We start from the raw sequence: 243,793 nt of genomic DNA on the forward strand, positions 1-243,793 counted from the left end.
ATGCCACTTTACACCACACAACTCAACTCTATGCCACTCTATTCGACTCCACTCTATGCCACTACATGCCACTCCACTCTACACGATTCCACTCAACTCTACTCCATGCCACTGCACTCTATGCAACTCTACTACATGCTACTCTACTCCAGGCCTCTCTACTCTATGCCACTTTAAGCCATCCCACTTTCCACACCACTTCACACATTGCTCTCCACTCTATACAACTCCACTTTACGCCACTCTGCTCTATGCCACTCTACACCACTTTATGCCACTCAAGTCTACACCTCTCTACTACATGCCACTCTAATCAACTCAACTCTACTCAGATCCAACCCACTGTTATTCCCCTACTCTGTGCCACTCAATGCCACTCCACACCACACTACTGCATAATAATCTACTTCATGCAACTCTACTCCGCTTCACCCTACCCTATGCCTCCCCACTCCCTGCCACTCTATTCGATGCTACTCTGGTCTATGCCACTCTACTCTATGTGACTTCACTCCACACGTTGCCACTCTATGCCACTATACTCTTTGCTACTACTGCACACCACTCCATGCCACTCCAATCCATTGTGCACCACTGTACACTATGCCACTCTAGACCACTCCACCCTACCCCACTCAACTCTTTGCCAGTCTATGCCACTCCTCTCTACACAGTGCCACTCTACTATACACAATTTTACTCTATGCCACTACTCACACCAATTAATGTCCCTCGAATCCACTCTACATGACTGTCCTCCATTCTACTCTATGCCACTCCACTCTACGCCACTCCACTTTATGCCATTCCACTCCACTGTATGCCACTCCACTCCTATCCAGTCAACTCCACTCAAAAATACTCTACTCTGGGCCACTCCACTCTCAGCCATTCCACTGTACTCTACATCACTCCACTCCATACACTCTGTGTCACTCCAATCCACACAATGCCACTCTACAGTACTCAAAGCCACTTCACTCTGCACCACTCTACTGTACTCTATGCCACTTCACTTGACTCTACACCACTCTACTCTACTCCTCCCCACTCTACACCACACCATACAACTCTGTGCCACTCCATGCTACTCCACTCTATGCCACTCCACTCCAACACAATGCCACTTCATGCACTCCACCCTACCCCACTTCATTCTACACCACTCCATTCAGCACCATTCTACTACAAGCTTATCTACTCCAGGTCACTCTACTGTACTCTACTCTAGTCTACGCCATTCAAAACCACTCCACTCTACACCATTCCACTCAACTGAATGCCACTATATGGCACTCAACTCTGTGGTACTCTACTCTATGCCACTCTACTCTATGCCACTCTATTCTGTACCACTTGACTATATGACACTCCAAAACACTCTTTGCCACTCCACTATATGCCACTCCACTCTAGACTACTCTACTGCAAGCAACTTTACTCCATGCCACTCTACTCCACTCCACTCTGCTCTATGCCTCCCCACTCTATGCCACTTTATTCTATGCTACTGTAATCTATGCCACTCTATGTTACACCACATGCACCACTCCACTTTATGCTACTGCAATCCACAAAATTCCACACTATGCCACTCCACTCTATGGCACTCTACTCCATCCCACTCTATGCCATGTCATTCTTCTCCATGCCATTCTTCTCCACCCCACTCTAAGCTACCCCATTCTACATCACTCCACTCTGTTTTACGCCCCTCTACCCTATGTGACCCTACGTCACTCCACTCGATGTGACATTAATTTGCACCACTCTACTCCTCACCACACCGTTTTATGCCATTCTATGGTCCTCTACTCTATGCCATTCTGCTCCATGCCACTTTCCTCCACCCAACTCTATGCCACTCTACTTTACTGGCCTCCCCTCGATACCTATCTACTCTATGCCACTCTACTATACACTACTATTGTACACCACTCCATGCCACTCCAATCCACTGTACTCTATTCCACTTTACTCTACACTGCTCCACTCAACACCACTCCACCTTACGCCACTCTATTCTGCTCTATACCACTCTACTCCACACAATACCACTCTACTCTACGCAACTATGCTCTATGCCACTACTCACACCACTCCATGTCACTACAATCCACTCTACTTCACTTTACTCTGTGCCACTCCACTCTACCACACTCAATGCCACAGCAGTCTACTTTACGCCATTCCACTCTACTCTATACCACTCTACTCCACTCCACTCTACTTCACATCACTCTAAATACTCTACTTCAGGCCACTCCAGGGCCCTTTATGGCACGCTACACCACTTCACTCCACGCCACTCTACTGTACTCTGTGCCACTCCTCTTCACTGTAGTCCACTTTACTCTATGCCACAGCACTCAACTGTATGGCACTCCACTTTATGCCACCCCACTCTACGCCATTCCACAGCACTCCACTCTATGCCACTCCACTACATGCTACTCTACTCCAGGCTACTCTACCCTACTCCACATTACTCTATGCCACTTTACCCCACTCCACTTTATGTCTTTCCACTCTACGTCACACATTGCCACTTTACGGCAATCCACTCTAGGCCACTCCTCTCTATGTCTCTCTGCTCCAAGCCACCCCAGTATACACCACTATACTCTCTGCTACTCTAACCACTTTATGCCACTCAACTCTACACCACTCTACTACTTTCCACACTAATCCACTCAACTCTACTCTAATCCACAACCACTGTGCTTCCTCCCCACTCTTTGCCGCTATGCCACTATACTCCACTCTACTCTATGCCACTCTACTCTGCACCACTCTACTCTACTCCACTCTACGCAACTCCACTTCATGCCACTCCATTCCACTGTACACCACTCTACTCCTATCTTGTATACTCCACTTAAAAATACTCTACTCTAGGCCACTCCAATCTATGCCACTACACTGTACTCTGTGCTACTCCATTCCATACAATTCTACTCTATGGCACTCTATGCCACTCTACTCTATGCCACTCAATGCCACTCTATGCCGCGCCACACCACTCTATGCCATTCTACATCACCTCACTCTGTGCCACTCTAGGCTACTGTATGCCATTCCACTCTATGGCACTCTACTCTGCGCCACTCTACTCGACTCTACCTCACTCCACTCCACACAATGCCACTCTACAGCAGTCTAAGCCACTTCACTGTGCACCACTCTAGTGTACCCTATGCCACTCCACTTCACTCTATACCACTCTACTCTACATCACACCACTCTTCGCCACTCCACTCTACACCACTCTACTCTTTGCCACTGTGCTCCACTCTGCTCTGTGCCGCTCTACTCTACTACACTCTACATCACTGCACTGTACTCTACGCCATTCCACACTACTCTACACCACTCCTCTCCCCTCCACTCTACTCCATTCCACTTCAGTCCACATGAAATTACTCTACTCCAGGCCACTCTACAGCACTCTACACCACTTCACTCTGCACCACTCTACTGTACTCTACGCTACTGCTCTTCAATGTACACCACTCTACTCTGACACTCCACTGTACTCTATGCCATGCCACTTTACGCTATACCACTCAACTCTATGCCACTCCATGCCATTCCACTCTATGCCACTACATGCCACTCCACTTTACGCCATTCTACGCCACTCCACTCTATGCCACTCCACTTTATGCCACTCTACTACATGCTACTCTACTCGAAGTAACTTGTGAGTGTGAAGTCACCCGTTTAGCAGGTTCACTCCACTATTTCTCACTGATACTGATGGTAACTGACCCTGACTGTGCCCTGGGCTCTGCTTAACAAGCCCAGGGCTAGTGCTCTGAATGAAAAGTTATATGGTCAAATGATAATTTTATAATTCCAATTGGCAATGACAGACCCTGTAAGTCCCCAGTAGATAATAGGGCAAGTGGGATTCAAACTACCTATAAGATACCCAGCCTCTAAAACCACTCTACTCCATGCCATTTGAAGCCACTCTACTTTATGCCTTTCCACTCCACTTCACACATCACCATTTTAAGGCACTCCGCTCTATGCCACCCTCCTCTACGCTTCTCTGCTCCAAGCCACCCCAGTATACACCTCTCTACTCAATGCCACTCTACACCTCTTATGCCACTCAACTCTACACCACTCTACTACATGCCACTCTAATCCACAAAACTTTACTCTAATCCAACCCACTGTTACTCCTCCCTACTCTATGCCACTCTATGCGACTCCACTCTACGCCACACTACAGCACACTAATCTATTTCATGCCACTCTACTCTACTTCCCCCTACTCTATGCCTCCCCACCCAATGCCACTCTATTCTAAGCCACTCTGCTCTATGTGCCTCTATGCCACTCCACTGTATGGCACTCTATGACATTCCATTCCACACAATGTCATTCTATGCCACTCTCCTCTATGCTGCTACTGTACACCACTCCATGCCACTCCAATTCATTGTATACCACTCTACTCTACACGGCTTCACCCTATGCCACTCCACCCTATGCCACTCCACTCCACACAGTGCCACCCTACTCTACGCAACTCAACTCTATGTCACATGTCCCTCCAATCCACTCTACACCACTCTACTCTACACCACTCTCCTCCACTCTACACCACTCCACTCCACTTTATGCCATTCCAGTCCACTGTATGCCACTCCATTCCTATCCAGTACACTCCACTCAAAAATACTCTACTCTGGGTCACCCCACTCTATGCAACTCCACTGTACTCTAAGCCACTCCACTCCATTCCACACGATGCCACTCTGCGCCACTCTATGCCATTCTACATCACCCTACTCTGTGCCACTGTACTCTGTGCTACTGTATGTCATTCCACTCTCTGGCACACTACTCTGCACCACTCTACTCCACTCTACGTCACTCCACTCCACACAATGCTACTCTACAGCAGTCAAAGCCACTCAACGCCACTCCAACTCTATCCCACGTTATGTCACTCCACCCTACACCACTCCATCACGCAACTCCGTTCTATGCCATTCTACTACATGGAACTCTACTCCAGGCCACTCTACTCTACACCACTCTAAGCCACTCCACTCTACACCATTCCCTCCACTCCACAGAATGCCACTCTGTGGCATTCAACTCTGTGGTACTCTACTGTACACCACTCTACTCTATGCCACTGTACTCTACACCACTCCACACCACTCTTTGCCACTCCACTCTCTGCCACTCTACTGCAAGCTACTCTACTCCATGCCACTCTACTCCACTCTACCCTGCTCTATGCCTCCCCATTCTATGGCGTGGAGCTGCATAGTGTAGAGGGGCATAGAGCAGAGTAGAGGCATGTAGAGTGAAGTCAAATAGAGCTGAGTGGAGTGGCATACAGTAAAGTGGCATAAAGTAGAGTGCCATAAAGTAGACAGGTGTAGAGTAGAGTAGAGTGGCACAGTTTGGACTGGCATAGAGTGGCATAGACTGGGGTGGAATAGAATGACATTGAAAAGAATGGAGTGCCGTAGAATGGCATAGAGTAGAATGGAGTAGAGTGGAGTGGCGTAGAGTAGAGTGATGTACAGTGGATTGGAGTGCATTGGAGTGGTGTAGAGTAGTAGCATAGAACAGTGTGGCATAGAATGATGTAGAGTAGAGTGGTTTAAGGTGGAGTGAAGTGTGAAGTGGAGTGGCATAGAGTGGAGTGGTGTAGAGTGGAGTAGAGAAGAGTGGTGTAGAATAGCGTAGCATAGAATAAAGTTGGCTAGAGTAGGAAGGCATAGAGTAGGGTGGAGTCAAGTAGAGTGGAGTGGAGTAGCGTGTAGTAGTGTGGCATAGTGTGGAGAGTAGAGTGGAGTCAAGTAGAGTGGCGTGGAGTAGAGTAGCGTGCAGCAGAGTGGCGTAGAGTGGACTCATCCACCATGACTCTGTACTCATCTTCTGAAAAACGTGGATTTATAGAATGTGACATGGTGGGAAAAAATGTGTGACAGTGACTCACTAAACAGGGGAAGTGCAAAAGGGTGTGAATGGGCAAAAGTGTGAGCAGGGGTGCAGGGTGTTCTATGGGATGGAGAAAAAAAGGGGTGCCTAGTATATGTACTCTGTGGAAAAAAGGCGCTCTGGCTCCTGTGTTTTGCATTGGAAATGCAAAGGATTGTGGTGTGTGAAGGGGTGTGTTTTACAGTGTCCTTTGCAGTTGTGTCCACTGTGGCAATTTGTGTCAGCTGTGTTGTTTTCAAATTCATCAAATGTGCAGTTGTCTATTACTTTGCTGACTGTGAACCCCTGCGGTTCAGACCGCCATAAAGGGACCACCACAGCGACTCTGTGCTTGTAATATGCGCTGCTGTCAGAGCTGGTGGTCGGACCGCATATTTCTAGACGGCCACGCAACTGGCAGTCTGTCATTTTTGCTTGGCGGTCCTGCCTGTGTAACTCGTAACTCGAAAATATTCAGGACTGCAAACATGGTGGCCTGGCGGTCTGACTGTCAAACTCATAAAGAGGCCCAAAGTCTTGCTGGGGGGGGGGGGTTGATAACCACAAGGGTGGTTTAAACATGGCCCAAGTGGCTAAAAAGATCTATGAGACGGACCACATATTAACTGACTGACAGCTAGCACCTGAAAAACAAAAACTACAAGCCTCAGAATTCATTCGGATTGAACTATATTGCTATGATCTTATTATTGATTTCTAGTAAAATGTACATATTTTTCAATGTTTGCCACTTGATCAATTTCGTTAAACATCTCTTCTTCTACAAAACCCACACATATTTCTACGCTTATTCAACCTGTTATCTGTCAGCGTTTGTATTGATACTAATTTCTCTATTATATGAACTCTGTTCTGGCTTTGCTATGTGCTTCACAATATACATTATTTGCACGCAGCATCTGCATTATCTTTTCATTTGCTGCACCGTTTTTTAAGTTTGTTAAATTAAATCTGTATGATGTTTGGTACCAATTTTTGGGCTGAAGCATTCTATTTACTTAACTATTGTTGAAATAGGTTACCAACTGAGGGACTCATAAATTGAGAATGGTCTTGTCGGGGGTACATGGAATGAGTGTCATGTATGGTAGTCTCTCTCACTGGGTTCAAGTTCCACACTATGGAATACAATCTCACTCATTGGGTGTGAGTTTTAGCTTTTAGAACACAATGTCACTCCTGGATTGGGAGTCTTAGTTCTAGGAGCTCTTGAGTGTCGTTTTCATGACTCGCTCTCAACCATTTGGTGTGAGTTGTAGACCTTGTACGAGTGCACACTCAGCGAGCCTGAGTACCACTTCATGCAGCACAGTCTCACCCTTAGACAGTCTCAAAGATCTGAGAGTTGTGCACCAAAGATGTTGACCTAAAAGCCCTGAACTTTCACTCATATGGACTTCCTACCTTTCAGATCTCTGTTGAGGCCATGCCCAGCACTGAGTGACTATGAGTTTACTTGTGGAATTGAAGAGAGGCACCTCTGCTTGGAGCGGGGAAGGCCTAAAGGGGTGTTTTCTGCTGAGAACCTGTAAGTAACCACAACTTTTGCTGATGCTCCAGACTGCAGTATCAAAGAGGGGGAGTTATGAGAAGAGACAGTGGGGGCCCACAAGGAGTGAATAAAAAGAGAAACTGTGCAAATATGAGTGACTACTGAAAATAATAGAACAGAAGTCTGCAAGCTTGAAGTCACCACTCAGGGTCACAGCCCGTCAGACAAGGATAGGTGCTCCGAAGCACAGCACATAAGGGTACCTGTGGTGGGGGAGGAGAGTCAGTTTAAATGTGGGGGACAATGTGGTGGCTGTGGTGTGCAGCCCATGCAGAGGGTGCAGATGGTAGGGGACAGCTATAGAGGGGCAGGGGGCTGTACCACGGCTTAATTTGTAAAAAAAAAATAAAAAAATGTGCCAGGGCCCTTGTCAGCCACTACAGCTTGTACCACCCATTTCCCCACACCGCGCTTCCAATGACAGAATCAACACAACTAACCATCCAACACCTACAGGTGTGACAGCCCAGACTTTTAATACACATTAAAAATGACTAATACCCGTTGCCCAAACTATTTTTATAGGCAGGTATTAGTCATTTTAATGTACATTGAACTATTAAACAACTACTGTTGTGCTCATTACAAAACCAGACAAACAGCACCACCATGTGGCAGGCTTTAATAAGTGCCAGGGTATCACAATAACATGCCGGTGATGAGCACCGGAAACCACCGGCTCAAATTAAACACTGGGTTTCACATATAAAAACACTCTTGACCGCCGGCACATCAGAGTGGCTGTGGTGTGCAGGAAGTGAAGGAGACAGCTCATGCAGAGGGCACAGGGTGGCAGTGAAGGAGTGAGGAGTGGTTGTGAAACGAGGGGGCAGAAAACAAACAATTTGCAACCAGTATCAGAATGTGCTGGCCATGTCGGACAGGAAGGCACAAGGACATCCTAAGCAGAGAATGGCGGGTTGCATGAGACAGATGAGGAGCTCTACCAGAGAGGGAAGAAGGGTAACAAAATAGAAGCATTTGCAAATTAAATACGTGTGGCTTAAATTCTGAGTTATGAAACATTAATGAAAAAACTGCTGTAGTGAAAAAAACAAAAAAACAAAGAAATTCTGTGTATTGTGAGATTAATAATTCATGTATGATGATTCAATATACTGTTGAGATGTTAAAAGTCCTGCATTCCTTCTAGTGCAAGCACTCCATAGGAAATGGACTGACACACTAAACAGCCAAAAGCATGACATGAGAGAGATACGCCTCTGGGTGGAGCCAAAGCCCCTCTGTGCATAGTTTAAAGAATTGATAATAACAATAAATCTTGGAGACTGCTGCACTGTCGCACCTTGTGTAAAAATGTGACCTTCAGTAGAACAGAGTAGCACCAAAAAATCCAGACTCTACAGTATGTATTCAGCAAAAACAAAAACCTGAAAATGGGGCAAGAGTGGAGTAGACTCAACAGCACACACACAGCAAAAACAAAAACAGAAAATTAGAGCAGGGGAAAGTTGACAAGGCCTGGAGAAAGCCACCAGTTGTGATCATGGCACAAAAGTCAAGAATAGTACTGTGGCTGCTGTGCCTCTTCGTTGCTAGGATCCAGAGGAAGCTCGGCCTTCAGAGAGCAGCTGAAGCAAGGAAGGAGATGCCAACTAGGGTTGGCATTAGCTAGTGCTGTTAAAGCAAAGATGCCTTGGGCTCATAGTTCATAAGTTAACTATTGGCATACTTAAAACCCACTAGTGTGACCAATGCAACAGCTGTGGTCCCGATGAAGGCTCTTATAGTGCCGAAACTTGTCAATCCCAATTGTTGCACTACTTGTCTAAGTATTCCTCTAAAAAATATAAATTGTTCAAAATGTATAAGCATTAAATTTGCAAGCATTATTGCTCCCTATAACTACGACAACCACCTTCCCTTGCACACCACTGTTATATTAGTTGTTAAAATATTGTGCAGACACCTCACAGATATATGTGTTCAAAATCAAATAAACATAAGTTTAAGAGCATATACCAAAAATACTTGTTTTTTATTCTTTGCCCTTTGGGAACCATTTAATCGGGTACCAATGGGTGGTACAATGAATTTATTTGCTAATTTCCATAGGGTTTACCACATACATGTAACATAATGTACTGCTTTTTTTTTAAGTGCTTTTTCCTATGAATATAAGTCAAGGAGAGAGAAAAGGCATCACAAAATCATCATCCAAATTTTTTTCTAATTTTTAAAAAAGGAGAGCCGATTAAAATTTCTAAATCATCTACATTTAATGATCAATTGCTGTAATGTTATAATATTATTTTACCAATACTTTAACATTTTTTTAGGTTTATTGAACCCGAATCAAAATGGTTCAAGAAGCTTGAGTTCATATATTATAGTTTAAACTAGGGGTATAAACAGCCAAGAAAAGTTCTCAGACATCTTAGGCAACCTATTGATAAAGGGGGTGGTCATAGCCTATCTTTATATATTATTTTGCCAAAGCTTAAACTTACAAGAGATTGCTCATTAAGAGTAATAAAGCGGATATAGAAAGGAATTCTCACTCAATCTCCATATATGAAATGTATATGGGGAATAAGGCTAATGGGATGTTTATGAAGAGCAGTGATTATAATTACTAAAAAAGAGTTTGCTTTAAGATTATGGCATTTGCAGGGAGATTATGGCAGTATTAAGCCAAGAGATTTAGCATAAAGAGGTACAGTTAATACACATCCTTGTGGAATTCAGAATCGTCTCCTGTAATGTTTAGTGCTAATTATTGCAGGTTCTGGAAAAAAAGTAGGGATCAAGGGATATCTATTGTAATGGGACTGTTTGTGTGTTTTCTATAAATTTACAAGAAAACTTTCATCTGCCCAAACAATCATTCTTTAAGTATTTGCAGATTGAGGATTTTGTCAATAAAATTCATAGAGATGATCTGATTTGTTCAGTAAATTCCCTCCTGCAATTAGTGAACCATTCAACAAAGGGTACAGTCAATGACTGTCCTTCTAAAATGTTTACTGGACAGGAGGTGGACGATATAAATTTGCAAAATCGATAAAGGCAAGTATGCTCAATATAGACCTACAGTAAACACATATAGAAGATTCTTTAAGACTTAAAAATGCAGAGGTTTGAGACAATATTCAGCAAGTACTACACATCCCCCAGCCTTCATACAGGGCAATGTCTTGATAATTCTCCCTGCCCCTGGTGTGGAGAGGCTGAAACAGATATAGTTCACATGTTTGCCTCTGAAGCCATTTTGGGACAGAATATTTGGCTTTATAGGAAATCTAGGGCAATAGTTATGAAAAAGTAATGCAGTCCAGTACAGAAAGTCACTTTGCAGCACTGCACTTGAAAAGGGCAGGAATTTGTCATATTTAAGGAATACTGTGCGTTCCTGTCCTTTCCTCCTGTGCTGTGCGCTGGCGCACAATGGGCTGTCTAGCGCCAACACAGGCACTTTTGCACCATGGTGCTAGGCTGTCTGCATTGTAGGCAGGATTGTTTCTGTGCAGGAAGAGGCACCTTCCTGCACAAAGACAATCCTGGAAGGCTTTTTCCACTTTCTATGTGGGCTACAGAATCCAGCCCACATAGAAAGAGGAAAAATAAACATAGTTCCACTTGTTGCACCTCCCCTGGAGAGGCGTAAGGTTTTGGCACATCCCTGGATTTACAGGCTCTTGTAAATCTGGGGATGCGTCAAAATCAACGGGTGTTACATGGGAACACCCACCGCAATGCCCATGGAACACCTCCCTAACGCAGCGATTTGAGCTGCCTTATTCCATATCTATGAGGCCATTCAAAGCCACTCAAAGTGGCTTTGCGCGTTTTCTTAGATATGGATGAAAGGTCTGCGCTGCCTTGCGTCACTACTGATATTGCTTAGACAGGACTCGGCTACAACGGTGCCTCCTACTCTCCTTGTTGAATCACCAGTCGCCGATTAAGTACGCGCTGAATGGCTTGGTCCCGAACCACATGTGCTCCAGCAACCGCTGAGGAGGTATGTTTCAACTTAAGAAATTGAGCAGCAGGGCTGGCTTTAGGGCGGTGCAACTGGGCACTGACGTGGAAGGGGGGCTTGAGACTGACCTTGGGGGGGGGGTGCGGTGTTTAGCAATAACCAGTGCTTTAAATGGGCAGGTACTGTCCGGTACTGAGTACCTCCACTTCTGTAACTTGAAAGGCACTTCTCAACACTGCTGTAATGCATTTAATGGGAGAGTACCAGCACTTCTCAGGAGAAAGCAGGCACTCTAAATAGTGAGTACCTGCACTTCTATATTTCCATGTACAGCACTGGCAATAAATTACTATTTAAAAGCACCTGCTGCAGAGTTACTTGTGTGTCCAGCTTTCAGACAGCAATAGAAATGTCAAGATAACTCTTGTGATTAATGCTCCTGCTGGAGCGAGGATATTAATTTTGTCTAGTGTTAGTTTTGACTCGCCATAAAGTAGTGCAGAGGGTTAACGTGCCTGCTGCAAAGAACAGTCCTGTATTCTTTGTGGATAGCTCAGTGGGTTAGTAAAGCCAGCCTTTACCAGTGGTTTAAAAAACAAATGAAAGGGATGTGAGAGAAGGGCTATGGAGACCTCAGGGGCACTTTTGCTGGAAGGTACTGATAGGATCCCAGGAGGAAGTCACTTAACCACACTGTGTGATCCTGGGCAACTGTCTTTCTTCCCCTCTCAGGCGCAGCGGATGTAGGGTGAGGGGTGTGCAGCAGCATCCCTAGATAACCCACAAGAACTTCAGCTAGAAAATGACCATTAAAGAGGCCTTTACTTTTTTACTTCCCAAATTCACTTTGAATTACTTAAAGAGAAAGTGTCAAATGCCAGACAAGCTTAACTGAACCACTGCACTTCATATTTCATCTATATTTCACACGAAAAATGGCTTTATCTCCTGATTTACACTGAACGTTCACCACCATGTTTTTAATGGTTTGGCTTGACGGCGCAGCTGTCGCCAGACAATTATTAGAGCATCATTAGAGTGGGGCTTTGGCTCCGCCCCCCATGTTGGGAACCAGGAGGACATGTTTTGATTGTACAGATGTTGTGTGCTTCCAAAAAAAAGTGCTTCCCCTCCACACAGCTGTGATCATTTTTGCTGTCTCAGCTTCAACTTTCAGGGGCACACACATGGCATTATCTTTAGATAACTAGATAATGTCTGGTGTTTTTTGTCTGGAATCAGCACAAGTGGGAACAGAGCAGTCATTCACTTACATGGATGGTAAAGTCTGACTTGAAAGTACAACTGTCATGTAGCCTATACTATCCTATAGTTCTTTACATCCACACAAATACATTTCCATTCCCAAGCTAAATACTCGTAATGCTTCACATTACCATACAACACTCCTTTAAAGCCAGACTTGTTGGCATTGACAGTGCTTGTTCACTTTTGTGCTGTTTAACATTCCAGATTGTTTCAGAGTATCATGCTTTATGTGGTTTCTAACACAGGGTTGTTGTCTGTGTCTTCTGCTGTATCAGTGAGGGGGATCAACCCTGGTTTGGCTTGCTTCTTTGGCCTTTTGCAGCTGTGTTTAGATTGCTGTGTCCTTGCATTGTAAGTAGTGTGCCACAAATGGTGTAAACTCTCAGTAGCTGTGATATATTCATTAATATGCAGCTATCACCCGGCACTGTGGGGTGGGAAGGCTGAGTGAGGGATAGGTGACAGACCAGGGGTAGCTAGCCTTCCCATCTGAGGGATGTGCAGCAGCCCACATGCTCACCTTTGATTTGCAGGTACCAAACCTGGATGGGTTTCAGTGGGGACACTCAGACAAGGGTCCAGCTCAGAAAGGGCTCTGGGCCGCAATGCCTCTGACTGTGTTGGCCATGGCAGGCAAAAGGATGCCAGATTGCTCCATATTGGTCAGAAACCATGGGGCTTCTTTATGGGGAATTGGCGTAGGGCAGCGCCACAAGTCTCCTTGCTGTGCTGCCCGACGCCAATGTGAAAGGGCAGGAATGCACTGTATGTATACAACACGGTGCATATCTGTCCTTTCCTACTGTGCTGACGCACAACTGGCTGCATAGTGCCAACGCATGCACCCTTGTACCATGGTGCAAGGGTGTCTACGTTGCATGCAGGATTGTTATAGTGCAGGAGGGGGCACCTTCCTGCACAAAAACAATCCCAAGAGGTGTTTTCCTCCTACTATGTGTGCTGCAAAATGCAGCACACAAGGGAAAGAGTCGAAAACGAGGAGAAATTTAAATATTTCTCCTTGTTACGTGTGCTCTGGGTAGGCGTAAGATTTGGCGCTGCCCCAGGTTTACGTGACTAAGTAAATCTGGGGCTGCGTCCAAATCTATGGATGTTGCGTGGGAAAACCCACTGCAACACCCTTGGAACGCCTCCCTGGCGCAGAGTAAGACAGCGCAGTGACTTCCGCTGCTTTGTCTTACCCCATCTCTATGAGGTCATTCAAGCTCATGCAAAGTGGTACGCGGCCTCATGTATATAGTTGAGAGACTTGTGCCACCGGATCATCAAAAAAAGTGACACTGCGGCCGCGTAAGCCTCTCCTAAATATGTCCCAATGTTTCCAGTTCTTGGCTGTTGTTAGCAAATCATTGCATTGTGAGTTGTGTTCCTATTTTGCATGTATTAGAACTAATTGAACCACACATCTAAAACAATGGTTGGTAAAAGTAATGTACTGGGAAGAGGGCACCTTCTGGAATGGGGAATTCTGGTAACCCTAGTTAGGGAGCAAGATTTTGCATAGACCACAAAACCCTGGTTGCTTGAAACTTGTCCTGAGAAAGGCCCTTATAGTGCCAAAACGTGTTGATGCCAGTTGTTGCACTACTTGCCTGTGCTCCTCTTTAACTTTTTTTAAAAGCTGTGTGTCTAGCTGTAAATCGTACATTAGATTTATAAGAATTATTTGCTCCACATAACTAGGACCACCATCTTCTCTTGCACACCACTGTTATATGGCATATGTCTGTATTGTCTCCATTTTGGATCATGGTCTTGGCACAATATTTCGAGAGGCATAAATATCAGTGGTAAATCGTGGAGCATTTTTACTCCACTGCAAATCAGCCCGATGGCTCGGTATGTCTTGTGGGCATGGGGTACCTCTGATGACAGCAGCGCCTAGAAATATAGTGTTTTGTGTGACTTTTATTTAGCAATAATAGGTCATTCATGGTGTCCATTGTAGGAGGCTGGCCTGGCTTGTAGTGGGTACCAGAGGTACTTACACCTTGTGCCAGGTCCAGTTATTCCTTATTAGTGTAGAAGAGGTGTTTCTAGCAGCTTAGACTGATAGAAGGTAGCTATAGCAGAGCAGCTTAGGCTGAACTAGGAGACATGCAAAGCTCCTACTATACCACTTATATCATATGCACAATATCATAAGAAAACACAACACACAGAGTTACTAAAAATAAAGGTACTTTATTTTTATGACAATATGCCAAAAGTATCTCAGTGAGTACCCTCACTAAGAAGGTAAGTACTATACACAAGTTATATGTACACAAACCAAAATTAGGTAAGTAAGAGCAAGAAAAGTAATACAAACAGTGTAGAATTACAATAGGTTGCAATAGGAGCACATAGGGATAGGGGAAACACAAACCATATACTCCAAAAGTGGAATGCGAATCACAAATGGACCCCAGACCTATGTGAGCTTGTAGAGGGTCGCTGGGACTGTAAGAAAACAGTGAGGGTTAGAAAAATACCCCACCCCAAGACCCTGAAAAGTAGGAGTAAAGTATACCTACTACCCCCAGAGAGCACAGAAGTCGTGATAGGGGGATTCTGCAGGAAGAACAAACACCAGCAATGCAATGACAATGGATTTCCAGACCTGAGTACCTGTAAGGCAAGGGGACCAAGTCCAATAGTCGTGACAGTGTCGAGAGTGGTCAGGAGCCCAGGAAATGCCAGCTGAGGGTGCAAGGAAGCTGCCACCTGTTGGAAGAAGCTTGGAGTTCTGCAAGAAAGAAGAGGATTAGGAACTTCTCCTTTGGAAGACGGATGTCTCATGCCGCGATGAAGCTTGCAGAGGTATTCCCACGCAGAAAGACCGCAAACAAGCCTTGCTAGCTGCAAGGGTTGCATTATAGGTTTTTGGGTGCTGCTGTGGCCCAGGAGGGACCAGGATGTCGCCTTTTGGAGGAGGAGACAGAGGGAGCGCTCAGCAACTCAGAGAGCCCTCACAGAAGCAGGCAGCACCCACAGAAGTACCCCAACAGGCACTTGGAAGAAGAGTGAACCAGAGTCCATGTGAAGTTACAAAAGGGAGTCCCACAACGCCGGAGGACAACTCAGAAGGTTGTGCACTGCAGGACAGAGTGCTGGGCACCCAGGGTTGGCTGTGCATGAAGGAAATCCTGGAAGAGTGCACAGGAGCCGGAGCAACTGCAAATCACGCGGTACACAGCTTTGCAGTCAAGCGTGGGGAGGCAAGGACTTACCTCCACCAAACTTGGATTGAAGAGTCATTGGACTGTGGGAGTCACTTGGACAGAGTTGCTGTGTTCCAGGGACCACGCTCGTCAGGATGAGAGGGGACCCAGAGGACCAGTGTTGCAGTCTTTTGGTGCCTGCGTTAGCAGGGGGAAGATTCAGTCGACCCACTGGAGATTTCTTCGGAGCTTCTGGTGCAGGGTGAAGGCAGGCTACGCCCAGAGCATGCACCACCAGGAAACAGTCGAGAAATGCGGCAGGATTAGGCGCTACAATGTTGCTGGTAGTCGTCTTGCTACTTTGTTGCGGTTTTGCAGGCGTCCTGGAGCAGTCAGCGGTCGATCCTTGGTAGAAGGTGAAGAGGGAGATGCAGAGGAACTATGGGGAGCTCTTGCATTCGTTATCTGAAGAATTCCCCAAAGCAGAGACCCTAAATAGCCAGAAAAGGAGGTTTGACTACTAAGGAAAGAGGATTGGCTACCAAGAGAGGTAAGAGCCTATCAGAAGGAGCCTCTGACGTCACCTGCTGGCACTGGCCACTCAGAGCAGTCCAGTGTGCCCCCAACACCTCTGTTTCCAAGATGGCAGAGGTCTGGGACACACTGGAGGGGCTCTGGGCACCTCCCCTGGGAGGTACTGGTCAGGGGAGTGGTCACTCCCCTTTCCTTTGTCCAGTTTTGCATCAGAGCAGGGCTGGGGGATCCCTGAACCAGTGTAGACTGGCTTATGCAGAGATGGGCACCATCTGTGCCCATCAAAGCATTTCCAGAGGCTGGGGGAGGCTACTCCTCCCCAGCCCTGACACCTTTTTCCAAAGGAAGAGGGTGTAACACCCTCTCTCTGAGGAAGTCCTTTGTTCTGCCTTCCTGGGCCAGGCCTGGCTGGACCCCTGGAGGGCAGAAACATGTCTGAGGGGTTGGCAGCAGCAGCAGCTGCAGTGGAGACCCCGGAAAGGCAGTTTGGCAGTACCCGGCTTCTGTGCTAGAGACCCGGGGGATCATGGAATTGTCCCCCCAATACCATTCTGGTATTGGGGGGACAATTCCATGATCTTATCATGTTACATGGCCATGTTCGGAGTTACCATTGTGACGCTATACATAGGTAGTGACCTATGTATAGTGCACGCGTGTAATGGTGTCCCCGCACTCACAAAGTCCGGGGAATTTGCCCTGAATGATGTGGGGGCACCTTGGCTAGTGCCAGGGTGCCCACACACTAAGTAACTTTGCACCTAACCTTCACCAGGTGAAGGTTAGACAAATAGGTGACTCATAAGTTACTTATGTGCAGTGGTAAATGGCTGTGAAATAACGTGGACGTTATTTCACTCAGGCTGCAGTGGCAGGCCTGTGTAAGAATTGTCAGAGCTCCCTATGGGTGGCAAAAGAAATGCTGCAGCCCATAGGGATCTCCTGGAACCCCAATACCCTGGGTACCTCAGTACAATATATTAGGGAATTATAAGGGTGTCCCAGTATGCCAATGTGAATTGGTAAATTTAGTCACTAGCCTGTTAGGGACAAATTTGGAAAGCAGAGAGAGCATAACCACTCAGGTTCTGGTTAGCAGAGCCTCAGTGAGACTCTGCTCATATACTCACAAACAGGCCAAAAGTGGGGGTAACAAGGCTAGAAAGAGGCTCACTTCCTACACACATTACCTCTCCTGGGCCACTACTGATAATGGGCATTACTTCTACCACAGTTCAATGTTTCAGAATGAGATCATTTCTGAAATTACACAAGCTAGGTGCTGGGTTTCTACTGGGAACTTATAAACTATTTTGTAGCTACTGAGTATTAATGGACACCAGTAGCGTAAACACTGTACAATATACCTTTACCAACAGAGTTATGCAAATATGTTTCCACCATCCATGTGGCAATAGCAAGTGGTTCCCCTACTGTTTGCCACATTTTATTTCCTTAGAATACTGAAGGATGTGTGGATTTCATTAAAAGAGTGAGAGAGAGAGAGAGTGATGAGGGGGGAAGTGAGGGAGAGAGATAAAGAGAGGAGGAGACAGATAGAGGGAGAGGAGAGAGAGAACGAGAGAGGGATGGGGAGAGCGAGAGAGACGGAGTGAGATGGAGGAGAAAGAGATAAAGAGAGGGGGTGAGAGAGAGAGGGAGAGACAGAGAGAGGGATGGAGGGGGAGAGACAGAGTGAGGGATAGGCGAGAGAGCGAGAGAGGGGAAGAGCGAGAGAGAGAGAGACAGGGAGTGAGGGAGAGGAGAGGAGAGAGAGACCGAGAGAGATAGAGAAAGAGAGAGAGAGAGAGAGAGAGAGAGACCGAGAGAGATAGAGAGAGAGAGAGAGAGAGAGAGAGAGAGAGAGAGAGAAGGAGAGAGAGACCGAGAGAGAGAGAGAGGGGAGACAAAGCGAGAGAGTGAAGGAGAGAGAGAGCGAGAGAGAGTGAGTGAGGGAGACGAGAGAGAGACAGAGTGAGGAAGAGGCGAAAGATAGCGAGGGAGAGAGGGGAGACAAAGCGAGTGAGAGAGAGCGAGACAGAGAGATGAGACGTATGTGTCACTCAGACTGCTTTCGACCCTCTCCCTTGAGTTACAATCGCTTTAATTCCTGAACGTCTCAAACTTATGATGAAGTGTTGCGAACGGGAAAACTTTTTCTTTAAAGATTTGCATGTAAAAATAGTGAATCACCACAAAATATGAAGATAAATATTGCATTATATTCTTAAAATAGTAGAGACAACCAGAGAAGATACATGGGTCTGAAGGTCACTTAACGTTTATTGTTAGAGAGCCCAAACGTGTGGTGAGTTGGTGACTGCCTCCACAAGAGCCCGAAGAGACCACCTTGATGAAGATGTGCCACATATGAGTACCCTTTGAACTTTCCTGCTAGAAAGGTCAGGCTTCTTTTCCGCACTGGCTTTTTAAGTATCAGATGGAATTTCCGAGACCGCAATGACTGTGGTGAGGTGACGTCAGTATCCACCCCACCCCCACTCTGGAAGTTCCAGCACTACTGAACCCCAGATTCTCCGCTCTTAAAATGTGAAACAACAGACAATCCCCATTTAAGTGAGTCAGCTATTAACAAGCGCGTACAGTGCGCCTAGAAGCCCAGAGTGCTTGGCAGGCCTTATCTCCTTTCTATATGAAAGGCTGTAATTAAAGCATCCGATGACAGAAGCAGCGCGTCCCCTTCCCTCCTAAAGCCCATCACGGGCTCGGCTGCGTTGCCAAGGTGATAACAAAAGCCCCTGATTATCTCTCGCTCCCTGGGCGGAAATCATGCATTTAGGAACATACAGTACGTATGAACGTAACTGTCCTGGGTGTGCACATCACACTCGAAGACATTAAGAATAAGGCACAGTGAAATAATGACATAGCGCTTGTTGCCGCGGGTCGCACCCTCTGAGAGCTGATGACGTCACTGCTGAGATCTGCGTCATGCACGCTGACGCTGTTTGCGTCACAGAAGTGGCACCAAGACAGAGGCCGAGCTATGAGGGAGCACCATATGGGGAGGGTTGGGAAAGCCCCAAGAGGTCACAGCAGTATGGTGCCACTGAGAAGCCAGTGACATGAAATGTGTGGGCCCCGAATACAGTTGTCAGGATATCTCGGACATAAATAACATATTTACAAAAAATTCTCCCGATTAAAAGTTAATGATCGAAAATCTACTTCAATGTTATCATATTTTTGTAAACTATATTGTATGTGGCCTCAGCCAGAAGGTTGCATTCTGGGAATTGCAGTTTTTTTTCTGAAACTGCACATTTACAATTCGAGCAGAGCTGCAAACTCAGCCCGACCTCTACACCTGTCTTGGCAGTGCCTGCGGTGAGAGGTGGGGCACGGGGTGTTATATTAAGTTTGTGGGGTGCATGGGTACTGATGGCATCCGTCCTGATGGTCTGAGTAAGTCAGAGTCCAGCAGGGGTGGGGTGTGTGGGCGCCTGTCCTGTTCCCAGCAGCTGCACTCAGAACTGATAACAAGCATTTGCAATACAATAGGTTTTCTTGAGTTAGAGCTATTAGCATTGTACATTCATAACTGGACTTTTCTTGCCACATAAATTGGTCAACCCTGCCTCATAATTTCGTCTTTTCGTGCCATATAATTCCAGTGGCCCAGCATTTAACTAAAGCACTTCCATTTACCTTCTTCCCCTATCTTAAAACACATGCAATTATCACATAAACCTCTATCAGAAATAAACTTTTGGCATTAGAGTGTAATGCTCAAAACACCACAACAAAAATATCATTTTGGATGGATTGGAGAGTGAAAGGAAAGAGGGAGTCGGGAGTGAAGATGGAGAGGACAAGTGGCATAGTAACTGTGCCAGGGGCCCTGGAGCAAGAAAGAACAAGCATTTACAATGCAACGGGTCTCGCGTTTGCTCATGTTAGAGCTGATAGCGTTGTAAACTCCTAACCCGACTAACCCGAAAAAGTGCAATTAACTATGTAAAGCGCTCGACTTCTGCCATGCGAAATCGCACTAGTAAATTAGAGAGTAAGTAGTCCACGAGCCGGACAGAAAACAGCGAGCCTCGCATATTTTCTGTACTTGGTCGATGCGCTCGAGGAGGGCTAGCCACCGGAAAAGGCATGACGTATGCGTGCCTTCGACTAATGAAAGCAAGCAGATTTTATTAGGCAAGCCCACGAACCAATGAAAAACACTGATGTGACATCGACAGGGCTCCGAGCCCTTTTCTAAACCCTAAAGCGTCTCGCTGCGATACGCATGCCCGAGCGCATGCAACGCAGGCTTGACCCTAAAAATGGTTGACAGGAATTTCAGTAGGAAAATATAGAAGGAATTATAGTTGAGTGAGGTCCGTAGCTCTCTGGGCCCCGGTGCCACTGCACCCGTTTCTCCATTTATTAGGCAAGCCCACGAACCAATGAAAAACACTGATGTGACGTCGACAGGGCTCCGAGCCCTTTTCTAAACCCTAAAGCGTCTCGCTGCGATACGCATGCCCGAGCGCATGCAACGCAGGCTTGACCCTAAAAATGGTTGACAGGAATTTCAGTAGGAAAATATAGAAGTAATTATAGTTGAGTGAGGTCCGTAGCTCTCTGGGCCCCGGTGCCACTGCACCCGTTTCTCCATTGATAAGTAGGCCTCGGGAGAGAAAGCAGATGGGGCAGAAAAAGAGAAGCGAAAGGAATAGAAGAGACAAAAGGAAGAAAGAGAAGGGGTCGAAAATAAATAAACGAAAGAACAAGAAAATGAACACACAACAAAGAGAAGAAATAGAGCAAACGTGTGAGACAAAAGAAAAAAGAGAGGGAAGCTAGCAAACAAAAGATAAAGAGGAAAAAATAATGAAGGAAGTGTGAAAGAGAAAAATGAACACTAGAGAAAAAAAGAGAGATGTGAGAGAAACAAGTAGTGAAAGAACCAGGGCATGTATGTACTGACACATTTCCCACAGACACAGAATGGGAAAACCACTTTGACACTTCAGGTCACAACAAGTAGCTTGTGGATTCCACATACAGACAAGAAAAAGAGGGATTTATAGTAAAAAGTGAATTGACAAATAAAGATAAGAAAAACACCAGACAAAAGAAGAACAATCTAAAAAAAACAGAGAAAATATGCATACAGATTCAAAGGAAAGAGCAAATAAAAAAGACAAAGAAAGAATGAAGGGAAGAGAAGAGAAGAGAAAAAATAGTGAAAGAATGCGTGCCTGATGAAGAAAAGAGAGGAACGAAACAAGGAAAGAAATAACCAAGTTTTTGCAAGTTTGAAAGAGGAGATAGCAAGATGAAGAGGAAAATAAAAAAAAGAAGAGGAATAGAAATAAGCAGTTGAAAGAAAGAGCAAAACTGTTAAAGTGTGGATTTTAAGATCTGGAAAGAGAAAAGTGGGGGAGAAAGAAAACTTTGAGAGTAAACTGAGTAAAGGAAAGAACTGAGTGAGATAGGTGAAACAGACCCTCCCAAATAAAGATAACAGCTAAGAATAGATTTAATTGGCTCCTACACGTCCTCAAACAGAAGTCAGAGTGTGGAACAGCAGGGGGCACTGCAGAACAGCAGGAGGTGCATTAGCAGAGTTGTATGTGAACCCCAATACAGCAATATTGGGGTGCTTCAGATCAGGATTGGGGGTACACACAAAGCTGTGTCCCGGCCCAGTGCTGGAATAACAGAAAGGCAGCGGGTGAGGAATGAGTAACGGAGTGCCGTCTAATTCCTGGTATTGGAATAATGGGGAGCTGCAGGTGAGGGTTGAGGTTCATTGACAGAGTTGTGGGTGGGCTGCAGTACTGGAATAGTAACGGGCACACAAGGTCAGAAGTGAGGTATGTTAATGGAGCTATGTGTGGAACCTAGCACTGGCGTGTCAGTGTTGCCGAGTGGAGATGCCCTGGTGAAGCTGCGAATGAGGCCCAGCATAGGAGTGGCTTTGCCTCTGAACCACAGAATCGAGGAGGAGTCCTGGAGGGCGTGTGTGTGAGCCTTAGCACTGAGAAGAAATGTGCACTGAATGTTAGAACTGATAGACTCTGGCGGAGCTGTGGTGGTTCCCATCAACAGTGGCGTTGGATGTTAGACTTGAGGTGCACTGGCTGAGCTGCGTTTTGCTCTTTTGGGTCCAGTATTGGCTTGGCAGTGGGACTGAATATTAGAATTGAACTGTTGTAATGGAACTGTATGTGAGTGGGGTCCTAGTATAGGAAAGGAAGAGACTTCAACAGGGTAGAACTGAGGTGCACTGATGAAGCTGTGCCCAGGATCCCAGTACTGGAATAGCAGAGTGTACTGACTGCAAGAACTGAGGTGCTCTGGCAGACAGCGTGGGTGGGGTTCCTGGCACTGGCATGGCGGAGAGCTTGGAGCGTGCAAACGGAGGTGACTGATGGCGCTCCGTCTGAGGTCCCAGTACTGGAGCAGCAGAGTGTACCGACTGCAAGAACTGAGGTCCTCTGGCAGACAGCATGTGTGGGGTTCCTGGCACTGGCACAGCTGAGGGCTTGGAGCATGCAAATGGAGGCGCACTGATGGTGCTGCGCCCGAGGTCCCAGTACTGGAGCAGCAGAGTGTACTGACTGGAAGAACAGAGGCGCTCTGACAGTCAGTGTGCATGGGGTTCCTGGCACTGGCACGGTTGAGGGCTTGGAGCGTGTGAACGGAGGTGCACTGATGGAGTTGCGCCCGACGTCCCAGTGCTGGAGCAGCAGAGTGCAATGAGTGGAAGTATTGAAGTGCTCTGGCAGATAGCGTGCGTGGGGTCCCTGGATGAGGGCTTGGAGCGTGTGAACGGAGGTGCACTGATGGAGCTACACTCCAGGTCCCAATACTGGAACAGCATTGTGTACTGACTGCAAGCACTGAGGTGTTCTGGCAGACAGCTTGTGTGGGGTTCTGGCACTGGCACAGTTGAGGGCTTGGAGTGTGTGAACTGAGATGCACTGATGAAGCTGCAAGTAGGATCCCAGTAGGGAGCAGAAGTGGGCACTGTCTCTAAGGATTGCAGAGCCCTGGTAGAGCTGGGTGCCTAGGCTATAAACAATTACAGGTGATCCTCCAGGCAGCTACACTTGGTAAATAAAATCCAAGCCAAGGATGGGTGGAAACCAGGCAGGTGAGAGAGGGTGCAGAGAGCCCATAAAGACCAAATGTGACCAAGATACCAGCTTGATTTATAGCCTTGTTTGCAGCTAAGCTCAGAGCAAGAACACTCTGCAAATGAAAAGGGAAGCTTCCCTGGACAGGCTCAGGAAACAAAGTTAAAAAAAGTCCCCATCAGACCTGATAAGGAGGACAAAGCGTAATTATACAGTAGTTGGTCCCTGCTCTCACACAAAAGAGGGAGGGACAAAGAGGCATGACTGACCACTAGCAAGCACGGATTTTTAAATGACACTGAAACTATCAAATGAAATAGCTGGAATCCCACAGAAGAAGTATAATTAAAAGTATACAAGAGGTCGTATGCTTACGCTCGACCTTGAAACTACTAAGCAGCTTGGCTCCTCTCATCTCCGGGCTACGGTGCCACTGCTCCAGCTGCACCACTCATAGCTATCCCCCTTGCCAGTGAGTATGGAGAAAGCGTTCATCCGAGTGGATGCAGAGAGAGAGAGGTCCCACTCAGTGGCTCCCATTTTATCAACCTTAGGAAAAGAAAGACTGAGTGGAAACCTGCAGGGATTAATATGCTGTTTGCAGATTACGTGCAGCTATATGAGGTGAGCCAACAACCCCCTGAGTTATTTTACAAGGAGTGGAACTTCTGACCTACACAGTAAATATAGATCTTTAAAAGAAATACCTTTAGTCAATGAGCTCTTGTACATAGAATAGAAGTCTGTGGTATGATGGTTGCCCACAATGCCCTGCAACAGGCATCAACCAGGCTATGGTATGGTGAAGACCTGTCAACTGAGACTGCACAATGATCTATGAACCAAGTGCATTTTCCACATGCGCTATCTTACAATTACTTTACATTGAAGCTTGATGCATACACATAGACATACAGTTGATGCCTTAACCTCCTGAGCTATCTCAAACTGCAGTCTGTTTATCAATCAATCAATCAAATAATTTCTTAAGCGCATTACTCACCCGGCGGGTCTCAAGGTGCTGTGGGGGGGACGGTTACTGCTCAAAATGCCATGTTTTTAGGTGCTTTCTGATGATTAGGAGGTCCTGGGTCTTGCGTAGGTTGGTGAGGAGGGAGTTCCAGGTCTTGGCGGCGAGGTGGGAGAAAGATTTGCCACCGGAGGTGGTGCATTGGATGCGGGGGACTGCAGCAAGGGGAGGTCGGCGGAGCGGAGCTGACTCGTTCATTGAGGTAGGCCGGTCCAGTGTCGTTGCGGGCTTTGTGAGCGTGGACAAGGATTTTGAAAATGATCCTTTTGTTGATGGGCAGCCAATGTAGGGATCTGAGGTGGGTGGATATGTGTTTGTGGCGAGGGAGGTTGAGGATGAGACGTGCAGCTGCATTCTGGATGCGCTGGAGTTTTCTTTGAAGCTTGGCTGTGGTCCCTGCATAGAGGGCATTGCCGTAGTCCAGTCTGCTGCTTATGAGGGCGTGGGTGACTGTTCTTCTTGTTTCTAAAGGGATCCATTTGAAAATCTTGCGTAGTATGCGAAGGGTGTTGAAGCAGGAGGATGATATGGTGTTGATTTGCTGGGTCATGGAGAGAGATTAGTCCAGTATGATGCCAAGGTTGCGTGCGTGGGAGGTGGGCGTTGGGGGTGGTCCAAGGGTGGTGGGCCACCATGCTGCCTTGTTGGGGCCGAAGATGATGATCTCTGTTTTGTCGGAGTTCAATTTGTGGTGGCTTGCTGTCATTCAGTTGGCGATGTCGAGGAGTCCGGCGTGCAGGTTATTCTTGGCGGTGGCTGGGTTCCTAGTGAGGGAGATGATGAGCTGGGTGTCGTCAGCGTATGAAATGATGGTTATGCCGTGGGGGCGGAGGATGTTGGCGAGAGGACCCATGTAGATGTTGAAGAGGGTGGGGCTGAGAGAGGATCCTTGGGGGACCCCACAGATGATCTTGGTGGCTGTAGACCAGAAAGGAGGGAGGCGAACTCTTTTGGTTCTTTCGGAGAGGAAGGAGGTGAGCCATTCCAGGGCTTTATGACCCATAGAGTGAGCCAGAACAGCTTTACAGTCAATAACTCTCCTTGTTGCAGACTTTCTAAAAATAATGTGTATCTCTTGGCGACTTACTGTTGGGCCACATGTGAACTGACATTGTGTACTACTTGTAATTCTGTCCTGGGCTCCACTCCCTTTGTGCCCCACCTGCCCCTTACCACTGCAATGTCTGGGATACCAGAGTAAATAACCTGAATTTCCAGCACTGAAGTAAATATTAAATACCATCACTGCCAACAAGAGTGCTCACGTGGAGCCTGTGGTCACCCTCCACCTTCTCCCTGCAGAGAAGTAAGTACTAGCATACCTTAGGGTAGCCTGTGAGGGGTGAAGCAGTGTGGTGCTGGGAAAGCACTGGCCCACCAACATGCGGTTTCAAATCATGAACCATCAAGCACCAGCACTTTAATGGTGCTCGGTCTTGGGCTCAGCCCCTACCCAGCATACATGAGTGGTTAACATGTTCTGGTGTTTGCCGGTGCTGGGCACCCAACATTAATTTCTCAACACAGGCATTATTTTATGAAAGTACACCACCAGGTGGCGCTCTCCACCTATTTCTGAGCAGTGTAAGCCAGTCATTTGTTTTACAATTTAACAATGTAAAATATCCATATATAACTAACACTTCCAGGACTTGCCTAATGCTCGGGGTGACCTGAAAATGTCTACATTTTCACACTTCTTCAATTGTGGTGATTAGAAAGTAATGCTTGCACTGGCACTCAACAGCAGTGGGTGGAGCTGTGGGTAGGGCCAACTGCAGTGAGAAACCTTGGGCCCTTGCACTTCTATTTATACGAAATATGCAGCAGCGGTTCCTCCATTAGGGCAGAGGAGCGCTGCCCACTCTGCTGCGATGGCACCAAACATGAAAAAAAATAGTAATAAAATGTTTTTACTACCATTTTATTTTTCAGTGCAGCCGGCCAGCCCACACCAGGTGTTGGAGCAGAGCCATTACTGCTGACTGGCAGTAGGGGAGGAGGAGTTGTGCACAAGTTAAAAGTGCGCATGTCACTTTGGCCGGCTGTAATGTGACAGCCAGCCTGACGTACGCACTTTAAACCTCCCCAGCTGTCTTTGACGGTTGTGTGGAAAACAGGCCCTGGCAATCTAGAAGCGCTGAGTCAGCCTGCTCCAACCAATCCTAGCGGTTCTCTCATGCTGGTTAAAAGCATGAGGTCAGAATCTGTATTGGTTAGAAGAGTTGGCTCTGAGACCCCTTGCTGCTTTTTTGCCATGGACTTCAGGGCTGGAGAGGAGTAGGCAAGTATGCTTTTTAAAAACATTTAAAAGTGTTTGATTTCTTTTTACACACTGTAAAGCACTGTGAGAAACTCGAACTGCCATCAGCCTCAACTCCAGAGCTCTTAATCTCGGTCGTAATAGACACTGTTTATACCAGACCACGACTGAGATCTTTGGGGTTGCGCCTAAGGGCATTCCTGGCTTCTAAGAGTGCCTTAAAGTGGGTCGATATATTCATCTGATCGCCCCACCACTTTTAAGTACAAGCAGCTGACACCCTAAAAAAAAACAATAGTTTGGAATTTCACCACGAGGGATTGCAAGAGGTTAGATTATTTACAAGCATGTGTCCCATCACCTTCTTGATGCTTGATTGCCAGTAGTAGGCCAAGAAGCCTGAGACTGGTTTCCGTGCTCAGTACTCCCAGTGTTTGTGAGTTCCAAAAAGTAGTACATTTGCATCCATTTGAGTAGTGCTACTATGGATACACACTTTCTGCTCTTTTAGTAAACCAGTCGCTATATTTACTTGAGCTCCTGATCCAAAAATTGAACAAGTTAAAATATCTTAGCTAAATCAGGATGACAAGAAAAGCAGACCAGACATAGCTGACCCAACTCAGGGACCCCAGACCCACATATCAAGCTAAAAATCCATTTATCTGGGAGGGTTTCACACCCCAAACACCTCCCTTGAAGCTACGCCCTTGGTTTGCAGCCTAGGGTGTGGTGTGGGGTACCTGGGCCTGGAATACAGCTCCGCAGGCAAACAGGAGAAGGAGCTATTAGAGGTTCTGTGCCAATGCAGTATTTGTAAAAACAAAAGTAAGTGCTGGGGGCCTTCTCGGAGGCCACTTCAGTCTGCACCACCCACTGGCCCTGCCAGAACTGTCAACAGCAGTACCATTGGAACTACTAACAATCATACTCCTACAAATGTGACAATTCAGCATAGTCTAGGCCATCCAAAGCTATAACAATGGCGAGAGTGACAGGTAACGTTTTCCTTCAAGGTACATTGACTAATTAAACCTAGTTGTTGATCTCATCTCAAAATTAGGCAGAAAGCGCCACCATGTGGTGGACTTTCACTAGAGCTGGTGCCGACAATTAAGTGCTAGTGCCGAGCACTGAAACCACCAGCTCAAATTAAGCATGCTTTGTGCTTAGCCGCCCTCTGCACCGGGATGTGCAGCCTTGCCCCAGTGGGCTCATGAGAGTGGTCGACAGAGTTGAAGGCCCGCATAACAGGGCTGCATTGCCCCCACACCTCAGGGAGTTTCCCACTGGATGTAACAGCCAGCCCGACCCTGACTGAAGGTGTCACACATGACATGGCACCACTTGGCGGCTATGATTTAAAATTTTACATAATGTGTTAGTCTATTTTGAAAATGGGGACTGCTTGTCTCATGTGGCACACCAAAAGCATGCTCTATTTATGTATTTTGTGAGAGTTCACTCATGCATTTACGTTGTGCCCATTGCTTTTAAACTCAGGGATACAATAGGACTGTTACATCACTTCCTGTGCATTGCCTATGCTATTTAGTTCCCATTATTATTTTTTAGGACGTGTAGCCTTCTAGAATGTAGGAGAAAATAGAGGCCACTGGCCCCATCCGGCCTGCCAACCTTTTCACTTGATCACACAAAAATCTAGTCACAAACTTTTATCCTTAGCTGCTCAGCGTGATATAAGCAAGGCTGGAGACTACGTGGGCTCTTGTTGTGGAGTGAGCAGAATGTCTTGGGAGAGTCCTCAGTTCCATCCTCACAGCAGAAGGGCACTGGGGCTCCCTGGAGCATGTCCGGACTGATGGAATCCATTCACTGAGTAGCACAGTAAAGAGTGTTGCTTCCAGCAGGGCTGAATGGCGACAAGGTTATGCACTAGGCATCAAGGGACATATTCACTTTTTGTGACACAACGGCAGCGCAAACCTTGAAGTCAAAGCTATGAGGCCACGCAAATTCACTTTGCGTGGCTGTGAATGGACTCATAGATATGGAGTAAGGCAAGGCAGTGCAAGAGACTGTGTACTTACTCTGCTCTACGGAGGAGTTCCATGGACGTCATGGTGGGTGTTCCCATGCAAAACCCATGGATTTTGTGGCATCCCCAGATTTGCAACAGCTTGTAAACCTGAGAATGTGTCAAAACCTTACTCCTCCCAAGTGTAGGCATAATGAGAAGAAATATCTTAATTTTTCCTCATTTTTTCCTCTTTCTATGTATGCCGCACACTTGGAAAGAGGAAATAGCCTCCCAGGATTGTTTTTGTGCAGGAAGGTGCCTCTTCCTACACAAAACCAATCCTGTCTACAAAGCAGACACCATGCACCATAGTGCAAGTGTGCCTTCGTAGGCTGCACAACTGCACCAGCGCAGTCAAAAGGACAAGATACGGCACATCCCTGTCCTTTCCGTTTGATGCTGGGCAGCAAGGTGACTTGCTGCACTGTCCTGTGCCAAAAGCCCATACATATGAGCCCAAGTCCCTCAGCTGACGCCTGGCATTCTTAGAGAGTTGAAAAGTTTCTGTTTCCCCGCTGACCGGGTGGAGATGCGTGGTTTGTGAGTGGGGGCTCCAAGGTGGCATTCTGTGGGTGTGCTGGGCATGAGGTGCGTGAGACAGTTCACACGTAACTCTCCGCAGGGGTGGCTCACAGCTTGTTGGTCTGGCACACAGTAGGTGTCAAGGTCTCCTGCCTGAGAGTTTACACATAGTGCCCTTTGAAGCAGCTCACTACTTCCAGCCACATCACTCGGACACGTACATGTACTCGCCCCGCAGTGGGGAAACCTGGCGGGAGAGCTGGACAAAGGTAGAGACGAGGGTGGTGGTCGACTCATATAATGTAAAATAATCATGTTTATAGAGTATAGTGTACATTCTATTGTTTCTAGGCACCAGTTGTGATATAAGTGCGTCTCCCAAACAGTATTGTTCTTTTTTTTATCAGGATAGGATTCTCAGTACAATATTCCAATACTGTTTATTACATAAAATGTTTTAGTAGGGATGCATATTGATATTTATCTCTAAGTCAGTTTCTACACTCATACTGTCTAGAAATTTGAGCTGCCATATTTTAAGTATTTCTTATTTGTACTAATGAATATTATTTATTTACTTCAATAAAGCATTATGAAACAAAGGATAGAAACTTCTCAAAGGTGGGAAGATTCCCGATCGACATTTTGTATAACCGAATTGCGGCAGACTTATAGAGGGGCTGAGCGAGGGCCACATAAAGCCATTAGGATGAGAACATAGAAAATCACACCCCTGCATCTCAACAGCAGTGGTACGGTCAGCCTCCTGTCCAGTGCAGATACGCTTTAGAGAAGTGATTCCCAACCTTTGGACTTCTATGGGCCCCCACTTTAGCAGTACTGGAACCCAGGGACCTCCACTGAATCATTATGTGAATCTAGGGACCCCCCCAATGAGTCATTACTTAAAGCTGGGGATCTAATCTGTTAATATTATGACATTTTCTAAGCAGTCGCGGACCCCCTGAGGAGGCTTTATGGACCCCTAGGGGTCCCCAGGCCACAGGTTGGGAACCACTGCTTTAGAGTTATCCACATGTCAGGGGCTTGTACAAGAGGGGAGAATCGGTTACACTTCAGGTGCAGGTTTGGGAGGGGTAGAGGGAGTTAGATATTAGGTAGGAATTACAGGGACCCCTTTCAACTGGTTATCTTCCTTTCTGAGAGATAGGACCTTCCACGTTTTTGACCGTTCCTTTTTTTCTAACATTTTCTCCCTCACCTGTGGGGTCCCGCAAGGCTTTTCCTTGAGTCCCACTCTTTTTAACATATATATATGTCCCCTTTATCCAACATCGTGGAATCATACGGTCTTTCCTTAGTATCCTATGCTGACGACACTCAGTTGGTCTTTTCTTTCTCTACCAATGTGAACCGTGAACAGGCCAATTTATCCTCTTGTCTTTTGGACGTGGCCAGGTGGATGGCCAACTCCAAACTTAAGAGAAATCACACGTAATGTTGGTTGGGAACTGCTCTCTCTCAACTCCCCGGCCCCTGTTTTGGAAAGATTACAAAAATCTCCCTCCGCCTAAAGAGCTTAGGTTTCTGGTTAGACCCCCGTCTCACAATGGAATGCCACTCCAAAAAGCTGGCAGCGACCTGCTTCAGCCTGCTAAGAACTATCAGGAAAATGTTCAAAGTGCTTCAATTTTTGGCCAAAAGACTCATCATTCAGGCCCTTATATTGTCACGCTTAGACTATGGAAATCCTCTTTTTCTGATTACTCCCATCTGCATAACAAAGAGATTGCAGGTTGTGCAGAATGCTGCTGCTCGTTTACTAATGAACATTCCTAGATATCTTTCTGCTAAATCAGCAGCGGATTCGCTCCACTGGCTTCCCATAGAACAACGCATTAATTTTAAAGCCATATGCATGATACACAGAGCCCTTCATAATAAGGGTCCGGCCTTCCTTAGGCAAATCATAACATTTAATATCCCTCAGAGGGCACTCAGATCATCCTCTGCCTCGCTAATTAACACCCCTTGTGTTAAGAAATCACTATGGGGAGGCAGATCCTTTGCCTTCAAAGGGGCCTACCTCTTGAACTCTCTCCTTCTGGAACTTCGTCAAGACAACTCGGAACCCTGCTTTCACAGGAAACTGAAGACGTTATTATTCTCATTATAGGCACTTCCTAGTTTAGTGGTTCCGCTTTGGCGCTGGGGAGCCTTCAGGTAGCCATGCGCTCTATAAATGCAGTAAACTAAACTAAACTAAACTAGATGTCAGTCAATCCTATGGCTGGGGAAAGTCTGTCCCACCCCAAGTGCAGAGAGGGATGAGGACAGAGTCAATTATATGTTACACGCCAGCATGGCTCGGGTAGAGTTTGTTTTTCATATCCCATTCAAGGGCTGTGAGTTAGCTGAACATCAGGATCTCATATGACTCATATGACTGACTCTGACCCACTCCTAATAAGCCTTTCAGAAGTAGTGGTCAGTCTGGAACCCTCCTGCTTTTACTAGGTGTCATTCTGTGCTGGATATGGCCCTTCTTAGGGGATTTTCATAAAACATTTTGCTTTCTTCTCCTGGCTCTTTTGCTGACTCACTTTGCGTGGCCTTAGGACTCTGGGCACTTTCCCCCTGTACTGCAGTGGGAATGTGCGCTCACTTTCCTACAAATGCCAGGAAGGGGCACCTACGTGATTGGTTTAGGTGCTGTACCCAGGAGTGCCCTGTAAAAAAGGTACACCACATACCCGGGGAGGGTACGCCCCTGGATAGTGGTGGGACGCGCCACTGAGTCTGCTCAACACCAGAATAGCCTTTCAAACATGTATCACGCACACCACTGCAGGCCTGTTGAGGCGCAATTGCACTTGTACTTAGATTGGCATGACTCACTCTTTAGCCAACCCTGAGTTGGTCTTCCACTACCCCTAGAGCACCCCCTGAAGGGTGGAGCCGGTAGTACATGAAAGGCTGGGCAGGTATACACATGGTGTTCCATGCCCCACTAGTGAAGAACCCCCATGTGGGTTTCCCTACTGAGGAGATCAGCTCTTCTCATAGGTTTGGCTGATTCTCTTTTAGTAGCCTCATAGCTCTGGGTACTTTCCCACTGTAAGTACAGTGTGAAAGTGCGCCTCCCCCTCCTACTCAGTGTGTGCGCACTTGCAGCAAGGGTGTTTTGTGTAAACATGTGCTAAGCCTGCCATTTCAGGCCTGAGTGTGCATACTTGCACAATGGTGTTTTAAACATGTGTCCAGCCTGCCATCGCAGGCCTGTGCGAGCACCATTGCACATATGCTCAGGTTGCTCTTTCTAAATCCCCAGAGAACCTGAGGAAACCTTTCACTACCAATAGGGCATCCCTAGGGTAAGTCCTGAAGGGGTGAAGAGAGTGGTGGCTGAAAGGCAGGGCAGGTACACAGAGGTGTTTTCTGCTCTAGTAGTGAGGAGTACCCATGAGTGTTTTCCCTATCTCTGAAGGCTGCTCTTCCCATAAGGATAACATGGGGGACTGATTCAAATCACTCTAAACTGCAAAGGTGGATTACAGTGGAGCAGCCGCATAATGTTTCCTATCACTGGATTCTCAATGACAACCCCCTTCCTATGGCAAAGGTGGCTTTGTCATTACCAGCTTAGAAATGCCACTTCTGGAAAGTCTGCATTTCTACTTGGCTCTAATCCACACTGGAGGCTGGGGGAGCAGATCTGTGCATTCCCCAGCAACAGCTATACACATTGGGCACCCAACTGGAACCACAGATCTCGGACATTCGAGGGCCTGGCTGGATAAATTGGAGGGAGAGATTTTGACACTTGGCCTCTGGGAGCCAAATCATGGCCCATTAAAGATTAAGATCTGTATTCCAAGGCCCTATGGCAGAAAGGAATAACATTTAGGGTAGACCTGTGTGGTTCAAAAGGAGAACCTCAGAACCACCCCCAACATCAAAGGCTCACTACAGTATAACTACTGGTACCATACTTCAGCAGGAGAGAGGTACACTTGTGGGGACCGGAGACTCTGGTGTGAGTGCACACTGCCAGAGGAATCTGTTATGCACAAGGAGGATTACTGCCATTGGAAGGGACCACATACCCTTGCTGAATAGTGGCTGACAGACGACCTGCTGCTGTGTGGTGCCCTGAAGGGTGCTCTCCAAGGGCCTGTTGGCTTGGCCCCTGTTCTCTTGTGGAGGCCTCAGGGACATCAAAGGCTTCCCGTGAAGGACCAACATCAACTACTTGTGACACCTGGAGAGCGGTGCCCTCATTATTGCCCACATAATATACTGACTCAGAACTGGTAGTGCGGCATGAGCGTGGAACTAAGATCTGTGCCTAGAGACCGGATAGGTGCAGAGCCCCAAGAGCATTGCCCACATTTAAGGAGTGTGGCTTCAGCATTGTGGGACCTCAACACGCATAAGCATCTTGTTGGCGGTGAGCAGATTCACTGGTTGCAGGACCCTGCATGGCCCACTTCATCAAACTTACTGCATCTCTCTCGTGCGACACGCCGTCTGCACGCTTATTGCATGTGATGTCTGATTCACAGCGAGCGACTCTCAGAGTAGTCTCTCTTTCTATCAGGTGTTGTGCCTCATTTCCAGGGAGGCACAGAATTTACATCTCTTCATTGTGTGTTATCAGAACTATCTAGTGCGACCCATATCAACAGTCACCAGGCATTGTGCCTCATTTCCCATGAGGCAGGACATTTATAACTCTTCATTGTGTGGGATCAGAACTGTCTGGTGCGACTCATATCAATGCACACCAGGTGTTGTGCCTCATTTCCAGAGAGACATAGAATTTATAACTTTTTGTTGTGTGTGACCTTAACTGTCTGGTGCGACCCAGGCCAATGTACACCAGGCGTTGTGCCCTGATAGCCTGGGTGAGACTCTGGTCGATGTGTACCTGACAGGGTGATTCTCTCTTCCAAGAGGCTCCCCTACTACATTCTCCTTCATTGTTAGTTCCTTCTCGGCCCTCCTTGCGGCAAACTACCTGCCCTTTCCTCACATGGCCCCAACGACATTGTGTTGCCAGGTAAAATTGCCTGGACCGGGCCTGGGTGGTGAGATTAATTGACAGGGCTGAAAGAATGCTTCCAAGGGCGATTGGCAGTGGGTCAAAAGACTATGCAGCATCCTCCAGAAGGCATTTTACGGAATCCTTGGTTTGAGTAAACTATTATCATCTGCATCCTGAGGATGAACTTTCTGAGTGGTGGCCAAACTCCCCATTTGCCAAATGCCTCCTAATCCTACGCCCACCTTCTGCCCTGGGATCCTGACTAAGTGTGACTCCAACCACATCAGCTTGCAACAAGGGGGGAGGTGATTTGTCACATAATCCATCATCTGTCACAGAACCTGCAGATTTTAACAAAAAAATGTTTGTTTCTAGTTAAAACGGTTAAGAAGTTACTAAAAATGCAGTGACACATATAGCCACACAGTGGAAGGCCCTTTGCAAAGCTGGACTGGTCACCTTTCAGTTGCTTATTTCTACATTTGGGTGTTAAACTGGTGCTAATGAGGTGCAACCAATGCCCAGACAGTGTTACCAAGTTTACAAATGATTAAATGATAAAGTAATACTGTTACAAAATTATTTTGCTTTTGTTATCTTATGATCGAGCTGACACAACTTCTCTGGAATGCACTTCTTAGTTTAAAGAAGACATTTATTATTATTACTTCACCACGAGGTTCCTGAGAGACGAGATTAAAAGTAGTCACAGCAATGAAAGCAAAATATATCAAAGTGATTCTCAATTGCAAGGTACACAGCAAATACATGTGATTATATTATAGCATAACTTCAAAGCAAAGAATAAAAGTCAAAATTCATCACCGTAGGGCCTATCACTGCTCGTCATCTTTCTCATGCCTGCAAGTTGATGACTCCTGTTCAACTGCGAGAAAGAGATTTTCCACCCAAACGGGAGGTCAGGCTGCTGCCCAGGGACACCGTCTTATAGCAAAAAATGCTGGCTTGTTTAGGTAAACCTTGACAGGAATGTGCCGAAAGTTGGCCACCGTTTCGAGACACGCCCCTCAAGGTCAGACTGTTTTCTGCACAAAAGAAAAACACCAAAATATGCGCTCTCTCATCACGCTAGGGCTCGTGAGAATTAAAATGCGAAAAACACAGCTTGGTCTACCATGTGGAAAAACACAGCTCATCTGCAATGTCTCAACTGCAATGTCGAACTTCACGATAAAGCCAAAAGGCAGCTAAACTGAATTCAAAATGTAATGTCTAATGCCATGTTAAAGCCAATAGGCAGCTAAACTAAATACAAAATGTAATATCTAGTACCACGTTAAAGCCAATAGGCAGCTAACCTGAATACAACATGTAATGTGCTACTGGTGAACATTGAACAACTAATATGTTCAGTGGTGAAACACAAAGTCAGTGGTCAAACACAATTAATGGCATAACATAGCCACCCTATGACCAATGACTTTTGTTTACATTCCTCTTATTTCAAAAAAAAAAAAAAAAAAAAAAAACATTATAAGCAAATCAGATTTGAACGATAAAAGCAATCACTGTAAAGCAATGGAAGTGGATTAACATATCGATCTCATAACCTTTCAAATCAGATACATCTACAATGAAAAGACTGAAACTTATATACTCTGATTGGGAAAATAATTGATTTTTTGAATAGTGTCTCTAAAACATCTAGTTGATGTAGCATGCGTTCTAGTCATGTAAAGGTACACGGTCCACCTGAAAGGTTTTTTGGAATGTAAGTGAAAGTCAGGGTTGCACACGAAAAAACACAGACAGTTAACTGGCAATGTTGCTTAGTTCCAGTGGAAGAATGTAATCAAACAAGTTGACACACTTTATATTGATCCCATGTTGAACTTGAACTGAAGGCGCCAGTTGCGCAAAATGGATCCCATTTAATCAGTCAGGTTCAGGTTAGGAGTGCGGTCCCTCCCCCAACCCCACACGCAAACACCCGAAGGGAGACCACACAGCACACTCATGGTCAGTGGCGAGTCGTGGTAGGATGTGCAAAGGAAAAAAGTATGACTTTTCTTGCAAATAACATTTGTCATCTGGAATGTGCCCTTCTTTCTCTTTTCCTTGTTTTATAATCAGCAGGACAATATTGGGGCCATTTGTTATGATTTCTGCAGGTTCTGGAGGGTCACCTGGGGATTCAACCCACACCTTAGCACTGAGGTTTTTATCTGCTGCACCACAGCTTCCCTTTCCTTGCACTGTCAGAAGGGCTGGGGCAGACTCCTTCCTTACCAAACCTCCATTCGCTGCACTTATGACAAGTTGGGCAATTCTGTCTCCAATCTGTATGAATGAATCAGATTCTCTTCTAGTTTTCAGAATAACTTTGATTTCGACTTGGTAATCTGCAGCAATCACTCCCACTAAAACCTGATCAATTTGCCATTTCTGTCCAGTTAACTTTCCTTTTTCCAACTGATCTTTGACTGTTTGTGGGACAGATCTCTGTTGTGTGTGCTGACAAATAGGACATTGCAAAATCACAGTTATTATCAAATTTCGGGGAATATGCATCTCTCTAATCTCTGCCGACCTGCAAGTGGCTTTTTCTCCCAGATGTCCACATTTCTGATGCGCCCACTTAGCCATCCCCACCAAGTCAGAATTCTGGGTTGACACTTCTGTCTTTGCACTTTTCTCTTTAACATCTGCAAGGGAATAGAACCAGCGCTCTAATGAATCAATGGGACAATGAGCATCTATGACTATGCTTTGTTTTAACATTTCCCAAATTTCCTGCCACAACTGTTTGCTCCTCGCCTCCTTTGAATTAATTAACAAGGTATGTACAAGCCATGTGGAAAACCAAACGGCTAATCCATTGGCAGTGAACCAAGAATCAGTGTAAAAATGACACGTGTCAAGCAGCTCTTGCTTTAAAGTCTGACACACATTGTACAACTCTGCATATTGGTTACTTTTTCCTTCTCCTGTGGTAGACAACAACTTTTCAGTAACTGGATTGTATGACACTGCTTTCCATTGTATTATAGTACTCATGCATTTCAATGAATTATTAGTCAAACAAACATGCTTTTTATCCTCAGGGGCCAAGAATTCAAATGGTGCACTCAGTTTCACTGGTGACTCTTTTACCTGTGGTACTCCCTGCACCCTCTCCTCATCCTGTAAAGGGGCTTGTGACACCTGTTCATGTAGGGCTGCAGTGACTCAAGCCCTGTTTTGTATGCACCAGATCCAGTGTAGGATACTAGCCTCCTGTGCCTGTCCTATACTGTGAGATTTAGGTGAACTCATCACCCACTGCATGATTGATAGTTCAGGTTTCAGAATTACATTATCATTTAATGTAATTTGCTCAGTATTCACTAGAGCCCAATGACAAGTCAAAAGCTGTTTTTCAAAAGGAGTACAGCGCTCTACAAAGTCAGATAATTTTCTAATCCAAAGTTCCAGGGGGACCCTTATCCTCCCCTGTTCCTGATTTACATGCAAATCAGCGTTTCCCTCTTGCACTGCGCTCAAATCTAAAGTCTGTTGAATTATTTCATTTGCCAAATCAAAAGCACGCAGCTGCTTCTCACTCCCTTCAAACTCATGTTTTTCCTAGTTACTTTGTACCAAAGTGTTAAGATTTCACTCAGATGAGGGCTATACTGTTTCCAAAAATCAAACAAGCTTGTGAAACTCAGTGTCTCTTGCTTAGTGCAAATAGTAAGAAACTCTAAAATCTTTTGTTTTACCTGTGACAACATCTGTCTATTTTCTGGATTCCACTGAATTCCCAGAAACTTCACATTTTGCGACAGTACCTCTGCCTTGTCTGAATTAATTTTACACATCGTACTTTGCAAAAGCGGTCTGAATATAACATTCTCAACTTCGTGCTCAGTGTAATCTTTTAAGGAATGAACTTGAACTCCTGCCAAAAACTGTGGGCTGCTCTGCACACAGAGATCTACCCTCTGCTCATGAGACTCACACTGGCCCCCACCTTTTTTAACCTCCTCATTACTGGAATGGGAAAAGCCAGATTCTCCTGCGACAGCCTTATGAATTTCAGTTTTATCTTGCAACAATTTGTTCTGGCTAATTTGCTCACATAAATTCTTATTTCGTGTTCTAACTGCTTACATCTCTCATGAATTTTACTGTAAGCAGACAAAAGTATCCAAACCCTTCTGTCAAGAACAAAAGAGACATCATTTCTTTCAAAAAGCACATTTTCTAAATATGAAAACACTTTTGCTTTATCCAAGCACTCATCCCAAGACTCACAAAGTCCTGATAAACAAGAAAACATGTTTCTCACAGCACCACAAGGCAGTTTAACGTCACATGCATTTTCAAACATGGTCTGCAGTGCTTCTTTAATTCTCTAAACAACAAAAACAATTACACTTTTAAATCGTGCACCTCCAATCTCCAATTCGACTCCCAGACTGACGACGCACGTCAAAATGTTTTGCTTTCCTTATCTTCTGACCGAGCTCACAAAACTTCTCTGGAATGCACTTCTTAGTTTAAAGAAGACATTTATTATTATCACTTCACCACGAGGTTCCTGAGAGATGAGATTAGTAGGTTGGAAACACACGTTTAAAAGTAGTCGCAGCAATGAAAGCAAAATATATCAAAGTACTTCTCAATTGCAAGGTACACAGCACATACATGTGACTATATTATAGCATAACTTCAAAGCAAAGAATAAAAGTCAAAATTCATCACCGTAGGGCCTATCACTGCTTGTCATCTTTCTCATGCCTGCAAGTTGATGACTCCTGTTCAACTGTGAGAAAGATATTTTCCACCCAAACGGGAGGTCAGGCAGCTGACGTCCGCTCCTGACTGAACTCCTGGAAAATTCCCCCTTGCTGCTGCCCAGGGACACCGTCTTATAGCAAAAAATGCTGGCTTGTTTAGGTAAACCTTGACAGGAATGTGCCGAAAGTTGGCCACCATTTCGAGACACGCCCCTCAAGGTCAGACTGTTTTCTGCACTAAAGAAAAACACCAAAATATGCACTCTCTTATCAGCTAGGGCTCGGTGAGAATTCAATATACGAAAAACACAGCTTGGTCTACCATGTGGAAAAACACAGCTCATCTGAGATGTCTCAACTGCAATGTCGAACTCCACGATAAAGCCAATAGGCAGCTAAGCTGAATACAAAATGTAATGTCTAATGCCACGTTAAAGCCAATAGGCAGCTAAACTGAATAAAAAATGTAATGTCTAATGCCACGTTAAAGCCAATAGGCAGCTAACCTGAATACAACATGTAATGTGCTACTGGTGAACATTGAACAATTAATATGCGCAGTGGTGAAACACAAAGTCAGTGGTCAAACACAATTAATGGCATAACAAAAATGTGTCTCGTTATGCTGCAAAATTTTCCTTTTCTTGCCACATAATTTATTCAACCCTGCCACATAATTTGGCCCTGTCCCGCCTCATAATTCAAGTGGCCCTGCATATGTTACACCTCATCACTTTCCTCTTCAGCGCCGTCTTTTCACTCTCCCCTGATTGCACCCCCTCATATCTCCTTCACTTCACCACCCCGCCAAAACACACCACACACCCACTCACCCGTAGGCACTGCATTTTCTTTTACTTTCACCTTTGACATCTGTATATCTCCTTTACATACATTTGCACAGAATCAAAATTGCAACTAGAACAAGTGCCCTTTGTTCTGTGCGCTCTGCCCAGCCCAAAGATTGGATGGCCATGTAACCTGAACACATTTGTGGCCCACTGACCGGCGGTCTGTGAAACTCGCACTGCCTTCAGCCTTAACTTCAGAGCTCTCAATCGTGGTCTGTTATAAAGACCTGGAGGTGACTCCGTTCAAAGCATGCACTTCAAGAGTAACATGCTTCATGAAAAAAATATATATAGAGAAAACATCATCCTAGAAATAGCAAACACTCTTATGGAGCGGACGAGTAAAGTTAAGATAAAAAATAAATAAAAGATATACAGGAATTAAATTGCAGGTATGAATTACCTTACTATATTGACATTCCTAACTTAGAAGTCACTAAGGGACATATTTATGTAGGTTTTGCATCTCCCTGGTGCTACGCAACGGGGGCACTAGAGGAACGCAAAACCTAAGTCAGGTTTATCAAGACACGTACGGCCACCTTGCATGGCCCTGCGGGGCTTGAAAAATCCAGAGTAACGCAACGTAGTGCAAATGAATCAAAATGCTACACCTCCCCGGGGCAGGCGTAACAAGGAGAAATATGTTTATTCTACAGCACACTAGAAAGAGGAAAAAAGCCTCAGAGGATTGTTTTTGTGCAGGAAGGTGTCCCTTGGTGCACATTGTGCACCAGTGCAGGGAAAAGAGAGGAATGCGCTGCAAACATATGGCGCATGTCTGCCCTTCCCCTATCAGCACCATGCTCTGTGATTTCTTGATGAGTCTCTTTATCTCTAAAGTTCAGGACTTGTATACAGGGCCCGATAAAGGCCCGTTTCAATGTCCTTTTAGGGGGATTTCAACCACGCCCATGTTACGCCAGTCACTTTCATTGGTTCGTGGGCTTGCCTTTCAAAATCCACTTGTTTTTATTCGTGAAAGGCATGCATATGTTATGCCTTTTCCGGTGTTTAGCCCACCCACACAGCACCGGTAAACTACTGGAAACATACGAGGCTCCATGTTTTCCGTATTGTTTCTGGACTACGTTTTCTCTTTATTTCGCAGCGGGATTGCGCGATTACGCTTGTTTGTTTTTTTCCATTTAATGTGGCAAGAAAAGTCCGATTAGGAGTTTCCAGCGCTAATAGCTCTAACTCGACGTAATGCGAGACCCGTTGCATTGCAATTGCTTGTTTTAATTCCAACTGGGCCTGTGATTACCGGATCGCCGTGGCCCGTTTTAAAGTCCTTCATGAGTCAAATATTACAGTCTCTGTAATTTAAAATACTTCACCTGTAATTCGCCAAACCCTGTGCTCTAAGACACACCACAGGAGACCATTTACGAAACACAAACGTGGATTGACAAGCAGCGCCATGTGATAATTTAAATATGAATGACCATCCCACAAACAACAGCCACAAAAGCACGTGCCCGCTGGCCATAAAATAATATTGTTAGTCTGCAAATACCATAAAAACGTAAATTACCATAAAAATATCAGTATTACATATTTAGCGGAAATGTAAGAATGTCATCCCGAGTCGTCAGCCCATCCGTATCCTAAAACTGCACACATTTTGCTATCACATACAAACTTTCCATTTTGAAGTAATAAACTACATCCCCCCAAAACACATTTTTGTTTTAATGAAAAGCACAATTTTTCCCGAAATAGCAGCTTTCCATTTTTAGTGACTGCATGCTAAGTGCACAACCATAAGCTTGCTGTTATGTCAAGTACTCACAGGTAGTATTGCCAATCAATCAGGGATTTGTAAAGCGCGGCTACTCACCCGTGAGGGTCTCAAGGCGCTGGCAACAAATGGATAGATTCGGCCTTGCGTGTCAGAGTATATACCTCACTTGTCAGGAATACCTATCATATCATATCTACAAATACCAATGTTATGCTATAGGTTGCCATCAGCTTGCCAAGAACATCCACAGTGGGCAAGGCCCGCCAGCATTATGTCAGCGTTGGGTACTGTAATTCCAATAATGCTCATAAAATGACAGGAATTACCACTATTAAGGTAGAGACAAGATTATTATTCAGGAAAGAAGTTCATAATGCAATTGAAACCCACATAATGGCAACAATTGTGAGCAGTATGTAGGTGGGGGCACCATCATGCCAAGGGTGCTCACAATATGCCATAATTACCCCCACTGTGTGAGGCCGAGCATTATACCATGAGTAGGCGCCACCATGTCAAGGTTGCCTTCAGCATTCCAACTGTGTATGCATGAAGACAGAGGAGGTATCATTATATCAGATCTCGCCCCTGCATTGTCATGGGTGGCTCCTTGGGAGAGCTATTGCAAGACGGAGGGCGCTATATATTCCAAGCACACTCTTTCTCTCAGTCTCATACAGACACTCAGGGCCTAATTCACAAAGGTAAAGTCAGACTAAAAGTCTCACTTTAGACCTGAAGTCTAAGTTTAGACACGAAGTCTAACTTTACACCTGAAGTCTAATTGTACTTCTTAAGTCTAGACCTGAAGTCGAAGATTACACTAAAAGTCTAACTTAGACTGAAAGTCTAACCTTACTTATTTTCAGTATTCACAAACGTGAGTTACTACGAGTAACTTTAGTACTGGAAATTTTACTAGTAGTTACTTTACTACTAGCAACTTTACAACTTGTAAGTTTACTAATACTAAACTTACTAGTAGTAACTTACCAAAAAGTAGTAAAGTTAGATTTTTGGTCTAAGTTAGACTTTAGCTCTGTAGCTTGACTTTTGCTCTAATTTTACCTTTTTGAATCGGACCTATAGACTTCAGGTCTAAAGTTAGACTTTTTGTCTAACTTTATGTTTGTGAATCAGACCCATAGACTTCAGGTCTAAAGTTAAACTTTTCTTCTAACTTTACCTTTGTGAATTTGCTCTCAGACTTCAGGTCTAAAGTTAGACTTCTGGTCTAACTTTACCTTTGTGAATCCGACCTATAGACTTCAGGTCTATAGCTTGACTTTTCATCTAACTTTACCTTTGTGAATTGGACCCTCAGACTTCAGGTCTAAAGATAGACTTTTGTTCTAACTTTACCTTTGTGAATCGGACCCATAGACTTCAGGTCGACAGTTAGACTTTTGTTCTAACTTTACCTTTGTGAATCGGGCCCTCAGACTTCAGGTCTAAAGTTAGACTTCTGGTCTAACTTTACCTTTGTGAATTGGACCTATAGACTTCAGGTCAATAGCTTGACTTTTATCAGACCCGCAGACTTCAGGTCTAAAGTTAGACTTTTCGTCTAACTTTATCTTTGTGAATCGGACCCATAGACTTCAGTTCTAAAGTTAGACTTTTGTTCTAACTTTACCTTTGTGAATCGGACCCATAGACTTAAAGTCATTAGCTTGACTTTTCATCTAACTTTACCTTTGTGAATCAACCCACATACTTTAGGTCTAAAGTTAGACTTTCCATCTAACTTTACCTTTGTAAATCGGACCCCTAGACTTCAATTCTAAAGTTAGACTTTTGTTCTAACTTCATCTTTGTGAATCAGACCTATAGACTTCAGGCCTAAAGTTAGACTTTTGTTCTAACTTCATCTTTGTGAATCGGGCCCTTAGACTTCAGGTCTAAAGTTAGGCTTTTGTTCTAACTTTACCTTTGTGAATCGGACCCTCAGACTTCAGGTCTAAAGTTAGACTTTTGTTCTAACTCTATCTTTGTGAATCAGACCCACAGACTTCAGGTCAAAGTTAGACTTCTGGTCTAACTTTACCTTTGTGAATCTGGCCCTCAGTCATGCATACATAGACACACCCATGCATGAAGACATTTGCTCATGCACAGGGAAACACGCATAATCACACAGTCACACATGCCTGCACTCAAACCTCAGCCTCTTTACCAACCAAGACACTTAATTTCTGCCCCTCCACCATTTGATGCCACCGTGACCCCGCCCCTTGCCCTCATTCCACCCCAGGGAACGTGTGATGTAGGGTCACGCTGCCGGGTGACTGCCAATGAGCTCACACCAAAAGAGCCATTGAAAACGACGGTGTGAGAAATTATAGCTCTGCTGGAGAAGTTTTGCAAAGGAAGCGAACGTTACAACTTCATTCATTTGTGACGTTTGCAAGCTTTGCAAAATACTACATGTGGGTGAAAATGACCGTTAAAAACAAGTTTTGCAGAATCATTTTCCAGAAAAATAAACATTTGTTTTCCAAGAATTTTTTTCCACTGAAGTCTGGTTTTATTTAAAAGGTGGATTTCTGGAAAACCTACCTTTGCATGACTGGTTTCCATACGTTTTTTAAACTCTAACCATTGTGAACTTTACATAGCTTGCAGAGTCTGCAGAGGAAACTGTTTGCAACTTCAGAATCCCTTCCCTGGTACCCCCACCCTGTATCCAGCTCGTCCAAGAAGGTAGATGTAGTCAGCACAACAGACCTCAGACAATGACACACTCATTCACTGCTTAATTTGTAAAATAATAGGTGCCAGGCAGTACTTAATGTGTGAATAAAAAAGTGCCGGTGCCCAAAGCCTGGGGCTGCTGTAATTAACTGTGCGAGCACGGAATACTGAGGCAGCGTGATCCTGAAGCCATCTCGGGCCTCTGTAATCCACTTACAATCACTCCCTGCCCCTGAGCTCACTCTTGCAGCTTTCTGCGTTCTCCCTTTGTGACGCCTTTTCATTTTTCTCTTCTTCCATCTTTCCAATATGTGTCTGTTGATCGCAGTAAATGCTTGAGGCAGAAAAATAAGTGCTGGCCCTCAAAAATAAGAGCCTGTGTACTGCACCGGAAACCACCAGCTCAAATTAAGCACTGGTGCCAGGGCACAAACTGTAGCTCGGAAGTCGCCACCAGGGCTGCAGATAGTTGTGGTGCCAAATACCAAGGCTATGTGGTCTCTATTCAACCTCATGCATCTCTAATTCATTAGCAGACAAGCTCTGCCCCTAAAACTCACGTCTCCATATTATTTTTCTGCCCTGTTTTCTTTGTTACAATTTTTCCGCCTTTCTCTTCATCCTTCTTTCTCCCTTTTGTGTATTTTTTCTCTGTTGTTCTGGTTCAAAGTCTGATAAGGGCCCCACTTGCAACCACTGGCTCAAATTAATCCCTGTCCTCATTACCCAAGACCTTGTAATTCTGTAGGGGACAAATCACTCTTCTTCTACCTGTAGATTTAAAATCTCTGTGAGAAAATCTGAGGGGAGAAATCACAATTAATGGGGAATTGGATAAAGAATTACAGATTCCCCTGATAATTCCCTATTTCTAAGTGACCCTCAGTGTTCAACTGGTAATGGTGCTGGATTTTACTCAGCCCCAAAGTTATCAGTACCCCAGTATCTGTAACTGTGGGGAAATATTAGCACATTATCTGACCTAGTGGGGGCCTAAGAAAGGTAGAATTTTACAGCAAATAAAACCGTGTGTGACACTGTTCCTACATCACTTTATACAAAAAAAACTAAATAGTTTCTACTATCTATCTACATACTCAAATTTTGCACTACGTTTGCATCGCTTTTGTGTTGCAGTCCTGTCGCAAAATCCTTTTTGGCATTTACTAAGCCACACAAAGTTGATTCGCATAGCTTTACGTGGCTTAGAAAATTCAAAGTAACGCAACACAGTGTGCAGCGCTGCCTGATTTTACTTTGCTTCGTCTAGGCGTTACATGGGTGGAGTATGGGCAATCCTGTGCATCCACCCATGTGTTCTGAGTCAAATACAGATACAAAGACTTGCAAACCTGGGTTTGTGCCAAAATGGTGCACGTACCCGTCAGAGGTGCACCGAGCACAATATTTGTATTTCCCCTTGCTTCTTCCTCTTTACAAGAGGAATATGCCTCTGAGGATTATGTTTGTGCTAGAAGGTGTCTCTACCGGCACAAAAATTATCCTGCCTGTAATGCAGACACCCTTGCACCATGGTGCAAGGATGCCTGCGCTGACACTAGGCAGGTGACGGACCATACTGAGTTGATGTTGTCTGATATTACATATGTACCTTTCTAACTCTAACTTTCTAACTTTTTCTTGGCTCAAAACTATGAGTTGAATGTGTAATGGTTGCACGAATCTTGTGTTATAAACTTTACGTAACGCTTAAAAAAACAAATTGAAACACTCTTAAGTATGCCAAGAGAAGGTAGGCTGGAGAGGTCAGGTTCTCGGTTAGTCTTTCGGCACAGAGGCGATGCAGGACATGGCAGAACAAGCTTGGATGGAAGGTCTTTGGTGGCAGGCCCTGCACATGTAAGGTGGATAGTGCAACCAAGAACAACTCCTGCAGGATGAAATGACGGCATTGTCAGGCGATAGGCTCTGTGCTCTTCTGCTGATGTCTGACATTCCTAGAGGGTTAGCAGGCTGATATTTCTCAGTTGACTGGTCGTCAGTGACCCACCGAGGTGGGGTGGATGGTATGTGGCCATGCAGGGTGCGCACAGAGGTGGGGAACCCTGGTGACCAAAAGATACCATACTTAACTCTCACCAAAAATAGCTCTCCGGTTGTTTGGTAACCCAAGAGCAGGCTTTAGAACTGATAGGGCTGGAATATTGCCCGTCACGTGTCAGGTACGAATGTAGCTGGGGTACCATACATCACGTGGAAGACACTTAAAGGGCTGTGCTGATTCCATGCATTAAGACTGCATTTAAAAAATGCTAAACTAGCTGGAAAACGTGTCATTACTATGTAAAACACATAGTGGCAAAACGATAATGGGTTAGAAAAAAATTAAAAGTACATATTTAAAATCAAACCTTTAACACTGTAACAAAATGTGCATTAACAGTGCCATTAATTAAAAACTACAAGGTAAAAACACTAATCAAGCTGACACTAAAACTACAGAGAAATCCTAGGAAACAATTTCAGGACTACACTGTCCAGAACATGGATACTCCATGGGCAGCAGGAGTGCACTCACTCTATTCAGCTCGAACAATAAAACTATCTTAAATAGAGAAGCAATCCTTTGTTTCAAGTTTAACTGGTGTAAAGGAAAGGAATAACTCGGGAGTCCTGAGCTTCACTTTAGAAAGTTCATTTTTAAAGACATCTTGCAGCAAAAGTGTAAAAATATAACAGTCTCTTCAAAATTCAAAAAGTGTATTAAGTTAACAAGCAGAACCTTTTCGCCCAAGTATAATGAGTTATATCATTGCAATGAGAAGTATTAATCTAAAAGGGATAGTTTTCAAACATGAATTTAGAAACATGAATTCTTACCCCTACCCTGACAAATACACCAAACGTGAACTAAAGAGGCAAGTCGGATGCTATGTGCACTTTTTGAGTAGCCTGGGTTCCTTTTATACATGAACATTATATTTCATTAAATAAATACAGGAGCTCGTTTTGTACAGTGTAGACCCTGAAATATCGCTGTCCTCATAAGTGATAATGAAGTAAAAGGAGGGAAAGTGCAATTAAGCAATTGCCTAGGATCACACAATTTGGAAAAGTGGGGAAGCCGAGATCAATCCCCGGTTTTCTAGTTTCATATTGCTCAATTCAGTCACTAGCTGAATATCCGTCGCTTCGCCTACCTATACCTAACGGCCAATCCTCCTAGCTCCCTCTTCCGACCGTCATTCCACTGGCATCGAAGCGGCCCTCGGGCACATCACAGACCATACTTTTTGGCCCCTGGGAAAATGTTTGTGAGTACCTATGTTCTAGAATGTTTCACTTTCAGCTTAGATTGATACAATATATTATAAAAAAACAGTGCTTCCTTATTAAGAAATAATTAATGTGGGACTGAAGGGGTGAAAGGCAGGCAGGATTTTCTGGGGAAGTCTCCCCTTTAGTCTATCCAGTTTTCGGCTGTTTCATCTCTAGTTGTGACATCTGTAGTAACCACTAGTGAGAGCACTGCAAAACTACTAAACTGTAACACCTTATTACAATTGAGGGGTGAAAGGCAGGCAGGATTTTCTGGGGAAGTCTCCCCTTTAGTCTATCCAGTCTTCGGCTGTTTCATCTCTAGTTGTGACATCTGTAGTCACCACTAGTGAGAGCACTACAAAACTACTAAACTGTAACACCTTATTACAGTCGAGGGGTGAAAGGCAGGCAGGATTTTCTGGGGAAGTCTCCCCTTTAGTCTATCCAGTCTTCGGCTGTTTCATCTCTAGTTGTGACATCTGTAGTCACCACTAGTGAGAGTACTACAAAACTACTAAACTGTAACACCTTATTACAGTCGAGGGGTGAAAGGCAGGCAGGATTTTCTGGGGAAGTCTCCCCTTTAGTCTATCCAGTCTTCGGCTGTTTCATCTCTAGTTGTGACATCTGTAGTCACCACTAGTGAGAGTACTACAAAACCACTAAACTGTAACACCTTATTACAGTCGGGGGGTGAAAGGCAGGCAGGATTTTCTGGGGAAGTCTCCCCTTTAGTCTATCCAGTCTTCGGCTGTTTCATCTCTAGTTGTGACATCTGTAGTCACCACTAGTGAGAGTACTACAAAACCACTAAACTGTAACACCTTATTACAGTCGAGGGGTGAAAGGCAGGCAGGATTTTCTGGGGAAGTCTCCCCTTTAGTCTATCCAGTTTTCGGCTGTTTCATCTCTAGTTGTGACATCTGTAGTAACCACTAGTGAGAGCACTACAAAACTACTAAACTGTAACACCTTATTACAGTCGAGGGTTGAAAGGCAGGCAGGATTTTCTGGGGAAGTCTCCCCTTTAGTTTATCCAGTTTTCGGCTGTTTCATCTCTAGTGGTGACATCTGTAGTCACCACTAGTGAGAGCACTACAAAACTACTAAACTGTAACACCTTATTACAGTCGAGTGACCAACTCATAATGCTTGCTTCAGCAGCGCTTGATATGTAAGAAAATCAGTGCTGGGCCCCAGTGCTTAATTTGTAAATTAAAACGTGCAGTGCCCAAAGCTCTCCTCTAAAACACGGGGCTGCTGTAATTAAATGTGCCAGCACAGAATACTGAGGCAGCGTAATCCTGAAGCCATCCCGGACCTCTTTAATCCATTTGCAGTCACTTCCTGCCCCTTCAGGTCACTCTTACAGGTTTCTGCTTTCTCCCTTTGTGAAGCTTTTTCGTTTTTCTCTTTCTTTGTCCTTTCCATGTGAGTCTTTTGCTCGCAGTAAATGCTTGGAGACGAAAAATAAGCGCCGGCCCTAAAAAATAAGTGCCCGTGACCTGTACCGGAAACCACCGGCTCAAATTAAGCTGGCCCCAAAGACTTGCGCAGAAAGTCTCAGATGATGGTATTGTACCTGAATGTGTAGACTAAACCTGCATGGTCTTGACACCACCTAATGGCCCCTTCATCTACCAAGAGACACCCACCCTGCCCTTTAGCTCAGCTCACCCTTGCAGGCCCCTGCTTTCCCCCATGGTCACGTTTAATTCCTCCGCTCTCCTGCTTTCCTTTTAACCTTACGTGCTTTTCACTGTTTTGCTCTGGGCCAGTCTGGCGAGTTAAAGTAAGTGCCGGTCCCCAAGAACGGGTGAGTGCCGGCCCCCCCCCCCCCCCCCTGCAACCACAGCACAACCTAAGCGCCCTGGAGCCAGCAGCCAAGGTTACAAGCAGGCCAGGAGCATCCTCACAGCTGCAGCTCAAACAATGCGCCGCCTTCTGATTCTAAAATCAAAAGTGATTACCACAAGGAGGGATTTGTGGCTGGGTGATGGTTTTGTTCTTGCATACTATCCTTCATTACTGACAAAAAAAGAACATATCAGCATGTCATAAATGTTGAGCCACAGCCTTAATCTGAGTTATATTCTACTGGGGCCTTGTTGATGAGCTCTGAAGAGAAAATGCAGGACTGTGGACTTAACTCTGTCCACGGATGAGTTCAAGATGCAACATAGATATTTGATTGTGAAAATTAGGCGAAGTTCAGGACTGGGACCATGTACAAAATGTTCTCATCCTCTTGGGAAAGGTTTGAAGTTGTGCAGCACCAGTCACTGTGGAGTGCCAGCCTCGGTGCTGCACCTGTTCACAACCCTGGTGCCTCTTGGGAAAGGTTTTCAAGGCGTGTACACCAGGCACTGTGCAGTGCCAGCCTCGGCGCTGCACCTGTTCACAACGCTGGCGCCCCTTGGAAAAGGTTTGAAGTTGTGCAGCACCAGGCACTGTGCACTCTCAGCCTCGGTGCTGCACCTGTTCACAACGCTGGCGCCTCTTGGGAAAGGTTTCAAGGCGTGTACACCAGGCACTGTGCAATCCCATCCTCGGTGCTGCACCTGTTCACAACCCTGGTGCCTCTTGGGAAAGGTTTTCAAGGCGTGTGCACCAGGCACTGTGCAATCCCATCCTCGGTGCTGCACCTGTTCACAACACTGGCGCCTCTTAGAAAAGGTTTGACTGCGTGAGCATCAGGCACTGCCCAATGCCAGCCTCGGTGCTGCACCTGTTGAAAAGCTTTCGCCTCTTGGAAAATGTTACAAGGTATGCGCTCCAGGCACTGTGCAATCCCATCCTCGGTGCTGCACCTGTTCACAACGCTGGCGCCTCTTAGAAAAGGTTTGACTGCGTGAGCATCAGGCACTGTCCAATGCCAGCCTCGGTGCTGCACCTGTTCACAATGCTGGCGCCTCTTGGAAATGTTACAAGGTGTGCGCTCCAGGCACTGTGCGATCCCGGCTTTGGCTCTGCACCTGTTCACCAGGCTGGCACCTCTTGGAAAAGGTTTGACTGTGTGCGCACCAGGCACTTTGCAATGCCAACCTCAGTGCTGCACCTGTTCACAATGCTGGCGCCTCTTGGAAAAGGTTTCAAGGCGTGTGCACCAGGCACTGTGCAGTGCCAGCCTTGGGCTCATATTTATGGAAAGTTAGCAACGCCTTAGCGTCATTTATTTTGACGCTAAAGCGGCTCTAACTTAACTCCATTTTTATATTTTGACGCTAGACCTATCTAGTGTCAAAATATCTGAGTTAGCATTATTTCTTGGAAGCGCCAACCCACGATGCGTCGTATTGCAACAATGATATGCAAGGTAGGCGTTCTCTTCCAAAAAATGACGCTAGCCTCCAGTGCCATATTTACCTCCTGATGCTAAAACAATGCACACTAAGGAGGCGGACCTAAAAAACGCTAAGACTGATTAGCGTCAAATTTTAACGCCTGGTGAGACCAGGCGTTAAAGAGCTGTTAGGCACATTTCCTTAGGGAAACACCATGGAGTCCACCATGGTGTCATTGTTCAGGACACAAAGAGGCCCACCCTAACCCCCAGCATCACCACCACCCACACCACAGGAACATTACACGTGGAGGGAGCCCATCCCAGGTAAGTATAGGTGCGTAACTGTTGTGTGCCACTGGGGGCCACTTACATGGGGCCCCCTGGCTGACACTGGTTATGTTGGGGTTGTCCTGGGGACAACGGTGCCCTGTGGTGGACATTGTGTTTGGTGTACTGTCTCCTGTCCATACTTGGACAGGCGTCATTGTTTGGCTGCTTGTGTGATGAAAAATTATGCTAGGCTGACTAGCAGCAGATATTTTGCCGCTAATCATTCTAGCATCATTTTTGGCCCACTAGTGCCATTTTCTCTAACGCCTTCCATCACCGGCTAGCGTCAGTTTCTATGATGCTAGCCATTCCTTAGCACCATCATGCGTCATTTTTTAAAATATGGTGCACGGGTGGCGATAGGGAACGCCGATAGCTCGTGTTAATTTTTTTGACGCACAACTGCGCTAGTGCAGTCGTGTGTCATTTTTTATAAATATGAGTCTTGGTGCTGCAGATTTGAATGCGTGTGCACCAGGCACTGTGCAGTGCCAGCCCTGGTGATGTAGATCTGGATTGGTGCGCACCAGGCACTGTGCAATCCCATCCTCGATGCTGCACCTGTTCACAATGCTGGCGCCTCTTGGGAAAGGTTTCAAGTCGTGTGCACCAAGGAATGCAATGCGAGCCTCGGTGTTACGGTTTAAATGCGTGCACACCAGGCACTGTGCACTCTCAGCCTCGGTGCTGCACCTGTTCACAAAGCTACCGCCTCTTGGGAAATTTTTGAAGGCGTGTGCACCAGGCACTGTGCAGTGCCAGCCTCGGTGCAGATTTGAATGCGTGTGCACCAGGCACTGTGCGCTCCCAGCCTCTGTGCTGCACATGTTCACAACGCTGGCGCCCCTTGGAAAAGGTTTGAAGGTGTGCAGCACCAGGCACTGTGCAGTGCCAGCCTCGGTGCTGCACCTGTTCATAACGCTGGCGCCTCTTGGGAAAGGTTTCAAGGCGTGTACACCAGGCACTGTGCAATCCCATCCTCGGTGCTGCACCTGTTCACAACGCTGGCGCCTCTTGGGAAAGGTTTCACGGCGTGTGCACCAGGCACTGTGCAGTGCCAGCCTTGGTGCTGCACATGTTCACAACGCTGGCGCCTCTTGGGAAAGCTTTGAATGCGTGTGCACCAGGCACTGTGCACTCTCAGCCTCGGTGCTGCACCTGTTCACAAGGCTACCGCCTCTTGGGAAAGGTTTGAAGGCGTGTGCACCAGGCACTGTGCAATCCCATCCTCGGTGCTGCACCTGTTCACAACGCTGGCGCCTCTTGGGAAAGGTTTCACGGCGTGTGCACCAGGCACTGTGCAATGCCAGCCTTGGTGCTGCACATGTTCACAACGCTGGCGCCTCTTGGGAAAGCTTTGAATGCGTGTGCACCAGGCACTGTGCACTCTCAGCCTCGGTGCTGCACCTGTTCACAAGGCTACCGCCTCTTGGGAAAGGTTTGAAGGCGTGTGCACCAGGCACTGTGCAATCCCATCCTCGGTGCTGCACCTGTTCACAACGCTGGCGCCTCTTGGGAAAGGTTTCACGGCGTGTGCACCAGGCACTGTGCAATGCCAGCCTTGGTGCTGCACATGTTCACAACGCTGGCGCCTCTTGGGAAAGCCACTGTGCAGTGCCAGCCTTGGTGCTGCAGATTTGAATGAGCAAACCCTGTGGTTGGGAAAGCGCGGAGTGCCGCATGAAGTCATGCAGGACTGAGTGACGAAGAGGTCAGGCGATGCCGCACACCTACGCCTGGCATTTTTAGAAACTTACCGCACGTCTGCTTCCCTGCTGAGCAGCCAGCGTCACCGGCACCCGATGGCATGCACGGTATGTGCCCATGCACGGGGGGCACAGAGGTGGGAGCAATGCCGGCGGCGCTGGATGTTTGTAAAGTGAGACGGGGAGCATGTGCACCCCCTTCCCTAATACAGTCATGTAATTGTATTTATATAGCGGTAACTACCCTTGGCGAGGCGTCGAAGCGCTTTTCGGCGAGTAGCACGCTACTCCGGGACCCAGAAGGATTAGTGGTAGTCCTTTTTCTGTCCTTATCAAGCTTTTAAGGTGCAGTGAACAACCAGGGCTGGTTAAACATTTCCTTTTAGTCAATGAAGTTTTCCAAAGTTTCGTTCCTTACAGTTTTTCTGCATATTACATCATCATTTTCACTCTAGTCGACCCTTCCCAAGCTAGAAAAGGTATATGTAGACTTTCTCTCTGCAAATTTGCCTTTTGCAGAGCTTTTTATGCACAATGGTATTGTGCAGAAGAATGACAAGATGTGTTTTCTGCAGAATAAATCTAACACAGAGCCAGTTTTATAGTTACAGAGTGGTATATTCAACGTAAGTTGTCACTAAATTATGGATATCAAGCGACTGTGACAGTATTAAATGGTGCAAGCTTTTAAAACTGCCAACTTTTCCGTACAACTTCAGGAAAGTTGCAAAAAAAACTGCAGATCTGCACACCACTGTTTTACAAATAGTAACCAGTGTATGGCACTGCGTGAATAATGAACTGTTTCTAAACCACCAAACATATGTCACGTTCACAACTACAATGACCACAATGCATTGAGACACCACAGTGTCGGCTATTGAAACCTGCAGGTGTGAAGTGGGAGAACCACAGCATCCACCGTGAGAGGCCAGACAGAGAGGAGGGGCTATTCAACCAAGGTGCACAAGAGATGACCTTTGACGTTGAATTTTTTGTTGGATTGTGGCCAAAACACACATAATTGATGAATTGTTTTTAACTGTCTTGTTTCATTTTTTATGACAACTTTAGAGTGCTTCTGGCTCCCATAGCCGATGTGCACACGTGTCATTACAGGGTTCGGTGTACTTGAATACCACGCACATAATTGGCTCCATGCATATACTTTTCTAAACTCTGTTTTCGTGCAGTTAATGTAATGGTCCGGTTCGAGGTAGCCCTAATATACCGGTCCACCTGGCATGAAGTAGACAGGCCCTTTAAAACCCCCAAGGCACCCGCCGCGAGGCCAGACCCTGCACTCGCTGTACAACCAGATGTCCCTGCATCCTTCTGTGACTTGTCAAGGCCGGGGCTGGTACTGACCGGTTCCTGAGGCGAGATGGAGGGAGAATGTTCCACTCCTTTCTTGGAAATTGGCCTATTTGATGCGTTTTAGGACAACCTGATGCATGGCTGGCAAGTTTCCCAGTTCCATGCGCGATGTGCTGCTCCAGTACAGGTTTCTTGCCTTTGAATTCTGGGATTTGTAGTCCTGTTTTATCATGGGGGTAAGTACAACTAACTACAAGTCTCAGAATTCCAAGGAAAAACCTGACCTGGAGCAGATCACGCATGGACCTGGGAAACCTGGCAGGGCTGATGATGTTCCTGGCTATTTGAGTCGAAAGTTGCCCTACACCACCCCTGCACCCACAATGGCTCTGTCATCGGTCTCTACTGCCCCCAGTGGGGACAAAGACCTCTTTACCCTCACCCCAAAAGAGAGAAAACTTATCTTCAATTTGGAAACAAGTCAGTCCTCCAGGTGAAGCCCCGCTTTCAAAGCAGCTCTCTGGTGGTACCCTCCAAGTGACAGCTAGACCACCACTGCCAACACCCACTGTGGCTTTGGGGTCCCTGTGCCACTGAAGGGCCCTGGTGTAATGCCTTGGGTTTGATTCAGAGATATCAATGCCCCCCCGGACCCCACCCATAGAGAAGGAGCCCGTCACTTGTCCATCTAGATGGATACCTGCCTGATGCCTTATTGAGAACACCACGCTAACCCCGGCGCTTGATCATTTGTAGCGGAGAGGTTCCCAACCCTTCTTGCTTCGTCACTGTGTTCCCTTAGATCGTGTACCAGGGTCTCGCATCCCCAGTCTTGAAACCAGCATTCAGAAGTCACGAGCCCCAGATGCTACCCAATACCCAGCAAGTGACCTTGCCTCACTGCCCTGCGCCAAAAGGAAAGGGCAGAATTGTACCATATTTATGAAATACAATCCATTTCTGTCCTTTCCCCCTGCGTTAGCGCTCCTTTGGCAGGCTAGCGCCCTGCCATGGACATCCGGAAGAAATTTTTTTCAGGGGGGGGAGGGGGCATCCTGGACTGTTTTTAGTGGGGCCGCCGCTGTTCTAATGCAGGCAGCGTAACACTACGCCAGCAGTAGTGTTACGCTGCACTGTGAGCCTGCACACTAGGCTGTACCTAAATCCAGGGGGAGATAAGCACCCCCGCCTTCCCCCCTCTGCAGATGCCCATGGTGCCTGCATTGCATGCAGGATTATTTTTGTGCAGGAAGGGGCACTTTCCTGCACAAAAACAATCCTTAGAGGCGTTTTCCTCTTTCTATGTGTGCTGCAGAATGCAGCACACATACAGGAACAAGCATTTGCAATGCAATTGGTCTCTCATTTGCTCGAGTTAGAGTTATTAGCGTAGTAAACTATTAAGGCATCTCTCCCTGCAGAACTTTAGTACTTTTAAACAAGGGGAGGGGCGGGTAGGGTGGTGATAGGGATGGGGAAAAATGACAGAAAACAATAATTTAAAAAAACAAAAAACAATTGCACTGTGTAAAACTCTGAATTTGCAAAGGAGCGCTAGGATAAACAATAAAATTAAACTGGTAGCCATGAAAAGCACTTGATTACTGCCCAGCGAGATCACACTGTGTACAAAGTAAAAAGAAAAGTAGTCCAGAAACCATACAGAAAACATGGAGCCTCGTATGTTTTCAGTAGTTGGCCGGTGCGCTTGAGGAGGGCTAAACAAGGGAAAAGGCAGGACGTATGCATGGCTTTCACTAATGAAATCAAGTTAAGTTTAAAAGGCAAGCCCACGAACCAACAAAACTGATGGGCCTAACATGGGCGTGGTTAAAAGCCAACAGAGTGATTACAACAGGGGCCAGAGTGCTTGGGCACTCAACCCTAAAGAATGAGGAGAAATAAAGATATTTCTCTTCTTAAGCTTTTGATGCATTCCCAAGTTTTCATGTCCTTATAAATATGGGACTGTGTCAAAATTCAAGGGTGCTGCATTGAAAAATCTATGCAAAGCCGATGGAACTCCCCCCTGATGCAGAGTAAGACAATGCAGTGACTTGCGCTGCCTTGCTTACTCCATATCTATGAGGCCATTAAAAGCCACGCAAAGTGGCTTTGCGTTGCCTCATAGATATGGGTCTGCACTATGCGCCATGGGAGCATAAAACAAAAGTGACGCTCTGGCTGCACACTCGTAAATATTCCCCCTAGTGACCAACATGGCATTATTTTCAGGAGAGCCATTGTTTTTGTGAGTGAGTTTCAATTATATCACGCATATGTAAATGTATCGTATGTGGATATATTGAACACCTGGCACGGATCCAGCCCATTCAGGCTTACTATGGACACCTCAGAACCAAAACAGCAGAATGCTTTCTATTGATTCACTGCTGTGCAGTTTGTTCCACAGACACAACTGGGGCTTCATTTACTATGTTTTGGTGCAGGACAGCGCCCCAAGCCTTGCTGCTCTGCTACCATGTGCCATATCTATAAGATTTGCTGCCCAGCACCAACGCAGACAGCCTTGCACCATGGTGCAAGGATGCCTGCATTGCAGGGATGACAGTTTACACGCAGGAAGGTACACCTTCCTGCATATACACAATCATTAATGGGATTTTCCTTTTTCTATGTGTGCAGTACAATGAGTTGGCGTAGGAATCTGACACATTCCCAGACTTGTAAATCTGGGAATGCGTCAAATTCTTTTGGGTTCCATTGGTGTTGCGCGGGAACACCCACAGCAACACCCATGGAATGCCCCTTTCATGCAGAGTTATGCGTGAAAGGGATCCATATTTACAAGGCCATGAAAAGCCACGCAAGGTGGCTTTGCTTGGCCTTGTAAATATGGGCGGGCACACTGGACCACCAGAGCGTAAAAATAAATGGCACTTTAATGGTGCAGTGTGCCAATAGATCCTCGTAAATGAGGCCCAAAGTCTTTAGAAATGCCAGCCAGGCTTATGTGGGTCTGGACTCCACTGGCACCAGCCAACCAGACTCTTACAAAAGAGAACTGAATCTCGCCATGGCTGGTGCCCCTATTCTGGATGTTACTTATGCTCTGGCTGCTGTCCATGCCAATGGATGTTACTCATGCCTTGCATGTTACCTGTGCCATGAGTGATGCCCCTGTTCTGGATGGTACCTGTAAAGAAAAGGCTCCCTGTTGCAGTTACCCCCCACTTTTTGCCTGATACTGATGCTGACTTGACTGAGAAGTGTGCTGGGACCCTGCTAACCAGACCCCAGCACCAGTGTTCTTTCACCTAAAATGTACCATTGTTTCCACAATTGGCACACCCTGGCATCCAGATAAGTCCCTTGTAACTGGTACCTCTGGTACCAAGGGCCCTGATACCAGGGAAGGTCTCTAAGGGCTGCAGCATGTCTTATGCCACCCTAGAGACCCCTCACTCAGCACAGACACACTGCTTGCCAGCTTGTGTGTGCTAGTGAGAACAAAATGAGTAAGTCGACATGGCACTCCCCTCAGGGTGCCATGCCAGCCTCTCACTGCCTATGCAGTATAGGTAAGACACCCATCTAGCAGGCCTTACAGCCCCAAGGCAGGGTGCACTATACCATAGGTGAGGGTACCAGTGCATGAGCACTGTACCCCTACAGTGTCTAAGCAAAACCTTAGACATTGTAAGTGCAGGGTAGCCATAAGAGTATATGGTCTGGGAGTCTGTTTTACACGAACTCCACAGCACCATAATGGCTACACTGAAAACTGGGAAGTTTGGTATCAAACTTCTCAGCACAATAAATGCACACTGATGCCAGTGTACATTTTATTGCAAAATACACCCCAGAGGGCACCTTAGAGGTGCCCCCTGAAACTTAACCGACTGTCTGTGTAGGCTGACTAGTTCCAGCAGCCTGCCACACTAGAGACATGTTGCTGGCCCCATGGGGAGAGTGCCTTTGTCACTCTGAGGCCAGTAACAAAGCCTGCACTGGGTGGAGATGCTAACACCTCCCCCAGGCAGGAGCTGTAACACCTGGCGGTGAGCCTCAAAGGCTCACCCCTTTGTCACAGCACCGCAGGACACTCCAGCTAGTGGAGTTTCCCGCCCCCTCCGGCCCCGGCCCCCACTTTTGGCGGCAAGGCCGGAGAAAATAATGAGAATAACAAGGAGGAGTCACTGACCAGTCAGGACAGCCCCTAAGGTGTCCTGAGCTGAGGTGACTCTAACTTTTAGAAATCCTCCATCTTGCAGATGGAGGATTCCCCCAATAGGGTTAGGATTGTGACCCCCTCCCCTTGGGAGGAGGCACAAAGAGGGTGTACCCACCCTCAGGGCTAGTAGCCATTGGCTACTAACCCCCCAGACCTAAACACGCCCTTAAATTTAGTATTTAAGGGCTACCCTGAACCCTAGAAAATTAGATTCCTGCAACAACAAGAAGAAGGACTGCCTAGCTGAAAACCCCTGCAGAGGAAGACCAGAAGACAACAACTGCCTTGGCTCCAGAAACTCACCGGCCTGTCTCCTGCCTTCCAAAGAACTCTGCTCCAGCGACGCCTTCCAAAGGGACCAGCGACCTCTGAATCCTCTGAGGACTGCCCTGCTTCGACGACGACAAGAAACTCCCGAGGACAGCGGACCTGCTCCAAAAAGACTGCGACTTTGTTTCAAGAAGCAGCTTTAAAGAACCCTGCAACTCCCCGCAAGAAGCGTGAGACTTGCAACACTGCACCCGGCGACCCCGACTCGGCTGGTGGAGAACCAACACCTCAGGGAGGACCCCCGGACTACTCTACGACTGTGAGTACCAAAACCTGTCCCCCCTGATCCCCCACAGCGCCGCCTGCAGAGGGAATCCCGAGGCTTCCCCTGACCGCGACTCTCTGAAACCTAAGTCCCGACGCCTGGAAAAGACCCTGCACCCGCAGCCCCCAGGACCTGAAGGACCGGACTTTCACTGCAGAAGTGACCCCCAGGAGTCCCTCTCCCTTGTCCAAGTGGAGGTTTCCCCGAGGAAGCCCCCCCTTGCCTGCCTGCAGCGCTAAAGAGATCCCTTGATCTCTCATTGACTAACATTGTGAACCCGACGCTTGTTTCTACACTGCACCCGGCCGCCCCCGCGCTGCTGAGGGTGAAATTTCTGTGTGGGCTTGTGTCCCCCCCGGTGCCCTACAAAACCCCCCTGGTCTGCCCTCCGAAGACGCGGGTACTTACCTGCAAGCAGACCGGAACCGGGGCACCCCCTTCTCTCCATTCTAGCCTATGCGTTTTGGGCACCACTTTGGACTCTGCACCTGACCGGCCCTGAGCTGCTGGTGTGGTGACTTTGGGGTTGCTCTGAACCCCCAACGGTGGGCTACCTTGGACCAAGAACTGAACCCTGTAAGTGTCTTACTTACCTGGTAAAACTAACAAAAACTTACCTCCCCCAGGAACTGTGAAAATTGCACTGTGTCCACTTTTAAAGTAGCTATTTGTCAATAACTTGAAAAGTATACATGCAATTGAAATGATTCAAAGTTCCTAATGTACTTACCTGCAATACCTTTCAAACAAGATATTACATGTTAAATTTGAACCTGTGGTTCTTAAAATAAACTAAGAAAAGATATTTTTCTATAACAAAACCTATTGGCTGGATTTGTCTCTGAGTGTGTGTACCTCATTTATTGTCTATGTGTATGTACAACAAATGCTTAACACTACTCCTTGGATAAGCCTACTGCTCGACCACACTACCACAAAATAGAGCATTAGTATTTTTACCACTATTTTACCTCTAAGGGGAACCCTTGGACTCTGTGCATGCTATTCCTTACTTTGAAATAGCACATACAGAGCCAACTTCCTACAGTACCCATGCTCTGGTTGTTGACAATGCCCGTGGATGTTACTCATGACTTACATGTTACCTGTGCCATGAGTGATGCCCCAGTGATGGATGTTACCCATGCTCTGGGTGTTTTCCGTGCCCATGGATGTTACTCATGCCTTTTATGTTACTTGTGTGATGGCTGATGCCCCATTGATGGATTTTAAAGATGCTCTGGCTGTTGTCCATGCCCTTGGCTGTTACTCATGTATTACATGTTACGTGTGCTATGAGTGATGCCCCTGTTCTGGATGGTACTCATGCTGTGGTTGTTGTCCATACTCTTGGATGTTACTCATGTCTTACATGTTACCTGTGTGATGGCTGATGCCCCAGTGATGGATGTTACCCATGCTCTGGGTGTTTTCCGTGCCCATGGATGTTACTCATGCCTTTTATGTTACTTGTGTGATGGCTGATGCCCCATTGATGGATTTTAAAGATGCTCTGGCTGTTGTCCATGCCCTTGGCTGTTACTCATGTATTACATGTTACGTGTGCTATGAGTGATGCCCCTGTTCTGGATGGTACTCATGCTGTGGTTGTTGTCCATACTCTTGGATGTTACTCATGTCTTACATGTTACCTGTGTGATGGCTGATGCCCCAGTGATGGATGTTACCCATGCTGTCGTTGTTGTCCATGCTCGTGGATGTTACTCATGCATTACATGTTACCTGTGCCATGAGTGATGCCCCTGTTCTTGACGGTACCCATGCTCTGGCTGTTGTTCGTGCCCATGGATGTTACTCATGCCTTTCAGGTTACCTGTGCCATGAGTGGTGCCCCAGTGATGGATGTTACCCATGCTGTGTTTGTTGTCCATGCCCGTGGATGTTACTCATACCTTAAATGTTACCTGTGCCATGAGTGATGCCCTTGTCTTGATTGGTACCCATGCTCTGGCTGTTGTCCCTGTCCATGGATGTTACTAATGCCTTTCATGTTACCTGTGTGATGGCTGATGCTCCAGTGATGGATGTTACTTATGCCTTGCATGTTACCTGTGCCATGAGTGATGCCCCTGTTCTGGATGTTACCCATGCTGTGGTTGTTGTCTATCCCCATGAATGTTACTCATGCCTTTCATGTTACCTGTGCCATGAGTGATGCCCCTGTTCTGGATGTTATCCATGCGCTGGCTGCTGTCCATGCCCATGTATGTTACTCATGCCTTACATGTTACCTGTGCCATGAGTGATGCTCCAGTGATGGATGTTACCCATGCTGTAGTTCTTGTCCTTGCCATGGATGTTACTCATGCCTTGCATGTTACCTGTGCCATGAATGACGCCCCTGTTCTGGATGTTATCCATGCTCTGGCTGCTGTCCATGCCCATGGATGTTACTCATGCCTTACATGTTACCTGTGCCATGAGTGATGCCCCTGTGATGGATGTTACTCATGCTTTACATGTTAACTGTGCCATGAGTGATGCCTCATACCTTTCATGTTACCTGTGCCATGAGTGATGCCCCAGTGATGGATGTTACCCATGTTGTGGTTGTTCTCCATGCCCGTGGATGTTACCCATGACTTGCATGTTACCTGTGCCATGAGTGATGCCCCACTGATGGATGTTACCCATGCTGTCGTTGTTGTCCATGTCCGTGAATGTTACTTATGCCTCACATGTTACCTGTGCCATGAGTGATGCCCCTGTTCTGGATGTTACCCATGCTCTGGTTATTGTCCATGCCCTTGGATGTTACTCATGCCGTGCAGGTTACCTGTGCCATGAGTGATGCCCCTGTTCTGGATGTTACCCATGCTGTGGCTGTTGTCTGTGCCCCTGGATGTTACTCATGCCTTTCATGTTACCTGTGTGGTGGCTGATGCCCCATTGACAGAAGTTAAAGATGCTCTGGCTGTTGTCCATGCCCATGGCTATTACTCATGTCTGCAAAAACAACAAGTGATGGACGGTGTCGAACATTCACCCCCAGTCACAGATCTGGGTTTAATCCATCGTTTTTTTGCTGCCCATGCCATTCCAGTTTGGACCCGGCCATATGCAAATCAGTCTTGACCCTGTTCCCCATGGGAACAGTCCAGCCCAAACTGCTAGGCCAGGTCTTCCCTGGACTGGAAACAAGCATCCTGGGACCGGTTTCGGGGTTTCACCCCTCATCAGCCAGGCTAGCTTGAATCCAGTGGCATGGGAAGCACGGGACCCACGTCTGGGCATACCCTTCCCACTTAGGGTGAAAAATGCAAAAACAACAAGTGATGGACGGAATGCTGAACATTGTCGAACATTCACCCCCAGTCACAGATCTGGGTTTAATCCATCGTTTTTTTGCTGCCCATGCCATTCCAGTTTGGACCCGGCCATATGCAAATCAGTCTTGACCCTGTTCCCCATGGGAACAGTCCAGCCCGAACTGCTAGGCCAGGTCTTCCCTGGACTGGAAACAAGCATCCTGGGACCGGTTTCGGGGTTTCACCCCTCATCAGCCAGGCTAGCTTGAATCCAGTGGCATGGGAAGCACGGGACCCACGTCTGGGCATACCCTTCCCACTTAGGGTGAAAAATGCAAAAACAACAAGTGATGGACGGAATGCTGAACATTGTCGAACATTCACCCCCAGTCACAGATCTGGGTTTAATCCATCGTTTTTTTGCTGCCCATGCCATTCCAGTTTGGACCCGGCCATATGCAAATCAGTCTTGACCCTGTTCCCCATGGGAACAGTCCAGCCCGAACTGCTAGGCCAGGTCTTCCCTGGACTGGAAACAAGCATCCTGGGACCGGTTTCGGGGTTTCACCCCTCATCAGCCAGGCTAGCTTGAATCCAGTGGCATGGGAAGCACGGGACCCACGTCTGGGCATACCCTTCCCACTTAGGGTGAAAAATGCAAAAACAACAAGTGATGGATGGAATGCTGAACATTGTCGAACATTCACCCCCAGTCACAGATCTGGGTTTAATCCATCGTTTTTTTGCTGCCCATGCCATTCCAGTTTGGACCCGGCCATATGCAAATCAGTCTTGACCCTGTTCCCCATGGGAACAGTCCAGCCCGAACTGCTAGGCCAGGTCTTCCCTGGACTGGAAACAAGCATCCTGGGACCGGTTTCGGGGTTTCACCCCTCATCAGCCAGGCTAGCTTGAATCCAGTGGCATGGGAAGCACGGGACCCACGTCTGGGCATACCCTTCCCACTTAGGGTGAAAAATGCAAAAACAACAAGTGATGGACGGAATGCTGAACATTGTCGAACATTCACCCCCAGTCACAGATCTGGGTTTAATCCATCGTTTTTTTGCTGCCCATGCCATTCCAGTTTGGACCCGGCCATATGCAAATCAGTCTTGACCCTGTTCCCCATGGGAACAGTCCAGCCCGAACTGCTAGGCCAGGTCTTCCCTGGACTGGAAACAAGCATCCTGGGACCGGTTTCGGGGTTTCACCCCTCATCAGCCAGGCTAGCTTGAATCCAGTGGCATGGGAAGCACGGGACCCACGTCTGGGCATACCCTTCCCACTTAGGGTGAAAAATGCAAAAACAACAAGTGATGGACGGAATGCTGAACATTGTCGAACATTCACCCCCAGTCACAGATCTGGGTTTAATCCATCGTTTTTTTGCTGCCCATGCCATTCCAGTTTGGACCCGGCCATATGCAAATCAGTCTTGACCCTGTTTCCCATGGGAACAGTCCAGCCCGAACTGCTAGGCCAGGTCTTCCCTGTTGAATCCAGTGGCATGGGAAGCACGGGACCCACGTCTGGGCATACCCTTCCCACTTAGGGTGAAAAATGCAAAAACAACAAGTGATGGACGGAATGCTGAACATTGTCGAACATTCACCCCCATCGTTTTTTTGCTGCCCACGCCATTCCAGTTTGGACCCGGCCATATGCAAATCAGTCTTGACCCTGTTCCCCATGGGAACAGTCCAGCCCAAACTGCTAGGCCAGGTCTTCCCTGGACTGGAAACAAGCATCCTGGGACCGGTTTCGGGGTTTCACCCCTCATCAGCCAGGCTAGCTTGAATCCAGTGGCATGGGAAGCACGGGACCCACGTCTGGGCATACCCTTCCCACTTAGGGTGAAAAATGCAAAAACAACAAGTGATGGACGGAATGCTGAACATTGTCGAACATTCACCCCCAGTCACAGATCTGGGTTTAATCCATCGTTTTTTTGCTGCCCATGCCATTCCAGTTTGGACCCGGCCATATGCAAATCAGTCTTGACCCTGTTCCCCATGGGAACAGTCCAGCCCGAACTGCTAGGCCAGGTCTTCCCTGGACTGGAAACAAGCATCCTGGGACCGGTTTCGGGGTTTCACCCCTCATCAGCCAGGCTAGCTTGAATCCAGTGGCATGGGAAGCACGGGACCCACGTCTGGGCATACCCTTCCCACTTAGGGTGAAAAATGCAAAAACAACAAGTGATGGACGGAATGCTGAACATTGTCGAACATTCACCCCCAGTCACAGATCTGGGTTTAATCCATCGTTTTTTTGCTGCCCATGCCATTCCAGTTTGGACCCGGCCATATGCAAATCAGTCTTGACCCTGTTCCCCATGGGAACAGTCCAGCCCGAACTGCTAGGCCAGGTCTTTCCCTGGACTGGAAACAAGCATCCTGGGACCGGTTTCGGGGTTTCACCCCTCATCAGCCAGGCTAGCTTGAATCCAGTGGCATGGGAAGCACGGGACCCACGTCTGGGCATACCCTTCCCACTTAGGGTGAAAAATGCAAAAACAACAAGTGATGGACGGAATGCTGAACATTGTCGAACATTCACCCCCAGTCACAGATCTGGGTTTAATCCATCGTTTTTTTGCTGCCCATGCCATTCCAGTTTGGACCCGGCCATATGCAAATCAGTCTTGACCCTGTTCCCCATGGGAACAGTCCAGCCCGAACTGCTAGGCCAGGTCTTCCCTGGACTGGAAACAAGCATCCTGGGACCGGTTTCGGGGTTTCACCCCTCATCAGCCAGGCTAGCTTGAATCCAGTGGCATGGGAAGCACGGGACCCACGTCTGGGCATACCCTTCCCACTTAGGGTGAAAAATGCAAAAACAACAAGTGATGGACGGAATGCTGAACATTGTCGAACATTCACCCCCAGTCACAGATCTGGGTTTAATCCATCGTTTTTTTGCTGCTCATGCCATTCCAGTTTGGACCCGGCCATATGCAAATCAGTCTTGACCCTGTTCCCCATAGGAACAGTCCAGCCCGAACTGCTAGGCCAGGTCTTCCCTGGACTGGAAACAAGCATCCTGGGACCGGTTTCGGGGTTTCACCCCTCATCAGCCAGGCTAGCTTGAATCCAGTGGCATGGGAAGCACGGGACCCACGTCTGGGCATACCCTTCCCACTTAGGGTGAAAAATGCAAAAACAACAAGTGATGGACGGAATGCTGAACATTGTCGAACATTCACCCCCAGTCACAGATCTGGGTTTAATCCATCGTTTTTTTGCTGCCCATGCCATTCCAGTTTGGACCCGGCCATATGCAAATCAGTCTTGACCCTGTTTCCCATGGGAACAGTCCAGCCCGAACTGCTAGGCCAGGTCTTCCCTGTTGAATCCAGTGGCATGGGAAGCACGGGACCCATGTCTGGGCATACCCTTCCCACTTAGGGTGAAAAATGCAAAAACAACAAGTGATGGACGGAATGCTGAACATTGTCGAACATTCACCCCCAGTCACAGATCTGGGTTTAATCCATCGTTTTTTTGCTGCCCATGCCATTCCAGTTTGGACCCGGCCATATGCAAATCAGTCTTGACCCTGTTCCCCATGGGAACAGTCCAGCCCGAACTGCTAGGCCAGGTCTTCCCTGGACTGGAAACAAGCATCCTGGGACAGGTTTCGGGGTTTCACCCCTCATCAGCCAGGCTAGCTTGAATCCAGTGGCATGGGAAGCACGGGACCCACGTCTGGGCATACCCTTCCCACTTAGGGTGAAAAATGCAAAAACAACAAGTGATGGACGGAATGCTGAACATTGTCGAACATTCACCCCCAGTCACAGATCTGGGTTTAATCCATCGTTTTTTTGCTGCCCATGCCATTCCAGTTTGGACCCGGCCATATGCAAATCAGTCTTGACCCTGTTCCCCATGGGAACAGTCCAGCCCGAACTGCTAGGCCAGGTCTTCCCTGGACTGGAAACAAGCATCCTGGGACCGGTTTCGGGGTTTCACCCCTCATCAGCCAGGCTAGCTTGAATCCAGTGGCATGGGAAGCACGGGACCCACGTCTGGGCATACCCTTCCCACTTAGGGTGAAAATTGCAAAAACAACAAGTGATGGACGGAATGCTGAACATTGTCGAACATTCACCCCCAGTCACAGATATGGGTTTAATCCATCGTTTTTTTGCTGCCCGTGCCATTCCAGTTTGGACCCGGCCATATGCAAATCAGTCTTGACCCTGTTCCCCATGGGAACAGTCCAGCCCGAACTGCTAGGCCAGGACTTCCCTGGACTGGAAACAAGCATCCTGGGACCAGTTTCGGGGTTTCACCCCTCATCAGCCAGGCTAGCTTGAATCCAGTGGCATGGGAAGCACGGGACCCACGTCTGGGCATACCCTTCCCACTTAGGGTGAAAAATGCAAAAACAACAAGTGATGGACGGAATGCTGAACATTGTCGAACATTCACCCCCAGTCACAGATCTGGGTTTAATCCATCGTTTTTTTGCTGCCCATGCCATTCCAGTTTGGACCCGGCCATATGCAAATCAGTCTTGACCCTGTTCCCCATGGGAACAGTCCAGCCCGAACTGCTAGGCCAGGTCTTCCCTGGACTGGAAACAAGCATCCTGGGACCGGTTTCGGGGTTTCACCCCTCATCAGCCAGGCTGAAACCGGTCCCAGGATGCTTGTTTCCGGTCCAGTGAGGACCTGGCTTGGCAGTTCGGTCTGGACTGTTCCCATGAGGAACAGGGTCAAGACTGATTTGCACATGGCTGGGTCCAAACTGGGGTGGCATGGTGAGCAAAAGAACGATGGATTAAACCCAGATCTATGACTGGGGGTGAGTGTTTGACAATGTTCAGCATTCCGTCCATCACTTGTTGTTTTTGCTTTGTCGCCCTAAGTGGGAAGGGTATGCCCAGACGTGGGTCCCGTGCTTCCCATGCCACTCGATTCAAGCTAGCCTGGCTGATGAGGGGTGAAACCCCGAAACCGGTCCCAGGATGCTTGTTTCCGGTCCAGTGAGGACCTGGCTTGGCAGTTCGGTCTGGACTGTTCCCATGAGGAACAGGGTCAAGACTGATTTGCATATGGCTGGGTCCAAACTGGGGTGGCATGGTGAGCAAAAGAACGATGGATTAAACCCAGATCTATGACTGGGGGTGAGTGTTTGACAATGTTCAGCATTCCGTCCATCACTTGTTGTTTTTGCTTTGTCGCCCTAAGTGGGAAGGGTATGCCCAGAGTTGGGTCCCGTGCTTCCCATGCCACTGGATTCAAGCTAGCCTGGCTGATGAGGGGTGAAACCCCGAAACCGGTCCCAGGATGCTTGTTTCCGGTCCAGTGAGGACCTGGCTTGGCAGTTCGGTCTGGACTGTTCCCATGAGGAACAGGGTCAAGACTGATTTGCATATGGCTGGGTCCAAACTGGGGTGGCATGGTGAGCAAAAGAACGATGGATTAAACCCAGATCTATGACTGGGGGTGAGTGTTTGACAATGTTCAGCATTCCGTCCATCACTTGTTTTTGTTTTGTCGCCCTAAGTGGGAAGGGTATGCCCAGACGTGGGTCCCGTGCTTCCCATGCCACTGGATTCAAGCTAGCCTGGCTGATGAGGGGTGAAACCCCGAAACCGGTCCCAGGATGCTTGTTTCCGGTCCAGTGAGGACCTGGCTTGGCAGTTCGGTCTGGACTGTTCCCATGAGGAACAGGGTCAAGACTGATTTGCATATGGCTGGGTCCAAACTGGGGTGGCATGGTGAGCAAAAGAATGATGGATTAAACCCAGATCTATGACTGGGGGTGAGTGTTTGACAATGTTCAGCATTCCGTCCATCACTTGTTCTTTTTGCTATTACTCATGTCTTACATGTTATCTGTACCATGAGTGATGACCCTGTTCTGGATGTTACTTATGCTCTGGTTGTTGTCCATGCCCTTGGATGTTACTCATGCCTTGCATGTTACCTGTGCCATGAGTGATGCCCCTGTTCTGGATGTTACCCATGCTCTGGTTGTTGTCCATGCCCGTGAATGTTACTCATGCCTTTCATGTTACCTGTGCCATGAGTGATGCCCCAGTGATGGATGTTACCCATGCTGTGGTTGTTGTCTGTGCCCCTGGATGTTACTTATGTCTTTCATGTTACCTGTGTGGTGGCTGATGCCCAATTGACAGATGTTAGGGATGCTCTGGCTGTTGTCCATGCCCATGGATGTTACTCGTACATTACATGTTACCTGTGCCATGAGTGATGCCCCTGTTCTGGATGGTACCCATGCTGTGGTTGTTGTCCTTGCTCTTGGATGTTACTCATGCCTTACATGTTACCTGTTTGATGGCTGATGCCCCAGTGATGGATGTTACCCATGCTGTCGTTGTTGTCCATGCCCGTGGATGTTACTTATGTCTTACATGTTACCTGTGCCATGAGTGATGCCCCTGTTCTGGATGGTACCCATGCTCTGGCTGTTGTCCATGCCCATGGATGTTATTCATGCCTTACATGTTTCCTGTGCCATGAGTGATGCCCCAGTGATGGATGTTACCCATGCTCTGGCTGTTGTCCATGCCCATGGCTGTTACTGAAGCCTTACATGTTACCTGTACCATGAGTGATGCCCCAGTGATGGATGTTACCCATGCTCTGGTTGTTGTCCATGCCCGTGGATGTTACTTATGCCTTACATGTTACCTGTGCCATGAGTGATGCCCCAGTGATGGATGTTACCCATGCTCTGGCTGTTCTCCTTGCCCTAGGCTGTTACTCATGCCTTACATGTTATCTGTACCATGAGTGATGACCCTGTTCTGGATGTTACCCATGATGTGGTTGTTGTCCATGCCTTTGGATGTAACTAATGTTTCCTGTGCCATGAGTGATGCCCCTTTTCTGAATGTTACCCATGCTCTGGCTGTTGTCCATGTCCATGGATGTTACTCATGCCTTGCATGTTACCTTTGCGATGACTGATGCCCCAGTGATGAATGTTACCCATGCTCTGGTTATTGTCCATGCCCATGGATGCATCTTATGTCTTATGTGTTACATGTGCCTTGAGTGATGCCCCTTGTTGTTACCCATTCCTTGGATCCTACTGATGCACAGGGTGGTCCCCAGCTCATGACTGAAGTACCTGTCCTGGATGTTCCAAGTGTTGTTAGATGCTAAACATTCCCTAGTTCCATATCCATATAGTTCCATTCAGATAGTTCCGTCCAGATGGTACTCATGCCCTGAATGTTTCCTGTGCCATGGGTGATGCTTCTGTCCTACTTGTCATCCACAATTTGGATGTTACCAATGCCCTGGATGTTGCCCCACGCACAGGGTGGTACCCATGCCCTACGTGATGTCTAAGTCCTGGATGTTTCACGTGTTGTGGATGTGAACTATCACCCTTCATATTACCCATGGTCCAGCAGTCATCCATACCCTAAGTGTTATCTATGCCCTCGTTGTTACTTATGATTTGGTTGTTGTTACCCATACCTTGCATGCTACCTGTTCCATGGGTGATGCTCCTGTCTTATTTTCCAGCCACGATTTGGATGTTACCCATTCCCTCGATGTCACCCCAAGCACAGGATGGTACGCATATCCTAAGTGATGCCTAAGTCCTTCATGTGTTGCAAATGTTATCCATTATCCTGCATTTTATCAATGGTCTAGCAGTTATCCATACCCTAAGTGCTACCGATGCCCTGGATGTTACGCTTGCCAAGGGTGTTACCCATATCCTAAGTGATAACTCTGTCCTTGATGCTGCACATGTCGTGGATGTTACTCATGACCCGGCTGTTGCCCATGACCTGAAAGTTAACCATATCATGGCAGATGCCCCTGTGTATGATGTTACTCATGCCAGGGGTGTTACATGCTGAGAATGTTACAGATGCCCTGTATGTTGCCCACCTCATGGCTGATGGCCATGTCCTTGGTGTTGCCCATGCCTTGTATGTTACCCATGGCCTAGGTGTTATCCATGCCTTGCATGTTACTCAGGCCCTGCATATTACCCATGTCTTAGTGGATACCCCTGTGCCAGATGTTACCCATACTCAGTGTTACCCATGCCCTGAACGTTATGAATGCCAAGCATGTTGCCTGGCATTATACAGATAAATTCCAATAGGTCTTGCATTTTCTTGAGTCAGGGCTACTTGCATTGTAATTTCAGAACTGGACTTTTCTTGCCACATAAATTGGTCAACCCTGTCTCATAATCTCATCTTTTCCTGACATGTTTTGGTGGTCACTGGCAGCTACTGACATCAGAAATCACAAGCCCTTGAGGAGAGACGAGAACATTATTGCACTACCTCGAGCTGTGTAAACATCTCACCAGAAATTGTAAAATAAGGCTGGAAAAGTATTTTCTTTTTATTTTAACTGAATGAAAGTCTTGCAAGCATTCTGCCTCACATTTCAATGAGCAGAACAGCCTGAGAAGATTTATGGCTCCAATAGAGGAGATAAGCAATGCCCTGTGGGCAATGTCGTGAGTACTGGCAGGGAGGAGTCCTGGAGAGAGAGACTTGAGATGTGATGCAAGGCTAAGCAAGTTTCACATCATTGCTTCTAGATTTAGCTACATTCTACCAGAAAGGGGTTATTGTGGCTTTCGTGAGCTAAATGACCGGGTGTTTCTTTTGTAAAATAAGCTTATTTTAGGAGGCAGAGGTAAATGAGGACAGCACTGGAATAAAGCCAAAACAAATGTCAGCGACATGGGGGAAGATGGAAGGAATGCTGCAATAAAACGCAGGAAGCTACCAGCCTAAAACACCACAATGAAAGGGGAGCACCAAAGAAATAAAACAAATAGTCAGTCATGGAAACAGATAAAGAAACCAAAGTGAAATAATACAGTAGTTGGCCACTGCTCTGAAACAGAAAAAGGAGGGAGAAAAAGGCAGAACTGACCACTAGCGAGCAAGAATGTTTAAAGGACACTGCAACCAACAAATGAATACGTTTTAAGCCATAAGAAGTATACTAAAAGTATACACGAGGTCAATCACTTATGCTCAACCTAAAAAGGGTTGATTTGCAAGATCAGTGGGAGACAAAGTGAATTCCAAACTATGCTACGAATAATTTACCAATAGGCACTCACTTGTTTTTTTAATCATTAGATTTATTCAGTCATATAATTAAAATTGAAGTAGTAATGTAGCAAACAAAAACAGTAAAAAGTGTAGATACACGCTACTTGAATTGTCTAAGGAAAGAAAAGAGAAGCCAAATTAAAAAGAAATAATCAATCCCAGCCTCAGTGCTAACAAAATGCTCTGCACAAGAAAAACAAAGCACATGAAAGTGTGTGTACTTGTCGAGCAATAATAAATAATCAAGTAGTGAAAATGTGCCAAGTGAGCTAAATGAGCCTGCCAACAAGAGAGTTCCCATAAAATAATATGATTTACAATAAACTCTGGCAATAAAAGAGCACATATACAAAATGGTCGGGGAATGAGTCGAAATAAAGTGCTGTAACAAAAATAGTCAAAGAAAGCACTCTTATTCACCTTGCTTTAAATTTTGCCTAAGAATCCAGGAATTAAAAAAACTAGATTTAAGTGGATACCTGAAAGAAATTTTAATCTTAGATCTCCAATCTGAAAACAGAAGAGCTCCCTTGATTTCAAGGTCGGGGGGGGTGCATGTGTGTGTATGTGTGTGTGTATGCATGTGTGTAAAAGTGCGTAAGAGAGCACAAGAGTATGTAGATGACAATAAAAGTCAATTTACACAATTGTACACAACACCCATGATACAGAACAAATTGCAACATTTTGAAATACATTACATTCTGACAGCACGGATTTAGGAAAGGGGACGTTACACAGAACTAAAAACATGTCTTTCTGTTTGGACATTATGAAAATACAAATACTATGATATTGTAAGAACATTCATCATTAGTGTAATTGTGCACCAAAAGTAAAGTAACAGCTTTAAAATACACTGCATGGATTCATGTTTTTGCCCTTCACTCTTTCTTATGTATCATGCTTAAGTCAGCTGTGGAACATTCACTTCTGCCAACAGGCTACAACCTCAGCTCTTGAGATCTTACATCTTGCAAAGCTAAGGAAATATACAGAGACTAGCAACGATCAGCTGTTGAAAATTAATTCATAATGATTTTCTGTTTTACAGGGAAAGGAATTTGTGTACTTTTGTTAGTTGTGCACGATTTAAAAGCCCACAGTTAGCAACACCAAAATAATGGCTTGTCCATTTTTGCTAGTTAGCTCTCTCACCCTCACATGGCACTGTGCCACAGTAAAAAAGTCCAACTGGCATTCCTTGCAAGATAGGAGGCAGTAAAGCAAAAAACTATGGTCATTTTAACTGACCAGGGCTCGCCCTAGAAATCAGGTCAGTTGGAACTTAAAGCTCAAAATACACAAAAAAGAGACTGATTAGCAGGTGCAGAATCTTCTCCCTGAGAAGATGCTGGATGTCCTCGAGGAGAAGATATCATTCATTGACACAATACAGGCTTCGTTATCTATCTGAAATCCGACGTCCATGATCCAAGATCAAAGGTGAGGTGCTGCTGCTGGGAATCTGAGAAGGTACAGCCCGTACCCTTACGGTTTCCAGACCCACTAAATGTCTGACACGTAGCAAACGTACTCAGTGAGGCAGGACACTTTGGAGAACTAGAAAACAACATCCCTGCTGATTAAAGTCACATAGGAATGTATGAACATGATACAGCCAAACTTTACGTTTTCACAGTGGGAAAGCACATTCCATAGGTTTCTTGCTGTTGGGCAATAGCTTTCGTCTCCCCCCTGGAATGCTGATAAGGATACATATCCCCGCATTGCCTTTATCTACCAATTGCCTGACACCATGGGGCATATTTATGAGAGGCTTGCGCCCCGATGGATCACTTTTAGTGACACAGTGACGGCGTAAATCCTGCAACCATATCTATGAGGCCACGTAAAGCCAATGTGCGTGGTTTTGAATGGCAACAACATTGCTGAGTTGCCTTACTCTGCGCCAGGCAGGAGTTCCTTCGGCATTGCAGTGGGTTTCCCACGCAACATCCATGGATTTTGATGCTGCACCTGATTTACAAGAGTCTGTGAATCTGGGGATGCACTAAAACCTTACGCCTCCCAGGGGAGGGGCAACGAGGAGAAATATCTTCATGTCTCCTCGTATTTCCTCTTTCTATATGCGCTGCATTCTGCAGCACACATAGAAAGAGGAAAAAGCGTCTCAGGACTGTTTTTGTGCAGGAAGTTGCTCCTTCCTGCACAAAAACAATCCTGCCAACAAAGCAGACACCAGGCACCAGGCAGCCAAAACAGCCCCAGCGCAATCGGAAGGGACAGCAGTGCACGGTATCACACGGATACTGCACATTCCTCCCCTTTCTTTTTGACAGAGGGCACCGCAGCAAGATGACTTCCTGCACTGCCCTGCGCCAAATTCTCGTAAATTTGGACCGCTGCTTATTGAAATGAGACACGGTTACCCAGTGTGAGGTCTTTTCTCCAGACCCTGGGCCAGTCACTGGTTAGTGCGCAGCATCCCTAGAGGCCGCAGTGATGTGGCCTTCTCACCAGTTACCCTGGTGGTCCACTTGTGCCAATAGTTGTACTTCATCTTGACTTCAAGGAGAACTTTATCTGCTGTTGTTTTCCCTCAGTACTAGTACCCGCTTAAGAATCTTGAGGAAGTACTATAGTCTTGGTCCACCACAAAAGGAGAGAAAGGGAAGCCGTACGTCCGAGCAATGCCAAAGAGACTGACGTCCACATGGAGATCACTGCAAAGATGTAAGCTGCCAAGAAACCACAAGAGCCTTGCAACTGGACCTGGACTGTACCCTGCAGTTGGCCTTAGCCTGATATCAGTGCCTCCCCTGAGATCCTGGGGGGCTTTATAAGTGTACCCCGTGGCTGATTGGAACTTTAAATACTAAACGCCTGATGTAGAGTTGGGCAGACAGGGCACTCCATCACAATGGTGATGGATATGCCGTCCGCTGAAATATAAATCCCATTATTTCCTAAGGGATATTTATCGCCATTGTGATGAAGTAACACATCTGCCAAAATCTAAATCAGGATCAAAGTCAGAAGGTAAAATCGGGAGAAACCTGATAGTTCTATTTGATCCGCACTCCATCACGGTTAGCCTGAAATTGTGCCTAGGTCCTGGTCTACTGTGACCATTAACTACCATGGGCACTGTGTGCTTCTTGGTGTTATTTCTACCTAAAACTTTAATAATTCATATCCCTGGTATTACTCCAGCAGCACAGCGTAAATGGGGGACAGTGCTGGAGGAGGAGATTTCAGCTGCAGAATGGACACGTGTATGACGGGTCTAAGACCAGCAGTTCAAATGCCAGGTTCAAACTCATACAATATAACTATAATCATCAAACATACCTGGTCCCGAACACTCTTCAACGTATATACCCTGCACGATCCTCTTGCTGCCCGCACTGCGGCTTCTGCAGACGTCTTCCACATGGTATGGCAAGGTAGCGCTCTGAACTCATACTGGGAGTGTATAATAGCGTCCTTGGAGAGGGCTGCTGCGTGGAAGTTGGTGCGTACTCCCATTGTGATACTGCTGGGACTGCTTCCTACTCATAGGGGGGAACACTTAAGCCGCAAATTTATGGTGTTGGGACTCTTGTTGGCAAAGCATTGCATAGCGATTAAATGGCTGAACCCCATCCCCCAAAATATGGAAACTGGTATCAAGACTTCGCTAAATGGGCAGTAACGGAAGAAGTTTGGATGAAACATGTCCGCACACATGCTAAATTAGCAGAAGATGTAACTGCTTGGGCACAGATGGTACAGGACCTTAGGGTGCCGGATATTCCACCAGACTCAGTGAGTGATGACTAAACAATATACATGTGCTGGGAGTTAATGGGGCTCACTGCAGCACATAGAAGTGAGGGGTGAGGGAAGACGAGGGAGTGAGACGCCAGTAAAGAGTGAACGTGATGAAATGGCTGAAGTGATGAGAAATATACTGAGACACAAAAGTAGATATTGGATGTACAACATGTTAAGACCTGAGAGACAAGCAGTATGGGGAGAGGAGGGTAGTTGAGGGTGTTGTTTAAAATTGCTTGATTGTGAATATAACATTGAGTATTGCCTAACCTTTACAGTAATGAAGTGGAATGAACATTTGTAATCCAGTTTGTATGTGGCATGATACTGAGGAAAATAATAAAATTAAAAAAAATATAAAAATAATCATATCTCTGGTTCCCCTTATTGGATTATTGCTGTTTTAGTATAATTTTGTTATTTTTTTAAATTCCGTTTGAACTTTTTATTGTTGTGCATTTTGACTTTAGTACTGTTTGGTATTGTATAAGTACTTTACACTTTGCCCAAAATCAAACCTGTCTTCTCCACAATAGCTACCAGGGGGGTTAAGCTCTGGTTAATGTAGTGACTTTAGAGGTTCACCCTGACCAGAGCTGTGATTACTCTTTGATGCAGAGAGACATCCACTTCAAATAATTCAATTTCCTATAATGGGCATATAAGGTCGAAACTATATAGTGGTAAACAGGTAAGCGACAAAGTAACCACAGAAAAACATCTAAATAATTGGGTGACGCACACTTGGTATATGACAGACATGAACAAAGTACAATTCTAGCAGGTGCTGGTACTTGGAGTGAAGCAAATAGTGCAGTTGCAAGAGTGGTGAGTGTTAAGGTAAATCTGTTTGGATAGTGTTGCAGAAAATATGGCCAGCAGCGGCAGCCCCTCCACAATGGCGGAGGAGGGTCGTCCCACTGGCTAGGAGCCAGCAGCTGAAAAATAAAACAATATTTTATTATTATTGTTTTATTTTTCAGCTGCTGGCTATGCAAGCCTGTGCAGGAAGGGACGGGGCCAGGCCATGGGAGGGGGGAGGCGGAGTGGAGTCACTGGAGTGCACTTAAAAGTGCGCATGTCAGTTTGGCCAGCCGTCTTAGACTGGCCAAACAGACATGCTCAGTCAGGTTTCTCCAACCCGGCTGTGTTGCACAGCCGAGTTGGAGAAACAGCACAGACTTCCGTGCACTATCTGAGCGGCACACCAAGCCGCTCAGACAAATACTGGTGCTGCTCTCATGCTAGGCATAGCATGTGAGCAGCACCAGGATTGCATAGGGGAGCCTGTGCCGGGGACCTAGGGACTATTGGGACACCATCAGGAGCAGGAGAAAAGAGGAGCGAGCAGTGGCGGCCGGCAGCGTTAGGAGGGAGGGGGTCGGGCGGGAAGCACACACACACACACTCATTCTTTCACACACAGACACGCACGCGCATCCATTAACAACACTCATAACATTCGAACATACACGCACGAAACATTCATTTTAAAAGTTCACACACACTCATTCTTTCACACACACACGCACATCCATTAACAACACTCATAACATTCAAACATGCATGCACGCACCAAACATTCACTTTAAAACATCACACACACACTTACCTTCAGTCTCGAGGTCCCAGGAGGGTTGGGACTGCTGCCTTCCCTCATTGGCTGACCTCAGGTCAGCCAATGAGGGAAGGCAACAGTCCCAGCCTCGTCACAGAGTGGGATAGGGTCAGTGAGACTGCTGACCCCACCCCACTCTGTGATGAAGTGTCACTGATTGACACTCGCCCTGGGCACTTCAGGGCCTAAACCTGAAGCGCCCAGGTCAAAGTCAATGGGTTACGCTTCCCTCATCACTTCGAGGCACCTTTGCTGAGCCGAGGAGGTCACGTACATAGGAGCTGTGACCTCTTCAGCCCAGCAAAGTTCAGCTCAGGCAGCCAGGAGTCTGCGCAAATCGCGCATGTCTGCTCCTGGCTGCCTGACCTGAACATGGAGAGTGTCTGTCAGGCTGAACACACTCTTCATGAGGGGCGTAAGGTTGGGGGGCGTGGCCCCTCCGCCCTAAAGGACGGGCCACTCCTAGGAGCGAGGCAGCCGGGAGCAGGACAGGTAAGCTTTTTTATTTGTATTATTTCTCTAACCCCCCCCCTTGAGATTGCAGTGGCCAGTCTTGATTCCGCCGCATGTTTCTTTCTTCCACCACTCTACACTTCCTGTCTGTATCTCACTCTTGCAGTTTCTTTTAATCGCAGCTTTCTCACTGTCACTTTTTCCCAACCTTTCGCCTCTTCATATTTTTTCAGTTTGTTGCCTTCTGTCTCCTGCTTAGGACCACAGACTGGTGACCAAAAGGTATCCCGGTCCATCAGCTGCAAACAACTGCTCAGAAGAGCATGGCCTGGCCGTCCGACATACATGCACAACCGGCTTCTTTTTCATAATCTTAATCCCCTTTTATTATGCACAAGCGAGATAAAAAACGCTAGAATGGAATGATACAGAGATGAATTCTACGTGGTTACGCTTGATGAAGACATTCCCTTTCATGTACGTGCCAACAGAGACAGTTTGAGTAAGCAGCGCTGAGTGCCAAAACTGGCTGCAGTGGCCCGGGTGATGTGATCTGGGCCACTCAGCCACACATCATGAAATGGGCCTGTTATCCTGTCGCCTCTGTAATGTGTCGATGATTGTTGTAAACTGACATGTAACACCGGCCGTCGGGAGGGAGTGTCTGACGCGTACCTGGCAGTGCTTAATTTGTAAACAAAAAGGTGCCGGGGCTCAGAGCTCTCCTCTGAAACATGCAACTGCTGCAATTAAATGTGCGAACACTGAATACTGCGGCAGCGTAAATTCTAAAAACTATCTCGGGCCCCTTCAATACATTTAAACCCCTGCCCCTTCATCTCACTCCTGCAGCTTTCTGTTTCTCCCATTGTGACGCTCTTTAATTTTTCTCTTCCTCCTCCTTTCCCAAATGTTTCTTTTCCTCGCTGCAAATGCTTGAGGCAGAAGAATACGCTCCGGCCCTGAAAAATAAATGCCGGTGCTCAGCACCGGAAACAACAAGCACAAATTAAGCATTGGCCTCCCAGACGTCCTATTACAGAAGACTGGGAGCCGGCTGTCTCCGGCAGACCCCCCGCGCTCTCCTCCAGGACTGACTCATCCGAACCATTGCACCCCAGGAGTGCTGTCAGTGCCCAGTCACGTCACGCACTGACTACCGCGTGGGAGCCTCGTCGCCAGCTGTCCTATTTCTTGTGCGGGTTGCCTCGTTACTGCATGTCCCGACCTTTATTCCTTACGGGTAATGGATGTTATCATCTATGTACCATGAAAAGAGGCTGCCCGTACACGACAACAAAGGTGCACGATTACTGGGAAGCCTTTCCCACCAAAAGGAAAGGAAAAATACTTGGGACGGGTCGGGGGGGGGGGGGAGCCATCACTTCGTCTTGCTCGTCCTAAAGCTATATCTCTGCACCAAACCCGGTTCTCACCCCCAGCTCTTTTTGTTGACGTTCACTAGGAGAGGGCAAGCTCTCCTAATTATAAAGAAACGGGGCTGTGTGTAGAAACTAGATGCATAACCAAGGGGTGTATCCAGTAATGAATTTATATGTGAGGGAGATGCTGGGGCATAACGGACTGAGCTGCAGACTTTCTACCAGGTTCGAGTCTCGGCTTCGGCCCAACATCGTGTTTAATCTCCCTGTGCCTACAATTCAGCACTTTACAAATCCTGCATTTATAGCGTGCAAGGGCCCAAAGCTTTTCTTAGGCGCTAGGCCCCAAAGTTGGCGAATAACGTGGTTACCAAATATCAAGTCTGCCTACTTTTGATTTCACCTCATGCCCCTTTGTTTCACCACTCTACGCCTTCGCCCTTTGTCCTTGCTTTCCTATATTTCTTTCTCCTTGTTTTCCTTTGTCCAACTTTCCTCTCTTGCTCTGGATCAAGTCCATTTCCCCCAAAATGAGCGCCACTCCCCACTACTAGCACAAGTTATTCCTTTTTCAGGTATTTCACTGCCAGCTCTCTCTCTCCTCCACAATGTTCATTGGGGGGGGAGGTGAAGGGGGTGGTGGCAGCCTTTCAGATGATTTCCCCCCACACACAACCCCAACCAGGCCATTGATCCGATACATGATGCTGCAGGAGTAAAACAAACCTGGCAAAATGAGATGGAGCCCACCTGTCACTTACCATTTGTTGGCTTGCATGCCACTCTTTACAGCCTCGTAATTCGTCACTGCAAGCCAAGCCTCATTTCCATTCCTGTGTGGAGCAGGGACCAAGCACTGATTGATTCAACTAAGTCAGCGCCCGTCCGCTTCTCTCAATGTGACTGAGGTGCTATTTTGTTCTTTTTAACTTCTAGTGCCCTGCAAACAGAAGGGTTGTGAGTGGTAAAAACGTGCCCAGCAGAACAAACAACATTGCCAAGATTTATTTATCATAGCTAACTTTCTTTTATATTGCCAAGTCGTCTCTTCTCACTATGCACTCATGTTTTCTTTTGTTTTTGCTTGTGGGCACTGTTCTCAAAAGATGACAATTATCGTCTACTAATTGTTGCAAAGGAACATGGTTTTGTTATTATGGGTATTTCCTGAAATTATGCTTTAACATATAATCGTGCAGTACACCCCATTCCACTCCAATCCTCCTAATCCATCTCAATGTAATATTCCCCACCCCAGTTCACCCCACTCCAACCCAAAACAATCTACACCACTCCAAAACAATCTGCCCCACTTGAATCCAAAACAATCTGCCCGCTCCAATCTGCCCCACTCCAATTCAAAATAATCTGCCTCACTCTAATCTGCCCTACTTTAATCCAAACCAATCTGCTTCACTACAGTCTTTCCCACTCCAGTCTGCCCCACTCCAACCCAAAACAATCTGTCCCACTCCAATCCACCCCACTCTAATATGTCCAACTCCAATCCAAAACAACACACCCCACTTCAATTCAATCCACCACACTCCAATCTACCTCACTCCCATCTAATCCACCCCACACTACACCAACCCAATCCACCATATTCCAATCCAATCCATCCCACTCAGATCCAACAGTCTGCCCTACTCTAGCCTGTCCCACTCTAATCCAAAACAATCTGTCCCACTCCAAGCCGCCCACTCTAATCCACTTCAATCTTCCCCACTCCACCCTTCCCCGTTACAATCCCAAACCACTCTAATCCAAAACAATCTGACCCACTCCAATTCACCTGCTCCAATCCAATCCACCTCACTTCATCCCAATTCACCCCATCCCAGTCCAATCCACCCCAATCCAGCCCAGTCCAATGTACCCCACTCCAATCCAATCCACCTATCCCCAATCCAATCCACCCTACCCAATCCACTCCAGTCCGAACCACCCTCCTCTAACCTAACCCACTCCAATCCAATCCATCCCACCCCACTTCAATCCAACTCAGCCTACTCCAATACAACCCACCCACTCCAATCAAGTCCACTGCTCCCAATCCACCTCAATCCAATCTAATTAACCTGCACCACCCCAATCCATCCCACTCCAATACAACCCACCTTAATCCACCCCACCCCAGTCCACAATAATCCACCCTACTCCACTTCAATGCACCCCACTCCAAAACACCTTAAATCTACCCCACTCCAATCAGTCCACCCCTCTCCAATTAATCCATCCCACACCAAGACAATCTACCCCACATGAATCTGATCCACCCCACTCCAATCTGATCCACCCCACAATCCACTGCAATCCACCCAACGCATTCCAATCCATCCCACCCTAGTCCACCCCACCCCTATCTGATCTACCACAATCCAATCCACTGCACTGAATCCAATCTTCAATACTCAAATCAATCCACCCCAGCCCACCCTAATCCACCCCACTCAATTCAATCCACCTCACTCCATTCAACTCCACCTCAATCCGATCCACCCACCTCTAGTCCACCCACTTTAATCTAATTCACTGCACGCTACCCCAAACCAATCTATCCCTCCAGTCCACCCTACTTGTTTAAATCCACTCCACCCCACCCCAGTTCAGTGCACCACTCCAACCTAATCCATCCAGCCTCTCCACTCCAGTCCACCCCAGTTCAATCCACCTCATGCTAATCCAATCCACCTCACTCACTCCTGTCCACCACACAGTACTCCAGTCCACCCAACTGTCCCATTCCAATCCACCCATCCCATCCCAGTTCAATCCACCCCACTCCAATCGAATCCATCCATCCAGCCCAGTCCACTCCAATCCACCCCACTCCAATTCAATCCACCCTATTCCAATCCAATCCAACCCACCCCACTCCAATCCAGTGAATCCAATCCACCGCATCCCACTCCAGTCCAATATAATCCACTCAACTCCAGTCCAATCCTCCCCACTTCAGTCCAATCCCCCCAACCCCAGCTCTGTCACTCCAATCCAAATCACCTACCCCTCTACAAACCAATCCAATCTGCCCCACTCTAAACCACCCCACCCCAATCCAATCCAATCCACCTCACCTAAATTCAGTGCACCACACTCCAATCCACCAACTCTACTCTACCCCAATCCAATCCACCCCACTCTATTCCAATCCAACCCACTACCTCAATCCACTCCATTTTATTCCACCCCACTGCACTCTACGACACTCTCTGCCATTGAACCACTGAAGTCTACTCCCCTGTACTCAACTCTACAACACTCTACTCCCCCTAATCCACTCTATGACACTCCCGCAAATCCACTCTACGACACTCTAATCCCCCACTCCACAGCACTAACTTTTAGCAATGCTCGACAGCGGCCCCACTGGTGTACAACATGGCAAAACACATTGTCAAATTCAAGAGCTCTTGTATAGGCGAGGCCTGTTGCCTTCGCCAATGCTTGTTTGACAGTCACCAAAAAATGCCAAAACTCATTTTTCCCATTGCAATGAAAAACATGATATGGAAGTGAGATTGATCATACAGACGAAAAAGACAATGCCCAACGGGCCTCTGCTAAACAGCTGTGGGTCAGTTCTCCTCCCGACATCCATCTTTCTTTAAACTCATGGGCCAAGGTACCCAGATCATATGTCTCTATCACTCTGGACAGCTCAGGCGAGTCTTGCTGTTCATTCCTTCTTGGCATCATGCGCCTGTGGTCAATGACTTAATTTAATCATGGTAGGACTATGGAAACTCTTTTGATCTGGGCACCCCAGAAAGACCGCTTCACCAGTCCCTTCTAGTACAGAATGCGTCAGACAGGCTTCTCTCGGGTCTTTCAAGGATGACTATACCAAACCAAGCATGAGGCAGCTTCACTAGCTGATTGTACATCGAATGTTCGTCATCAACACCATGGTGGTAACTCAAAGGGTAGGGCTTTGCTGCTAAAATCAAGCTGATAATCCTGCAGTTTCTGCACTCAGTCAATCCATATCTTTTAATCCTTCCCAAGGCAAGGACTGCCACCTTCGGACATAGAGCCTTTTTCATTAGACCCTTTTCTATGTGGAACTCTCTGTGTCTCTCCTGCCAACAGAATCTGCTAAAACCTACCTTTTTACTCAGTCTTTCGCCTGGTGTCACTGTTCCTGTGCCTATGAGACTTGCTGTGGGTGAGCAAATTTGTAGCAGATGTTGCCTTACTTCATAATTTCATTTTTCTTTAATATGCAAAATGATGACTGCGATTAGATAGAGCCAAGAAGCTTTAAATTAGTGCGCTCTTAAAACAAATATAGCATTACAAGACTTCAGTCAAGCCTTGTGGGCTCATTCCTCTCTTACACCCCCCTGCTGAACAGCATCAATCAGATCATAACCCATCCTGATCTTTCATCAACCATGGCCTTTGACCCCAAGATAGACCTGGTCATCTTACACTGCAAGCAATCAAAGGTACACAACATGTAGTAAACCTCAACAGTTATTGATGCTACTTTTTATGGACTATAAGGTGCTATCCATTCTACCACCCATAGAATATGTTTTGTGACTCACGTCTACAAGGCCATACACGACGCCGGACCAGCCTACCTCAACCAAAGACTCTCCTTCTACACTCCCACCAGACCACTCTGCTCGGCCAACCAGGCCCTCGCCAAAGTCCCCTGCATCCGAAAAATCACAGCCTGAGGTAGATCCTTCTCCCACATTGCCGCCAAGACCTGGAACACCCTCCCCATCCACCTCAGGCAATCTCCCACCCTGTCTCAGTTCAGGAAGGACCTCAAGCCCTGGCTCTTCAACTGATCCTCGTCACTTCCCCCTTTCCTCCTCAGCGCCTTGAGACCCTACGGGTGAAAAGCCGCACTCTACAAGTCCCTGATTGATTGTGTACCACCCAGTATGGAGTGTTACAGACTAGACAGGTGCTGTGTGAAGTTGTGTTCCAACGTGTGGTATGATGTGCCATTTGAAGTATGATGAGGAAGTAGGCGTTGGCATACCTTGATGTGGTCAGTGTGGAGTTACACAGGGAAATGCAGTATGATGCGCTACTGAGGGTACGTAGTGGTGTGTGTAGGGTGATGTAATGTGGTCTGGTGTGAAGTGTTAACTTCACTCTGACCCTTAAGGGCAAACCTGCATTTATGAATCCATGGAGGAGTAAAATATATCTCTAACCGCTTTCAAAACCTTGTTTCCAACTTCCATCTAGCCCAACCTCTTACCAAATGGTTAACACACCCTAAATGACATAAATCACAAGCATGTTTTAAAGGCTAAATGCAGGTGATGTGGTGTTGAATAGTTTATTGTGAAATGGCCTTGCATGTTGTGATTTGATGTGCTGTACTGGGATTTTGCATTACACTGATTTTTGTGGACTGGTGTTGGTGGTTTAATGCAGTCTTTTGTGATGCTGTGCAGCTGGGTGTGGTGACTGATGGGAATATTTTAAGCTGTTTTGTATGGCAGTGGTTCTCAACCGTTTTATTTCTGAGGACCCCCACTGAAACCCTGCTGGAAGCCGGGAACCCCCAACTAATTTGTACAATTTAAATTTCAAACACTAAAATAGTAATTTGCAAAACATACACAAGCATGTACACACCAAGCACTCAGTTTACTAAAGATTTTATTATTTTATATTGAAAAAAATATGCAAAAGTCATAAAATGTTTAATGGGAAGTTTGGTGCTGCATTTCAGCAACTAACTTTTCAATGTTTGGTTTTATTTCGGAAAGTTGAACCCTCAGGTCAGATTCTACATTTCACACATTTTCACCGTGCTAGATTGCAATTGTAACTTATAAACTGCAAAGTCAATCAATCAGGATTTCTAAAGTGTGGCTAATCACCCGAAAGGGTATCCAAGGGCATACAGGTCCCAGAGAAAGCAGTGCAAAAGTGGGAAAAGCAAGAAGGCAAACAAAAATGGGGGAAAGAGCAAGGAGAAAGCAGTGGAAACGAGAGAAAAGCAAGGAGCGGGCACACAAAAAATGGATGAAAAAGCAAGGAGAAGGCAGTGAAAACGAGGGAAAAGCAAGGAAAGGGCACACAGAAAGTGGGGGGAAATGCAAGAAGAAAGCAGTGAGAATGAGGGAAAAGTCCAAGGGAAAATCTTTGCACTTTTGTAGCATATCCTGTTTCCCTCACTCCAAATGATCCCCCAGGGTCCCAATCTCAGTAAACTCCAACACAGCCCAATCTTTCTGCCTTGTGGGTTACATGGTCTACTGAGGCGTGACTTACTTGATTTTTAAAAATACTTCCTCTTGTGTCATAGGTTTATTTCGACCGGTCTGTCTGCAGGTTTAAAAGCTGCAGTAGCCAGGCTATGCTTGTTTTCCTTGTCCGCCTATAGAATGGCACAAGAGATGCATCAGTCCACACACATTTAACTTTCTGTACCAACATGTATTTTCTTACCCCATATACTGTGGCTGTTCTGGAAGTTTGGATATGCCATTCGGAGATTAGAAAACTCTCCATGTTTTAGGGGTCACACCACATCCACCGGAGACTGGACAAGGTTTTCCCAGTTCAGAGAGTTAAACAACCAGCATCATCAGTCCACAAAGAATGGGGGAGACCATGCAAAAAGGGGCATTTTCTCCCACTGCTCTAATCTTTCTTTCTCAGGAGAGTTCAGTCAAAGCCATCTTATTCTGCCTTACCTCAGACAGCGCAGTGAAAAAGGTCCTATTCTGTTACCCATAAGAGTGCAGTGAAAGGCCGCCTGTTCTCTGTTACCCAAGAGAGTGCAGTGAAACCCGTCCTGTTCTCCCTAAACCAGGTGAGTGTATTTAAAACAATTCCATTGTTCCTTACTCTGAAGAGTGTATTGACATCCAACCTATTGTCCCTTATCAAGATAACTAAAGTGGATGTTTTCCAACTCTTCTCCTCCCAGAAGAGTTAAGAGGAAGCCATTCCACTGTGCCCAGCCCAGGAGAAGTTAGAATAGGTTATCCTACCCTCCTATGACCCGGAGGGCACTGTGGAACTCTTCATTTTCTTCTGCTACCTTCCCCGAAAGCTGGAAACACGCCGAAGTCAACGCCCTACTAAAGAAACCTACGGCTGACCCAAGCGACCTGAAAAACTTCTGCCCCATCTCGCTCCTCCCCTTCCCTGCCAAGGTTATAGAGAAGACCGTCAACAAACAGCTTACCAACTTCCTGGAAGACAACAACCTTCTCGACCCTTCACAAACCGGATTCTGAACCAACCACAGCACTGAAACCGCCCTCATCTCAGTCACAGACGACAACAGAACCCTGATGGACAACGGTGAAACAGTCGCCCTCATCCTCCTCGACCTCTCGGCTGCCTTCGACACCGTATGTCACCGCACCCTAATAACCTGCCTCCGCTCCACCGGGATCCAAGGCCAGGCCCTGGACTGGATCGCCTCCTTCCTCTCCAACCGCTCTCAAAGAGTCTACCTCCCACCTTTTCGCTCAGACCCCACCAAGATCATCTGCGGCGTCCCACAAGGCTCCTCGCTCAGCCCGACACTCTTCAATGTCTACATGAGCCCCCTCGCCGACATCGTACGCAAGCACAACATCATCATCACCTCCTACGCCGACGACACCCAACTTATACTCTCCCTCTCCAAGGACCCCGCCAGCGCTAAGACCAACCTACAAGATGGCATGAAGGACGTCGCAGATTGGATGAGGCTCAGCCGCCTAAAGCTGAACTCTGGCAAAACGGAAGTCCTCATCCTTGGCAGCACCCCGACCGCATGGGACGACTCCTGGTGGCCCACAGACCTTGGCACCGCACCGACCCCCTCAGACCACGCCCGCAACCTCAGCTTCATCTTGGACCCTCTTCTCACCATGACCAAACAAGTCAACGCTGTGTCCTCCGCCTGCTTCCTCACCCTCCGCATGCTCCGCAAGATCTTCTGCTGGATCCCCGCCGACACCAGAAAAACCGTGACCCACGCCCTCGTCACGAGCCGCCTGGACTACGGCAACACCCTCTATGCTGGGACCACCGCTAAACTCCAAAAACGCCTGCAACGTATTCAAAACGCCTCGGCCCGCCTCATCCTCGACGTACCCCGCAACAGCCACATCTCCGCACACCTGAGACACCTGCATTGGCTCCCAGTCAGCAAAAGGATCACCTTCCGACTTCTCACCCACGCACACAAAGCCCTCCACAACAAGGGACCGGAATACCTCAACCGTCTCCTCCGTTCCTCTGGCCTCGCGCTCGCTGCCGTCCCTCGCATCCGCCGCTCCACGTCGGGTGGGAGGTCCTTCTCCTACCTGGCAGCCAAGACCTGGAACACCCTCCCCACCAGCCTCAGGAGCACTCCGCATTCCGGAGACTCCTCAAGACCTGGCTTTTCGAGCAGCAGTAATCCCCCCCCCTTCCCCCTAGCGCCTTGAGACCCGCACGGGTGAGTAGCGCGCTTTATAAATGTTAATGATTTGATTTGATAATATCTCCCTAGCCAGCCATCCCCAAATAGCAAGTGTCAATCAAAAGGACTTCAATGATGGGAAAGCAGCTCCAATCCACTGTCATAGTAATCCTCAGACGGAAGAGTCCTAATGTGGGACCAAGCACGTATACAGGAGATAAGGGGAATTGTCCAACTTGTAAACACCCCATGAAGACTGACCCTCACAGGGTTAGCAGTTTCAGATTATTAAGGCAAGTCTATATCTACTGTGGAAGCCTAGTTGGAGCTGCTATTGCAGATGTATGTTATATAACTCAACAGAAATGCCACAGAATGCAAGCATCTTCTAACCATAGCAAGGGGGGGGGGGTAGAGGTGGGGGTCATGACTCACAGGGTGTCACAAAGTACATTTCTTGACCTAATTGTGTCACCATGCTTTTTCTGGGGTCAGTAAGTGAGAACCGACTAGTCAGAGGTTTCACTTTGGCAAACACTGACCCAAGGCTGATTGGCTGTACAGTTTACATGGTGAGAGTTTGTGAATTAACAATAAAGGAACTCCCAACCACAGGTTGTCATAGAAACTGTTGAGCTATTTAAGCATTCTGATGCTCACACACAGGAATGGGTTTGGTTTCCAAGGAAACTGTCTCTAAACTTGAAGAAAAAGATGAGCGACTGGGAATGACTTCTTATGGCACTAAAGACTGCCATTGGACCAGACGTCTGTAGAAGGTGGAACTGTGCAGTGTTCTTCAATACCATTGTAAAAGGCGAGTCCTTTATTCAATGACAAACGATTTGGGACACTCTGCAGCCATTGAGTTCAGGCACTGCTTAAAAATAACTCTGGACTCGGGAGACTATAATGGAATGAACAATGAGCTTAACATCACAATCTTCAAATACCAATTTCACCTCTGGGTAAAAACTGCTCTCAGAAGAGCAGGATAAGCAAATATACAGGTCTGGGTTTTTCATGTTTCCATTAAAGAAACAGTAAATTAAATGAGATAGAATTTGGGTATGCAATAAACTACTTCATACAAAGAGTACCCCCCCATGCCCACAGCCTCAGTATTTTTAGGTGCAGAAACCTTCCTGACACAGACCAGAGGCCTCACATTGTCATGTCACCCAGATGAGCACCCCAGCCAAGCAAGGATACGTCAGTGACTACGGTAGCCTCTGCCTGCTGAAGCCTGAAGAGATGACCCACCGCAAGCTTAGAGGGGTCCAACCATCAGTGCAGATGGTGGATCTGTGTCCCAGCCAAGAGGCTTTCCTGACGCTGCAAGCACCAGTGTAGGGCCTTCCTCTGCAATCTGGTGTGTGGCATCAGTAGGACCCATGGAGACTTAAGCCCAGGTAGACGAAAGACATGCAGAACAGGGAGTTGTATGCGAGGCAGAAATCTCAGAATCATCTTCTAAATATCTGCAATCCTCTGAGAACTAGGGAAATCCTCCATGTGGGTTGTGTCCAACACCGTCCTATGAAGGTTAACCTATGCACTGGAGCGGGGCAAGACGCCTGGGCATTGATGGTGAAGCCCATGTCATTGAGAGAGCCATTATGTGCTGAACATGTTCATCAAGCACTTGGATGGGGCTTTCACTACAAAGTCGTTCAATACATGAAAGTACCTTGTCTCCTGATCATCACTCTGGGGCCACCAAAACTGGCAGCTGTTTTGTGAATACATAAGACCCATCCGGCAGCTCGATCAGTAAGGCAGCGAGCTGGCAGTGCCGGGGTTTCACAGAGAACCTCTGATAGGTTTGTGAGCTAGGATATCTTGAAGATAGAAGTAGGCATACTGGAGGTCCAGGGACGCCTAACAATCCCCCTATTGACAACTAGCAAGAGTAGGCTCAGGGGGCAGCGTCTTGAAACCAACCAGCTGAATGAACAAGTTCAGAAGGCAGAGATCCAGGATGGGTCTCAGACCTCTGTCAATCTCTGGGACCAAGAAGTAAAGGCAGGAGGAACAGTATATTCATTAAGGGTCTAGAATAGACTGCGCTGCTGGTGGAACTGTCTCGCCAGACACGTTTCAGGGAGTCGCCTTCTCTCCGAACAGCTACTCGCCATCCAAGGTCACGTACTTAAGGGTTGTTTGGAAATCACCCGAGGAGCTAGTCAAATGCATCCACACATGGACACCCAGCATCATGGGCCTACTCATGGACTGGGCCCCAGTGCCCACAGAATCCAGGTAACGCTTCAGGATCAATTCTGAAAAATCCAAGTCATCACAGACAAAGTCCGAAAGGGGCTTTATTAAATGCTCCGGGATGCTGATAATTGCCACTTTTGCCAAATCCCACAGAGTGTGGACACAGTGGCAGAGAAGACACGTGGCACTCCCCGGGTGGAGTTTAAGACTGCCAGAAGCAAAACTTTCCTTCCCATGGTGTCTAGTCTCTGACGCCAGATCTGGAGGGGCCGTGGGAAGATACATTTAGGTTTAGTTCCAAAGAGAGAGCTTGGAACACCCAGGCTCTCTGGCGACAGGCGTCATCACAAGAACTTCAAGTCACTGAACAGACCCATGCTGCTTGACCATTAGTCTATTATCTGCGGGCCAGTACGGGCTGGAGTAATGGTTTGTTGAAGAGGACAAAGGCTTGGTTGCTGTGAATGCAGGTTGCAAGATTTCAGCCACAACACGGTCCCCGGGCGGATCCTGAGTTTGGGGGTGGCCCCTTCCGACATGTGGTGTGCAGGGCAGGAGACAGCCGCGGTCAGGCCTAGTCCCCCCCTTGGGGGACTCCATTGCTTCTGAGCACTGTGCCCAGGGCACCTTATAGAAGAGGGAAGATGCAATGAGGACCCAGTGGCTGGGGACCAATCTGCAACAGGAGGACTGAGTATTCAGGCAACAGTGGCCCGGTCCCCATCAATGAGGACCCCCTGCAACAGTGGCTGTAAGGAGTGCTCAGATTGCCCCTGCTCGTCGGGGCACCTCGTCCCTTCTTCCTGTGGCCCCTGGCCTTCTTCAGACGTTGAGCTCTGCGTCGCTCCTGGCTGGAGGTGGTGTGCTGGTGCGGCCCGGCCGGGCTGGCGCAGGGAGAGCTTACCCTACTGGAGGATTGTGGAGGCTTCTGAGGTAGGGTGACTGCCACCTCTGAGCCACTAATACCCGCACAGAGCTGATTTATACTAAGGGAAGCCAGCCTGATAGTACTGCTTTGCATCTGGTTGGTGTCTTGGCATTCTGGGGACAAGCTGCACATTGACCCCCTGGATGCATCCATGAGCAGGACCAAACATTCTGCACCCCTGCAGGGGAACAGCATAGAGATTTACACCACACAGTGACGCCATCACACCGGCTCAGCCATCGAGTAGTAATGGCTGCCATTCAAAGCTCCTGGGTGGCCCCTGAGAATAAAATTTAAACTGTGACCCTGGAGGTGAATTCGCTAGCCACAGAACTGCGTAAGGTCTCAGGCAAGGTCCGCATGGCTGAGGGTTCCATAGTAGACCTCTAGGTGGAGGTAGCTATCCTGTAGAAACAGATGGCCACTGTTACTTCCAAGACAGAGGCCCTGGAGGCACGAGTAGAGGATGCTGAAGGGAGGTCGCACCGTAATAATGTGCGCCCTTCTTGGTTCCCCAAGCATGTGGAAGGCGGGGCCACCGAAAGCACCATAGACAGATGGATCCGAGATACCCTGAAGCCTAGAGGGCTATCTCCTATGTTTGGGATTGAAAAGGGCTCATCAGGCGTTGGTAGCCTTGCCTAGGCCACATGGAATGTCAAGGGACCTAGAGGTTACACTCAGCGTTACAGAGTCTACTTCTTCCTAAAAAGACAAAGTGCTGATAGCCTGCCTCCAGGAGACACATCTCATAGGAGGGGAACACAAAAATTATGCAAGAAATGGAGGGGGGGAGGGGCAATTGTTCCCTGCTTCGTACTTGTTATATGCTAGAGGAGTAGCCAGCTGGGTGGCCCCCAGGGTCCCCTTTAAACATACTGTAGGAAGTTGGCTCTGTATGCACTATTTCAAAGTAAGGAATAGTATGCACAGAGTCCAAGGGTTCCCCTTAGAGGTAAGATAGTGGCAAAAAAATAATACTAATGCTCTATTTTGTGGTAGTGTGGTCGAGCAGTAGGCTTATCAAAGGAGTAGTGTTAAGCATTTGTTGTACATGCACACAGGCAATAAATGAGGAACACACACTCAGAGACAAATCCAGGCCAATAGGTTTTGTTATAGAAAAATATATTTTCTTAGTTTATTTTAAGAACCACAGGTTCAAATTCTACATGTAATATCTCATTTGAAAGGTATTGCAGGTAAGTACTTTAGGAACTTTGAATAATCACAATAGCATATATACTTTTTACATAAAACACATTTAGCTGTTTTAAAGTGGACACAGTGCAATTTTCACAGTTCCTGGGGGAGGTAAAGTAAGGTTAGTTCTTGCAGGTAAGTAAACCACCTACGGGGTTCAAATTGGGGTCCAAGGTAGCCCACCGTTGGGGGTTCAGAGCAACCCCAAAGTAACCACACCAGCAGCTCAGGGCCGGTCAGGTGCAGAGTTCAAAGTGGTGCCCAAAACGCATAGGCTTCAATGGAGAGAAGGGGGTGCCCCGGTTCCAGTCTGCCAGCAGGTAAGTACCCGCGTCTTCGGAGGGCAGACCAAGGGGGTTTTGTAGGGCACCGGGGGGGACACAAGTCCACACCAAAAGTACACCCTCAGCAGCGCGGGGGCGGCCGGGTGCAGTGTGCAAACATGCATCGGGTTTTCAATAGGTTTCAATGGGAGACCAAGGGGTCTCTTCAGCGGTGCAGGCAGGCAAGGGGGGGGGGCTCCTCGGGGTAGCCACCACCTGGGCAAGGGAGAGGGCCTCCTGGGGGTCACTCCTGCACTGAAGTTCCGATCCTTCAGGTGCTGGGGGCTGCGGGTGCAGGGTCTTTTCCAGCCGTCGGGATTTTAGAGTCAGGCAGTCGCGGTCAGGGGGAGCCTCGGGATTCCCTCTGCAGGCGTCGCTGTAGGGGTTCAGGGGGGACAAATTTGGTTACTCACAGTCTCGGAGTCGCCGGGGGGTCCTCCCTGAGGTGTTGTTTCTCCACCAGTCGAGTCGGGGTCGCCAGGTGCAGTGTTGCAAGTCTCACGCTTCTTGCGGGGATTGCAGGGGGCTTTAAATCTGCTCCTCTGGATACAAAGTTGCAGTCTTTGTTGAACAGGGCCGCTGTTCTCTGGAGTTTCTTGGTCTCTTGGAAGCAGGTCAGTCCTCTGAGGATTCAGAGGTCGCTGGTCCTGGAGAAAGCGTCGCTGGAGCAGGTTTCTTTGGAAGGCAGGAGACAGGCCGGTAGGACTGGGGCCAAAGCAGTTGGTGTCTTCTTTCTTCTTCTGCAGGGGTTTTCAGCTCAGCAGTCTTCTTCTTCTGTAAGTTGCAGGAATCTAAATTCTTAGGTTCAGGGGAGCCCTTAAATACTAAATTTAAGGGCGTGTTTAGGTCTGGGGGGTTAGTAGCCAATGGCTACTAGCCCTGAGGGTGGGTACACCCTCTTTGTGCCTCCTCCCAAGGGGAGGGGGTCACATTCCTATCCCTATTGGGGGAATCCTCCATCTGCAAGATGGAGGATTTCTAAAAGTTAGAGTCACTTCAGCTCAGGACACCTTAGGGGCTGTCCTGACTGGCCAGTGACTCCTCCTTGTTATTCTCATTATCTCCTCCGGCCTTGCCGCCAAAGGTGGGGCCGTGGCCGGAGGGGGCGGGCAACTCCACTAGCTGGAGTGCCCTGCGGTGCTGGAACAAAGGGGGTAAGCCTTTGAGGCTCACCGCCAGGTGTTACAGCTCCTGCCTGGGGGAGGTGATAGCATCTCCACCCAGTGCATGCTTTGTTACTCGCCACAGAGTGACAAAGGCACTCTCCCCATGTGGCCAGCAACATGTCTCGAGTGTGGCAGGCTGCTAGAACCAGTCAGCCTACACGGGTAGTTGGTTTAAGTTTCAGGGGGCACCTCTAAGGTGCCCTCTGGGGTGTAGTTTACAATAAAATGTACACTGGCATCAGTGTGCATTTATTGTGCTGAGAAGTTTGATACCAAACTTCCCAGTTTTCAGTGTAGCCATTATGGTGCTGTGGAGTTCGTGTTTGACAGACTCCCAGACCATATACTCTTAGGGCTACCCTGCACTTACAATGTCTAAGGTTTGGCTTAGACGCTGTAGGGGCACAGTGCTCATGCACTGGTGCCCTCACCTATGGTATAGTGCACCCTGACTTAGGGCTGTAAGGCCTACTAGAGGGGTGACTTATCTATACTGCATAGGCAGTGTGAGGTTGGCATGGCACCCTGAGTGGAGTGCCATGTCGACTTACTCGTTTTGTCCTCACCAGCACACACAAGCTGGCAAGCAGTGTGTCTGTGCTAAGTGAGGGGTCCCCAGGGTGGCATAAGATATGCTGCAGCCCTTAGAGACCTTCCCTGGCATCAGGGCCCTTGGTACCAGGGGTACCAGTTACAAGGGACTTACCTGGATGCCAGGGTGTTCCAATTGTGGAATCAAAAGTACAGGTTAGGGAAAGAACACTGGTGCTGGGGCCTTGTTAGCAGGCCTCAGCACACTTTCAATTCAAAACATAGCATCAGCAAAGGCAAAAAGTCAGGGGGTAACCATGCCAAGGAGGCATTTCCTTACACATACTTATAGTGAAGCGGTTGTAGAGGGGCACTTTCTTTTATTGCAGGCACCCTGAATGTCTAACCTATCACTATTGTCAACACGTATGCCCCTAATATAGATGATTTGTGATCCTAGGAGGGCCACCAAGATATATTGGAGGGCCTTGTGGGCTCCCCTATACTCTGGGTGGGGGACTTCAATTGCAGTCTTGATGGCGTCGAAGACAGATACCCCTGACGGCAGTTCTGCACAACTAGGGGGCTACGGGACGCACCATTGGTGGGAGGGCCGAGAGTACACCCGTCACTCGGGGACGCACAACACATATAGCTGTCTGGACTGTATCCTGATGTGGGACATTGACCACTCCAGATTGACAAGAGTGACATATTTGGGGTGGTTCCTCTCAGATCATGCCCCGGTGTTGTTGGACCCATCGATGGGGAGGGTCCTTGAGGTGTCCATTGCTGGCGTATGCCCCGGACCTACTGGTGGATCCGGCGTGTCGGGCTGCATCGGCGGCCTCATTGAAGAGTTATCTGGGTGTGAACTGGGGGACCATGAATACCAGGGCCCTTGAGAGGGAGGCACTCAAGGCAGTCATCAGAGGGGAATGCATAGGGACTGTCTGTTGGATGCTAAGGTGACTGAAGACAGACCTCAAAGTACAGGAAGAGCGACTGGCTGACCTACAGGGGAATGAGGCCTGCTCAGGGGAGGAGCGCGTGTCTATGTTAGGAGTACATAGAGAAATCCATAGGCTCTGGGACACCCTGGATAGGACCACTCTTAAAACATATCGCCGTGGGCGTGGCTTCGGGCGTCAAGATGGCGGTCGCACTCTAAGAGTGCTCCGGACCCCTTTGTCATCCGCCTGCTGAAGCCTCTATCATCCTGCTTCAATATTCAACCCAAGCTGTCCCAGTGAGATCCTCGGACCAGCAGAGAACCCGGCGGCCCCATTGGGGGAGGGGGGGCTCAGTGTCGGCACACCCACGAATGGTTGGATCCAGGCGGGCCTGAACATGGCGGCCGGGTGCTGCGGATGGCCGTGGTGCCCCTGACAGGCGCGGCGCCACTGCCTGAACTAACTGCGCAGATCAAGGAAGAGGAATTCGTGCCGAGGGGCTGCCTGTCAGGCCTGGTGGGAAGCGGCCCAAGCGACTCCCGGAGTGGTCTGGGGTGGCGGCGCCCCGGGGGGACGTGGCGCCGACGATCGCGGGCCGGCCCCCTGGGCCTTGAGGACTGATCCGGGCCCTGGCTGCCGGAGTGCGGCCTGAGCGGCTTCTAGGGTTGTGGGGGCTTGTCACGGGCCGCGGGCAGGAGCTGAGAGACTCACCTGTGAGCGGTGCTGAGGGGATTGAACCGGCGGGGAGAGCCGCACCGCGACTAGCGGTAGCCCCCGGCCTCGGCACGTGCCCCATCCCAGACCCGCGTGGCGGCGGAAGTGCAGGTGGAGCGGCTGAGGCCTTTGAGGAGACCAGGCCCCGGCGGGGGCGAGAATAGAATGTGCCGTGGGAAGTCCCCCAAACCTTTGGAAGTCCTACAACAGTCTTGCCCAAAGAGGTGAGTGGGGAGACGCTTGCCTGAAATCCCTCGGGATCTAGGGTGCGGCCGAACCACAGAGGAGCTAAAGAGAGTATCGGGGGCTCTGAGACAATACACGGGTCGCACGTTCTCGGGTCTGACTGTTCGGGGCCGGACCGCAAACGCCATTTGTGATGTGTGCCCTGCCCCCCCTGGGATGACTCCCCCTCAAGAAGGAGAGTAATGCAACCTCAACCATTCTTCATAATGGGAGCCCATTGACAAAGCCGGCCGGCAGCGACTGGAATCAAGTAAGGCGGAGAAGGATTGACCGCCCCCCTTGGTCTTGTGGGACCTGCCCAAGTGCCTGCCGTTTCATAAGGAGGTGCCGCCCTGGAGCACAAAGGTGCGCCCTCGTGGGTAGGGCCTTGCCATAGGGTCCAGTGGCCCAGCAGCCTTCGACAAAGACTGTCACACTGAGTGGAGGGTCCCCCCTGGGAGACTTCCCTTGGTGACACAGTGAACACCAGGGAAGAACTGCATGATCGAAGGCCCGGGTGCGACATGCGTGCGGCACTGGAGGATCCCTGCCTGATTCCTCGTGTCGCCATGGGCAACGAGAGATCCTCCAGACAGCCCCCAGCCTCAGAGCAGAGGATCAACCAGTTCACCGCGCCGACGACCTCCCGGAGTGATGGGAACATGGCATTGCCCCCCCCCCTCCAACCCCCCCCCCCCCCCCCAGATGGGGTGAATGTAATCCTTCAAGCTATCCAGTCATCACAACTAGCCGTAGAAACCAAGATCGGGGAGGTGCGCGAGGACATGGGCCTCATGAGACAAGATCTCCGGAACGCAGTGGGCCGAATCACGGAAGTTGAGAGTTGCGTATCTCAAACAGAAGATGATCTAACGGACCTCCGAACCAAAGTGGCCCAACTACAAAACCCAATCTGCGCCTTGTTGGGTTTCCGGAGGGAGCGGAAGAAAACAGGGCCTCTGAATTCTTGGAACAGTGGATCAAATCCTGGGTGCCAGAACAAACTCTCTCACCCTGGCTTGCTATTGAACGCGCACATAGGGCCCTAGCCCCGCGGCCCCCTCCGGGAGGTCCTAGAAGGCCGATGATTGCACGTATCCTGAACTTCAAAGACCGCGACAATATACTTAAGGAAGCCAGGCTTTGTACCGACCTCCACTGGAACAAACACAAAATTCTGATATTCCCAGATTATACCGGAGAGGTCCAAACACGGCGCCAGTCATATGAGTATGTCAAACAAAATCTCAGAGCAATGCAACTCTCGTACATGCTCCTCTTCCTTGCGTGCCTGAAAGTCCTTATGGGTGAGAAAGCCTACTTCTTCGATTCACCGGAGGAGGCATGGGATTGGCTGACAGAGGAGGGTGTCGGGTCCCAGAGGGGCCCTTACGGGCCGATGGGGGGTTCCCCGGTGCGAGGCATCGCGCCTCGATCAGACACACGAAGAGGACGAAGACGTACCACGTCTCGACGCAGGAGGCGGGGGGACCCCGATGGCCCACAGGGTGAGATCAAAACACTGGGGCCCGACCATCGAGCGGACAGGGATCCTTCGGATATCTCAAAGATCAGAGACTCGGAGTGTGAGATGGAGGGGGATCGCCTGAGTCAAACCCCCATAATCAGCTGACTGTGGGGTCATGGCTATTCTCTGATGCTCCTCAGGGACGACTGATGCGGCAGGGTGCGGCCGCGCCTGGGCCTGGGCGGGATCCTCCCAGTCACCTGGGGCCCTTGGCCTATCACTTACTATCACCGGACCTTGGCCGTCCTTTACTGATTGCAGAAGATCCACCTAAATGGAGGGGTCCACCACTTCACACCAATGGCAGTCATTCTGGCTGTGTTGTTCTGTTTGGGTTATTGGGCGACAGATGCTTCTGGGGTATAAGTATGGGGTGGGGGGCAGTTGGGGGGTGGGAAGTTCACCAGGGGGTTAAGTAACATTGTTTCTATAGGTTTCCTTTATGCTTCTTCCTTCATTTTAGTCCTTTGTCTGAGACGGTCGCTCCTAGGCCCACTGACAGGCTTTCAATACTCTACTACTACACCGCAGTGCTCCACGCATCCCCCTCACTGACACAAATCCTTTCATGGAACATGAATGGAATCCTGGACAAAATTAAAAGATCCGCTGTTTTCACTACGCTTCGCAGGTATGCCCCCTCAGTAGCTTTGTTACAAGAGACCCACTTGCTTGGCACTAAATGCCCCATGCTTGCACGAGGAGGATATGATAGAGTTTATCATTCAGGCTTTTCAAGGGGTTCCAGGGGGTCGGCTATCCAATTCCATCGCACACTGCCCATGGTGGTTACTGCCACCCAATCTGATCCACAAGGACGATTCGTAGTCGTGACTGGTTCCCTCCACGGGAGGCTGATTAACTTCGTAAGCGCTTACGCCCCCCCAGCAGCCTTCGATAACTTCTTAATATCACTCCATGGAGTACTGTCAGGACTCCCCCAGGGGACCACCCTAATAGGTGGGGACTTCAACTCTGTCTTAGACCCCAGACTAGATGTATCGGGCTCCGTATCTGCCAGCCGCTCTCGCAGGGCCGCAAGCCTGACTGACTGGGCTGAGAGTCTTGGCCTGTGCAAGGTCTGGAGAATCTGGCACCCCTGGACGAGACAATACACGCACACTTCAGCAGCACACCAAACAAACGCCAGGATCGACCTTGTGTTCATGCCGGAGTTGGACATTGCCGAGGGTTACCGGGGCTGAGATATTTCCACATGGGGTCTCTGACCATGCTCCACTACAAATTCGGTTGGGAGGTGTGGATTCCACACAGTGCCCGATATGGCGCCGGAACGCTTGGCACTTGCAGGACGATGAGTATACCCTGGCGGTTCGGGACCATCTTAATCAATACTTTGAGCAAAACGTAGGGTCAGTGCAATCGCCCGGCACGGTATGGGCTGCATGCAAAGTAACCTTACGGGGTCACGCCAAACATCTCCTACGCATTCGGGAGAACGCACGTAACTTGCGGGTGGCAGACCTCAAAGCTAGGGTGTTGCGACTTGAGTGACGACATGCAAACTCCGCCTCAGCCTCCACCCTGAGGCAACTCATCATGGTCAAGGATGAGATCAGACACTTACTGCTGGAAACTGCGAAGCATCTCTGGAGAGCATCAGCAGCCCGTGTGTATGGCTGAGGTGACAAAAATGGGAAACTCCTACACTGGCTGGCCACCCGGTCACTAGCAAATAGAATTATTTCTGAAATAAGCGACAATTAGGGAACCCTGACTAAAACACCGGGTGATATCGCACAATGCTTTGCCTCCTACTATGCTCAACTCTATGCAGAGCACCCTTAGCCAACAGCCGAGAGGGAGTCCCCCCCCTCCTGGATGACATTACCCTTCCCAAGATTTCACAAGCGACCCGGGAGAACCTAGACGAGACCCTAAGCCTCGAAGAAATCAAGGAGGCGATAGCTAAATTGGCTTCAGGCAAAGCACCCGGTCCTGATGGGTTTCCGGCGGAACTGTATGGTAGATGCAGAGATATCCTGGGCCCCCACTTGTTAAACATGTATGAGGAAGCCCAAAACAGTGGCTGCTTCCCCTCTGGGATCAACCAGGCAACAATCGTGGTGATCCCGAAGACTCAACCTCCGTTGCAACACTGCTTGGCGTACCGCCCCATTTCTCTTTTAAACACCGAAATCAAGGTGCAGTCCACAATTCTTGCCACCAGGCTGAGGGAGGTGCTTCCCTCACTGGTACACCCCGACCAATGCGGATTTATGCCAACGCGAAGTACAAGACACTGCACAAGGTGCCTACACGTGGCCCTGGCCAACCGGGAAATCCTGGCCTTTGACACCGTAGATTGGTCCTACCTGGAACACGTCCTGCAAAGCAACGGATTCGGGCCGAGGTTCCGTGGCCTTGTGAGACTCCTTTATTCTAACCCGACCGCCCGAGTCCTAGTGAACGGGGTGATTTTGGATCAGTTCCTCATTTGTCGTGGGCACCCGCCAGGGATGCCCGTTGTCCCCATTGCTATTCGCACTTGCGATAGAGCCCTTGGCGAAACTACTGAGAGAGGACCCCTTGGTCGAGGGATGGTCATGGCCCACTGGGCCAGAGGACCGCGTAGCCCTGTATGCTGATGATGTGCTTATATACCTATCTAACCCCGCCACGAGTGGTCCCCGAATCCTGCAACTCCTGAGTCTCTTCTCCGAGGCCTCAGGCTTGACGTTGAACCCCAACAAGTCTCTGCTGGTCCCCCTACATCCCTCTAGGGACTGCATTGAGTGGCAACAAAATATCCCGATTAGACGCAACAGTTTTATGTACTTGGGCGTACAGGTGTCCCTACTACCAGAACTGGCGTGGGCGCTCAATGTAGCTCTGCTCACCCGGTGAATTAGAGACGACCTCCACCTCTGGTGGGCGTTGCCCTCAACCTGCTTGGTAGAATAGCACTGTACAAAATGATGATCCTCCCCAGGCTCCTTTATTTACTGCAAAACTTCCCGCACCCAATCCCCCGGAGGTGGTTCAAGGAAATGGACATGGTGGCGCGTCACTTCCTGTGGGGCAATACCCGCCCCAGGCTGGCCCTTGCTACCTGCCAAAGAGACGTCTATGATGGAGGCCTGGGAATGTCCAATATTCAATACTATCACCTCGCAATGCACCTACTTGTGATAAACGACTGGTTGGGGGGAGGTTGGTCAGACCCAGCTTACTGATTGGAGCTCCAAACAATGCGCTACCCTCGGATCCTCGACGCACTATACGGCTGCCCAATCCCCCGAGCAATGCCCGAGGTGACTAGGGTGGTTTTACTGGGGTGGCATGAGGCCCAAAAGGCGTCGGGTTGGTGGGGCCGTCTCACTCAACAGACCCCACTGTGGCGGGGGAGATGGCTGGCAGAGACATCGGCGTTGGCGGTATTTCGAAACTGCAACAACATAGGAATATCCTTGCTTGGGGACTTCTGGGGAGGGTCACACATGCGATCCTTTGAGGAACTCCAGAAACTCTTCTCTCTGATTAAAACTCAATTTTACAGATATCTACAACTCCGCCACGCGCTACTGATACACGTACAGGTGGGTGAGACTATACCTGAATCCAGTCCCTTGGAGGCGAAGGTGCTGACCGGGAGTCTGGGCAGATAGGGGGGTCTCACAAATTTACCGTTCCCTGATCGCTAATACAACTCGACCTCTTGATGGGCTGCGCCAGAGATGGGAGGACTGGGTGGGCCACATAGAGGAGGAGGACTGGAGGGAAGCACTAATGGCCCCTCGTACCCTGGCCATGGCCACCCGATTTCGTCTATTACAGTCCCTCTATCTCCACACAGCTTACCTTACGCCCGTTAGATTACACAGAACAGGCTTCCGGCCCCGGGCTGACTGTCCCCGATGCTTGGGCCCGGACGCCGACTTCTTCCATATGGTGTGGTCCTGTCCATCCATAGCAACTTACTGGAGAGCGGTTCTGGGGGAGATATCTGGGGCCCTGGGGGCCGAGGTGGAAATGGCTCCGTTGCCACTTTTGCTCGGGGTCATGGGGGAAACAGGATTGAGGAGAGCAGATCGAATCTTTTTAGGAATGGCATGCTTGGTGGCAAAAAAGGACATAATGACGAATTGGAAGGCCGGAGCAGCGCATACTTTGACCAGATGGAGACGAGGTGTGGACTGGTGCGCCCGGCACGAAAAACTTGTGTATGACGGCAGGGGTTGCCCAAATAAGTACTATAAAGTGTGGGGGAAATGGGAGGCCTCGTGGTGCACCCGAACTGTCTGAGAACTGCACAAACTACTGGGGGACCTCCTCTGGCACCCATTTCCGGGGAGGGGCCTCCCTCTCCTCTTCCCCCTTTCCCCCCTTACTGTCTGCCTGTCCCCCTCCCTTCTCACTTGCCTTCTTCCCTTCCCCCTTCCCCATCCATGTGTATGTATAAGTGCATAATGTATGCTGTCCGAAACAATTGTCTATGAGGCTTTGCTCGGGGGCTGGTGAGATGTCCGTCTCCAGGTGCCAAGTTGGTGCCTTATGATGTTTGTTTTTTATTATAATTTACCTTTCAATTCGTTCTGTAAAACCAATAAAGTTCTTAATAAAAAAAATAAAAAAAACATATCACCAACTCTTACATAGGGAAGGTGACAAATCAGGCAGGATACTGGTGTGGATTCTTCAACACAAAAACACATTTCCTCCCATTTTGTACATTCAGGAGCCCAGCTCAAAAAGGCATTTGACACTATAGAGTGGGGCTGATAGCGGTTCTGCGTAATGTAGGGTTCGGACATAACTTCTGTGCTGCTCTTGTGCACTGAAACCTTAGTACAGGCTAAGATGGGAGGGAGGATTTCTGAGTCATGCACAGTTGGGAGGGGGACCAGACAGCGGTGCCCTCTGTTGCCTCTTCATTTTTTGCACTGGCAATTGAGCCCCCTACCCTGCTACTTCGCAAGGAGATGGAGCCTTGGGAGATTTGGGTGGGATGCTCCGCCCATGTGGTATCATTATATGCTGATGATGCACTAGTCTTTTTGCGATCCCCTGGTAAGTCGGTACCGGTATTGATGCACCTACTGAGGGAGCTCGGAGATGTGTCGGGCCTCAGAGTTAATGTTTTGAAATCACTACTGTTTTCACTAGGGGGTTGGTCAGGTGACAAGTGGACCAGTTGCCGTCAGGGGGGCTCCAGTGGGAAACTACCGGGTTCTGATACCTGGGAGTCTGGGTCACAAGGCTAGGAATGTAGGCAGAGTGGTCAGTGGTCTAGAAAATTCGATTACGTTTTGGAATGGGCTCACTTTTTCGGTGATGGGTAGGGCGGCCATTGCGAAAATGTTTTTTTTCCTGATTTGTCTCTACCTCGTCCAGAATTCACTCTTCCTGCTGAAGCCTAGGTTTTTGCATAGACTGGAAAGCCTGTTGGTCTCCCTATTGTTGGCCGGTGGTCTCTGTAGGGTTACATTATTGGTGCTTAAGAGGGATTTAGAGGATGGGGGGTTAGTGGTCACAGACATTCAGCTTTATTATTACGCAGCACAGGTACAACATGCTGTGAGGTGGATCGTTGAGCCTGATAACTGGGAGAAGAGGCTGTTTCTGACCTTGGCAGGGGAGGACCCTTTGGCCCGCTTATTGAAGCGTGGGGGTCAATCTGATCTCCCTGTTCCATATCGGGTCAGGACCATGGCAGCAAATTGGAAGAAGGTGGTCCACAGGGTACTCCATAGAGCCCCCTTCAATAGGGAACTTCTGCTATGGAATCTGAGCCTTTTAGGGCCAGAGATACTGCCATGTCCATGGAGAAATGGAGGGCAGAGGGTTGTGGCGGGAGATATCTATCCAGGCGAGATGTTTATTACATTTCAAGAGGCCCTGGACTCTTTTGAGTTGGTCCGGGTCACTTCCTACATTATACAAAACTCGATAACGTCGCAAGAGAGATTTGGTCCGACTTTCCAGTAGCCCCGAGGCCCTCACAGGTGCTTGGAGGTTTATCGGGGTGGGGTGAGGGATGACATCTGATCACACTATTTTACCAAGCTCTTAGGGGACATATGTGGCTCCCATCATACACTGTGCATGGAGCCTGGGAGAGGGACCTGGCGGAGCCGACTGCTGATCCTGATTGGGTCACTGCATTGGCGCTGGTTATTGGCGCACACAGTCTCTTACAATAATAGGTTTAAGCTGGTACATTTTCATTTCCTCCAAAATACATATAGGACCCCTTATAAATTAAATAGAAAAGATCCTACTGGGGGCACGGTGTGCATGCTGCAGTGCTACATTTCTGCATTTGGCCTGGGAGTGAGCGGGAATATGGGTGTTCTGGGGGTCGGTGGTGCCTAGAATCACAGGAGCCATGGGTGTTACGATTCCTTTGACTCCATCGGCCTGTTTGCTGGGGGGTAGTTAAAAGACCCAAGGGACGCAAAATCCCCTGTAAGTTGGCACAGTTGGCTCTGCTCCTGGCTAAACGCCGTGTGGCCATCGGATGGCAAGGCACCAGGTTGCCACTGGTGACTCAGTGACTAAGACACTTAACGGAATGGGGGGTGGCAGAGGAACATCACATGCGCTGGGCTCACACTGATGAGGGGGCAGCGGAGGAGGTCATGCTCTGGGCCTAGCTGCTCGAAAAATGTAATGAGGAGGAAGACTTGAGTATGGATGAAGGTTGAGGGGTGACCTGCCTGGTTGAAATCTACTCTGTCAATGTATACAGTGACCAAGAGCATCCTGTCTTATGGTACTTCAGTATTGTGCTGTCTGTCGGCTTGGTTCACTTTCTCCTGCTCTGTTCACCAGGGCTTGGCCCTTTGTGCGGATTTCAGTACCCGACATTTGAATGGTGAGTTTTTATATTTGCATGTTCTGGGGTATTTTAGGTGTAACTGTAACCCTTGCATGGTATAATTATTTCTTGCTAATTTCAGAAACCCCTCCCCAATAAAATACAGTTTTAAAAGAAGGTGAAGCTAGACCGTGGTAAGGAGCAGTCAAAGGTGCCCAACCTGCAGGATCAGGACTCCCTTTGTGGTGGGCCAGAGGGTGCTGGAGCCATCCTGGACAAATTCAATGTGGCCAGATGGAAAGCCTCCACCTGTGCATGGTTAGCAGATGCTGAAATTCTTTTTCAGTTGTGGAGTCAGCTCTGACGGTGAGGAAGAGCCCGGCATCAGGAAAGAGTACCATGACTTCTAACAGTCACAAGTGCAGGACCATTTCCCTGAGGAAGTACACAATTTCTCCTTCCTACAGTGTTTTCATGAGAACATCTCTTGGGAGATTGTTCTCCGTCAGGAGTCTTATCTGGAGGATACAGGAAATGATTGGTATGTCCCTGTGGCCCTAATACAGAAATTGCTTAGACTCCTGCCCCATTGATGGCCTGCGAGTACAATAGAGAACACAAGTCGTAGGAGTCTTAGTTGGAACCCAGTCACCACATGCACATGTTACACGGGCAAAATAAAGCCAGCTTGTTATCACGCTTACCACAGGCTTTGAACCCAGACATTTGATCAAGACACTGTCAAATGTTGAGGCATTTTCTTTTGGTGAAGCACTAAGAGCAGTCCGGACTGGTGTCGCCGAGCTGCTGAAAAACAGGAACTTTTTGATGTCTTCATGTCTAGTGGGTGGAGTCATGGTTGCCACCTGGTGGTCATGGACAGCAATTGTTAAATAGTTTATTGGGCCTAACTGATGCCTAGAGGTGATCTGAAGGCAAGGAATCTGTGGGAAGATGTATCCATCAGAAAAAAGAGGTTGTAAGCAAAACGTAGATCAACATGAAGAACCATATGTTCCACCAGAGTGTGACAATGTTGTTTATGGAAAAGAAATATGGTTCTAGCACACTCAGGTTCTCCATTCATTATAATAGAAAACACCATGTTTTATGACATGTGAAAGTGTAAACTTTTGAAAGCACCAGATGTTAAGTGGGTTGCATATAGTAGATCTACTAATGATTGGGTATTTTGTGTCAACCATTCAATGTGAAAAGTGTCTCCACTTACTATCACTGCAAATAATGATGTGCAATTCTGGTCACATAAAATGTTGTATTTCTTACAGAAAAGTAAAACTGAGCATTCACCAACAAAGTCGAATGAAAATAATAACAAGGTGTGCAGATAACATTATCAAAACATGTTGAAGTTCAAGAGAATTTTAGATTTTGTTCGCATCATTGTACATCTCGTGGGCCAAAGGTTTATCATCTTTTTAGGTGCTTAAAAACGAATTTCACACAAGCATTCCATTGTGGCATAGCTAGGACAGAAGAAAAATAGCATGTATGATGTCGGAGGTAAAAAGGTCACGATTAAACACAGGATAGTATGATAAGAAATAGGCGGTAAGAAACTTTTTTTGTTCAGAAACGCACACCACTCTATCCTTGTTACTCAATTTAATTTTTTTTTGCAGTGTCACATTTTCCACAAAGCTGCTCAACATTTTTGCAGGTCACATTTTAACAGTGCTGAAGAAATTGCCACTTTGATCAGTTCTCTGTGGCAAAACCCTCCAAAGTTAATACTCGGAACCTTGAACCATGATTTTTCATTAAAGAATTGAAAATGTATCCTGGACTATTGTGACGTCTTTTTGAGCTGGGTGCATCTTCGCCATCCCTGCAGAGCAGAGGAGGAGTGTCGCCCTCTCGCCAGCAGCAGCAGCTGAAAAACGTTTACTATGAAACGATAATAAACCTCGTTTATTATCGTTTCATAGTAAAAAGGGGCGGGCCATGGGGATTGCACAGCACTCCCCTTCAGTGCGCATGTATGTTTGGCCGGCTGTCTCGGGCCGGCCACACACACATGCGCACTGGTCTCTCTGTAACCCAGCAGCGCAGGCACTGCCTTGCTGGGTTGGAGTCAGCAGGCAGAGATTTCCACTCTGCCTCAGAGTGCCCTGGCTGGGCGCTCCGTCCAATCCTAACACTGCTTTCATGCTACCAGCAGCATAAAAGCAGCTTTAGGACTGGATGCAGGACAGGGTGACAGCCTGTGCATGCAGTCCAGTCGAGGGGCAGGTCAGAGCGGGGACGCGCGGGCTAAAGGTACGTTTTCTTTTTTAATCTTATTACACATATATATATTTTTTCGTTGTGACCACCCCACACCCACCCACGCGCCGCCCTGACGCGAGCCACCACTGCTGCAGAGAGAAATGCCTTTAGTAGTTGTTCATGGGACGCGTGGTGTGAAACGTCATTAAAGACTGCGCATTGACAGGCTGAGCGAACAACTTGACCAGCGTCACTGGGATACAGAACTCCAGAGAAGCTCTTAACTTTTTCTGATGCAAACCCCAGAACCACCTTCTTGCAACATACCACTGGCTGCCAGGAATCTTTCAGGCCCACATCCTACTTCTGGCCATGCACACACAAGAGGATGTCATTTGAAGGAATATTCACTCTGGAAGCGTAATTAGTAAACAAAAGAAAACGCAAACTGCGGGAAATCCTACATATATTTTTCATTCAAACAAATCTCTCAGTAGTGAACTCCAGGCAAGTTAGCAAATATATAAAAGGCTTCAGTTCCAGTGGTATGAGGGGGAAAGCTGAACAGAACATGTAAACCTCAGACGAAGTAAGAGCTTGGGCAGAGCTCTACTGTAATGAGTCCAGGGATGGCTAACCCTGGGTCTGCCAAAAGGCATCCCTGCACCTGCATTGCCACCTCCATTCTTCACCACCTCCGCTGGGCAGGCTCAGGGTACACGGTACGAAACGTCAGGTTCACTCTTGCTCCTCGGTCATGATATTCCTTGGGCACCCGGTGCTTGACATGGAAACAGAAAACGGAGATATGAATGCAGATACGAGCACCAATGCATCACTGCCAACTGCACACAATCGCTGCCGTCTCAACACTTACTGAACTCAGGTTTTGGTTATGAACAGTTGAAACACCTTTGTTACACCACAAGCAGATCACTGTGAGACCATAAAAATGGCTACAACTATAGAGGATAAACTAGGTGGCAGCCCAGACTCTTCGCTGTCATTTATGACAAGGCTACAGTTTTAGAAAGATACTATAGTACTCACATGCAAGGCCACTAAGGTCAGAAACTTAATGTATAGTGACCATAGAGCATTTAAGACAAGTCAAGATCATTCTCCGATACAGGAAAACAGAAATAGAACTCGATGCCTTTAGAGAGACGTCAAATAGCCAATTCCATCCATGGCAGATGAACCTTACAAACTGTTGCATTTTAAATAGTCTCCAGTCATTACTGCTGGTTTTGAATTCTAGGTTTTTAGATTGTCACATTTCCATCTGACAAAAAAAATTATACAATATATCAAAAGTGAGGTGTTCATTCTATGAGAAGTGTTTCTAGGAAAGCACTGATGAGTTCCTTAAGGAACCTATAAACACAGTTGCCCAAGTTATGAATACACTAGGATGGTGGCCAGAAAGGGACAATTTATATGGCATTCCTTAGTGCTTCAAGGATGCTGGCCCTTATCCCCTTCCCTACTGGAAGTAATTAATTTCCATAGGGGTTTTGGAATGGTGTCTTAAAAGAACAAATTGGTGGACTGGCAAATGGCTGATCATTTCTGATATGTTTTAGGGGGAAAAGTCCTTTGATCAGCACAACAAAGAACTTGTTGTAACAGAAGATAAAAGGAAGGTTTAGTTTCTAGCTAGGAGCTCTGCAGTGCATTCTTTCACTAAAGAGGTGGCCATTACAGACTAAGTTACGTTTGTGAAATATGTAAAATCTTGCCAGGGTGCCAACATTTATGCATCACTGAATTTATGCATCACTGAATTTGCAAGATTGAGAAATCTCCCACTTCTTTCCAAGCAAAACAGGAAAACGTTCTTTTAAATCTGAAGCAATGCAGGGACGATATTAAGTCACAAACATCACAAAAAGGTACAGAAATATTGTTGGAGACCTCGTGGGAACGTTGTAGGTGAAGTGGGGAAGCAGGAGATTTAAAACAATCTTTTTGGCGGCTTCCCAAGTTGAAGATTTTCTAGAAGATATTTGTCAGGGATATTTAGGAATCTTAAGATCCCCAATTATAGCTACAGGAGAAGTAGCTGGGTTGAGAATGAGGGACCACAGTCTGAAAAGGGTAGGAGGTTGCCTGGACACCTTCAATTGATGCCGAAGCTCACCAACACTTCCAACTGGTAGAAGAAATATCTGCCAACGTTTACGTGATGGTACCAATAGGCAAGGAATATGTTTAGATTTGAGAACTAACAAGCAGTGCTCCTTTGTCGTGGTCTGGAAACCAGTGGCCGAATAGGAGAATGTGCCCAAGAGCCTCTGAAGTAAGAACTGTCCACCTACGGATTCCGGGGATGGAGTTAAGCCCAGAGTGTCTAACCACAATGTCTTGGTCATAGGCTGGGTAAGATACGTGGTCTGCTTCTGAGGATGCACGAGTCTAGCCTCTCGGCATCACGGAGAGTCTACTCGTAGTACCTGGATCATCGAGCCAGGATTGGTGATGGATTTAGGATTAATTTCTGGATGCCTTTCATTTCTCCACTTGACTCTGCTTACTGTTAACATCTGATGAACTTATCTACAGGTGGAATAATGCAGAAACCATGTCATAGGCTAGATAATTAAAAAAGCATACTAACAAAAAAGGCTGTTCCTAAGATATAAGCAATACCGGCTTTTTGAGAGAGATCCTGGAAGATAAAAACTGATTTGTGGAACCTTGCAATCATTGTTTCACTGCAAGACGGGAACATGAACAAACGTCTGGAAGCCAAAACACTGTCTAAAGAAGTTTAAAAAAGTATGAGGATGGAGCTAGGTTGGTAAGGGGGGCGGATGTCGGGAGGAAGGAAGAAAAGGAACAGAAAGCAAGAGAAAGCCTGATTGTGTTCTGTGGGCCCGCACCTGCCAGTCTTTCTGAGTAGCACCTTCCATCAGCAGTAGACTCCCATGATCTAGGGGGACGCGTACTTGTTCCACATATGTGTAATCTCCATGTTCTTCCTGCAAAAAAAAGAAAAAGCGGTCATGTTCAAGGAGAAAGAAACAACGTTACTATTGAGAAAGCGTGAGAAAAGTGAACTGGAATGAGAGGTTAGAAGCATGGAGATGCCTTCACAGTTTGCAGAAGGTACAACTGCGGTCTCTAGTACTGTCTGGACTCCTGAAGTATTCAGAAATGGAAGTCAGTTTTCCGGGCGACAGACGAGAAAACAAGATATAAATCACACATCAAAACCATGGGCACTATGTGAACGGGTTCAATAGTCTAGTGGAGATGCTTAGAGTAACCAGGTCGAATGATGAATACCTAGATTTTGTCGAACTTTGCTGAAATCTCACTCATTCACAAAAGTACCTTCTCATTGGTCACCTGTGCAGAAACTGATCTATTTTAAGGCATGGACACATTTTCTGATCTCCTTCCAGTGGGCTGATCACTAATACAGCGGCAGAAGGAGCCAATCAAATACCATGTAACATAACAGATTAGATTTATATTTCCATGTAACTGAAAATAAGCATTTCCAGCAGACAAGTTCTTGATATGGGCACATGGACCAATCTTGACAGGTGGTGGCGAGGCAAAAGAGGCATAACAAAACCATATCATCCTTACTTACAGTCACATTTACATAAGTGTTGAGATCACAGGCCCTGGTAGGCACTCCTGAAAGTAGGCATTGTGCATGTTCTCAAAACCGAAGAGGCTTTACAAGCAGAGAGGGAAGCGTTAAAGACCAGGTAAGGCTTAACCAATCAGAATATAATTAGTGGATACATTTTAAATCATAGTGACTCCTGTATCAATGCAAATGAAATACCGTATTTTCCGGCGTATAAGACTCCTCAAAATCTCCTCAAAAGTCAGGGGTCGTCTTATACGCCGGTATACGGTGTGCTGAAACTTCAGGGACAGGCGCCCTGCAGCTGAGCCACCGTGCGCTGCATTTGGAAATCGATTCCAAGCGTATGATGGGTTCCGCATCCCACAAGATTCAGTTACTTGTGGACACGGAGCTGATCGGTCACGCGTGAGTTGAGCTGTTCTTACCGTGTGCCGCAATCCTCGCTGGCAGTTGTCTGGACAGGCACGTGTTCCTGCGCGTGCCCCAGGCTATTCCACTTGCACTGTTTTATGTTTACATGTTTGATGACAAACAGCCTTATGTTTATAAGTGACAGTTTTCCTACTAAGTACCTGCATGTCATAAGCATTTGAATTAAAATTACCATGTTAAAATCAAATCTGATGTTTTTAAATTTTTATTTGGTGTGCGTTGGAAGAGGGGTAGTCTTATACGGCGAGTATAGCCCAAACCCTATATTTTAACAGGAAAAGTAGGGGGTCGTCTTATACGCCCAGTCGTCTTATACGCCGGAAAATACAGTACTTTTCGCCAGTGAGTTAAAGGGTCTGATTCACAAAACAGGTCATGGACTTCTGGATGCATGAGTTACGGTTGGCCATGATTCGCGTTTTTGATGTTGCACTGCTAAGCACCATGAGGGTGACAGAGCGCTTCACAATAATGTCTCACTAGACGTATAATTCCACAGCAGTACATCAGAAGAGGGGTATATACATACATAGATTGCAGTCTTACATCATCAAGAAAAACAGAATTGTAGATGGTAACACACCGTAAATAGGATGAGGATACATGTAGCTTTAAAAAATGTCAACTCGAAGGTGGCAATACCTGTACATTAGTTGTGTAAATTAAGAATATATACATTTACTTAGGGGCCTACCGAAGTAAGGTAAGTTTATAACCAGTTCAGTGTGTCAAGTGATAGGTTTGTGTGCATCGATATGGAGTTAGGTTGCAACACACGAGTTGGTAGGGCACACCATATCCTGGGGGCGTTCTTTTAGAAGGTGCATTTAAAGACATGTCTTCCTGAAACCTGGTGTTTGCAAAAGGAGTGCAGTTTGGTAGGTAAGACTCCACTTTTTACCAGACAACTCCAACATTTGAGTGAGTTAAGGGAAAGGGAGAAGGCCATTGGCAAACACTAACAGCCCGATCAGTTCACTGGGAAAAGTTATATCAGAGGTGAAACACCTGAACTGTTTAGCATTAAAACATACAAGGGAAAGAGACCTGTCATATGTCAATATGAAAGGCATAAGTTAAAGCCAATCAAAAGGCCTTTCAAGTGGACTGTTCTTAAACTGTGCTGAAGCCTGTAGACGTGTATTTTGTTACATGGAATCTCACAGATTACTGCAGTAGGCAAGGGGTTTGGTACAAGTTACCTCCTTTGACAAACCCTGGGGGTCGAAGATTCACACTGTGATAATCCTTGTCAAGTCATCCTCATAGGGGTGTGCAAACTCTACTTTAGAACATATTTAAAATAAAAACATATAACATTTTAGTCTTTTAACTGTTCATTAGAACTGTATTGAAGCTGAGGTAGAACACAGGGAAGACAACGGACAGACTGCCACTGTTGCTGGAAATATGGTTCACTCAGCATGCTAGACTTTTTTCAGAGGAAGGTACTTATGAATTTAAAGAAAAGGTCTAACTTCTGTACAACTAACAATAATTTCCATGAGGAAATCATGAGGCAAAAACATCGACTCTCAAAGTTGGCTCATAAAATACAATCAAAGGATCAGCATTTTTCACAGGGTAAAACCTACATAGAACACTCCACAGTTCCTAAATTACAAAGGCACCACCAATAAATGATTTATGTTGTGCCTAAAATTTGCTACCACCCTTTCTATATTCTCCTTTTGTGACCCTCAGAATCAAGGTTTCACTACAATGCATTTCAATAGGACAAGAAGTACTGACAATGCCAATCGATCTCACTCATCTTTAGATACAAGCAATACCGATTAGTATTGCCAATGCTTGTTTATAGTAGTCTCATGTACTGAACACTTATCAAACACTTGAAGATCCTCATCGTAGTAAAGTTTATTCAGCAGCAAACCCTGTGCCACTCAAGACCAGACACCACAAGCACCTGTAGAAACAACATTCTAAAAACAACCAGAATAGAACACACTGTCACAGCCATGCTTCGTTCGTTGGACGGGTGTTGAGATCTTGCAGACCACAGAGGTGGATGGGAGATTTTGAGTGTAGTCAAACTGGCTCGTGGGAAATCTCCTTTTCTTTCTGGGAAGCTCAGGGTGGGTTTTCGGTGTGGGTTGTGTGTGTTTAGCATTGAGTTCATCTGTTTTTCATCTTGTGTAACTCCACCTTGGTGTTTAATGTCTGCGTGTTGTAGTTGTGTTGTTCATGGTTGTTAATTATGTGCTCCTAGAATAGAGGGCGGATGCGCTGTCCAGAAGTGTTTGTTACATGATTTTGGCAATGAACACTCCTGGACCCTTGAAGATCTTAATTGTAGTGAAGTTCATTGAGAAGAAAACCCTGTGACAACCAAGGCCAGGTACCACAAGCAACTGTCAAAACAACACTCTAAAAACAACCAGAACGGAACCCACAGGTCACATTCTAATACATAGCTACCATGCTAATACATGACTAACATTCCTGCACAGCTATGGCTAACATTCCTGAAAAGCTATTATCTAACACCCTTATCATACCAAAGTATACAACACAGTCTTCAATGTCTGACAAGATCGATGATGTATTCTCCAGCATTGAAATACAATAAATGGGAGTTGTTTAAAAATGGCTGTTTTCTTAGATACAATGAAGCGTTCATAGCAGAACGAATAACAAATCTACTGAAACCAAAAAGCTCCTATGGTCGGGCCTAATAAAAAAAGTGGAGAAAGCCACAAATAAGAGCAAGGCAGCAGAGACTGATATGAACAACATCCAATCTTGAGCAAAGATTGTCCCTGTGGAGTATTGTATACAATAATGTATATGACAGGCAGCAGACACTGTCTGTAGCTAGACTACAAAAATGGCTCTGCCTTATCAATAAAAAAAGAAAATCTAACAGATATACTTCTTGTAAAATTTCCCCTAAATAGCAACATGAAAAATACATCATCTAACAACCAATTATATGAATTTCATCTCATTTACAGTAGCAATATTACCCAATGGGGGCCGAGCGTAAGCGCCAAGGCAGTTTTTGTCTTTGGTGTGTCTGACTCCCCCAGTCGATAACTACCTGGAGGTGTCCCCCCATACCATATATCTGACCATATGACTGCCCCAGCACCAGGAAAATAAGTCTTACAAGGTTGTTCCCATAGCAAGAACAGAAGGTACCTTCAGTAGGCACCCACAAAATTCGAACTCTGAGAACATTCATAAATATTCCCAACATTTTTTCCTTCCCATTTGCACAGTTACTTTTACTAGTTGAGAGAAGTATGGAGATAAGATCGAATTGTTCAGGTAACACGCTATGTTTTTGAAGGGCATGGACGAAAATAGTTCTCAAAATGAAAAAGTATTTTCAATGTGCAGATAAAAGCAAAAAAAGTTAAAAGATAGAAAATCATGCTTCCTTCCCACTTACTCCTGAGGATTGCCAATGTCCACATAATCCACAAGAGTATGTAGAGAAGTATAGTGTACATGGAAGTCTACAACTTGCACAGACTTCTAGGAATTTGCATAAAAATGCGTATACTGCTACCATCTGACCTTTTCTGATTAATAGCATCCTATATCTCTCCCTTACCAGACTCAAGAAGTACTGGCAGACCTGGAACAAACACATTGAGGGGAGGATCACCAAAACAATCACAGATCTCTGTAGAGTTTCTACTGTGTGCTTATGAAGTCAGACAAAGCTACTGGAAACTTAATGATAATTGTGTGGACATTTTCGGGTCTTTGGACCCGTTTCCAAAATGCAGAAATTCAGGCTGAAACGCCCTGGTACATCACACAAGCTAATTCCTTCCTCAATTGTCATGAAAAGATACATTGCAAACTCCTGGTGAATACTACCAAAATCTATGAATCCAGATCACACAGAGTTCATTAAATATAGGCAAACATTCAACAATATCAAAAGACTCAAGATACAATGGACAGAAGATGAAGATCCTGTTGGTCTTAGTCTCATGCTCATCTTATTGGGCAAAAGAAGTAATACAACCAGATTAACTTGAGGCTACATCAAAATGGAGTTAGATAAATTGGACGAATGTTCAACACAGTCCTGGGACTGAAAGCAAAAATAACCTCTCTTTCAGGTCACATCATCTCCCTTGAATGCTGGAGTGTAAATAAAGTTCTGAAAATGTATAAACGTAAATAGAACAGAGTCTACAGCAAAGCCAAGCACTAGGCCTATACTTAAGAATCACTATGAGATCCCACCAAAGTGTAGAAGTATAACTCCCCACTCCTAACAATCAGTTTACCAGCACAATGGTCCTGTGTGCTATCAGTTCTCTTTCAGGCTTAGAGGACCTTGAGGTCTATGCAGACTCATCCGTAATTGAATTCTGCATACCCTGCATGAACAAAACAAATGATACGCATCACAGAAAGTGTCCTATTTAAGTTCATAAGTAACATAGAAGACCTGGTATGCTGCTACTGCTGTACATTAAAGTGAGGCTTTACATCCCATGTGCATGTTAAACAGCCCACACTCTGCAATGGTCTACCAGAAATGAGCAAATGTTCTAGATTGCTATGGGTTATCCAGAACCCATATTGTCTTCAAGCATACTAATGCGCGCCCCAGTTAGGAGAAGAAAGGGATTATTTTCAGTTGGATTACTAGAGCCATCACATTGTGTAAATGTGACAAGGACTAAGGATGATAACAGAAGTTATCATCCTCTTCTAGTCTCAGTCTTGTGCTGGGCAGTGTTTGTGTGGGTCTTTAAATAGTCAACTCTGATGCAAGGGGTAAGGGGTGAACCTCATGATCTGGGCAGCTCTGGAGGGAAGGGCACCTCTGCAATTCACCAAAGTAAACCGACATTAAGGATAACAGACATTGCAAGAATTCAGCGCATTTAATGGGGCATTGGACAGCTCAGCTCAAGATGCAGATGAAGGGATTCTGAATAATTATCCCGAAATGAAATGTTTAGAAGGCGGAAGTAACAAAACATGCATTTTATATAACGATAAAGTTCTATGGGATACGAGAGCTGTAACAAAAAATTGGTACGGAAGCAATAAGGAGGAGAGGAGGAAACAGACGGATCTGTGGATCTACGCTGGCAAAATGTAGCCAAATTCTCTTGGTGCACACACATATAACGTACACAGCATGTTTCAGAAGGTACCTCATCTACAGGGTCCGTCTGACTTGGAAACACCACAGGTGAAACGACTAGATTTGATCAAGTGAACAAAATAACTCATCTCATCCCCCTGCCCCTCCTCGTCCCTTTTACTTTAGTTCTTCTGTGAGGCAGAACTATTGGTGGGGTTAGCTACAGAAAACCACGTATAGCCTTTAATTGTAAGCTAACATATTTGCCTTCCCCAAACTGTTTGATAATTGAGGCGAGGGATTAGCCAGAGAGCCTGGTGGACTCAATAGTTTTTTGTTTTCAGTTTAGAGCTAGGGTTGAGTTGTACAAGTGTGCCTGACGTCTGCTGTACTACATGCAAGGCAAATCAAATCAAATGTAATCTGCAATCACTTGCAAAGCTCATCGACACCCCCCTTAAAATACCTCCCAACCCCACTATTCCCCTACCGCCCAAGCAAAAGGCTAAGCCGAGCAAATGTCTTTTAATGCAACCGTAATTCCATTAGGGTCATCGAGTTCCAGAAGGTCTCCCACAGGGTTGACCCGTCCCACCCATAAATGCACACATCCCCCAAGTGCTAGTTCATTTTCTGCAGGGACTGATTTTGTCCAGCAGCTTCGTCGTCGGTCCAAACAGCAGGTAAATCATACACCCCAAAATCAATCACTTCAGAAAATGCGAAGACAAGATTTAAAATGGTCACCCAGAAAAGACAGAAAAATCCATAATTGCTGACATTTACAACCCCATAAAAATGTGCAAAATAATGCAGGGACTACAACTTCTTTAGTAAACATCCAAAGGATTGAGAGGGAACTCTCCAAAAAACAAACAACATCATAAAAGGTATAGAAATTATTGTAGGTCTAGAGCCTTACCCAATTCAACATACAAAAAAAGCTCACAATTAACATATGCCAATGCTACAGCAATGATTCAAGCCAATGACAGACACCTACGATTTTGAGGCTATCTTGCCCAACCTCCTATACTTCAGAAACCACCATCCTGACCACTGAATTCAAGGCACAGAAACCCAACGACACAGAACAACACACCAAGCCTGCAAATACTATAGACACCACAGAGCAACAGCACAGACTCATCCAAACACAACCCCAACATAGAGCTCTCCACCCAAGGCCGAAACATCTACTCAGTCTCAAGGTTAAAACATCACCCTCTGAACACCTACAAATCCTAAAGAGTGTCTCTCCCAGGTAGATCAAGACGGACATTATACTATACCCTTGGGTCCCACCCTCAGCCAATCTCACTGGAACAACATCCTACAATAAAAATGAACCTCATGCACTAGAAATTGGCCAACAAACCTACCATCGACCTTTGGGTTCTCGTAGCTGAAATATATGCATTTTGGATGAAATAACTGACATTACCTTACATCTGCAGGGCATGGCTCCAAAAATGCTTTAATTAGACACATTAATATTTGGATTGACCAACCTGACTCCAAACCAACTTCAGACTAAATGAGAAATCTACACCTTATAGGATTCAACCAAATCATTAGTGGACCTACGTTCTCATCAAACTGTAATGTGAACCGGGTGCTCACATACAATATCCTGGTGCAATCAGGGATATGATCAAACCACTTGTTAATTTAGATCTCCCTATCATACATAGGGTACTGGCCTTTTACAGAGCAGGTCAGATTCAAACCCCACTTTAAACATATGCTATAAAGGCATCAGCAAGGAAGATTGTGACACCTTCTACAACAGTATATGACAGGGCCCAACAAACCATGGCAGACAAAGAGAACCTTGTGACAAGGCTACACTTCTATAAGGTGGCCACCCTCAAATTACACAAATGTAAATCTGGGTTGAATGCTTCAAATAAGTGGTTTAATGAAAATTTAAGCAACCTAAAATATGGATGCCTCAAAGCGAATAAATATTTCAGAAGAAAGGCAAACTACAGGAGAAATAAAAGACACTACAACAAATACATAAAACATTCCAAAAGAGCCCTCATCTCCAACGGCCACAATAAGGCACTGAATCAAAGGAATTTATAAACATCTTTCAAGAACTCGACGACCCAGAAGCATTATAGACAATCCAATGTGCTTCGACAACATTGTAAAGACATCTTTCGAGACCAAAATTTCAAACATTTAGGACTCAATTTCTTGCAACAAGAAACTCTCCAGCACGTTCAACTCCCACTTGTCCTTCAATCAGATGTGGCTCGACCATGTGGTGAACCATGCTTAAAAAGACCAAAGCATCTATCCTGGAGGCTCTGCCTGGCCCTCCTGAAGCTTTTCTTGTCATTCTTGTTGTATACTAGTGTAAAAAATGCATCCCCTGCTAAGGGATCTGTTCCCAATCAACTCAAACACACAGCTGTTGACCCTTTTGAAAACCTCCAAACAACAAATATATAAGATTTTGGAAACTACAAGCCAATCCTCAACCTATCGTTTATTAGGAAAATCAAATGGAAGAAGGTCACTAAATTAAGAGAATCTAAACATCTCCTACATGACTCCCAATCAGGAGTCAGGCATCTGCTGACAATGGTCTTGCGAACATTAGGGAAGATCTCCTCTCTATTCAGGGGGAAGGAAAGCAAGCAACATTAAAACTGTTTGACCTCTCAGTAGACTATGAAACCAAAGACTGTAAGATGCTCATGGAAGGGCTTATAGAATGGGTCAGGATATCTAAACTATCTTATGATGGATTTGCCCCTCAATCCATAACAAAAGCCACGACGTCTGAATTAGCTTTGATGACTACTCAATATGAAGGATCATATGAGGTGTCCCACAGGGGTCTTCAATTTCACAAATTACACTAGTTGAAAACTAATTACCTCTGATTGAGAAAAGTGAAGGAAGAGATTTTAATTTTATTACAAATCCGGAGGCTATCATTATGCAATAGTCCTTCATTGCTGCCCTGAACATGCAGCCCTTTAAAGAACAAACGTACATCATAAAGAAAATATTCCATTGTGGAACCCTGGTACAGTATATACTATATAAAGTATATACTAGCAACAGACATCTTCCTCTTTTATTAACTGCTCCCATACAGATAAGTACTACATTTCTTCTTGTTAGTATTATTTTGAATATTTATTGTATACATATTTCATACAAATATATATATATATATATATATATTGAAAAAAGAGAAACGTTGGGTAGAGCACTCGACCAAGGATTGTATATGAATTATTTATTAAATGACTATGAACAAAAGAACAACGCGTTTCGACCAACACAGTCTTTGTCGAGTTCTGAAATCCTACAATCCATTTTCATCTTATCTTATTTATAGCTAATCACACAACATCATCATCACCTCCTACGCCGGCGACACCCAACTTATACTCTCCCTCACCAAGGACCCCGCCAGCGCTAAGACCAACCTACAAGACGGCATGAAGGACGTCGCAGATTGGATGAGGCTCAGCCGCCTAAAGCTGAACTCGGACAAAACGGAAGTCCTCATCCTCGGCAACACCCCGACCGCATGGGATGATTCCTGGTGGCCCATGGCACCGCACCGACCCCCTCAGACCACGCCCGCAACCTCGGCTTCATCTTGGACCCTCTTCTCACCATGACCAAACAAGTCAACGCCGTGTCCTCTGCCTGCTTCCTCACCCTCCGCATGCTCCGCAAGATCTTCCGCTGGATCCCCGCCGACACCAGAAAAACCGTGACCCACGCCCTCGTCACGAGCCGCCTGGACTACGGCAACACCCTCTATGCTGGGACCACCGCTAAACTCCAAAAACGCCTGCAACGTATTCAAAACGCCTCGGCCCGCCTCATCCTCGACGTACCCCGCAACAGCCACATCTCCGTACACCTGAGACACCTGCATTGGCTCCCAGTCAGCAAAAGGATCACCTTCCGACTTCTCACCCACGCACACAAAGCCCTCCACAACAAGGGACCGGAATACCTCAACCGTCGCCTCAGCTTCTACGCCCCCACCCGTCTCCTCCGTTCCTCTGGCCTCGCGCTCGCTGCCGTCCCTCGCATCTGCCGCTCCACGGCAGGTGGGAGGTCCTTCTCCTACCTGGCAGCCAAGACCTGGAACACCCTCCCCACCAGCCTCAGGACCACCCAGGACCACTCCGCATTCCGGAGACTCCTCAAGACCTGGCTTTTCTAGCAGCAGTAACCTCCCCCCCCCCCCAGCGTCTTGAGACCCGCACGGGTGTGTAGCGCGCTTTATAAATGTTAATGATTTGATTTGATGATTTGACCAAAATAATGCATGTTGGGACTGATAGTCCAATTAAACAAAAAGCAGGTTATCTTCACATAACTCATTACATCCTTTTCAATACTTACACTGGTGATTAACTATTATATTCGCAAAATGTATTTTTTGTATTTTTACAAAATGTTTTTATATAAAGACAAATCATTAAATCAGCAAAAATCAAGAATATGTTCAAAATTATGTTTGTATACAAATCGGAATCCAACTAACTTGCTACGTACATTCATAGTTCTCATGTTTCATTATCAATGTAGAGAAATTGATTATGATCCCAAGTCAGTCGCTGGAATTTCAGGGTTTAGAGGTAGATACAGTGCAAGCTCAACTGCTTTTACTTCAGAAAAAGAGAAGCAAAATAAAGAAGGAGGTGAGACATATTCTAGTAAGAGAGACGGTGTCTATCAAGGATTTAGCAAGGATAATTGGTCTTCTGTCCTCCTTGATTCAGGCTATCTCACCTGGTCCCCTGCATTACAGGCATCTCCAGTGACTGAAGACATTGGGTTTACACAAGGGCCTTCAGTATGCGGACCACATAGAGTTACAATTAGAGGCTTGTTCGGATTTGGAATGGTGGTTGAGAAATCTAGAGTGTTGGAAAACCAAAGCGATTTTGGGGAATGTACCAGAGTTTACCTTAGAAACAGATGCTAGTTCTTTGGGCTGCGGGGTGGGGTGGGGGTGTCTGAACAATTTAGAAACAGGGGGTCGTAGGTCAAGTTCAGAGAGTTCCTTACACATAAACTGTTTGGAGTTGATGACAGGTCTGAATGGTCTAAAGAGTTTCAAAGCTCATTTGGCAAACAGTGTGGTCCTAATCCGCATGGACAGCATCTCAGCAGTCTCATAACAATCGCCCAGGAGGCTCGAGATCGAAGCATTTAGTGGAATTAGCGAGAGAAATTTGGTATTTCTCTTGGGAACACAGGATTATCCTGGCAACATCCCATATTCCAGGCAAATTGAATCCGATCTGAGGTCAGATTGGAACTCTTGTCACCTCAGGGAATTCAGTGATTGGCAATTTAATCCAGAACTTGTCAGGGAAATCCAGAAACTTTGGGGACAATAGACTTCGATCTTTTTGCCAGGAGGCTCACACGTCAGGTACACAGATATTTCAGCTGGAGACCTGACCCAGAGGCTTTGGCAGTAGATCCATTAGCCCAAGATTGGAATTCAGACAAGGGTTATGCCTTTCCGCCGTCTGCCTTGATCCAGAGAGTACTCTGGAATACTCCGAGAGGTGCAGATTAGTGCTAGTCACTCCATTTTGGCATTTGCAGGTTTGGTTCCCGAGGGAGATGGAGCTGGCAGTGTAGGAACAGCGTCTTATCCCAGTTCATCAGGATTTGCTGGTAGGCTGGAGAAGTACATCCTTTAGTGGTGGAAGGGAAGCTGGACCTTCTTGTTTGGATAATATCAGGGGTTCTGCAGGACTCTCAGGCCCTTCAGGAAAGGCTAAGGATTTTCTGGATGAGTCTTGGGCAGCAGGAACAAGGAGTAGATCTAGGGGAATCTGGTGCAGATGGTGTGGTTGGTGCATGGAAAATCATGTGGATCCCATGGAAGCTCCTGTGACTGCTTTAGTGAACTAGTTAGCTGAACTATTTCAGTCAGGGTTATCTTATAGGGCAATTAACAGTGACAGATCAGGTGTTTGAATGGGTCACGCCCTGTTAGGTGACACCACAACTGGGAATTACCCTCTTATTTGTAGGATGATGAAAGGTATTCGATTAAAAATGCCTCCTAGACCTTGTTATACTCCCTTTGAGATGTTAATTTAGTTTTCAAACTTTTCGTCTCTTGGCCAAAAAATTGTAACCTTTCTTTAATACAAATTTCACAGAAGTTGGCAACTCTTCTCTGTTTAATTTCATTCAGAATGGTTTCTGATGCTAAAGTCTTGGAGATCTGTAACAGGGTTTACTCATCAGATGGTGTTCGTTTTCTACATTTGGAAAAGAACAAAGAATATGCCTACTCACATGTTTTATCTTTCATTCCAGGACTGTTCAAAGTTATGTGTGGTGAGCTGCATGAAAGTGTATGAGCAGAAACTGCAGGAGTGTAGACATCATGGTTGAAGACTAACTTTTACTATCTTATGTGAAACCGCACAAGGCAGTTTATACCACCGCTATAGCCAGGTGGATTGGAGTAATGAGTTAAGCTGGTACAGACTTGTCTCAGTTTGGTGCTTATTCAGAAAGAGGTGCTATGGCCAGTAAGGTTTTCTGGGCTGGGGTACCCTCTCTGAAATCCTTAAGGCGGCTGATTGGTCAAATGCTAGCACATTTGCAAATGTCTACCTGAGACCAGTGAAGCATGTAAGTAGTTTAATAAAAGATAGCTTTAACATGCATAATGATGGCCTCAGGTCCTGTAATGAAATGACGATTCTCCAATTAACATGCAGAGAGAATATAGATTTCATAAAAGACAATGGAGGCTCTCATTATCCCACCCACTTTTACCTGTGAATCTTATGTTTAGGTGAGGTTAAAATATTCATATTTACTATTCTTTTGAGAAATAGGCACGTAAAAAAAAGAGTTAAGAAGGAATTGGAAAGAATTGATGCATTTAGTGAAATAATGTATTCTGCTTTATACTCCGTTATTGATTTTTCTGGAAACAAAGTTTTCTCAAACTATCTTTCTTTCTCATGAAATAATTCGTAATTGGGAAAATCCACGGAGAATCGTCTGGATGTATCCTGTTGGCCTTGTTTCAAAAGCTTCATGTTGTTTCAAGATGACGTTTTTTCTTCCTATCGCAACCTATAAGAGGAAGTTGCATGTTGCTATAATAGCATATACTGTACCAGGGTTCCACAATGGAATATTTTCTTTATGATGTATGTTTGTTCTTTAAAGGCATGCATGTTGGGGGCAGCAATAACGAATTATTACATAATGATAGCCTCCGTTGTCTTTAATGAAATCAAGATTCTCGCTGCAAGTTAATTGGAGAATCGTCATTTTTGGAGAAGCAGATCATGAAAGTTTTCCTCTTGAACGCACCAAAAACCTGTGCTCCAAACATCCACAAGTAACAATGTGAGAAATATGGGTGTAATTGTCATAGCATATCTTTCATTTGCTCTCCATGTTGACACAGTGGCCAATAGTATTACTCTACAGAAGTAGACCAACTCTCAGGAACATCACGCTCTCGTGAAAATCAGTTCATGGGAATGGGAGGATTGGATTACTGAAATGTAGTCAATGCAGAGTTGGCAAAAAATCTCTGACAGAACACACAAACCTCAAAATCAGGCAGTCAAATTCTGCATCAGCCTCCACAAACATGACCAAGCAAAGGTACTATGAAAACGCTCCACTGTCTTCGTTGCAATCCAATGTTAAAATTAAAACTCTTTGCATCTTTTGCAAGCCTAAACAGTATAAAGGTCCCGGCTACCTTCAAAAGCTGGCCCCACAAAACATTCCAGTCAGGAAGCTTTGTTTGACAAACACACACTTCACCCAACAATGTGCCTTCAATCAACAAAAAGATAGAGGCATGTCTCCAGGGTCTTAAACTCTTGATTGTCTAACTCCAGTACCAGAGCAGAGTCCAAACATATACAATTAAACAAATGTCTTAAGAAGAAACTGTTCACTCATTCATTTTATCACTTGCGTCTATTAGAGCTGTGGTAGGCTAATGCCAAATAGAGGTGCCTGAGCTTGCATTCAGTTGGACTCCACCATTTATCTCAACATAATTCTTAGGAATCTGTAATCTTTCTGACACTGCTCTGTTATGTTGCTGAGTCATCATGGTTGCTGTGCTTCAAAACTCCAAAATAACTAAAAGGTGAATTGCTAGTTGGTGCAATCAGGAACTTAGTAAATGCATAACCATTCACCAAATTCCAGTAGTTAAAGAATCCCTCATTGCCAGAATGATGGGCCCATATCCAGTGACACCTCCATGCTATCTTGAGTGGCTGTGTCAGCCAAGTCAAAACCCTGCACAGGCATCCTTGAGACACCATTGCCATGCAAAGGCTGCCAGAAAGGGGGCGCGGGTGCCCCATGGGGCCCCAGCACTGCCCATGCACTTGGCATGAGCATTGCAGGGGCTGCCATGGACAGCCCCATCGCACATTTCACTGCCCGAATTAAGGGCAGTGAAATGCGCGATGGGTGCTGTTGCACCCGACGCACCACAACATTGCCGCCTGCTCGATTACGCTGTTTTCACCCGCTGGCCCAGCGGAAAACTCCTAATAGGGTGAGCAAAAGACCTCCATTACTGGCGGTCTTTTGCCTGCAGCGGCTTTGGCGGTCCTGTGAAAGGACTGCCGAAGTCGTAATGAGGCCCTTGGTGTTGAAACTCCTGGCAGGACCAGGGAGAGCTGCTGAGCCTGCACTTACAGCTGCTTACTGCGCTCCAGCACTGAGGGTCCTTCAAGGTGGCAGCTGTGGGACTTGTTTTTGTGGGATCGGGACAAAAGTTAGGCCAAGTGTGCAAAACTGATTTGAGGCTTCGGGTACACATCTTATAGAGTGTTGTACAACCGGTAACATCTTAGCCAAAGCACGATTACTGAAATGTGCTGGTCGGTTTCCATTGGTCAGTTTTCCTGTTGTGGATTTCACACAAACTGCACCTCTGATTTGTTGGACTGGTGCAGGGTGTTGACAGGGACAAATTCTGCACAAATTTAATCTTATACTGGATTGCCTGTGGATTATGGTTCTCAGGAAAAGGGGTTCTGCAGACTTCACCTCCCACAAACCTGCACCTTAAGATGGGGGCCCCACACTAAAGGCTTCTCTAGGATCACATTATGATATTTCACATCTGTAAGAGTTGTCCAATGGGAGTCCGTAATTGACTAGTAGGCGGACTAAGATGGTCGGAGGCTTAGCAAAGTATAGCAAGGCCCCAGCACCCTCCACCCACACTGTGCCATTAGCAAACATCTCTTTCCTCCTGCTGCTAAAGATCACCAGGTTTACCGCAAGCAAAAACGCTGCCTTTTTTAAATTGCTTAGAAGAGGCAGCAGACGCTTTAATGCAAGAGCCCATCCACCTGGTCTTTGGGGATGCCGGTTGCCTTGGTTACCCATTAGGTAGTAGCAAGCATGCTGGCATTTGTCCTTTACATGCCAGCGTGTGCTGAGGGGGCAGAGAACAGGAGCTTCTCTGGAAAAGAACAGTCACAGAAAAAGTGGAGCATCAGTCTGGGATATTCTGCGGCGTGGCCATGTGGCAGACAAATCCAGAACACAGCGTGAGAGTTTGCCGCTCCTCTCCCGAAACTACCTGCCTGCAAGAAAAAACAAGCATTTGCAATGCAGTGGGTTTCACGTTTGTTCAAATTAGAGCTATTAGCTTTGTAAGTTCCTAATTGGACTTTTCCTGCCTTATATATTGAAAATGAAAAGTTAAACAGTTGACATAAGCGTGCCGATTCAAGGCGCCACGGCCGCCACGAGTGTGAGCAGGAAGGAGAGACACAAAAGGTAAAAAGTTTGCTCACAGTCAAACATATCGGCAAAAGGGCAATTATCCATGTAACAGGGGCGCTGGCCAAGGCGGTAACAAAACTGGGCCAATGAGGGACAAACGTAAAGCATTTACCAATGATAAAGTATATTTGAAAGGCAAGCCTATGGATGAGTGATGGTGATGGGCGTGGTTAAAAGTCCACAGATAGATCACAACAGGCCAGAGTGCTTGCAAGTTCCTTAATCTTTCGCCCACAAATGTGGGACTGCAATCCCCAGGGTTCGTACAAATCCCATCAAGTAAAGTGTTATCGAGTGAAGACAGAAGGCGTAAGAAAGAATATCTGTCAGGACGCACAAGGGTCTTGGTATTATTGCCACATACCATCTGAGACCGACTACTGTGCAAGAACATACGTGATCTGATTTGGCAATTCACCTCCCATGTATATATGCACTTTATTTCAACTGTAATAATAACACATTGAAGTACAAGTAGCAAAAATGCTGATTTATTATGAGCTGTTACTAAGATACCAGCTTTTTATGGTCATATTTTGTAAAGCGCTCTGACCCTTCCTTGTCTAGTAGGTGCTACAAAGATGATGACTATGCAGAGGCATGACCCCCAAAAGAGCCTTTCCAGAAACTAAAAGAGAACCCAAACCAGCCAGAGTTGCAGGGCAACTTTGGGCAATCCATTAAGTGGCAGAGAGTTGCTCAGATACCCTGCAATGATGCTGGAGATGCCCATCTTCATTTAAGGTGAGGCATGATGCTCCAGATACTGCATCACTAATTCCGGCTCCTCCAAAATCTGGACCAGAAGCCCAATGTGCATAATGCACTGATGGCTTGAGAGCTACATGGGCTACAAGGAGCTGGGCTCTCCTTGTCAGGGCGACAGCCTCTGACGCAAAGACTGCAAGTCTCGGAAGGGCCTTTACCTCCTCGGCATCAGACATCCTTTCCCTGGACAATGAAACCTGGGTTCGGATGAAACAAGTTCTCTGGTACTAGGAGGAAGGCAGTCCTGAGACCAGGAACATAAACTGTCCCTGAGACGACTCATCACCTGCTTAGGGCCAGTGAGGGGGTCCTCCACCTGTGAGGGGGAAGGATGCTTTGCTACCTTACTGCTAGGAAGGGGCAGCTTACTGGGTGCCACCCCATGTGGCTGAGACGCTCTACTATCCTCCTGATTCTTCCTAGTGATGAAATGCAGTATCTTGTGGCATCGGTGGACAGTTCCTCTGCTTTCCAGACAGAAGGTTGTGCAGAGAGCTTGAACCGATGGTACTACACAGGGCACATCCATGCACTGTGGACATGTTTTCCAAGCAGGAGAAACAGAGAGTAGTGGGGACAGCTGATGCAAACAGCTGGTGCCAAGACAAGCATTGCTTAAAGCCAGAGAACTGCAGGTTAAACTACCTGAGCTGATGGAAGGAGGCAGAGGAGACAACTGCAAAATGTAATGGGGAGCATCAGGGGAGGAACTTAATTGGGAGTTCACTAAGCACGAGAGAGACATCTTGAAACTCGTACCATTTAGAAGAAAAATAAGGAACTTGGACGTACAAACTTATGCGCAGGGTAGAAGATTTACCCCCAGTGCATGGAACCAACATGCAAGCTTAACAATGTGTAGCGATGGAAATAATTTCCGGTGCTATAACTTGGTGACATGGTACCCACAAGCTGAGAATGGAGAAGTCAGAATGTAAGAGTATCTATCACATTTTACAAACACTGGCAGGAAGTCAAGGCCAACCAAACTTCAAACCACCTTTGAACTTTGGCATTTCAGCCAATTCCAGTAGGCTTATCTATGCAGACTTTCTAATGTCTCAAGCTACTGCAGGGCAGAACAAGCATGGACAAAGCCAATGGGTATCCTCCCCTGTACAAGAGCTACTGGCTTTTGCAGTGTTTTTGCCATGTTGTACACCAGTGTGGCTGCTGTTTAGCATAGGTAAACGTTAGTGGTGTGAGTGTCAGAGTGGAGTGGGGGAGAAGAGTGTTGTGGAGTGGATTTGTTGGAATGTCATGGAGTGGAGTAGGAGGAGGAAAATGCCATAGCTGAGCAGAGGGAAGTAGGATTCAGTGGTTCAGTGGCAGTGAGTGTCGGAAAATGGGGTGGAATAGCCTGGAGAGGATTGGAGTGGATTGAGGTAGTGACTTGGAGTGGACTGAGATAGTGGGTTGGTTTGGACTAGAATGGGGTTGGAGTTGTGTTGGGGGAGGTGGTTTGGATTGGAGTGATAGGGCGGGGGTGAGGTGGACTGGATTGGAGGGAGGTGGACTGGACTGGGGTGGGGTGAAAGGATTGGACTGGAGTGGATTGGATTGGGGCTGGCTGGGTGGATTGGAGTGGGATTGGGTGGGGTTGATTAGGTAGAGTGGGTGGATTGGAGTAGATTATGGTGGGTTGGAGTGAGTGTGGATTGGAGTGGGATGGGGTGGATTGAAATGTGGTGGGAAGGACTGGATGTGGGCGTGGTGGGGTACAGTGGGATGGATTGGTTTGAGTGGGGTGAATTAGATTGGGGTGGGGTGGGGTGAGGTGTGTTGGATTGGATTGGAGCAGGTTGGATTGGAGTGTGGTGGGGTGGGGTGGATGGATTGGAGTGGGGGTGGACTGAGCTGGGATGGGTGGGGTGGACTGTAGTGGAGTGGACTGGATTGGAGTAGGGTGAATTGGAGTGGGTGTGTGGGGTGGATAGGATATGAATTGGGGAAGGTGGTTTGGATTGGAGTGATAGGGCGGGGGTGAGGTGGACTGGATTGGAGTGAGGTGGACTGGACTGGGGTGGGGTGAAAGGATTGGACTGGAGTGGATTGGATTGGGGCTGGCTGGGTGGATTGGAGTGGGATTGGGTGGGGTTGATTAGGTAGAGTGGGTGGATTGGAGTAGATTATGGTGGGTTGGAGTGAGTGTGGATTGGAGTGGGATGGGGTGGATTGAAATGTGGTGGGAAGGACTGGATGTGGGCGTGGTGGGGTACAGTGGGATGGATTGGTTTGGAGTGGAGTGAATTAGATTGGGGTGGGGTGGGGTGGGGTGAGGTGTGTTGGATAGGAGCAGGTTGGATTGGAGTGTGGTGGGGTGGGGTGGATGGATTGGAGTGGGGTGGACTGAGCTGGGATGGGTGGGGTGGACTGTAGTGGAGTGGACTGGATTGGAGTAGGGTGAATTGGAGTGGGGTAGGCTGGATGAATTTAATTGGACTGGAGTGTGGTGGACTGTAATGGGATGGTGTGGGGTTGATTGGGGTAGAGTCGGATGGAGTGGAGTGGGTTGGACTGAAGTGGGGTGGATTGGGTGGAGTAGATTGAAATGGGGTGGGGTGGGCTCGGGGGTTAGACTGGATTGCGGTGGGATGGGTTGGATTGGAGAGTGGTGGATTAGATGAACATAGTGGGATGGGGTGGATTGGAGTGGTGTGGGTTGGATTAGAGTGTGGTGGGCTGGACTGAGGCAGGCCGGACAGATTAAAGTGGGGTAGATTTCACTGGGATGGGGTAGGGTGGTTTGGAGTAGAGTATGGTGGACTGAAGTAGAATATGGTGGATTGGAGTGGGATAGAGTGGATTGAAGTGTGGTGGGTGGATTGGATTGGTGTGTGGTGTGGCACAGAGGGATGGATGGGATTGGATTAATTATATTGGGGTGGGTGTGTTGAATTGGATTGGATTGGAGGGGGATTACACTGTGGTGGGTTAGACTGAAGTGTGGTGAGGTGGATGGATTGGATTGGGTGTGGACTGAACTGGGGTGGGGTGGATTGGAGTGGATTGGATTGATGTGGATTGAGTGGATTGGGGTGGGGTGGGTTGGAATGGGATGCGTTGGATTGGGTGGATTGCACTGGTCATGTGGATTCATTTCAACTGGATTTGTGTGGGGTGAATTGGACTGGAGTGGGGTGGATCGGATTGCATGTATCGGATTGGGTGGGGTGAGTTAAGTAAATTGGTTGGAATGCGTGAGTGGGGTGGATTGTACTGAGTATAGATTGTATTGGGGTGGATTGGGTTGATTGGAGATGGCTGCACTTGATTGAGGTGGGGTAGATTGAGGTGGTTTAGAGTGGGGTGGATTGTCATGGAGTAGGGTGGATTAATGTGGACTGGAGTGGGATGGATTAAAGTGGATTGCATTAGAGTGGGGTGGATTGGATTGGAGTGAGGTGGATTGGGTAGCTGTGGAGTTTCGTTGGAGTGGGATGGGTTGGATTGGAATGGGGTGGGATCGATTGGGGTGGGGTGGGATCAATTGGAGTGGGGTAGGGTGGGGTGGGTTGCACTGGTGTGGGATGGATTGGAGTGGGGTGGAGAGGATTGGAGTGGGGTGGAGAGGATTGGAGTGGGGTGGTTTGGGTAGCTGTGTACTTGAGTGGACTGGATTGGAGTGGGATGGGTTGGATTATAGTAGGGTGAGCTGGATTGGATTGGAGTGGGCTGGTCTGGGTTAGATTGGAGTGGTGTGGGACGGATTGGAGTAGGTTGGGGTGGGATGGATTGGAGCAGGGTGGATTGAACTGGAGTAGGGTGGACTGGACTAGAGTGGATTGGACTGGAGTGGGGTGGATCGGATTGCCATGTATCAGATTGGGGTGGGGTGGAGTTAAGTGGATTGGTTGGAATGGATTGAGTGGGGTGGATTAGGGTGGGGTGGATTGTATTGTGTGTGGATTGTATTGGGGTAGACTGGATGGATTGGATTGGGGTGGATTGGGTTGATTTGAGATGGCTGTACTTGATTGAGGTGGGGTAGATTGAGGTGGTTTGGAGTGGGGTTGATTGTCCTGGAGTAGGGTGGATTAATGTGGACTGGAGTGGGGTGGATTAAAGTGAATTGCATTGGAGTGGGGTCGATTGGAGTGAGGTGAATTGGGTAGCAGTAGAATTGATTGGAGTGGATTGGAGTTGAGTGGGATGGGTTGGATTGGAGTGGAGTGGGGTGGACTGGACTGGAGTGGGGTGGATTGGGTTGGGTTGGAGTGAGGTGGATTGGGTAGCTGTGGACTTGACTGGAGTGGATTGGATTGGAGTGGGATCGGATGGGTTGGATTGGAGTAGGGTGGGCTGGATTGGAGTTGGGTGGCATTGATTGGAGTAGGTTGGCGTGGGTTAGACTGGAGTGCGGTGGACTGGACTGGAGTGGGGTGGATTGGACTAGAGTGGGGTGGGTTGGACTGGAGTGGGATGCATTGGACTGGACTGCATTGGGGTGGGGTGGGGTGGATTGGACTTCGGTGAGGTGTATTGGATTGGATTGAGGTGGATTGTACCGGTGTGGGGTTGACAGGATTGTAGTGGGGTGGATTGTTCGGATATATTCATTCGCTTCAATGCCCAGGAGAATGCTGAGCAGCTCACATTTGGGGCTGAGCTCAAGAGATCTCCCTATGTCTCCCATGCTAAGCCACAAGGTGTGGATCGTGGGGCATAGCCCGGTAGTATGCAGGAAGTCCTTTCACATCATTACATCTTACACATAGAAAGGAAGAGTCACTTCAGTAGTGACAGAGCCTCTTGAGTGCCAATTAGCACGGTGGAGGCACTTAAATTGGCTCAGTCTGAATTAGGCCAAGAGTGCCACCTCCTTTGATGTCCTTAAGGCAAATCACTAGTCCTATTTATTAAGTGGGCCAAGTGCATCTCCCACCTTTGCGCAGTGTCAAAAAAGTATCAGGATAGATTGGCACAGCAGATCTATTCCATGCCTCCCTAGCCCCACCACCCCCCAACAGTAGCCTGGTTTCTAGTGGGATACACTCTGGGAGGGAGTAGACTGATTGCAAGTACTTGAAGATGGCATGGCAAAGGTGTAAATGCTTAAAGAATTGAGATTGATGGAGCTTGAATTTCGATTGTATGTTGGTAACTGAGGAGACAGCCTTCTGCGCCATGACTTCTGGAGATGACTTTGATGCCCCTGGAGCCCGATAGCAACTGAGCGCCTTTTAACACTGTGCCCAGTCACCAGAGAGCTTCACATGAGGCATCTATCACACTTCATGGCCTGCAGTGCATCATTCTACACTCAAATTGTCTTGAAGATCAGTGGCAAGAGACTGAAGGGTTGCCTGTACATTGAAAGTGCAGAGCATGTGCACAGGATGTGAAACACCACAGAACCACACAGGGGTCTGAGGTAGAACTGCATATTCAGTCACTGACAATCACCAGTTGGAAGTCCAACCTGGGATTACATCCATCCTGTACGTGGTGGATTACCACCAACATGGCACTGAGGCATGTGAAGAACTTACAATTAAGTGATTGGGTTAATTTTGGAATTGGTACAGCATTTGAGGATGTGACACCATGTTGATTATGGCAACTGAGTCATCAACGATATCCAAAGTGGGACCACTACATAAGGTCTTTCCACAGACCCTAGAGTGGAGGACCATCTTTCCCTGCCACTCAGCCTTCACATCCTTTGATCCTTATAAGCCAAGGTATTTTAAACATTGGTCAGAACTTTAAGGTCTGAGGCTGTATCTCTTTGGCTTGGGTAGGCCACTGGTTCGTTCATATTATCTCGGTCCCCCTTAAATTCTCTGTATGTATGAACATTTGAAGAACTTGTGGACAAGACAAGGCAGGATACCAGAGGTAAAAAGAGAAAGTCTTCATAGAAGAACACATTGTCCATCTCATTTCCAGTTCAGTTAAAGCCCATAATTTGTGGGGAGGAGGTGGATTGGAAGCCCAGGAAGTTGGTCACAGTGTAACAAGTGTCCCGCAGAGATGAAAAGGAACAGGGTCCTCTAGGCTCATGAAGACATTTTACAAGTGCCAAAACTAAACCTGAAGGCACAGGAAACCTGAGTGCAGCAGTCATCTCGGAGGGAGTGTGCTATGCATATTTTACCTCACTGTCAGAGAAGATGTGCTCATTTCTGAGGCAGGTCAGACCCGCCATTTTCTTGAAGACGTGCTGAGGAGATTAAGGGCTGAGGTGATTAATTCATGCGTCATTGCTGTCACTGTGTTCAAATGCTGCTTTCAACAGAATATGAATGACTTTCCCTGAACTGAGGACATGACCATCATATCTAAAGAGGACAGTCTGCTTTCTGAGTAATCACAGTAGCAAGAGAACCAGCATTCTGAGGAGAAGCCGGTGTGGTTTGTTAAAAAACAGAAACTTAATTTTAACAGTTGGGGGTTTATAGACTGAATAAAGCACAATGAACTCATTTTTTTAAAACTGAATACAACATTTTCTATATGCAGTTCTCTTAAGGATGTGCCTTTTAACACACAGAAGTTTTTATATGGATTTTCTTGCAGCATCCTTTTTTTCCTCCTCACAATTTTTATGAACTACTTGTTTAAAGAAACACTAATATCAAGACTGCTATCTCAGTGAATTACAAAAGCTTATGAGAAGGGACAGTTTTAAATTCACATAAAACTACTCTCTCTGGCTTTATAAACACTGATGCAAATTTATCTTATACTATGGACCCCTCCTTCTTAGAAGTGCCCCAAAAAACTTACAGTGCTGGTATTAAACTGCCTGTGCAATCTTTTTTTTAACTCCAGCCAAAGCAAGAAAGAGACCGGTCTGTCAGCTGTGCTAAAATGAACAGGCGACCAAAACACAGACATGTCTTCTACTGTCTCTACTCCTGATAACCTGTCCTTGGAGGTTTTATTAAAGGAGATTAGAGCCTGCCCGCTTTTTAAAGGGAAGACTAAATAAGTGCTGCCAAGGCTAGATGACAGAAAGCAGATTCTCACAAATAAAATTCTGAAAATGGTCAAAATGGAGAAGGAAAATCTTCACTTTAACTTCAAGTTGAAGATTTAGAAAACAGATATCACAGAAATAGCCTAAGGGTTTATGGTGTTCCGGAATCATCAGGAGGCGAGTTATCTAAATTCATAATGTTTTTTTTATCCCACAGGTACCAGGAACCCTGAGTTGTTCAAGAGTGAGCCCATAGAATGAGAAGGAATGTTTTCAACAGTAGGAGTACCTCTAAGGCTAGAAGCGTCATCATTTATTTTTTGGGAATACACTAAACCTTTAGTGGTGGTTCAAGCTGCAAGAGAGGATAAGAAGTTGAGCTGGAATGGGCACATATTTTTCATTTCTCAAAGCACCGCAAGAGCTAAGCTGTGAGGCAGAAAGAACTTCTGATCTTCAAACTTCCCTTAAGAAACCTTAATGCTAGATATGGCCTATCAGCCCTTGGTTTTCAAAATCACACAAGAATAAAACTGTTACTTATTGTGACCCTGTTAAAACGTAAAGAATACATATTGAGTCAGAGAGATGCTGGAATGGATATGACTAAAGAGGGAATAGTTTAAACATTTTGGAGGTCATTATGACGTGGCAGGGCAGGCCCGTCAAATTATGACCGCACCAGTGAACTGGCTGCATCACAGTCAGTTCACTGCCTGTACCACCAGGGCGGTGGGACCGGCTGGCCATAGGTTGATCACTTTCGACCCGGAGGTCCACCTAACACCGCCCGCGGTATTATGAGCATCCTTTCTGCCAGGGATTCCGTAGCGGCAGATTCCCGTCACCACAATAGGACTCCCCAACACCCCTCATCCATGTAAGAGGCCCCCAAGCAGTGAAGCCCCCTCCTCCCCCTGGACCCTGTACTTACCCCCACTCCCTGATCCACACACGCTCACACCACACTTACAAACATACACGCACACATCCACGCTCACTCATTCACACACACATACACACATGGCCACAACAGCCCACTACCCCCCATACAGGTATTCAAACAAGCACACAGACACTTGCACACACACAACAACCCCCATCCCCCTCCCCTGTCGGACGATTACCTTACCTGGTGGTGGCAGTGGTCGTCCGGGAGGGAACGAGGTCCATGGCGCTTGTTCCACCGCCAGCTCCCCGCGAACACAACACCACTACGCCGTTTACAATGTTGTAATATGGCAGGCGGTGTTGTGGTGAGGTGGCAGCGGAGCAAGATCCACTAGACCGCAAACTGCCAGAATGGCTGCTAGAGGCTTCCCCGCCAAATAGTGACAGAGAGCAGCCAGCACTCATCATATGGCGGTCTTCAGACCGCCAACACTGGCAGTCATATGGTAGCGGTGACTTCGCCAGTCTAAAGAATAGACCGCCGAAGTCATAATGAGGGCCTCTGTTTATATAGCCATGTTGCAATAATTGAATGTGTCTGTACTTTCTTATATCTTAACTGTTATATTTCACATATGGAATCTTTTATGATCTTTTTACTAATGTTTCTGTTTCTTTATTGGTTTGTGACACTCGTGACTCCTTGTAGTGCCTACTGTTATGTTCCCTAATAAAAGTCCTTGTCTGTGGGGGAAACATGAGCTTTCTCTGCCTTCATGTGGTATTCACCATGTACTACGGTATTTCCCTTAATTTGTAAGGTTACCCGAATTGTCAGTATCTCTGCATATTTTACTTCTTTGTGATGTATGTTTTTTCCTGCCTTTTTTACGTTTTTTTGGTGCTGCTCAATTTACAATTCAATTATTTATTTGAAGGAATGTAGCGATGTTCTCCATTTTTTGTTTAATATTATGGCACAGCTTACCCTCAAGGCACTTTTTGCACGCTATGATATGTCTCATTCCTAAACCCAAGACGGAGACTTGCTGTAATGACTACTGTCCAATATCGTTAATTAATGATTGTAAAATATTCGATAACATATGAGCCAATTGGTTAAGGTTTGTTCCTAATGTCATTGAACCAGAGCAAGTGGAGAGTTTTCTTTAATATTATCCGTAAAGCGCATCTGCTGTCTCCTTTTACACCATGCTGCAAACGTTTTTGACCGCCTCCACAGAAATTTTATGTTAAAGGCACTGAATTTGTATGGTTTAAGCACTAGGGGCCTCATTACGAGTGTGTGTGGTCCGACCACCAGCTCTTGCATCCCGGCGGCCTGGAGGTGGCGGAGGCCCTAATCCGCAAGCAGCGCTGCCCTGGCGATTACAACCTCGTTCTCCGCTAGTGGTTTCATGGAGGCAACACTGCCCCCTCGTAATGCGCACTGTCTACACAGCAGACAGTGTGCATTACGAGGCTGCTGGGCAGGGGGACACTTGCATTGCTCATGCCATAGGCATGGGCAGTGCAGGGACCCCACTGTGGCCCCCTGCACCTATTCTCCACCATTCTTTTCATGGCGATGAAACCACCATGTGAAGGTTGGCGGAGAACCAGGTTGTAATCAGAACGCAGTGCCATGCTGGCTGATTGCAAACTGCACCCATCGTCAGCGCCCCGATCACCGATCCTAGCGGAGACAGCGTCCCCTGATGGTCGGACCGCCAGGGTCATAATGTGGTGGTCGGAACGCCGCAGCAACGGCGGTCCAGACGTAGCGGCAGCAGTCCAGACTGTCACTGAAAGTCTGGCAGTCTTGTGACCGCCAGACTCGTAATTAGGCCCTTTATCTCTGGAACCCTTTCTAACTAGAACCAAACAAAATTGAAATACTGAAGGGTTTTGCTCTGGCTCTGAGGAAGTTAAATAGTCTGCTTATGCTCATAATATCCTGCTTTATATGAACAATCCTAATACTTCTATAATAGCTTTTAATGAGGAAATTAAATAAATGTTCTCATTTCTATGGATATAAGCTTAATTCAAACAAATCGGAGGTTTCTTGTTTAACAAAATGTTGTTTTAAATACATGTTTATAAAAAACCATGATAATTTTAGTATAGGAAAAAAAATAAACCTTTAGGAGTTTGTTTCTCTAGGTCAATCAATCAGTCTTTAAAATATATATTTTACAATATATTTTTAAAAAACTTGAGAGTTTAGTTGCAATAAATGGTCTCCATTATATCTCAGTTACTGGTGCAGACTGGAGCCTTTTACCTTGAAAGTTCGATGCTAATTGTATAATCTCTTTCAAAGTAATCTGTTAATTTACCAAGGTTTTTTTAAGAAGTTAGAAATGTAGTTATCTATTTTACGGCAAAATAAAAATCCTACGATTCATATGTATAAAATATGGTTACCCAACTAAAGGCAAGGGTGGGGGGGGGGAAGGTAAATTACCTAATTGTCTTGTCACAAGATGCTTTTTCCACCATAGACGATTTTGGTTACAGAAACCGATTCCCCATGAATTTCCAATCTGGATGGAGTTGGAGATATCCTTCAGTACCCATTTTGTTTATTTCTGATTTTATTTATATTGCACAAAAACCTACTTTTTGTGTCACCCTTTTTAAAAGAAAATGTGTGTTGCTTATCTCAAACTTTTGTTTCTAATGGCAAAACAAGTGATGATAGTAGACGTAATGCTTCATCTATTTGGTACAATAAAAAGATTACAATTAATAGCAACATTTATATTGGCAAAGAGGGGCAGGCAAAGGTATTTTTTGGTTCATTCAACTCTTTAATAATGGTAACTGGCTTACCTTCGCTCAAATACAAGACAAGAATAATATGCCAAAATCTTGTTTAAAACAATATAACAGATTAAAATAAGCTATTTTTTAATTGTTTAGCAAATGGTATGTATGTTATCTTTTAGCCATGTGCAGATTGTTTTGATTTATGTAATTTGACTATGCTCTGTACAGCTCCAACATTATATTCATTATTAAAGGAAGATGCATGCGACTGATCTAAAATTCAAAATAGAGGCCAAACGGGAGATAGATCCTAAAAATATTTTGCACCTTAAACTTGGAAAAAATAAATTGGACAAAGATTATGTCAACCTCATATGCTGCCAATATCACCCAAACTCAGTATTTCTCCAGTTTCTATTAATAAATCCAATACTCTAATACCCTCCTCTTAGTGGTCATGTTCATGCTATCTTAGTACTTTAAAACATATAGGTCCCAATTCCTAAACTGCACTTTTGAGGAAGTTTACACTTTTGAGGAATTTTACTACTTTGTGGTGTTAACAAGCTTCACTTTTGTAATAACTTACACTTTTGTAGTGAGGCCTGCCCTACATAAGGTCAACCACTGGTAGTGCAACACTATCATAGAATATAATGGAAGTAGGGACTTAAAACAAAAAAATAACACAACAAAGTGATGGGAGGAATGCTTGCAATTGTCTGACTGTTGGCAATCGTTCTGGACAGCACTGCAGTCCATCGATCTTTTGCTCATAATGCTACCTCGGTTTGGACCCAGCCATATGCAAATCAGTCTTGACCCTGCTCCATAGCAACAGTCCAGCACAAGTTTCCAGTCTGGTCCTCCCTGAGCTGGAACACAAACAACATGACACTGGTTGGGGAACATTTTGGGCAGTCACTGTCAAAATTCAGGGCAGTGTCAAAATTCAGGGCAAAAGGTCAGTTCTGGGATGGTCAAGCAAACTTATAAAAATGAGTAAATACTGAGAAAAGTCAAAGTTGGCTTATTGACTTTGTTATGTATAATGGAAAGCATACTGAGCAAATATTCAGATGCAACAGGACATGTTTAAACATTGGAAAGACAGGGAAAAGTTTGATCAGTAACAAAATTTGGCAGCCAACATTAAGGACAGCTGTCACAAAATTTGCCTTCCCTCATCATGAACGCTAGCTCCAGAAGCACAGCTTTGTGAATGACGCTGACCTCCAGCTCATGGGTAGCAGTACTGTCACCACTAGATACTAGATAGACAGGGAGAGAAATGTAGGGTAAGTGGTGAAAGAGAGAGTTTTGGGGTCACTGTTCCTGATGAAACTAAGGGGTGTCTGCCAAACACCCCGCTGTGCTCTCTGCTCTACCCCGGCCTCTACTACCTGAGAAAGAAGTCAGTCTTCGGTAGAAACTTGAAGGTCATCACTCACCCAGAATTTGAAATAAGAATCGTGGCTGCAGAGAAACTTGTTAAATGCACTCTTCCATCTCTCTTCTGTTGGTCTCTTGTCACACACGGGCCATCACCGTCTGACTCTGCAGCCTGGTCAGGTAGGTCTACTTGGCAGCCCTCTGGCAGTGCTGAGTGCACAAGCCTCCTCTTAAACGCCAGGTGACTCGTACTGGTCCACTGCAGAGGGCTGAACACTGCTGAGATTACAGGCAAATGCTGTCCACTGTCAGCTCATCAATAGAGGACATTATGCTCAATTTATGAACAGCCGGTGTCATTTAGTAGACAGGTGTTCAACCTACCTCAGGAAGACATTCAAGAGAGCCGCACCGGCTGCCACAGTGTAATACTACAAGAAAGTTTTATTTCAAGCATGGAACCTATGGACGTCCTTCCCTATCACCTATGCTAAGGTTTTAAAAAAAAAAAAGTTTTGGGCCTTAAAATGCCAACATGCTCCTATAGACTGTCTTCCTTTCTGATGCAGGATGAGAAGGCTGCTGTGCTTGGTACATGAGCACTTTTTTGGGAAAGGAAGTGGCCTACAAGGCTTGTGTAACACTAAGCAAACAATACCTCTAACAGAGTTTCAGCCTTGTAGTACCAACTTACCGCTGAGGGGATTCGAGGACTGTCAGATGCTTGGAATCCATCATGAGAAGCCTAGAGAGCACAATGTGTGCGTCTGAAGCCCCTAATGCTTGGACTCTAGACCTGCGGTGTCTCGTGGACCTTCCTGATATCTAAGTGTATAGAAGCAACCTCTTTACAACAAAGTGCAGGTCAGACCCCCTTCACCTCTGGCTAACACAGCAAGCTGCAGCTCATGTAACAGAGGCGGAGCAGACAGGTTAATAACACATTGTTGGAAAGGTGGCCAGTGTGCACCCAAAGAGTGCTCTGATCAAGGTTCCAGGGAGGTAGCCAAGATGATCAAATGCAACCTCCTCTTCCAAATCCTACAATCTCAACGCTGGGCAGATTTGCAGCCATCGCCACCCTCCTGTTGCAAAGCTGTGGTCTATACTGAATGTTTATTGCTTCTTCCTGGAAAGAATAGGGAATGTCATGGCCCAGCCCAAGTGAATTGGTTTTGGTGGAAACTTCAGTCCAGACCGATTTTCGTCTCTAGTCATCCAGGACTCGGAGCAGCCTGGCTTTCTTAGACAAAGCTCTCTCTCAGAAGACAAATGTAAATCTTCAGACATGCCACAGCTTTAGAGGTAACCTTCAATCATAGGCTCAGCCCATTACTTCATGCAGCTGGGACTGCGATGCAAATGTATAAATCACGTAGCTACCAGAAGGCTTCCCAGCGCTAAGTGAGTACAAGCGGGCATTCCCTTGAAAGGACTGGCCCTTGCTCAAATTAATGGGGATATAGCCAGGTTTTTAGCATTTTTCAGAACCTTAGCTCATATTTTTTCATTTCTTAACTCCTGAAGCATTGAATTCCAGAGCTTTGGGGTCAGATGAGAGAAGGACCTACCCCACAATTTGGCCCTTTGAATTCGGGGCATATTTAATTGCTGTCTTTTTGAGGATCTTATGGTTCTACTGGGGATATAGTAAGACATGAGGTAACTAATCAGAGGGGGCCCTTTAAGATTGATACCCGTGTGTGCTAGATAGTGCCTTAAATTTGATCCTTTCTGCGACTTGAAGCTAGTGAAGGGAGGCCAGTACTTCTTTCGCAGAGAAGTGCATGGGAACATTGAAGATGATCCTTGCAGCCACGTTCTGGACTACCTGAAGTCTCCTAATGATAAATTTGGGTGAGCCCAAATACAGGGAGTACCCATAATCTAAGTGAGAAAGAATAAGAGCCTAAACCACTAACCTCCTGTATGAAGGAGTAGGAGATCTATCATTTTTCGTAAGGTTCTAATCTGGCCAAAACAGGAAGCTGCTATTTTTTTTTTTTACCTGGGCCTCCATAGATAGACAGCTATCAAGACACATGCCCGGGCTCTTGATGGGGGAGGTTGGGGAAGGTGGATTTTCAGTGGCAGCCCCTCTGTTTGTGCGGAGGAGTGCCGCCCCCCCACCTCACCAGCAGCGGCAGCTGAAAAACCTTTTAAAGAAAACGATAATAATCCATGTTTATTATCGTTTTCTTTGAAAGGGGCGGGCCACGGTGGTGACGTGCACTGAGGGGGAGTGCTCAGCACTCCCCCTTCACAGCGCATGTGTGTTTGGCATGTAACACGGTTGTAGGCTGGAGAAAGCCTGCACAGGCTCCCAGTCTGCCTGGGAGCGCCCAACCAGGACGCTCCCAGCCAATCCTGACACTGCTCTGAGCAGCGTCAGGATTGGCGCAGGGCAGGCTGGTAGCCTGTGCCTGCATCGAGGATCGTCGAGGGACAGCGGAGTGGCGGAGGAGGTAAGTAATTTTTTTAAAAAAATGTTATTAAATGTTTATTCCCTACCTCCACCCTCCCGCGCCTCTCCACCACGCCCCTTCCATGGCCCACTACTGTGGATTTTCCAGGCACTCTGGCCATCCGATGCCCGTTTGCAGCATTGGTTTATTTCCTAGGATCATCACCACTGCTGCAGTGCTCAAATGTAGGCGGAGCGGTGGTGCAAAATCCCTTTCACACCTTTTACTGCTGGAGTGCTTACACACTCTTGGCCCTGAGTTCCAGCAAAATAAACGACTGCCTGCAAGTCAGGGGGATGGGCAAACAAAAAGTGCTGCTTTTATTAATTGACTCCTATTTTAAAACCCTGCCACCCAAGGATGCTGCTCGGACCCGCAGGGCAAGGAAAGACACACTGCCTTGTGCAGCAGTGTCCTCTCCTGCCGGGCTGCAGAATGGGGGATGCAAGCAGGATTCCCAGGCCCCAGTTACTGGCTAGAACTTTATTAAGTGTCATGTACATATAAGTATGCATGCATATCAGTACATAGATATGTGGGTATGTCTCTACACATTGCCATGTTAATTTCAGTTATTGGTTAAAAAATAACAATACTTCAACCCTTGTTCCATCCCTCCGCTCTCAGACTCATCTCAAACCTTGCTGACTACTATGAACTCCCAAACATCCTTCTCAAACGTCTTCCTCCTTTTTATCCAATTCACCCAACAGGCGCACATGTCCAAAACTCCCAATAACAACACTTAACTTCCTTTTTCGAATCCACTGCCATTATTCCATTCCTACTTAAAACACTACTAAACGCATGAGGACTCAGGAACACAAATTTACCACAACTAGTCCACAAGGAAAAAGAAGCATGTGTTACTAATTTACAAACTTATAGCTTTCATTCTAGTCTTGCGCTCCGGAGTAGGGTGCTACTCGATACAAAGTGCTTCAACGCCTCATCACAGGTAGTAAGTGCTATATAAAAATATATACAATTTACATGCCAAGCATGAAACATTGACATGTACACTGTAAGCACCATCCAGTGGAATTGTTGAATTAACCTGGTTGTGTGAAAGAATCCAGGGCCCTAACTCTCAGGGTTGTGCAACGTGTTTGGTTACACGACTGCCATCTTGCAGAATACACAATCATTGGCCTACCTATTGCTCGCAGAGTTTCCCCGTGTCCTTCACCTACTGATTAGCAGTGTTCGCTCCATCTCTTCCTTACCTGCTGCTGGTAACTTGCAATTATTTGGTGTGCGAGTGCCTACCTTGCATAGCTGCTTCTTACCAGTACTCTGAGATCTGGTTGCCCTTAAAACTTGTGATGATTTTGTACTTCACTTTTAACCGCAAGGGACAATGCTATTACCATTTACATACAAAAAGCGAATGAATTTTCATGTGGACGCAAGTGTCATAACCAATAATTAGCATTTCACCTGTTTTTGTAGCTTTTGTGGGAATTCAAAAGACTTCACCAGGTGAAACAAATAGGTAACTTTGCACTCACCAAATTATATATATTTTTTTTTAATAGACAAATTATTTGGACATTCTCTGAGGGGTGGCACATAAAGCTAAATCCAGAAGAGGGCTTTATGGTGGTTTAACATCACATTCACTGTTCCTCATCTTGTGACAATTTGGGACTGGAAGAGAAAAGGGATAGTCATAGCTCGTGCAGAGTTTTATTTAAATAATTGATAGGTCATCAAGTTTAGAGGAAAGCTCACGGCAGTCAAGTACTATCCAATGCAGACAAATGGCTGCAAACAGGCACCGGAAATCTGGGACACCACATTCACGCTGCTGCCTGACCTGATATTCATCACCGAGACCTGGCTCACACCCGCCTCAGCACCTGACATAGCCTGCGCCACCATGAAAGGATACAAACTGATCCACAAAGTCAGCCACAACAAGCATGGAGGAGGTATCTCCATCATGCACAAGGACAACCTCCTGTGCACCACCTTCAAAGAGGAGTCCCACTTCATGGGACAACTAAACTTCAGAATCCAAACAGACGCCAGAACAACCATCAGAGGAACCCTCGCATACAGACCCCCCTGGACCCTGACCCACGTTCTTCAGAGCCATTGCTAACCTCATACCCCTGTTAACCATCGACTCAACAGACTACACATTCCTAGGAGATTTGAACTTCCATCTGGAGGACCTCAACGACTACACACTACCAGTCTTCTAGACAACCTAAACAACTAGTCACCAGAACCACTCACACTGTGGGACACACCCTGTCCCCATCTTCACAGCCAGCGAGAAAATCAAGTTCACTCACACAATGGAGCTTACATGGACCGACCACCTGGTACATTTCACCATAGCCAGAAGACCGGAATTGTCCACCACACCACGCCTCTCCCTCTCCGCAGATGGGGTAAAGTTACTGAGGCAAAATGGACCACTGCCCTCCAGATCATCAACGGCGCCAACAGTCACCCCCGCAAGGAGCTCAGACTCCAGAAGAACCTGTTAGGTGGTTCACCTCCGAACTATGCACACACAAGAGAGAATGCAAAAGGCTAGAAAGACAATGGCGTTGCATGAGGGACCTCACAGACCGCACCACCTTCAAAGATGGTCTGAAAATATACCATTGCTGCCTCAGAGAAGCAAAGAAGGCCACCCTACTGAGACGCAGAGGAAATAACCAATCGCCCGAAGGAACTCTTCAAGATTGTCAAAGAGTTCTCCCCCACCAGCAGCCTCCGAAAACATGATTCAACCTTCCCAGACCTTCTGCAACTCTCTTGCTGACTACTTCAATAACAAGATCACAGCCATCTACAGCAACTTTCATCCGCAACCCGCCAACATTGATTACTTTCTGACTCCATCTGAGGACTCCCGCAGCCACCTCATCACAGACTGGATGCCACTATCCATACAGGAAACAGCCGTTCTCATGACCTCAACCCACTCCGGCGCACCCAATGATCCATGCTCTCATTACATCATCAACCAGGGTCAGAAGGAGATCAGCAGCTTCTTCACTCACATCTGCAAACCATCCATCGAGACTGCCACCATCACAAACAGAGGTCAAACGGCTCCTGAAGAAACCTTCTGCTGACCCCAGCAAGCTTAAAAATTACTGCCCGATTTCTCTGCTCCCCTCCCAGCCTAGTTCCTGGAAAAAGCCAACAAGAAGTAACTATCCGAACACCTCGAAAGACACAACCTGCTAGACTCCTCCCAATTTGGTTTCTGGTCCAACCACAGCACAGAAACCGCCCTCATTGCCGCAACAGGTGGCTTCAGGACAATCCTGGACCATGGAGAGAAAGCGGCCCTGATCCTCCTAGACCTCTTCGCTGCGTTCGACACCATCTCCCACTTCACTCTCACCTCCAGACTCCACCACCTCAGGATCCGAAGCAACACCCTGAAATAGATCCATGCCTTCATCACAGGCCTCACCCAGAGAGTCCGCCTCCCACTCTTTACATCAGAAGCATAAAGAACAACATTTGCTGCAGTCCTCAGGGATCCTCCCTCAACCCCACCCTCTTCAAGCTCATCCACTCCCATGGACTCAACATCAACTCTTACGGAAATGACACACAACTAATACTCTGTCTCTGAAGACCATGCCACCCCCAGAGACAACTTTAGCAATGCCATGACATGTCAATGAATGGATGAGATCCAACTGCCTGAAGCAACACAGACAAAACAGAGGTGATCATGTTCAGAAGGACCCTCTGGGACAAATCCTGATGGCCATCCATGCTCAGACAACCCCAGAGCCCTGGGAACCAAACATGCAACCTTGGCATCATCATCGACAGCAAACTTACCTTCAAACAGCAGATAAACTATGGCTTCTTCCAGCTTTCATAACCTCTGCATGCTACATAAGTTGTTCAAATGGATCCCCATGGAAACCAGAATGACGGTTATCCAAGCCATCATCACCAGAAGACTAGACTAAGAAACGTCCTCTACATTGGACCCCCTGCCCAGCTCCTCCATCACCTCCAGACCATCCAGAACGCAGCTGCAAGACTCGTCCTAGACTGCCCCAGAAGGGCCCATATCATCCCCTATCTCAGACAGCTACGATGGCTGCCGGTGCACAAGCGGTGCAAATTCAAGGTTCTCACTATTGCATACAAAGCCCTCCACAATATCGGACCCAAGCTAATCAACTGCAGACTGTCCTTCCACCAGCCAACCTGGGAGCTTCACTCTAAAACACTCACCGGCCCAGAGGATCAAACACAGCTGCCGCAGCAGAGGTCGCACCTTCTCCTACCTCGCTGCAAAGTCCTCCCCCCTCCACCTGCGCAAATCGCACATCCTCCTCGACTTCAGGAAAAAGCTCAAGACTTGGCTATTTAAGGAGTAGCCACTGGAGCACAACAACTTCCCAGTGCGCCGTGATACCCCCTGGGGTGATAAGCACCACTTTACAAATCCATCGATTGATTGATACGAAGTCCATGAGCAACAACAATGCGTAGTCTTGGAGGGGCACCACTGCTGGCAGGAGGCTGGTCCCACTCCCTGGCACTGCCCATCTGCTCAGCATGGAATGAGTCATGGGAGGGGGGCTTGAGGACTCTGTGCCCAGGCCTCCTCCGCTGTTCCACATGGATACAGCAGTATGTAGGAGAGAGCCGGCAGCAGGGCGAGGGGTAGTCATAGAATCTGAACCTTTTAAGAAAAGGCAGCCGGGCTTAGGGTCCTGCCAGCAGCATCTCTGGCTCGTGGGCACCATGAATAAAATAGTCGTGTCTCGTGTCCAGTGCCCGGGCGCCCACATCTCCTAGGCCATCATCAGGCCGGAGCAGGGGAGTGCACGAACAGAAAGGCGGAGTCTAGTGACCGTGGGGCCAGGTGTCCAGGGTTCTAATCCCGGCATCGCCACTCTGTAAGCATGTGTGATTCTGATACATCGCCGACCCTAGGGTGACCGGATCTCCTAGGTCACCATCAGGCCGGAGCAGGGGAGTGCACGGACAGAAAGTCGGAGTCTAGTGACCGTGAAGCCAGGTGTCCAGGGTCCTAATCCCGGCATCGCCACTTTGAAAGCATGTGTGATTCTGATACATGGCCGACCCTAGGGTGACCGGATCTTGAGCACCAAAAACCGGTGCATTTTGAAAAAACAGCAGAAGGACTAGGGGCCAGATGTAGCAAAGGATTTGCGCCTCGCAAACGGCGAAAATCGCCGTTTGCGAGGCGCAAATGCCTCTTTGCTATGCAGAAATGCATATTGCGAGTCAGGACCGACTCGCAATATGCATTTCAGAATCGCAAATAGGAAGGGGTGTTCCCTTCCTATTTGCGAGTCTGAGTGGTATGCAATACCATTCGCGGTCGCAAATGGTATCGCAGTTACCATCCACTTCAAGTGGATGGTAACCCACTCGCAATTTGGAAGGGGTCCTCATGGACCCCTTCCACTTTGTGAATGGACCCCAAAATATTTTTTCAGGGCAGGGAGTGGTCCAAGGGACCACTCCCTGCCCTGAAAAAATACCGAAACTAAAGGTTTCGTTTTTTTTTTTAAAGTGCAGCTCGTTTTCCTTTAAGGAAAACGGGCTACACTTAAAAAAAAAAAAACTGCTTTATTGAAAGCAGTCACGAACATGGAGGTCTGCTGATGACAGCAGGCCTCCATGTTTGCGAGTGCCTATACTCGCTATGGGGCCGCAATTTGCGACCCACCTCATGAATATTGATGAGGTGGGTCATTGCGACCCCATAGCGAGTTGCAGTCGGTGTCTGAGACACCGAACTGCATACCAATTTGCGAGTTGCAAATTGCGAGTCGCATTGACTCGCACTTTGCAACTCGCAAATTTTTTATTTGCTACATCTGGCCCTAGATTTTTACATCAACAGAGCGTCGCGGAATGACAGCTTTCATCAACATCAGCACGCAGAAAAAGCACTTAGAAACTAAATAAAATGTAATTTTTTAAAACCAACATCATACCTGTTAATTAAATTCCTTACTTATAACAACTGCTACCTAGCCCTTCATGGGAACACCCAAAAAAAGTGGGTCTAGCTATTTTCAGTCGACCGCCACTAAAAACCGGGAAATGAGCCTAACCTGATTAAATCTACCGGGACTGTCCCGGCAAATCCTTAAAGGAAAACGAGCTGCACTTAAAAAAAAAAACGAAACCTTTAGTTTCGGTATTTTTTCAGGGCAGGGAGTGGTCCCTTGGACCACTCCCTGCCCTGAAAAAATATTTTTGGGTCCAGTCACAAAGTGGAAGGGGTCCCATGGGGACCCCTTCCAATTTGCGAGTGGGTTACCATCCACTTGAAGTGGATGGTATTGCATACCACTCAGACTCGCAAATAGGAAGGGAACACCCCTTCCTATTTGCGAGTCGGAAATGCATTTTGCGAGTCGGTCCCGACTCGCAAAATGCATTTCTGCATAGGAAACTCACATTTGCGACTCGTAAATGGCAAATTTTGCCGTTTGCGAGTCGCAAATCGTTTCCTACATCTGGCCCTACATTCGGTAATAGAGACTCGGTAATTGTCAACGCTCTGAGGCCGCATAAGTAATAGTGCGAGGCGCTATATGAGAAATACGTTATCGCTACCATGAGAGACTGAATCGGGATTGAAAACTAGCAGCTGTGGAGCTAGGCAGGGGCCTAGCTCGGTCAGTTATAGTGGGGGGGGCAGGGGGGGGGGGCATTGGCGAGGGCCCATGCGAGGGGCTAAAGGGGCAGTGGAAATGGAGTCGGATGCGCATTGTAGGAGCACTACTGGAGAAAAACAATATCTTATAACATAACCAACATTTGTGAAGACTTTTAAGGCAGAGAGGCATAGAGCCTGTATGCGTTTTTGTCGGTGTGTATGTAAAAATTCCTTGTGAAATCAATCAATCAGATATTTTAAAGCGCACTACTCACCCATGGGGTCTCAAGGCGCTGAATGGTGTGTCCTCCCGGATCAGGGCACCACTGTAGATCTTTCATTAGCACCCACGTGTAATCTAACAAGACTACAAGAGGCCTGCTGAAGATCACACATCGTGTCAGTGCAGCCGAAGTTCCAGAAAGAGTGACACGCGCAGCTAAATATTATTGTATATTAACGCATGCACTAAATATTACACCGATCCTTCCGTGTGTCAGAAAGAGTGACATGCGCAGCTAAATATTTTTCTAGATTAATGCATGCACTAAATATTACACCGATCCTTCCGTGTGTCAGAAAGTGACATGTACAGCTAAATATTATTGTGTATTCACGCATGCACGAAATATTCGACCGATCCTTCTGTGTGTCTACACTACAAGAGACCTGCTGAAGATCACACACGGGGTCAGTGCAGCCGAAGTTCCAGAAGGAGCGCACGCGCAGCGAAATATTATTATTGTATATTAATGACTGTACTTCTGTGTGTCTGCTGCGAGTAGACCAGATGAGAGTGGGTCACGACTGTCTGGTGACACATCACGAAGCGACAGCCCCCGCCTGTTGGCAACCATGGCCTCAGGCTGAACTGTCCCTCCTGTGGACAGCAGGCACCGGAGCTCCTCGAGAGGGGTTTAATAAGCACTTGGCTTCGAGGAGCCGACACACATCGTGACAGAAGGATGATGGGTGGGCAGAGGGCCGCCGCTCTCCAACGCCTGGTGATGCCAGCACGCCCACTGTGAAGCAGTCTCACGCCCACAGAGGGCGCTCGAGTGACTCTTACTGCTAAGAGGCAACTAACCAGCATACATACCTGCGCTGCGCTCGGGTGGTCGGAGGCAGGGGGTGAGGGTAGGGTGGTCAGATGTTTAAAACAAAAACCGGGACGACAATTTTACATCAACCCCGGGGGGCAGAATGACGGCGCTCATTAGCATATAATTACAGAAGGGGCTCTAAGAAAATAAATAAAATACAATTTTTAAAGCCAATATCATACCCTTTAATTACATTGCTTTTTTTTAACAGCTGCTAATTATCCCTGTTTTGGAAAACATAAAAAGGCACTTGCCTCTGTTTACAGTCGACCCTGTCTAACAAGCATTTGCAATGCAACAGCATTTTCTTGAGTTAGAGCTATTGGCATTTTAAACACATAACCAGACTTTTCTTGCCGCATAAATTGGTCAACCCTGCCTCATAATTTCGTATTTTCTTGCCATATAATTCCAGTAGTCCAGCATTTAACTAAAGCACTTCCATTTATCTTCTTCCTCTATTTTAAAACATATACAATTATCACATGAACCTCTATGAGAAAAAAATCTTTTGTCATTAGAGTGTAATGCTCAAAACACCATAACAAAAATATCATTTGGGACGGATTGGAGGGTGAAAGGAAAGAGAAAGTCAGGAGTGAAGATGGAGAGGACAAGTGGCGTAGTAACGGTGCCATGGGCCCTGGAGCAAGAAAAAAAAATGGTTGACAAGAATTTCAGTAGGAAAATACAGAAGTAATTAGAGTTGAGTGAGGTCCATAGGTCTCTGGACCCTGGTGCCACTGCACCTGTTGCTCCATTGATAACTAGGCCTCAGGAGGGAAAGCGGATGGAGCAGAAAAAGAGAAATGAAAGGAATACTGCAGAAAAAGGAAGAAAGAGAAGGGGTCGCAAAGAAATAAAAGAAAGAAGAGAAAGAAAGAACGAGAAAATGAAAACACAACTAAGAAGAAATAGAGCGAATGTGTGAGAGGAAAGAAAAAAGGAAAGGAAAGGAAGCTAGCGAACGAAAGATAAAGAGCAACAAATAATGGAAGAACTGTGATAAGAAAGAGAAAAATGAACATTAGAGAAAAAAGAGAGTTGGTGAGAGAAACAAGCAGCGAAAGAGCTAGGGCATGTATGTACTGACACATTTATCACAGACACAGAATGGGCAAACCACTTTTACACTTCGGGTCCCGACAAGTAACTTGTGGCTTCCGCATACAGACGGGAAAAAGAGGGATTTATAGTAAAACGTGAACTGACAGATACACATAAGAAAAACACCAGAGAAAGGAAGGAAGAAAGATTAAAAAAAAAAGTGAAAAGAAGCATACCGAGTCAAAGGAAAGAGCAAATAAAAAAAAAAGACAAAGAGAGAATGAAGGGAAGAGAAAAAGATAGTGAAAGAATGAATGCCTAATGAAGAAAAAAGAGAGGAACGAAACAAGTAAAGAAATAACCAATTTTTTGCGAGTTTGAAAGAGAAGGTAGCAAGAGAAAGAGGAAAATAAAAAAAGGGGAGAGGCATAGAAAAAAACAGTTGAAAGAAAGAGCAAATGTGGATTTTAAGAGCTGGAAAGAGAAAAAGTGGGGGAGAAAGAAAACATTGAGAGTAAACAGAGTAAAGGAAAGAACTGAGTGAGATAGGAGAAACAGACCCTCCCAAATAAAGATGATAGCTAAGAATAGATTTAATTGGCTCCCCCTCATCCTCAAACAGAAGTCAGAGTGTGGAACAGCAGGAGGTGCATAAGCAGAGTTGTACGTGAACCCCAATACAGCAATATTGGGGCGCTTCAGATCAGGATCGGGGGAATACACAAAGCTGTGTCCCGGCCCAGTGCTGGAATAACGGAAAGGGAGTGGGTGAAGAAGAAGAAACGGAGAACCGTGTAATTCCTGATATTGGAATAATGGGGCGCTGCAGGTGAGGGTTGAGGTTCACTGACAGAGTTGTGTGTGGGCTGCAGTACTGGAATAGTAACGGGCACACAAGGTCAGAAGTGAGGTATGTTAATGGAGCTATGTGTGGAATCTAGCACTGGGGTGTCAGTGTTGCCGAGTGCTAGCCTGGAGGTGCCCTGGTGAAGCTGCGAGTGAGGCCCAGCATGGGAGTGGCTTTGCCTCTGAACCACAGAATCGAGGAGGAGTCCTGGAGGGCGTGTGTGTGAGTCTTAGCACTGAGAAGAAATGTGCACTGAATGTTAGAATTGATAGACTCTGGCGGAGCTGTGGTGGTTCCCATCAACAGTGGCATTGGATGTTAGACTTGAGGTACAGTGGCTGAGCTGTGTTTTGCTCTTTTGGGTCCAAAATTGGCTTGGCAGTGGGAGTAAATATTAGAATTGAGCTGCTGTAATGGAACTGTATGTGAGCGGGGGTCCCAGTATAGGAAAGGAAGTGACCTTGCCAGGGTAGAACTGAGGTGCACTGATGGAGCTCCCCTGAGGTTCCAGTACTGGAACAGCAGTGTGTACTGACTGTAAGAACTGAGGTGCTCTGGCAGACAGCGTGTGTGGGGTTCCTGGCACTGGCACAGCTGGGGTTCAGAGTGTGTTAACTGAGATGCACTGATGGAGCTGCGAGTGGGATCCCAGTAGGGAGCAGAAGTGGGCACTGTCTCTAAGGATTGCGGAGCCCTGGTAGAGCTGGGTGCCTAGGCTATAAACAATTACAAGCGATCCTCCGCCCTTGCTCTCAGCACCCCTCAGGCAGGCACACTAGGTAAAGAAAATCCAAGCCAAGGAAGGGCAGGAGCCATGCAGAATAAACATGATTTTGTGGCTTTGACAACGTTTATAGACTACTTATACAGAACTTTAAAGTAGGCGTTAAGAGAAATGATGTAATAAGCACTTTCAACAGCTATCAGTACAAAGCACATTAATGAAAATGTCACTTACCCAGTGTACATCTGTTCGTGGCATCAGTCGCTGGAGATTCACATGTTCTGCATAGCTCGCCATCTGGTGTTGGGTTGGAGTGTAACAAGTTGTTTTTCTTCGAAGAAGTCTTTCGAGTCACGGGACCGAGTGACTCCTCCTCTTTGCTTCCATTGCGCATGGGCGTCGGCTCCATCTTAGATTGTTTTCCCCGCAGAGGGTGAGGTAGTAGTTGTGTGTGTTAGTAATAGTGCCCATGCAATGGAATGAATAAGTATGTACAAATTAAGGTTAAGTAATATATATATATATACAAATGTACAGTTGTTGAAGATAACTTCCGACGGCTACAGGCTCCCGGGGAGGCGGGTGGGCACATGTGAATCTCCAGCGACTGATGCCACGAACAGATGTACACTGGGTAAGTGACATTTTCAGTTCGATGGCATCTGTCGCTGTAGATACACATGTTCTGCATAGACTAGTAAGCAGTTATCTCCCCAAAAGCGGTGGCTCAGCCTGTAGGAATGGAAGTGGTTTGAAATAATGTTCTTAACACGGCTTGACCTACTGTGGCTTGCTGTGCGGATAACATGTCTACACAGTAGTGCTTGGTGAACGTGTGAGGCGTAGACCATGTGGCTGCCTTACATATTTCTTGCATTGGGATGTTTCCTAGAAAGGCCATGGTAGCACCTTTTTTTCTGGTTGAGTGTGCCCTTGGTGTAATGGGCAGTTGTTGTTTTGCTTTAAGGTAGCAGATTTGGATGCATTTAACTATCCATCTGGCTATACCTTGTTTTGATATTGGGTTTCCTGCATGAGGTTTTTGGAATGCAATAAATAGTTGTTTAGTCTTTCTGATGTTTTTCGTTCTGTCAATGTAGTACATTAATGCTCTTTTGACATCTAATGTATGTAGTGCCCTCTCAGCTACGGAATCTGGCTGTGGGAAGAACACTGGTAGTTCCACTGTTTGATTTAGGTGGAACGGTGAAATAACCTTTGGTAAAAATCTAGGATTAGTCCTTAGGACGACTTTATTTTCGTGTAGTTGTATAAAAGGTTCTTGTATTGTAAACGCCTGAATTTCGCTTACTCTTCTTAGAGATGTAATGGCGATGAGAAATGCAACCTTCCAGGTTAGGAACTGTATTTCGCAAGAGTGCATGGGTTCAAAAGGTGGACCCATGAGTCTTGTTAAGACAACATTCAAGTTCCATGAAGGAACAGGTGGTGTTCTTGGTGGTATAATTCTTTTAAGGCCTTCCATGAATGCTTTAATGACTGGTATCCTATATAGGGAAGTTGAATAGGTAGTCTGCAGGTATGCAGATATTGCCGCAAGGTGTATTTTAATGGAAGAGAAGGCTAGGTTAGATTTTTGTAAGTGAAGCAAGTAACCCACTACGTCCTTTGGAGTTGCGTGTAAAGGTTGGATCTGATTATGATGGCAGTAGCAGACAAACCTCTTCCATTTACTTGCATAGCAGTGCCTAGTGGACGGCCTTCTGGCTTGCTTTATGACGTCCATACATTCTTGGGTAAGTTGTAAGTGTCCGAATTCTAGGATTTCAGGAGCCAGATTGCTAGATTCAGCGATGCTGGATCTGGGTGCCTGATCTGTTGGTTGTGTTGTGTTAACAGATCCGGCCTGTTGGGCAATTTGATGTGGGGGTACTACTGATAGGTCTAGCAGTGTTGTGTACCAGGGTTGCCTTGCCCAAGTTGGTGCTATTAAAATGAGTTTGAGTTTGTTTTGACTCAATTTGTTTACCAGATAAGGAAGGAGAGGGAGAGGAGGAAAAGTGTAGGCAAATATCCCTGACCAGTTCATCCATAGGGCATTGCCTTGGGACTGCCTGTGTGGGTATCTGGATGCGAAGTTTTGGCATTTTGCGTTCTCTCTTGTTGCAAACAAGTCTATTTGAGGTGTTCCCCAGAGTCTGAAGTAAGTGTTTAGAATTTGGGGGTGAATTTCCCATTCGTGGACCTGTTGGTGATCTCGAGAGAGATTGTCTGCAAGTTGATTCTGGATCCCTGGAATAAACTGCGCTATTAGGCGAATGTGGTTGTGAATTGCCCATCGCCATATCTTCTGTGCTAGAAGGCTCAACTGCGTTGAGTGTGTCCCCCCCTGTTTGTTTAGATAATACATTGTTGTCATGTTGTCTGTTTTGACAAGAATGTATTTGTGAGTTATAATTGGTTGGAAAGCCCTAAATGCTTGAAAAACTGCTAGCATTTCTAGGTGATTTATATGCAGTTTTGTTTGATGTACGTTCCATTGTCCTTGTATGCTGTGTTGATCGAGGTGTGCCTCCCACCCTGTCATGGAAGCATCTGTTGTTATTACGCATTGTGGCACTGGGTCTTGGAATGGCCGCCCTTTGTTTAAATTTATACTGTTCCACCATAGAAGCGAGAGGTAAGTTTGGCGGTCTATTAACACCAGATCTAGAAGGTGACCCTGTGCTTGTGACCATTGTGATGCTAGGCACTGTTGTAAGGGCCTCATGTGTAGTCTTGCGTTCGGGACAATGGCTATGCATGAAGACATCATGCCTAGGAGTTGTAATATCATCTTTGCTTGTATTGTTTGTGTTGGATACATGCGTTGTATGATCTTGTTGAAATTTTGAATTCTTTGTGGACTTGGAGTGGCTACTCCTTTTGTTGTGTCTATTATGGCTCCCAGGTATTGTTGTACTTTGCAAGGCAAAATGTTGGATTTTGCAAAGTTGACGGTGAACCCTAGTTTGTAAAGGGTTTGTATGATTTGATTTGTGTGTTGTAAGCACTTTGTTAGTGAATTGGTTTTGATTAGCCAGTCGTCTAGATACGGGAATACATGTATTTGCTGCCTTCTGATGTGTGCAGCCACTACTGCTAGACATTTTGTAAAGACTCTTGGTGCGGTTGTTAAACCAAAAGGCAATACCTTGAATTGGTAATGTATTCCTTTGAATACGAACCGTAGGTATTTCCTGTGCGACGGATGTATTGGTATATGGAAATACGCGTCTTTGAGGTCTAAGGTTGTCATGTAGTCCTGTTGCTTTAGCAATGGTAACACTTCTTGTAGCGTGACCATGTGAAAGTGGTCTGATTTGATGTAGGTGTTTAGTATTCTGAGGTCTAGGATTGGTCTCAGTGTTTTGTCCTTTTTTGGTATTAAGAAGTACAGTGAATAGACTCCTGTGTTTGTTTGTGTGTTTGGTACTAATTCGATTGCATTCTTTTGCAATAGTGCTTGAACTTCTATTTCCAGGAGTTCGGAATGTTGTTTTGATAAATTCTGTGCTTTTGGTGGTATGTTTGGAGGGAATCGTAGGAATTCTATGCAATAACCATGTTGGATAATTGCTAAGACCCAAGTGTCTGTAGTTATTTCCTCCCATGCTTTGTAATAATGACCTATTCTTCCCCCCACTGGTGTTGTGTGGAGGGGGTGAGTGACATCTGAGTCACTGCTTGGTTGTAGGGGTTTTTGGGCTTTGACATTTTCCCCTATTCCTAGGGAATTGCCCTCCTCTGTATTGGCCCCGAAAGCCTCCCCTGTACTGTCCCTGGTAGCTGGACGGTGTTGCCTGCGAGGTGCTGGCTTGTGTGGCCTGACCCCGAAACCCCCCTCTAAAGGGTGTCTTGCGGAAGGTGCTGTAGGTTCCTCTGCTCTGCGGGGAGTAGAGTGCGCCCATGGCTTTAGCAGTGTCAGTGTCTTTTTTAAGTTTTTCGATTGCCGTATCCACTTCTGGTCCGAACAGTTGTTTTTCGTTGAATGGCATATTGAGCACTGCCTGCTGTATCTCTGGTTTGAACCCAGACGTTCTTAGCCATGCGTGCCTTCTAATGGTCACAGATGTATTAATTGTTCTTGCAGCTGTGTCTGCTGCGTCCATAGAAGAACGTATCTGGTTATTTGATATGTTCTGCCCTTCCTCAACCACCTGCTTTGCCCTCTTTTGTAGTTCCTTGGGAAGATGCTCGATGAGGTGTTGCATCTCATCCCAATGGGCTCTGTCATAGCGCGCAAGTAGTGCTTGAGAGTTAGCGATGCGCCACTGGTTTGCAGCTTGTACTGCGACTCTTTTCCCAGCTGCATCGAACTTGCGGCTCTCTTTATCTGGGGGTGGTGCATCCCCAGATGTGTGGGAGTTGGCTCTTTTCCGAGCTGCTCCTACTACGACGGTATCTGGTGGCAGCTGTGTGGTGATGAAAACAGGGTCTGTAGGAGGTGCCTTATACTTCTTTTCCACCCTTGGCGTTATTGCCCTACTTTTGACCGGCTCCTTGAATATTTCCTTTGCGTGCCGAAGCATACCTGGCAGCATAGGCAGGCTTTGGTAGGAGCTATGGGTGGAGGAGAGGGTGTTGAATAAAAAGTCATCCTCGACTTGTTCTGAGTGGAGGTTTACGTTGTGGAATTGTGCTGCTCTAGCCACCACTTGAGAGTATACTGAGATATCTTCTGGTGGTGAGGGCTTTGTTGGATATGCCTCCGGACTGTTGTCCGACACTGGGGCGTCATATAAGTCCCAAGCGTCTTGATCCTGGTCACCTTGGCTCATGGTGGTGTGAGCCGGGGAATGTGACGGAGTTTGCGCTGGTGAGACGTTAATTACAGGTGGAGGAGAGGGTGGCGGAGTCACCTTTTTCACCATCTTTGTTTGTGGCGCCTGGTCTGTTTGAAACTCCAGTCTCCTCTTTCTCCTAATAGGGGGAAGGGTGCTTATTCTTCCTGTTCCCTGCTGTATGAAAATACGTTTTTGCGTATGGTCCACTTCGGTGGATTGCAGCTCTTCCTCAAACCTATGCTTTCGCATCTGAGAGGACAGTGATTGTTCCTCTGTATAAGAGCCTGGACCTGGGTCGGTTACGGGTTGTTTCGGCACCGAAACCCTGCCTGTATCTCTTTTCGGCTCCGAGGTGGCTTTTTTCTTTTTTGGAGTCGAAACCTCTCGGCGTCGATCTTCGTCGGTGCCGCTGTCTCGCGTCGAGCCGCTTCTACACCGCCATCTCGGTGTCGTTGCTTTTCTCCAGCACTTTCTCGATCCCGAGAAGGCTGCGTGCCGGTGTCTCGACCGGAGTCGGACGATCTCGGCACTGTCTTGGCCTTTTTCGGTGCCGATGGTCGGTCACCGAATATATGGGTGGAGCCATGGCCTGGTGGCAGTGGCGTCCCCTGGGCCTTGTCACTTTTCTTCTGTGTTGTTTTCGACGTCTTACTCACGGTTCTTTGATCGTCGAATTCCTCGGAGTCCGATTCGTGGATCGAAAAGGCTTCTTCTTCCTCTTGTTCCTCGAACTCTCGGTGTGCTGTCGGCGTGGACGCCATCTGAAGTCTCCTGGCTCGACGGTCACGGAGTGTCTTTCGGGACCGGAACGCACGACAGGCCTCACAAGTCTCTTCACTGTGCTCAGGCGACAGGCACAGGTTACAGACCAAATGTTGGTCTGTATACGGGTATTTGTTGTGGCATTTGGGACAAAAACGGAACGGGGTCCGTTCCATCGACGTTGTTCGACACGCGGTCGGGCCGACCAGGCCCCGACGGGGGATCGAAAACTACCCCGAAGGGCACCGGAGCGCGTCGATCTTCGATGCGGTGTTGACTCTAACTACGCCGATCCGCAACAATACCGACGAAAATCTTCCGATATTAACTAACTTTCCGTTCCGAAACTCGGAGCGACAGGAACACGTCCGAACCCGATGGCGGAAAGAAAACAATCGAAGATGGAGTCGATGCCCATGCGCAATGGAGACAGAAGGAGGAGTCACTCGGTCCCGTGACTCGAAAGACTTCTTCGAAGAAAAACAACTTGTAACACTCCGACCCAACACCAGATGGCGAGCTATGCAGAACATGTGTATCTACAGCGACAGATGCCATCGAACACAAGTTTTCATAAAATCATTAAAAAATGTTGGCCCTTTTTGCCAAATCTCGGACAATTCCTTCCTGGCAGGACACTGTGCTCATTGAATATTCATTGTTGCATGGCTAGAAAGGCGCCGCTGCCTAATTGTTGGCAAAAGGTATGTTTACTGTCTTCTCATCAGGATATATGCTTGTTAGAGGCTGCACTCATGCACAGGTCTCCAAACACTGAGCTTAAAGGTGTCCAGGGTCGGAAGGCACATCCATCGACACTATGTGGGAGTGGTCCGCTCTGCGGCCATTCTGGGAAGGGGTCATAGGATGTCTTAGCACAGTCTTATTACTACATATACCATTTGACTCCAAATTAGTACTTCTCCACGTTTGGAAACGAGGCCTGGACCACTGCTTGGCCTTAGAAATACCTGCATATCACGTGCGGGGCTACCCACACAAACATTCGAAGATTTGGCAAAAATGGGCGGATTACAGGGGCATTCTCTCACCCCTGGTGCGGTCTCACCAAGCTGATATAGAAGTACTGAATGTTGATGCGTAGAAGATATCTTATTTATGTAATGACTATTGTTTAATGTGCAGGATGTGCTAGGGAAGTAGAGGGGTGGGGGTAGAATGGGGGAAACGTGCAGTTTTAATTTAGGAAAAATTAAACTTCTGCATGGCTATGTGAATATGCGCTATTATGATCCGGCTTCGGCTGGAATATGTTGGACATGCAATTAAAAATGATTTGAGAAAAAAAAAAGTGTGAGCGCAAAAAAACATAAATGTCAAGAAATATTAGGATAAGAAGCGGTCACACGCCTCGTTAAAAAATGAAGGCGAAAGAACTCAAGTTTAGCTGAAAGAAAACTTTGTTTGAGAACGAAGGGCCTGATTCAGCGTTTGACGGACAGGTTACTCTGTCACAAATGTGACAGATATCCCGTCTGCCGTACTACGATTCCCATGGGATATAATGGGATCGTAATACAGCGGACGGGATATCCGACAGGTTTGTGACAGAGTAACCCATTCACCAAACTCTAAATCAGGCCCTACCTCTTAAGGTGTTGCGTATCATTACTTGCATTTAAAGGCCCATCCCACTCCCAAACACTGAGGTAGCCTACCGGGGGCGGCTTCTGTCTCATTTCAAAGACTCGCGTATCTCCGAAGCTGACCGATGCGATGATGGGGTTCTTCCCCAGCGCGGGTTCATCATCGCTGTGCCAGTCGATGCTGTCCTTGTCATTTCTGTACAGGTTGCAGAGCAGAGAGTTGAAAGAGTAACCGGTCACCTCTTCAATGCGGTCCTTCAGCATGGTCAGCAACGGATGCCACTGTAAATATCAAACGAAGGAGATACAGACAAAGCATAGTGATTACTACCGCCAAAGCAATCTGTATATCTGTCATCGTAGTTCGCAGCATGAGTATCTTCACTGGATTTGCATGCATTAGTATATTTCTGCAGTCCTAGCAGGATTCTGGAACACTTTAAAGAAAAAAACTTTACAACTTATCATATCTCAGCAGACACAACAGCAGCCACCGCCAATTCCTTTGGTCTCCCAGTCATGTAATGATGAAACCCACATTAAGGAATAAATATACTGCTATGGACGAGATGATCTCGTCCAGCTGGGTATTATCTCTGGTACAGCACTAAAATGATTTCCCTTTGCTTCCCATCCATGGTTGACAATGAAAGACCTTCTGCTGCCATCCAGTTCCCTGCGGCAGTGATCACATGATGTCAACACACAAACAGTGTGACATCATGGAGGAACCTCTGCTTACTGAATGTAAAGGCAGCATCCCTGCAGGCCAATCTCACGCGGGGGAACCGGCAGCTGTGGATAGGCCTGGCCACAGAGAGTGGCAATGGATGAGAGATAAGTGGTAGTCCAGTCCCACTGTGTCTCGGTGGAATCTGATGGGTGAATCACAGAGACCACAATACCTCCGCAGGAATCCAAACTAGGCCAACATAGTTCACTGTTGGTGGGAGCAGGCCCTGCTAAAATGGGGTCAAGCAAACAATGGCCATTTGGCCATATTTTGACATTTTGGCTCCCCTGGGGAAGATCGCTGTGATCTGACCTGTAGAATTCAAATAACTCACTGGACACACCTATTTTCTCCAAAAACAGCACGTAAATCCTGCAAAAAAAGAAAATATTGACCGCCACGTAAAAAATTGCAAAAACTGATGTGAATAAAGATTTCTCCCTCCAGCTCTGCCTGTCTTTAAAAGATGGGAAGAGGTTGATTTTAGTACAGCACAACTTTTTGGATGACATTCTAATTAAAAATACACAGTTTCTTGTACAATACTTTCTGCCCCATTTAAAAAAAAAAAAAATGAAGAAGAAAAATTACATATTTCCTTATTTTCTCACTTTCCACCAGTGAAAACCACACGCCCTAGATGCCTTTAAAATCTCCAATGTTTGAGAAAAAAAGAACACAAATTGGTGGGGAAAAAGCTATGAAGGCTTAAGTAAGAACTGTCTACAATGTCTATGTATTTCCTTAGCATTCCAGGAGGTAAGGTTGATCATCAAAGTGGAATGCACTCTTATGTTGTTTTTGATTATTTCTAACACATCAAGTTGATGTAATAGATATATTTAAATACAGTATGCATGAAATGATTTCAGAATTGATTGAGTTCAAGTTAACTTTCAATTATATCTAAATCTATTGTAGCCTTTTTATTGCCTGAATGCTAGATGAAAGCATCACATACTTTATTACACATATCAACGTTTAGATGTAATTTTCACTCATTAAACATTACCATACCCTTGCCTACCTGTAACCCCAGTGCAATGCAGAACTCTACACATACTTAATCCTTACCAAATCTTTCCCTAACTCTCCCCTTTCCATAATCCTAACCCCAGTCCAGCGCTGAACTCTACCAAATCACTACCCCTTACCCAACCTTTCCCTAACTCCCACCCTTGTCCTAAACCTAACCCAAGTTCTTAAATCTACAACAGTACTAACCCTAACCAAACGTTTCCCTAAGTCTACCATTTGCCTCAATCCCCAGCCACATTGCTAACCCTCACCTAACCTTTCCATAACTCTAAACCTTGCCCCAATCCCAACTCCAATGTTGAACTCTACACATCACTAACCTTTAAGAACACTAATCCTTGCCCTAATCTCAACCCCAATGCTTAACTCTACCACATCTCTGGCCCTTACCAAACCTTTTACTAACTTTAACCATTGCCCCAACCCCAACGCTTAGCCCTAACACATCGCCAACACTCACCTAACTTTTCCCTAACTCTACCCCTTGCCCCAATCCCAACCCCAATTCTGAATTCTACACATCGCTAACCTTTACGAACGCTAATCCTTGCCCTAACCTCAACCCCAATGCTTAACTCTACCACATCTATGACCATTACAAACCCTTAACTAGCCACTAACTCCAAACCTTGCCCCAATCCCAACCCCAATGTTGAACTCTACACATCACTAACCTTTAAGAACACTAATCCTTGCCCTAACCTCAACCCCAATGCTTAACTCTACCAGATCTCTGGCCGTTACCAAACCTTTCACTAACCACTGACTAACCATTGCCGCAACCCCAACGCTTAGCCCTAACACATCGCCAACACTCACCTAACTTTTCCCTAACTCTACCCCTTGCCCCAATCCCAACCCCAATTCTGAACTCTACACACCGCTAACCTTTACGAACGCTAACCCTTGCCCTAACCTCAGCCCCAATGCTTAACTCTACCTCATCTCTGGCCATTACCAAACCCTTAACTAGCCACTAACTTTAACCCTTGCTCTAATCCCAACCAGCGTCAAATGCTTAATTCTACCATATCCCAACCCTGACAGTTCCACGCCGTCACTGAACCCCTCTTCAGCTGAGATATCGAGCAGTATTTCGTACTGTGAGCTATTATTACACTTCACATTACTTGCACCTATAATTCAGCAGCACAATAGAAATGGAAATAACACATAATGATATTAAAATGTAATAATTATGTAGAAATGTATCATCTAACAATCTCAAACTTTTAGGCTGCTTGCCTTAGCTTAAACCTCTTGCTTTCAAAACATCATTTAAAAAAAAACTTTATACTGCAAAAGTTTGTATTTAAACTCAAACGTAAAGGTCAAACGTTTGGCCTCGTGCTGTAGCAGTGGGAATCAGCATTTCAGTAGTTATCAATTCCTGGACCAGAGTACAGAGATTAGATGGAACAGGCATTTTGGTACATCAGCAAAGTGATATAAACTGTAAGATAAGTCTTTGTGTGTCTCTATAATGCTTCCTGTGTCCGGTTCTGAAATGAGCGGCACCCGGTTGTGCCAGTCAGAATCGCTAGACGCAACTAGTAAGCGGGCCTTTGGTATAAAGTTGTAGGGAGGGATTGTCTCCCAGGACACAGCTTTAGTTCTGAACAGCCACCCAAAGGCTTTTGGTGTGAGTGTACACGCAATAATGAATATGACTTACACAATGCAAACTGCCTACACAGCACTGGGGTGCTACACACAATGTGAGGTTACACTGGGGAGTGCAGAAGAAGGGGAGAAGGGAGGGGCATGGATAAACCATCAGGTGGAAGGGTGAAGCCTGCAGGGGGGGGGAAATCGGCGGAGTGACAGAGCTCCAGGATAAAATGGGGTCGATGGGAAGGGGTGTTCGTATGGTGTTTATTCCGATGTACTAAATTCGTCTGTGTCTTTAAATTTCCTGACTAATGTTCCCTTTTTGGTTTAACTTTGAGCATTCCACTTTCTACACACTCCAAGAGCCATGCGCTTAATATTATTTGTACTAATTTTGTGCTTTCTTCCAGTTCCCTGGTCGGACCATTACAGCATTCCTCTTTATGGACGAGTGCAAAGCGCTCCGTCCATTCTGTAATCTCTCTTTGGGCTTCAAAACACACCCATGCCACGTCAGTCACTTAAATTGGTTAGTGGGCTTGCCTTTTAAAATCCGCTTGCTTTCATTTGTGAAAGGCATGCATACGTCAGGCCTTTTCCGGTGTTTAGCCCTCCTTGAGCGCACTGGTAAACTACTAAAAACATACGAGGCTCGATGTTTTCAGCCTGGGGTCCAGACTACTTTATCTGTTTATTTTCTACGCAGCGCTTTTTTTTTCTTTACAACGCTAATAGCTCTAACTCGAGCAAATGCGAGACCCATTGCATTGAAAATGCTTGTTTGATTTTTCTTTGGCCAGAGGTCTAAGGCTGCTATTCTTCTCAGTCTGCGGGTGATTTTAGGGAGTGGAGTAGTCTCTCTGCGGAGACTGGTATTCTACCCTTCAGTATTGTCATCGTGACGAAGCTCCTCTAGATGACTGTTGTGCTTGTGTGGGCTGCACATTGGATCAGGTTACTCCACTGATTAAGAAAGATGGCAAGAAGGTCCACCTCTCCTGCAGCAGGTTCTTTCAAGAGCTGGTTGCACTCAAACAATCTCTATGGTCTAATGAGCATTGCTGGTGCCAAGGCTAATCCGTTCAATAAAAAATGTGTGGCAAAATATTTATAAGAAAGCAATCAGGAAAACTATAGCAGCATTCGAAACACAATTTTTAACGCTGCCAATAGCACAAAGCCTTATTTTCATCTATTGGGGAAGTTGGAGAGCAGAACACGAAATAGAATTGTAAACACAGTGCTCAATATTTGGCACCAACATCATTTCTATCAAGCTGTTCTTGCTGAATCTCTTGCCATCTTTTTTTTTTTTTTTCTTCCGTTCAGTTTGGTTTCAACCAATGCACTGATGAGGCTTAACCCTCTTAAGAAGGAGTTAATTTCCTCTGCCCACAAAAGTAAATCCTCAGGCTTTCCAGCAGATTTACTTCCTCCAAAACTTAGTAAGAATTTACTACTTTCAAAACACTCTCTGCCTAGAGCAAACCCAAGAGCCTCATTGCAAACCGGGTCTTTTCCAGAAAAGCTGAAGTCAGCCCGTGTTATTCCCTTACTGAGGAAGCCCTTGCTAGATCCGAACTGCTTGGCCATTTATCGACCGACCTTGCAACTACCTTATGTGTCCAAACTGCTGGAAAGAGTTTCTTTGCAGCTGTCTGACTTTTTCAAGTCAAACCAGTTTTTACACAATGCACAACAGGGTTGCCCTCCTGGGCACAGTACTCAGCTGGCCACTGCGGCTGCCCTGGGTAACTTGTGTCCTTGGCATGGCAGGTGACTTAACTTTGTTAGACTTATCTCTGGCGTCAATAGGGTGGATCATCGAATTCTGTTGGATACGACAGAGGACTTAGGCGTGAGAAACCCAGACTTCACCTAATGCTCAGATTTCCTGACACAGAAGATCTCAGGTATGGCTGCTGCCCTTTATTTCATTGGCCAGAATACCATCATGTGGCACTTGTCAGGCGTTTAGGTTGTCTCCTTTATTGTTTAATCTTTATATGATAACTTTGGCGCATTTGAGTCGCATTCAGCTTCTTTCTATATGCAAATGACCCTCCAGTCATTTTAAAGCTCCCCAGTGATGCCCTGATTGCTTCTTCTGAGTAATCTGAGTGCATCTCTCAAGGTGCAGGCTGGATGGGCTGTAATCATCTTCATCACAAGGACAAGAATATGATTATTTGTAAGGTCCAGTTAGTCAACCTGGCATTTACATTATTAGATTTCACCACGTGGTCCCCAGTCTATCCACTGACTTGTGTTAGGAATCTCGGTATTCATTTTGATTCAATCTAGATTATGGCAGCTCAAATCTCAGCTGTGATAAAGGGCTTGTCTTTTTCAGCTGCACAAGTTGAAACATTGTTTTTTTCACACAATGTTGTTACTTCTGCACGTCTGTATTACTTCAAGTTAATTTATCGCAATCTTCCTAAACCTCAGAGTCATAAACTGCAATTTATCCAGAACTATGCCTCTTTTTCGGTCTTTAGCGGAGTGATCACATTCCCTCAACCTTGGCACCTTTAATTTGGCTTCCAATAAAAGAACAAAGTATATTCAAATATTTTCGTCTAGTGCATACAGTGATTTTTTTCCCTAATGTTTCCTTGTTAAGCCATCATTTTACTTCCCATAATCCTACTCTCTTATCGAGAGATAAACTTCTCCTTGAAGGTTTGAGGTTTCAGGAGATAACACTAGGTAGTTGGGCGTTTTCTGTAACAACTGTGACTAAATTAAACTCTCTCCATTTGCATCTTTGGCTGAAAGCCAAGCTTCAGAACTTTAGCAAGGCCTTGAAGGCTTGCCTCTTTTTAGTTGAATTCCAGCTTCTATTCTTTCAACTCTGTCCTTTTGCGTAGAAGGGTTCTCTGATAGTTGGTTTCTACTCCAGCGTCAAAAAAAACCTCCAAGTGAAAGTTGCACTTTAAAAGTATAAAACCTAAACTTAATTCCCCCAAGGAGGATCTGCCTTCGGGTGGTTACACTGTCAAGATGTGTCTCTTCAAGAGATATGCTTTCAGCTTCTTCAGCAAGTGAAATAGGATCTGGACTGGCATAGAACTACAGAGCATGAAAGAATAGCAGGGCAATGACTAGTATATTGAAAACATTTGATGATGTGTGCCACAGCATTGAGAATGCTTTTCAGTGGAATTGCACAAATCTCAATGATGCCACCAACAGAGGTCAGCTTCCACTGCGCTGCGTAAGAATGATTGCTCCGAAGTCTACTTCAACAGAAAGGGCTCCACTCCGAAAAGCAGAGAAGCACCAACTGATGCCTTTTGTCGTGTGCATGATCTGAGACGGACGTGTGAAGCCAACATGTATCGTTTTGGAGAGACAGCCGTATACCTGTTGTCGTTTACAGATACTTGTTGGTGAGCAGAAATTCTGTTTTGGTGGAGTGCCTTTTCTCTATTGTGGACTCAACAGGATATTCTACAAGATATTTACAGGAGGCTGTGGGATCCCTGCCAATGAAGCTGGATATCCTCAAAGGAAAGATCTCCCTCAATTTAAGTAGAGACCACAAGTTAAACAATGAAGCTCCTGAGGAGGAGCTCACTGACATAAAGATGCCCTCAACAATTATTGGCTTTTCAATGCCGACGGTGCTGTCCACAATTGTTTTGAGGTCGGTGGATGTCTCCAAGGCTATGAAGCCCTTAATGTAGATGACAGCTTCATTGCTTCATGTCTTATGGCTGCTGCAGATTGCTCGTGCTGGGTGCAGCTTGTAGGTGTTTTTAGTGGTACTACCTTAAACTGAAGTTGGGGAGGAGTCACGTCTGTGGTTTGGGGACATGAGGCTCATACTTGAGATCTCTTCTCTATCCTCTTTTTAGCAGGAGTAGATAACATAGTCTGAGAGACTTGGGGGTCTAGCCAGCTTTGAATTTTATCTTACTTCAGTCTTTGTAACATCCATTACATAGTCCTCACAAAAAATATACCTGATCTGCCTAGCTTCCTCCCACCCTTGTAGCAACAGGTAGGGGACAGTTTGGACCATTCTTAATTATAAAAAGAACCTGCCTGAATTGTAAACCTAAATACAGAACAAATACCTAAGATTTAAACAGAGCAGGTAGCTGAGGAAACAATGAACAGCCTGGGTGTGCTTGCATCCTCTCTGGTCAACTGGTACAGAACTGAGAGCCTGGACGCCTGCAGTGCATTCTGGGTGCTGGGGGGCTGGTGCCTACATGCACGAGTGGACTTTGCAGCATTAATGGGTTACTTTATATAGTCATTCTTTTTGCGGCCTTCAGGTTCCTGTTGAACCTGGGATCATACTGTAATGATTAATAATTAGAGTCAATATATCAGGCAGTAGGAAGTTTAGGCTCAAAAGGAAAGAAATAAAAAGATAAAGCACCGGAGTTAGGTAGCAGTTTGGTGGGATGGCATGATGTGGAGGACATAGGTTGCAGTATGCTTGCATGCTTGACTCCAGACACAGGGCAATGATACACTGATGATGAGCAGGTGCCACTGGCAGAAGTCTGTTTTAAATGAGTTGTGTAGTCCTCAGATGCAACTTTACTAAAATGTAATGACACTCACAGAGGTGAGGCCACTTGTAATTTAATGCACAGCTTGAGAATATATTGCAACTCCTAACACCAAGCAAGCTAGAAAGCAGAGTGTGTATGTGTGTGTGTGTGTGGGGGGGGGTGGTGTTGCACTGCTGTGGACATCTCCATTCTTTAGCAATATCAGGCTGGCATCAGTCACAAGCTCTGTAGAAAACAACAATCAGTGGTCAGACATACTAGACACATCAACTTCAGCTACATGAAGAGCTGAGTGTCTGCATCGTAGATGTTTGTACCAACAACCTTCCATCAGTACATGCTCTGGGAGGGAGGAGGTTTACAAGCACTCACAATTTCTGCTGAGACTGCAGCATAGAAAGGTTTCTCCAGGATTCAACTGGTGAATCTGGGTCAAGTTATATGATCCTTTAGAGCTGTGGCCAACACCCCAGCCACGTGGTCAGATCCTCAGCATTAGCAAATGATACACCATCCTTTGTAACAATTATAGAATGCTAAAGCAAGAGAAATACCCACGTGAGGATTAGGCTGCATGGTATTGTTCGAGTACGTGTACGGTAGTTCCCCGTACCAGGCTGTCAGCCTCGGCTCCTGGTAAGAATGCTCTGTAAATGGGGAGAAATTGAACATCACTAGATCAATGAATTCATAGGTGGGACAGTGAATCAGAAGGTGACTATATGGGGCACATCAGTCTCTTGCAGTAGGATGTTTCCTGCACTCAATCAAACTTTTCTTTTGCTACTGAGCTGCATGGCTAACTAGTTCTTAATTCAGTCTGCTCAATCATCATTCAAAAACAAGCAATAGTGCAAGAACTCGGATATACAAGCTGCATTGCGGTGGGACAGGGAGTGGACTTTACAACACTGGGCCAGATGTATCATCACGGCCCTCTGCGATTCAGAAATAGCGATTTTTAAGAAATCGCTATTTCCGACTCGCAAAGTGCCATGTATCACAGTTGCGAATCGGTAATAGCGATTTCTTAAAAATCGCAAATGCTATTACCGAATCGCAAATTGCGATACCGGCCCCATTCGCAGCTATGGGCCGGTTGGCCCATAACTGCAAATTTTTTGCATTTCCAAAATTTGCGATTTCTGAACCAGAAATCGCAATTTTGGAAATGCAAAACCCCAGGGTGCTGGGGGGCTAAGGCCTCCTCTGCTGCACCCCAAAATATTTTTGGGGGACATGTAAGGTGCACACATGCCAAAAGGTGCACACATGCCAAAAGGGCATGTGTGCTTTACATGTACAATTTAAAAATGAATTTTAAATGCATTTTAAAATTTTGCACATGGTTACCACCAGGTTCAACCTGGTGGTAAATAGCGATTCCTAAATGCCCAAATCGCATTTAGGAATGGCTTGATACATGTGCTAAGAAATCGCAAATAAGGAGTCCTTATTTGCGATTTCTTATTTAGAGAGTCGCAATTTGCGACTCTCTAAACAGGGTCGCAATTTTAAGGAATCGCTATTTTAGCGATTCCTTACAATTGCATTCAGAATGTCTTTCATACATTCTGAAATGGCATTTTGCATTCGCAAACGGGCATTCGCAGCGTTTGCGAATGCAAAATGCTTTCATACATCTGGCCCATGGTGCTATAGGTCTACACTAGTCCTATAAAAGTTTGCAGAAATCAGTTTGATATTAAATTCTGATATCGAGACATTAATGATTGCCAAAATATGTTATTGGGCATTTACACAAGTGTTACTGCACCATAATTTCGTAACCAAAATATCGTCTAACAGAAATATTGTGTTCTAAATATATTTTTGACAAAAATGTTACCTCATTTAAATTAAGAACAGAAATCTATTATGATAATATAACATTTTGTGAATTATATTTAGGGCGCAATATTTGCCAGACAGTATTTTTGATAACAATATTCTGATCTACAACCACACAAAATGTCAATTACCTAAATTGGAATTTACAAAATATAAAGAATGCTTAAAGAAGTTAACATGTATGCTTCAGATTACTGGTTGCCATATCATGACAGAGGATATTAACATGAGAGGAGGCAGTAGCCACCTAAAACTAGCGTAAGGGCTTACTCTGGGAGTACTCACTCTGTCAAATTATTCTGGAGACATAAACAAAGTAAACAGTTCCAATGAACTTGTATTTGAGTCCACTTTGAAGGAAACCTGCAGGGTGAAACAAAATGCACAAAAAGGAGGCTGGAGCGTATAGCCTGCGAGCTAAGAAGGATCTTTGCACTTTCTCTGGAGCTAAGTAAAAATCCAAAAAGCACTCATCTCCTCGCTCCAGGATGCTGCTGGGATCTTTTCTCAGAACAATGCTGGTCTCCTTGCTGACTCCTTGTTGGGGCACAGAAACACACATCAGGCCTGAGGCTGTCTCTCACCTAGGGAAATCTACCAACTTTCTGAACACAAGCCACCCGGAAGAATCCCAAGTGGTGTGATTTACATGGGTACCACCAGTTTTTCTTACTCAGTATGATTGCAAAGTTTAAACATTGGTTGAACTACAGAATTTCTACACACCTCCCGAATTTGTGGGCAAAAGCAAAACTCCCACCACAGGCTGTTCTAACACTTCTACCATTAAAAGTAGTATCTGACATGTGTGGGTAGACCTATCATAACTGGAAGGAATGAATCAAAAATGCCCTCTGTGCCCCTGAAAGGAGTTGAGATCTGGTACATGCTGCTCGTTGAGTCACAGGTTTCATGACCATGTGAAGTCAACACGGTTTTCACTTTTGGCCTACTCTGTTCCGTGCAATAGGTCCACCCAATGGGCACCATTTTTATTGGGAGATGTTGGGGAACACTTGATGGTAGGACCTTTGTCATTTGCCTGGAATTCTGTAGTTTTGTGTCACAAAAAAAAGAAGAATCGTGATTTTTCTACCCATCCGTTGACATTTTCTGGATTCTGGACTTTAAGAAATGCTAAGATTCATGCAAGCCACGTCACTGTGAATGTCCCTCAGTCTCTAGGATTTCGAAAAGTATGGAGGTCGAAGGCTATCGTGAGTACTAGCTAACCCTACGCCTAAATTCCACAGACATCCTTCTAAGCTAACTATAACTTGGGCCCTCGCAGCCCCTTCCCCTTGCCGATCTCGGCCCGAGTACTCCATCCCGCCAAAATATATATATATATATATATATTTTTTTTTTTAGCAAAGGGTGGCCATGCGACCTCCCCTGCCAAAGCCAATCTCGGCCCCAGGTAACCCATCCCCCAGGACCCTGCCTAATTATTATTTTTGTTGTTTTTTATTTTTGTGAGGAGGTCCACATGGCCCCCCCTCACCAGGGTCGATCTCGGCCTGAGGGCCCCCACGGTCCCAGCTAGCACCCCACCTCCTGTGTGAGAGCAGTTTCGTCTGTGTGCCTGCCTGCCTCTCCGCGGGCAGGCAGACAGAGGAAACCTCCGCTCCCATGAAGGGAGAGCTGTTTGACAGCCACGCGGCCCCCCTCCAACATAGAATAGACCCGGGGAGATGGTGGTCCCCAGGGCTGCAGGGGGCCCAAAACAGACTCCCTTGCCCATTTTGCTTTCCAGTTTGCCCTGGGGAGGTGGTGATCCCCAGGAGTGCGGGAGGAGGTGGTCCAAGAGCTACCTTTCTGCCAAATCTGATGTAATTCGGTTCAGTGGTTTGAGAGCAATCGCTGTTCAAAATCCCTATGGAAAAATGAATGGGGAAAATGCGGTTTGGGACACCCCCTTTTTCTCGGCCCCCCCCTTGACGAATCACCCCGAAACTTTCCAGACAGCAGCTGAAGTGAGTGTCCTATTTTCTTGTAACATTTCATTAAGATTCATCAAACTGCGCCAAAATTATAAGCAAAACAAAAAAGGCTTTTTCTATGGAAACTAGGTCCTAACTATAACTACCTTGTGGCTACTGCCACTAGGTAATATACACATATATATACATATATATTTATTTTATTTTTTATTTTATTTATTTTTTCACTTAAAAAAACAAAGGTTGAAGGGTCGTTATAGTTAGGCTCACATTTTAAATGTGCAAAATCACAGAAATTCACCAGTTATAATTAGAGTTATCTCAAATAACTATAACTCGTGCCCTAAGGTAACTATAACGTGCTCCCCCACCATGTACAGTTTTTTCGTAAATATGTTTACTGCAAATATTACATTGATGTTATCAAAGATGTCATGAGTGCTGTAATTTGTGGGGTAATTAGCAGTGCATGACGAGGGCACGGCTCCCTTCCAACATTCAATTTGTCCCGGGGAGGTGGTGGTCCGGGGAACCCCCGTCATTCTTTTGTTGTAGCCCTGGGGAGGTGTCAGTCCCCGGGGCTTTGGGGGGGCCATGCGAACCCCACACACTATCTTTGACGCGGTACGGGGTCAGTCCTCAGGGCTGCGGGGGAGGCACCATGCGCATTCATAGTGTATTTAGCCTCAGGGAGGAGGCAGTCCCCGGGGCTAACAGAAACCCTGGCGGGGGAGGGGAGGAGTGACGTGTGCCCACTCCTTTTTGAAGCCCCCAATGCCCCCGGCACCTGCCCCACCCTGGGGCAAATAAAAAAGGGTGGGAAACCACCCTTTTTTTTTTTCAAATGTCAAGAGCGTCTGCAGATCTAGATCCACGGATTTTCCAACATGTTTTGTTTTTGTTTTTAAAAAAGAAAGCGTTTTAGCCTTGGCGGAGTCCCAATACCAAGGCTAGGGGCTCAGGGTGTCCCTACCATGGCCCCTTTTCTTTTTTTCCTCACTTTATTTGCAAACACTTTATTGTTGAAGTGCTGGCAACCAATCAGATATTAGCATGGGGCCAGCTGGCTCTGTGGCGTAGTCGTGTGCCCAGATAGCTACAGATTTACACCAAATCACAAAAAGTGTGCTTTCTGGAGCAGGAGCTCGCTTTATGTCAAATTTGATGTAGTCGTGTCTAAAATTTGAAAAATCCTATTGACATCGAATGAAGAAAAATTGTTTTGGGACCCTCCCGTTTTTTGCGGCCCCCGTTTAACGGATCACCCCGAAACTTTCAAGACAGTAACTGAACTGACCAATGTAGAAGTTTTGAAACTTTCTTGAACATTAATCAAAAAGCTCAGTCTTTGGAAAAAATGGTCCTAACTATAAAAATAAATATGTACTTATATTGCCTATATATAAATATAGAGTTTAAACTTAGACGTTATTTTTCTACCACAGATACCTTTAGCACAAAAAATTTAAGTATTTTACAGGTAAGAATCAACCCATTATATACATATATCAATCTATTTCTAGAATTGTAAACACCAGGCTATGAAAAAGCACTCTAAAGCAATACTGATAGCAGATCGTGCGCTATTCAAGTGCCCAATAATACCAGTAGGGCCACACTGTACTCAGGAATCTTTCTTCACAATTGCAGACCAAAGAACCCTTGAATTAGCCGGCAGGCGCTTCTAGGTTTAGGAATGCTTTCAAAAACCTGCCTTTGGGGGAGTAGATTGTTTACGGTAATAGGGCCAAGGTCTGGGTTAAGCTGCTCTTGAAGGAAGAAAGCCTTTTAGGGTGTATTTCTTTTCCTAATTTTGCTCTGTGGGTAGTTCTCCAGCATGCCTGGAGCTTAGACAACAGGCTGGTTTTAGTGTTAGGCAAAAAAAAGAGAAATGCAAATTGTCCAGGCGGTATTAGCTTTTCTATTGGCGCCCCCGTGTGGGTAATTTGTATATACGCTGCCAAGAGAGCACACGACGTGCTATAGATTTCGGGACCACTCAGGGCAGTTTATGCTGGCTGAACGCACGCTGTAAACAGCCGTGGTTACTATTACCCAGGGTGACGGTACTCGGTTTACCAACCCGAAAGAACGAAAGGCTGTGCTGGCCGTGCCACGAATCAACGTGGGATCTGCAGATCATAGCAGTTGTCAGCGGCGAGCGTTTAACCCGTGAAGCCATCTTGTTGGCCGTGTGCGGATCAGCTAGATCTACACGTTAGCCTACATGCAAGTGACATACTTAAGAATAGTAATGACACCCAGAGGATCCATACACACTGGAAGTATTCCAGAAGAGAGCGATATCACTGCTAGGGATCGACAGCTCCTTCTATACTTACAGCGACCGACAGTAACAGCAGGCCAAGAGAATCCGGTTTTAAGATATGGGTGTGTCAGAGAACATGTGGAGGATGGTAAAAGAGGACGGGCACCCAGTGCGATTCATAGCACCTAAACTTGAGGACCAAGTGGAGGGGATGGAGTTCCCCTTTACAGAGAGATTACCAAGGGCATCACCTTGTGCCCAACCATGATGAGGACTGGTAGGGAGCTTTCTAAGCCAAGACTAACAGCACAAGCTGGCTGGTTGCAAAAAACCTATAGTGCCCTGCAGGACCACATCAATGCTACCACTCACAACACAAATTAACTTTTGCCGTCGTCAAGGAATTCGCCAAACCAGAAGCTGAGGCCACTAACCTCCGTCTTCCCAGGACCTCTGCGACAGACTAGCCGTCTTCTTCCATCGGAAAATCAAGGATATCTAATACAGCTTTGGAACCCAAGGCTCTCCGAACACACCAGAAACGCCCCAACCCGGACCCACAAAACCCAGACTGTTCCTGCACACCTGGACCCCCCCACTACAGACGAGACTCGCTCCATCATGAGCAGCATCCACTCCGGAGCCCCCACCACCTCCTATCCCCACTACATCTTCAACAAGGCCAGTGCCTTGATCGCACCCAAGCTCCGCAAGACCGCTACCTGTACCCTAGAGTCGTCCACTTTCCCAGAGGACTGGAAAAATGCCGAGATTCGTCCGCTCTTGAAGAAACCCACAGTCGACCGCACGGATCTCAAGAATTACCGCCCCATCTTGCTGCTGCCCTTCCCAGCCAAGATCGCCGAAAAAGCAATCAACAGTCAGAACCGCCAACACATCCAGGACAAAACATCCTGGACATCTCCCAATCAGGATTCAGAACTAATCACACCACTGAGACTGCCCTGCTCGCTGCCACAGATGACACCCGTCCTCTCCTCGACCGCGGCCAAACAGCAGCCTTTATTCTACTAGACCTATCGGCCGCCTTCGATACAGTGCCCCACTGCACCCTATGCGTTAGACTCCATACAGCAGGCATACGTGACAAGGCCCTTCGGTGGATACACTCCTTCCTGACAGGCAGAACGCAGAGAGTCAGACTCCCATCACACCTGTCCGAACCTACCAAGATCAGCTGGGAAGTACCTCAAGGATCCTTGTTGAGTCCCACGCTGTTCAACATCTACATGGCCCCACTCGCCCCCATCATCAGAAACTATGGACTGAACATTGTCTCCTATGCCAATGACACCCAGCTGATCATCTCCCTGACTGATAACCCTACAAGGGCCAAGAAGAACTTCCAAGTTGGGATGGAAGCAGTCGCCGCCTGGATGAAGGACAGTTGCCTTTAGCTAAACTCTAACAAGGACGATATCCTCATCCTGGGACCCTCCTCCTCAGCCTGGAATGACTCCTGGTGGCCCTCAACACTTGGCAGCCCCTCCATCCCTACAGACCATGCACGCAATCTCGGTGTCATCAACTCAGCGGTCACCATGACAAGACAGGTCAACTCTGCACGCAATCTCGGTGTCATCGACTCAGCGGTCACCATGACAAGACAGGTCAACTCTGCACGCAATCTCGGTGTCATTGACTCAGCGGTCACGGTCACGGTCACCATGACAAGACAGGACAACTCTGCACGCAATCTCTGTGTCATCGACTCAGCAGTCACCATGACAAGACAGGTCAACTCTGCACGCAATCTCAGTGTCATCGACTCAGCGGTCGCGGTCACCATGACAAGACAGGTCAACTCTGCACGCAATCTTGGTGTCATCGACTCAGCGGTCACCATGACAAGACAGGTCAACTCTGTTGCTTTGACCTGTTTCCACACCCTCAGACTCCTACAGAAGTTTGTTAGATGGATTCCAAGCGACTGCCACAAAACCGTGACACACGCCCTGGTCACAAGCAGACTTGACTACGGCAACGCCCTCTACGCCGGAATCACCAAGAAGAACCTGAGCAAGTTACAACAAATGCAGAATGCCTCCGCCAGACTCATCCTGAACATCCCCGCCGAGAACACATCAAAGGACACCTGAGAGATCTCCCATGGTCCCCCATCGAGAAGAGGATAAACTTCAAGCTCTGTGTACACTCTTACAGGGTCCTCCATAACCTTGGAACCAGATACCTCAACCTCTGGCGGCAAAATAGTGGAACACCTTACCTCTCCACCTCAGACAGTCACCATTGCAACCTCAATTCAGGAAGGACCTCAAGACCTGGCTCTTCAACCCGAAGGACATACCTCACAGCACCATGAGAACCTGCAGGTGAGTAGCGCCCACTAAAAATATTGATTGACTGATTGATTGCTAGTGAGCTTAGCAAGAGCTTAGAGGTTTACAACCATCCCATCGTTTAGCATTGGCTGGCCTTGTTGTCACTCCTACGTGTGTTTCTTATTGAATACATTTTATTCTACCTGCTTGTCCATCTTGTGTTTGTCCCTTCTCTGGGTCAAAGACTCTTTATCAACTCTTAGACTGGCTGGTTTTAACCCTTCCCCTACCAGGGATAGACTGGGACAGAAAATAGGTCTGGACATCAAAATAAAAGTTGTCTGATTAGCAAATCGGATAGCTAAAAAGAAAAGTGGCTCACACTTGCTAATCAGGGTAGTTTTGAACTTATAAAAAGAGGATGTACAGGTGTTTTTCAAGGTATGGGCCACTGCATGCACTTGCGGTAGTCAATGTTTGTGGTCATATCATGGAAATCAACTGTAAAAGCTGACCCACCACACTATAAACCAGGCCCAAAAACAGCCAAAAAATGGACCGCACACTGACCTATCAGACCAGCCCTTCAGCCACTGCCAGATTCATCTAAAGGCCAGTACAATCCCACCACTGCTCACTTCTAGGGAACTACTTCCTTTTTGCCTAAGTACTCCATGAGAGTGCATATGTTTTCCAGCTCTCTCTTGTGCACTCCCTCCTCTCACATCTAAATACCCACCTCCCCATGCTCCGGGTTGATTTCTTCGTTGTGTTGTAATTTCTCTCTTGTGTGCTTCCCACCCTGCCCAACTTTCTTTACCCCGCTGCACTCCATAATGGCTTTCTAGCTAGGTCGAGCCAACCAAACAGCAAAAGCTTTTTTGGTTGCAAAAGAGCTATTGTGGGTATACCAAGAACCTACAGGCATTTACACCTGCTGCAGGCTTTCTCTTGTGTGCTAATCCCCACAGAAAACTCTCTTCCTGCATTGCTTTCTTGTTTGTGTCTTTCTCCCCCCCCCACCTCCCACATCCTGTGTAGCCCTCCCTCTTGTGCTGTTTTTTCCTGGGGGAGGTGGGGAGACCAGGTTGCAAATTGGTGCCGGCAACTCAGTTTAATTAATTAATTAGTTACTGGTCCAGCTAGGATGGTTAAATACAAAAACTTGGCACCGCATCATTTTGCAGGCCTGCATGCGTAACAACACATGCATGCAAACACATTATCACCCATGCACACACAGATAATGCGCACATACAAAACGTTGTGCTACAACATTTTTTTTTCCTTTTGGTCAGGCTGCATAGCATCTTTCCAATGCTATACGGTGTCGCCAAAAGGCATTGGCAACACCAATAGGTACCAAAGCTGAGGCCTACTAGATTTGCTAATGCTTGTAAACTGCTCCCGACAGTGGCACCTTAGCCCCACAAAAGCCCTGGGGGTGGGCTGGGGCCTCGCAGCTGTATACAAGGGACGTATACCATCTAACATTTTGATCACTATGTTTAGGTACCAGAGCAGTGATATAGTCCCTCCAATGTGTTCCAGCAAGAAGCAACCATATTATATTTTCAGAACAATAATTTGTTATTTCACAATGATAAAATGTGTTCTTTATAAACTACTTTCTTCCAAATAGTTTTGCATAGAAAATGTCTGCATGCAACATTTGCGCACACTATTCTACTGAGAAGGCTTCAGGACAAGGCAGGGATCTCTAGGAAGGCCTTATACAAACAAGTTACTTACCTTTAGTAGCACTCTTTCTGGTGGATACTCTATCTAATTGCAGGTTCCTCACCTTATAATACTCCCCTGGCACCAGACTGGATCTAGAAAACGTTTTTTCCACAGCAGTACTCCTGTGTGTCACTAGGTGCTGCGCAGTTCCATGCAGACTCCAAAGCGTCCTGGAAGTGGTGGTGCTGTCTCGCATACAAATGACACTTTCCACACACTGAGGTGTAAAGTGAGAATAACTGCTTGCATCAGTGTGTTGAATACTAACTTGGGACCTTTTTAGATGCTAAAAAGAGACTACTCCACAGGGCGGGGAGGTGGGAGGGAGGTGAAGAATCGGTAGATAGAACTAGTATCAACCTGTAAGAGTACGAGTAGTGATAAGTAACTTGTTCTTCTGCTAGATACTTCTAACAGCAGATTCCTCATTTCAGAATATATACTAAGGCAGTATCTCACCCGCCAGAGGGTCTGTAGAGAGGACTCAGACCAAAGGTCTCGAAGGACTGAGCCGGTAAAATATAATTCCAGCCAGGCTGCAGTAGTGCTCTTTGAATACACTGATGCCAATGTTGCAGCCTGGCAGACATCATGGACAGGCACTCCATATTCCACCACAGTGGTAGCAGTATCAGCGCTGGTGGAAGAGGCTCTCAGGCCTCCCAGAGGATGCTGCTGGCCAGTGTGTAGCAGCTCTTAATGTAGAGGTCTGGCCACCAAAACAGGGCCCTCTTCTGCACAGGATTCCCTTTCTTTGCTCTGGGGGACACCAAAAAGAGCTGTCCGTTCACTCAATGGACTTTGGTACGATCAATGTAAAAGCTTAAAGCTAGTCTGGGGTCCAGTCTATGGAGACTCTCCTCCTCGCTTCTGTGGTGAGGGGGAGAAAAGAGCACTGGTAGAGGGATGGATTGCCCAATGGCGAAGGGAGTCCTGTCTTTAGCAATAATGTTTCCCAAGTCCTCAGCACCATCTTGTCTGGAAAACAGGTGGTGTAGGGCAGGTGCACTGAAAGTGTCAAAGGTTCACTCGTGATGAGCCGACGTTATCACAATGAGGAAGATGGCCTTTAAGGCCAGGAGACAAAGCGAGTAGCTGCACATGAGAAACATCAGCACCAAGTTAAGGTCCCACTATGGCATCAAAATTACGTGAGAGGAAATGTACGTCAAACCTTTTATAAATATCATCATAATGGGTTTAAACAAGGGCACTTGGTGCGGCAAGAATAGGAAGGCCGAAAGGTCTAACAAATAACCTTTAATATTTCCCACTGCAAGGCCTTGCTGGGTCAAAGATAAAACAAAAAAAGGATGTCGGACAACTTCGCTTGCAAGGGTCAGTGTTGTGAAGGCCACACAATGCCACACATTTGTCTCAGTGCCCTCATTAATGGATTTCGCAGAAGGGTGCCTGGTGGCAAGGATGACATCCATTACTTCAGGGGGCCGATCACATGCAATCAGCTCTTCACACATGTAGGTGTAGACTGCACAGATTTGGGTAGAGAACTCTGCCCTGTTGCTGAGAGAGGAAGTCCTTGTAAAATAGTAGCCTTATCAAGGACAGATGTTAAATGCCCAGAAGGTCCGAGTGCTACACTCCCCTGCACAATCTGTAGCCACAAAGATGACTTGGGCCTCGTCATTTCTAATCTTTCTCGGAACTCAGATCAGGAGACACGGGTGGGTAGGCGAACAAAAGACCCTTGTTCCATTCCAACCAGAATGCATTTGGTAACAAGAGTTCTTGCAGAAAATTCAATGTGCAAAACTCTAAACTGTACGTTCTTGAGTGTGGTGATAAGATCTCATTAGGTTTCTCCCCAGTGTTGGAAGATGCTCTGGGCCACATCGGGATGAAAGTGCCACTCATTGTCTGCCAGATTTCGCCTGCCCAGTTCACCTGCTCTTGCATTCTGGGTCCCTCCTGGGTGGTTCATGATCAAGAAAAGAAGAAAATGCTGAGATGGTCCAACCATCCTCAGAGGTGTACAGTCTTGCCACAGGATCCAGGACTACCCTGCTCTTTGCAGTACCACGTGGTGGAGGTGTTGTTCATGAGAACCTGCACCATCATTGATTGGTGGCAGGAAGGCTTTCAGAGCCAGAAGAATGATATGGAGCCATGTCTCCGTCACAGACCAGAGTTCCATGATCTCCACCTCCCCAGCCCAGCAGGGACACATCCATCACAACTGTGAGCTCTAGCAGGGGAAATGAGAGAAGCCTGCTGTTGAGCAAATTCCTTTCAAGCAGCAACAACTTCAGCCGTCTCCTCCAAGACCTTAATGGCATCAGCCAGACTGCCTTGATGCTGTGTCTACTGGTACTTCAAATTTCATTGCAGAGCACGAATGTACCATCTAGTTGCTGATGAGAAGACAGGAGGCTAGGAGGCCAAGAAGCTTCAGAGCTGATCTCACTGTTATTTAGGCTTCAGCCTGAAACATCACAATCATAACATGAATGTCTTGGATCCATTGCAGCAGAGGGAAAGCTTCGAACCCCCCTGAGTCTAAAAGTGCCCCAATGAATGGAAGTCTCTGCAAAGGAGTCAGATGGGACTTCAGTGTGAAAACAGTGAACCCCAACTATGTCAAGAGGACTGCCATCGCCTGGAGGTGGTCCTCGATGCCTGTGGTGCACCCACCATCCAGAGTCATTTGCTGAGGCACAAGAATACTTGTACCCCAGTCGTCCAAAGAAGGGCAGCAATCAGTTGTGGGCCAGTATGAGCATTCTGAAGTTGTCCTTCACCAGGAAGGCATTCAGAAGCCAAAGGTCCAGAATAGGCCTGCGGCTCTACTCCTTCATCAGAACAAAGAAATAGTGAGAGTAACAACCGGCCTTTTTCTGTGTCTGAAACCCTCTCAACAGCACACTTGGAGAGCAACAACTACACCACCTGAAACAGTAAAGACAGGCGCTCATATGAAATTTGCTCTGGAGTAGAAGGAATAGTAAGTTGGACAGAAGGAAAAGGCATTGCATAGACATTTTTATTGATCTGTAAGTTCCATCTGTTGGACATGATGGATTGCCAAACTAGGAGACAATGTCAAATTCTGCCCCCCACCGGCCTGGTCTGTGTCACATCCACCAGTGTCAACTAAGTACAACACCGGTACTGACCACCCTCTCCAGGAAATCTATAGTATCCAGACCTGCGCGGATGACACACTTGGCCACTTCCTGTAGATCATCAGTTGTCTGGGCCAAAGAAGCCATAACCTGTTACGGGCCTGCCAGCAAGATTTCACTGTCCATGTACCAAAGGGCGTGTGTATAACGATCCAGCACAAAACCAGAATTTACGGATCGCAATGTTAGACTGGCAAAAGAAAACATGTGCTTACCAAAAGCCTCAATTTTCTTGGGCTCGCTATTCAGAGGAGAGGTGAGGAACTCCTACTCACCAGGCACCAGACTGTGACATCTGGCCACCTGCCTATTCACAAGCAGGCAAGAACAAAGCTTTGTCCAAGTGGCCATCAAAATATCAGTGAGGGCATCATTAACAGGAAGCATGACCGCAGAAGTAGCTGGCCCAGGCTGTAAAATCTTGGTTAGAACATTTGTTTTGGCCTTATCTGCCCTACGAGTCCCCCACACCCCAATGAGGAACTCTCTTCCATTGGTGACCCAAGTGTTGACTCACATTCTGTCTTAGGCATGTGTAAACCACACTAACAGTCTGTAAATCAATGTACAAGGCATCATTAGTACAATAAGCAGGGAGCAAGCCATCTCCATCACCACCATCCTGGCATGTCTCTTGCTCAAGCATAGGACCAGAGCCAGCAGCAATAAGGTAATGAAGCCCCTGCTGGCAGATGCAATGTGGCAGAGACACTAGGTAGAGTCAGGTTGCATGATCACCGGTTGTGCTTTTGCGATTTCATAGCGCAGGTCAGGCTCTAATCAAAGAAAGTTCAGGTCTGGACATCGGTGTTGGCTTTTGATCCTCTTCCAGCTCCGGTGGTATTGCTACCAGCATCTGTATACCAGGGACCAGCGTGGATCTCCAGGCCAGAAACAGAAGTCGGTGTTGGTAATGAGTCCTAAGGTGACAAATGGCGCTGAGGAAAGAGCCGCTGGCAGTGACCCAAATGGAGGACCCTGCAGTTCCATGGGCTTCAATGCACGTCACAGGGGGAGGGAAGTGAAGCAAACATTTGTGACATGGCCTCCTTGAAGGCCTTCATCGTCTGCGCTGTCAACGACGACCCGGGAAATTAGAGACACATTGGTACCAGCTGAGAAATCGGCTCTGTGGTCGGAGACCTCTGAGGGCTACAACTGACATCATGATGCCATGGGGCTTCTCCCCCTGGCGAGATGGATTCAACTCCCACTTTGCCTTCTTATGCTTGCACTTGGACTTACTGAAGGACTGCAAGTCTGAAGCTGAGTGGTGACAGGAACTGTTCTGGAATGGGTCTGCGCCATGGGCAGAAGTGGGTCTTACACAGAGGCCTTGACTTCTACTTGTGTTCAGTGACAGAGTTGCACGCTCCGGTCTTGGGTCGCCTTCGGGTGCAGTCTGCATTCTGCATTCAGGAGCACTTATCTCGAGACCTGGAATCGTGGCTCGCGCCCAGACACCAAAGACACACCTTGTGCTGGTCCTCGATTAACACCTGCTTCACAGCTTGGCTTTAAACATTTTGTTTTGGTGGAGACATCATTCTCTAACACAATGGCGAAATCGTCTGAAGAAAAAGTGACAAAGTTTGGGAAAGTAGCTCCAGATCCACATTGGAAAGCACAGAAAAAAGGTACTGCAATGAGCACGCAGGGGTCGCGCTTATTTAAGGCTCCGTTCTGTCACTTAGGGCTGGATTACAACTTTGGAGGAGGTGTTAATGCGTCCCAAAAGTGACGTTAAAGTGACGGATATACCACCAGCCGTATTACGAGTCCATTATATCCTATGGAACTCGTAATACGGCTGGTGGTATATCCGTCACTTTACCATCACTTTTGAGACGGATTAACACCTCCTCCAAAGTTGTAATCAGGCTCTTAGTGTCAGCACGGAGCAGTATGGCGCCACTTTGTGGCATGCAGGAGCAGTGCTATGGAAAAAAGTTTCCTGGATCCAGTCTGGCACCTTGGGGCCATTCTAAGATGAGGAATCTGCAGCTATAACTATCAATCAGGAAGGATCAGTTCCTTCCTCACTGACCTCAGCCAACAAACCAAATATGGTCTGCAACATCATTTGTTCAGAAAGCATCCTACGGAGAGCCAAATGGCTCAGCCCTTTCACCTTCGATTTACAGCTTATATGCGTATGACTCCTAGCACATGTTCTTGCACACTATGGTGTACACTTTCAAATACATGCTGACAACACCTGATACAGATTTAAACGAATGTCAGTGCCTTAACCTTGTCTATGAATGGATGCAAGAAAGTTGTCTTAGTCTGAGTGCAGCAAAAACTGAGATCCCTCTCTGACAGTACTAATCAGAAATCCACCCTGTTTGAATGGTACCCCTTCGAATGAACCCAGGAAGCCCCCGCCCACTACAATTAAGCAGTTCTATTCAACGTCAACATATCTATTTCCACGCAAATTAATACGGCGGTCAAGGGCAAACTACATCTTTGTGCTGAAGGATCCTCCCCTCCAGGATCTGGATCCACATGGTAGAAATGATTATTTTTTCTGCAGGATTACTGTGACACAGTAGACATGAGGCTTTACCAAAAACCCAATTAAACAATGAAGAGACTGCAGAATCATGCTGACAGCCTATGCTTAAATCCTCGTTACTCGAAGCATCCCAGAATCGTCTGGGGTACATGCAGAAACAAGCAGTCACTACATTGCAACCAGAAATCACAGTTCCGCTACTTAACATAAGATCACCGAACATTAAAGAGACTAAAACGTGGAGGCAGTTCATTAGGAGTTCCAAACTCTGAGTTATGAAATGCTCCGAACCCAACCCTGATGGTAGAACATAAATATGTGCCCTTCAGGAAACTCATGGAAACTGAACTACCCAGACTGGCATCTGATTAAACCTTGCTAGGAGCAAGTGCTGAATATGGGACTTAGTTTATGCCTCAGACAACTGGACCCCTGCTTCATCAATCCTGGACTTTCAATTAGAACTGAATAGCCAACTGAAGCAGCCATGAGACTGCAAATAGCTCTGTAATAAACCAGAAGTAAATAAAGTATTACTACCCAAGCTATCCTTGTAGCGATTGACTTTCGAATGAGGAAAGAGTGACATAATTATGTCAGAATCTGAACCTAGATCTGCTGCGCATACTTGGATAACTTAGCGTTATTAAAACGTGTGAGTGGCTGATATGTTAAAATGTAACAACTAAGAGGCCTTGGGAACGAGCACTGACAAAGGCAACAGGTTCGGCTTTTGTGTCCTAAGTGAGGACTGACACAACTAGCCACTCCCACACATACAAACCAACAGACATGCAAACACACTAAAACAACCACACCAAAGCTCTCACAAAGACACAATCACACAACACCCCTAGTCAGGGAGCACACAGGCAGGAAGTGTAGACAAGAAACCTCTAGTGTGTGATGTGATAGAGGCCATAGACCTCCAGGCCCATCCAATCCTTGCCCTCTTTGCACTGGAGTGCACTCTCAATGCTCATTCCATCCTATTCCCCTTTGGCATATAAATACATAGATGTGCAGCTCAGCACCGAGCAGGACATTTTAAACGTGTTTGCCTGTCCCAGTGTAACTGTACCGTGCGTCAGCCATGTTTTCTTGTTCATGATAATGTGGCCCAGATGATGTACCAGTCTCTGAGGCACACTGTGGCACTTGAAACGTGAAGGTGTGGAATAGCTTGCCCAAGCTTTCACTCTTAAAGGCCAGCTTCACGGTTCCCATAAGCTCAGCAGTCACGTGATCTATGCTAAAACCCATGTAAATTAGAATATACACTTGAGTCTTGGTGATACTAGGAGAGCTTACCCTGACTGATGACTTCTGGGTATGCCCTGGTCAGTTGATTCTCTGATCCACAGATCAATAATCTTTCTTTTGTCTATAAACGCTTTGTCATTCAACCAAAAACATGTTCAACTTTCTTTGACAGAACTTGGTGTGAAGGCTGGGAACTGTCAAATCTTAGCCAGCAGTTGTAACAAGAGGACACCCACTCAACAGCTCCAGGCACCAAAGGTACAACTGAGGTCTCTCCTTCAGGAGTTTGGTTGAAGAAGGCCTGATGACTGACTTACCACTTATGTCAGACAGTCTAGAAATGCTAATGTTTTATATCAGTGCGTGTTTGCAGTTATTGATTACCTGTTAGGTAATCTTTCATTACTAAAATTACTGAATTAGTCATCTAGACAGGTGACAAGAAGATAAACAAATTGGGTAGAGTAAGGGGGAGGACTTCCCTTAACCTAGCAGGTAGTGGTGTGAATGATATGCATGATATCTGAGCAGAAAGCCCAAAAAAGATGTCTTTGGTAGTCTGTGTCCTAGTGTAGACACCACTATTTCAGAGTGCTTAAAGAGTTACAAAAGTTCAGCTGCCAGCACCTTCTGTGGGTATCAACTACTCTATGACTGGAGGAGTTTGGATTGGAAGGGGATCAGTGGAAAAATGTGAAAATACTTTCCAAGCTTCTTCCTAAGTAGCTAGAAGGAAGAGCTTTCTGACATTTTCCAACATTACCTTTAATTTCCTATCTGCCTTTCCCAAGTCCTCCTCTGGGATGAGCATCAGTGCAATACAGCACACTACCCAGACTCTGAATGTGGGTACAGTAAAGATAAACGGGAGCCAAGAAATTCAAACCGAGTAAGGACCCACTTAGCGGAACTCCTACCCAAGTCCGTCCTCAGCAACCATAGTACCAAGACAGCCCTCATTGCTACAAGGGATGATATTCACACCATACTGGACACTCCGCAACCCTAATTCTGCTCGAACTCTCTGCAGCTTTCAACATTCTTTCACAACACACTCATCACCAGACTCCATGACGCAGGAATACAAGGACTAGCCCTCTAATCGTTGCGCTACTTCATATCCGGAATAACACAATGCGTCAGGCTGCAACCTTTCACCTCCGAACCCAAAGACGTCATCTGCATAGTCCTAAAAAGGTCATCTCTCACCCCTACCCTCTTCAAAATCTACCTCGTGCCCCTTGCAAAGGTAACCTACTCCCACAGACTCTGCATCATCTCGTATGCTGATGACATTTAACTCATCCTGTCCCTCCCAGAAGACCCCATCAACACCAAAAACAACTTTAAACACTGTATGATGGAAGTCACTACCTGAATGCGCACCAACTACTTGAAACTCATCACAAAGGAAAAGGAAGTCATATTTTGAGACCCAAGAACTTCCCTTGGGACACCAGGGACCCTAATGACCAGGCTTGTACCCAGGGCATCATCCTGGACACTGAACTCTCCATGAGAACCCAAATCAATGCTGCCACATCCACCTGCTTCAACATTCTCCGCTTGTTCAGGGAACTCTTGAAATGGCTCCGCTTGAGCACCAGAATGACTGTCACCCAGAGGTAACAATGTCTGAAGAACCTGGGTGTGGGCATGGCATCAATTTACAGGTTGGTTTAATTTGGGGGGTGGCCTTTGGTGCAAGAAAACTGTGTTTTAAAGAGAAATTTAAGATTGCTTAAGTTCTGTAGGACTCTGCTGGTAAACTTCTTACATTCCATGAAGACTGGACTCATACTGCTTGTGCTGCATTTGTTCTGGTTAAGTGAAACTTGCTATACCCAGATTATACCTATTTTGTAAAAGAAGCTTGCCTGGTACAGACTCGGTTGTACCTGTCCATTTGGGAGAAAGTCTGGCAGTGGCATACACTGTACTGTATCTGTCGTGCTTGTTCAGAAACTTGCAGTGGTATTGTTTGCCCTCCGAGAGAGTGTATATATATTGATATCCTGTCCCCTTTGTGAGATATGCCTGACTTGGTAGATCCTTAGCTGTATCTTTCTTGTTCGTGGTGAAAACCTCCAATGGTACTATCTGTGCTGTATCTGTCCTGTTTGTGGAAGACGCTTGCAGTGGTATTGTCTAATCTGTGGTGTACACCATGCTGTATGTGTCCTGTTTGTACTGTACCTTTCTCATATGTGAAATACGCTTCATACGGTATTGCCTGTGCAGCATCTGTCATGTTTCTGAAGAGGCCTGCAGTGGTATTATCTGTGCTGTATCTGTCTTCTTCCAGTGATACTTGCTACGCCTGTGTTGTACATGTCCCGTTTGCAGGGTTGATTGCCGTAGTATAGCCTCAGCTCTCAACACACAATACAGAGGGGGAGACAAAGCCAATGTACATCCTACGTTTGCACATACACTCAATCAAACCAAGTACAGTAGCTAATACACAAAAACTACGTCTACTGTGTTCTAGTATGGATACGCAGCTAGGAATCCCAAGCAGGAACACACCAGAACGTCTGTCATAACAAGACTCAAGGGAGGACCATCCTTATGGAAGAGGAAGCCACAAACACCTATTAGCATCATACTTCATCCTTGGCAACCTCTCCCCACCCTGTTGGGACAATGCCACCAAAGAGGACTCAAACTTCCGGACTGACTTGAGTAGGTTAGTCCGGGAGGTTTGAGAAGGCCCTGGTGGCGCTGTCCATTGTGACCGAAGTTCCGGTGCATCCCTACTTGGGATCCTTATCTGTGTATCCCTAGCCCCAGCTGTTCCTGTCACAGTTTGTAGTGGGATTGTCTGTGCTGTACCTGTCCATTTTGTGAGGAAGCGCGCAGTGGTCATGTGTGTGTTGTTTCTGCCATGTTTGTTAGGAGGACCGTGGTGATACTGTGTGTGCCGTGTGAGTGACACTTGCTATGCTTATACTATACATGTCTCTTCTGTGAGAGATGAGATGTCTGTCCGGGTACAGACTCTGCTGTACCTTTCTCATTTGTGAGTCAAGCTCCCAATGATCTTGTTTGTGAAGTATATGGCCTGTTTGTCAGAGAAGCTTTCACTTTTCTACCAAACTGCACCTGACTGGTCTGTGTTGGTAGCACGTCCTTGTGGCTGCCTATCACATGGGGCCGAACTGCAGCTCCAGAAAGGCTGAAGGTTTCCCAGGGGTGTGGAATTCCTATAGCATGATGCCCGGGACATATTGTTTGGGGTCAAGGACAACAAGTTTTCATTTTTATGTTGTCTTTGACACAAGTAGGCCCAACCCCCTGCAGCACAAACCCTTTGGTTACCAGTTTATAGAGAAGGGAACTGTCTGCAGTTGAGGTCATATTTGTATTCGAATGTTAATGCTGTTTGAACTTTTATTTATGGATCATTAATGCAAAGCCTTTCTTACTAGGGTGGGCGTTCTAAATAAACGCTGTAAGGTCACACTGCACTACTGACAGCGGTTACAGTAAAAAAAAAAAAAAAAGTGTACACAATCTGTTGAAAAGTTCAACAATATGAGGCTACATCTAATGCTCCCAGAATGTTCTCTGATTAGATGCAAATGTTTTCAGAAGCTTGTAAGCAAGATTGAGGATTCTTTGCTTTCAAAATAAAATGTTCAGAACCAAAATACAAGTAGGAAAAAACGTTTTGCTAAATTACTGTGGTGTTAGGTACTAATTCTTTGAATCATCATTTAGTAAAATATGTTGATGCATGCTAGTATTTACCAAAAATATTCATAATGGAAAATCAGTGTAACCATTTTCAACAAGATTATGGGAAACATGAAAATAAACAGGCACTGGCAAATCCAACATTGGTTGTCAGTCCTTTGGTTTTGTCAATGCGTGTCTTGTTTTAACATTGCTTTTGTAACACTATTGTTTTTGAAGCTGGCAGGCCCTCACCATTGTTACAAACATTGGCAAAAAGCAACAAAAAAAAAAACGTTTTTTGGTCTCAAAAAGCACACTTTGCACAGTAGTTCCTGGCACTGAACGGAACTATTTTGAGTACCAAAATGATCCCTGTGGAAGATCAGAATGCTATCACTCACAGTAAAGCCAGCCGATAGATAGATAGAGAGGGAAAACAAAATGTCTTGGTTAACACCAGACCTAATTAGGGGCCCAATTCTTGAACAAAGTCACAAAAAGTGCACCCATGGTGTATGTCTTTGAATTAGCGGCTTTTGTGAAGAATTAGAGCAGAAAATCGTACTCCTAGAAAATATTTGTGAACTGAATTTTAGCACGAGCAAATATGCATGGGTGAGTTTGCTCATGTAAAAATCTATTGAGTGTTTACAAGTCCACTTTTCATCCAACCACTTTCTTCCCAACCCTTGAAGAACTTCTACTTCTGCCCCTTTCAGAAGTAAATTTCCAACCTTTCTCAGAAAATCCTTAAGACATGCAAGTTAGTAAGTTCGCACAGACTCAAAGGCATTCCAGCCGTGGAACTATTGCTTACTGCTTCCTCGAGCCCCAGTATGTAAAGGACCTTAAAACCTGGCTCTTCAACTGAAGCTCAGAGGTCAAACCCCTTCAGCGCCTTGAAACTCTTATGAGTGAGTAGCTATGCTTCATAAACACTGATTTTGTTAGATTAGATCTGCAGAAAGGTGGCAAAATAAGGAAATTGCTAGTATTCAAGCCCTAGTATAGTACTACCCCTGGCATAATCAGAGAGGCTATTATCAGAGCTCTTACATAATGAGAGTGCTGCTATAAATTGTTGCTGCACTACGTGGCACCAAACGGACAGTAGATATTTTTACAGGACAAGTAGATTTAAGAAGCAACCTGCCCCATGGGCAAGTTGATATGTTATTACATTCCACACCCCTGAATTTCCTATGGGCTGCTACAATATGGGTTGATTTTGCTGCTGCAGGTGTGTAATCCTCCTCCTACTGTGGTAGACCCTAATGTAAAAATGCATCCTTGGTCCCACTTTTCTAAAAAAAACTGGGTGATGTAGGAACCCTATTCCCATGATCCCAAAAATCCAGCAGAGGGCCAGACTTGTTTGCTATATTGAGTCATGCTGGTATCACTACACTTCTGGAACAGCTTTTGTTTCAAAGTCAGTTGCTGGACTCTCAGGTTTAATCTGATCTGGTACAGATTTCAATCCTTGTGAATGTGTTTGCAGGTTCCTAAAGATTGAGAAAAGGGAAAGCCCAGCTACAAGAGAACAAACCACCAGCTTCTCTGGTTAAAAAATAAACTTCACTGACAAACATGGACATGCTCTCTTGATTCGCCCAGTACTTAAAACACCCACCTTGGCCTCGATCCCGACGAATGTTTGTTCGCTGTCTCCAAGGGATCTCTCGTTGGAGCTGCTCAAACATCCAGTCTGCTTCTTTGGGGTCAACGAAACCAGGAAAGAGACGTAGCCTGATGAAGGAGGCAGAGGAACAAGATGTCATAGAAGTATGTTTTTTCATCCACTGTATGAAATGCTCTATAAATTAAATTTCTCCACAAGTCACCATCAAGGCATCTGCAAGGACACAGTTCAGGATGTCTTCTGCAGCTATCACGCACAGCACTGGCAGCAGCTGAGAAAACTTCCCCTGAAACTCATGCCTAAAGGCCTAAAGAGGACCACGATGGTTAGCATTTGAGCTATGTAAGAAGCCTGACCATGATAATAATGTAATGACGGTGATGGGTGGCAGCACAGCACACAGTTCCTTGATGTAAGAAATGCCTTCACGTTTTAGGGATCTGTGTCACTCTGGTGTGAACCACTCCTTTACAGAAGAGAAGCCAATGTAAAGTCACTAATTTAAACCCAGTTTTCAAATTTCCTACATATCTCCTTCTAGATGGTGGCATATTAAAACTAAGCTTTCACCGAAAAAGGGTGCTCACAGACAGGCAAAGCCCATAGATTTCCCCCAATGTTTTCCTACCATGAAATCTAGGAAATGTCTGTGCTCTCCCCTCAGTGCCACCAAGAGCTGAGAGATGATCTTCCTGTTGATTCCTAGAATCTCAGTGGTCGGGCACCAGGCCACAGGGTGTCCCGAACATAAGCAAGGACCACCATGTCATTCGTCACAATATCAACCAGTCTCTCCAGGTGGAGGATGATACCTTTCAATTCAAGAAGAACCATTTTCCTTGTCCATCTGCTACTAGAGGAGCTTCTATTGGGAGGCAGGCTCTAAAGTTTCTAAGCCCTGGGAAACAGTGGACTTTGTTCTAACCTTTGACTTAAAATTACATTTTCTGTTGAACTCCTGTAGCAACAAAAAGAAAGTGGGTTCTCTGACTGACTGCTTTGGGTGTGGGTTTGTTGGTAAGATCTATTGTGTCTGCAAACAACAAGCGCTGCAGTACTGGCAGTACCGAGTATCGAGTTTCCAACCTACGATATGGCTAGGACCTCACAGGAACTTTTAATAATCTCCCTCTATAATCCCATGAACTTGGAATGCATCCTCTTGACTGTAGTCAGTTGCAGAGTACTGACCAGCTTCTTTCCAAAGCCAGCCATTGCAACCACACACAGATCACACTACCAGCATCTCTGCAGGTGCATCTCTGCATTCCAAGGGACTTGCAGGGCACCTCTCAAGAGTTGGAAGTATCTGCAGACAAACAATAAGCATTGAGAGGCCAACCAAATTTGTGTGCGAGTGCTGTGTACACACTGTATCAGACTGTGTTCTGATAAAGGCACATGGTCCAAGTTGGCACTTGGCACATTCAGTTTAGATGCGCCCATGAACACACTGGTGCCGTACATGTATGTTACCTCCGCAGCTTTTTGAAGATTTGGCCATCAATTTCTTTAATTTCAAACTGATGGACAGGAAGAATTTAGCCAGGGTGACTTAAAACACACCAGAGACCAGGGTCCACAGAGGGATCTTCAAACCAAGCCAGAGACAATGTAGAGGACATTTGAAACTCCCACACGGTACCAAGTACATACACACCAAATCTGAATTACATGGCGGTCAGCGTGAGAATGATGGACCACTTTTTTATCTGCCTTTGCCATCTATTCAGGGCTCCTACAGTTGTGTCTGTTTGTGCACCTTTCTTGCCATTTGCCAGAGAAGTCTGCTCTTTACAATATCACTGAGTGTCTGAGGTGAGCCTGGAGTAAACGCGTACACTGTGCTAAATTCCTGTAGGCTGAGCTTACCCAGGGGCGGCTGAAGTGTACTAGATGATAGGCCTTATGTTTACTTGCCAAATATCACACTGTGCATCATGAGGAAGAAGAGCCCAATTCCAACTTTATGTACTTCTCCCATTGGTTTTCCTAAGTGTGCTATAAGGGGCCTTCTAGGGGGCCAGTGCACGTATCCGTGTGTCTTTAAAATATAAATGCTACATGGAAGGTCAGAGCAGCACTGTACATAACATATCAACTAGCAACCCCAACTCAGTACTGGATGCCACGTGCTGGTTTCAAATCTTGTTTAATGCCTTTCTGTGTCTTTCCTTTCAGCCTGTTTGAGATGCAGACACCTTAATGGGAGTCCCATCTTATGATTTATGCAGACAAATAACTGGCAAGAAGGGCATTCCTGGAACTCAGAAGGGGTTCAACAATGCACGTCTGTGCTTTTGCATCTGTGACTGGCACACTTAAAGTTAACATGCTGATCCCCTAAAGTTGGTCTAATGTAACACAGGTGTGAGCTAGCTAGCCTTGCACTTGTGAGCTACTGCAGTGAGTCACAGAACTGGTCTGCTCCAGAGGCTCTTTCAGCCTGTAAAAACTGGACCAATGAGTCGATTCTGAGAACCCGTTGTAGCAACTCATTTCACAGCAGAATAGAGAGGGTTTGGAGGAAATTATCCGCACTTGAAGACTTTGCTACAAACAGCGCCTCGCTCTTAGGATGCTTCTAAGGCGGCCACCTTTTGAGGGAAAGATGCGATTCTCAGTGTCCTGAAGTCTGGCTGAGAGCTCTGTGGATGCTCACCTGCCCGTTGTGGTAGCAGACATTATATCAACTGCCTGGACCCACATGAATCATCGACTGTAAAAACTGAACCTTCTAAACATCTTCAGAGTTACATTAGGTGCAGAAGAGAGCTCTGGTCAGACATCTAGGATTTATTGTTATGTTCATGTATAGAACTAAAGTGTCAAAGTAAGGACACACTGTGCGACAAGCTCAGACATGGGGATCCAAGATGTGGAGCAAAGAGTGAGATTCCAAAGACAAACCAATTGCACCTGGAAGTGGTGAACAGGGAGTCAGCACTCCTTGCCTAGGCTTGTGGGGGAATGTCATACGTCCAGACTCGGAAACTAAACACATCAGGTTCCAAAGACAGGACGGATTATGAGGCCAGATTTGGGACTGGAGTTAAAGGACATGCTCTGAGGTTAATCAAACTTGCAGGAAGCTCAAAGGTTAGAGATATGACTTCAGAGCCAGAGAAAAGGGTTCAAGCAACACTCGAGATGATGTTTACCGGCATCTGTTGAGGAATGAAACCGGCAATAGAAGGGAATCAAGCCACAGGGCAACAACTTGGTGTGAAAGGACAGCCAAGGAAGCTGAATTCCATTAGCAGAGGAAAAACACAGTACTTACTGAATAAAATGTGTCATATTACACCTACCTGGATACTCCTGCAGGGGAAACACTGATGTCAAACACGCCTGCTTTGCTGTGAAGAACATGTTACATATGTTAGTGCTGAGGTGCTGAGCAAAAGATACACTGTTTACTGAGAAGAACGGACCATCCTGACCCTCTAACCAACCCCCACATGTTATCACTCACACCTCGATGATGTTTACTACCATTACCTCAGCGCACAAGGAAGAGCAATGCAGAGACAGCAACATCGCCCGCCTTTCACACTGATGTCCCCATGTGCCAAGGGTCCATCTTGTCTCCCAAAGCAAGAGGTTCCCTGAAATAGCCCTTGGATCAGTTCATCCGGGTGGCTAACAGTGAAGCGAAAATAGGTCCTATTTAATATTCTAAGACACTTAAACAAGGAAGAACAAGCCATACAGGAAGTGACCCTGATCGACAAGCGGAAGGACTTTCTGAATCCCTACAGGTCACTGATGTCAATGGGTTATAAACTCTCACACCCCTGCGTACGCGACAAGACCTCATGAAGCTCAAATGATGACTAGTTATTTTCCAGTTAGTCGTAGGAAGGGCTTGTAATCACATCAGAAGTACTCCCAACTAATCAAGAAGAAAGTATAACATACAAATCTAGAGACCTTGGCTAACACCAGACCTAAAAATAATTAGAGCAAAAAGGCCCACGAGTGTGTCAGAAGGTGTGTGCAAGTAGTTCCCATCAGATACTTTCGATGTGCTGGTGAATTCACAACTGATGATACTCTTTGAGGCGTGCTGGCCTAGTGGCCAGGCCATGCTTGTCTCAGGGTGTTAGCAACGAACATTTGTGGTTCATACTTATAAGTGATGCAACAAACTTACCAAATATACCAACACCCTTATACCTCCCTCTCCTGTTATCTGGGGTCCAAACCCTTCAGTCGCCAGCCTGTGCTTTAGTTTGAATGGGGTGAAAGGGAACGGTATGCATGGACAAGAACACAGGGATATTTCCTGTACTACCATAACCTTTTGCGCCAGGCTACAGCCCTTTAATGCTGTATTCAAAAGAGTATTTTGCACGTAGCATACACACATTGTTTTTCATGCAGAACAAGAAGCCACCCACCCAACACAGGAATTCATGATAGAAAAAGAATCAGTCACTGCTGATGTAAAGCCCAGTGCTGAACCAAAAACATTTAGTTTACAAAAGTCATAAATCTCTCCCTCTGGTGGACACGCAGAATATAGTTTTTTTTCCAGACCCAGCCATAAGATTGCAGAATGATGCACAGCACTTTAATTTAAAACTGTCTCAAGCTGCAAAATTATTGCTAAAAGCTGGTAGGCAGTTCGTCTTCTCTGCTGTTTAGTAACACTAACAAGAAGCCATCATGGAGGAAACTGTGTGAAGTTGCAACTGGTAACAACTAGACATGGCAGAACCGCAGAAGGTCCTTACAACCCATGTAGTATCTAAGTGCTCCTACATAGAGCTAGTGCACGCACAACCCCACATTTCTCTTCCCTACGATGGTGAGTGAACCCCATTGGGTGTTTCAAGAACCCTACTCTCACTCCAGGAACCCAAAGCATCTCAAGCTCTTTCAAAAGTTCGTACTCACTCGATTACTCTTGGTTCTGGGATCCTGCGTGTTACCTGAAAGAGACGATAAAAGTATATGGGTTGAAAACGTACACTATGGTTATACAGAAAAACTAAAAGATGCGAAAGAGCTGAGTGGAGCTGGAGGACTCACTTCTAAGGTAACTGAAGATACTGAGAGCCAAGACCTCTGATCCTCACCATACTCACTGCAGGCGCCTGATAGCAGCGCTCTGAAGCTGCTCATGCATCCCGCTCAGGTGGAACCCGCAGCCAAGAGACCCTTGCTTTGTCTCATTCTTATCCGTTACCCTTCACTTATGACATCACATATCCAGCGCTTCTTATTAAGCACCCGCTAGAACCCTCTGATACAACACCCCAGGCCCCCTGGATGGATAACCATACACAACACAAATAGTCACAGGTCAGAGGTGCTGCAACATAGTTTTTGTGGGCTCCCAGTCCTTGGGATGGCAGAGAAGCATGCTGGGTCCTGCACCATGCTCAGTCCTGCACCATCCTTGGTCCTGCACCATGCTCCGTCCTGCCCCGTGCTCCTTCCTGCCCCGTGCTCCGTCCTGCCCCATATTCAATCCCCCCCCCCCCAATACTTGGTTCTTCAGCATGCTCGGCCATGCTGCATGCTCTGATTTGGTACCAGCCGCTGCATTACCAGATTCAAACAACAAGGAACATGGCCTTCATAGGACATTTTTTGGCCCTGTTTTTCTTCTGGCAGCAGAAGGGTCATTACATTTATGTATGCTTTACTATTAAACATACACACACCCAGATCTACTTCAGAAGTTAAAATGCTGCACAAGGTATTAACTAAAATCCCTGGATCTTCGCATTCTACTCTAATGCTTACTTAACCCTTTTGTTGCTATTAGGACATCAGCTGAACTGCACGCAACATTGCTCTACAACTGCTTCTTATGTTTGTTTCTTGAATGCTTTACTGGCTGGAAGAGATCTTATCTTTTGACATCTTGACTGTTAACTTACTTTCCACTCTTATTCCCCTCTATGAATTAAACCATGATAGTTAAGGCAGGTAACATAGGGGGACCATAAGGCAAATCAATCACCAGTTACAGGACTAAAGAAAGGAAAAACAGTGATTGGCGTTTAGAAGTGCGGAAAGTAAACAATTTAAAATTATTGTGAAGATCTGATTGATAGTGCAAAACTTCACATTTAATTATTTTATTGTAATTGCACACGTATAGATTAATGGCAAGCAATTTTCCCAATATCACTACCACCTACCCTAAATACATATTAGGTAATCTTTGCAAGATAATGATACCCCGTAGACCTATAGCAAAGGTGAATGAATTTCTCCTACTAGATTCAAATAGTTGTGCTCTATAGATATTGGTTATACATGCCAGAGAAAGCTAGACATGTTAGAAGAAAAGGCTTTCAGACTCCAGAGTATCAAAACAAAAGCAGCATAGATCTGACTGAGGATAATTACCTTCCCAATTCTTTGATAAGGAAGTAACAGGTAGTGGGATACACTTGCGGAATTTGACAAACAGAGCTTTTCTTCTTTGGACAAAGCCAATTTGTGCAAGTGTCATTACCCAATTAACTAGTTGACAACAGCTTATTCGCGTTTTTATGGAGTACTTGGGATTTAAATTACCATTGTCATTGTTCGTGAAGAACAAAAATGGTGTTTTTGGTTTTAGCATCATGTTCTAATGACAGGACTGAATAGCATAGGTTGGAGTACAAAACAACCTTGCAACACTTAGGGGGTCATTCCAACTTTGGCGGGCGATGGAGGCCGCCCGCCAAAGTTCCCCCGTCGAAAGACCGCGGGGGTCATTTCGACTTTCCCGCTGGGGGGGCGGCGGGCGACCACCAAAAGGTCGCCCGCCGGCCCAGCGGGAAAGACCCTGCAACAATGAAGCCGGCTCCGAATGGAGCCGGCGGAGTTGCAGGGGTGCGACGGGTGCAGTTGCACCTGTCGCGATTTTCACTGTCTGCAAAGCAGACAGTGAAAATCTTAATGGGGCCCTGTTAGGGGGCCCCACGACACCCGTTCCCGCCATCCTGGTTCTGGCGGTGTAAACCGCCAGAAACAGGCTGGCGGGAAGGGGGCGCCATGGAGGATTCTCTGGGCCAGGGGTAATCCGGCGGGAAACCGCTGGATCCCCTTTTCTGACCGCGGCTGTAGCCCTGGAAGCACCGCCAGCCTGTTGGCGGTGCTTCCGTTGCCCTCCGCCCTGGCGGTCATAGACCGCCAGGGTTGGAATGAGGGCCTTAATGACTAAAGTCACTTAATGACATCAGTTAATACAAAGTTCTTAGATCTCTACTAATTGCACCAACCCCGCTCTATAAAATGCTTTGGCAGGTAAAGACCACACCTTGAAAAAAAACAATATAGGTTTCCTGTAGTGCCCTCACGTCCACTGGCCAGACATACAGACAACAAAGGTAGGGCACTTGTGGGGACTCTGAGCAGCAATTTTAAGTAAAGATGTTTCAATAGGCATTAGCGGCTGGAACCTTTCTGTCCCCAAAATGTGTCTCTAGACATTATAGTGGTACAGCAAGGTCAATTTAGTATCATAATATAAGGGCCCCACATTTTAATTCAATGTTGGTACATGTCAAACTCTGCTAAAACAGCATTAGAGGAAAGAATTATTCTGATTACTGATGAATATAAGGGATCAACCTCACACTTAAGATTACACACAGAGGAAAAAGGTCCTGCCAGCGATCTTCAGAGATATGAGTCTCTGGAGGTGCGACATACCAATACCTCCATCTGTATCACATCAGAATGAGCTCTCGTCCCGAATTAATGACTACAGTTTAAGAGTGCTACCCACCTCAGTGCATACATTCTCCCTTCTTCTCGAGGACTAGCTCCTTCTCTATTTTCCTAGTCCTTGGATGTCCATCTTAGAATAGGAATCTTTTCTTTCATTTCCAGTTGTAATTTGGCCTGTCAATATCAGCATACTAACCCATTTTGTATATTTATTTGTAATATTTAGTTTTTCTAATCTTGCATAAATAATTGGATTTAAAGAACATGAATGAAACAGGAAAAACTGTTTACGTAAGAGTATTCTAGAAGATCTGTCATGGGTCCATTTTAGTTAGTCGCTTGGGCAAAGTGATAGCTTAGCTTAGGCTCGCGCCCAAGCTATCATGCTCTCTTGGTTTTACTGATTTTATTTTTCTAAAACCTTAGTGGTATTATTTTAATTTCAATATCAGCTGCTATTCTGCGAAAGCGTCATTTTCAGTGCTATGGATGACAAACTTTGCATCATGATCTTTTCCTCTGGATCACAAGAACGGAATGCCAAGCACACAGAATAATATTTTGTATTGCCAGCCCCAAGACTGCATAAACAGTCCAGCACTTAGGTACATACCTGCGTTAGGCTTCTTATAGGACAAAGGAATTTTCATCCATGCTGCATGGAGGTTTTCGGATGACCTCAGCCTTTGTGTTTCCAAGGATCCTGATATGAAGACTGGCGGCCTGACCTTGTACCCAGGTAACGGGGTGGGGTGTGCTTCGCATGGACACTGCATGGACAGATTTGGCTTACATCGCCATGCTCTCGCTCAGGGGCCAGAGATGAGGCTTTTAGGTATGCATAGTATACTCATGTTATGGAATATGTTGGGTTTGTTTGTATTCACATCTCTAATTTTCCTAATCCTGATTTTGTTATTCCTCATTATCCTAATCATTGCAGCTCATGCACTTTATCATTGATTGCAGTCTTTTCAATAAATGTATTGAAAACTGCCCTGCATCTTTTTTCTTGCCTGTGTGATCCAATTGGATCTAATTGGATCGAAGGAACATGAACACACCAGGAAAATCTGTTTACGTACGAATATTATAGAAGATTAATGGGCGGCATTATTTGTTATAGAAAAATAGCTTCCTAGAGTGTTGGCATCCTATTGTTGGAAACACTGGAACATAGGGGATGACTGGTATGTGATGAGACTGAATGATCTTCACCATGAAATGGAATAGATTATGACAATTTTAGTGGATCGTGGTTGATTTCTATAAGTTACTCAATTTCCATGTTAATTTTTAGGAACATTTGAAAAAAAGTCATTAGGATTTATTCTGCCACATGCATGGTAAGTGGGATTAGAAGGAGTATCTCAAGCACTACTTCCATTCCACGCCCTTACACAATACGCCAAGGGCAAAAGATTAATCCGGTGCAATAAGATTAATTTATTCTTGACCTGAGGTATGCAGAACTGCATTCTTCAAATTCGGTTGACGGTTTCAATAAGAAGTTTAAGTTACCAGCTGCCAATAAAATACTTACAGATCTGTCCTTGTTTTAAGATGTACACTTCAAAATATTTTTATGCATATAGGATAGTTTTAGACTCAGAATTTAAATCCCCCTTTTATAACACTTTAAAAGGATCAATGGTGTGGCAAATTCAATTGTCAACAGCAAAATATAAAGTATAATCTTTCAATAAATCTGTACTTTGATCCACTGTGATACGCCTCATAGCCAGTCCTTCTGACATTGGCAAAGATTTATACTAATGTTTTCAACCCCTGTATAAACTATTGTGTAAAAGTCTGAGCTATTTGAAATATCTAAATAGTTGTGCTGTCACAGAAAGAGTGGCAATTGAGATCATTAGGTTTTGGGAAGTGTTTGCAAGATGGTTAGTGCAAGATGATGGTTAATCAATTACATTTTGTCTAAATCACTATCAAGCACTTTGTTTTACAGACTCCCAATCCTTCAACAGACTTTCCAGGTGACAATGCCAAAGGAACAACCACTATGCATTCTTAAGTGCCACCAGAAAGAATATGATGTGGGTGTTTACAATAGATATTAGTTGTGGTGGTGGACATATCCCCTAAAATAGCAAGAGAAGCCCATCCACTGTCTTTGACTATTAAATGAAGATTATCTGTAGTGCTCAGAGCTGGCTTACGTGTGAGGCTTCCAATATTTCAGGACTAACAATTGAGTAGCACTTATTTTTGAGCCAGTGCATGTTGCTTTTCAGGGCATTCCTTTGTCATGAATTGATCCATTTTTTATCTGTTTTCATCCCATTAGATACATGGCTGCACCAGTGGAAGTCTTAGACACAGGATTATAGAAAAACTATTTGGCCGCAGACCAGATGGTGGCTGCTTGTATAGCTCCTATGGGACAGGGAATATTCCATCTTGGGCTATACCCAACTTCACTATAATTGAACAGAGATAAATTAGCAATGTTAGATCCTAAAGGGCGGCACTGTTTGACAAAATAATTAGTTAAACAAATTATATTGTCCCTTGGATGAAACAGTGTTCACCGGAGGAACACACAGTTGAGGGCAAGTGATCTGAGGGTCATAAGAAGCAATATAGGAGTCACAGGTGGCCTAAACGTCTGGTATTCTGGCTGCCTGCTTCTTTTGGAAGCCACAGATGTAAAAGATGTATATATTGTCTTACTCCTTACTGCTGTAGTAGGAGGAGATGGCTTCAGCTATACGTTCATGCTAGTGCATGTTTGAGCTTGCCCACTTTCTGACCCAAATAGAGAATCTACTATTCTGGCTAAAAGACAAATATGTTAGAATTATACTGCACATTTACCACACGTCGCTTCCATATTGCCCTTTTCCAACCTGATCTAGGTTTGAGTGCAAAGGTATACATTTTTAGAAAACGTACTGTGATTTTACGAGGGATGCTATGATTTGAAGCAACACTAGTTACCTCTGCCGGAGAAAGATTAGGTAACAATTAGGGAGAACAAAGTGTTGTGCTAGAGCTTCCGCCACAGAGGGACATGGAGAGGTATTGCACGCCTATTTATGCAGTCCAAAGCACCCTTGAAGAGGTGAAGAAGACATGCTTTCTATTACGCTCGTGCTGAGCCTGCTTCAGTGCCTTTCCTAGGCCAGCAGGTAAGTCTAGTTAGCATTTGTCTCACATCAAGCTTTGCTTTTTGGGTAAACCAGACACCTATATTTATTAAAGTTCCTGATCCAAAAAACAAAGAAATCAAATCCTCTTAGTGAAATTAGGATAACAAGAAAAGAAAACAACACAGGCGCAGCAGACCCGACTCGGTGCCACCAGACCCATCTACCAAGAAAATAAATTATTTATTTGGGGCGTGTCACACTCCAAACACCGACCCTTAAAGAAATCTTTCCCCTGCCCACTACACTATCCTCCATCACTAAAGTGGCTCTAAGAAGTTGGCATAAGGCTCTATGTTGGGTAGGATAGAAAGGCATACTGACCCAAAAGACACCAGTGTGCCTAGAGAAATGGTTGGCATAGTCAGCTGGCCTCCCCAGCTTTTAGTCGTGTGACTATATAGAGTCTCTCACAATCAGTGGATGTGTAGGAAAAGGAGGCAGAAGACGCTCTTTACAGTATTAAGTGAGGATTTTCAGCTCCGTAGGTTCCAGTTCTAAAAATATTTGAAGCTGAGGCATGCTTGGAGAAATACAGAAATAAAGCATATTTTCCAATTTAACCGAATCATGGCCAAGACGATGATAACGCAACTCTGCAAAGGAGGAATTTCTTGACTATACTGAATCTTGGTGGTCAACGACTTTGATATATTCTTAGAGTTGAGATGGGAATAGGATTTGAGTCATTTGGTTGAGGACAAGAGGAGGGAAGCAAAAATGCCCCCTCTGGGGTTGGCCATATCAACTGAGTTATGCCTCAGCCAATGCAATTACTTTCACAGAGTCAATTACGCCCCAGAACCCTTCTGGAAGATGGGCAAGACTTAGGCCCTCATTACGAGTCTGGCGGTCCTAGGACTGCCAGACTCTCGCTGGCAGTCTGACCGCCGTCAAAGCTGTGGTCCGACCAATTTGGCGGCGGTCAGAGTGCCACATTATGACCATGGCCGAAGCACCACAGTCGGACCACCGGCACCGCCAGTTTCCCTCCACAGGAGGGCCTAGCGGTCCTAATCCGCCAGGGCAGCGCTGCATCCAGAGCTGCCCTGGGGATTACAAGTCCCCTCTCCACCAGATTTTGCATGGCGCTAGCACTGCCATGTAAAAGCTTCTTGAGACAGGGTGCAAGGGGCCCCATGGGGCCTCTGCACTGCCCATGCACTTGGCATGGGCAATGCAGTGGCCCCCATGGACAGCCCCGTAACGCTTTTCACTGCCTGCTTAGCAGACAGTGAAAAGCGTGACGAGTGCGATTGCATCCTATGCACTGCAACATTGCCGCCGGCCCAATTATGACCCGCCGTCAATGCTGTGGGCTGTTTCTCACTGGGCCGGCGGTGACCTGACCACAAGAGTTTGGCAGGCGGCCTTTTCCACCTGCCAAACTCATAATAACGGCTTGAGTCTCCCAAGCGGGTCATATTTTGTTAAAGGGCTGGTGATTTTTTTCAATACAGTTTGTAGTAGTGATGAGATTCAAGACTATTGGGAAAGTGATACACATATTCTATCAAAGTTACTGGGAAGACCTGTCAACCTCTCACCAGCGGTGAGACTCCTGGGCATTATGTAACTGGTTCAGGGGGCAAGGTCTGGAGCGGGACTGTGGCATCTTCTGGCCAAATTAGACATTGGTAAATACTGGACATCTGAAAAAGCCCCTCTGTTGGAGGAATGGTTGAGGGGCATGGACTAATGCTCCTTAATAGAAGAAGTGATATGTAGTCGCGGCTCTCAGGAGTCAAAAGGGGTGGGGCAGCACGTGGGAGGGAGGGGGATTCATAAAATTAGAATTTTTTTTTTTAACCTTACCTCCACGCCGCCGATCCTCCGTCGGCTCCTCAGCAGGCAGGAACAGGTTCCCAGCCTGCCCTGCGGCCAATCCTGACGCTGCTCAAAGCAGCATCAGGATTGGCTGGGAACGCCCAGCCAGGGTGCTCCCAGGCAGACTGGGAGCCTGTGCCTGCTCTCTCCAGCCCAGCAACACAGTGCCGGGCTGGAGGGACCACACTGCACGTGTGTTTGGCCGGCCAGAGACAACGAAAAGATAATAAACATAGTTTATTATCCTTTCGTTTTGAAAGGTTTGCAGCATCTGCTGGTGGCAGGGGAGGAGGGTGGGGGGGACGGAGGCTCCTCTGCCATATGGGAGGAGCCACCACTGGCGATATACCTGTAGTGGGATCACCTTCATGTTTCACCATCTTGATTACCCTGTATGTACAATGCTAAGATACTATTTTTTCATTATTGAGAATATCATTATGGATAGGGTATTTCTCCTACTACTGAATGTCGACTTAAGATATTTACTGTTCGGTGTTACCTGTTTCACATGTGAAAATTCAATAAAAAGTGTTTATGAATCGTTGGGTGGTGAATATACTGGTCCAAAAAAATAATTATATTAAACATGAAACAGTTTTATCGGCTACTCTTCGCGGATGTTTATTGGAAACAAATGCTGGCTGCTGATTTCTGGGGGTAAAGATGAGTTTGGTGATCTTGGATTGGGAATTAAAGATGTTCTTTTCCTGTTCACCCGGTGATATGGGTACAGATAAAAAACCAAAAGAGGGGGACCGGGAGGTTCGTTGTCCAGTGTACAATCTCCCAAACAAAGTTCCTAGAAAAATAAAGGTACACTGTTCCAATAATTAGGGCAACGGGGAACCTAATTCAACAGGAGCAAGAGCCCTCAAGCATCACATTGGATGACTGGCTTCATCATCGGGACAGCTCCTCGTTAGGCCGGTGCTGCAATGCCTAACGGGCTCCCCGAAGGGGGCTCTTAACCGTATTGCTCTAATAGTAGCAGTGGAATCTTGCAGAAGGAATACCAAATTGTAGTATCCGAGCAATAAAGGAGAGTGTGAAAATATTGAAATTGGTTATCCATCAAAGTATATTAATCATAAATTTAATCAAAATTGGTAAGATGGAGGCCAAGATTAAAAACGAGGTAGGAGTCTAAAAGTGAGTTGTAATGCTCACATACTCCCAACAATAACGTAAGAGGATAGAACCGTTTATGGTACCTCTAGTCAGGTCTACATGTTTCGCGTCTAATGGTCCAGCCGGATCCAGTGACGCTTCATCAGGACCAAAAAGAATTATAACTTCTCCAAAAATAGTTTTATCTATGAACCCAATTGGGGGAAGGAATACAAAACAGTCACTTACTTTTTGTATGTCTATGCTATGTCAAAAAAGGGGTCGCCCATCCCCGGTAATAGGAAAAGGCTCCTTGGAATCAACTGTCAGCGTCCCCATAGACGGGTAGGTAAAAGAACCTACGGACGACATTACAAAAAGTGTCAGTTCCAGTCCCTGACAGTTGATTCCAAGGAGCCTTTACCTATTACCGGGGATGGGCGACCCCTTTTTTGGAATAGTTAGGAGGGAGCTGGGAGAACTTGGGACCCCTGAAGGGGAGTACCTAGATGACCCCCAGTGACCAGGAGAGCAGAGGTTAGTTACCTGGTCTTCCCAAAGACTAACAAGGGGACTTGGAAAAGGAACTTTGCAAGAACAGGACCAGTCCAGTGGAACTCAACGGTGGATTCCGGGCAAAGAGGACTTGCAAGAGAAGGGGACAGAGTCTAGTTCACGCAGGACTGTCCAAGTGAGGCAGGAGCCACTGCCCACCCTCCTGTGAGTGAAGATCCAGGTTGATAGTGGAAGATGAAGATCAGCAGTGGAGCTCAGGAGCTGTAAAGTAGTCCCTGAAGCCATGCACAAGATTTCCCTCGCCAGTCGCCGACGGGTCAGTAGTCAGAAGGACCAACGACAACTCTTGGAAAGTGAAAATCTGGACAGAAGAGGATTGCTGGGCTGAAAAGGACAACCAAGGTTCAAGTGACTCGACCCTTGAAGGGGAGTCCGGATTGACCCTCAGCAGTCGGGCGAGTCAGCAGAAGCAGTCGTAACCCACACATGGAACCCACTGGCAGCAGACACCATAAGTTGCAGTGAGGCCCAGTCAGCACACCTGGAGAGGAGTCCCATGTCGCTTAAGCAGCAGAGAAGAGACTGTCCTTGCAAGGATGAAGTGCTGGAGGCCCGGGCTACTTGGAGCCTGAAGATACCTCGCCTTGGTCGCACAGGGATTCTGTCCTGCAAGGAGAGGCAAGGGCTCACCGTCTCCCAAGTGGAACAGAAAGGCAGAGAGGACCAAGAGGAAGAGGACCACTCAGAACCACCACCTGTGTTGGAGGATCCATGCAGTTCCAGCAGAGAGCAGATCCCAGCAGCCTGTCGTCGTTGCTTTTGGTGCCTACAGATGAAGGGGAGTGACTCCTTCACTCCAAGGAAGATTCCTTCTTGCTTCTTTGGTGCAGCTGAAGTCTTGCAGACCCCAGAGGAAGCACAGCCGTGGACGCGGAAATGTTGCAATTGCTGGAAGCAGACAGAGAAACAATGTGGCAAGGCAAGGTCATCTCAGAAGTTGCAGGCTTGTTTGTTTCCTGTGAAGTCCAGCGGCGGTTCTGGTGGCCAGGAAAGGAAGAGGTCGATGCAGAGGAGTCCTGGCAGAGTCTTGCATGTCAAATCTGGGGACCCTCTCGGAAGGGAGTCCCTAAATAGCCCTAAAAGTGGGCTTAGTCATTCTGCAGGGTGACCACCTACCAGAGGTGGTCACTGACATCCGTCACATGTCCTGACCAACCAGAGGCTCCCAGGGGCCTCTGCACATCTTGTTTCCAAGACTGCAGAATCAAGTGGCCACCTGGAGGAGCTCTGGGCACCACCCCTGGGCTGCTGATGGACAGGGGAGTGGTCTCTCCCCTTTCCTTTGTGTAGTTTTGCCCCAGAGAAGGGACCGGGGGTCCCTGGACTGGTGCAAACCAGATTATGCAAGGAGGGCGTGTGCCCTTCAAAGCAAGCAGAGTAGTGTGAGGAGGCTACCCATCCCAAGCCCTGTAACACCTATTTCCAAGGGAGAGGGTGTTGCATTCCCTCTCCCACAGGAAATCCTTTGTTTTGTCTTCTCCTGCTTGAGCTGGTCAAGCAACAGGCGGGCAGAAACCTGACTGAGGGGCTGTAGCAGCATGGGCTGCTCGTAAACCCTGGAAGACTTGTAGGAGCAATATTGGGGGCCCCAGAGTGCATGGAACCATGCCACCAATGCTTGCATTAGTATTGGGGTATGATTCTGACATGTTTGAAACCAAACATGCCTAGGTTTGGAGTTACCATTATGTAGCTGGACCATAGGTGACCTGAGGCCAGTACACGGGTAAAATGACTTCCCCCGCACTTACGAAGACCAGAGCATTTGAACTGGAGTTCATCATAGGGGCACCTATGCTCATGTAGAGGTGCCCTCACACACAAAGACTTGCACCCTGCCCTTTGGGCTGAAAGGGCCTACCATAGGGGTGACTTACACTGATCTGGTGCAGTACCAGCAATGAAAGGGTGCATGCACCTTTTCGTGCAGGCTGCAATGGTTGGCCTACAGACACATTTTGCATGGGCTCCCATGGGTGGAATAATACATGCTGCAGCCCATCAGGGACCCCTGGTGTACCAATGCCCTGGGTATCCAAGTACAATATACTAGGGACTTACAGGGGTACACCAGTATGCTAATTGTGAGGTGTAAAGGGTACCATGGCAACCAAACTGAGGAGAGAGCACATTCACTGGGGTCCTGGTTAGCAGGATCCCAGTGAAAGCAGTCTAAGCACACTGATAACTGGCAAAACATGGGAGTGACCATGCCAAAAAGAGTGACTTTCCTACACCAAGTACTAGTGGAAGAGCCTGGCAGCTCTTTCAAATGTAGTATTGTGGTGTGTGCTGTTGTCGTTATCTTGTGCACACGCTGTGGACATGGCAAAAGGGGCAAACGATTTTGAGATAAAATAAAAGCAAAACTGAATGGTTTACTGAACTATAAGGGTCATTTTGACTGCATTGTTTGGTAAAGGGGCCCCATTGCTAGCAACATCAGAGGTGATGGGAAAACATCTGTACAGGTCTTGGCCAGAAAGACTAACCACAACACGATAACTGTGGAATGGTGAGTGAAAAGGGTAGGTCTCCTGACATTCCCCTGTAATATGGATTCTGCAATCTACCTGCAATCATTATATTCTAGTTTCAGCCAACAAACTATGGGACTAAAATAGCAAAAATTGGATTGGGGGAGCCATAATGGTAATTTTGCACATAACTGTACTGTCATGGTTGTCTGTGTAGCATAGACTCAATCACATGATATAAACTGAATGGTAGGGCTGAGCCATTATGATTGGTGGAGCCTAATGGGATTAACATGGGGTGCGCAATTGTTGCACAGGGTAACTTCTGATCACAAAATAGGTGGTTCAGGGTGCAATGGGGGCCATGATGCCAGAGGGATTTGAGGGGGACTGCCTCTTTGCCTGCATCTACCGAGCCCAGCATGCATCACTCTGTAAAATTCACCCCCAACATGCTCCCTCTAAGATGCTAATCAGAAAAAAAGACAGAAAACAGGTTCTGCTACAGCAGTGCCGAAAGTTTGGTTTACGGTACCTCAGTCGGCTCCTTGAACACAAACTGACTTTGTGTTGTTGGCTGCTCTCTATTCCATCTTGTTGGTCCTGGGTTCTCCGAGGGCGTGCATGGAACCCCAGCTGGTGATGCTGAAAGAGACAAAGATCACACATTTCAGGCTTTATGCTTGGGCCTAACATTAACCCCAGCTGCTGATGCTGAAGGAGACAATAATCACACAGTTCAGGCTTTATGCTTGGGCAAACATTAACCCCAGCTGGTGATGCTGAAGGAGACAAGGATCACACAGTAACCCCAGCTGGTGATGCTGGAGGAGACAAGGATCACACAGTAACCCCAGCTGGTGGTTCTGGAGGAGACAAGGATCACACAGTAACCCCAGCTGGTGATGATGGAGACAAGGATCACACAGTAACCCCAGCTGGTGATACTGAAGGAGACAAGGATCTCACAGTAACCCCAGCTGGTGGTTCTGGAGGAGACAAGGATCACACAGTAACCCCAGCTGGTGATGCTGCTGAAGGAGACAAGGATGACACAGTAACCCCAGCTGGTGATGCTGCTGAAGGAGACAAGGATCACACAGTAACCCCAGCTGGTGATGCTGCAGGAGACAAGGATCACACAGTAACCCCAGCTGGTGATACTGAAGGAGACAAGGATCACACAGTAACCCCAGCTGGTGATGCTGAAGGAGACAAGGATCACACAGTAACCCCAGCTGGTGATGCTGGAGGAGACAAGGCTCACACAGTAACCCCAGCTGGTGATGCTGCTGAAGGCGACAAGGATCACACAGTAACCCCAGCTGGTGATGCTGAAAGAGACAAGGATCAAACAGTAACCCCAGCTGGTGATGCTGAAGGAGACAAAGAGACAAGGATCACACAGTAACCCCAGCTGGTGGTGCTGGAGGAGACAAGGATCACACAGTAACCCCAGCTGGTGATGCTGAAAGAGACAAGGATCACACAGTAGCCCCAGCTGGTGGTTCTGGAGGAGACAAGGATCACACAGTAACCCCAGCTGGTGATGCTGCTGAAGGAGACAAGGATGACACAGTAACCCCAGCTGGTGATGCTGCTGAAGGAGACAAGGATCACACAGTAACCCCAGCTGGTGATGCTGCAGGAGACAAGGATCACACAGTAACCCCAGCTGGTGATACTGAAGGAGACAAGGATCACACAGTAACCCCAGCTGGTGATGCTGAAGGAGACAAGGATCACACAGTAACCCCAACTGGTGATGCTGCTGAAGGAGACAAGGATCACACATTAACCCCAACTGGTGATGCTGCTGAAGGAGACAAGGATCACACAGTAACCCCAGCTGGTGATGCTGAAAGAGACAAGGATCACACAGTAACCCCAGCTGGTGATACTGAAGGAGACAAGGATCACACAGTAACCCCAACTGGTGATGCTGCTGAAGGAGACAAGGATCACACAGTAACCCCAACTGGTGATGCTGCTGAAGGAGACAAGGATCACACAGTAACCCCAACTGGTGATGCTGCTGAAGGAGACAAGGATCACACAGTAACCCCAACTGGTGATGCTGGAGGAGACAAGGATCACACAGTAACCCCAGCTGGTGATGCTGCTGAAGGCGACAAGGATCACACAGTAACCCCAGCTGGTGATGCTGAAAGAGACAAGGATCACACAGTAACACCAGCTGGTGATGCTGAAGGAGACAAGGATCACACAGTAACCCCAGCTGGTGATGCTGAAGGAGACAAGGATCAAACAGTAACCCCAGCTGGTGATGCTGAAGGAGACAAGGATCACACAGTAACCCCAGCTGGTGATGCTGAAGGAGACAAGGATCACACAGTAACCCCAGCTGGTGATACTGAAGGAGACAAGGATCACACAGTAACCCCAGCTGGTGATGCTGCTGAAGGAGACAAGGATCACACAGTAACCCCAGCTGGTGATGCTGGAGGAGACAAGGCTCACACAGTAACCCCAGCTGGTGATGCTGCTGAAGGCGACAAGGATCACACAGTAACCCCAGCTGGTGATGCTGAAAGAGACAAGGATCAAACAGTAACCCCATCTGGTGATGCTGAAGGAGACAAAGAGACAAGGATCACACAGTAACCCCAGCTGGTGGTGCTGGAGGAGACAAGGATCACACAGTAACCCCAGCTGGTGATGCTGAAAGAGACAAGGATCACACAGTAGCCCCAGCTGGTGGTTCTGGAGGAGACAAGGATCACACAGTAACCCCAGCTGGTGATGCTGCTGAAGGAGACAAGGATCACACAGTAACCCCAGCTGGTGATGCTGCTGAAGGAGACAAGGATCACACAGTAACCCCAGCTGGTGATGCTGCAGGAGACAAGGATCACACAGTAACCCCAGCTGGTGATACTGAAGGAGACAAGGATCACACAGTAACCCCAGCTGGTGATGCTGAAGGAGACAAGGATCACACAGTAACCCCAACTGGTGATGCTGCTGAAGGAGACAAGGATCACACAGTAACCCCAACTGGTGATGCTGCTGAAGGAGACAAGGATCACACAGTAACCCCAGCTGGTGATGCTGAAAGAGACAAGGATCACACAGTAACCCCAGCTGGTGATACTGAAGGAGACAAGGATCACACAGTAACCCCAGCTGGTGATGCTGAAGGAGACAAGGATCACACAGTAACCCCAACTGGTGATGCTGCTGAAGGAGACAAGGATCACACAGTAACCCCAACTGGTGATGCTGCTGAAGGAGACAAGGATCACACAGTAACCCCAACTGGTGATGCTGCTGAAGGAGACAAGGATCACACAGTAACCCCAGCTGGTGATGCTGGAGGAGACAAGGATCACACAGTAACCCCAGCTGGTGATGCTGCTGAAGGCGACAAGGATCACACAGTAACCCCAGCTGGTGATGCTGAAAGAGACAAGGATCACACAGTAACCCCAGCTGGTGATGCTGAAGGAGACAAGGATCACACAGTAACCCCAGCTGGTGATGCTGAAGGAGACAAGGATCAAACAGTAACCCCAGCTGGTGATGCTGAAGGAGACAAGGATCACACAGTAACCCCAGCTGGTGATGCTGAAGGAGACAAGGATCACACAGTAACCCCAGCTGGTGATACTGAAGGAGACAAGGATCACACAGTAACCCCAGCTGGTGATGCTGCTGAAGGAGACAAGGATCACACAGTAACCCCAGCTGGTGATGCTGAAGGAGACAAGGATCACACAGTAACCCCAGCTGGTGATGCTGAAAGAGACAAGGATCACACAGTAACCCCAGCTGGTGATGCTGAAGGAGACAAAGAGACAAGGATCACACAGTAACCCCAGCTGGTGGTGCTGGAGGAGACAAGGATCACACAGTAACCCCAGCTGGTGATGCTGAAGGAGACAAGGATCACACAGTAACCCCAGCTGGTGATGCTGCTGAAGGAGACAAGGATCACACAGTAACCCCAGCTGGTGATGCTGAAGGAGACAAGGATCACACAGTAACCCCAGCTGGTGATGCTGAAAGAGACAAGGATCACACAGTAACCCCAGCTGGTGATACTGAAGGAGACAAGGATCACACAGTAACCCCAACTGGTGATGCTGCTGAAGGAGACAAGGATCACACAGTAACCCCAACTGGTGATGCTGCTGAAGGAGACAAGGATCACACAGTAACCCCAACTGGTGATGCTGCTGAAGGAGACAAGGATCACACAGTAACCCCAACTGGTGATGCTGGAGGAGACAAGGATCACACAGTAACCCCAGCTGGTGATGCTGCTGAAGGCGACAAGGATCACACAGTAACCCCAGCTGGTGATGCTGAAAGAGACAAGGATCACACAGTAACCCCAGCTGGTGATGCTGAAGGAGACAAGGATCACACAGTAACCCCAGCTGGTGATGCTGAAGGAGACAAGGATCAAACAGTAACCCCAGCTGGTGATGCTGAAGGAGACAAGGATCACACAGTAACCCCAGCTGGTGATGCTGAAGGAGACAAGGATCACACAGTAACCCCAGCTGGTGATACTGAAGGAGACAAGGATCACACAGTAACCCCAGCTGGTGATGCTGCTGAAGGAGACAAGGATCACACAGTAACCCCAGCTGGTGATGCTGGAGGAGACAAGGCTCACACAGTAACCCCAGCTGGTGATGCTGCTGAAGGCGACAAGGATCACACAGTAACCCCAGCTGGTGATGCTGAAAGAGACAAGGATCAAACAGTAACCCCAGCTGGTGATGCTGAAGGAGACAAAGAGACAAGGATCACACAGTAACCCCAGCTGGTGGTGCTGGAGGAGACAAGGATCACACAGTAACCCCAGCTGGTGATGCTGAAAGAGACAAGGATCACACAGTAGCCCCAGCTGGTGGTTCTGGAGGAGACAAGGATCACACAGTAACCCCAGCTGGTGATGCTGCTGAAGGAGACAAGGATCACACAGTAACCCCAGCTGGTGATGCTGCTGAAGGAGACAAGGATCACACAGTAACCCCAGCTGGTGATGCTGCAGGAGACAAGGATCACACAGTAACCCCAGCTGGTGATACTGAAGGAGACAAGGATCACACAGTAACCCCAGCTGGTGATGCTGAAGGAGACAAGGATCACACAGTAACCCCAACTGGTGATGCTGCTGAAGGAGACAAGGATCACACAGTAACCCCAACTGGTGATGCTGCTGAAGGAGACAAGGATCACACAGTAACCCCAGCTGGTGATGCTGAAAGAGACAAGGATCACACAGTAACCCCAGCTGGTGATACTGAAGGAGACAAGGATCACACAGTAACCCCAGCTGGTGATGCTGAAGGAGACAAGGATCACACAGTAACCCCAACTGGTGATGCTGCTGAAGGAGACAAGGATCACACAGTAACCCCAACTGGTGATGCTGCTGAAGGAGACAAGGATCACACAGTAACCCCAACTGGTGATGCTGCTGAAGGAGACAAGGATCACACAGTAACCCCAGCTGGTGATGCTGGAGGAGACAAGGATCACACAGTAACCCCAGCTGGTGATGCTGCTGAAGGCGACAAGGATCACACAGTAACCCCAGCTGGTGATGCTGAAAGAGACAAGGATCACACAGTAACCCCAGCTGGTGATGCTGAAGGAGACAAGGATCACACAGTAACCCCAGCTGGTGATGCTGAAGGAGACAAGGATCAAACAGTAACCCCAGCTGGTGATGCTGAAGGAGACAAGGATCACACAGTAACCCCAGCTGGTGATGCTGAAGGAGACAAGGATCACACAGTAACCCCAGCTGGTGATACTGAAGGAGACAAGGATCACACAGTAACCCCAGCTGGTGATGCTGCTGAAGGAGACAAGGATCACACAGTAACCCCAGCTGGTGATGCTGAAGGAGACAAGGATCACACAGTAACCCCAGCTGGTGATGCTGAAAGAGACAAGGATCACACAGTAACCCCAGCTGGTGATGCTGAAGGAGACAAAGAGACAAGGATCACACAGTAACCCCAGCTGGTGGTGCTGGAGGAGACAAGGATCACACAGTAACCCCAGCTGGTGATGCTGAAGGAGACAAGGATCACACAGTAACCCCAGCTGGTGATGCTGCTGAAGGAGACAAGGATCACACAGTAACCCCAGCTGGTGATGCTGAAGGAGACAAGGATCACACAGTAACCCCAGCTGGTGATGCTGGAGGAGACAAGGATCACACAGTAACCCCAGCTGGTGATGCTGAAGGAGACAAGGATCACACAGTAGCCCCAGCTGGTGGTTCTGGAGGAGACAAGGATCACACAGTAACCCCAGCTGGTGATGCTGAAGGAGACAAGGATCACACAGTAACCCCAGCTGGTGATGCTGCTGAAGGAGACAAGGATCACACAGTAACCCCAGCTGGTGATGCTGAAGGAGACAAGGATCACACAGTTCAGGCTCTATGCTTGGGCCAAACATTAACCCCAGCTGGTGATGCTGAAGGAGACAAGGATCACACAGTAACCCCAGCTGGTGATGCTGAACGAGACAAGGATCACAGAGTAACCCCAGCTGGTGATGCTGAAGGAGACAAGGATCACACAGTAACCCCAGCTGGTGATACTGAAGGAGACAAGGATCAGACAGTAACCCCAGCTGGTGATGCTGAAGGAGACAAGGATCACACAGTAACCCCAGCTGGTGATGCTGAAGGAGACAAAGATCTCATAGATCAGACATCATGCTTGGGCCAAACATTTCAGAGGCTGGACACACACCAAACAGCTGCCAGTACAGCCACATTAAACTACTTATGGCCCATGTAACCCTATGGAGCACTACTAGTGTATTCATACACTGGGACTGATCCACTGACTGATCAGATCCTCTGGTTCTTTACCAGGTTATCCTCTGTTGTTGAAAGAGTGACAGTTAAGGAAACGGGAAAGAAAAACAGGCCTTGCCTTTTTTCCAATAATATTTTAGTTGGAAAAACAAATGGAAACCATTCCATGTCACCCAAAGCAGATCTGCAGAGATACCCTACAGTAAGTTTTAATCTAAGGGGGTGTGAGCCAATATTTCTCTCAAAAAAACCTTTTCGCCAACTGACTGGCAACAAGAGAGCTATAGGGTCATGCCTAAGCTGGGTTCATATGCTCAAAGAGAAAGAGCTTTGCACCTGGTATGAAGGAACACAATGTGAGGAGCCTCACATGTCCTGGTAAAATCCCCAGGTGTCTGCTATCTGAACACCTGGAATGGGGCCTCTGCCACGAGCTTTTTATAGAATGACAAGTCTGTCACTTTGGAAGCAGCCACCACCGCTGCAGGTCTGTTCTGAAATGAGGTCTAAGCACTAGGCTGTATCTGAAAGGTGTTTACAATAATCAAGTGACACATTTTTTCGAGAATGCAAAAAAGTACGCTCAGTTACAAGTATGTCAGATGTGAAAGAAGGAAGCAAAAATATGCCATCCCTCCAGTTCCAAAAAATGGTTGGGCGGTTTATTAAATCACAAAGGTGAGCTGTGAGCTCACAACAACATGCTCCCTTTGTCAAATAAATACTTAAAACCCTCTGCATCTGCAAGGGCCACAGATCCTATTCAAATCTTGAGTCTTGGGTTTCCTGAACTACACAAGCTTTCATTTTGATTCTTTAAGCTTTGGTTCTGCAGATATGAACAGTTGCACTTCTTACTTAAGCTCAAGCAGATGTACACAGAATAATGACCTGCACGCACCACTTGCTATGTGTCCAAGTAGGAATGGGCAGAGGGACAATCCATACCGTTCAGCTAAGGGATTAGCCGACAGGCGCACTGGTGTGAATGACCCAATGGAGAAGCTATAAAGAACATTCAGAGAGGAAAGCCAAGGGAGAGCCACCTGACTCCAGAGACAGGCTTGGCTGCCAGGGTGACAGGCACACCATGAATACCTTTGTGCTTTTTGCAGGTAACCTTACGGGCTGCATCACTCTAATGCAAATATCCACAGAGGTCTCTCTTGCATTTGGTGTGCTAAAAGAAATCCCCCAAACATTTAGTGTCATTGTTGGGTGCTAAAAGGTGTGTTTTTTGTGTAGGCATTATTTTGGCATTGGTTGATTTTCCTCATACAATGACACCGATCAATTTAGAAAGTGACATATTGTTCTACTAAATTAAACGGAGAAAGTACGTTTTATACCTTTTTTGCTCTATTTGAGTATCACTTTTCTCAATAAAATTATTTTAATATATGTGGCATTGACAATTTAAGCTGCAAATTCCTTATTGCTCTTCAGCGTCTGTTTTCTACCCTACCAACTCACGTTCTTGTCCTTCTGTACTTCTGAACCTGAGCGACAACCATGAAGACAACAGGGCTTCAAAACAACAAGGAAAGAGTAGTACTTAGGAACACACCCTCAAAAGTGTAGGACACCATCAAAAGGATTGGGTCTATGATTTCTACTGCTAATTGAGGGTTTATGCTTCGGCTACAACAATGAGCCAGTGGCAGTGTGAAAGAGCAGGCTGGGTAACAGTGTCTTGAGGGGGATGTGGGCGCTGGCCCTCATCACTAGCCTCCCAGTAATTATCATCAGCATTGCACAGCCTGCTCCTAAGGCCATGCTTCCCCTTTCGCAATGCCACTGGAAGGTACATGCAGAAGACCATTACTGATGCCAAAGAGCCGCATCCTCTCCAAACCAAGGAGGTCAAGGGATATCTTGGCACCGAATAACATGTTTATTGTTACCCAACTCAATGGTACTCATCCTATCTAGGCTACCTTAGGTGTAGGAAAGGCTGAGTGGCCTTGCCCCTGACCTGAACCTGAACTATGGGGTAAAATGCCATGCCTGAAGTGGATGCATTAGTTCACGGAGCCCAGAAACTTTAAAAACAGTGGCACAGATGCCATAGGTTTTATTCAAATTTGCATTCAAGTTCCAGCTTTCTGGCCTTTCGAAAATCTCAAAGTATTAAGAAACGACTCCGAATTGAGGCAACCATGGAGGGCTTCTCTACCCTGTGAAGAATATACCATCCTTGCATGGCCCTCTCTGCCTTTATATATTTCACACTAAGCATTGCTAAAATCCTGAGGGCTCGAATGAGCTGTAGGTTAATAAAACATGTGCAGTAGGAGAGCCCTGTCCTCTCTAATACTTGCCTGCATGAGGAGGTGCTCTGAGCGGACCTGCCCAGCCCCCCTGCACGCGAGCCCTTCTCCTCTTGTCTTCCATGCTAACACGTCACTGGTTCTTCATTCCTGCAGAAAAAAATAAACAAACGTTTTAGGCGTGGTATTAAATGATTTTCTCTCACAAACAGTTAGTTAGCTAAATGATAGAGCAGAGCTGTTGTGACATCACTTAAATAGACAGAAGATCAGAGGTCGAAGCGGGAGGGAACCACTGGGATCGGGGTTCCCGTGCTTTTTAAAAAACTTAATTATTGTAAACCTGTTCTTATTTTTTTACAAAAAGAAAAAAAAAATGGATTTGTGAATGGCAGTAGAGTCCGGACTGGACGTGGCTCGTTAATTCCCTGCGAACTGTTGTCAGCCAGAAAAAGGTTGCACCAGCAAGAGAGGATCATGGGTTTTCGGACACAGAACTCCTGTTGCAGACATTATCACCGGAACATTGCGGTTGCGGGGAGCCTTATCATGTGCTCCAGTACACCTGGCTAGCACCTTTGCTCTAGATGTGGACCAGTGCAAAAGTCTGCCCATTAGTAGACTGAGGAGGACTTCCGTGCCTGAAAAGGCCTCTCCTCTAGTACTGCAAATAATTTTTGATTTTCTCCAAGAATGTGGCTTCTCCATTTGGAAATCATTCACTTTGTGATCCAAATGCAAAATCAATATAAGCTGCCAGAGGTCCCAGGCCATGCCTCACTTTATAATCTAGGTCTGGATTTTGTGCTAACAGCTCTTTACATTCGCTATTGGGCTGTGAATACTCAGGCTCATGACATTTTATAGGCACACTGTCCATGCTGACCCCGGCCACTCTTATTGCCCTGTCCCTTCTTAAGGCCTTGCTTTCTACACCACTCCTCCCATTGTTTTTTGCACTAGGACCACAGCAGATTAAGAGCACTCCAAGCGATCCTAAGCCACCGTCAAATGTGGCACTAACTACTGAAAACAGGATACGGCAACTTGGGTGAGACAGCAACTAACCTAGTAAGAGACTCGTGGAAAGCAAGGATATGGTGAGGAAGCTGTGGAGATGCTACCATGCAGCATCACAGGCAGCAACCTTTCAGTAGTGCACGTCACTTTAATAAAGGACGGTCTGAACAAATCAATCAAGGTTCTTGTAGAACCCGGCTAATCACCCGTTAGGGTCTCAAGTCACTGGGGGCAGGGGAGATGAACTGCAGCTCAGTCGAAGCATTAGTTGGCCAGTTCAATTGAAGAGCCAGGTCTTGAGGTCCTTCCTTAATTAAGGCAGAGAGGGAGTGTAGACGGGTCTCTTCGACCACACCTACCACCGCCGCGGACTGGCGCCTCTCGCGCGCCTCAGCTTCAGGACTCACCCGTTCCCATGGGAACGCTTTCAGAGACGCGCGGAGGTGATTTCCGGGGTTCCCGCACAAAAAGAGAGGAGGGACTCGGAGGAGGGCGGAAGGAGTTCCCTCGAGGGACGCCAAGATGGGAGCAGGAGGAAACGCCGCAGGAGCGGGAGGAGACGCTGGAGGAGCAGAAGAAGACGCCGCAGGAGCGGGAAGGCACACCGGAGGAACAGAAGACGGCGCCGCAGGAGCGGGAAGGCACACCAGAGAAACAGAAGACGACGGCGCAGGAGCGGGAAGGCACACCGGAGGAACAGAAGGAGACACCGCAGGAACAAAAGGAGACGCTGCAAGAGGAGAACCGAGACCCAGAGACGAGCATTCGCCGCCAAGACCCTGGAGGGTCGTGGCTTAACAAGGTACGATCCTTGTTACAAGGACAGGGAAAACACTGTTTATTATATAAAGCACCAGGGGGAGGAGGAGAAGCAGAGGGGAGGACGGCAGGAGGGCACGCGTGAAGGGGCCAGGAGATGGAAAACCATAAGAAAAGCACTACTTGGGTCTGCACGAAAGAAAGATTGCTTGTCAAATGTTCCTACCCTGACACGACTCACTGTCGGGCTACCTATAACCTACCTCTATCTTCCACAGTTTCCCCCTCCCTGCATGATTATTCCCCGAATACCCCAGAATACCGAAAACCACTTACCCTTGTTTCCTGCTGTGTTTTGTGTTTCCGGTTCCACCTGGGAGGTCACGAGGGCTGACACCATCAAGAGACCAAAGAAACACAGACCAGAGACTGTAAAGAGGATTAGAAGTTAACCAACGGCTTCATCATCATACACCTTCTCTTAATTTTTTTTTTACATCCAACTGATTTCACAATAAACCTCTTTGAGCACTCAATTTACGACCCAGAGTCATCTGTACTGCCGATCTCCCACCACAGTGGTGTCAGAAGTGGGATCAGACAGCCTAGGCGGTACAGCGAGGCACACAGAATGGGGGAGAAGCCCACGCTGGAAGATATGATCAAGCAGTTGGCGGAAGGCCAACGACACCTCCAATTGGTATGGGAGGCACACCAGAGGGAAGCAAAAGAGGACAGGGAGGCTCTTCAAACAGCCCTAAAAAGTCAAGCCACCATCATGGCTAACAATCAGCTCGTGCATGAGACTGCGCTCCAGAAATTAACGGACACTATCGCAGCAAGCAAAGTACACCCTAATGTTCCGAGCTCGGTCCTACAAAAATTTCAAGAAGGAGAGGACCCTGATTCCTTTTTCACAAATTTTGAACGTGTGGCCTCCTCAGCCCAATGGCCGGAAGAGCGCTGGGGACAGTATGTTGCCCCACTCCTAACGGGAATCCTTCAGACCGCCTACCAGGCCGCAAATCCTGGGGGTACTACTCCTTACAAAGACATTAAGAGTAGTATTTTGGAAAGAGTGGGTCACGACTCTCAATATTCTAGGATGAAGTTCAGAAAGGTAAAATGGGGACAGAGTGAGGACCCCCGTACATTCTATTTCAGGGTAAAAGACTTGGGACTAAAATGGCTGGGTCCATTGGGAACCGACCGAGAAGACATCATTAAAGCGGTTATCCTTGAACAATATTTGGATTCCCTCCCAGGCAGTACTAGGAACTGGATAAGGCAACACCCCAAGATAGACACAGAACTGGCCGTAGACCTAGCTTGTGCCTATCATAGATCAGTTGACGTCAAGTCTTTAGGTCCCCGAAACACTGTCAAACCTCCCGTGGGTACCCTCAAATATCCTCTTCGACGATCCCTAGAAGAACCAGGAACTCACAGACCCAGAGAAACAAACCCCATGCAACAGCCGCAATGTTTTAGCTGTGGGGAGTGGGGACACATTGCTAGAGTGTGTCCCAGATAAAGTGACCGGGTAGAACCTATGGAAATAGGGGTCACCAGGGGTAGGGTACTGTGCACGGGGAGAGGACATAATAAGTACAAACAGATCATCAAAGTAAATGGAACCCCAGTAGAAGCTCTGATTGATTCGGGCTGTAGTCAGTCCGTAATACGTAGCGACCTTGTGAATCAAACTGATCCGACCCCGAGTCAGTGGGTTACCATCTGTTGCATTCATGGGGATAAGGAAAATTATCCTCTGACATTGATCAGGGTAGAATGGGGAGAATTTCATGACTTCCTTCCTGTAGGGGTTATGGACAGATTGGTAGAAGATTGTGTCATCGGTACAGATTATATGCGGTTCACTGCTCTGTTAGAAAAATTAAAAAAACAGGTGCTATCTTCGGATTGGTGGTCGGAAGCCCCCTTTTCTAACAGTCACATAGAGAGCCCCCCGGTTCGCACTAAACTAACAAGAAGGGAGAAAAGACAGGAAAAGCACAAATACCAGACATCAAGAGCTGAACCGTTACCGGAAAAATTAGTAGCCAGCACCAACAACAACAACCTCTCTTTCAGAGCTAGTCAACGAGAGGACCCCACTCTATGTAACGCGTGGAAAAACGCCAAGACAGAGACCACAGAAGAGGTGGGTCCTTATTTTCTGATTCATAAGAACCTTTTGTAAAGAGTCACCTCCTCCACCTATGGAGAGAAGAAACAACTAGTAGTACCTGAGCTGTATCGGAACCAGGTCCTATTTTTAGCCCATAACCAGTGAGGGGGTGGACATTACGGTCGAGAAAAAACTGAGGAATATTTGTTAAGACTATTCTATTGGCCAGGGGTGTACACTCACATTAGGAAATACTGCACACAGTGTCCAAGGTGTCAATTAATAGAACCCGGAGCCCTGAGGAAGGCCCCTTTACAACCCTTGCCCATTATCGAGGTTCCCTTCAGTAGAGTGGGTATGGATCTAGTAGGACCCTTATTACCATCCTCCAAGGGCCACACCTACATACTTGTTCTGGTAGACTACGCCACCCGATACCCTGAGGCAATTCCCTTGTCCAGTATGACCTCTAAGGTAGTAGCCCAAGCCATGATAAATTTCTTCTCCAGGGTTGGATTTCCCCAAGAAATCCTAACAGACCAGGGTACCCCATTTATGTCCTCCCTTATGAAGCAGATTTGCAAAATGCTCGGGATCACCCAGATAAAAACCTCCGTATATCACCCTCAAACGGATGGTCTAGTAGAACGCTATAACCGCACCATTAAAAATCTGCTGCGGAAAACGGTGGAAGCCTCCGGGAGGGACTGGGATCAGAAACTCCCTCTGGTTCTCTATGCCATCCGAACTCATGAACAATCTTCCACAGGACACAGTCCGTTCTAATTAGTGTTTGGGAGACAGCCCCGCAATTTGCTTGATATGGCAGCAGAAAGGTGGGAAGAAGAGGGGGAGGAGGAAAAACCTCTGCTAGAGTATGTCAATAAACTGAAAAGTCACCTACAAACGGTTTGGGAAGATGTACGGAACCACCTCGAAAAAGCACAGACAAAGCAAAAAACATATTATGACCAGGGAACCAAGTTACGATCCTTTGACTCTAATGACCAGGTCCTAATAATGCGACCTACCTCCGAAAATAAATTATTAGCTAAGTGGCAAGGGCCCTACCGAGTAATAAAAGCAGTCACCCCTGTCACTTATCTTATTGAACTAAATCAACACCCAAAAAGGACTCCAATATACCACATTAATTTACTTAAAAAATGGGAAACACCGGAGGACACTCCCGATACGTCTGCTTACGGGTTCTTAATCACCCCAACCCCGGGTTTAGAGATCGATCTTTATCCCAACAATAGAGACGAACAATGGGAAAGTCCATGTATAAATGAGTCCCTCCGAGGGTCCGAGAAAACCCAACTATACACCCTGTAACATCAACATTCTCTATTGTTTTCAGGTAAACCCGGTAGAACCACATTGATCCAACACTGTATCAGAACCCCAGAAGGCAAAACCGTTCGGTTACGACCCTATAGAATTCCCGAAGCACGAAAACATCTTATTGAAGAAGAAGTAAAGAAAATGTTAGCTTTAAGGGTTATCGAACCATCCACAAGCCCTTGGTGCTCCCCGGTGGTTCTAGTCCCTAAGCCAGATGGGTCTGTGCGATTTTGCATCGACTTCCGTAAGTTAAATGACTTATCCCTCTTTGATACATATCCTATTCCCCGAGTAGATGATGTGTTGGAGAAACTAGGAAGTGCCCGTTACATGTCGACCCTAGATTTAACGAAAGGGTACTGGCAAATCCCGCTCGCCCCCGCAGACAAAGAAAAGACAGCCTTTGCAACCCAGTCCGGCCTGTACCAGTTTACGGTCCTCCCCTTTGGTCTCCACGGGGCACCAGCCACATTTCAACGCCTAATGGACCGGCTCTTAAAACCGTTCCAAGCGTATGCAGCGGCTTACCTAGATGATATTGTAATTTTTAGTAACTCCTGGGCTGAGCATCTTCACCATCTCAAGACTGTATTCCACGCCTTGGAAGAGGCTGGCCTTACGGCCAACCCAAAAAAGTGTGTCTTAGGGAACACTTAAATTCCTTACCTTGGTTTCCTTATTGGTAATGGGATTCTACGACCACAGAAAGATAAAGTCGAGGCCATAATGCAAGTACCGGTATCAAAAACGAAGAAAGAACTACGGTCCTTTTTAGGATTAGTGGGGTACTATCGCAGGTTCATTCCTCGGTACTCTACGATTGCCTCCCCTCTCACTGATCTCTTAAAAAAACAATACTCTTACCAACTACCTTTATTCACCAGCTCTCAACTCCTTAGCTTTGATCGATTAAAACAGTCCCTCACAACCAAACCAGTCCTTAAATGTCCAGATTTTTCCAAGCCCTTCCACTTATATACGGACGCTTCCAACGTCGGTTTAGGGGCGGTTCTCACGCAACCCGACAGTGAACTGCATGAACATCCCATAGTTTTTATAAGTCAAAAACTACTCCCCAGGGAATGTCATTACCCCACTATTGAAAAGGAGTGTCTGGCTATTAAGTGGGCCGTAGAAAGTTTGAGGTATTATCTCCTAGGACGGCCCTTCATCCTCTTCACTGATCATGCCCCGTTGACCTGGTTAGCCTCCCATAAAGACACGAATTCCAGGGTGTTGCGATGGTTTCTGGAGCTCCAACCTTTTACCTTTCAGGTGCGCCACATTCCTGGTTCTCAGCAGGGCCCTGCTGACTATCTCTCATGGTTTATATAACACAAGTATACTGTTCCAAAAGTGTCTGCCTGCGCAAGTGTTTACGGGCGAGTGATGTCTTTAGGAGTACCCTCAAGCATCAATTTTGACGCTAGGCATCATCATCGGGCTAACTCCTCGCCGGACCGGCACTGCAATGTCCGACGGGCCACCACTCAGACGGTGGTGGCTCTTTAACCGAAGATGGTGTTACTGATCAAATAAAATCAGTAGAGTGTGATAATGTAAGGTGGAGAAAGGAGAGTAAGGGGTGTATTAAAAATGGCTCTGGACACCAAATGTCTTTAATACTGTATATAGGAGACAGGCCAAGATTAAAAATGAAACTAGGAGTCCACAGGGGAGTAATGTACCCTATACTCCTAACATAAAGTGAGGAAAGAAGGAGAAATACTCGATCCTAGCACTGGGAGGTCGACATGTTTCACGCCTGAACGGTCTAAAAAAGATCCAGTGGCGTTTCTTCAGGACCTTAAAAAACAACTTCTCCTTGAAAACAGATAACAATAAGTGCTGGAGGGTCACTTACAGTATATGGACTAAATAGTCACAGTCAGTCATCTATTGGGTCGCCCATCCCATTTCGAGATAAGGCATCATGAGGACGCTCAAACCTCCGCCAGAGAAGGAACCATTCTGTGCGGTCTCTGATCCATTATGCACCAACCCTGGGGCGCGTCTCTCATGGTTCCCCGATTCTTCGGTCCTCTACCAGTCCCGTTCATGGGATGGGGAGTGTAGACGGGTCTCTTCGACCACGCCTACCACCGCCGCGGACTGGCACCTCTCGCGCGCCTCAGCTTCAGGACTCACCCGTTCCCATGGAAACGCTTTCAGAGACGCGCGGAGGTGATTTCGGGGGTTCCCACATAAAAAGAGAGGACGGACTCGGAGGAGGGCGGAAGGAGTTCCCTCGAGGGACGCCAAGACGGGAGCAGGAGGAAACGCCGCAGGAACGGGAGGAGACGCTGGAAGAGCAGAAGAAGACGCCACAGGAAGGCACACCGGAGGAACAGAAGACGGCGCCGCAGGAGCGGGAAGGCACACCGGAGGAACAGAAGACGACGCCGCAGGAGCGGGAAGGCACACCGGAGGAACAGAAGGAGACGCTGCAGGAACAAAAGGAGACGCCGCAAGAGGAGAACCGAGACCCGGAGACGAGCATTCGCCGCCACGACCCTGGAGGGTCGTGGCTTAACAAGGTACGGTCCTTGTTACAAGGACAGGGAAAACACTGTTTATTATATAAAGCACCAGGCGGAGGAGGAGGAGGAGGAGGAGGAGGAGGAGGAGGAGAAGCAGAGGGGAGGACGGCAGGAGGGCACGCGTGAAGGGGCCAGGAGAGGGGAAAACCATAAGAAAAGCACTACTTGGGTCTGCACGAAAGAAAGATTGCTTGTCACAAATGTTCCTACCCTGACACGACTCACTGTCGGGCTACCTATAACTTACCTCTTTCTTCCACAGTTTCCCCCCCCCTGCATGATTGTTCCCCGAATACCCCAGAATACCGAAAACCACTTACCCCTGTTTCCTGCTGTGTTTTGTGTTTCCGGTTCCACCTGGGAGGTTACGAGGGCTGACACCATCAAGAGACCCAAGAAACACAGACCAGAGACTGTAAAGAGGAGAAGAAGTTAACCAACGGCTTCAGCATCATACACCTTCTCTTAATTTTATTTTTACATCCAACTTATTTCACAATAAACCTCTTTGAGCACTCGACTTACGACCCAGAGTCATCTGTACCGCCGATCTCCCACCACATTGAGATTGCCTGGGATGAAGAGGAAGAGAGTTCCAGGTCTTCGTGGCGAGGTAGAAGAAGGATCTTCCTCCTGCAGTGGTCTTGCGGTTCCGGGGGATGGTGTCCAGGGCCAGGTGAGCGGAATGGAATTGTCTGGTGGGCGTGCGGAAGGCGAGGTGGTGGCTGAGGTATGCAGGTCCAATGTTGTGGAGGGCTTTGCAGGCATGTGTGAGGAGCTTGAAAGTGATTCTTTTGTTGATCAGGAGCCAGTGTAGGTCTCTCAGGTGCCCTGAGATGTGGCTGCGGCAAGGGATGTCGAGGATATGTCTAGCAAGTGTGTTATGGATTCTTTGCATATTCTTTTGGAGTTTCTGGGTGGTACCTGCAAAGAGTGTGTTGCTGTAGTCGAGCTTGCTGCTGACGTCGCCTGGGTGACTGTTCAAGATTCTATGGGGATCCACTTGAAGATCTTTCGGAGCAGGCAGAGTGTGTGAAAGCAGGAGGACAAGACGGCGCTGACTTGGTGGTTCATAGAGAGCGAGGAGTCGAGGATGGTGCTGAGGGTACGTATCAATCTATCACCTGAAATATAGAAAGTCAATGTGCCCATTTGGGATAGAAGCAGATTTTTCAAAAAGCCTAATGATCTTTACTTTCTATAGCTCTGGAGGGGATCAGCTGGAACACAGCAGAGCAGTAAATGTCCAGCAGTTGACTTAGCAGACATCTTGCCACACCTATCACATTACAGCATTGCCGGTAATAACGTGGGACCTCGCAGTAATTATTGGTAATATTTCACAGCAGCTGGAGGTAAAACACCCTCAACGGTCAGATATTCCCAAGAGGACATGTACAAAGGTAACAGGCCATTGCCTTTTCCGCAAATTTGTTTTGGTGTATTTAGCCATTTGACAGGAAAGGTGAAAATTTATCATTGGCCACAAGATTACTGTTATTGTGTTCTGCTTCACAGCAGCTGGAGGTAAAACACCCACAATGATGCAGAACACAATAACAGTAATCTTGTAGCCAAGGATTAATTTTCACCTTTCCTGTCAAATGGCTAAATACACCAAAACAAATTTGCGGAAAAGGCAATGGCCTGTTACCTTTGTACATGTCCTCTTGGGAATATCTGACCGTCCCAATACCCTTATAGTACTGAGGAAACCTGTTTGTGGGACATTGGTGAGGGAAGACTTTGAGGGATGGGGCTGTGTGTGTGCCTGAAAGAGAGCGTGTGTATGCGAGAGAGTGTGTGAGTGTGTGTGGGTGTGTGTATGTGTAAGAGATTTTACAACACAAAAATACATTTCAAAACGTGACTTGTGGGGCTTCACAATAAGGTTTGAATACAATTCTTTAGTCACATCTGGATCTGATCAGGCAAGCACACTTACGCAATGCCATTTTTAGTGTCAAAGTATGGCAACACCTGCTGGTACATCAAGCAGAAGCAACATTTTATGGTTGGCATGCTAAAACAGTTGAAAAAAATGTATTCTGAAAAAAACAGCCTTACAAAATTAAACTATCAAACCTCAACCACAGCCACAGAGCTCTTAAATGTGAGAGTGCGCAGAGTCCTCAAAAATCACTTCTCAGGGTACTCAGTCGGCAACAGGCAGAGAGGGTGAGGGGGTCACTTAACCATCATTAACTCTCTGGGAAGACATGGGCAAGTAGTTTGAGGCTTAACACAAGAAACACTATACCAAGAATAACATAATAGGGTACATACAATGAGCTAGTGAGCTGAATGGTAATCCCGGGTGAGGTCACCGGAGACAAATAGAGCAGGTGTAAAACAGAGTACATTTATAAAACCAGGGCCCTGGCTGCATAACTACATTGTTTGAAAAGCTCGAAATGTACCTGTAACAAACAAGACACCAAACCAACGCTAAGAGTATGCACATGGTCTTTCAGGGCTCGCAAATGGCTAATGTTCTGAAGCATCACAGATACAAACACGGATGTTTAAAATGGAGGATTATAAACTCCGACAAAACTGGAAAGTTTATACCTCTTTGGTATTTAAACAAGAGTCGTCCTCCTAAATGTTAGTAAGCACCTATCCATCAGAACAAAAAGCAAACTTAAAAGCATCACCAGTACACAGGGTAGTTACTAGACAATGTTTAGAATTTGTGCACATTCACAGGATACAGTGGTGGTAAGATGGACCTTAGGAGAACTGTAGTGCCCCCAAGACCAGCAAGTTAAGAGCGAACAGAGCTCAGCGTGGACAAGAAGAGCATATATGGCTCGGCGTGGACTACAAGAGCGTACAAGGTTTAGGGTGGACTACAAGAGTGTACAAGGCTCAGTGTGGGTAACAAGAGCATGCAGGGCTCAGCGTGAACAATAAAAGTGTACAGGGATCGCCGTGAACAACAAGAGCAAACAGAGTTCTGCATGTGCAACAAGAGCAAACAGGGTCAGCATGGACAACAAGAGCATACAGGGCTCAGCGTGAACAACAACAGTGTACAGGGCTCAGCGTGAACAACAACAGTGTACAGGGTTCCCACGCAGACAACAAGAGGAAACAGGACTCCACGTGTACAAGAGCATACAGGGCTCAGCATGGATCAGAAAAGCATACATGGCTTGGCGTGGACTACAAGAGTGTACAAGGTTTAGGGTGGACTGCAAGAGCGTACAAGGCTCAGTGTGGACAACAATAGCATACAGGGCTCAGCGTGAACAATAAGAGTGTGCACGGCTCGGCATGAACAACAACAGCAAACAGAGCTCTGCATGTACAACAAGAGCAAACAGCGTCAGCATGGACAACAAGAGCATACAGAGCTCAGCGTGAACAACAAGAGTGTACAGGGCTCCCACGCGGACAACAAGAGCAAACAGGACTCCACGTGTACAAGAGCATACATGGCTCAGCGTGGACAACAAGAGCATACATGGCTCAGCGTGGACAACAAGAGCATACAAGGGTCAGCGTGGACAACAAGAGCATACAAGGGTCAGCGTGGACAACAAGAGCATACAAGGGTCAGCGTGGACAACAAGAGCATACAAGGGTCAGCGTGGACAACAAGAGCATACAAGGGTCAGCGTGGACAACAAGAGCATACAAGGGTCAGCGTGGACAACAAGAGCATACAAGGGTCAGCGTGGACAACAAGAGCATACAGGGCTCAGCGTGGACAACAAGAGCATACAGGGCTCAGCGTGGACAACAAGAGCATACAGGGCTCAGCGTGGACAACAACGGTCCCTGCCATCTGACTATCTGGTTAGTCAACTGTGTGCTGGACCATCACACATGGCAGATGAAAGGGAGCAATAAAGAAAAGGATGAAAATAAAACAAGTTGGTACAAAGCAGGGTGTACTCGCCAGGCTGAGTGACTACTGGCTACACAGTACATGCGGGGGTCAATCTCTCTGGGACACCATCTCTGTCACCGATGCAGAGTACAAAGGCTAAGTGGATAGTGATGACCATCTGGATCAAACATGGTTGAAAAACCTTGGTTCTGATTCTACACACTTGCTTCCAAATATGCCAAGCCTGGAGTTTGAATAGTAAATGAACTGATCTGTATTTAGGAATCAAATACAGGTCATAATGTTTGTAGGGAGATATTTATTTAAAGTCAAGATTTTAGCTTTCTATATTTTGGAGTCCGTTTTGCGTCTATATTTTCAAATAGGACTAGTTAACGTGACTATCAAGAAGCCAGTGTTTTGCAGTACATACTTCTGAACAAGAAGAAGGAATTCCCAACAAAAAATAGAAAATGCTTAAGTTGTCAATCTACACAGGTTTCTGGAAGCTGCCAAGGGGCTCTTTTATATGTATGTTGTGATCGTACTCCCACACATGCACAACACTTACTTTCACTTTAATCAGACTTCATATCCTGCTCTCCTTATCTTACTTATGTGTGCGTAATCTGGTGAGTGGGAAGGTGGGCTGGGCAGAAACATTCTTACACTGTAAGAAGCTGCAATATCACTGTATGCTAAAACAATATGACCCAGGTTCTTCACTGGACTTTAAGAGGAAGCAATGGAGACATGTTAACCGTTATGACAAAGGTAGAGCTGACGATATGGGATGCACTCTCACAAATCTAATGGACTAATTTTGGCATCCATCTTGAACCACCTTTCATTGCTAAAATTTTAGTAATGCTTTTAGTGACCAGATGTAAACATTAGGTGACAGTTATATTCACGTTTTAAAAACCTAATGTACAGAAAGCTGCACTGGCAAACGTGTGCACGTCTTATTTTGTGGCGGACATAAATGTGCCTACCAGAATTGACAATGTGCTAACAAGATTAAAATAATGTTGAAGTATATTTTATGCATTAGAGTAACTGTTAGTATTAAACCAAATTTGATTTATAATGTTTAATAATATGAGTTAGTAAAATAAAGTTGTGTGCGCAGAGAAATAAATGCACTTCTCTACGATACTTAGTGTGATGCTTTAACAAAGATTACAATTATTAATGAACAGTTTTTGCATGTTCTGATGTATCATTATTGCTGAATTTATACATTTGCATATTATGTGTGTTTTATTAATAACAATATGAATGCATTATATTTCTATTATGTTAGCATAACTAGGCCTGAGGACTTCATATTTGCAATCATGTAAAAGTGATTAATCATTTCTTTCCCTCCAACATGAATTTTTCCTTTGTCGTTTCTCCTGAATAGCTAAGGGTCCCATTGTTCAATGTACAAGACTTGTTTCCCAATGACCTTGATACTGGAACATTTAGCTTGTGGGCTGAAAGCTAAATCAGTTGATACTTTTAAACTGAACATTTCCCAGGAGAACCTTTGAAATCGTCTTACACCCTCAGAAGAATGTGTAATGTATCAAGTGATGTAGAAAATTGTTATTGGCTACTGGATTCACATGGAAAGAGGAGACGACTTCGTACCAAACCTGAGAATTTTCTCTCATGTTGCAAATTTGATTTGTGCTCAAATTCTAATTGGACTTTGCACCTTTTGTGTGATATGCTCTCATCGAACTGACCAATCAAGCTGTTTTGAGTATTTCTAATTAGGAAAGGACTTCATAAGTTTTCAGTCAGTTCCCCTTTAGAGTCTTGTTCTGTTCATTGCATGTTTACTGATTGGTTCGTTGTGCAGCCCATGTTCTGCACTTCCCCTGATGGTGCCTCTAACGAACTTTACTGATGACCTACATGCTTTGCTGACGAAATGTAATTGAATGCTGACCCTAGGAGACGTATATTGTATTGCAAATGGTATTTTCTCATCATCTGCATTTCTTTAGTAGACGCTAGCGTGCTGACACCTATTTTATTTTTCTAGTTAGTTTACTTAGCCTGGGATAGATAATTATCCAAATTATTTTTGTCTCTCTTTTTAACTTTGCCTGCATGTGTTAGCCCGTTCCCACATATGCATGTCCTAATTTGGATAGCAGTAGGGACATCCTATGTCCAAATCTTGATTTCTGAATCTATGTAATTGATTTGACTAATGCATTCATAGTCTGGCTTAAAGTCTATTTCTGTTTCTCAAATTGTGTTTTTACTAATATTTTTTTGAATGTCTAATGGTGTTGATGTTGAGTATATTAAACTTGTTTCGTAGATTTGGTCAACCTATGTTTTTTATTTACCTTTACAGTTTGATTTTGCACACTATTTATGTGACTTTGGTTTTGTGGTTATCAAATAAAGCTATGAAACATTTATTGATTGGAGTTTTCTTCCGTGGACAAACTGATCATGTTGTTTAAATTTATTGTTGGGTTTGAAATGATTGTGTATGGTTTACCATTCTCTTCACTGGGTCCACTGATCCCTCGACCTCAGAGAAGCATTTTCAAATCCTGTCAAGAATGAGAAAAAGGGCTTAGCAAATCTGGTAGCAGAGTAAAGGTTCTGCCCCCTGAGGAAGGGAAACATATATTTTGTTTAGTGTTAAGGGTGACAAATTTGGTAGTAGAGTAACGGTTATGTCCCTGGGAAGGGGTAACTGTATTTTTGTTCTGTATTGGGGTTGACAAAACTTGATGGTAGAGTGGTGGTTATGTTTCAAAAGTGCTCACATTGTAAGTTGTTCTATGGGTAGTTTGAGAGATTGATGAATTTCCAGCACTGTGTTACAAGTATATGGTGTATGTATAAGTAGGGATTTGCGTTTGTGGAGCTTTTTGCTACAAATTGCGGTGAAGTGTGATGTTGTGAGGTGTTTGTGGAGTCATCGTACTCAAAGTGATTGTGGCATTTTATGCTAAAAAATGCCGGCGGTTGTTGTTTTTGTTGATGGATCAGTTGAGACCTAAAACCCTGGGGTAATGCACAAGTGTATGAAGACACTTGGTTAATTTATTGTCTGCAGTGAGGTATTGGTAATGAGGCATCATTGACCAGTAGCTTTCCTTGTGTGAGTGTAAGCTGTTGATTGGTATTAGGTGAACTGGAGTGCATGAGGAGGATCCATATTAACAATGGTGACATTTGCTGGTCAAGTCTTACTCATGTAATTGTGGAAGCCACAGCCAGAAGTGTAGTCTGTACAGTTTCAAGGTGTTTGAGTTCATACTCTTAGGGAGCAGACAGGTTTTTGTTTTAGTGCTCTCAATCTTGCTTTGAGTGTATGTGAAAGTAGTTGTGGAAGAAACAATTACAAAGCGACTGCAGCTGCTGAGTGAAGTGAGACATCAGTTGTACCACGCTGTGATAGATCAGTTAGTGAGAAAGCTGCATACGTATTAGTGGACAAGACTGCACTGCCATTGGATGAGAACAGCTTGCGAAATGAACCGTGTGATTGAATTTACTACCTGGTTTCATTGAAATTTGTATTATTGATTGAAAATTAGTGCAAAAAATGATTTTTTCAAAGCTTTAAGAAGTGTGCTGAGACAAGAAGTATTTATTCCAGTTAGGGAGGGGGAAAAGACAACACCCAAGGGAACACCAGCATATAACGTGGCAGAGGCACAAGGAGTTTCACCATGTATTTGGGTTAGACAGTGGTCTAAGATCATTGAGAAAGATGGTTCATTGGCTTTTACGTGTTATGGAACCTTTAATTTGAGTATTTTAGAAATTTGAGGAGAGTATTGTGTGAATTTAAGCCTCCTCCAAGACCTGCACAGTTTGAAGCTCTTGCTATTTGGGAAATTGTTGCTAGGCAAAAAGAAATGGCAAGGTTTGATAATAGAATGAGGAGAGCAGAGAACACACTAACAGAAGATAGATGGGATGAATAGCAGAAAAGGTGGATAACAGAAATATCAGATGAGGTGCGAATGTTTCCAGTAATCACAGAAGGTGGTGCTGGGAGTACAAAACTTAAAAGGAAAAAGAAGCAGACAGAAAAGGTTGACAATTCAGATGAATATTTTGGAACCTGAAATTGCTTTAGAACTGAACTTTGAGATTTCAGTGCTGCTTGATGAGCAGGCATTATATCTTGCAAGTGCTGACAAGTGATTACCAGTTGGTTTGTTACTAGAGACATTTGAACTTTTAGTAGTCATTTTGAACTTTTACAAATGGAAAAAACTTGGTGGACTTTCTAGTAGCTCAAGAACTTTGTATGTAAGTGCAAAAAGACTTTGAAAAGAGATTTTTGATTTTGTTTTTGCTATGCTCACTTAAAGAGACAAAAAAAGAAAAAGAGAAAAAGACTGTGAATAATTGAAAGCCGCTTTAATGTTTTGATTTTGCATTTTGATTTCTGAATTTGATATCTTGGTCCGACTCTAGACATGCCATGAATTTGGATCAAGAATAACGGAATAAATGTAAGTATGTGTGTATAGGATTAGCAATAGTGTGTGTGATTGTGAGCATTTTATTGATTGCTGGTTTGAGTGTGTCTGTGAAAAACAAAGTTGAGACCACAATTACACCATTGCTGAAAGAGTTGCATACAAAATGAGATCCCCGTATGAAGATAAGCGATTGCTTTATCTTGATGACTTAAAGGGAGATTTGTCTTCAAATGTATACAATAGGTTACTGTATGAATACACTGAACTATAGATGTGTGTGATTGTTATGTTTGTACATCGATACCGTCATCAGCACAGGAAGGAATCACAAATCACAGCTTACCACTAACGTATGGCATATCTTGTTGTCTATTACTAAGCCGACTGTATAACCAAGAGTATTTCTATTATAAGGTTGAACTTGAGTTTTCCTTTGTGCCTATTACCAGCATCTGAGTAGTATTCCTAAAGTGAAAAACACTGACATTGTGGGAAGGTTCTTTGAACTGACCCTAACTTTTGGAACTACATATGCACACAAGAACAATTTAACATGCATTTTCACACAAGTTGAGAAGGAGTTCATTAATCCAGTGGATGAAGGAAGAAAATCAATGAAAACCAAAATAGAAAAGGGAGTAGTTTTACAGAGTTGGCAAAACGATGCTACCCATCTTGCAAGTAGTGATACACAGAAGCTTAGCTCTATATTGGCAACAAGTAGGGAAGCTATGTACATACAGATTCAGTCAAAGACTGACACAAAATTTATAGGGACCAGTGACTGTAGACGTGTTTTTGTTTAGGAGTGTTTGGGATTTTATATTAAATGGACAGAACCCTGAGGTACCAGGTGTTTATTTCATTTGTGGGAAGAATGGCTATTACAAGCTGCTGAAAGGCTAGTATGGCACATATTACTTAGGGGTAGTTTTTCCGAAAATCTACCATGATGACAATTTTGACAATCCAGTCTGGAAGGAGAAACCGAAATCCAGAGCAAGGAGAGGAGCTAGTGCAGCAGAGATTACAGTTGTTATATTTTGTGCCATCATTTCATCAGTTGGTGTGATCTTCAATGATATAAAGATTAGAAAGTTGTCAACAATTGTAGACAAGATGTTTACTGATTATGCTGGAGCAATGTTGGTAATGGATACAGAGATGGTTGCTGTGAGATCAATTGTTTTGCAACATTGTGTTGCCTTAGACATATTGGCAAAGGAAGGCGGAGTCTGTAAAGTTTTACAGACTCAACACTGCTGCTCTTTTACATCCGACAATATATAGGAGATACGGAAGTGTATCTCTAACATGACAAATCTGAAAAATTACCTGAAGGACTCAAAGGAGCCTTGGAGGCAATAGGTAAAGGATTTTCAAGTATTGGATCATGGTTTGGAGACTTGGGAGAGGGAATATTAAGGATGATCCCATGATCTTTGTTGATCGTGGCTTTGTGTGCTTTAGTCACACTTGGATTTCACAAGCTATACACATTTTGGAAGGTGCTAAGAGTAAACAGAGGAGGGAAGAGGTTGAAATGGAACCTGAAGAGAATTGAGAGTTTCAGTAGACCAAGGCCAATACATTATGACACCAAAATTCTTTGAGTTGTCTCACTGAAATGAGTGTCCTTTTTGCAACGGCATAGATTGCCATCAGAGGGATTCCTCTGATGGCAATTTTAAAAGCCATTTTAAAAGCCTAACGTAGAGAAAGCTGCACTGCCAAGTATTGTAAAAGTGCTTACATTTTATGACGGACACCAATGTGCCTACCAGAATTGACAATGTGGTAATAAGATTAAAATGATGCTGAAGTATATTTTATGCGTTAGAGTAACTGTTAGTATTGAAACAAATTTGATTTATGTTTAATATGTCATATTGATATAAAGTTGCATGCGCAGATAAATAAATCCACTTCTCTGTCATAACTAATGTAAAGCTTTAACAAAGGCAGCAATTATTAATGAAATGTTTTTACATATTATTATTAATGTTGAATTTATAAGTTTGCATGCAGACAGGGAACACTGCGAGGGCGCTAATGCACCCTGCATCCTCCAGCATTGTCGCCAGCTCGATTAACCTGAGTTTACGCTGCTGACCTAGCATGAAACTCTTAATGGGCCTGGTGGGGAGGTAGCCACTAAGACGGCAACCTCTGTCGGAAGTTCGGCGGATGGCCTAAACCCTCCGCCAAACTCGTAATAAGGCCCTATGTGTGATTTATTAATAACAATATTAACGGACTATATTTCTTGTGTTAGCATAACTAGGCCTGAAGACTTCAAATTTGCAGTCATATAAAAGTGATGAGTCATTTCTTTCCTTCTACCCTGAATTTTTCCATTAGGTCGTTTTTCATGGATAGTAAAGGGTCCTTTTGCTCAATGCACAAGACTTGTTCCCCAATGACCTTGATTCTGGAACATTTAGGCCTATGGACTGAAAGCTAAATCATTTAATACTGTTAAACTGAATATTTCCCATGAGAACTGTTGAAATCGTCTTCCACCCTGAGAAGAATGCGCAGTGTGTCAATTGATGTACAAAAATTGTTATTGGCTATTAGATTCACATGGAAAGAAGAGGTGACTTTGTACCAAACCTGAAAATTTTCTGTCATGTTGCAAATTCGATTTATGCTCAAATTCTAATTGGACCTTGCCCCTTTCGCATGATATGGACTCATCAAACTGACCAATCCAGCTGTCTTGAGTATTTCTAATTAGGGAAGGACTTTGTAAGTTTTCAGTCAGTTCCCCTTTAGAGTCTTGCTCTGCTCCTTGCTCCTTGGATGTTTCTTTATTGTTTCCCTATGCAGCCTGTGTTCTGCACTTCCCCTGATGGTGCTCCTAACAAACTTTGCTGATGATCTACATGCTTTGCTGATGAAACTGAGTTGAATGCTGACCCTAGGAACACCACGAAAACCCTAGCAGATAGGAGGTATATTCAATTGCAATTGTTGTTTTACCCTGACCTATGTTTCATTAGTACAAGGTAGCATGCTGACACCTGTCCATTTTATGTTTCTAGTTAGTTTAACTTAGTCCGAGATATGTGATTTTCCAAATTATTTTTGTCTTTTTGACTTTTGCCCACATCTGTTGGCCTGTACCTACACATGCTTGTCCCAATTTGGTTAGTAGTAGCGACATCCTATGTCCAAACTCTGATTTCTGAATCTGTGTAGTTTAAAATGACTAAGGTTTTCAAAGTCCAAACTAAAGTCTATTTCTATTTCTCAAATTGTGTCTTTACTAATATGCATTATTCTTCTTGAATGGTGCTGAGGTTGAGTAGAATAAACCTGTTTCATAGATTTGGTCGACCTATGGTTTTTATTTACCTTTACAGTTTGATTTTGTGCCCTATTTATGCATTGTGGTTTTAAAATAAACTTTTGAAACTTTTATTGCTTGGAGTTTTCTTCTGGGAACATATTAATCATGGTGTTTAAATTTATTGGTGGGTTTGAAATGATTGTGATTGGTTAACCACGCTCTTCAGTGGGTCCTTCACTTAACCTCAGAGAAGCATTTTCGAATCCTGTGAAGGATGGGAAACATGCGTTGCCATAACTTCCAGCTCGTGTCTGTCCTGTCAGCACCTGGTGCAGAGAAGAGTGAGGAACATTAGCAGCAGTAGGCTTTTCTTTGTCACTGGTGGAAAAGTGAAGCGAAGGAAGGGCCTAAAAGAGAAAAGGAATCCGCTTTAAACTTCATGTGCTTGCTCCCATCATACTCATTTGTGCAGAGTAACAGGTAATTCACTTGTAAAATCTCTAGTAAGGGCTGTGCTACACCCTAGTTTTAACTCCTCCATGTAAGTCAGAGCTGAGGCTTCCCCCAGAGACTAAAAAAGGTAATATTTATGGCCCAGAGCTGGTGCCTGAACTCGCTCTAGGGAAGGAACAGCCTTGGATTTGTAGCTCCTGTCTCAATGCATCCTTGGTTTCAGTGATCCAGACACTAAATTAGCAGTAGCCTCTGCTAGAACAAACCCCATCACCTATTCAACATTGTCCTAACATCAAGGTTGAAGAGGGGCATCACTACGGCAGAGTATATATGTGCGTGAAAAGGCGACATTCTGGCAATGTTTCTTCCCTTGAATCTCAACAGACGAAATATACCTTTATCCTCACCTAGTGGGTGCAACAACTGCTGGATGGAAGACTCCGATCATAAGAAAGGGGTCTTTTTCACCCTAAGTGAGTGATCGTGCTTGCTCTTACTGCAGTCTTTTCCAAGTATAATTATTCAACGATAAAAAATTCCATAACCAGCACAGGTGCAACGGTTGCTCTACTGGTTGGCTTAGGAGGGTTTGGCACCTTGCGTCATACTTTGTTGATTGTAGCCTAGTTCTGAGTTGTTAAATTAGACCATCCAGAAAGGATTCAGGCTTTATATGTTTCACAAAGGCATATTCTACCCTTTCTCCACAGTATCTTCCATAATCAGCTGGTGGTATGGTTTCCTCTTCAGCTGGTGTTTGAGAAGTAGCTAAATGCTCCTTATAAACTATTGATAAATAGGATAACGAACATCTGTTAAATATAAAGGCAGAGAAGGTGGAGGAGAAGAAAAGTCATTAGAGCCTAGAGTACCTGGTGAAAATGGAGCTCATGAGGATGTTTCGCAACAGTTGAGAAGAGTGCCTAAGGTTGAGAACAATTTCTAAGGTAGTAGAAAAAGATTGTGAAGGTTCAGCCTTTGTTGACGTTCATTAGAGACTGTTGTCAGAGGCCCAATTATTGTATTTTGTTGTGTGGTTAAAAAAATCAAACATTAGTACGAGTAAGGCAAAGATACAACCCGTGCCAGAGCCAATACTGAAATTATAAATTATTTGACCTTTTATTTTATATTTTTTTCTTTTTCCCCCTCCGTGAAACATGTTCAGGGAAATTCCAAGGCAAGAGTATGGCTCTCAGTACCATATAGGCCTTATTAGACTTGAATATGTTGTCTGGTGACAAGTATCCTCATTTCTTGCAAATGGATGTTTGTCCATCATCTTCTTACAGGCGTGTACACACCGAGGGACAGGCTGGGGGCGAAAGAGGAAAGTATTATACCAGTATTGCTATTCAATGACCAGTACTTAAATCCTATTCACTGAGTGTGATGCTTGGTGCCCTGTCACAAAGACAATGGTCTTCTGTGATACAAGAACTTCCTTTGACATCACCTGAAGTCTCCTCTTCAGTAACCTTTGTTGGGATTCTCGTACAGAAACATAGCATATAAATGATCCCCAAGGAAGACAAGGACGGGTTCATTGCATCATTTGGCATACCACAGTGTACTGTGCCAAAACATGCTTTCTACCACTTGTAGTTATTTCCTGCTTTGCATACAATGCACCCACATTAAACCTCCGTAACAATATAGTATGCCCTAACGAAACCTCAAATAGTTGCAATTGTCATCAGGAAGTTTGCAGTTAAATGGCTGATGATGAAGTAAAACATCTTTATAGAGTAGTGAATACAAAGTTTAGGAGCACTATTACATATGGTGTACAACTATGGAGCAGATATGATTCCTATGAGGACATTAAACGGTTTGAAAAAAGGCTCTGGACTTCAAGCTATGAAAGCTATCCCACTGTAACCCATGGCAGATACGAGATATAAACTGATGAATGAAATGTACAATTCAGTCACTCCCTATTGAAAATGGAAGTATTTACACCCACTGAGGAAGAACAGGAAAGAATGGAGAGCAGATAGTTAGTATTTAACAGACCATGGTGCATCGATGGAGGTTAAATAAAGCAGTCTGCCACGCGTAAAACAGGAGCTTGTAGTTTTGCACACATCTCTATTTAAATTTGTAATTAAGGGACATTTGACATTAAAGGCAGTTAGAAAAGAGGGGGGAACAGATGCGAGACTGAGACCACAGAGAAGGACATATTGGCCCTGGATTTGGAATATTTAGAGATGGCAGGAGACCTGCTTGAGAGGCCAATACAAGCCAAAATTAAGAAACATGGATTCCTCTCCACAAATGGAAGACCATCATACATGCATGTAAAGGAAGCTATATTAGAGAGGGGCAAAAAAGTAAATCAATCAATGGTTCTTGTAGAGCGCGGCTAATTACCCGTTCGGGTCTCAAGGCACTGAGGGAGGTGGGTGGAGGTGTTGTGCAGTTCAGTCAAAGAGACACGTCTTGAGATCCTTCCTGAATTGAGGCAGTGAGGGTGAATGCCTGAGATGTAGCAGTAGCGAGTTCCAGGTCTGCGCAGCGAAGTAGGAGATGGATCTCCTCCGGCCAATGGCTTGCAGATCCTTGGTATAGTGGCCAGGTCCAGGTGGGAGGAGCGGAGATGTCTGGTGGGTGTGTAGAAGGAGAGGCGGTGGTTGAGGTATGCAGGTCTAATGTTGTGGAGGGCCTTAAAGGTGTGAGTGAGGAGTCTGAAGGTGATTCTTTTGTTGATCAGGAGCCAGTGAAGATCTCTCAGGTGACCGGAGAAGTGGCTGCTGCAGGGGATGTCCATGATAGGTTTGGCAGAGGTGTTCTGGATTCTCTGAAATTTCTTTTGGAATTTTTGGGTGGTGCTGACAGAGTGCATTGCCGTAGTCGAGCTTGCTGCTCACCAGCGCCTGGGTGACTGTTCTGCTGGACCCAGTGGGGATTCACTTGAAAAATCTTCTGTACCAGGGGGAGCAAGTGGAAACAGGAGGATGAGCCGGCATTGATTTGGAGGTTCATTAACAGTGAGGAGTCGAGGATGATACAGAGGTTACGTGCGTGGTCAGGCGGTGTGGGGGAGAGGAGGGTCCGAGCGCTGCAGGCCACCAGGAGTCGTCCCACGTGGAGTGGGTGTTGCCCAGGATGAGGACTCTGGTTTTGTCAGAGTTGAGTTTGAGGCAGCTGTCCTTCATCCAGGCAACGACTGCCTTCATCCTGATGTGAAAGTTGCTCTTAGTGGATGTAGGTTCGTCGGTGAGGGAGAGAATCAGCTGGATGTCGGCGTAGGAGACAATGTTGAGTCAGTGACTTCTGACGATGTCTGAAAGCGAGACCATGTAGATGTTGAAGAGGGTGGGGCTCAGAAAGGAGCCCTCAGGAACTCCACAGCTGATCTCTATAGGCTCCGAGGAGAACATGGGAGCATGACTCTCTGGGTTCGGCCGGTGAGGAAGGAGAGGAACCACTCTGAGGCTTTGCCGCGGATGCCAGAGTCGTGGAGTCTTGTGTAGATGGTGTGGTGGTAGATGGCGTCGAAGGCGGCAGAGAGGTCCAGGAAGATGAGGGCTGCGATTTCGCGTGGTCGAGGACAGTGTGGATGTCATCTGTTGCAGAGAGGAGTGCAGTCTCTGTGCTATGGTTGTTTCTAAAGCCTGATCCGGAGGGGTCCAGGGTGTGGTTTGTTTCAATGAATTTGGCGAGTTGGGCGTTGATGACCTTCTCAATTACTTTGGCTGGGAAGGGGAGCAGCGAGGTGGGTCTGTAAGTTTTTTAGGTCCATTGGGTAGGCAGTGGGTTTTTTCAGCTACGGGGTAATTTCTGTGTGTTTCCAGTCTTCAGGGAAGGTGGCAGACTTGATGGAGCAGTTGATGGTGCGGCAGACTTTGGGGGCGAAGGTGGTGCCGGCTCGGTTGAAGATGTGGTGGGGGCAGAGCCCAAGGGGTCTCCAGAGTGGATGGTTTTCATGATTCTTAGGGTGTCGTCACTGGTGAGGTTGGTCCAGTTGAGCAGGGTCGGCTGCAAACTGGAGCATTTTGATGCGATGGTTGCAGGTGGGTCCTGGGTTGCGAAGCTGTCGTAGATGTCTATGATCCGGTGGTGGGAGAAGGTGGAGAAGTTGCTGCAGCGATCTTGGGAGGGGGGGGATGTCTGTGGCATCCATGCTGGGTTTGGCAAATTCTTTGATCATGGTGAAGAGTTCTTTGCTGTTGTGTGAGTTGGCGTTGATATGTTCCTGTATGGCAGTTTTCTTTGTGGCTCTGATGAGGTGGTGGTGTGTTGTAACAGTGGTTTTGAAGGCTGCATGGTCAGACGGGGTACTGCTGCTCCTCCATCTTCTCTCGAGACGTCTGCAGGTGTGCTACGACTCCTGGGACGGCAGGGTAGAACCAGCTGGCTTTCTCGGAGGGCTGTTTGCCAGGAAGGTTTCTTGAGGAGAGCCAGTGTGTTGGTGCAGTCGGAGAGCCATAGGTGGAGGTTGCGTGCTGATGTGTTGGCTTCCGTGGAGGTTGGCGGTGGTGTTTTGCAGAGGGGAGTTTGCCTTCGGAAACCTTGTTCCAGCTTCTACGCAGGTAGCGGTGGGCGCTGTGGATTTGGTGAAGGAGAAGTGGATGCAGCTTTATAAATTTGGATGGTCAGGCATATATCTGATTTTGAGAATGTGGTTATGAAGGACCCTTTATACATATTCTGTTGGGATGTCCTACTATTCAATTTTTCTGGATGAAGACAGAAAAATGATAGAAAAATGTTAACAATACCCCTCCAACTTGAGATACCTATGGGAATACGGAGGGCGTGATACCATCAAGACCTTACAAGATATCAGAAATTGTTTGATAAATTAGGATTGATTGTGCTCAAGGGGGATATTGCACAAAATGTGGGTCGTGCGATAGTGGCACCACAAACACAATTAAAAGCTGGTATTGAAATATCGACTGGTGTGTGCAGGCAGAAAGAGTAATTTGAGTATCAAAAATAAAAAGCATGGACTCGAAGGAACGAACAACAAGAGGCGGAGGTGCTAGAAAATCACAGAAGGACTGGAACGTTAAGGACAACATAGGGAACACTCAAAAGGACTTCCATTGAGTGTAATCCGGTAATGGGGTTATGTCTCCAACTTTGACAAACTTCACTTGCAATGTCGCAGGCTTAATGGTACCGATGATCATATCACACAATTTCTTTGGTTGTAAAAAATATGCTTTATGTTCTGTGTCAAAGTTTTCTTCTTTGTGCTTTCCTCTATCGCTGGCACTTTAAAACAATTCACGGTATTTAGAAAAAGCACTGTTAGCCGATGAGATTGGAGTAAAGGAATTTACATATCACAGCAAAAATATGGATGTTAGAGGAATTTCTTACTTAAGAACATCCACCTCTGCACAAACTGAGAAAGCATTTGGGAAAGCGCACTTCAGGTTTACAACAAGGAGAATTTTTACAAACTGATGCTACAGTAAAGACAATGACAACAGGCTTAGTACATTCAGAAACTAAAAACTACTGATGAGAGGTCACTGAAAAGATTAAATGAATTTCCTAGAAAGGAATAGTAAGCATCAAAGACCAGAACTGTGTACATGAAATTTAAAGATCTGTGTCCCACCGCAGGTTTTTTTTTTTTACAAAAAGGTCAAATGAGACTAAGTAAGCCATTAAAAGGGCCGTGCTTGTGTGCAACGCAAAATAAATAATTTGTGGCTGTTTCCTGATAATCTGCCCAAAATATAGATTAAGAATAGAGTAAAGTGCAAGAAGTAGTCTGGAATTAAATCAGATTAGGTAATGGTTTTCCAGTTGGGGAAAAAGATCAAATGGAATGCTGCAAGACTGTCCACCCTTATGGGAGAAGTCCGGAAGGCAAGGCAAAAAAACTGTGCATCCGGCATTTAGACTGGTTTTAAGTCTCAATAAGGAATTTGCAAGAGAAATAATGAAGCAAGCTAGCCATTGTTTCTGTCCTTTCTAGACAGTGCACATTTTAGGTTATAATGTTTGCAATCTACAAAGCCACTTCAGCTCAGAAAGCTCTTGGTCAGCATATGAAGCACTTCCTTGCATTATTCCACTCTGAACTGTAAGCAGATTCACAATTACCATACCATTTGGGTTTGTCCCAAAGCTATCCTAACAAAGAAATCCAGTAATCCTTATCCTCTGGAGTAGCAATGATACAGAAGTTTACAGTCCTTTCTAAGAGCTTTGTGAGATAGTTTGCTTTTAAACGTTGATAAGCTATTTTCATGCCTTATGCGTTTATCATTTATGGTTGTGTTTGTATAGCTTGAAAGCTCGTTATGCCGGAATAAAGAAAATGAAATTGAGAATGCCTCAGCGAAAAAGTTCAAATTCATTGTGCCATACCTGTACATTTAAAAAAAAAAAAAAAAAAAAAAAAACTTTTAAACAATGAAATAATTTGGATATGAATGTAATAAAGTCCATTGTTTAATTTGAACATATCAATGATTAAACTAAAATGTTAATAAACTAATGGAATATATTGTAGATTGTATTTTGAAACGAAAAGCATAACTAAGTGCATCAAATACAAGGAACGTTACTGGTGTGGAGAAACCACACTGCACGTGGAGCAAGAAGACACATTACATATTTTGTCAAATATATGATGGTGTGGTTATTTCAAATAAATAAAAGCGTAAAGGTCACAGAGAAAGTAAGCTAGAACCAAAGAAGGGAACACTCAAAGACGTCAGTAGGTTGCGAGTAGCTCTCTATACCTTTAGGTCTAGCTTTATGAATGCCACAGACATTCCAATTCCTACTTAATGTAGATGATATTATAAGTACTAATGTAAGAACTTAAATAGCTTTGCGATTGAGTGATCAGCATTCAATTTATGAATGAAACATTGTTTCTTCTTAACATTCCTAAATGAGATTGTCTGTTTTCACTGTTTGCTGCTGTACTAGATAAATTCAAATTTGAAATAGGTCTCTTTAGGGAGGAAGAGTGCAACACAGCTACTTGATCTCTTCTCTGCTTCTCCCCTCCTCCCCATTATTTATCTGGTAAAATCAAAAGGATAAAGTAATTGCCTTATGTATGTGTGGCAGACCAGACGTGTACAGTTGATCTGCATGCATTGTGGCTCTTAGTGCAATATTCTGAGGGCTGAGCCTTTCCTTTTAAAACGCTAAAGTCTGTAATGCTTTTGTTACATATACACAACTATAGATTGGTAACAGTGACTACCAAGAATGTTTTTTGTGGAAGGGCTATGAGTCACATCATATAGGTGAGAGCGTAGAGGTATAATGTCACTCAGAACCCAGAGATGTGTCACTGTTACTGATCTATAGCTCTATGCTACATATGACATGCCCAAATTACCTGCCCCCTTCAGTCAATTGCAGAGGAGTAATAGGGAAACCATATATGACATGGCCTCTGTTTCCTGTCCTAAATGCCGACCACTATTGTGCCTTACCAACTCCTACCACTCCCACACCCCCAAAAGCTTTTTTTAGAAGCAGCGCACCACTGATAGGCTCTCAGAGTGCCCCGTCAGAGCAGCTGGAATTCCTTTATAACATCACAACAGTATTAAACAACTTTTGATTCCCACTGTTGCTATGTCTTTACAGTGAATAACCAGATTTTGAATCTAGTGTTCCCGGTAGAGGTTTCCAATGGAAGCCATGCATAGCAAATCTTATTAATTTCAGAGAACGGTTTCTGATTTGGTTGCAAAAAGTACCCTCTTGACCACTTAACTGTCCATACCTGTGTGCATAAATAATGCAAAACTAGTATTTCATTTACCAATCTAGCTAGCAAAGGAATTCTAAAATTCATATTTTGATCCTGTTTCCAATTAAAGTTTCTTGTCAGTGAGACACTCAAGCCCTTCTTGAAATGGCCCTATATATGTATCTAGTTACGACTGAAGTTAGTAGACTAATACATCAAACTCACTAGGTTTACACACAATTTTCTTCAGAGAGACCAAACTCCAGCCTCCTGTAAGGGGGACCTGTCCAAGAGTACTGTAAAATACTTTTTACTGCACAATTCGCAATAAGGTCTTGGGTGAGGTCTCTCAAATCCTTCATGTAAAGTGATAATTCGTCCATAGTAGTTCTAATCAATATGACAAACTCTTAAAGTTGTTAAAATTTTCCCATAGCTTTTAAAGTGGTTGAAAATGTCAAAATTAAAAATTGGCGCTTAACTTACATGCACACATCAATGCAGTAGTCCAATCATTCCTTTTTACAAATGCATACACTAATGAACCTACAAAATCTTTTCATGCTTTCACAGAGCGATTTTGATGAATGCATTTGTTTTAATGATGGCGAACTTCTGCAATGCTGTGTGTTTTGGACTGCTAGGAAGGAAATTCCAAAATTACAGATCGCTCAAATTGCTGCTGCCGCCAACTGTTCTACTTAAAGCACTTTGACCACAGTTCTGCAGTTTTGGCATCCCTACATTTGTTACCAGTTACAAGGAATAAAAGTTTAGTTTCTGGTGCTTAAGTAATATATAAATGTAGAGATGTGGATTAGTGCATCCAAACATACAGTTCAAACTTTATCTCCTCCCTCGTAAATAATGTTTCAAAAATCTAGATTATTTAACTCTATAAAAGGACGCAAGTTGGTGAAAACCTGGCTTTATCCACACCATAAGACACACAAATGGTGATGGGAGGCTGTTTACAATATGTCTAACCACTGGCAATAGCTCAGATAGCACTCCAACCCATTGTTCTTTTGCTCACCATGCCTCCCGAGTTTGGTCCCAGCCATATGCAAATCAGTCTTGACCCTGCTCCTCATGGGAAAAGTCCAGCCTGAACTGCCAAGCCGGGTCCTCCCTGAACCAGAACACAAGCAACCAAGGCCCAGATCTACACAATATTAATTGAGTTTCAACTATGTGCAGCACCTGTAGTTTCTTAGAAACACAATACTTGCACGTAAAGCTGCACCAATCAGTCAAACAAACGCAATGTCCAGTTATGTACAACAACATTGCCATCTCTAAGGTGGCATTTAACCTGCATCAGTTCTGATCAATGTTACTGGCCCAGCATACTTAAAAATGTTCGTTATCTTCAGTCATTCAGAGACATCAATCACAAACACAACTATTAACCATCATACTCCTACAAGTGAGAGAAATCTGTCTATTCTCGACCTCCAGAGCTATAAGAATGGCTTCAGGTATTAGTCAATTTTAATGTATGTTGAATTAATAAATAACTGTTGATATTGTCATCTCTAAATTAAACAGACAGCGCCACCATGTGGCAGACCGTTATAAATTAAGGTGTTAACAATTAAGTGCCGGAAACCACCGGCTCAACCTAAGCTTTGCACCTGGGACACAATGTTACTCGAAGTAACAAGCTGTGGCACGCAACAGCCTAACATACTCGCAAACCACGGGAATGAAACATATCCGGGGTCTGAAAACTTGACAGCCGAACATGCAGGAATGCTTTGGTCTGCATTAAATAGATTAAGGGAAGACATTGTCCCCGTATAAACTCCAAACACGGCGGGCACATCAAACCCAGCTACATTCACGACCCCATGACTCCTGGCTCACCAGCAGATGGCAGCACTTCCCTCGCCTTCACTTCTCTTCCGGTGTCTCGCCGGAGGAAGTCCCGCCCGCTAGTACAGCACAAGGCGCATGCGCGCAGAGCGCTGCCCCACCCCCTAACAAGGAAGCAGGCCTCGCTCGCCAGTTGAGAAACAAAGATCCCGCCGCTTCTGTCCCGCACGTCTTCAGCAGCTTCTAAGTCATTGCTTGAGCGGAATTGCAGTTCAAAATGCTAGCCCAAGTCTATATAAAATATCGAACATTTGATAAGTTATTCGACAATCAGTGTACGACGCAGTATTACATTTAGCTAAAACTGTCGTGAACGTTTGAATTCTTCCAACTATTTTGAAAAAGATCACAATTGTTTACGTTTGTTAGAGAAATACGACGCCTAACATCAATTTAGCGCAAAGGATCATTAAAATTATTAACGAAATTAAACATTCCAACATGGCCGCCACAACTACTTCTTCCTGTTATTATACAACGGGCCTGTCACTTGCAACTGGAATCCGAGGCAGCCATATTGGAACAGTCCCGATTTTACTGAACGGAGTGACAGGTGGTGAA

At 46.2% G+C, this 243,793-nt stretch overlaps 1 protein-coding gene across 5 annotated transcripts; it reads right to left on the reverse strand.

The window, feature by feature from the left end:
* Nucleotides 1–104,962: 104,962 nt before the first annotated feature.
* Nucleotides 104,963–243,297, reverse strand: ALKBH3 (alkB homolog 3, alpha-ketoglutarate dependent dioxygenase). Of its 5 annotated transcripts, XM_069221804.1 has the most exons (13): nt 243,224–243,297; nt 222,141–222,739; nt 221,936–222,028; nt 215,934–216,026; nt 213,870–213,968; nt 205,267–205,376; nt 192,791–192,825; nt 191,200–191,247; nt 187,880–187,995; nt 166,088–166,176; nt 157,685–157,894; nt 108,821–108,919; nt 104,963–106,716 (listed from the first exon to the last, which is right to left on the reverse strand). In XM_069221804.1, exons 5-13 carry the CDS (start codon nt 213,940–213,942, stop codon nt 106,624–106,626), a joined length of 873 nt encoding a protein of 290 aa, XP_069077905.1. In that variant the 5' UTR covers nt 213,943–213,968; nt 215,934–216,026; nt 221,936–222,028; nt 222,141–222,739; nt 243,224–243,297; the 3' UTR covers nt 104,963–106,623. The 5 variants fall into 5 exon arrangements, with proteins under 5 accessions (XP_069077905.1, XP_069077908.1, XP_069077904.1 ...); XM_069221807.1 differs by lacking the exon at nt 215,934–216,026; XM_069221803.1 differs by lacking the exon at nt 222,141–222,739 and having other exon boundaries at nt 243,224–243,287.
* Nucleotides 243,298–243,793: the final 496 nt, after the last annotated feature.

The sequence above is a fragment of the Pleurodeles waltl genome, chromosome 3_1 (assembly GCF_031143425.1).
Source record: "Pleurodeles waltl isolate 20211129_DDA chromosome 3_1, aPleWal1.hap1.20221129, whole genome shotgun sequence".
Classification (NCBI taxonomy): Eukaryota; Metazoa; Chordata; class Amphibia; order Caudata; family Salamandridae; genus Pleurodeles; species Pleurodeles waltl.

Bases quoted from the DNA above. Each gene is read 5' to 3' on its own strand.
- ALKBH3 (XM_069221807.1), bottom strand. From the start codon at position 213,942: ATGGAAGACAAGAGGAGAAGGGCTCGCGTGCAGGGGGGCTGGGCAGGT. The intron at 192,826-205,266 runs GTACCGTAAACC...CGTCTCTTTCAG, and splicing joins TGTTCAAGGAGCCGACTGAG to GTAACACGCAGGATCCCAGA. The intron at 191,248-192,790 runs GTGAGTACGAAC...TGTTCTTCACAG, and splicing joins CCAGAACCAAGAGTAATCGA to CAAAGCAGGCGTGTTTGACA.